General features: G+C 40.6%; 2 protein-coding genes and 1 pseudogene across 3 annotated transcripts; 1 reads left to right on the top strand and 2 right to left on the bottom strand.

The window, feature by feature from the left end:
- Positions 1–1,951: 1,951 nt before the first annotated feature.
- On the bottom strand, positions 1,952–35,523 carry MAB21L3 (mab-21 like 3). Its single transcript, XM_081493318.1, has 7 exons — positions 35,474–35,523; positions 35,283–35,346; positions 19,758–19,898; positions 15,199–15,490; positions 10,104–10,282; positions 9,440–9,634; positions 1,952–5,142 (listed from the first exon to the last, which is right to left on the bottom strand). The coding sequence occupies exons 2-7, from the start codon at positions 35,316–35,318 to the stop codon at positions 4,909–4,911; spliced, it is 1,077 nt and encodes a 358-aa protein (XP_081349444.1). The 5' UTR covers positions 35,319–35,346; positions 35,474–35,523; the 3' UTR covers positions 1,952–4,908.
- A 42,055-nt stretch (positions 35,524–77,578) lies between these two features.
- Positions 77,579–79,927, top strand: LOC145507239 (septin-7 pseudogene; annotated as a pseudogene). Its single transcript, XR_014054717.1, has one exon. The product of XR_014054717.1 is annotated as a septin-7 pseudogene (transcript).
- A 2,355-nt stretch (positions 79,928–82,282) lies between these two features.
- SLC22A15 (solute carrier family 22 member 15) lies at positions 82,283–180,084 on the bottom strand. The gene is made up of 13 exons (XM_081493317.1): positions 179,681–180,084; positions 161,279–161,491; positions 127,997–128,129; positions 127,194–127,358; positions 118,482–118,611; positions 113,785–114,000; positions 108,078–108,218; positions 102,254–102,339; positions 89,517–89,637; positions 87,923–87,995; positions 85,130–85,318; positions 84,406–84,610; positions 82,283–82,957 (listed from the first exon to the last, which is right to left on the bottom strand). The coding sequence occupies exons 1-12, from the start codon at positions 179,765–179,767 to the stop codon at positions 84,521–84,523; spliced, it is 1,644 nt and encodes a 547-aa protein (XP_081349443.1). The 5' UTR covers positions 179,768–180,084; the 3' UTR covers positions 82,283–82,957; positions 84,406–84,520.
- Between the last annotated feature and the right edge of the window lie 108,274 nt (positions 180,085–288,358).

Below are 288,358 nucleotides of genomic sequence, written 5' to 3' on the forward strand. Positions count from 1 at the left end.
TAAAGCAGAAATCATGGTAGAAATCGGTAAGTAAATAGAACTGAAAGAAGATGAAAATACAATATACCAAAAGACATAAAATTTCACTAAAATGGTATGAAGAGGAAATGTATACAGTTGGAAAAACAGAAAAGCTGGGGAGCTGAGCATTAATTTAAGAAGTTATAGCCAAGAACATCAGGATAAACCTGAGGAAAGTAGAGGGAAATAAAGACATGAGCAGAGATGAATAAAACAGAAAACAAGTATATAATGGATAAGCACTCACAATTGATTCTTTGATTAGTCTCTAACAGATTGCCAAGAAAGATGTACACAGATGCATCAGAATTAAAGTAGATAATAATAAAATATTATGAACAAGTTTGCCAGTAAATTTGAAAACAAATAAAATGGATAGGTTTCTAATAAAATACAAATTGACAATACCTGCTTAGGAAGACATAGAAAACCTGAATATTCTTTATCCCTTAAGGAAAGAAATTAATAATTTAAAATCTTCTGACCCCCCAAAAAACACAGGGCCCAAATGGTATGTTAGGGGAGTTTTACCAAACTTTCAATAATAATTTATGCTTGAAATAGAAAAGAATAGGAAAAAAATAGAGGACACTTCGTAAATCCAGTAAAAGGTACAACTATAAAATTTTAAAGAACAATATAGGAGCATATGTCTGTGACCCTAAAAAAATGGGAATGATTTCTTAAACAAGACACAAAATGTGCCCCATTATAATGGACAAAGTCACTGAAAATTCACACCTGTTAAAATGAAGAATTTAGATCTGTGTTACCACTTTAGAAGATATATTGACATTACCTCATAAATTGAAACATAATTTATTCCTTGAACCTGAAATTTCACTCTAATGTATGTATGGTTAAAAGACTTGAGAGTATCAGAAGACATGTATAAAACTGTGCATAGAAAGAGTTCTAATCACTGAAACTAGGAACAACCCAAAGGTCCAACTGACAAAGCTATATAAAATGGCATAATCTCACAGTGGAATATTATACAATAGCTAAAAGGAGCAACCATGCCACATGCACGCACATGGGAGTTTCAAAGGCATACTGTGGACATAGGTGCAAATCACAGAAGACTTCATTCAGGATGGTTCCATTTACATAAAGCTTAAAAACTAAAAAGACAATTGCGATGTGCACAGGTCACATTTTGTTGATTCTAAAATAAACTTTTTCACATTCTAACCTCTCTAAAATTAGGATGCATCTTAAATTTATGGTGTTTTGTAATTACCCTTAGGAGTACTTTCTCTTTCTTAGACATGAAATAATGATGCATCTCACAACTGTTGAGGACTTAGGTTCAATGAAATATGGTAAAACTAAAGAAAAGCAACAGAATGATGAATGTAAAACTTGGGAGCACGATGATCTATGTCAAGGAGGGAGGTGCCTGAGACACAGAAGAGGAACCTAGGAGAATTCTAAAGAATTGGCAAAATGTTTTTGTTTTTTTTTTTACACCTAGATAGTGAGTATATTGGTATTTGTTTTACTATAATTCTTGAAACAGTTTAGACCCTCATATGTATGATATTTTTCACAATTAAAAAAGTGTGAAGAAGTAAGGAAATGGAGACACATGTATAATTGAGAAAGCTGAATAGAGAAAGGGGAGAAGAGACACAGGTGATGACGGGGTGGGGAGGGTGCAGAGGGCGCTACAGGAAAGACATGGAAGACAACCCCAAGATGCTGGGAGGCTTCAGCCCATCACACGTGGATATATCAGGAGAGATATCTCTTTCTATACTGTAGCAAGAGTGACAAAGGAAAAGATGGGCTTAAGGAACATATGGAGCGTTATGGGTATGTTTTCCTTGTGATGATTTCTAATTTCTTAATGAAGAATTTATCTATGGGGTGGCAGTAGTTAACAGGAATGGCAGAGGTGGACAAATGGACTTGAGGAATAGGCATCTAAAATGCTAAACGTTTATTCAATGGTTACATGCCAGCTTTAAACAAACAGTCTTTTACATCCATTGTTCTCTTTATCCCCCCATCAAAGTGTGAGGTATATGTTCTCTTATGATGTATTGGTTTCCCAGGGTCGCCATAACAAGATACCACTGACTTAAACAGCATAGCTTAAACAACAGAAAATTGTTTTCTCATAATCTGGAGGCTACAAGTCCAAGATCAAGGTGCCAGCATTGCTGGTTTCTCCTGAGGCTGCTCCTCAATTTTCAGGTAGCCGTTTTTTGCACCTCTGTCCACTGTGTCTCTTCTTCTAAGAACACCAATCTTATTGGATTAGGACCCCACCCTAACAGCCCCTAGCTTTGAAGCCCCTAGCTTTAAATACAGTCGCATTCTGAGGTTTTGGGGGTTAGGGCTTCAACGTATGAATTTTGGGGGGACACAATCCAGCCCATAACAATGCCCATAAAGTAATGGAGATTTAGAGAGGTTGAACAGCTTGCCAAGGGCATGCAGTTAGTTTCAGAAGTGGGATATGAATGCAAGCAGATCAACTGCAACCTCTGAATACCAACCATTCCACTAAAAAAATGGCTGGGGGACGCCTGAAGATTGGAGATGAATGAAAAAGGGCCTTGGGAGAATAAAAAAAAAGCTGACCTGAATAAAAGAGTAATATTATGAGATTTCTTAGAGCTGTGTAATCTATCCCAGGAAATGGAACAGATGGACGATCCTCTCATAGACTCTAAGTTTGAGCTTTAATCAGAAAGACGGTAATTTTTTGCCAAAATGGCAGGAAAAGAACAATTCAGCATTAGCTGAAGTCCTCTCCCCTTGGTTCCTTTTTGCAGAGGCCAGTTTAAATTACGGGCTGAGAGGGGCGACACCTGCTGGGCTCTGCGCTGTATGGGTGGGAACCTGGCTCTTTTCGTATGCAGTCCCCCACTGCTCTCTGCTGGCCAGGAGTAGGAACACCCAGGAATGTGCACATACCTGTACTTTCTTCAAAAAAACACAAAACTGTAGGGAAAGGTGGGAAGAATCTACTGGAATCAGGCTGTGGAGTAGGTCAGTCCCATTCCTTTCCATATACCTACGTACACTTCAGTTCAATGGTACAATCAACTTTCACTTTTTGGAATTCGATGACTGTTCTAAAACTTGCATCAACTGTTTTCATCATTAAAAAAATGTATCTGCCACCTTCTCAAAAATGATGTTTCTCAAGAATATGATAATTCAAATGCAGAATAACCAACAAAATATTGGTTTGCTCATAATTTCATGTTTTTCAAAACTATTAACTAATGGTATGCTTGTTCAATATTTTAAAACCATGATTTTCAATGTGACAATGCAAGGACCCCACTACTTGCTTACAGCATTTTTGTAAAAATAATTGTATCATTTTCAAACATGACTTTTCTTAAAAAAAAAAACCACAGTTCATGCTTTTAGAAATTATATATGTGGGGAAAATGTTCTAAGTCATAAGGGATTCCCTTGAATTCAGAAGCATAAAAGAGTTCCAGAAGAAACTGTGAATCCCCCAAGAACTCCTAGAATTCCTTGTTTGTGTGCTTCACAGGATGTGTGGCCTTGATGATCTCAAAATGCAAATAGGTGGGCTCAAGGGTCTTCAGGGTCCCCATCCTAGTGTGGGTCCCCAGACCCCCTTTATACAGTTTCTAGAATGAACATTTAAAATGCAAATCAAGTCATAATACCTCTTGCTTCTGGAGAGGTCAAATGTCACACCTCTGATTTAAGAGTAAAATACAAATTCCTTACCAGCTTTACAAGGCCAAGTGATCTGACTCATGCCAGCCCCTCCAAGTCTGCCCCTGGCCCCCTTTCCTTCCCTTTCAGCTGTTTGCAATTTCATCCTTCAAGGATCTCTCTGTGGCTATATTTCAGCATTCTGTTTATTTCCTTTGGGGCATTTGCAACCATCTGTAATAATCATATTTATTTATCAGGTGTTCATTTCCTGTCTCTACCATTAGGTGTCATCTGCTTCAGTGAGTCCTTGTCTATCTTGCTTTCACTGCATCCCCAGTACCTAATGAGTGTATATTTATCAGTGAACAAGTAAATAAATCAAGTGAGCAAAGGAAGGAACTGAGAGAGGAATGACACCAAAGTCATTCAGTGCAGATCATAGTACTGAGTTCCTTCCATAAGCACAACTCCCACCCCTGACCCACAGCATGGGAACCCAGCACTGGGGTCACTGCACTTTCACCTTTGACTCCATTACTCGTCAAACCACGCCCCCTTTCTTAGAGAACACCAGGGGACCAGGTAGACCCACAAGCCCCAGCCAGCATAAGGAGAACTGGAGGGCATGGGGGCAACACAGGCATGCTAACCACCCATCAGATGTAATCATTCAACCAAACCACAGCCACTATAGCAACAACAAAATGTTGTGTTGATCCAGCGCCTTCCCCTTGAAAGGGCAGCAGCATAGTCCCGTAGGCTCAAAGCCCTGCCCTGGGGGAGGCAAAGGGATAGTCCCATTTAACAAATGGAAAATCATGAGCCTGTGGTCAGTGGGCTGGAGAACCACTCTTGGGAAGCAGGATGATGCCTGCCCTTTCGGGGGTTCTCATCTACATCCTCCCTGTCAGACAATCAGAGCCTGAGTCAGGGAAAATAAATTCAGAACCATCATCAGTTCCGAATCTATGGCTCAGGGAAGCCCGATGAGAGCCGTCCCCGGAAGAGGTAGCTAGTGGGGCAGAAAGGCTTGCTTGGTTGCAGGGAGCGTGGACCAGACATCATGGGGTAGAAGTTTCCCCTCTGAAATGCTGCTGGGTCGATGTAATTTCCACTGCCATCTGTGGCTTCTCTCCCAGACAGGATCCTGGCATTTGACTGAGGAACGATCCATGGAGACTGAGGTCAAGCTTGAATGAAATGTCCAAGAGCATTCCAGGCCAGGCAGCATCAGGGCAGGCTGATCTGGGGGTCCTTCAGGAAGAAGGCCAATGTCTGGGCCAGGGCGTCCAGCTCAAGTGAACTGGCATACTGCAGGAGGTTGCTCTTCCGCACGAAATAATGCTTGAGGAAGTGCTGACTCACGCACTTGTGCAGCTTCCTCACCAGGCGCAGGAACCCCCTGCTGAAGACCTGCCAGTCCTTGGGATGGGGGTACTTCTCGCAAGTCCAGAAGAGCACCGTCTGCGGAAGCAAGAGGTGGTGTCTGACATCGTCCTGGGCCACTGAGGAGGGTGTCTTCAGGAGCGTTCCTGAGCTCACGTGGCCTTGGGAGGAGGAGACAGGAGCCCCAGGGTTCTAACCGTGGATTCAGGATCCCCAGCCTCCTCCTCCTGGTCTCCCTGCCTCTTTGGTACTTTCTCCTCTGACTTCCTTACCTGGTATCACTTGGCCATCTGAAAGTTATCTCAGTCCGTATGAGGATGAGATGGCTAGATGGTGTCACCAACTCAATGGACATGAATTTGAGCAAACTCTGGGAGACAGTGGAAGACAGAGGAGCCTGGCGTGCTGCAGTCCACAGGGTCACAAAGAGTTGGATATGACTTAGCAACTGAACAAAAACAACAACAGGTCCAAACCGAACTCCTGGCCCTCCCTCGTGTACCTGGTGTGCTTCCAGGGTGGTTTATTCAGTCTGTTATGCAAGATAGAAACCTAGGAGTCAACTCCCTCCCTTACCAACTCCTATCAAGTCCTGCCAATCCTCCTGCCTGTGTATTTCTCAATCCACCCACTTACCTTCATCACTGATATTATCATCCTCTAACACAGCCTGCACCACTTCTAGTCACCATCCTATCTATTGCCATCCATATTGTAGCCAGGGTGATCTTTTTGAAATATCTATGTTTCTTCTTGTCTAAAATACTTCAAAGTCTTCCCATTGCTTGTTAATTAAAAAATACAATTGTTAGCATGGTTTGGTTGACAAAGTTTGGTTCCTCCTTTCTTTTCCAGTCTCATCCTGTGTTCTCCCTCTGTCTCTCTCCTTCAATCCATGCTGGCCTCATTTCATGGTCTCTTCTATCACAGGGCTTTGCACAACCCACTTCTTCTGTATGGAGCATTCTTCCTTCCCGACTTGTCCAGGAAACTCATCCTTCAGCTTAGACTTCCCTATGACACTCTCTTCATCACATTCTTATCATTTCAGCAGCAATGATGACAGTGGTGGTCGTTTTCCTGTGTATTTATGTGTATCACTAAATGGCAAGGGCTTCCCAGCGGCTCAGTGGTAAAGAATCCACCTGCCAATACAGGAGATGCAGGAGACTGTGGGCTCGATCCCAGGGTTGGGAAGAGCCCCTGGAGGAGGAAATGGCAACCCACTCCAGTATTCTGGCCTAGAAAATCCCATGGACAGAGGAGCCTGGTGAGCTACAGTCCATGGTGTCACAAAGTATAGGACATGACTAGTGACTAAACAACAACAACTAGATGGCAAGCTCCATGTGAGTAGAGAACAAGACCTATTTGTATTCACACTGATGTTACTAGCATTCAGCCGAGGGACTGGCCCATGAGAGGTAGTTAGTAAACATTTTTTGACTGAGTGAAATAATGAATTAATGTTTGGGTTTAGATACTGAGTATATAGTCTACTAAAAAAGTAAAAGAGCAGTTTTGGATTCACAGCAAGATCCTCAGTGTGTTTTGGTTTAGAGAACATTGTTTTGAGTAAATGAGTTGGAGATAATTTCATGCTAGTCAAGATAACCTAGATACAAAAACATGTTTTAATTCCTCTTGTAGTTAAGCTTTTATCTCCCTAAGCAAACAGAAGCACTTAAGCCTATTATAAGCAAGCCTCTGTGCCTTTGAGAGGTTTAAGCAGAAATAAGCCAATGAAAGATAAGTTCTTTTTTCACATGAAATTGCTATGGGGGAGGGACTTCTCTGGTGGTCCATTGGTTAAGGCTCCATGCTTCCAATGCAGGGGGCACATGTTTGACTGATCGCTGGTCAGGGAATTAGCATTCTACATGATGTGAGGCAAGACCAAAAAAAAAAAACCACGTTAAAAAACCCAATTAAAAAAATATTGTTAGTGGGGGATGCCTCTTTGGGAAGGATGTAACAACCTTCTATGAGGTGACCGTGATTGGCACATCCTTCCTGATGCTGTTTTGCAACCCAGTCTCTTCCACTTTCCCCGGACTAAAGCCTTGGTAAGGATCCCACACACTCAAGCCATCATCCAGGGTGGTGTTTAATAGCACATTGCCATCAGCCAAGTCCATCCCAGTGTCTGGATGAGAGAATTCTGCCCTTGGAGCAAGAGTGGAAGACGAGAGGAAAAGGCAGTCAATACTGTTTTGATTTCTCAACAAACAACCCCGCCCCCTTTTAAATGCCCACTCTTAAGAATGTTCAATTTTATTATGCCATGCAAGTGGGCTAGGGGAGACTAAAAAGGAAGACATTTAAGGAGTCGCCCTGAAATCCTCTAGATGAGTTAGAAGTCACTGGAATACAAGTAAATCCTGGCTGGAATGCAGTTTTGAGAGCAGTCAAGGGCAGGAAGACATGTGGTGGCCCTATTCAATCTTCCTGAAACATTCATGCTACTTTAAGCATTTCCATTCAGCCTGATTGTGGAGCAATGAAGTCGGTGGTTAGTTAAGGGTATGAGATTTGATATGAGATAGCCAAAGGTTTCCTTCTCAGCTCTGACTCTTCCTAGTGTGGTCTGTGGAAAGGTATGTAAGAAAGAAGCTTAACTCCCCAAATGAATTAGACTACCTTCAGAAAATATGCATCCTCGATCCAGGAGAATAGGTGTATGTTTTTAGGGGAACATGCTTGGGGACACTTTAAGAATGCTGAGACAGAAGAGGAAAGCCTCCTTGTGTGCAAATGAGATGTTAACAGATTCTCAGGCAGGACAGGGAGAACAGGTTATCAGAAAAGATAGAAAGCAAAGCAAAAACTAGTGATTCTGCAGGGGGAAAAGAGGGGTGAAATGTAAGGTCATTCATGACCATGATCAGCAAGTATTTACTGAGCAACTACTATGTACAAAGCATTGGGAGAGATACAAAGGGTTTGGTACCAGCTGCCCTTCAGTAGCTTGTGTTAGGAGTGAAACAGTAACACAGGACTAGAAAACAATCATCCACTGGATGAGACGGGGCACAGACAGGAGCGTGCAGAAGGGCACAGCACACCCCAGGGACTTGCACTTTCCTGTGTAGAAGGTCAGGGAGAAGGGCTGATGCTCTGAGATGGATAATAGTTGGGCTGGGGCCTCCATCCTCAGAGTGATGCACATAGTATTATAGGAGCGACCAGTTCACCAAGTGTGGTTGGAACTTTGAGAAAGAGGAGTTGAGAGTGTGATCAAAAGCCATCTCCCTGGGGTGAGCCCCTGATCCCTGAGTCCAGGTCAGGTTCTGCTGCCCTGCATCCTCCTAGAGCAATGCTTCTCTCCTTTCCAGTATTCCCCACATGGTGCGACGCCACGTGCACCCATAGACTGTTGACCAACATCTGTCTCCCTTGCTAGACCACAAGCTACACAAGAGCAAGACCACGTTGTGTTTGTTCAGCTTGCACCTCCATGTGTAGAGCACACAGCAGGTGTGAGGTGGGGGGTGGGCAGGTGACTGGCCCACAGACATCTCAATAAACATTTGCTGGGTGAATGGATGAGTGAGTGAATGAGTGAATGCATTCATAGCTGTCTAATGCTAAATCCTTGCCGGGGACCTCCCTAGTGGTCCAATGGTAAAGAATCTGCCTGCCAATGCAGGCGACATGGGTTTGATCTCTGATCTGGGAAGATTCCATATGCCTCAGAGTAACTAAGCCCAAGCACCACAACTACTAAGCCCGCGTCCTAGAGCCTCTGCTCCCCAACAAGAGAAGCCACTGCAGTGAGAAGAATAGCCCTGGCTCACCAGAACTAGAGAAAGCCCATGTGCAGCAACAAAAACCCACGGCCATCAAAAATAAATACATAATTAAATAAAATTAAAATAAATAAAAAAATAAATCCTTGCCGGGCGATTTGCAACCTGGAAGTTGAGGTTTGCTGCCATGTATGCACACGAGTGGCTGCACCTGGGCTGGAGTGGAGACTGAGTGCATGATAACACGAGAGAAAATGTGAATCCACCTGAGGTCTGAGCAGCTCGCAAGATCTCACCAGACTGTAGACTTCTCAGGGGTAGAGAATGCATGCTGTAATTCATTTCTGAACCTCAGCAGGGTTTCTGGCACACAGTGGGCACTTGGGTTGGTTTGTTGAGTGAAATAGGGGGAGAGAGAGAGGGAGATAGAGAAGGCAAGACAGAAAGGGAGAAAGAGAAGAGGGGAACCGGAAGAGGGAAGGGAGGAGGCGGAAAGAGGAGGCAGGAGACAGGAACCCTGGGCGGGGGTGCTGTGGGCACGCGGCGGGGCTGTGTTTCCACACACACACACTCTGCAGAGAGACCCACCCCTTCCCAGCCCCTCGGCGCCGGGGCCACACCCTCACCTGCAGGTGGTAGGACGTGATCACAGGCCGCGGCCCCGGACACCAGACGTCCTCCTTCATCTGCCTCAGGGCCTGAAAGCACTTCCGGCGGCAGCCCCCGTCCTCATCCAGCTGCTCCAGCAGCACCTGCTCCGCCCGCAAGAAGCTCAGCTGCCAGTGATAGCTTGAACAGGCCAGCAAGCTGAACCCGAATGACTGGGAGGGAGAGAAACACCGCGGGAAATGAGAAGGGTGGGGCTGGTCCAGGAGCAAGCCGTCTCCGAAGCAGCCCACTAGGATGGGGGACCTGCCAGTGGGCAGGCAGCACGGCCCACGCGGGGACACTGAGGGAGCCTCAGGGCCAGCCCCGTGCACGTGGGCAGTTAACGGGGAAGGCTGTGCCCACTTTCTCTCGGGCAGTGGTTCTCCGACTTGAGCCTGCCCCAGAATCACCTGGAGGCCTCATGAGAACACAGACCGCTGGGCCCTGCCTCCCACCTCTCTTCAGCAATTCCAGAGCAGGGCCCAGGAATCTGCATTTGTAACAGGTTCCCAGGTGCCCCTACAGGTTCTGGGGATCTAGTGAAATCTCAGTTAGCCTTCTGAAGCTGGATGGCAGCCAGTGATGCCATGGGTGGTTAAGCTGAGAGCGCCTCTGGTGAGCCAGGTCCCTGCAGGATGATACCTTGATGCACTGCACTGTCTCTGGAGAAGGCCAGCGCTTCAGACACGAAGGCCACTGGGCTTTCTTGGACCAGGCGGTGGGGATGTCCACTGAGGGGGTCAGCTGTAGTTCCACCTGACCTGCAGAGGTTTCCACAACAACTCGAACTACAAGGTGGTCCATTAGCATGCGGACCCTGCCTGGTGGTAAATGACAGACAGACAATGAGAAGACAAATAATGGTTCAATACCAGCGTTTGAAGAAAGAATTTGTGAGCTGTGGCTTGGACCAGCCCCTTGTAACTGGTGAAGCCACTTTCAGAATTTCATTAGCACCCCCAAGGTGGCATGTTTAGGTCAAAGTGAAAGTGTTCATCGCTCAGTCGTGTCTGACTCTGCAACCCCATGTTGCAGCCCACCAGGTTCCTCTGTCCATGGAATTCTCCAGGCAAGAATATTGTAGTGGATTGCTGTTCCCTTCTCCAGGCAATCTTCCTGGCCCAGGGATAGAACCCGCATCTCCTGCATTGCAGGCAGATTCTTTCCCATCTGAGCCACCAGGGAAGCCCATGTTTATGTCAACATGAGACAGCTAAGTAAATACTGATAGAAGCATTGCTAGAAAATCTCACTGTTGGTGGGGTTTTCTTTTCTCCTTCATCCTCTCCCCCCAAGGTTTTATTGTACCTTTTCTAAAAAAGCACTTGACTCTTTCCAGAAGGCTCAACTGAGACATAGAATACAAGGAAAAGGAATAGTTTTTGCTACTATAAGATGAAACCCAAGCATTTTTCTATAACCCAGGTGTCCAGCCACATTTAGGATAGCCTCAGACCCCTGATATTCATTTGCCTTTGGTGGAGTTCAGCTTAACCTGTCTCTTAACCAAGTCCCAGTCTCAGGGATGGTATTTGTTCCCACCACCCATGAATTAGCCCAGCTAATTGGGCTAATTTGGAGGGATTTATCACCGTAAGCCTTGTAATCATAAAATACTTCCAAGTGTGTCATAGCCACTGGCTTAAAGGGTCAAATGGGCAGAAAGAAGCCCTCCTTGTCTTTTCCAACCAAGCAAAGAGAGGGAGAGAAAAGGAATGGGTCTGGAGAGGTTTTCCAGTTGATAGACTAGAATTCATTTCTAATCTGTTTCCCCTTTCTTTCAAAAGATACACAGTAGTTTTTTTGTTTGTTTGTTTGCTTGCCTTCATTATAGATAAGGATGAGCCATCTTGAATCGAAATCTATTATTTTGTTTTTCCTTGCTCAAAGAAGGAAATGAAAACTCATTCATTAATTGTGTTAGGTAGTTCAAAAGGAAAACACTCCTCTCCTTGACTGGGGTGTGATAAAGAGCTTATTGTCTGTATCTCATCAGAGCCTCGCAGACAGGAACATGACAACGTCTGGCACTTCAGTATTATTTACTGAAAGCACCTCATCAACCTGGCCCAGTTTGAATCTCTTATTTGCTCTTTCACTATTAACAGTGTTGAGTGCAGAGTGAGGAGGTAAGCAAACGTATTGGCTCCAGCCTGCCTGGTCCACACCTGGCTTCTGCAGCTCTGGTTATTTGGTGTGTGAAATTCAGCCTATTACTTGATCTCTCTAAATCTCAGTTTCTTGTTTGTAGAACAGAAAAATGATCCTAATTCTAACAGGATTGGCAACAGGATTAAATTAAATAAACCATGAAAGCATCCTCTACATTGTAAGAAACCATTCAACATGAACTATCTCCATTACAGAATCTTTCAGAACTATTCTGTCTAGATGAGCAAAAGTGCATGCAAATCCTTTGCTTTCTACACAAATGGAGTTTCATATTGTTCAGCAGTTTGGTTTTTCACCTAACTATGTTGCACGGATGGAAATCAGTCCTGAATATTCATTGGAAGGACTGTTGTTGAAGCTGAAACTCCAATACTTTGGCCACCTGATGTAAAGAGCTGACTCATTTGAAAAGACCCTGCTGCTGGGAAGGATTGAAGGTGGGAGGAGAAGGGGACGACAGAGGATGGGATGGTTGGATGGCATCACCGACTCAATGGACGTTGAGTTTGAGTAAACTCCAGGAGTTGGTGATGAACAGGGAGGCCTGGTGTACTGCAGTCCCTGGGGTCGCAAAGAGTTGGACATGACTGAGCAACTGAACTGAACTGATGCTGCATGGGAATTTTTCATAACTCTGTGTGTATACACACACACACCATTCTTTTTTAGTCCTAATTTCTCTCCATTAGTGAGAAATACATGCAAAATGCAAAAGTCAACAAAGTATTTTAAAAGGGAAATTAAAAGGAGGGATTTCCATTAAAGTCATATATTGGATTGGAGATTTCCAAACCCACGGCCTCTAAGACATATAAAAGTTTAAAAACATTATTTGCAAGTAAGGAAAGAGACTGCCAGAAAGTAGGAGACTCATATGAAACTAGCAATGAAGCAAGAACATCTATCTAGGAAAGTACTAAGTGGGAGAATTGCTAAAATACCCTGATGGCATTAACCCTTGGCACTTTACAGCTTCTGTGTATAGAAACAGCACAGAGAGGCAGAGAGAGGGTCTAATGGGCCAAGACTAGGTGGTGAGCCTCACAAGCCTGGAGTCGGGAAAACTGTATCTTGAGGAAAATTAGGAACTAAGAGAAATGGACAGATTTTTCTTGTGGGCTCTGGGTAGTTAATTCAATATAAAACACAACAGCAACAAAAAGCAAGCTTTTCCCTCCTCCCTAGAATTTCAAAGGCATTAGTCACCCTCCTGTGTTTAGGGCCTGAATGTTTCCATCCCCAAATCATCCAGGTAAGGTGGAACTTCTGGGAGTACCAGGAAAAATCAAACATAAGTCTTCTTGGAGAAACATACCCCAGCACACTCATAGAGCATGAATAATGTTGCCTAGACAGATGATGTGAGTCCCCAGTCCCATATTGACAAACTTTATTATTTTTTAAAGCTGCATAGTAGTCCACTAGGCAGATGTAGCATAATTTATGCAGTCAGTGTTCCTTTGTTAGCCATCAGATGATTTCTAGTTACTTACTATTACCAAGCCTATTTCACTGGATATCCTTGTGCCTATTTCTTTGTGTATCTGTAGGAATGTGTTTTAGAACTGGAATTGTTGAATTGCCAAATGAGCACATAACAAATAGAAAAACCCTTTTAAAAAAGGTGGGGGCACCAATTTACACTTCCTAGAATAATGCATGAAAAATGCCAATTTAACCATACTCACCCCTGCACTGAACGAGATTGTAGGTTTTCATCTCTGTCAACCTGCCAGGTGATTTACTTGTGCATTTCTTAAAAAATATGTTAAATGGGACAATTTTAAATCTTTACTAGCCTTTTTTTTTTTTCTGTGAGTCATGTTTTTTGGTGAGTATTTCTATTGGTCTGCTCACAGCTTTTCTTATTGGTTTATAAATACACTTTTATAATTAAGGAAATTAGCCATTTCCACAGTTTGAAATTCACCATTTTACTCTGTGTGAACAAAATGTGAATGTGGAACTTCTCTGGTGGTCCAGTGGTAAAGAATCTGCCTGCCAATGCAGAGAACACGAGTTTGATCCCTGGTGCAGGATGATCCTGCATGCTGTGGAACAGCTAAGCCCATGTGTCACAACTACTGAGTCCGAGTGCTGCAACTACTGAGTTGCATGCTCTACATGCTCTAGAGTTGGTGTTCCACAACAAGAGAAGCCACTGCAATGTGAAACCTGTGCACAGCAACTAGAGAGTAGCCCCGCTTGCCGCAACTAGAGAAAATCTGTGTGCAGCAACAAAGACCCAGCACAGCCAAAAATAATTTCAAAAAAGTATGTCTGTAGGCAGGTGTGCACATATGCTACACTGAACTATAGCTTAGAATTTGGGGGTTGTGAGGAAACTATAATTCAAAAAGATTCATGCACACCAAAGTTCATTGCAGCATTATTTACAATAGCCAAGACATGGAAACAACCTAAATGTCCATCAACAGATGAATGGATAATGAAGATGTATATATATATATATATATATATATATATATATATGTCTATGTGTGTATATATACAGTGAAATATTAGTCATCCATAAAAAAGAGATTATCATACTAAAGTCAGAAGGGGAAAGATATGATATCACTTATATGTGAAATCTAAAAAAATAAGTATACAAATCAACTTATTTACAAAACAAAAATAAAACTATTGACATAGAAAAGAAGCTTACAGTTACCAAAGATGAAAGGGGCAGACAGAGGGATAAATTAGGAGTTTGGGATTAGCATATACACACTACTATATAAAAAATAGATAACCAGGGGGGGCACTCTCTGTCCTCCTTCTGATGTCTGTGTCAGAAACTTTCTCTGTCCCTTTTCATACTTTAATAAAACTCTGCTACATACACAAAAATAAAATAAAATAAAATAGATAACCAACAAGGACCTACTGTATAGTACAGGGAACTATACCCAATATGTTTAGTACCCTATAAGGGAAAAAGAATCTGAAAAAGAAAAGACATATATATATCTATAACTGAATCATATTGCTGTACACCTGAAACTAACACGACATTGTAAATCAACTATACTTCAATAAAAAAAGGAAAAAGAAAAGATTTTGTGATTGTCAAACATAAGCGGTTCCTTATAGCTTCTGGCTTTTGTGTTCTGGTGTAAGTCAGTGTTTTCCCAGCCTGCTGCCCCAGAACACTGGAGGAATACTGCAGTCAGTTGGAGGGTGTTGTGGTGAAAATGTGCTAATAACAAAGATCTGAGCTTTATGAGGAATTTGCTTGTTCATGAAAGTACCCAGGTTTTGAAGCTAACATCTTGGAAAGGGTGCATAACCCTAAGACTGCTTTATCTGTGCTAGGGCAGTAATTGACTTAAGGCCACGAACGTGTGTTGTGAGTATGAATTCTATTCTGTGTGTCACACCAGGGGGAAAAAAAAAAGAGCTAATTCATGTAATGGGGATTAGGCAGATGTAAAAAGCACATGATGTTATCCTCAATTTAGGGGCGTGAGCTTCAGGAAACACCCAAACAGAGGACACTTTTTTTAGAGCAAAACAGAAATGCCAGACACTTTCCTTGTACACTCCCTCATTGGCTCACCTGACAGGTGACAGGTCTCAATTGCATTTTCGACCAGCTTCCGGAACACCTGGAGGACCTTGGCGGGCACAATGTCTCCCTCGATGTTCACGTCTGCCTCGTGCCACTGCCCGGGGCTCTTCAGAAACTGCTCCACCTCCAGCCACTGCTGCAGGCCCTCTGGGTCCTGCAGGGGGCAGGGCAGACGGGCGCCCTTCAGGCTGTAGTAGCGCCAGCGCTGCTGCCGGGCCTCTCTGTACCCGGCCAGGCCTCTCATCGGGACTGTGATGAGGAACTGGGTGGGAGCCAAGACCTGGGGTCAGGAAAGGGGAGAGTAGGGGTGTCAGTCCATAGCCTCGGGAGGTGACGGAAGCCCTGGGGGAGCCGCCCTGCTGACCCAGGCCACTCAGTGAACCACTCAACCCTCAGCAATGTGACAAGGAGGACAGAACCACGCCCACCTGCCCGCCTGTCGGCAGAGGATTCCATCTCTGTTGTGGCAAAGAAATTAACTCAGTGAGGCTTGGGTTTCATGGATCTGCAAGAAAAAGAGTGAAGTGGACCCAGAACTCTAGAGGCACCTGACGTTTGGGGTGGGTCGGAGTAGGGGAGAAAAAGCAGGGAGGGGAGCTAGTAGTCACTGCATTCTGCACATACCAAGCACTCCAATGCTTGTGCATTCGCCTATCTTGTGTTCACAGTCACACACGAGTTGGGCTTTGCTAACATTGACCAAATGAGGAAGCTGAGGCTCACAGGGGTTCCAAGTCTCCCCAGGGACACACAGCTAGTCAGTGGTAGAGCTGGAACCTGACCTTGTATCTTCTGATTCAGTGGTTAATTTTCTCTCCGGAGCTGATTCTTGGTCAAGAATGAATGACCTGGGGGGACTTCCCTGGTGGTCCAGTGACTAAGATTCTGTGCTCACAATGCAGGGAGCCCAGGTTCAATCCCCGGCCAAGGAACTAGATCCATCCTGTCGTAACTAAGAGCTTGCACTCTGCAACTAAAGAACCCATGTGCCACAACTAAGACCTGATGAAGTCAAATAAACAAATAATAATAATAATAAAAAGAATGAATGACCTGGGGTGGGTGAAAGATCTGACAATAAATTAAGGGTGGGAAGGGGTGGAGAGGAGGTAAAACCATTTTGCCAAATGCAGAATTTTTTTACTTGGACTGATGATCCACAGACAGTTTTAATGAATAATCCTTACAGAATCACAGAAATGAAAACCTTTTTGTTGAGACAATGTGAGTTACCGAGATGATTCTAAGTTAAATGGGAAAAAGGTGAACACTAAGAATCTACTTAACTCTGTTTTTACAAGAACCAGGTAAGCAGCTGTCAAGCCAATAGTCCAAGAGATAGAACACGATGGTAAATGGTGTGGTACCACCAAAGGGAAATGAACTTAACCACACTTAACCACATCACACAGCAGCCCACTTCACCCAATATGTTTCCCCATCACTCAGTTATACACTGGAGGGACTACCTCCTTTCCCTGGAAAGTTCTGACAATGGAATTGGATAACTTTTGCCCAGGGACCTGAAGGTGAGAACACAGGGGTGAACACTGAAATCAGCAGCAACTGAATCTTCCTCATTCTCAAGGAACAGTAGTTTGATTCTTGAGATGACATGTCTGCAACAGAGCAGGAACCAATGGTCCTTGCCCCCCAACCCCCGTGTCCTCTGCCTGCCTTTTGTCTGTGGAAAACTTTAGTCAAAGAATAAGTTTAATCAGAGAAGTGAGAACATGTGGAAACAAAGGAAAACAGTCAAAGGAGATGAAATAATAATAATGTAGTCATGAAGCATGGTCAAGGACCTTTAGTTCCTCCTCAGGGGTTGTCATTAATATTCTGAGCCATATCCTTGAAATGTCTTACAGATACTGAAACCCCCACCAGCTGGAGAAGTTAACCACACAATGACCAGACTGTAGCCATGACCTAAGCTGCCTCGATTCCGAGAACTGGTCTCAAAGAAACAGACACAAACTGACCCTGCAAGTGAAGATTAACTGTACCTAAAACAACCAATATGATGCTGGTCAGACCACCGATGACCAATCTGAAGATGACTGTCAGAGATGACTGTGCTGTTTTTACAAGCAACCCCCTCCCTGTCTATAAAAGCTCTTGCCCCCGACTGTCAGGTGGGGAGTTGGCCTTTGGACAGACGTCCTCCCTCCCCCACCAGTCGCCGAATCTGAAATAAACTTTCCTTTTCACCAGTGTGGCCTGTTTGTTGGCTTTTGACTGGTGAGCAGCCAGACCCCACGATTCAGTAACAGGTCCACATGACTTCTGGTATCCATTGAAATGTGGTAAGAGTAAAACAAGGGGGGGACCTCAACTATGACATTCAAAATCTATACATTTTTTTGAACCCACTTGCATGTGAATCCAAAAACACAAGTATCATGTTATTAGTCACATAAATGGTGCTTAATACATACTTAGCGAATTTGGTCCAAGAGAAAATAAAAGCATATTTTTTATATGCCCCACTGTAACTATTTTTTTTCAAAACTTAATGTATTATATAGGTCAGGATGTATATAAGTGCAAGATATATTTTAAGTTATGACTTCTAAGTGAGACCACAGCAGGAAATTTCCCCAGATATAGTTCTAGAAAAAGTGATGTTGTGTTTCTATTCGTAGTCACTGGTCTATATTTGTCCTGTTTAGGTTGGCAGGGTGGTAGAGGTGGGCAGATGATGTTCTGACGTCCCAATATTCAATCTAACTTTATAATTATCATCCTGGGGTAATTTCCTAAAATCTGATACTGTCCCCAAATCCACAAGTCCCAGAATCTTGTGGGTGGTCCTTGTACCCACCAAACTTGAAATGTGCTGGACTGACTTCTCAGGTGGCGCTAGTGGTAAAGAACCCACCTGCCAATGCACGAGACATAAGAGATTCAGGTTCGATCTATGGGCCAGGAAGATCCCTTGGAGGAGGACATGGCAACCTACTCCAGTATTCTTGCCTGGAGAATCCCACGGACAGAGGGGCCTGGTTGGCTACAGTCCATGGGGTCACAAAGAGTTGGACACGACTGAAGCAATTTAGCAGAGCAATGGTTTTTCATTCAGATACTAATTCTTTTCTCACTTATTCATTCAGCAGAAGCTGAGTGTCTACTATGGGCCACCCATCATGCTGTGTACTATGAAAGGAACAAGCAAGAGACATGATCCGTATAAACAAGGAACTTACAGTCTTATGTGAGAGCTGGGGCATGTGTACATATAAGTTTACTACTTATATTAAGACTTCCCTCATAGCTCAGCTGGTAAAGAATCCACGTACAATGTGGGACCTGGGTTTGATCCATGGGTTGGGAAGAACCCTGGAGAAGGGAATGGCTACCCACTCCAGTATTTTGGCCTGGAGAATTCCATGGACTGTATAGTTCATGGGGTCACAAAGAGTCGGATATGACTGAATGACTTTCATTTTCACTTATGTTAAAGTATAATATAATTCTTTAATTCTTAGGTGTCATAAGAAAAATCAAAATATAGGAGCATGGGGGTCTTCCCTGGTGGCTCAGTGGTAAGAATCCATCCGTTGATACAGGAGACACTGGTTTGATTCCTGATTTGGGAAGATCCAAATACTGTGGAACAGCTAAGCTCGTGGGCCACAACAATTGAGCCTGCCCTCTAGAGCCCACATGCCGCAACTACTGAAGCCCTCACTCCCTGGAGCCCGGGCTCCACAACAAGAGAAGCCATCGAATGAGAAGCCCTTGCATTGCAACTAGAGAGTAGCCCCTGCTCGCCACAAGTAGGGAAGAGCCTGAGCAGCAACAAAGACCCAGCACGGCCAGAAATACACAAAATTTTTAAAAAGGGTGCAGGGGGAGGGGGAAGCACAGGGATTCAGAATGATTTAGAGCCTCGTTTCTCTCATCTCTAAAAGGGAGCCAACCATAATGTCTCTTCTGCTAGGCTGTGTGCAGGTTTGGGTGCGATTTCTGTGAGCCTAGCTCTGCCCACACTGCAATGCCTCATGAATGCTGGTTGTCACATAGCGGGCCTGGGGCTCACAGTTCTGTGGGACTCCTCAGCAGGTACTGGGTTGCCAGGTGGCTCCTGCAATCTCTAAGGGCTACCTCTTCTACTTTCTTTCTTCTCCGACCTGTAGCCCATCAACTATCACTTTCAACTATTTTCTCATCAATGTCCTGAGTCCCCTCTATGCAGTGCCTAGTCTATTACGTGGGTGCTTAATAAATGAATGTGTGCTTCATTGAACTTTAATCGGTACACTAGGACTTGCTTTGGGATCAGAAGCCCCAGGTGGAATTCTGGCTTTAGTGCCTAAAAGGCTCGATCAAGTCCTTTGACTTCTCCAAGCTTCCATTTTCATCGTCTGTTAAGTAGGAATGTGGGGCCTCAGCTGTGGTAACATCTATGCGATGAGTGTGCAGATGGTAAATACTAGGAAGCCTTATTGGTACTGTTAGTGGTGTGAGTGCCAGACACATACTGAGACTACCCACCCATTTCCTGGCTCACTGGGTGGGCACTTAGAGCCAAGTGACCTGCTTACCTTGATGTTCTCATTGTATGTGTCACAGTAAGGGACGGCTTGAAATCGAAAGTCTTGGTAGCTTATTTCTGTGGTCAGGTGATGGACAACTTTCTGCACCTCTTCCACCATCTGGGAAATGCACTGGCGCCTCAAGTCCACCTGCATGTGAAGGGATCAGCAAAGGTGATTACACCTGGATCAGGCCCCGGGGAAGGGATGAGACAGGGCTTGGTGGTGGGGACCAAAGCAGTCAGCTCAGAAAATCCTGCCTTCCAAGAACTCCGGGAGAGATGAACTCAAATCTGATGATACTTACTGATGCCTCAGTGTTCTCTTCTGAAATAGAAGAATTGCTCAATATTGATCTAGAACCTGCCATGTGGTAGATGCCTGTCTAGGTCCTTGGCATGACAGTAGACAAAACAACAGCAAACAAGACAGAGATGCTTGCCCTCTAGTTGAAAATACAGGACACATGTATATACGTCTCTCTCTCTCTCTCTCTCTCTCTCTCTATATATATATATATATATATATACACACACAAACACATACATGTTTTATGTAAGATCAGGTATGATAAGTCCCAAGAAGAACAATAAAATAGGGGAAAGGACAGAGAATAAAGGGGCTGCCATTTTAGGACCCCCTGGAGAAGGAAATGGCAACTCACTCCAGTATTCTTGCCTGGGAAATCCCATGGACAGAGGAGCCTGAAGGGCTATAGTCCCAAAAGGTCACAAAAGACTCAGATAGGACTCAGCGATTGAACAACAACTTTTTTTTTTTTTTTTAACTTTTTGGCCATGCTGTCTGGCATGTTGGATCTTATTCCCTGATCAGAGATCAAATCCGTGCCCCCTGCAATGGAAGTGTACAGTCTTAACCACTGAACCACAAGGGAAGTCCTGGGGCTGCTATTTTAGACTGGGTGGGCAGAGAAGGCTTCTGGAAGGAGGTGACATTGGAGTGAGCCCTGATGACAGCTTGGGAAAGCAAATTCCAAGACCCCTAAAGCAGCTTAGCAAGGCTCAAGGGCCAGCAAGGAAGCTGCTGTCATTACAGGAAAAGAAGGACGGTGAAGAAGATGAACTTGGAAGGGATGGTGGGGGCCAGGCTATCCCACAGGGTTTTGTGAACTGTAGTAAGACTCAAAAATGGGATAATAATATCTGCTCTCCAGGTTGGTGAATATGAAGCAGTCTAACGCATGTGAACATGGGACAGCTTGCTTCCTGTATGTCATCAATAAATGACGGTTCCCTTCTCCCCTGTGTTCACTCCCTCCTTTGGCTCCTAGACCCATAAGAAAAGGTGTGCAATGATATTTCTTCTGACTCTGCACAGAAAGTCTCCAAGAACTGGAAGGGGCTCTTTGTTACTTTACTTGGGAGGCACCTACAGGCTGACGTATGATAAGCATCTCCCTCACAGATGCTGGGGAGCATGTTTCCGGTCTGATCTTAAATATGATGATCAGGTCTATGTGCATGTGTGCTCAGGTTTCTTTGACTCTTTGCAATCCCATGGACTGTAGCCCGCTAGGCTCCTCCATCCATGGAATTTCCTAGGCAAGAATACTAGAGTGGGTTGCCATTTCCTTCTCCAGGAGATCTTCCTGACTCAGGGATTGAACTGGCATCTCTTGCATCTCCTGCATTGGCAGGGTGTTCCTTTACCACTGTGCCACCTAAGGAGCCCTGATCAGGCCTATACTAGCTTCTAATTTCATCTTCTTGCCACAAGCAAGTTGTGTCTGACTCTTTTGCAACCCCATGGACTATAGTCTTCCAGGCTCTGCACATTCCACACCTCTCTGTATTTTCATCTCACGACATTCAACCATAGGAGAAGGGACCAAGGGTAACTTTCTTGAGCATCTGTAAATTATCAAGATTCTGCATCTTCCAGAGTAAGTGAAAGAAAGAAGGTAGTCAGAGAGGGGAAGGTCATTTGCCATGCCAAAAATAAAGGCAAATGTTTGTAGAAGCATAATCAAGGGTCCTTTCCAGTGTAGGACTTCTCTCACATGTTGGGATTCAATTCTATTAGACCAGTTTTTGCTGAACATCCACTTCATGCCAAGTTCTGTGCATACAACATTGTCAAGAGGTTGACAGCAGACCAATAAACTGGAAATTAAAATTATAGCCATCTAGTGCTAAATACAGGCTTCCCAGGTGGTACAGTGGTAAAGAATCCACCTGTCAATGCCGGAGATGCAAGAGACATTGGTTCAATCCCAGGGTTGGGAAGATCCCAGGAGGAGGAAATGGCAACCCACCCCAGTATTCTTGCCTGGAAATTCCATGGATAAAGGAGCCTGGCAGACTATAGCCCATGGGGTTTCAAAAGAGTCGGACACAACAGAGTGACTGAGCACACACGCATGCATGGTACTAACTATAGGTTTGCACAGGATGGTGTGGGTACAAAGAAAATGGAAGCTGCATCTAGGTTGGAGGCCTTCCTGGAAGCCTGGTGTATCAGAGTTGTAACTTAAAAGGCTGGCAGCAGTTAGCTAGAAAGAGAAGGGCATGAAGATTGTTCTAGAAAGAGGAAACCTATGCTGAGGAGCACAAGCAGAGAGACACAATTGTTTCTACTTTGTTGGAGCAGACGTTGCCTTGGAGGAGGATGGTGAGGTGGGAGAACAAACAGTGAGAGGTCTTGAAAGAAAAGGAAGAAGAATGTCAAAAACAAGGTCAACAGTTAGTGGCTGAATGAGATAAGGTCCCCAGAAGTCCGTAGAGTTTGGTAACTGGAACCAGAGTGATGTGTTTGGGGAAAACAGTGGGCATTAAGTCAGGCAGCAGTGGGTTTAGAGAGAATGTGAGATGAGCGAGTAAACTCAGAAGCAAGCGACTTCTCTGGAAAGCTTGGCTGGGAAAGGAAAAAACAAGACCAAGGACAGCAACACGTTTATTTCAAAAGGACACACAGATGCAAACATGTTCAATGCTGAGAGGAAAAAAGCCAGTGGAAAAGGAAGAAGGCAGAGAGCAAAAGACCCCCAAGCAAGTGTTTCCCAGCCAGGAGGAGTCGTGGAAATCCAGAAACCTGGTGAGGAGCTGGCCTTGGTGTTTCAGAAGGGACGGAAGATGGGTGCAAATGCAGATAAAGGCACAGAGTTCCTGCCTGACGCCTGTTTTCTTTACAGAGCAAGAGACAAGGCAGTGTACTGACAGTGAGGCGAGAGGAGGAGGGCAGGGGACTTCAGGGTAACAGACGCTGGCGGAAGCTTCTCTAGCAGATGAGGGGCTGTTTGGGCCCCAAAGGTTTGTGCAAAGGTCCGGGCTTCCCAGGTGGTGCCAGTGCTGAAGAATCTGCCTGCCAATGCAGAGGATGCAAGTGATGTGGGTTTGTTCTCTGGGTTGGGAAGATCCTCTGGAAAAGGAAATGGCAATCCACTCCAGTATTCTTGAAAATTCCATGGACAGAGGAGCCTGCTGGGCTACAGACCATGGGGTCACAAAGAGTTGGACATGCCTGAGCACTCATGCATGTAGGGTAGGTAGGTAAAATTTCCAGGCAGTATCAACACTCCGCTCTGGGTCCATGAAGCTGCGGATACCAGTGAGCTGAGTTGTAAGAGGTTATCCAGTACCTCTTACCTCTCCAGGGGTAACAGTAGAGAGGTTAAGATTAGAGTTTGCTGGGCTTCCCTGGTGGCTTGGTGGTAAAGAATTTGCCTGTCAATGCAGAAGACTCTGGTTCAAACACTACAGGAACAGAATACTGCCCAGATCTCTCTCTCCCTTCTTGATTCCTCCCTTTCTACTCATGCTCACTTCTATTACCTTCCTCCCCCCTCTCTTTGTATCTCTGTGAACCGCTCTGAGGGTTCCAGACTGTGGAGAGCACAGAAGGAAGTGCTTACTGGCTAGACTGCTCTCTCCACGTTTGAGTCCCCCTCTTCTCCTCCTGGTCACCTCAAACTCCCCCCCCCCCACTTCACCTCTCCATGTAACTCAGTGAACATTTCTGGGTATCCCTCACTGTGGAGAATCTTTTCACCATTAACCTAAAAGTTTTATTATTGATGCTGTATGGATGGAGAAGTCTTGAGGCTACTGCAAGAATAAGATTGAAAGCCAGGGGAAACATTAATTAACAAGAGATCATCCAATAGCCTCCACATATACACTGAAACCAAGCTCCACCCAAGAGCCAATAAGTTCCAGAGCAAGACATACCACGCAAATTCTCCAGCAACACAGGAACATAGCCCTGAGCATCAATATACAGGCTGCCCAGAGGCATACCAAATCCATAGACATCTCAGAACTCAATACTGGACACTCCATTGCACTCTAGAGAGGAGAAATCCAGCTTCACCCACCAGAACACTGACACAAGCTCCCTCATCCAGGAAACCTTGACAAGCCACCCGTCCAACCCCACCCACAGTGAGGAACCTCCACAATAAAGAGGAACTTCAAACTATCAGAATACAGAAAGGCCACGCCTAACACAGCAATCTAAACAAGATGAAAAGGCAGAGAAATACTCAGCAAGTAAAGGGAAATGAGAAATGCCCACCAAACCAAACAAAAGAGGAGGAGATAGGGAATCTATCTGAAAAAGAATTTAGAATAATGATAATAAAAATGATCCAAAATCTTGAAAGCAAAATGGAGTTACAGATAAATAGCCTGGAGACAGGGATTGAGAAGATGCAAGAAATGTTTATCAAGGACCTAGAAGAAATAAAAAGGAGTCAATATATAATGAATAATGAAATAAAGGAGATAAAAGACACTCTGGAGGGAACCAACAGTAGAATAACGGAGGCAGAAGATAGGATAAGTGAGGTAGAAGATAGAATGGTGGAAATAAACGAAGCAGAGAGGAAAAAAGAAAAAAGAATCAAAGGAAATGAGGAAAACCTCAGGGACCTCTGGAACAATATGAAACGCCCCAACATTTGAAACACAGGAGTCCCAGAAGAAGATAAAAGGAAAGGCCATGAAAAAATACTCGAGGAGATAATAGTTGAAAATTTCCCTAAAATGAGGAAGGAAATAGTCACAGAAGTCCAAGAAACCCAGAGAGTCCCAAACAGGATAAACCCAAGGCAAAACACCCCAAGACACATATTAATCAAATTAACAAAGATCAAACACAAAGAACAAATATTAAAAGCAGCAAGGGAACAACAACGAATAACACACAAGGGGATCCCCATAAGGATAACAGCTGATCTTTCAATAGAAACTCTTCAGGCTAGAAGGGAATGGCAGGACATACTTAAAGTAATGAAAGAGAATAATCTACAACCCAGATTACTGTACTCAGCAAGGATCTCATTCAGATATGAAGGAGAATTCAAAAGCTTTACAGACAAGCAAGAGCTGAGGGAATTCAGCACCACCAAACCAGCTCTCCAACAAATGCTAAAGGATCTTCTCTAAACAGGAAACACAGAAAGGATGTTTAAACACGAACTCAAAACAAAGTAAATGGCAACGGGATCATACTTACCAATAATTACCTTAAATGTAAATGGGTTGAATGCCCCAACCAAAAGACAAAGGCTGGCTGAATGGATACAAAAACAAGACCTCTATATATGCTGTCTACAAGAGACCCACCTCAAAACTAGGGACTCATACAGACTGAAAGTGAAGGGATGGAAAAACATATTTCATGCAAACGGAGACCAAAAGAAAGCAGGAGTTGCAATACTCATTTTAGATAAAATAGACTTTAAAATAAAGGCTGTGAAAAGGGACAAAGAAGGACACTACATAATGATCAAAGGGTCAATCCAAGAAGAAGATGTAATAATTATAAATATATATGCACCCAACATAGGAGCACCACAATATATAAGGCAAATACTAACAAGTATGAAAGGGGAAATTAACAATAACACAATAATAGTGGGAGACTTTAATACTCCACTCACACATATGGATAAATCAACTAAACAGAAAATTAACAAGGAAACACAAACTTTAAATGATACAATAGACAAATTAGATTTAATTGATATTTACAGGACTTTCCACCCCAAAACAACCAATTTCACCTTTTTCTCAAGTGCACACGGAACTTTCTCCAGGATAGATCACATCCTGGGCCATAAATCTAGCCTTGGTAAATTCCGAAAAAGTGAAATCATCCCAGCCATCTTCTCTGACCACAATGCAGTAAGATTAGACCTCAATTACAGGAGAAAAACTATTAAAAATTCCAACATAAGGAGGCTAAACAACACGCTTCTGAATAACCAACAAATCACAGAAGAAATCAAAAAAGAAATCAAATTATGCATAGAAATGAATGAAAATGAAAACACAACAACCCAAAACCTATGGGACACTGTAAAAGCAATGCTAAGGGGAAGGTTCATAGCAATATAGGCGTACCTCAAGAAACAAGAAAAAAATCAAATAAAGAAACTAACTCTACACCTAAAGCAACTAGAGAAGGAAGAAATGAAGAACCCCAGGGTCAGTAGAAGGAAAGAAATCTTAAAAATTAGGGCAGAACTAAATGCAAAAGAAACAAAAGAGACCATAGCAAAAATCAACAAAACTAAAAGCTGGTTTTTCGAGAAGATAAACAAAATTGACAAGCCATTAGCCAGACTCATCAAGAAACAAAGGGAGAAGAATCAGATCAACAAAATTAGAAATGAAAATGGAGAGATCACAACAGACTCCACAGAAATACAAAGGATCATAAGAGACTACTACCAACAGCTATATGCCAATAAAATGGACAACTTGGAAGAAATGGACGAATTCTTAGAAAAGTATAACTTTCCAAAACTGAACCAGGAAGAAATAGAAGATCTTAACAGACCTATCACAAGCACGGAAATCGAAACTGTAATCAGAAATCTTCCAGCAAACAAAAGCCCAGGACCAGACGGCTTCACAGCTGAATTCTACCAAAAATTTAGAGAAGAGCTAACACCTATCCTACTCAAACTCTTCCAGAAAATTGCAGAAGATGGTAAACTTCCAAACTCATTCTATGAGGCCACCATCACCCTAATTCCAAAACCAGACAAAGATGCCACAAAAAAAGAAAACTACAGGCCAATATCATTGATGAACATAGATGCAAAAATCCTTAATAAAATTCTAGCAAACAGAATCCAACATCATATTAAAAAGATCATACATCATGACCAAGTGGGCTTTATCCCAGGAATGCAAGGTTTCTTTAACATCTGCAAATCAATCAATGTAATACACCACATTAACAAATTGAAAGAAAAAAACCATATGATGATCTCAATAGATGCAGAAAAAGCCTTTGACAAAATTCAGCATCCATTTATGATAAAAACCCTCCAGAAAGCAGGAATAGAAGGAACATACCTCAACATAATAAAAGCTATATATGACAAACCCACAGCAAACATTATCCTCAATGGTGAAAAATTGAAAGCATTTCCCCTAAAGTCAGGAACAAGGCAAGGATGCCCACTTTCACCACTACTATTCAACATAGTTTTGGAAGTTTTGGCCACAGCAATCAGAGCGGAAAAAGAAATAAAAGGAATACAGATAGGAAAAGAAGTAAAACTCTCACTCTTTGCAGATGACATGATCCTCTACATAGAAAACCCTAAAGATTCTACCAGAAAATTACTAGAGCTAATCAATGAATATAGTAAAGTTGCAGGATATAAAATTAACACACAGAAATCCCTTGCATTCCTATACTCCAATAATGAGAAAACAGAAAGAGAAATTAAGGAAACAATACCATTCACCGTTGCAACAAAAAGAATAAAATACTTAGGAATATATCTACCTAAAGAAATAAAAGACTTATATATAGAAAACCATAAAACACTGATGAAAGAAATCAAAGAAGACACAAACAGATGGAGAAATATACCGTGTTCATGGATTGGAAGAATTAATACAGTGAAAATGAGTATACTACCCAAAGCAATCTAAGCAATCTAAGATTCAATGCAATCCCTATCAAGCTATCAATGGTATTTTTCACAGAACTAGAACAAATCATTTCACAATTTGTATGGAAATATAAAAAACCTCGAATAGCCAAAGCAATCTTGAGAAAGAAGAATGGAACTGGAGGAATCAACCTGCCTGACTTCAGACTCTACTACAAAGCCACAGTCATCAAGACAGTATGGTACTGGCACAAAGATAGAAATATAGATCAATGGAACAAAATAGAAAGCCCAGAGATAAACCCACGCACCTATGGACACCTTATCTTCGACAAAGGAGGCAAGAATATACAATGGAGAAAAGACAATCTCTTTAACAAGTGGTGCTGGGAAAACTGGTCAACCACTTGTAAAAGAATGAAACTAGAACACTTCCTAACACCATACACAAAAATAAACTCAAAATGGATTAAAGATCTAAATGTAAGACCAGAAACGATAAAACTCCTAGAGGAAAACATAGGCATAACACTCTCTGACATAAATCACAGCAGGATCCTCCATGACCCACCTCCCACAATATTGGAAATAAAAGCAAAAATAAACAAATGGGATCTAATTAAAATTAAAAGCTTTTGCACAACAAAGGAAACTATAAGCAAGGTGAAAAGACAGCCTTCAGAATGGGAGAAAATAATAGCAAACGAAGCAACAGACAAACAATTAATCTCAAAAATATACAAGCAACTCCTGCAGCTGAATTCCAGAAAAATAAACGACCCAATCAAAAAATGGGCCAAAGAACTAAACAGACATTTCTCCGAAGAAGACATACAGATGGCTAACAAACACATGAAAAGATGCTCAACATCACTCATTATTAGAGAAATGCAAATCAAAACCACAATGAGGTACCATTTCACACCAGTCAGAATGGCTGCTATTCAAAAGTCTACAAGCAATAAATGCTGGAGAGGGTGTGGAGAAAAGGGAACCCGCTTACACTGTTGGTGGGAATGCAAACTACTACAGCCACTATGGAGAACAGTGTGGAGATTCCTTAAAAAACTGGGAATAGAACTACCATATGACCCAGCAATCCCACTGCTGGGCATACACACCGAGGAAACCAGAATTGAAAGAGACGCATGTACCCCAATGTTCATCGCAGCACTGTTTACAATAGCCAGGACATGGAAGCAACCTAGATGTCCATCAGCAGACGAATGGATAAGGAAGCTGTGGTACATATACACAATGGAATATTACTCAGCCATTAAAAAAATACACTTGAATCAGTTCTATTGAGATGGATGAAACTGGAGCCCATAATACAGAGTGAAGTAAGCCAGAAAGAAAAACACCAATACAGTATACTAATGCATATATATGGAATTTGAAAAATGGTAACGATAACCCTATATGCGAGACAGAATAAGAGACGCAGATGCATAGAACAGTCTTACGGACTCTGAGGGAGAAGGTGAGGGTGGGACGTTCTGGGAGAATAGCATTGAAACATGTATATTATCATATGTGAAACAGAACACCATTCCATGTTCGATGCATGAGACAAATGTTCAGGGCTGGGGCAATGGGATGACCCAGAGGGATGGGATGGGGAGGGAGGTGGTAGGGGGGTCCAGGCAGGGGAACACATGTAAACCCATGGCTGATTCATGTCAATGTATGGCAAAAACTACTACAATATTGTAAAGTAATTAGCCCCCAACTAAAATAAATAAATTTATTTAAAAAAAAAAAAAAAAAGACTCTGGTTCAATCAATCCCTGATCCAGGAAGATCCCACGTGCCACAGAGCAACTAAGTCCATGCACCACAACTATTGAGCCTACAGTCTAGAGCCTGGAAACCACAGCTACTGACCCCTGTGCCTCAAATACGGAAGCCCCTGCACCTAGAGCCTGTGCTCCACAACAAGAGAAGCCACTGCAATGAGAAGCCCACACACCACAATGAAGAGGAACCCCCTGCAACTCGAGAGAAGCCTGCATAGCAACAAAGACCCAGCACAGTCAAAATAAATAAATAAATAAAAAGAAAGATTAGAGTTTGCTGGCACCATCTGGAGAAGAGAGAGGAAAGGGATCAGTGGTGGGCCATGTTTTCAAGCCTGGGCATAGAAAGGATGAAGTCAGTTTGGGAGATTAAGGGACATTGGACAAGTTCACCGGCCAGTTGTCTGATCAGGAATAGCGGAAAAAAGTAATACAAGGGCTAACTAGATAGAAAACTACAGTCAGAATTGTTGGGAAACAGTCATTTCCAATAGTTAAGATCTCAGAATGTGTTAAGGACTAAGGCCAACTTCCAAGATCTTCCAACTCCACTGATGTGAGTCCACAGAACTTGAATGTTAGTAACATAATGGTGACTCAATAGGAAGGCTTCCGCAGGTGGCTCAGAGGGAAAAGAATTTGCCTGCAATGCAAGAGACACTGGAGTTGTGAGTTCAATCTGTGGGTCAGGAAGATCCCCTGGAGGAGGAAATAGCAGCCTACTTCAGCATATATCTGCATACATATTTTGTTTCTCACGTTAACAAACTAATGGAAGATTTATGACCATATTGACACTATTATATAATTTTTAATTGATAAAAACTTGAGAGAAAGTGTGTGCATGTGTGTGTGTGTGTGTCTGTGCCTCTTGGAAACAGTTCTTCATTGGGAATCTCTTCTACAAATTATGCCACCATTTGGCAGAATTTTCTCACCAGCGAGGACAAGTTCAGACACTCCTTAGAAGACACCTATAATTTCTCACTCATTATTCCTCTAAACCAGCAGTCCCCAGCCTTTTTGACACGAGGGACCAGTTTCATGGAAGACATTTTTTCCACAGACTTGGGGTGGAGAGGGGATGGTTTCAGGATAATTCAAGCACACTACATTTATTGTGCACTTTATTTCTATTATTATTACATCAGCTCCACCTCAGCTCATTAGGCATTAGGTCCCACAGGTGGTAGACTCCTGGTCTAAACCACAACCCAGAAACCCCAGGTTGTGTTCCCTTCGTTTGTCCTGACCATGGCTTAGCGAGATATAACAAGAAGATTCTAATTCAGGGTGCAGAAAAGCAGGGAATGGGGCCAGAAGCAGCTTTACAGGAAGCAATCTTGGTGAAAGAAGGAGGCTCCACAACAATTAGAGACCTGTCGCTAGCCCAACTTCAGAATCCCTTTGATGGCTCTCAAACTTTAGGAAGCAAGCTAAGATACCAATTGCAACCTTGAAGCAGCCTTCTCATTACATTTATTTCATGGCAAAGCTTTGAAGCAAGCTGAAGATGGATCAAAACTCATTCAGTACAAACTTCTTTTTTCCCTTTATGCACCACACAGCTTGTGGGATTTCCCTGACCAGGGACTGACCCCCAGGAGTGAAAGCGCCAAGTCCAAACTACTGAACTGCCAGAGAATTCCCCTATTCACTCCAAATTTGACCTCGGGTGCCTGTTTAAGTTTCATTCACTTTCTCTGCTGATTAGGTCAATGCACGAAGGTGTGTTTCTCTTTCTAAAGAGAAAATTTTGTTTCTAAAGAGAGCATTGGTGGGTGTGACAGAGCAAAAACAAAAATGAATTATAATAATTTAACCAGGCCCAAGATGCCAGGTGTATGTGGTTAGATTATCTAGTTCAACCCCTGCATTGCACTGACTGGAAAAGTTATGCCACACTCATTAGCATGCAGATTCAATCAGTCTAAGCAGAGTTTACACAGAAGCAGTCATCAGAGACTGTTGGCACTTTCAAGGTTTGGCCATCCATTTCCTGTAGGTCTCTGGCCCTCCAGGGTATGTCTACGTGCCCACATGAGTGGCCACCTCCCCAGGTGCAACGTCAGGCATGTTGTTGGCCCACATCATTTACTACTATTAATAGCTCAAGTCCGTGAACAATTTACTGTTTCAAATAGAAATTATTGCCAATTCAACTTTATTCCTTAAAATAACATCAGTCTGACTCACTTGTATTCCCGCATACTTTCCTGAAAGAGGTAGGGGGTATAAGAAACAGGTGACGGGAATGCCACACGGGGCTGGCCACACCCATGAGCAATTGGCCAGTGCAAATGTCATCCACAATGAGTGCCGTTGGGGAAAAAAGGCTGAGAACTTCTTTCTAAACAACAGGAAGTCAGACTTTAAATTCTGGAGTTGGCTTAACTCCAATAATCAGTTTAAAAAAGTGGTGGTGTGGGACTCCCCTGGTGGTCTAGTGGTTAAGAATTTGCCTTCCGATGCAGTGGATGTGGGTTCAATCCCTGGTCAGGAAACTAACATTCCATAAGTTTCAGGGCAACAAAACTCATGTGCCACAACTGGAGAAGCCTGTGTGCCACAACAATCTCTCAGAATAACCAAAAAAAAAAAAAGTGGTGGTCATGGGACAGATACTGTTTCTATCTTTCAGGGGTTAATAATTTAAAGGACTGGAAACTTAAATTCAGTGATCCATACAGATAAGACATCACATTCCCTATCTTTTTAGACTAACTCTTCCATGACCCAAATGCTTGGACCCTACAGAATATTTGCAATTCATATGTGCAGCAGAAGCCATAGTAACAGCAGCCCTGCTGAGGCTGGTGAGGCATTGCGGTGTAAAAGATACTCTATAAGGCTTAGCTCCTTTGAGGCTTCCCTGGTGGCTCAGACGTAAAGAATCTGCCTGCAATGCAAGAGACCCAGGTTCGATCCCTGGGTCAGGAAGATCCCCTGGAGGAGGAATTGGCAATCTATTCCAGTATTCTTGCCTGGGAAGTCCCATGGACAGAGGAGTCTGGTGGGCCTCAGTCCATGGAGTCACAGAGTTGGACACAACTGAGTGACTAACGCACACACATACACATACAGATCCTTAGAGCCTCTGGATAATCCTTTAAGGTGGATGCTCTTGTAATCCTCATTTTACAGAGGAGAAAACAAGTTCAGAAAGCCTAAGTAATTTACCCAAGGTCCGGGAGTTGGCAAGTCACAGGAATCCATACCCAGGCAGTGTCCTTGTTCACAACCACTGCACCACTCTGCCTCCCCAAGGACAAGGCGACTGGGAATGAAACCCATGCTAACTGCTTGAACGAGGTTCCCAGAGCTGGAAGTCCTCTCCACTTGTTAAAACTCATTAAGCATGTGCTGCTAAGGCTTTGTCTTTACTCTGTGAAAGACCTCTCCCATCAGAGCTCACAGTGCTCCTCCCCTCCAGCACCCTGTTTAAATCTCTATGTAGCACTTGTGATGTTAAACATTTGCCTGTCTGCATGGGGAACTTCCTCCTTTTAGCTTTGGGCTTATGTGCAAAATTTGCTGGTGAGACAGGGCCAGCCTTAAAGACACCCAAACACAAAACGTCTCTCGCACTGAGCAGGCCGCATCCGGATCTGTGTTTTGGGCACTGTGTTTTGCGCTGTGTGTGTTTATGGTGATATAGAGGGTTTAGCAGAGGAAATGTAGTTTGGTGCATAACAGAGTAGGTTGAAACTTCAGCACCTTCATTAACTGTGTGACTTTGGATACTTTTAATTCACATGAGCCTCTGCTCCTTTCTATAAAAATGAAGGTCATATGCATATATCATATGGTTATTGTTTAAATGACACACTGTAGGGCCTCAACCTGCCAGCACCTTTAACACTCATCTCACATTATCTTCAACGAGGCCTGAAGATACTGCTAACCGCATACATGCAATGATCCTATGTGAATGTCAAGAGGGAATAAAGATATCCAAGGCACTGTTCTTCCTTCTGGAAACTTATACGGAATAAAATGATATAGTTAAGTCACCACCAAGATAACAATAGGAAAGGTGTCAGGAGCTAAGATACAATTGATGGCCAAATAAAGATTATCAGTGATGATTATGATGGGAAGTCATAGAAAGGCACAAATGTTTTGTGCTGGGGTGTCAGGTTAATCTTTCATGAGAAGGTGGACTCAGAGCTGAGTTTGAAGGATGAATATGAGCCAGAAAAATGAAGAAGAGGGAGATGTCTCCCTGAGTGGTGGAGGGAGAGCTTCAGCCTGAGACCTTTTCAGGGCACAGATCTTATAGGACAGGACTGTCAGACCCAACCACCTGTAGGGGCAGAATAGTGGACACACGAAGGAGAGGGAGGATTGGGGAGAGGGGTTGTCAGAGTCAGCAGTGCCACAGCCTCCAGTGGGACAGACACTCAACTCCAGTCCATGGCTACCAGGCAAGAAACTAGGACCTAGTTTCAACATCTGCATTGCACTGACTGGAAAAGTTATGCCACAGATAGTCTGATTTTTTTTTTTTTTAATTCCAGAGAGGAAGGAAATCTGAATTTCTATGCAAAATCTCACTATTTGGAAATGCTTGTAACAAAACTTAAAAATTTGAAAAATTCTCTGTGGGTCAAAGAAAACACATGCAGAGGCTGGAGTCAACACGGAGAGCTTTTGTTTAGGATTTCTGTGACTGAAGATGCAGGGAAGCAGAGGGTAGAAAGATAAAGTATTATTTGAATGCCAGGCTAAATTATTTGAAATTTTTTCTTTCAGAAAACACAGGACCATGGCAAAATGCCAGGTTACACATTTTCTCCAAAGGGAGAAATCACTTTGTTTGCTATAATTTTTATTATCATAAGTTTTCCCTTATTTATCTCTCTTAATGGATTTGGCTAAGAAATCAACTTGATTTATCATTATAATAATGAATTCTACTTTGTTAACTTATAAAGGCCTGAAAACACTAGACTAATGTCTAACTCTTAATGTTTTGGTTTAAAGGGTGGTGCTGTCTTAGCAGCTTCATCTGTAAACGGAAAGGCTTAAATTAGGTAATATTTATGGTTCCTTCAATTCCTAATATCCTAAGAGCCTATGACTCTACAGAGAAGAAATTAAATTGGTTCTTAATCCATGTGTACTAAAAATATAGTCAGTTAGTTCAGTTGCTCAGTTGTGTCTGACTTTGTGACCCCATGGACTGCAGCACACTAGGCTTCCCTCTCCATTCCCTTTATAACTTGTAATCTAGCAGTTTTTACAGTTTTCAAAAAGCTGTCTTATTTGCTCTTTTTCAAATACTCCCACTAAGATCCTATTATCACTCCCATTTTACAGAGAAAAAACTGAGGCTTAGACAGGTTAAGTGCTTTGCTCATGACCACCCAGACATTAGGCTTCCCAGGTGGCGCTAGTGGTAAAGAACTTGTCTCCCAAAACAGGAGACTAAGAGACAAGGGTTCCATGCCAGGATTGGGAAGATCCCCTGGAGGAGGGCACGGCAACCCACTCCAGTATTCTTGCCTGGAGAATCGCATGGACAGAGGAGCCTGGAGGGCTATAGTCCATGGGGTCACAGAGTGAGACACCACTGAAGTGATTTAGCACACTTGCACACACCCAGGCATCAGTGTGGAGCAGGAGTTCCAGCCAAATTGTAACTCTTTGTTCCACATTGTATACCCAACGTACCTCTTGCACTGGAGTCTCAAAGACAGTACTGAAATTTGGTAAATCCCTGAACACTCTTATGGGTGACGGTCTTGGGGCATTTTCTATGTCTTTGGAAACAGCCTGAAATCCTTTCTGCATCAAGGTTGGTGGGGTAGGAGGAGTGGGAGAGAGCATGTGTGAGAGACTAGTATTTGTCCTTACCTTATTCAGCAGGCAATCTTCTAAGTCTCCTTCCATCCGGGATTTCACGGCTTCCTGGTCAATTCTGAGCGGAAAAGCAGCGTCTCAGTTTGTCTGTCAGTGGAGGGGGCGCTTGTGCGTGGCTTTCCCAGTGATGTTAATCTCTGGGGGCTGAATTTCTCTGGGAATGTGTGTGTGGACCAGAGACTTACCTTCTCAGTTCTTCATTCAAGTTCTTATTTCCAAATTGTGAGCATCCGTCTTTTATCTTTGGGGAAATAAAAATCAGAAAAGAATTGAAGACGCAGAGTTGATGAAATTGAACTTGAGTCCAACCTAATTTTACTCTATTCAGCTCTACTGACATACGCTTTGACCGAAGGGCAATTTTCCAAATTGTATTTTCCACTCAAATACTCAAAAGTTGCATTCAAGATAGAAATGCCTGTAGGTGGCTCCTTCCCACCTGTTTATGCTCTTATCCTGACACTGTATGTGTCTGTGAGCTCGGTATCTTATATCTCCTTGTTCTAACCCTGTTGACAGTAAATAATTTCCTTGCTCTCCCATACAGAAAATCCTGCAGATGAATCTACCTTCTTTACAATAAACAAATAGAAAACTGCCAAACAACCAGCGGCACCTGTCATCATGTCTACAAACAAGTGATCAGGACACAACAATTTGCACGTGGAAACACACACACAGGTATGGACACACACAGGCACAAACACAGAGGTACACACACACAAGCACACCCAGGAACGGCAGGACAAGAATCCTTCTGCTCACCTGCTGGCCTTCCCCGGCAGAAAGCTAGCAGTAAAAATAAAGTCAGTGTAAACAGGCCCCTCAGGAGTTGAGGAAACATTCACATCTGGTTTTGCCAGCAAAACCATGTTGGAAAACAGCTCAGGCAGCAAACTCCCAATCTGGCTGGCTGAGGCTAGTTTTATTACAGAAAAAAAAAAAAATCGAAATGGCTTGATCTCTGAACTTGGTAAACATCAGAGTCAGCTATTGGATGATCTAAAGAAATTACAGTGCTTCTGGGAGCTCAGCTCTATTTGGAGCAATGTTCCAAAGGTGAGTGTGTTTCCAAACCACTTCTGAGTGCAGTCTCTGAGTGCTCAGCAGCTATGCTGGGCACCTGGGCCACTCTGTGTTCTGTAACCACAGCATTTGCATATATTTCCTGAACTTGGCATCATCTGAAAGCCACATCAGAGCTCGGGCTGCTCGGCAGGTACTCCACCCACCTCACTAATCCCAGTGTTCTGTCCAGCTTCTATAGCTCACCTCTGGGAACCTGTGTGTGTGTGCATGCTAAGTCAATTCAGTCGGGTCCAACTCTTTGCGACCCCATGGACTGTAGCCCATCAGGTTCCTCTGTCCATGGGATTCTCCAGGCGTGAATACTGGAGTGGATTGCCATGCCCTCCTCCAGGGGATCTTCCCAACCCACGGATGGAACGGTTGTCCCTTAGTCTCCTGTATTGGCAGGCAGGTTCTTTACCACTAGGGCCACCTGGGAAGCCCTGGGAGGGAACCTGTACACTGATATATTAATATTAATACATCTGGTAAAGCTACCACTCCTCAATATTGCCTCGATTTTTCATTTTCTTCTATTTCTAATTTTAAATCTCCTGCTTTTGATACCAAATGCTCCCAAATATTTCTGAATCTCCTTTCTTTGCCTTCTCTTACCTCTGGCTAGTTGTTTCAAACTATCGGAGGAACAAGAGCCTCTCCCTCTGAGCTGCTTGCAATTCTGAGTTCTCTTTCCAATTCATTTTCAACTTCACCAAAGTCATCCTGCTTTTCCCAGGTGTTTTTGTTTTTTTCCTGTCTGCTGCTTCACTGTAATCATTAACATGGGAGTCCCTTTCCTCTGGTGGGGCCTTTCCTACTAGTCTAAGGTTACTCCAGACGCTTGTCATCAGATGCATAAACTTGCATCCTTTTGTGCTTGAGGTAGTCCTACCTACCGCGATTGTTCCAGTCCTACAGCTGATCAAACGGCTGAAAGTAGCATTCTTCTCTCATGCTAGGGTCCAGTGACACTGGCCTGAAGTGAGCAGTGAAAGCAATGAATGAACAGGGCCAAGTGAGAAACTTGGAAGAAGGAGCACGTACAGGGTGGCTTATTAGACTCTAATTTTACCTGGATGCTGTACCCAGGAAATAGAATGTTAAGTAAACACAGCCAGTTTCCTGCTTTGTGATATGGTTCCTTACGGGCAAAGGTTCTGAAATACAGGGCAGATCCACAAACACAGGTGCTCTGAGAGGTTGGCAAAGACAAGCATTTTTTGTTGATAGAGATCTGTGGCTAATTGGATATGGGATCAGCAAATATTTATTGAACAACAGACTGCCTGAGGTATTGTGCTGTATCACTGAGAGGGATTCACTGCGGACTCATATTCTCCTCCTCCTTCAGGAAACAAATATCCTTATTTCCCACAACTCACATCAAATGCAAGAATGAACATGTAGACCAGTGTTGGCTCAATTTCCGGTGTGAGGACCAAGAAGTCATCCTTTACAGGCAGTTTAACAAGGTATTCAAACCCTAAACCATCAATATAAGAAGCCCTGGGAGGATCATGTCACCTGGTTCACCAGCAAAGCTGTTTGCTACAGATTTAGCCTTAGTGGCCAGGATTCTCATACCCAAAAGTGAAAGGGTTGGCTTGATCCAAATCAACCTTAAATATACAAATTTGTTAAAGTTCACCAAGGTTACAAATTTTGACTTATTCTTTCAAAGAGTTCTTTTAATCCTGGGGTGACTCAAACATGACAGTTCTGAGGACCAAATAGAGATAACTGTTTAAGCTGTTAGGAAGCTCCCAACAATGAACAGCAAGGCAGGGACTCTATCTGTTCTGTGTCACCTGGGTAGCCTGGTACCTAACACATAACTGACCCTGAATACCTAGTTGTGAATATTTTGTTGCAGCCATGAAATTAAAAGACGCTTACTCCTTGGAAGGAAAGCTATGACCAACCTAGATAGCATATTAAAAAGGAGAGACATTGCTTTGCCAACAAAGGTCCGTCTAGTCAAGGCTATGGTTTTTCCAGTAGTCATGTAAGGATGTGAGAGTTGGACGGTGAAGAAAGCTGAGCGCCGAAGAATTGATGCTTTTGAACTGTGGCATTGGAGAAGACTCTTGCGAGTCCCTTGGACTGCAAGGAGATCCAACCAGTCCATCCTAAAGGAGATCAGTCCTGGGTGTTCACTGGAAGGACTGATGTTGAAGCTGAAACTCCAATACTTTGGTCACCTGAAGCGAAGAGCTGACTCACTGGAAAAGACCCTGATGCTAGGAAAGATTGAGGGCATGAGGAGAAGGGGATGACAGAGGATGAGATGGCTGGATGGTATCACCGACTCAATGGACATGGGTTTGGGTGGACTCCGGGAGTTAGTGATGGACAGGGAGGCCTGGCGTGCTGCAGTTCATGAGGTCGCAAAGAGTTGGACATGACTGAGCGACTGAACTGAACTGAAATGCTAAAGTGACCATTCTAATAAATAAAATAACTTTGAGATGCATAAAACAGCAATGATATCCTGTTACAAAATAGTATATACTCAGTGATATACTATATACTATATATATATACTATATACCTGTTACAAAATAGTATATACTCAGTGATCCCAAATTGGGCTAGAGGAAAGAAAAGGAAACTGTCTAGGCCTGTGTCCATCTGTCTGTGTGTCCATCCATTTATATTTCTATGCACTGGGATGTCATTCTGAATCTTTCTCATTCAAAAGGCTCAGTGTTGAAAGGCAGTCCAGGAACTTATTTTGAACAGAGACCAGCTGTTGATGTAATAAAACTCTCATTATGACTTGGATGATATTTTATTTTCAAGTTAAATAGTAAGGTATTTCCATGTTCATATCTCTCTACCTGGTAAACAGAGTTATATTTTCATCTGAAACGTTTCCTTAAGTCAGGGTGCTACTCCCTTGCCTCTGCTGAAAGTCATATGAGGCTGGCATATTTTTCAGTTGGCATCACCAGAAAAACACTGGGAGTGAAGAAAAACTTTAAGGAAGAAGACATTTGGTTTCATTAATTTGCTATCCCATGAAACTAACTGGTTCACCTGAGTTTCTGTGATACCTAAGTGAAGAAGTGGCGGGAAAAAGGTGGCAGGAAAAAGATGACGGGAGAAATTAATTATTCCTAGCTCTTGGTTACACAAGGAACTGCTTTTCCTCCCACCCTCTTTGCTCATGACACATGACAAATTTGTCTGTTTTTAGTTAAAGGAAACCCAAACAGAAGATAAAGACATAGAGATCAATAGAAAGTCCAGAAACTGACTCACACAAACATAGTTATTTGACCTTTTATAAAAATGTAAACACAGTTCAGTGGAGGGAAGATATTTCTTTCCACTAACGTGTGTTGGACCAGTTGGTCATTGATAGGAAAAGGAATAAACCTTGATATAAAGTTTATACCTTACATAAAGATTAACTCAAAATGGATCATAGGTCTAAATGAAAAGCATAAGCTAAATCCTTGTGGTCTGGGGTTAGGCCAAGAGCTCTTAGCAATGACACCAAATAGGTTATCTATGTAAAAAAATTGATAAATTAGACTTCATAAATTTAAAACATTTTCTTCTTCCAAAGATACTGTCATGAGAATGAAGAGACAAGATATGGACTAGGAGGATATATTTGAAAACTACATACCCAACAAAGGACTTGTATTCAGAATGTGTAAAGCACTCTCAAATTCAATGATAAGAGAACAACACAACTTTAAAAAAAGTAAAGGACTTGAATAGACATTTCACAAAGAGGGTATAAGGATGGCAAATAAAAATGTGAAAAGACAGTATCATAAAACGTTAGAGAAATGAAAATTAAAAATACAAATAGATACAATTATTTACATACTAATTTGAACAACCAAAATGAAAAGTGCTGTCACTACCTAATGCTGACAACTATTTGAAGCAACTGAAACTCGCATACATTTCTGATGGGAATGGAAAATGGTTTGGTAATTGCTTATGAAGTTATAAATACATATTTGACCCCCAGCAATTCCACTCCTAGGTATATAGCCTAGAGAAATGAAAACTTGGTTTACACAAAAACATGTACATGAATGTTCACAGCACTGTTATTTGTGATAGTCAAAATTCGGACCCCACCCCAAAGCTTTTCAAGGGGTGAACTGATGAACTGTGGTACATCCATACCATAGAATAATATACAACAATAAAAAGGAACAAACTATTGATACCCACAACTTGATCAATCTTAAATACACTGTGCTGAGTGAGAAAACCCAATTTCAAAAAGTTACATATTATATAATTCCATTCATTTATCTTCTTGCTATGCAGGAGACACGGGTTCAATCCCTAGGAGGATTCCTTAGAAGATCCCCTGGAGAAGAGAATGGCTAACCACTCCAGTGTTGTTGCCTGGAGGATCCCCATGGACAGAGGAGCCTGGCAGGCTACAGTCCATGGGGTTGCAAAGAGTCAGACACGACTGAGCTACTAACACTTTCACTTTTCATTAATTTGGCATTTTCAAAAATTCTTGAAAAAAGATCAGGTTATACTGGTGGAAAACAAATTAGTGTTTGCCAGGGGTTTGAGGTGAGGTGAGGCCATGACTATCAACAGATGGTATGAGGGAGCTTTTAGGGATGCTCTGTTCTGTGTTCTGATTTTGGTGTGGTTTTCATGAATCTGTATATATGTTAAAATTCTAGAACTTTTCAATAGAAAAAAAGTGTTACTATAGATAATTTTTAAAGTAAAGAAACCCAAGGATATTGATTATAATGAGAACATAATCAAGTTACTAGGTCCTCATAGATTATATTTTCTGTTATTTTATTGGAAAACATAAGTATTGTGAAATCAAATAGTGTCCTTAAAAACATCTTTTTAGAGCAATTTTAGGTTCACAGAAAAACTGAGAGAAAGGTAAAGATTTCCCATATATTCCCTCCCCCAACACATGCATAGTCTCCCGCATTATCAACATCTGCCACCAGAGTGGGACATTTGTCACAGCTGATGAACATACACTGTCATGTCATTGTCACCCAAGTCCTAGTTCACATTATGGTTGATGTTGTTGTACATTTATGGGTTTGGACAAACGTATACATCATTGCAATATTGTACAAAGTATTTTCACTATCTTAAAAATAGTCTGTGTTCTGTCTCTTCATCCCTTCTCCATCACCCTTCCCCTAACTCCTGGCAATTACTCTTCTTTTTTGCTGTCTCCATAGTTTTGCCCTTTCCAGAATGTCATATCAGTTCAGTTCAGTCGCTCAGTCATGTCTGGCTCTTTGAAACCCCATGGACTGTAGCATGCCAGTCTTCCCTGTCCATCACCAACTCCCAGAGCTTGCTCAAACTCATGTCCATCGAGTCAGTGATGCCATCCAACCATCTCATCCTCTGTCGTCCCTTGCTCCTCCTGCCTTCAATCTTGCCCAGCATCGGGGCTTTTTCTAGTGAGTCAGTCCTCTGCATCAGGTGGCCAAAGAATTGGAGTTTCAGCTTCAGCATCAGTCCTTCCAATGAATATTCAGGACTGATTTCCTTTAGGATGGACTGGTTGGATCTCCTTGCAGTCCAAGGAACTCTCAAGAGTCTTCTCCAACATCACAGTTCAAAAGTATTAATTCTTTGGCGCTCAGCTTTCTTTATAGTCCAACTCTCACATCCACACACGACTACTGGAAAAACCATATCTTTGACTAGAAGGACCTTTGTTGGCAAAGTAGTGAAGCTTTTTAACATGCTGTCTAGGTTGATCACAGCTTTTCTTCCAAGGAGCAAGTGTCTTTTAATTTCATGGCTGCAGTCACCATCTGCAGTGATTTTGGAGCCCCCCAAAAATGAAGTCTCTCACTGTTTTCATTGTTTCCCCATCTATTTGCCATGAAGTGATGGGACTGAATACCATGATCTTGGTTTTCTGAATGTTGAGTTTAAAGCCAACTTTTTCACTCTCCTCTTTCACTTTCATCAAGAGGTTCTTTAGTTCTTCACTTTCTGGCATAAGGGTGGTGTCATTTGCATATCTGAGGTTGTTGATATTTCTCCCGGCAATCTTGATTCCAGCTTGTGCTTCTTCCAGCCTGCCATTTTGCATGATGTACTCTGCATATAAGTTAAATAAGCAGGATGACAATATGCAGCCTTGACGGACTCCTTTCTTGATTTGGAACCAGTCTGTTGTTCCATGTCCAGTTCTAACTGTTGCTTCTTGACTTGCATACAGATTTCTCAGGAGGCAGGTCAGGTGGTCTAGTATTCCCATATCTTTCAGAATTTTACACAGTTTGTTGTGATCCACACAGTCAAAGGCTTTGGCATAGTCAATAAAGCAGAAGTAGATGCTTTTCTGGAACTCTCTTGCTTTTTCAATGATCCAACAGATGTTGGCAATTTGATCTCTGGTTCTTCTGCCTTTTCTCAATCCAGCTTGAACATCTTAAAATTTATGGTTCATGTACTGTTGAAGCCTGGCTTGGAGAATTTTGAGCATTATTTTGCTAGCTGTGAGGTGAGTGCAATTATACGGTAGTCTGAACATTCTGAAGACTAGAGATCTCTTCAAGAATGTCATGTAGTTGGAATCACACAGTATATAGCCTTTTTAGATTGGCTTCTTCACTTAGTAATATACATTAAAGTTCTTTTTCTTGGCTTGATAGCTCATTTCTTTTTGCTGCTAAATAATATTCTAGTCTCTATATATGCCACAGTTTATTTATCTGCCACATACTGAAAGATATCTTGGTTGCTTCTGAACTTTGGAAATTATGAATAGAGCTGCTACAAGCACCCAGTTACAGGTTTTTATGTATATAAGTTTTCACCCCCTTTGGGTAAATACCAAGGAGGACAATTGCTACAGCTGACTCACTGGAAAAGACCCTAATGCTGGGAATGATTGAAGGCAGGAGAAGGGGACGACAGAGGATGAGATGGTTGGATGGCATCACTGACTCAGTGGACATGAGTTTGAGCAAGCTCTGAGAGACCGTGAAGGACAAGGAAGCCTGGCCTACTGCAGTCCATGGGGTCGCAAAGAGTTGGACACAACTGAGTGACTGAACAAAACCAACAAATGGCAAGGATATATTTAGTTTTGTAAGAGCCTGTCAAACTGGCTTCCAAAGTGGTTGTACCATTTTGTATTTCCATCAGCAATGATTGTGAGTTCCTGCTGGCCAATCTTCTCTAGCATTCTGGGCTGTCAATGTTTCAGATTTTACCCATTGTCATAGGTGTGTAGTGCCATTTCATTGTTTGTTTTTTTCCTTCTGCAAATCACATATTTCACTTAATATATTGTGTATGGATAATACTCCATAGGAGCATACATAGCATTTCATCTCTTTCTACTAACTGGACAATACTGTATTGAATAATCACAATTTCATCAATCTGTGTCATAATTAAAACAACTTTGCAATAAACATTATTTATACTTATATATTGATTCAAGTGGGATGAAACTCCTAGATTTAGAATTACTGTTTCCAAAGGAACACACCTTTATAGAGTGGACAGGTCATGCCACATTGTCACCTCAAACCAGAGGAGACGCATCTACACAGGTAATGATGAACAGCCTCCTGTTTTCCACAGGTATGGCATATTAACCAGGTTATATTTTAGTCCATCTGAGAGTCAAGACTTGTTAAACATTTGTAAATTTTCTGACCAATGGGGTTAAGAACTTAACATGTTTTCCTTATTTGAGTTCTTTGAGCATGACACACCTGCTGGCATGCACTGCCTATTCCCCGGACTGCTTTGTATCTGTCATAACACTCTGTTCTATAATGACATATTTATTCATAGGCATTGTGATTTTCTGCCAGTTGTCTATTACATCTTTTTGGCAACTTCTGCCATGCCAAAGATGATTTAAATATTTGTATGTGCTGGCTTACCATCTTCATGTCTTCCAGGGCTCCATATCCTACTCAGTAAAGCCTTTCTCCTTTCTGTGTTTGCCTCTCATATTATTTCATAATTAGAGCTGCTAAATACCATTGTCTCATATTTCTTTGTAATGTCTAGGTATGCTTTCTTTTTTTTTTTGGAGAGAAGATAACTGATTGTTAAAACATCATTTCCCCAGTCATGAAAAACTCATCTTATTGTTGTTGTTGTTTAGTCACTAAATCATGTCTGACTCTTTGGGACCCCATGGACTGTAGCAGCTAGGCTCCTCTGTCCATGGGATTCTCCAGGCAAGGATACTGGAGTGGGTTGCCACTTGCTTTTCTAGGCATCGTTGTTTTAATTTGCATTTCCCTGATGACTTATAAGGTGGAGCATCTTCTCATATGCTTGTTTGCCATGTGTATGGCAGTGATGATAATTGTTTAGGTCTTTGGCACATTTTCTAATTGTGGTTTTTGTTTTCTTTTTCTTAAGTTTTAAGAGTTCTTTGTATATTTGGGGTAATAGTCTTTTATCAGATATGTCTTTGGCAAATATTTTCTCTCAGTCTGTGGACTATTTTCTTATTCACTTGACATTGTTTATAATAGTACAGAAGTTTTTACTTCTAAATGAAGTCCAACTTATTCATTAATTCTTTCATAAATGGTGCCTGTGGTATTGCATGTAAAAAGTCATCACCACACCCAAAGTCATCCAGGTTTTCTCTTGTTATGTTTTAGGATTTCATAGTGTGTTTATATTTAGGTCTATTATCCATTTTGAGATAATTTTTGTGAAGAGTGTATATTCTAGATTTTTTTTTCACACGTTCATGCCCAGTTGTCCCAGCATTATTTGTGGAAGAGATTGTATTTCATTGTATTGTCTTCGCTCTTTTGTTAAATCAGTGACTTTATTTATAGGGGTCTATTTATGGATTCTCCATCCTGTCCCACCCACCTATTTATCTATTCTTTCACCAATACTACACTGTCTTGATTACTGTCGCTCTATAGTAAGTTATGAAGTCAAGTTTTGTCAGTCCTCCAACTTTGTTCTCCTTCAGTATTATTAATGCGTTCTGTTCACATAAGTGATTAAATTTGTGGCCATAGAGTTGTTCATAATATTTCTTCATTATCCTTTTAATGTTCATGGGAACTAGAGTGATATACCCTCTTTCATGCTTTTCTTTCCCCCTTTCATTCTGATATTATTCATTTCTATCCTCTCTCTTTTTTCATAGTCTGGCAAGAGGTTTATCAATTTGTCCTTTCAAAGAATCAGCTTTATTTTTGCCAATTTTCTCTACTGATTTCCAGTTTTCAATTTCATTTATTTCTGCTCTAATTCTTTTTTTTTTCATTTATTTTTTATTGAAGGATAATCGCTTTACAGAATTTTGCTGTTTTCTGTCAAACCTCACATGAATCAGTCATAGGTATACATATATCACCTCCCTTTTGAACCTCCGTTCCATCTCCCTCCCCATCCCACCCCTCTAGGTTGATACAGAGCCCGTTTGGGTTTCCTGAGCCATACAGCAAATTCCCAATGGCTATCTATTTTACATATGGTAATGTAAGTTTCCATGTTACTCTTTCCATACATCTCACCCTCTCCTCCGCTCTCCCCATGTCCATGAGTCTGTTCTCTATGTCTATTTCTCCACTGCTGCCCCATAAATAAGTTCTTCAGTACCATTCTTCTAATTTATATGTGTTAGAATATTGTATTTATCTTTCTCTTTCTGACTCACTCTGTATAATAGGTTCTAGGTTCATCCACCTCATCAGAACTGACTCATATGTGTTCCTTTTCATGGCTGAGTAATATTCCATTGTGTATATGTACCAAAACTTCTTTATCTGTTTGTCTTTTGATAGACATCTAGGTTGCTTCCACATTCTAGCTATTGTAAATAGTGCTGCAACGAACAATGGGATACTTGTGTCTTTTTCAATTTTGGTTTCCTCAGGGTAAAAGTAGGGAAAACCACTAGTCCGTTCAGGTATGACTTAGATCAAATCCCTTATGAGTATACAGTAGAAATGACAAATAGATTTAAGGGACTAGATCTGATAGACAGAGTGCCTGATGAACTATGGACAGAGGTTTGTGACATTGTACAGGAGACAGGGATCAAGAGAATCCCGATGGAAAAGAAATGCAAAAAAGTAAAATGGCTGTCTGAGGAGGCCTTACAGATAGCTGGGAAGAGAAGAGAAGCGAAAAGCAAAGGAGAAAAGGAAAGATATTCCCATCTGAATGCAGAGTTCCAAAGAATAGCAAGGAGAGATAAGAAAGCCTTCCTCAGCGATCAATGCAAAGAAATAGAGAAAATCAACAGATTGGGAAAGACTAGAGATCTCTTCAAGAAAATTAGAGATACCAAGGGAATGTTTCATGCAAAGATAGGCTCGATAAAGGACAGAAATGGTATGGACCTAACAGAAGCAGAAGATATTAAGAAGAGGTGGCAAGAATACACAGAAGAACTGTACAAAAAAGATCTTCACAACCCAGATAATCACGATGGTGTGATCACTCACCTAGAGCCAGACATCCTGGAATGTGAAGTCAAGTGGGCCTTAGAAAGCATCACTACAAACAAAGCTAGTGGAGGTGATGGAATTCCAGTTGAGCTGTTTCAAATCCTGAAAGATGATGCTGTGAAAGTGCTGCTCTCAATACGCCAGCAAATTTGGAAAACTCAGCAGTGGCTACAGGACTGGAAAAGGTCAGTTTTTGTTCCAATCCCAAAGAAAGGCAATGCCAAAGAATGCTCAAACTACCGCACAATTGCACTCATCTCACATGCTAGTAAAGTAATGCTCAAAATTCTCCAAGCCAGGCTTCAGCAATACGTGAACTGGGAACTTCCAGATGTTCAAGCTGGTTTTAGAAAAGGCAGAGGAACCAGAGATCAAATTGCCAATATCTGCTGGATCATCGAAAAAGCAAGAGAGTTCCAGAAAAACATCTATTTCTGCTTTATTGACTATGCCAAAGCCTTTGACTGTGTGGATCACAATAAACTGTGGAAAATTCTTCAAGAGATGGGAATACCAGACCACCTGACCTACCTCTTGAGAAACCCGTATGCAGGTCAGGAAGCAACAGTTAGAACTGGACATGGAACAACAGACTGGTTCCAAATAGGAAAAGGAGTCCGTCAAGGCTGTATATTGTCACCCTGCTTATTTAACTTATATGCAGAGTACATCATGAGAAACGCTGGGCTGGAAGAAACACAAGCTGGAATCAAGATTGCCGGGAGAAATATCAATAACCTCAGATATGCAGATGACACCACCCTTATGGCAGAAAGTGAAGAAGAACTAAAGAGCCTCTTGATGAAAGTGAAAGAGGAGAGTGAGAAAGTTGGCTTGAAGCTCAACGTTCAGAAAACTAAGATCATGGCATCTGGTCCCATTACTTCATGGGAAATAGATGGGGAAACAGTGGTGTGTCTGTTTGTGTCAGACTTTATTTTTTTGGGCTCCAAAATCACTGCTGATGGTGATAGCAGCCATGAAATTAAAAGACGCTTGTTCCTTGGAAGGAGGGTTTTGGCCAACCTAGATAGCATATTTAAAAGCAGAGACATTACTTTGCCAACCAAAGTCCGTCTAGTTAAGGCTATGATTTTTCCAGTGGTCATATATGGATGTGAGAGTTGGACGGTGAAGAAAGCTGAGCGCCGCAGAATTGATGCTTTTGAACTATGGTGTTGGAGAAGACTCTTGAGAGTCCCTTGGACTGCAAGGAGATCCAGCCAGTCCATCCTAAAGGAGATCAATCCTGGGCGTTCATTGGAAGGTCTGATGTTGAAGCTGAAACTCCAATACTTTGGCCACCTCATGCGAAGAGTTGACTCATTGGAAAAGACCCTAATGCTGGGTAGGATTGGGGGCAAGAGGAGAAGGGGACAACAGAGGATGAGATGGTTGGATGGCATCACTGACTCGATGGACATGGGTTTGGGTAAACTCCGGGAGTTGATGATGGACAGGGAGGCTTGGCGTGCTGCAATTCATGGGGTCACAAGGAGTCGGACACGACCGAGCGACTGAACTGGACTGAACTGAACTGGACAGGGTATATGCTTTGGAATGGGATTGCTGGGTCACATGGTGGTTTTATTCCTAGTTTTTAAAGGAATCTCCATACCATTTTCCATAGTGGCTGTATCAGTTTACATTCCCACCAACAGTGCAAGAGCATTCCCTTTTTTCCACAGCCTCTCCAGCATTTATTGTTTGTAGACTTTTTGATGATGGCCATTCTGACTGGTGTGAGGTGATCTCTCATTGTAGTTTTGATTTGCATTTCTCTAATAACGAGCAATGTTGAGCATCTTTTCATTATTTGTTAGCCATCTATATGTCTTCTTTGGAGAAATGTCTGCTTCAGTCTTTTTCCCACTTTTTGACTGGGTTGTTTGTTTTTCTGGCATTGAATTGTATGAGCTGCTGGTATATTTTGGAAATTAATCCTTTGTCAGTTGTTTCATTGCTATTATTTTCTCCCATTCTGAGAGTTGTCTTTTCACCTTGCTTATAGTTTTCTTTGCTCTGCAAAAGCTTTTAAGCTTAATCAGGTCCCACTTGTTTACTTTTGTTTTTATTTCCATTGCTCTAGGAGCTGGATCATAGAGGATCTTGCTTTGATTTATGTCATCGAGTGTTCTGCCTATGTTTTCCTCTAAGTTTTAGTTTCTGGTCTTACATTTAGGTCTTTAATCCATTTTGAGTTTATCTTTGTGTATGGTGTTAAGAAGTGTTCTAATTTCATTCTTTTACATGTAGCTGTCTAGTTTTCTCAGCACCATTTATTGAAGAGGCTGTCTTTGCCCCATTGTATATTCTTGCTTCCTTTGTCAAAAATAAGGTACCCATAGGTGCATGGGTTTATTTCTGGGCTTTCTCTCTTGTTCCATTGGTCTACACCTCTGTTTTTGTGCCAGTACCATACAATCTTGATGACTGTAGCTTTGTAGTGTAACCTGAAGTCAGGAAGGGTGATTCCTCCAGCTCCATCTTTCTTTCTCAAGACTGCTTTGGCTATTCGGGGTTTTTGGTGTTTCCATACGAATTGTGAAGTTTTTTGTTCTATTTCTGTGGAAAATGCCATTGGTAATTTGATAGGGATCACATTGAATTTGTAGATTACATTTGGTAGTATAGTCATTTTCACAATATTGATTCTTCCTACCCAGGAACATGGAATATCTCCCCATCTGTTTAGGTTGTCTTTGATTTCTTTCATTAGTTTCTTATAATTTTCTGTGTACAATTCCTTTGTCTCCCTAGGTAAGTTTATTCCTAGATATTTAATTCTTTTTGTTGCAATGGTGAATGGGATTGAGTCCTTAATTTACCTTTCTGATTTTTCATTGTTAGTATATAGAAATGCAAGTGATTTCTGTGTATTGATTTTGTATCCTGCAACTTTGCTAAATTCACTGATTAGTTCTAGTAATTTTCTGATACTATCTTTAGGATTTTCCATGTACAGTATCATGCCATCTGCAAACAGTGAGAGCTTTACTTCTTCTTTTCCAATCTGGATTTCTTTTATTTCCTTTTCTTCTCTGATTGCTGTAGCTAGGACTTCCAAAACTGTGTTGAATAATAGTGGTGAATGTGGACACCCTCATCTTGTTCCTGATCATAGGGGGAATGCTTTCAGTTTTTCACCATTGAGAATAATGTTTGCTGTAGGCTTATGATATATGGCCTTTACTGTGTTGAGGTAGGTTCCTTCTATGCCCATTTTTTGAAGTTTTAATCATAAATGGGTGCTGAATTTTGTCAAAGGCTTTTTCTTCATCTATTGAGATTATCATATAACTTCCATCTTTCAATTTGTTAATATGCTGTATCACCTTGATTGATTTGCATATATTGAAGAATCCTTGCATTCCTGGAATAAACCCAACTTGATCATGGTGTATGAGCTTTTTGATGTGTTGCTGCATTCTGTTTGCTAAAATTTTGTTGAGGATTTTGGATCTATGTTCATCAGTGTTATTGGCCTATAGTTTTCTTTTTTTGTGTTGTCTGTCTGGTTTTGGTATCAGGGTGCTAGTGGCCTCAGAGAATGAGTTTGGAAGTGTTCCTTCCTCTGCAATTTTTTAAAAGAGTTTTAGAAGGATAGGTATTAGCTCTTCCTTAAATGTTTGATAGAATTCTCCTGTGAAGCAATTTGGTCCTGCACTTTTGTTTTTGGGAGATTTTTGATCACAGCATCAATTTCAGTGCTTGTAATTGGGTTGTTCATAATTTCTATTTCTTCCTGGTTCAGTCTTGGAAGATTTAACTTTTCAAAGATTTGTCCATTTCTTCCAGGTTATCCATTTTATTGCCATATAGTGGTTCATAATAGTCTCATAATTCTTTGTATTTTTCTGCATTGTCTGTTGTAACCTCTCCTTTTTCATTTCTAATTTTGTTGACTTGATTCTTCTCTCTTTTTTTCTTGATGAGTCTGGCTAAAAGGCTTGTCAATTTTATCTTCTCAAAGAAACAGCTTTTAGTTTCATTAATCTTTACTATTGTTTCCTTCATTTCTTTTTCATTTATTTCTGCTCGAATCTTTATGATTTCTTTCCTTCTACTAATTTTGGGGTGTTTTTTTTTGTCCTTCTTTTTCCAGTTGCCTTAGGTGTAAAGTTAGGTTGTCTACTCAGTGTTTTTCTTGTTTCTTGAGATAGGATTGTATTGCTATAAACTTCCCTCTTAGAACTGCTTTAGCTGCATCCCATAGATTTTGAGTTGTCATGTTTTCATTGTCATTTGTTTCCCTTTTGACTTCTTCAGTAACCTGTTGGTTATTTAGAAACGTGTTGTTTAATCTCCAAATATTTAATCTCTTACAGTTTTTTTCTTGTAATCGATATCTAGTCTAATAGAGTTGTGGTCAGAGAACATGCTTGAAATGGTTTCAGTTTTCTTAAATTTACTGAAGTTTGATTTGTGACCCAAGATGTGGTCTATCCTGGAGACTATTCCATGTGCACTTGAGAAGAAGGTGTATTCTTCTGCATTTGGATGGAATGTCCTGAAGATATCAATGAGATCCATCTCATCTAATGTATCTTGTATTTCCTTATTAATTTTGTTTTGATGATCTATCCATTGGTGTGGGTGGGGTGTTAAAGTCTCCTACTAATATTGTATTACTGTCAATTTCTCCTTTTATGTCTGTTAGTGTTTGTCTTATGTACTGAGGTGCTCCTATGTTGGGTGCATAGATATTTACAATTGTTATGACTTCCTCTTGGATTGATCCCTTGATCATTATGTAGTGTCTTTCCTTATCTCTTGTAATATTATTTACTTTAAGATCTATTTTGTCTGATATGAGGATTGCTACTCCAGCTTTCTTTTGCTTCCCATTTGCATGGAATATATTTTTCCAACCTCTCACTTTCAGTCTATATGTGTCTTGAGGTTTGAAGTGGGTTTCTTGTAGAGTGCACGTAAATGGGTCTTGTTTTTGTATCCATTCAGCCAGTCTGTGTCTTTTGGTTGGAGCATTTAATCCATTTACATTTAAAGTAATTATTGATATATATGTTCCTATTGCCATTTTCTTAATTGTTTGAGGTTGATTTTGTAGATCTTTTTTCTTCTATTTCTTTACTATATAAGTCCCTGTATATTTGTTGTAAAGCTGGTTTGATTGTACTGAATTCTCTTAACTTTTGCTTTTTTGAAAATATTTCTATTTCTCCCTCAATTTTGAATGAGATCCTTGCTGGGTACAGTGATCTTGGTTGTAGATTTTTCCCTTTCAGTACTTTAAATATATCCTGCCATTCCCTTCTGGCCTGCAGAGTTTCTGCTTAAAGATCAGCTGTTATGCATATGGGGTTTCCCTTGTATGTTACTTGTTGCTTCTCCCTTGCTGCTTTTAATATTCTTTCTTTTGTTTAGTCTTTGTTAGTTTGATTGGTATGTGTCTTGGTGTGTTTCTCCTTGGATTTATCCTGTATGGGATTCTTTGTGCCTCTTGGACTTGATTGAGTATTTCCTTTTCCATGTTGGGAAAATTGTCAACTATAATCTCTTCAAAAATTTTCTCATATTTTTTCTTTTTCTCTTCTTCTTCTGGGACCCCTATAATTTGAATGTTGGTGCATTTGATATTGTCCCAGAGGTTTCTGAGACTATCCTCAGTTCTTTTTATTCTTTTTACTTTATTCTGCTCTTCAGAAGTTATTTCCACCATTTTATCTCCCAGCTCACTGATTTGTTCTTCTGCTTCAGATATTCTGCTATTGATTCCTTCCAGAGTATTTTTTAACTTCAGTAATTGTGTTGTTTGTCTCTGTATGTTTATTCTTTAATTCTTCTAGGTCTTTGTTAATTGATTCTTCCATTTTCTCCATTTTGTTTTCAAGGTTTTTGATCATCTTTACTATCATTATTTTGAATTCATTTTCAGGTAGTTTGCCTATTTCCTCTTCATTTATTCGGACTTCTGTGTTTCTAGTTTGCTCTTTCATTTGTGTAGTATTTCTCTGCCTTTTCATTATTTTTTAAATTTATTGTGTTTGATGTCTCCTTTACCCAGGCTTCAAGGTTGAATTCTTTCTTCCTTTTGGTTTTGGCCCTCCTAAGGTTGGTCCAGTGGTTTGTGTAAGCTTGTTATAGGGTGAGATTTGTGCTGAGTTTTCATTTGTTTTTCCTCTGATGGGCAAGGCTGAGTGAGGTGGTAATCCTGTCTGCTGATAATTGGGTTTGTATTTTTGTTTTGTTTGTTGTTTATTTAGATGAGGCATTCTGCACAGGGTGCTACTGGTGGTTGGGTGAAGCCAGGTCTTGTATTTGAGCAATTTCCTTTGTGTGAGTTCTCACTATTTGATACTCTCTAGGGTTAGTTTTCTGGTAGTCTAGGGTCTTGGAGTCAGTGCTCCCAGTCCAAAGGCTCAGGGCTTGATCTAGAGTTTTGCATGGTTCTATATATTCTTTTCTACTTGTCAGGTACTCCTGTCTGCTCTCAGCTGGTGTTTTGCATGCACTTCTGTGTCTGAAGGTGTATTCCTATGTATCTGTGGAGAGAGATGTACTCCACATCCACCTACCCCTTTGCCATCTTGTTCTTTCTATTTCTGCTCTAATTCTTATTCTTTTCTTCAGTGGACTTTGGATTTTTTCCCCTAGCTTCTTAAAATGAAAACTTAGATTACTGATTTTAGATATTTCTTATTTTTTAATATATTCATTCAATGCCATAAAATTCCCTCTAAATACTGCTTTCACTGCATCTCACAAATTTTGATAGGTTGTGTTTTAGTTTTCATTTAGTTTAAAATATTTTAAAATTTCTCCTGAGATTTCTTTGACCAATGTATTACTTAGAAGTATGCTATTTAATCTCCATGCATTTGGGGATTTTCCAGTTATCCTTCTGTTATCGATTTTGAGTTTAATTGCATTATGGTTTGACAGCAGACATTGTACAATTTCTGTTCTTTTAAATTTGCTTTATGATGCAGAATGTGGTCTATCTTGGTGAATGTTCCATCTGAGTTTAAAAACAATGTGTATTCTGCTGTTGTTGGATAAATAGTCTATAGATATAAATTATATTCAGTATTTTTATTAGATAGTTGTTTTTATTGAAATAGTTGATATATAATATTGTTAGTTTCAGGTTTACTAGATAATGATTGAACATTTGCACACATTGTGAAATGATCACCGTGATAAGTCTAGTAACCATCTATCCACAAACAATATAGTGTTGACCATATTCTTGATGTTGAATAGTACATTCCTGTTCAGCTCAGTTCAGTTCAGTTGCTCAGTCATGTCTGACTCTTTGCGACATCATGGACTGCAGCATGCCAGGCTTCCCTGTCCATCACTAACTCCTGGAATTTACTCAAACTCATGTCCATTGTGTCGGTGATGCCATCCAACCATCTCATCCTCTGTCGCTCCCTTCTCTTCCTGCCTTCAATCTTTCCCAGAATCAGGGTCTTTTCCAGTGAGTCAGTTCTTCACATTAGATGGCCAAAGTATTGGAGTTTCAGCTTCAGCATCAGTCCTTCCAATGAATATTCAGGATTGATTTCCTTTAGGATAGACAGGTTGGATCTCCTTGCAGTCCAAGGGACTCTCAAGAGTCTTCTCCAACACCACAGTTCAAAAGCATCGATTCTTTGGCACTCAGCTTTCTTTATAGTCCAAATCTCACACCCACACATGACTACTGGAAAATCCATATCTTTGACTAGATGGACCTTTGTTGGCAAAGTAATGTCTCTGCTTTTTAATATGCTGTCTAGGTTGGTCATAGCTTTTCTTCCAAGGAGCAAGCATCCTTTAATTTCATGGCTGAAGTCACCATCTGCAGTGATTTTGGAGCCCCCCAAAATAAAGTCTGTCACTGTTTCCATTGTTTCCCCATCTATGTGCCATGAAGTGTTAGGACCAGATGCCATGATCTTAGTTTTCTGAATGCTGAGTTTTAAGCCAACTTTATCACTCTCCTCTTTCACTGTCATCAAGAGGCTCTTTAGTTCTTCTTTGCTTTCTGCCATAAGGGTGGTGTCATCTGCATATCTGAGGTTATTGATATTTCCCTGTAACTTATTATATAACTGGATGTTTGTAACTATTAATTCCCTTCATCTATTTTACCCCCTTCACTTCCCTCTTTTCTAGTAATTATATCTTGTATTGATGGTGTTGTTGAGCTCAACTATGTCTTTACTGATTTTCTGTTTGCTGGGTCTATCCATTTCTGATAGAGGGTTATTAATGTCTTCAACTATAATAATGGTGTCATCTATTTCTCCTTGCAAATCTATTGGTTTTTGCCTCATGTGACTTGATACTATGTTGTTAGGTGCATACATTGCTCTATTTTCTTGGAGAATTGACTCCTTTATCACTATGTAATGTTCTTCTTTTTCCTTGATAACTTTCCTTGCTTTGAAGTCTGCTCTGTCTGAAATTTATATAATTACCTCTGCTTTCTTTCTATGAGTTAGCATGGCTTCCCTGTTGGTAAAGAATCTGCCTGCAATGTGGGAGACTTGGGTTCGATCCCTGGGTTTGGAAGATCCCCTGGAGAAGGGAAAGGCTACCTACTCCAGTATTTTGGCCTAGAGAATTCCATGGACTGTATAGTCAGTCCATGAGTTTGCAAAGAGTCCGACATGACTGAGCGACGTTCACTTTTGCTTTTCATGGAGTATTTTCTCTACTTATTTACCTTTTATCTTTATACTGAAAGTGCGTTTCTTATAGATAACATATAGTTGGGCCTTGGGCCTTAGTTTTTGATCCACTCTGACAATCTGTGGCTTTTAATTGGTGAACTTAGACAATTGACATTCAAAGTGATTATTGATATACTTGGATTATATCTATCATGTTTGTGACAGTTTTCTATTTGTTGCTCTTATTCTTTGTGGCTGTTTTGTCATCCACTCTTTTTTCTGCCTTTGGGAGTTTTAACTGAGCATTTTATATGATTTCATTTTCTATCTTTTCTTAGAATGTCAGTTAATTAGTTAACTTATTTTTAAAAAATTTTTAGTGGTTGATCTAGAGTTTGCAACATATATTTATAACTAACCCAAGTCTATGCTCAAAGAACCCTATACGACTTCACAGATGGTGTGAGTACTTATAACAACAAAATAATCCTAATTACTTCCTCTTATTTCTTCCATCCCTTTTATCATTAATTTTATTTATATACAAGCAAACATAAATGTGTATATATATAAATTTATTATAATTACACACACATATATAATATACAGAAATACACATAATCAAATTCATTGTTGCTATTATTATTTTGAACAAACTTTTTGTTTGATCAATTAATAAGAAAAATAATTTTTTATTTTACTTCATATATTCCTTTACAATGCTCTTTATATAGGTGCAAGTTTTTTACAGTCTTTGTTGTCTTCATTTTTGGAGGTTTTTATTGAAATAGCCTCTAGCTCAGAGATTTTTTTTCCCCTCAGTCATAAAGGAATAAGTCCATTATGATAAGACATACTAATAAATCCATTAAAGGCATTTTCATTCCTGTTTCTGTGGTTTTTGTAGTCTCTAGCACTTCTTTTTGTTTTTGTTTTTTTTAAGGATTTCCATCTTTTTGCTTACATTACCTATCTGTTATTAGATGCTATTTTATCCAATAGAACCTTAGCATATTTTTAAAATATTTATACATTTGGCTGTGTCAGTCTTAGTCACAGCAAATGGGACCTAGTTCCCTGACCAGTGATCGAGCCCAGGTCCCCTTCATTGGGATCCTGGTGTCTTAGCCACTAGACCACCAGGGAACTCCCTTAGAATATTAATCATTGCTGTTTTAAATTCCCTATCTGAAAATGCCAACATCTCTGCCATGTCTGATTCAAATTGTTTGTCTTTTCTTATATCATATGCTTTTTCATATGTCATTTTTTCTTGTCAGTCATAATGTACTGGGTGTAAGGAACTGATGTACATTGAACCCCTGTCTCTTGCATCTCCTGCATTGCCAGGTGGATTCTTCACCACTGTACCACGTAATGTGGTGGTAGGGGTAATATTCTATAGTCCTATGATTGTGCTGTGCTGTGTTAAGTCACTTCAGTCATGCCCGACTCTTTGTAACCCTATGGACTGCCAGGTAGTCCACCAGGCTCCTCTACCCATGGAAATCTCCAGGCAAGAATACTGGAGTGGGTTGCCGTGCTCTCCTCCAAGAGATCTTCCCAACTCAGGGATGGAACCCGAGTCTCCTACATTGGCAGGCAGGTTCTTTACCACTAGCACCACCTGAGAAGCCCAGTCCTATGACTAAAAGATCAGTCTTTTAGCAAGCCTGTGCTTTTGGACCATAGACTTCACTAGTGCTTCTGAGGCTTCCTTTTTTTCTCTCTCCTGAATTGGGACAGGACAGCTGAGTGGGCTGGAGTTGGCTATTCTTCTCCCTTGCAGAAGGCTAGAGGTTACTACTAACTAGAGTAGGGTACGTCCCTTCTCCCAGGCCTGACAATATAGCAGAAGACTAGGTTTTGGTTGACCAGTTTCTGCTGAGGATAGGCCTTGCTAAGAAGAATACATTGATCTGGTGTATTTAAAAATGGTTCCTTTCTTCTCCCTTGCAGGAAGCACAAAGGCTTTTTTCTCCCTCCTGATATTTACTGTGAGGATCTGGTAGAGAACCTAGAGATAAATCTCACAAAATTGTGGAGCCCCCCCACCCCCCCGTCATGACCAAGTCCCTGGAGTTTTCTGCACTGAGCTTCCAGCAATCCATCAGTTACAGTGCAGGCTTCTCTACCTTGGTACTGGTTCCCTGGTGGTTTCTACATCCACATCTCTGCTCTATGTCTCCCTGTATTTGCTTGTCTGTCTCTTCAGTTTTGGAGACAGTGGCTACCTTGTGTTACCTCCTCTCTTACGAATCCAAGCATAGTTGTTGACTTTTCAGTCTGTTCAGCCTTTTGTGTTGTTGTGAGGATCAAATGGCAACTTCCAAGCTCTACATATGGAACCAGAGACCAGACATCCAATGGTGTCATTTCAAATTCTCATTATTAAAGCTCAAATACTGCAAATTATTAAAATGCTAATAATAATTTAAAATTTTAAAATAAGACAGCTAACAAGTCAGATTTAAATAATTAAATCTAATATTATGAGTGAAAGATCAGGCAGGTCATTCTGGATATGTAAATGTGCTATTAGTGCTTTGGATAGTGGCCTTTCTGAAAATATATTTTAGTAAACAGATAAATTTTTAAGAATTTAAAGGAGATCAAACCAGTCAATCCTAAAGAAAATCAACCCTGAATATTCATTGGAAGGATTGATGCTGAAGCTGAACCTCCAATACTTTGGCCACCTGATACGAAGAGCCGACCCATTGGAAAAGACCCTGATGCTAAGAAAGATTGAAGGCAAAAGGAGAAGAGGGCAACAGAAGATGAGATGGTTAGCTAGCATCAGCCACTCAATGGACATGAGTTTGAGCAAACTCTGGGAGATAATGGAGGACAGAGGAGCCTGGTGTGCTGTAGTCCATGGGGTTGCCAAGAGTTGGACACGACTTAGCGACTAAATAGCAACAACAAGTTTTTAAGAATATGTTGAACAAAGAGAAAGTGGAGAAAATATGCAATGAAATTAATGGCTGTCATTTTGGAATGGTAGAACAATTACAAGCTTATTTCTTTTGGTGAATTGGTTTGTATATATTTACTACAATGAGCATATGCTATTTATAGTCAGAAAAAAGGTAAAAATAATACAAATGCTATTATGCTATTTAAAAACAAAATGAACTCACTTCTTGGTGCTTCTTTATATATTTCCTTTCCAATTTTGCTAACATTATTTTGTATCATTAGAAAACATCAATCTTATAAATGCTAAAAAGTAGGAAAATCCTATCACTCAACTGTAAAGTATGTACTTCTATGTTGGCTTTCTTTATCAGTTGTATCATGCTGAGGCAAGAAATAATCAAAAAAAGAAACAAAAATATATGTAGGTCAGAGGCAGTAAGAGAACCGCCATAATGATCCATAAATCATTTCGCAGTACATGTCTATCTTTTCAAGGTAGGTATACAATTTCAAGGGCAAGCATATCATATTTGCAAGTACACTGGGAAATTTTAAAAGAATCTTCGGATGCTACGACCAAACTCATTGCCCTCTTGCTTTGTACAAGTCCTATGCTGGCTGCCCCAAATGCAAAGATCCTATAGGTTCCATAGGTTTCTCTCTCAGGTAAAGTTAGAGAATGGAGGACATAGTATAAAGAGTGGTATCATCAGCCCTGTACTGAAGGGTCAAATCCCAGCTGGCCCAGACAGGAATTGCTGTAGGGAAGCATGGGAAGGAAGGCCGAGTGTACACCCAAGGAGGTGAAGAACGAGAGTTAGGTGGGAGGGGGCGTCCTAAGCCAGGATAACAGCTGGGAACAGGCATAGAGAAGTAGCCAAGAATTGTGGTCAAAGCAGCACATCTGATAGATGCTTGATTAGTTTGAAGAGATTACACAAGATGCTGAATTCAAGCCTAAGAATCCGGGCGAATCCCATGGACAAAGAAGCCTGGCGGGCTACAGTCCATGGGGTCACAAAGAGTACAACATGAATGAGCACACACTGCACGTATATAACATACAGTAACACGTGGAAAAGGTGCATATATGTTAACATGAAAAAAATACAGAAGTATACACACATTAGCTAAGATATAGGGTACAAATGTTTCCTAAGTGGGAGACAGAGAGAGGAAGCAGAGGGAGGATGGGAAGAAGCTTAAAAAAAAAAAAAAAGAAGCTTATAGCTGCTCTTCACCATATAAAACAGCATATATTCTCATAGCAATTATCTCAAGGAAGTGAAATTTCAGGTAAGTTTTTATAGATCCCTGGATAAAAAAACATTTTCTAAATGTAAAAAAAACATTTTCATGGGATTTCCCCAGTAGTACAGTGGATAGAAATCTGCCTGCTAATCAGGGGACACGGGTTGGATCCCTGGTCTGGGAAGCAACCAAGCCCCTATGCCACAACTACTGAGACTGCACTCTAGAACCCACAAGCCACAACAAGTGAAGCCGACGTGTACCTAGAGAAGCCACCGCAATGAGAAGCCTGTACACCACAAGGAAGAGTAGTCCCTGTTCTCTGCAACTAGAGAAAGCCCATGTACAGCCTGTGTGCTGTTATACCAGTGCAACCAAAAATAATAAGTGAATGAATAAATAAATTATGAAAAAACTGTCATTGTTTATATAATCAGAAAAAACCTTTTACATTATCTTTTTTTTTTCCCCCAAGCTGTCTTCTGCTTATGGCTTTAGCATACACAGTGTTCCCTGCTGGAAGAATGCTCCTCTGATCCTCTGCCTGGCTAACTCTTCCTTATCTTTAAAAGCTCAACTTACATATCAGTTCCTCAGGACTCCTTTCAGTTGGATCAGAAGGCGTTCCCTCTGTCATGTTCAATCCTATCCCACTGTCCTTTGCTTTCAGAGCACTTATCAGAGTTTGAGATGAAATGTGTATGTAGAGCACATACATATGTGGACATAGGGCATGTCTGTTCCCCGCTCTAGAGTGGAAGCCACAAGCAGTCGGGAACCAGGTCTGCTTGGCTCTCAATGAATTCCCAGTTCCTTGCCCAGGGTTGGACACACAGAGATCTCACAAACAAACAAACAAACCAAAAAAGGTTGTTAAGTGCTTGGATCCTTTCTCTGAATTTAGGAACTTTCCACATGTCCCTACTTGTACCTTGATGAGATTTTGTGCTGATGTCTGAGACTGTGTCTTCTACCTCTCAGCTGTCTGTTGAGTGCTCTACAGATCTCTGGCTGATGGGTAAGTTGCTAACCCTGGTTTCCCCAGGAGCATTAGCATTTTTCCTACCAGGACCACTGCTGCTGTCTCCTTCTCCTGCTGCTCTGGGAGAAAGACAAGTCGGGATAAAGTTCCCAACTACCCCCAGAGGTCTCAGCTCTTTTGACTATACTTAGATGTTCTTTAGTTGCCAAGACAATTACAAGTCTTTTTTTTTTTTTTTGTAGGCTTTCCCCTTCTTCATCCCCCCTAATGGTGGAGTTTACTGTCTCCTCTTACTATGGACTTCATTACATCCCCCCAAAACTCCTATGTTGAATTCCTAATCCCTAGTATCTTAGAATGTAACTATACTTTGAGGGCCTTTAAAGAGGTAATGAAATTAAAACGAAGCCATTTGAGTGGGTCTTAATCCAATCTGACTAGTGGCCTTATGAAAAGAGGGAGAAACACCAAGTATGCATGTGAACAATGGAAAGGCCATGTGAGGACAGAGTGAGAAAGTGGCCACCTGCAAACCAAGGACAGCCCTCAAGAGAAACCAAACCTGTTGACTCCTTGATCTTGGCCTTCTAACCTCTAGGACCATGAGAAGATAAATTTCATTGTTAAGCCTCCCAGTCTGCAGTATTTTGTTCCAGCTGCCGTGGCACAGCAGTGTACCTCTGCTGAAGAATTCAGTGAGTACCCCAGGGCTATCCAGGCCAGTTAGAGGCACCACCCTTTGTTCCCTCCATGATGTCAGTCAACTATTTGCCCCAGGAAGGGCAACAACCTTTCAGCCGGTGTCTTCTGAAGGGTGAGTTTCTTACTTTTCTGGGTCATGTTTCTACCACTCTCTCCACCTCTACTAGAAGCTGCTGCTAAGTTGCTTCAGTCGTGTCCGACTCTGTGCGACCCCATAGATGGCAGCCCAGCAGGCTCTGCCCTCCCTGGGATTCTCCAGGAAAGAATATTGGAGTGGGTTGCCATTTCCTTCTCCAGTGCATGAAAGGGAAAAGTGGAAGTGAAGTTGCTCAGTCGTGTCCGACTCTTAGCGACCCCATGGACTGTAGCCTACCAGGCTCCTCTGTCCATGGGATTTTCCAGGCAAGAGTACTGGAGTGGGGTGCCATTGCCTTCTCCGCTACTAGAAGCTAGGGTCAGCTTTATCGTTCCTTTGTCCTTAGGACTTTCAATCCTAGAACCAGAGAAAGCTCACTCTTTGAGAAAGGTAAAACCTCTCAGAGTGCCTGCCAGAAGTTTTGTCACCAAAAGGAACACTCAGACCCCACTTCTCTGCTTCACTAGTCAGAAACCACAATATTTGTTCTTGAAACATGATTAAGGAAACAAAATGACAAGGAAAACACAGCTTTTACCATATGTTTATGGCAGTTTATAATCTACAATCAATGTTGAGAAAATAAAAATTGGCCTTTTGGGCATATGTTTCTTCAATAAAAGTGATCAAGGTCAACCCAGTCAGAGAAAACAGTAACAAGAATAGAAAAGAATGAATGAAGTTTGATACCTCAACATGAAGAAGTCTTTATTATTATACATTTTATTTTAAAAAATGGTAGAACAAAGTGCCAAATGACTGGCACCAACTGAAATAACTCTTTTACATTTTGCTTTATCATATAAACAGTAACATTTTTCTTACTACCAAGTCTCTGTCTCAGGAGGTAAGCCTCCTTGGAGTCATGGGATAATGGAGTGAACACAGAGACAAGTCTGATTTGCAGAACCACAGGATACTTTTTAACTGTCCTCATTTCACACTCCAGCATCAGGAGAGGCAACATGATATTACAAGCCCTCTTCAGAGGAAGGCTATAACAAAGGCCTATTAACAAAGGATATGTAGGTTAAGCCCCCTTCTCCCACACTGCAATGTCTATCCCAGCCACCACCCAATTCATTCTCTCTCATCACCATGACAACCCCCATCAGTCATAAGCAGCCAGAATACTATCAACCAAGAAATAAAGCGTAAGCCTTTATCCTCAGCTCATGTGGGCTTATTTCAAATAATGATCTTATTTCTCAGTATAAATTCTTGCCTTATTACAACATCAAGTAGCCAGTCATAGTACTGGAGAGATACAAGGGCTTCTGGGCTCTTGGTGCCAAAAATTGCTTAGATTCTGATTTCCTTTTCAATATCCAATTAAGGGTAAGATTACATAAATCGTAAGCTTCCCAGCTAAATCCAACTATAGCTCAATCATTAAATGAGACTAAAATGATCTCAAATAAAAGGCAATGCTGAATAATACTAGGCAACAAATTAATCACACACAGACTTTACCAAAAGGAAAATGAAAGTAATATCATAAAGGCCAACTATGTCTGCAGTTGTTTTAACCTCAGCTTGGGTGCCCAGTGCAGCATAACTCCTTTTGATGAACCATTTCTAGAAGCTTCCTAAACCAAAATATCTGTTAAAAATATTTCAGTTTATTTGAGATGACTCAGTTAAAGATAGAACAATCCATGGCTGTAATTATGAGGGAATTATAATAGCTTTTCTCCACAAGCTGTGGGCAGAGTAATTATTCTTCATATACTTTGCAACCCTGAACTGAGTAAAAGCCGCCAACACTGCTATGTAAAGTGGATAGAAGAACACATAATTGACAAATATGTCTGCCATTTGGAGGTCTACTGATAAGTTGGTTTTCATCTCTTGATAAGTGAATTTTGTACTGTCTACTTTAAAGGCTTAAGTACAATCTTTGAGGGTAGCTGTGTGCATTTAAATTAAACTGTAGAACACTGAGGACACTTTTCTTTACATTGAACATGACACCACACTGAAGAGTTCCAAACTCATGCAAGGGAAACAAAAGGGCCTGTCTTAACAATGAGAGAAACACAGACACTTAATTGTAATACAGGACAATAGTATGTACAACAGTGATAAGTACGAGCAAGAACATTAACTGTGCTAAAGTAAATAACATCAATATTGCCTGGAAAGTTAAGAAAAAACTCAATGAAGAAGGAATATTTAGACTGAGTCTTAAAAGGTGAAAAGGACTCTATGAGGGAGTTTAAGTAAAATAATCTCTATCTGAAGATGACATTAAAAAAATAATAAGGAATCCACACACACACAAATCTGTTGGTGCTAATAAACAAGTTCAGCAAACTTGCTGGATGTAAGATCAAAATCAGTATACTAAATAAGTCAGTTTTATTAACATACACTTGGAAATGAACAATGTGAAAATAATTCAACTTATAATAGCATTAAAAAAGAATAAAATATGAACAAATTTAACAAAAAAGCCTAAGACTTGCACACTTAAAATTTAAAAGAAAAACACTGATAGAAATTAAATAATACTTAAGTAGGCAGAAAAATATTTCATGTTCATTAAATGGAAGACTTACTATTCTTAAGATGGAAATAATCCCCAAACTGGTCTACAAATCCAGGACAGTTCCTACAAAAATTCCAGCTACCTTTTGGGGAAGAAACTGACAAGCTGATTCTGAAATATATATGCAAATATAAGGGACAAAGAATAGCCAAAGAAATCTTGAAAAATAAGAACAAAATAGGACTTATGTTTTCTGATCTACTTTGAAATAGCAATTATTTCTTGGACATGATACCTAAAGCACAAGCAATTAAAGAACTACAAATTAGACTTCATAAAAATTAAAACCTATCATGCTTTAAAGATCACTACCAAAATGTGAAAAGATAACTCACAGAATGAGAGAATATATTTGCAAATTTATACTTGTTATCCAGAGTCTACAAAAAGTCTTAAAACTCAACAATAAAAAGACAGTTAATTATGAACTGGGCAAAGGATCTGAATACACATTTCAACAAAACAGACATACAAATAAGTCAATAAGCACATGAAATGATATTCAATACCAGTGTCATTAGGAAAATGCAAATTAAAACCACAACAATTTATCTACTTAAAACAGACAACTGTAATATATAGTTGAACTATATGCAATTTTGTTCTGTTATTTGCCAAGTCTCCTGTAAATATGTTAACATATTTTCATAATTAAAAGAAAAGATAAAAAGAAAAAAACCACAAAGAGATGCCACTTCACTTTCAGTAGGATGGGCTATAATCAAAACGACAGACAATAACAAATGTTAGGAGGATGTGGGAAGTCAGAATCTTCAAAACCACTGGTAGGAATGTAACATGGTGTGCCACATTGGGAAACAATTTTTCAGGACCTCAAAAAGTTAATTAGAGAGTTATCTTATGACCCAGCACTCCTAGGTATATACTCAAGACAAATGAAAACAAATGTCCATATAAAAATCTGTACCTGAATGTTCATAGCAGCATTATTAATAGCTCTAAAGAAGAAACAATCTAATTGTCCACTGACTGATGAATGAATAAATAAAATGTAGTGTATCTATATCATGGAATATTATTTGGTAATAAAAAAAGGAATGAAATACTGATACATATGTGCTACAATATGAATAAAGGTTGAAAACATGCTAAATGAAAGAAATTGGATGCAAAGAGCCACAAATTATATGAAGTAGTTATTGAATATGTAATAAGTAAGTCCATGGAGACAGAAAAGAGATTAGTAATTGCCAGTGGCTGGGGACAAGTATGAATAAGGAACAACTGCCAATGGGTATTAAGGTTTCTTTTGGAGTGATGAAAAAATTTTCTGGAATTTGATAGTGGCAATAGTTACATAACCTTGTGAATATGCTTAAAAAAAAGTGAATCATACATTTAAAAAGAGTGGATTTTGTGGTATGTGAATTACATCTCAATAAAAAAATACAGACAACATGGAGTCATAACAACTTCCCTAAAGCATTCTCTATATGCTTCCTGCAAACCTACACAAAAGGAATTCTCAAAAATGGATTGATAATAAGACTGATACAATCTTCTGTCTCCTCACCCAATCTTATAAGATCCTTAAAATCAGAATTTATTAGAAAGACTTTCAGAGAAGGTGATGGCACCCCACTTCAGTTCTCTTGCCTGGAAAATCCCATGGACAGAGGAGCCTGGTAGGCTGCAGTCCATGGGGTCGCTGGGAGTGGGACACGACTTAGCGACTTCACTTTCACTTTTCACTTTCATGCATTGGAGAAGGAAATGGCAACCCACTCCAGTGTTCTTGCCTGGAGAATCCCAGTGATGGGGGAGCCTGGTGAGCTGCTATTTATGGGGTCGCACAGAGTCGGACACGACTGAAGCGACTTAGCAGCAGCAGCAGCAGAAAGACATTGTTTTCCCAGAGTCCAGCATAACACTTAGCAGAAAGCAGGCTTAAGGTATTTAAGCAACTGGAATCAATTTGTTGTTGCTGGAGTAAGGTGAAAGAAGAGTGGTCTGATCTGAAATCCTAGAGGTTGTCAGTGTCCAGAGAATGGCTGGGCCTAACATGAGGAGACATCTGAACTTTGTAGGTACTGGGGAACCCTTGAGAGTTTTTAAACTGGGGAATAAAATGGTAACATTTGCATCGAGAAATAAATCCCTCTGAGGGCAGAAAGATGGCAACAAAATAGAGATATTAAGTTAGGAGGCACTGAATGACCATAGATGTACAGTCAAATGACAAAATAAGCCCATGTATCAAAATTCTTCCTCTACTCTCAGCCACAAAACTGAACCGACCAATGAAAAAGAAAAATACGTTTGTTTTCTAATTCATATTGGAACTAAGGGGTGATATTATCCATTTGTCACAACCTGCAGAGGGATACAAACTGGAAGGTACCAGGAGCCAGTTGCTTTTAATGATAGGAAGGATGGGATGTATGTTATAGTAGGTAGTTATAAAGAACATCTGCAACTCAGAAACAACAAAAAACTCGATTAAAAATGGGAAAAGGACTTGAATTGTCACTTCTCTAAAAAAGATCTACAAATAGCCAATAAGCACATGAAAAGATGTTCAGCATCACTAATCATTAGGAAAATAAAAATCAAAACTATGATAAAGCACCACTTCACACCCTTTAGGACAACTATAATTTAAAAAATCAGAAAATAACAAAATTTGGTGAGGATGTAGAGAAATTGGAACACTTGTACATTGCTGCTGGACATGTATAATTGTGCATTGGCTATGAGAAAAGGTATCACAAATTTAATTTTAAATTAACTTCTAAATTTTAATTTAAATTTAATTTCCTCCCAAATTAAACTTATAGTAACTACCTGATCCAGTGATTTCACTTCTGGGTACTGTACTCAAAAGAATCAGAGCAGGGACTTGGACAGGTACTGAATGCCCATGTTCACAGCAGTATTATTCACAACAGCCAAAAGGTAGAAACAATCCAAATGTCCATCAACAGATGAATGGATAAACAAAATATAGTCTACATAAACAACGGGATAGCACACAACCTTAGAAAGGAGAGAAATTCTGACAACGTGCAACAGCGTGTATGAAGCTTGAAGACATTATATGAGTGAAATAAGCTAGTCACAGGTGGACAAATGTTGTACAATTCCACTTGTACGAAGTACCTAAAGTAGTCAGGTTCACAGAATCAGGAAACAGAAAAGTGGTTCCCAGGGGCTGGGAAGAGAAAGAATGGAGGTTTAGTGTTTATTAAATGGAGCTTCAGTTTTGGAAGATGAAAAATTTCTCAAGATGGATGGAGGTGATGGTTGTACAACAATGTGAATGTACTTAATGCCACAAAACTGTACACTTGGAAATGATTAAAATGATAAATTTTATGTTATGTATATTTTATCACAATGAAAAATACAACATATAGCAAAAGATAGAAAATTTATAATATAGCAAGAAAACATACAAGCCAGAAAACATAAGATGACAGAAGTCCAAAGTAGCAATTATGACAATAAATATCAGTGGGTTAAACTCCCTATAGACTCTCATATGGAACATAATTGTTTCAATTTTCTGCTGCTTTCAATAGGCACTGTGAATATGTAGTAGTCAAGCAAGAATCTTCATGTACCATTACCAACATTAAGAACAATCACATAAGGCATAAACTACTAGAAGTACAAAAAGAATTTGGCATAAACACAATTGTAATAGGAAGCTTTAACATACCTCATTCAGTCCTTGGCAGATCAAGTAGGTAAAAATTAAAGCAGAAATATGAACAGTCTTATCAAATGCTCACAAAAAATATGAAAAAATCATGACAAAGAGAATTTTCAATATTCTAAAAAGAAACTGTACTGACTACATCTTTTGACCAGTGCAAAACAACAACAAAAAAAGATTATATACAAAATAATTCCAACTACTTGGAAATTTTTAAAAAATAACTTAAAACAACAGAAACACAAAGACACTTCAGTTAATCTCATCAAATAAAAAGACAATTACAGTATGAAAAATTGAAATCAGAAAGATATAGTCACAGGTATAGATTATGCTTCTAAACCATATGCTAATTAATTCAACATCTGAAATAAAGTGGATGATGTCCTAGAAGAAAATTAATGAGGAAAACCAACTCAAAAGAAGTAAGAACATTTTAAGGGCAACCACTATAGAAAAAATAATAAAATTGTTAAGAAGATGCCAGGCTCCATTTACTGGTGACTCCAGGGAATATACAGTTCCCATAAATTTTTTCAGAGTGCCAGAAAAACATAGAAAATACTTCTAGGTCCAAATATCCAGACTTTACAAATGAAAACATTTGTCACTTTTGGTACTGATCTTTTTTTAAAAAAGTGTAATTGATACAATAATTCTCATAAAATTGAAGTCTCCTAACTGACTGCCTTTCTCAAGCCCCATTTCCTTCCACCCACCTCCCTTCTTCCACTTTAACAATCCTGACCATGCATGAGTTCTGGATCCTTACAGGCTGTTTTCTTTTTAAAGGTGAAGCTTTTAATCTGTGAGGATAACAGGAACCAGTCAGATGAAAGAAAAATGCTCAGCTATTTAGAAATAAAAAACAAAATAAAGCCAGTTCCCTGTATCCCTTCACTGTTGTTTAGTCACTAAGCCTATCTGACTCATTGCAACCCCATGGACCATAGACCTCCAGGCTCCTCGCCATGGGATATCCCAGGCAAGAATACTGGAGTGGGTTGCCATTTCCTTCTCCAGAAGATTTTCTTCATCTAGGGATCGAATCTGCATTCCTGAGTTGCAGGTGGATTCTTTACCACTGAGCCACTGGTGAAGCCCATGTTCCTCATACACCAAAATAAATTCCAAGTAAATGAGTTACATACAAAAACAAATCACAAAAGGAACCAGAGGAAAAAGGAGGTAGGAGGTCAACATTTACCTAAACTTGTGTATATGAAGAACATATGCTGAAGGTCCTGAAAACTTCAAATAAAAATTCAAAACTTCAAAATTAGAAAACATAATTTCACAATGTAGGAAAAAGCAGAAAATCTGAGAAGACAATCCACAGAAGAAGAAATACAGACAATTAATAAACATAAAAAATTCCCAAATTGTTATTATATCTCTAGTTACAGAAATAGGCAAATTAGATTCTACCAATGAGATATTTTTTCATCTGGTCCCTCCCCTAATTTGATAGTTTGGCAAAAACTAGGGAAAGGTAATAACGCTTAGAAGCCAGTGGGGAATATGGCCCTGATATATTAACAATGACAATGTAAACTGACAGGAAAATTTTTATCAAAATTTTTAAAAATTATGCCCACTAACTCGATGACTCTGCATCTTAAAATTTATATGAAAGAAACTTGAAACGTATGCCAACTCTCTGTATGCCTCATTTTTAACAGGAAACAATGGATACAAACTAAATAAAAATTGGACACTGGCTAATAAGTTATAATACATTTATATGATGGAAGACTTTGTGGCCTTTAAAAATTATACAGTAAAGAAATTTAATAACAGGAAAATGCTTGTGATATTATTGACAGAAAAAAGTAGGTCACAAAACATTACCTGTGAAATAAAAGTGGTCTTCTCTGGGTGGTGGGAGTGCATCGAATTTTTACTTTCCATATTAGATTTTTTTCCCACTGATTTTTTTTTTTTTTTTACAATTAACATACTGAAATTTTTATAATCAGAGAAGATATAAATAAAATTCAGTATTTAGAGTAGAGATTGCTCAGGGTGAGTATACAAAGTGGAAAGGGAAAAGGGCAAGGAATAGAACTCATGTAAACAACTAGATACAAATGACTGGTAATATTTGCTTGTTCTCAAAACAGTAAGACCTGTTCATCAGCCTTAAGAGTGGTCCACATATTGTAACTGAATTTGCTTCCTGTTCATTCACCTAAGGCTCCCTTGAGTTTCAATGATTTAATCACAGATGACGCTCTGACCACAGCACACTCTTTCTGAGTACACCTATAGACAGACAGAATCCTCAAGAATCATTCTCCCTATGACCCAGAGAATGCTGCAAGCAGCGTTCCTCTCCCCGGCTCCCTTGTGGAGCTCTAGGTGGGAACCAGACACACAGACACACACTTCCCAATTACTTTTCTCCCACACTTACCCTTCCAAGCTGCTTCCAGAAGGGAAAGAGAGAAGATCTGGGGTCCAGGGTTAGAAGAAATGGATTTTATAGTCCTTCCTCTCCTCCCACCTGGAGGCTACTGTCTCCTCCCCAAACCAGGATTCCTCAGGAAAGTGGGAGGGGAAAAGGGGAAGGGAGCTTCCAGATCTTCAAGGAAGATAGAGAAAAAGGAAGTGGTCTTACAAAAGCCTTATTTCCTCATTTACATGATCAGGTGGCAAATGAACTGGGCCTGACTGAAAATATGTTTTCTTGAAACATTCAATATAAATTTCATTTTGGAAAAAAAAAAATGGCACCATGCGAGTTCACTTTCTTTAAAACATTTTTTGGGAATTTGGGGGCAGTCCAGAGGTTAGTTAGGACCTGTGCTACTTCTCCAGAGGGTGCGGGTTCGATTCCTGGTCAGGAACTAAGATCCCACAAGCCTTGCAGCGTGGCCAAAAAAATAAAACAAAACATGTTTTAAAAGGTGTGTATTAAATCCTTGTTTAAAAATCTTTGGCAGTTTCTAGGTAGTAAAATTTACTGAAGCTCTCCTATTTGGCAGCTGGAGTTTTATATACACATTACTCAATAATCAGCACAGGGACATATGATGTCTTAATATTTCATGTTAAAGAAAAGGAAAAGAAAATAAGAAATAAAAAATCTGATTCTAAAACTGTATTCTTGCAATACTGTGAAGATTTCAGAGGGTCCTTAAAATATCTTTTGGGAGCATACTGAACTACTTCATTAAATTATCAAATAAAATAATTTTAATGAGGAATATGAAAAAAAAAATGATGGCAGTCCTGGTCTTTGCACAGGACTTTGAAATGTGGCTAATCTGATAAAGGGAAAGAGTATTTACAAGAGGAAATGTTTAGGTGTCCCTTTGCTGATAGCAGCAAGCTTACTCTCCTCCGATAACAGGCTTTATTTAGCCTGTTGTTGGCATAATTAACCACTATCAAATGAAACCACTTGAAACCACTATCAAAAGTCTCATCCTGAGCCCTCACCTCTCAAGAAATTCTTCATTGAAAAAGAAATCCATTTCAGTCACCAGCCAGTTTCCCAAACTTGGATCCCAGAAGGTCTCTCAGTTTCACTAAGTCCTTTTCAACCTGTTGTACTTAAATCCCACCAATTAGGCCAAAGACTTTGGGAAGGATCACAGCTTTAAGAAACCCACCTCAATGATCTTTGACAACTTCAAGCTTATGAAAATGCCTGGTACATAGTAGGTACTCAGTGAATTTTTCTTGAATATATTTGGTGGAAAGGTAGCTTAACAGTTGCCCTAAAGTGAATAATGAAAGTAACCCCAAAGACTATTTCAGAAATGGAGAATTTTTCCATCTTCTCTATGAGATCATAACTGGATTTGATCCGTTAATGAGCTTCTCAATCCATATTTTTGACTGACAATTATATTCCTTTATTGATTTAATTCTGGAAAGGAAAAAAAAATCTTTATGGTTCTAAAATACAGGGAGAATCATTAACTAATTAGAATCCTTTAAATATCTGCCTCCTCAAAGAGCCTAATCAAAACGTCTGGGCCTTGGCAAAAGACAAAATGCGATCTAGACCTAACACTGCCTCTTACCAGCTGTGACCTTGAGAAAGTTACATAGTGCCCCACAGAGCCAGAAGTATACACCTACCTAATAGAATTGTTGTGAGAATTTTAAGACATAATCATAGACTGCATAGACATGGTGATATGATGCATGGTAGTCAATGTATAGTAGTTATAAACACCATCATCATTATCATCAAACAATACATGGAAAATACAAGGCCTGATAAAATTTAAGAACCGCTTTAGAACTGTAGCAGTATAGCTTAGTCACTTAAGAAGTGACCTCTGAAGTCAGATAATCCAGGTTTTGCCAACAATTAGTTGTCTGACCTGGGGTCCTTAACTAGGACCTCAGTTTTCTCATCTATAAAATGGGATCCATAGTATATATTTCATAGTTTTCTCCTGAAGACTCTATATACCAAGAAATATAAACTGTTTAGAATGATGCTCAATACATGTTCTCTCTTTTAACCCAACACCAAGAATAGGACACAGCACACAGTAGGCACTCTAAATATTTTAGGAATAAATGATTTTCCCCTGTTACTTTTCCTCTTGAATATAAGAAATTAGTTAAGGAAATCTTTTGATATTTTGTGCACATCGCCCTAGGATAATCTTGAAGCTATCTGGGGTGGTTTGAACATAAACATGCAAAGCCTAGATGGTCACTCTTTTCACTGGATGTCATTTTATGACACCTTTGTCAACAAAACTTGTTAATGATTCTTTACCTCTGCTTAACTTGGACATTTTGTTCCACAAGACAAAACATTACCTTTGTTCTCTGTTTTTTTTCCCCCAAATTCTCTGCTGTTGTCTAGGTCTTCAACCTTTTACCTAGTCATTCTTAATCAGTTAAATCCTTATCAAGCCTCATCTCTCTCCTGATGGACTGGATTGGGAAGATAATAAATTCTTTTACTGTTGGAAATGCATCTGTTATGTTCTGACTCTGCTTTGATATTGGCAAATCAATCACTATAGAATTCTACAGCCCAACAGCATCTGATTGCATTTTCTGGCCTTGAATTCAAGATAGTTTGGAACCTACTTACCAATAATAAATAGTTTCTGCACATGGCAGAATGGAGAAGTAAATACAACTAGCCTACCTATCCAGCTTTCCCCTTAGGCTTTACTCTGAGATGTTTTCAGGTATTTTTGCATTCCTCTGATAAATTAAGGGAAACATAGTCAACACCTGAGAGCCAGCTTCTGAATCATCTAGCAAACAGGAAAATCAAGACATTGACCCAATTCCTAACAATGTTTTTCTTAATGCGCTGAGCCCTCAAATGCCTGGAATCGAATTGACAGCATGTTGTTTCCATTAGATGAATTATTTTAGGGGAGCTGAATATTATAACATTGATGGTATACCAAAAACTTCCCCAAAGAATATCCTCTGGGAGAGGCCTCAGTGAGAAGAAAAGAATCACTAAATTGATTTATTCTACAACTCAGTAGGATGAATGGTGTTTTAGTAGTAGGTATATAAATACATGGACCGGGGTGGGAGGGAGGCTCAAGAGGAAGAGGGTATATGTATACTTATACAGGATTCATGTTGTTGTAAAGCAGAAACTAATACAATATGGTAAAGCAATTATATTCCAATAAATAGATACATGGGTAAGATCATCATTTAATAATTAATCCTTCTTTGCTTACCTCTATTTTCAGGGTAGACATTTTAGACCTTGTTAAAAGGAATCATTTCTCTGTTGAACATACTCTAATCCCAACTTAAACTTTGCTCACAATGGTGATTTAGGTAATAGGAAGGTTAATGTGGAATGAAGGGTTTTTTGTTTTTTTTTAAGTAACCTATAAGTAGCTTTCTCAGAGCTAAACACTCCACAGACCTTCTTTTCAAACTGATCTTGGGGAAGAATATCCTGTTTGAGAACATTAGCTGATAGGTCAGTTAAGCCAATCTTGAATCCCTTGTGTCTAGGTATTTACTCATTTAAAAATTTAATGAATGCCTACCATGTCCCCAGTACTGCGCTAGTTCTTAGAGGTACTAAGATGAGTAAGATACAGCCTCTTTGGTTGCTTTTGAGTTCAATGCAGTGACAGAGCTCATAGGAAACAGTGGTGAGGAATTCACGTATTTCTTCAAAAATACCTGAATGTTTGGGATGGACATGTACAAATTGCTATTATCAAAATGGGTAACCAACAAGGACTTACTGCATAGCACATCAACTCTGTTCAATGTATGTGGCAGCCTGGATGGGAGGGGAGTTTGGGGGAGAATGGATACATGTATATATATGGCTGAGTCCCTTTGCTGTTCACCTGAAACTATCACAACACTGTTAATCAGCTCTGTGTGCTAAGTCGCTTCAGCCATATCCAACTTTGTGACCCTATGGACCATAACCCACCAGGCTCCTCTGTCCATGGAATTCTCCAGGCAAGAATACTGGAGAGGGTTTCCATGCCCTCCTCCAGGAGATCTTCCCAACCCAGGGATCAAACCTACATCTCTTACATCTCCTGTGCTGGCAGGCAGGTTCTTTACCACTACTGCCACCTGGGCTATAATTGGCTATACTCCAATATAAAAAAAAAAGTACCTGAATGCATAATAACACACTGGGCCCAGCGCTATGGGTGGGCATTTAGTAGGAAAAAAGACAGACATGTACCCTGTTTTCATACAGCTCATGGCTTAATAGGGAAGACATCATCATTAGATTACACAATAAATACTATTATTATGGAAAAGTACAAGATGCTTAAGAATATACAACAAAGGTAGAGATAACAATTGCTTTTGGTAAGAAAACTATTGGAAGTTAAGACATGGCAACAAATAAAACTCAGAGACAAAGTCTTAGTAGGTTTAAATTCTTTTGTAAGCACTTTATTCTTTCAAACAATAACTGGGAGACTTCAGGTTTAACCAACTGTGTCTATAAACTCATTAATAAAAGTAGATTTGTGGCTGTTACCCATGGTCTGAGTCCAGCTTATCTTGATGATGACTAGGTTTTCCCATAAAACTTACAAGTATACACTGATGATGCCAGCAGGTCCTGTCCACTTAGAAAACTTCAGTGACAGGCACTTAAGACACCTGTAATAAGCTGACTGCTGGCCCCCAAAGATATTCACATGCTAATCACCAGAACCTGTGAATGTTACCTTTTACAGCAAAAGGGACTTTGCAGATAAGGATCTTGAAATGGAGAGATGAGCTGGAATTATCTGGGAGGGCCTGATATAGCCACAGAGGTACTAATAAGAAGGAGGCAGAAGATCAGAGCGAGTAGAAGGCCGTGTTAGACAACAGGAGCAGAGACTGGGGTGCTGTGGCCAGGCCTGAGGAATACTGCACTGTCTAGACGTTGCAGGAGACAAAGGAACAGATTCCCCCCTGAAAACTCAGGGGGAAAAATAGCCGTGCTGACATCTTCATTTTAATCCCTTAAAGTTCACTTTGTAGTCTGACTTCCAAATATGTAATAGAATAAATCTGTGTTGTCTAAGATTTGTGATACTTTGTTACAGCAGCAGTAGGAAACTAATACAGCATCCAATTACTTATGTAAACTAAAAGGGTCTTGGGGGCTTCCCTGCTGGCTCAGTGGTAAAGAATCTGCTGGCCGATGCAGGAGATACCGTCCCTGATTTGGGAAGATTCCACATGCCGTGGAGCAACTAACCCGTGGGCCACAACTACTGAGCCTGTGCTCTAGAGCTGGGGAGCCGTAACTGCTGAGCCCATGTGCTGCCACTACTGAAGCCTGTGTGCCCCAGACCCTGCACTCCCCAACAAGAGAAGCCACTACAATGAGAGACACGGGCACTGCAACTAGAATGTAGCACCTGCTTGCCACAACCAGAGAAAAGTCACGCAGTGACAAAGACCCAGCACAGACAAATAAATAATTTTTTTTTTTAAAGGAGTCTTGGGAATCTTTATGGAAAAGTTAGTTTCATTGACATTTCCTAACCACCAGTGTATTCTGCTGCTATTCTACCTGTAGAAGCAAAATACCCTTTGTCTTCTCCCTTGGTTATAGTACACATTCAGAGAAAACTACAATGGAAAACTTAATGATAATACATGGTATGGGAAGAATTTTATTTGAAAGTGAATCGCTGCTGTTACAGTCCCTCTTCTGTTACATTCACACTTATAACTGGATCCTGCTACACAGCTAAATAGATGCATGCCACCTGCTATAGCCAATAGGAAAGCAAACATCCTATACATGGTGAAATGTACCTATAATAATTAAAGTGGCTCTAGGAAGCAAATGAACTTATTGTATCATCACCAGCAAGCGTATCGTAGCTTCTACAATTTAAAAACCCTAATCTGATGTGACAAATATTTACCAACTCTCAAATGCTTCCCAGTGCTGAAAAGTTTACCTCTGTGTATCCAGTCCTCAACCTGTGCTGGGCCTAGGAGGCTGATCTGTGCAGACTCTATCAATGGGCTTCCTTCTACATACTGCCTTCTCTTCTGCGGTTTCTGGAAGCTCTGCCCACATACTGGTAAATCATTCATTTATTACTAAATTCACCTCCAAGTTGAGTGTGCATCTTTACCTATCTTACACAATCATTTAACCTAGTTATATTTTGAAGAGAAGCAACTCCATCAGAATCTAAATCAATTGTTCTGCAAGGTCCAGACTGTAGTTATTTTAATACTCATTTGGCTACATCTGCCCCTGATGTTTTTCAATAAATAACTAATCTCTTCTAAGATTTATATTACAGAGCTCTAGGGTCTCGGTTGAGAAGTGGTCTAAATGTTTTCACAGATGCAAAGCTCTTTTCCAAGAGAAATTCAGACGTAGAGGGAAAGGGGATAACTCTTCATTTGGGTAGGAATAATGGTGAGACTTGTATTTCTGCAACAGAATATCAAAAGTCTTGACTGTAAAGTATGGCCTAAAAAGCATTTGGATCTCTTTAACTGGCAAATACTCCTGTCACTCACTAAAGAATTTAACCATGAAATAACTTTGATCTAGAAAAGACTAGCTAACATTTGATTCAACATTAAACATCCATCCACCTCAGTGCATAGAAGTCCCAGGTTTAATTCCATTTCCTGAATATAAAATGGTATCTATACATTTCCCTACTGAAGGTATTTAATTTCATTGTTTCATTACAACTCTAATGGACATCTCTGTACATATCTACTTGCAGACAAGCACACTGGGCAAGTACTAAGGTAAATATGAAAGGTATTATGTTTCACTGCTTGCAACTGCATGCTTTTATTTGCTTATGAACTGTGAAATCACTTTTGTGTGTCTTCACCAATATCTTTTCATTTTAAAGTAAAATATAATACCATAGAAAATACAATGCAATGCATCTAGTAATGGCATTATTTTATAAAAAATTATTGGTGATATATATGTACATATGGATATGTATATGTAGGTTTGTGTACTGTGTGTGGCACAGTGTGAAACAGTTTTCTTCAAAATATCTGAAAACTCTTCCATGACATATTAATAGATACAGAAGTAGAATTTCTGTGTCAAGAACACTTACATTTTTCAACCTCACTGGCTATTGACAATCTAGTTGATAAGTAAATTTTTACTTCTATCAGAATGTAGAGAAATTCCTTCTTCTTTGTATCTTCAAAATGTTGTTTTAGAACTCTTTTCTTCCAATCTAATGGACTTTGAATAACTTAACATTGTTTCAATTTGCATTTCTGTGATCCTCTAGTGAGGCTGTAAATTACCTAAAAATATATTGTATAAGCTTCCTCCTTATTTTTCTTTCTGATTGGCACTAATTCTTGCTACATTCTGGATACTGATCTTTGTCTTTTACAGAAGTTGCCAATATTCTTTTCCTAATCTATTGCTTTGTTTTTAATTTTGTGGAGTGTCTAGTCATATAGAAAGAAGTTTTAGAGTGGGAGATCCGCTGCTGCTGAGGAGAGCGTCAACAGCAGCACCATGGTAGCTCAACAGAAGAACCTTGAAGGCTATGTGGGATTTGCAAATCTCCCAAATCAAGTATACAGAAAATCAGTGAAGAGAGGTTTTGAATTCACACTCATGGTTGTGGGTGAATCTGGACTGGGAAAGTCAACATTAATCAACTCATTATTCCTCACAGATTTGTATTCTCCAGAGTATCCAGGTCCTTCCCATAGAATAAAAAAGACTGTACAGGTGGAACAATCCAAAGTTTTAATCAAAGAAGGTGGTGTTCAGTTGCTGCTCACAATAGTCGATACCCCAGGATTTGGAGATGCAGTGGATACTAGTAATTGCTGGCAGCCTGTTATCGACTACATTGATAGTAAGTTCGAGGACTACCTAAATGCAGAATCTAGAGTGAACAGACGTCAGATGCCTGATAACAGAGTGCAGTGTTGTTTATACTTCATTGCTCCTTCAGGACATGGACTTAAACCATTGGATATTGAGTTTATGAAGCGTTTGCATGAAAAAGTGAATATCATTCCACTTATTGCCAAAGCAGACACACTCACACCAGAGGAATGCCAACAGTTTAAGAAACAGATAATGAAAGAAATCCAAGAACATAAAATTAAAATATATGAATTCCCAGAGACAGATGATGAAGAAGAAAATAAGTTTGTTAAAAAGATAAAGGACCGTTTACCTCTTGCTGTGGTAGGTAGTAATACTATCATTGAAGTTAATGGCAAAAGGGTCAGAGGAAGGCAGTATCCTTGGGGTGTTGCGGAAGTTGAAAACGGTGAACATTGTGATTTTACAATTCTAAGAAATATGTTGATAAGAACACACATGCAGGACTTGAAAGATGTCACTAATAATGTACACTATGAGAACTACCGGAGCAGAAAACTGGCAGCTGTGACTTATAATGGAGTTGATAATAACAAGAATAAAGGGCAACTTACTAAGAGCCCTCTTGCACAAATGGAAGAAGAAAGAAGGGAACATGTAGCTAAAATGAAGAAGATGGAGATGGAGATGGAACAGGTGTTTGAGATGAAGGTCAAAGAAAAAGTTCAAAAACTGAAGGACTCTGAAGCTGAGCTCCAGCGGCGCCATGAGCAAATGAAAAAAAATTTGGAAGCACAGCACAAAGAATTAGAGGAAAAACGTCATCAGTTTGAGGATGAGAAAGCAAACTGGGAAGCCCAACAACGTATTTTAGAACAACAGAACTCTTCAAGAACCTTGGAAAAGAATAAGAAGAAAGGGAAGATCTTTTAAACTCTCTATTGACCACCAGTTACGTATTAGTTGCCAATATGCCAGCTTGGACATCAGTGTTTGTTGGATCCGTTTGACCAATTTGCACCGGTTTTATCCTTAATGATGGATTTAACAGCATGACAAAAATTATTATTATTATTTTTTTGTTCTTGATGGAGATTAAGATGCCTTGAATTGTCTGGGGTTGTTGTGTACTTAGAAACTAACAGCTCTAAGTACCTTTCCTACATTTTCTTTTCTTTTTTTATTAAACAGATGTCTTCAATTTAATGCAAGAAAACATTTTACTGTTGTACAATCATGTTCTGGTGGTTTGATTGTTTACAGGATATTCCAAAATACAAGGACTCTGAAAGGCTTCACTGAGGATAAATTGCCATAATATGATGCAAACTATGCTTCTTTATGATAATTATAATACAGAGGTTCCATTCAATGCAGCGTATACAATAATGTAATTTAGTCTAACACAGTTGACCCTATTTTTTGACACTTCCATTGTTTAAAAATACACATGGAAAAAAAAACCTATATGCTTACAATGCACCTAGAGCTTTTTTATAACAACCTTTTTTTTTGTTTGTTTGTTTTGAATTCTTTAAATATATATTATTCTCATTTAGTACCCTCTTTAGCCAGAATCTCATTACTGCTTCATTTTTGTAATAACATTTAATTTAGGTATTTTCCATATATTGGCCCTGCTAAAAAATAGAATATAGCATCTTTCATATGATAGGAACCAACAAGGAAACTTTCCTTTAATTCCCTTTTTACACTTTATGGTAAGTAGCAGGGGGGAAAATGCATTTATAGATCATTTCTAGGCAAAATTGTGAAGCTAACAACCAACCTATTTCTACCTATGTGCAGTCTCTTTTATTTTACTAGAAATGGGAATCATGGCCTCTTGAAAAGAAAAAAAGTCACCATTCTGCATTTAGCTGTATTCATATATTGCATTTCTGTATTTTTTTGTTTGTATTGTAAAAAATTCACATAATAAACAATGTTGTGATGTAAAAAAAAAAAAAAGAAAGAAATTTTAAATTTAGAGGTAGTGAAACATATCAACCTATCTTCTTAAAAATGATTTGTGATTTTTACTTTCTGTCTGAAAAATCCATCTATCCCTCAAGGTCATAAGAACATTCTCCTATATCATTTTATAAATTTTTTTAAAGTTTTGTCTTTTTCCAGTAAGTTCTTCAATTCATTTGGAATTTTTGCTATGGTGTGTAGAAAGGGTATAATTTTATTTTTTGATATGGAAACCCAATAGTTGCCACAACAATAATTGAATAGTTCAGTTTTTTCCCCCACTGAGTTGTCATACCATCTTCAAAAAATGCCAAGCTGTTATATATCCTTTGTCTTGTTCTGAGATTTTTATTATGTTTTACTGATCTGCTTATCTATTGCTACACTCATACCATAGCTTCAAAGTTTTAATATCTGGGAAGTCAAGTCTCTTGCCTGTCTTATATTTTTGGGATTGTTGAGTATTTTTGAATCTTTACTTTTCCTTAACTAGAGTTATTTTTCCAGGTTCTGTGTAAAAAAAAAAAAAAAATCTTATTAAGGTTTTAATATGTGTTGCCCCGTCAACATCTCTGCTGAAACTGCCTCAGCAAAACCAAATGCCTCCATCTTTGTAGACCCCAGTAGGAAATGATCCACCACAAGTACAGCCTGTACCTCACTCCCACATTCCCAATTCCATCTGAATCTGAGTGACCGAAACTTAATTGCACCTAGAAGCCTAGCTGCAAAGGGTGTTTGGGAAATGTACATCTCAGCTTTAAAGCCTCTGCAGTACAAGAAGACAGGGAAGAACCATGGATTTTTATGTTATAGTAGGTCATGAAATTGGTTTAGTGGATCACAAATGGCATTTTAAAAAACAAAATGGGACAGAATATAAGCTATCAGTGTACCAAAAAGAATAAACATGTTTCATGACAGTTTTATATACATATTTTAATGTATTTTAAACATTTTCATCTAGTAGGTATTTGTAAGGCAAGAAGAAAGAGAAATAGACAGAAACAGAGACAGAGATTAGAAAGAGGTGGAAGAAGAGGGAAGAGAAAGAATCCTTTTCTTATTGTGGTCATTATTGATAAAGCCTGAAGGCCAAAGTTCTGGGAAGGTGACAAGATCTTACGTCCCAATTAACCTTATGTACTACAATACCCCTTATCCTGTGAAGGAAGTTTCCTTTTATTCCTTGTCTGCTAGTAGCTTCTATTTTAAATAGGTGTTGAATTTTGTCAAATAATCTTCATGTATCTATTGAGACAGGCTTCCCTGATGGCTCAGATGGTAAAGAATCTGCCTGCAATGCGGGAGACCTGGGTTAGATCTCTGGGATGGGAAGATTCCCTGGAGGAGGGCATGGCAACCCACTCCAGTATTCTTGCCTGGAGAATCCCCATGGACAGAGGAGTCTGGTGGGCTACAGTCCATGGAGTCGCAAAGAGTTGGACACAACTGAGCAACTAAGCACATCTATTGAGATAACCATAAGGTCTTTCCCTTTAATATACTACACAGATAAATTTTCTAACCATGCCCTATCTTTGCATTTTTCTCCTTCTAGATATATTTTTAAAGTTATCTTCTGTATCCACCAACTCCCTAAACTTGCTATAGCCCCTGTCCCACAAACCATCCATAGTTTCTAGCATATTCCATACTTGCTCAATTTGTCAAAGGTGTTACTATATACACCCTGATATATTCTGTAAGAACAAAAGAAAAAGCCTATGTTTTACAATTCTCTATCAAATCCACAAGAAGCCAAAAAAGCTGTATTTTATTTACTGAAAAAAATCCTTTATAGGTGTCCAATTTAAGAATTAATGATCTAATAAAAAATTGTAATGGAGGAGTCAGTTCTATTAGAAAGCTGCATTTTAATTCTAGTTTAGTAGAGAGAATTATTGCAATGTTTTTGTTAAGAATATAAATCTATTAGAAGTATCTTTATCAATTTGACCTCTATAAAAATACTTGTCCAGATCATGTTTACTTGGGCAGTGTCGCAGGAACATTTATTTGCTTCTTACTTATTGTATTTGTGTTTATTTCTTTATTTTTAGATACTAAAGAATGTCTGTTATCACTTGAAATCAGTCAAATGACAAATACTTCATTTTCAATGGGCAGTGGTTTTTAACTCACTGATCAGAAAACTACAGCACAGTTTCTTTCAAGAATGTGGTGCTTAAGTTCTGGACAAGCTATTGATAAGACCTTAGACCCTGGAAGCCCTGGGATTTCTCATGTGTCTTACATTTTTCTTGTTGCTTTTTTTGGAGAAAAGAAATTTATTTTGAATACAATAAAGACATTTAAAAGGAAACTTTGAACAAACAACATATGTTACCTATAAATTAAGAGTTTTCTAATAATTTAATCCACACAAATGTACTCACGTGCACAATCTCCACAATTGCTATTTTTCAACAGTTAACAGCAAAAGGAAACACAATCTGTTTTTATAAAAGGCAAATTATTAAACTTTGCCAAAAGACCATCAAGAAAGAAACACTAAAGAAATTTAGTGACACATTTGACATGAGCAGCTGGTAGTCAAGTCTTAGCCACATGTGTTCAAACTGTATATCCTTCCCTCCCTTCTTCTATCCTAGAGTTGGAAAAAGAGAATACCCAGGGACAGAACTAATGGAATCCTTATTTATCTAGTCAGAGGCAGAGGGAACCTCAGTGCCAAAAAAAAGATGGGTTACCAGTTGGTCTTCAAAGAGAACAAAGCCAAAACACTGGCTGTCTCTGGGTGTTGAGTTTGTAAGTAATACATTTTTTTAACCTCCAGTTTCCACATTTTTTGATAATGGGGTTATTACTCTTATAATGCAAAAAGGCTGCCAACCAGCCAAGAATCACCTATATGTCAGCTTGCTGTTTTCTGTTTAACTTCACAACAAAGAGCTTCTAAGTGTCCCTGTAAGTTCTTCCTTTCTTCTTCTCTTGATGGCGGGCAGGGTCTCCATCTCCCAGAGAAAGATGCCAAGATTCCACAGTTTGGGGGTTTGGGTCAGATTCACCTGTGATGGACAAAAACGATACTGGCAGGAGTTCCACAACTTCCTTGGCTAGAAACAGCAATACATACTGTGTTCTGGGCACAGCGGAGAGAAATAAACAGTAGTAGAGATGCTTCCTATTTATAAAGGGTCCAATACATAAAGGCATGAAGGACATAAAACACTTTAACAAATACAAAGGTACAGGCTAGAACAGTACAAACCAAGAGGTAAATGGAAGAAGACAGGAGAGGGTTGGAGCCAATTCGAGGTGAATCCTCCATGATTTCCAGAAACAGACACAGTGATGACTTCTATTTCTAATGAAATTTCTTTTTCTCCAAGAGATTAGCAGAAATGGAAATTCTGAAAACACAGAAACGGTCCCAGTTGGGAAACTGACCTAAAGTAATGCTGTCCAAGCTTGTTGACTCCAAGATAACACTTCTCTTTGAGATAACACTCGAGTTTCACAGGAAACACTTTCGGCACATGATTTGAGGAAGCTGAGTACGACTGATTTTATTTGAAAGCCAATAGTACTTAATGAAAACCAACATTTCCTAGGAAATTCCTGTGCCTTCCATTCTAGCTAAACTAAACAGGCTGGGGCTGACCTAGGACTAAATGAGTTCAAGTCCTTAAAGGAAGGCCTCCAAGGCCCTCCTTGCACAACACTGAAGACAAAACAAACAAAAATTGTAAAGGTAATTTTCTTTTCTTCCTTATTAAAAATGGCATCTTTTTTCTTCCCTTTTAACATCCAAGGGCTCAACACGTCACTTTTTAACTGCCCTTCCCCTCTATAAAACGTCATCATTTAGTGGGCATGTTTGGAAGTTTTGCTGGCACTAGAATCTGAGATGGAAATTTGAGTATCAAAGGGAGCTGCTGGGGGGAGTGGGGAGGAGGGGTGCAGCCACACCTTGGACTCTGAACATTACTTTGGTACAGCTGGATTTTTCTAGTGGGTTATCTGTTGGACTAACATAAGGAGCTCGAACCAATCACTGGACCAGGGACCAAGCTGAGGGCCCAGATTTCATCCCTTGGGGTAAAGCTGGAGGGCCTCAGGTCACACAAATGATCTCTCAGTGCTTTTCTTCTGGCACAAAAATGAATGCAATGCTAACATCAACTTGCCTCCAAAGATTCCTGGTGAGGAGCAACAGAGGGGCAGACATCAAATCTGGTACACAGATTCCATCTTAATGGTGAGAAGAAATTTTACATATTTGCCTTTAGGTCACAATGAAGTTGAAAGGCAACACAATCAAACTTCTAGAAACAACTGAGCTTACCACTCTGGCATGCAGAATTGAGCAATCTGGCCAAAGGTCGTGATTCTGCACTATACCTCAACTGCAGGCAAATTAATAGCTTTTCACTCAAGGCAGTGATGTCCTGTTCAGGGAAATCTCTTCTCCAACTTCCTTGGTGCCTATAAAACATCAGGCCACACTGAGTACCTTCTGTTTGTTCGAGTCTTTCTTTCCACAGCTCTCTCCAGTTTCCCAGGAGCACCTGCCCTCGACAGAGGCACAGAAGATGATCCTCTGCTTCTGAGGAGGAACCTGCGGCTCCTCACTTGATCATCTGAGTCTCTTCATCTGCATCGTAAAACTCTTCCTCTTCGTCACTCTCACTCCCTAAAGGGCTCTCCTTGTCCACAGACTAAAGCAGGAGAGAAGAAAAGGGCAGGGAAACGGTGTCATGACTTTTCTAAAATTAAATTACTGTCTAGCATTCAACTGACAAAGGTACTCCGATGACATTTATTCCCCTAAGAATTAGTCCCTAAAGTGTTCTAAGAAAGCTAATGAATCATCTTTATTTCCCTGAAAATCAGCTGCAATTAGATGCCACCTTTGTTTTCCAGCATTTTTGCTCAGTTCTATTATTCTAACCAGGTGGCTTTCCAGGTGGCCCAGTGGTAAAGAATTCGCCTGCCAATGTAGGAGATGCAGCTTGGATCCCTGGATTGGGAAAATCCCCTGGAGAAGGAAATGGCAACCCACTCCAGTATTCTTGCCTGAGAAACAGAGGAGCCTGGCAGGCTACAGCCCGTGGGGCTGCAAAGTCCATGTGACTGAGCACACACACATTACTCTAACCAGACATTCACTCTTTTTATTCCCCCCAAAACTGTCATCATGTAGTAAACCAGAATGATTAAGAACAATTGTGTCATACCTGAGGGGGATCCAAGTTCTGTAAAGATAATGCTTCCTCCCCTAGCCTCCGATATGAGTATACTTGAAGGTCAGAAAATGTCTCCAGCAATGGGCTGTTAAGGGTTTCTGGCAATAATAAACTCAGGAGGCCTGAGGTCAGCCCTGTGGCTCCAAAAACAATGAAGGGTAAAGACCACTGCACATACTTCTGTGGGGGCAGGGAGTGGAATGAAAACAAACAAAAACTCAGTGTTAGTTTCCTAGCAGACGACAGCAGCAGTCTCATGACTGAGGACCTGCCACGTTTACTGTCCAGGTCCTGCTTTCCCACTAGAATATACCACGCAGCCCTCCTTCTCTTCCCATAGAGAAATTACTGGGGGAAACTAGAGCCAGCCCTCAGGCACAGAGATGCAACTGAGCAGATAAAAAGGACTTCTGGCTGTGGAGCAGAAGCAGCAGACTGTTTTATGCTCGGGGTGGGGACTGTGGGGTAGGGGCAACATAGACACGGCCAGGATGCAGGGAGAGCCAGACACTCAGCTTGCACTTCGGGCGAGTGGCCTGTGACACGGTGTTCTCCACATGCAGGCAACACTGCAAATGAACTTTTAAAGTTCCCAACCCTGGAATTGGCCAAACAGTCTCATACACGTGTGCTGATTCCCTAAGCACCAGAACTGAGAGGCTCGGGGGTTAAAGGTGTAAACACAATTAAAAATTCAGGACTGATTTCCTTTAGGATGGACTGGTTGGATCTCCTTGCTGTTCAATGGACATGAGTTTGAGTAAATTCTGCGAATTGGTGATGGACAGGGAAGCCCGGGGTGCTGCAGTCCATGGGGTTGCAAAGAGTCAGACACGACTGAGCGTCCGAACTGAACTGAACACCCTGAAAAGGAAGAGAAAAGCCTAGAGAAACCTACACATATGGTTTCGATATGCTAGCAGGCTGATCCAAAAGACATTCTCAGGAAAATTTAAATACAAACATATCATTTCAAAGATAACATCATGGTCTTTGCAGGACTGCGCTCCAGGAGATTGCTGAACTGATTATCATTCCTGAATTCCTGCATGGGAACCACCTAGTTTTGTCTTCTCTGGTTTGGACTTCCAAATTCTGTGGCTAGATAGAATGTCTGCTCTGGTCATTTTTTCCTGATTTTTCAAAGGTGATGACATGATGGGGGAGGAGAGGGAGGCATGCGGAGGAGAAGAGGGGGACTCCGGCCCTCTGCATGCAAACACGTGCCCACAGTGCAGGGGTGTGATTGAACCAAGGGGAACACTCGCCTCTTCTCAACTTAGCGGGACTCAGGGGGAAACAGTGTTGGGTTTTATAACGTTCTAGGACAGCCATCCAAAATCTGGCGTCTTTAATGATAAACACATAATGTTGGACACATTTTGCAGAATGGAACTAGTAAGACCCATAAGAAGGGTCTTGTGATCTAAAATTGAGTGTGAAACATGGAGAGATGTTTCAGGGAAGAGTCAATTCTTACTTCATGTTGGATCTGTTTCTTTAACTTGCTTTTCATTGCTTTTGTCATTATAATCATACATAATGGCCTGTCTCAGAGAACCTTGGGCTTCTCAGGTGGCGCTAGCGATAAGGAACCTGCCTGCCAATGCAGGAGACATAAGAGATACAGGTTCGATCCCTGAGTCGGGAAGATCCCCTCTAAGGGAATGGCTACTCGCTCCAGTGTTCTTGCCTGGAGAAATCCAAGGACAGAGAAGACTGGCGGGCTACGGTCCATAGGGTCGCAAAGAGTCAGACCAGACTGAAGCGACTTAGCATGCACCTTGCTTGAGGGTTCAAGTGCCTTCCTTCAACTCAGAGAAAGATAATCTGACCCTACCCACCTGTGAACTGCTTCAAGAAAGAGGAGATTAACACATCCCCTCTCCAGGCTGGCCATTCTGGGAGATATGTGCAAGATTAATGGCCTTTTTATTTCTTCATCTCCCCCAACTCTGTGTTCTATGAAAGAACCTAGCATTCAGACTCTGACAAGATGGTTCTATTGAGACATTAGTGGTTAACTGGCCTGTCACTCAGCAAGCAGAGAGAGCTTGGACTCAGTAACAGAGATACTCAGAAAAATGAAGTGTATCCTGCTTCCTCAAGAAAAGAAAAGGCTACAATGGCACTTCAGAAATATCCTATACTAGGGCATGGTGAATCGTAGCCTGAGTGATAGGTGGTTTTCTATAGAAAAGGCTCACAGCCTCACATCAAACCTAGTCACGTTTCAACAAGTCTTGGCTGGGAAAGTCCTAGAGGAGACCAACAGAGACGTGCCCAGGGGGGCTCCATGGGATCTTTCGCAGAACATGAACATTTGAAGATGGGATGGAATTTACACTATTCATATCTCCCTTTCACACATTTCTCTTGTAACCTTCTTTTCCAAGTGGTGTGCTGTGTTCTCCTCATTATTTAATTCAAGGTACCAATCCCTAGCACATAAGGTTATGGTGAAGACTGCATGAGATGATGTATGTAAGAGGCTTAGCACCGAGTCCAGCACACAACAGAAACTTAGGAAATGCTCACTAATCTGCTAACTTACAAATAGGGACAGGAAGGTTCAGGTTGGCATTAGCTGACTGCAATGAACACAGTCAATCCCTGGGAAGGGTCCATCTGCACTGACAGACCCTTAATCTAAAAGGCACAAGGTTCACATTTGCATCAGGCTGATCTTCAATGGCAGCTGTTTGCTGCCTCTTTCTACTCAAGAGCACAAACATTTACAAAGCAGAGAATCAAGAAAAACAAAACTAGGAGGTACAAACCAACCAGTGAGGGGATGAAGGGAGCAATGATCCCACCAACTCGGGAGAACATGGAGCAAGTTCCAAGCCCAACATTCCTGTAAGGCATAAGAAAAAGCAAAAAAAAAAAAAAAAAAAAAAAAATTAGTAAGTTCTAGGGGGACAATTTTAAGGCTCTAAGGGATAGTGGGCTCAGAATAACAAATCCCAAAGTGGAAGTTCAGGATACTATAAGCAATACTGCCCATTAGAACTTTCTATGATTCTGAAAATGTTCTTTAAGTTCCCTGTCCAACATGGAAGCCCCCAGACACATGCAGCTACTCAATGCTCAATGTGAGTAAGAATGAGGAACTGAACTTTTAATTAATTTAAACTTACATAGCCACACGCAAGATTGGACAGTGCAGCTATAGAGGCTGGTGAAAAAATGAGCATGTGAATATTTCTTGTTAAATGTTCTCATGTTTTAGGTCTCCTATTAGTTCAAATAATCAAAGAAAAGCCAGGGCTTTATGGTCTGAAAAGTCTGTCCATTCTTTTAAACTCAACTAATTAGCTACAGAAGGATCAGGCATATAAATAGGAATTGGCTGAACATATATTCTCAGGAAACCAAGAACATTGTCTTTTTGGGAGTGTGGGTCTCAAGGAGGGGGGAGGAAATGAAAATGATAATGATTATAAGTAGCGTGATCATACAGCACCCTGTTATTCCAGCTGAATTGTTAACAAGTCCACTTTCACTCTAAAAAGTGTCCCAGTTTGGAACCAAACTGCCATCCTAGTTTTATACGCAACAGCCAGAGAAAGCAGTTTCTGGGAATAACCAGGGGATGACAAGCCAATTGCGGACGATCTGATCTCTTACTGGGAAAAAGGTAAACAGAACCATTAGGCTTCTTGCATGGATGAAGGGAACAGAAGGATCTGTTTGGAATGATCCTCAAAAAAGACTGGGAAAATGCTAACTGGGGAACCAAGACCCAGCACACAGAGCCAGTTCTGCAGAGACTAAGCTGCATCTCTGCCCTTCAAATTAGGTTTGGTTTCTTGTTTTCAAGCTTATTTTATGAGGGGGAACTTGGAAAGAAATATGTTAAGGCTTTTCTTGGTTTGTTTTTGAATACGTTATTTTTGATATAAGCATGTCCTCATTAAAAATTACTTTTAACATGTAAATATAATATTAACTTATTACTATAAAGGTTTATCTTTTTTGAAATATGTGTATTTTGTGCTAAAATACAGACTCTATGATAACAGGGACCTTGTTCTCTGGTCCACTGTGTGCCTGACACAGGAGGAAGGGGTGTCTGAGTAACTCAAGTGACTGAAATAAAAACAACATATGAGCACTATTTGGGTGATGGGATACGCTGAGTGTAGAGTAATTCTCTCACAAGATGGACAGGGAATTCAGCCAAAGATAAAGCAACATTTTCCCTGCTAATAGGGAAAGACTGAGCCTCCACAGGCCCTGGGTTCATGATTGCTTACTGTGTTGCTGCTGGCCCACACTGGCTGTGCTCTAGAAGTGAGGACCATGCCTCTGTCAATGCAAAAATCTACAACAAAATGCAGGAAATGGGAAGGAGAAGGCTGAGTGCAAGGCATACCTGATGACTGTGGGGTACAGCTCCGAGGTGTAGATATACACAATGTTGAAGGCAGCGCTGATGGTCAGCTTTCCCAGCAGGGACAAGGAATGGCTGTTCACCACTGCAAACACACCGGTGTCTGAGGAAGACAAGTGCCATACCTGTGAGGTCCTCAATGGAGAAAAATCCCTCTGAATGACACATTTAATTTTGAAGGAGTGAGAGACATTCATGGTGATCTCAAGTAGCAAAGAGATCGTATAATTGGACACACATGCAAAAGGTTTAGTCATCACAAACAGCACAAAAAAAGTATTTCTCAGCATTTTGGCCAGCCCCAGGAAATCTTTCACAGTGGCTATCATGATTGGTGATTAAACCTATACAACCTAAATGTCCATTGACAGATAAATGTATACAGAAGAGATATATATATATGTGTGCGTGTCTGTATATTGACATATACAATGGAATATTACTTTTTCATAAAAAATGCCATTTGCAGCAATATGGGTGGACCTAGAGACAATCATACTAAGTCAGACAAAGACAGATACCATATGATGTCACTTATATGTGAAATCTAAAATATGACACAAATGAACATACCTACAAAACAAAAACAGACTCACATATATAGAGAACAGATTATTGGTTTCCAGGGATGGAGGTGGGGGGAGGGAAAAATTGGGAGTTTGGGATTGTGTATGTGCTCAGTCTCTCAGCTGTGTTAGGGATTAGCAGATGCAGACAATTATATAGAGGATGGATAAACAACAAGGTCCTACTCTATAGCACAGGGAACTATATTCAGTCTCCTGTGATAAACCATAATGGAAAAGAATGTGAAATAGAATATATATGCATAACTGAGTCACTTTGCTATACAGCAGAAATTAACACAACATTGTAAATCAACTATATGTCAATTAAATAAAAAAAACTGCACTCACTCCTGAACGACAGAGCTCCCTGAAAACGTCTGTACTGGAGTCAAGTAAGCTTCGCAGAAGTCGTAAGTTCCACCTATCTACGGGTATTACCGGCCTCTCCTTTCTTCCCAACCTCATTCAACAATCAATGATGTAAAAGGCTGATCAGCGTGACAAGCCCTGATGCATGAGAATAAGTGCCCTCAAACTCCTATCTTCAGTTTGCATTCCTTGGCATTCCATTGCAAAGATAAGGAATAATTCCACTAAACTATTACCAGAAGATATACATTAATGTTCCTTAAAGAAAAAGATTCTAAATATGGAACTACTTTTCATCCTTCCTCCTCCCCAACTTCTTACTTGGATTACTAATCAATAATGATATTTGAGTTTCCTAATGTAACCTTTTTTTTAAACATACAATGCAAAAATACAGTTTATGCCAGTTTGTTTCCGTATCAAAAATGCTATCAATTGTCCAGTGGTTCTTTTTATTAATACTATCTTCTCTGGGATCTTACAATGTAATTATTCCTCAAAAATATTTAACCTCTTCCCTTCAACAACCCACTAGCCTCCACCTTCAAAATAATACTTTTCTCCTTCTACGAAAATACCAAAAATTCTCATCAGCTCCACTGCACTTTTCCTCACTTCACAATCAAACATGTCCAATGAGTGACTGACCCTCCCTTTCCTCAAACGCATCTGCCTTGTGACTCACTACAATGTGGCTTCCAATACCATCCTCTCCTGAAACTCCTATTCCTGAAGGTCAACAGCAATGTCCTGATCACCAAAGTAATTGCTTCTCATTCTCCTTGACATTTCTGCGTAATAGAACATGCCTGTCCCTTCCTTGGGACTGCATACGTGGCTCATCAAAACCACTCTTCCCTTAAATAACTCAAATGCAATATCCTCTCCTGCCCTTGACTTTCATGGCCCCTATTCCCCAATCCACGCAACAGTTATGTTTCAGACACTCTCTTGTAGTTGCTTACTTTTCCATTTTGTCTGCCCCAAATATATTTTGACTCCTCTGAGGCTAAGGCTTTGTTTGTATCTGTTTCCCTCATGGCACCTCCCATAGTCTGATGCACAGAGGTGCTCACTAAATATTTAATGAATGGATAAGTGTAAAGACTATGACAGGGATTAATTTAAGTGAAGAGCATCTGTGTTCATGCTCTCCCAACATCTGAAGAGGGAGGCACATAAGATACCCCATTCCAAAATACAAGTTTCACATTCCCAGCTTGACTATGAAATAAATCTTCATCTACTTTAAAGATGGTGTTCTAAAGATGATGTTCTGAATGCAGTGGCCCAGACACTGCCAAACTTGACCATCTGGGGCCTGCTTCTCTTCTGCCAGGCTATTTGGAAGACTAAGTCAGCGATTTTAAGTACTAAATATATTATTTCAAGCCATGAGGTGCTTGCTTCTGGAAAAAGAATCATGTTCAAGATATAGGACTGGACTTTGATATCTAAAAAATTCAAGTAAACCAATAATGAGGGCAAATTAAACTCATCAGTGATTTTTCAAGAAACTGGGCGAGTCAGGAAGTGGTCTTGAGTGGCACTGAAGCAAACAGAAATGTGCATATTTGCTTAATTGCAAATGATCTTTGGGACTGTTTTCAACAGGATGGCATCTTTCAGAACAGTGCTGGAGACACTCTACAACATCTTTAAAACAGGTTAGGGGATTGTCATCCTGAAAATTAAATTCAAATAATATGTCGCAGAAGGCGACATCTAAACACCCAGAAGATCCCAAGCTGGAAGACATCTTCCTGGCAAGGGTCAGGACACTTTCAGCCATGGTCCATCTGGGGAGCCTGGCTCCAGCGACATACCCACAGAGCGCTCCCATCAGCCTGACACCTCATCTGCTGCTTGAAACTTCCCCTCTACGTTCCTGCTAATGGAGTCTGCAGTGGCCACTTGAACGTGGGGAAGCTCACTTCCCCAAGATAGCCCATGTCAATCTGCGACAGCTCTGATTACTACAAAATGATTTCTTAGCCTTTTCCCTGTGGAGCTACTGGGGTGTTGGTCATCATGAGTCAATGATGAGGTAGGCTTTGCAGCCACTGCGCTGGTTCCCTGGATTTCTGACCTAGGTTCTTTATTCGAAAATGAAATCATATATTATTGGCTATTTATGAATGTTCAAAGTGACAGTTGAGAAAAGAGTGTTTTAAAAGGAAAAATTAAGCTCAATTATCTTTGTGAGGGAAAAAACACTTATATTTTCAAAACACTTATATCCTTCAAAGTAATGAACTTAAAAGGCTTTAAGTTGATTCCAATGATGTAGCTACTAAGTATGTCATTTTCAGAACCAGTTATCTGAAGTTTTCTCAGAATCTGTTGGGGTCACCAGAATACATATCTCAGTATATTAAGTCACATTGCACTGACCCAAACACTAAAAGTTCAACTTTATCATCCACTTCATTCACTGGGTGATTACAGTAAATTTCTACTATTTGTGAATATGCTAAAAATCTATCAGAGAGTGCTAATGCTTCTGAAATTCACCCACGACCCTGCATGTATCAGAAGGTTGTAGTTTCTTCCTTTGTTGCTGGTGAGTACTTCATTGTATGGATATAATACAACTTGTTTATCCATTCCTCATCTGGGGTGCATTTGGGAACTATTATACACTATGAACATTTTTATCAAAGTCCTTTCGTGGATCTATGCTTCTGCTTCTACTGGGTATATATGAAGTCCTATACATTCACTCTTATGCCAATACCATACTTACTGTCTTTTTGTTTTGTTTTGTTTTTCTTGTTTTTAGGCCACACTCTGTGGTTTGTGGGATCTTAGTTCCCCAACCAGGGGTTGAACTCTGGCTACTGAAGAGAAAGTGCTAAATCTTAACCACTGGACCACCAGGGAATCCCCCATGTTGTCTCGATTAATACAAGTTTGTAATAAGTTTCAAATTCAGGTAGGGTAAAGTCCTCCAACTTAATTTTTCTTGATAAAAAATTATTTTGGATGTAATTTGCATTTCCACAGAAATTTGAGTATTAACTTGTCAATATGTATCAACAAAAAGAAGCCTGATAAAAATTTTACTGGGATTGTGCTGAAGATAGATTGATGTGGGGAGAACTTGACATCTTACACAGTATTTCCTGATCCTTGAGTATGGTAAACTCTTCATTTATTTTATTATTACCATTACCACCAATTCATTTATTTAGTCTTCTTTAATTTCTCTCAGTGTTTTATATTTTATAGTTTTATATAGGTCTTATACATATTTTTTAAATTTTATTCCTAAATATTTAATATTTTTATTTTTTCAAAATGGCTTGTTTTGTTTCAATTGTTTGTTTATTGCTAATACATAGAAATAAAACTGCACCAAAGACTGCTAAATTCATTTATTTATTCTAATAGATTTTTTTTTTTTAGGATTTTCTATGGAGACAATCATGTAGTCTTATGAATAAAGACAATTTTACTTCTTTCTTTTCAACTTGGATCCCCTTAATTTCTTTTTAATTGCCTCATTGTATTCGCTAGCAATTTCCGTAATTTCCGTAAAATACTCCAAAGAAGTGGCAATCCTTGCCTTGTTCCTTGATCTTAGGGAACAATAATTTAGCTTTTCATCATTAAATGTGATGTTAGCTATAGGTTTTCTTTTATCAGGCTAAGGAAACTTCTAGTTGCTGTGAGTTTTTTTCCCTTGCATTTGTACCATACTATTGTCTTTTTATTCATTTTTTAAAATCTTTAATTGGAGGATAATTGCTTTACAATGCTGTGTTGGTTTCTGTCTTACATCAGTGTAAATCAGCCATAGTATACATATGCCCCTTCCCTGCTGAGACTCTCTCTCACTCCCCATCCCACTCCACCCCACCCTTCTAGGTTGACTGTCACAGAGCACCATGTTGAGCTCCCTGCCTCATACGGCAAATTTCCACTCCAGCATTCTTGCCTGGAGAATCCCCAAGGACAGTGGAGCCTGGCCGGCTACAATCCATGGGGTGGCAAAGAGTCGGACACGACTGAGCAACCAAACACAGCACAGCATCTATTTTACATGTGGTAATGTATACATTTCAATGCTACTCTCCCAGTTTGTGCCACCCTCTCTTTCCCCTGCTGTGTCCACAAGTCTGTTCTCTATGTTTGTGTCTCTACTGCTGCCCTCAAATAGGTTCATCAGAACCATTTTGTCTAGAGTCCATATATAAGCATTAATATATGATGTTTTTTTCTCTTTTTGACTTAACTTTATTCTGTATGATAGGCTCTAGGTACATCCACCTCACTAGAGCTGACTCAAATTTGTCCCATCTTATGGCTGAGTAATATTCCATTGTATATACATACCACAACTTCTTTATCCATTCATTTGTTGATGGACATCTAGGTTGCTTTCATGTCCTGGCTATTGTAAATAGTGCTGTAGTGAACACTGGGGTACATGTGTCTTTTAGAATTGTGGTTTTCTCAGGGTATATGTCCAGCAGTGGGATTGCTGGGTCATATGGTAGTTTTATTCCTAGTTTTTTAAAGAAATCTCCACATTGTTCTCCATTGTAGGTGTATCAATTAACATTTCCACCAACTGTTCAAGACGGTTTCCATTTCTCCATATCCTCTCCAGTATTTATTGTTTATAGATTTTTTTGATGATGGCCATTTTGACCAGTGTGAGGTGATTCCTCCTTGTAGTTCTGATTTGCATTTCTCTTACAATAAGTGATGTTGAGCATTTTTTTCATGTATTTATGAGCCATCTGTATGACTTCTTTGGAGAAATATCTGCTTAGGTCTTCTGCCCATGTTTTGATTGGGTTGTTTGTTTTTCTGATACTAAGCTGCATGAGCTGCTTGTTTATTTTGGAGATTAATCCTGTCAGTTGCTTCATTTGCAAATTATTTTTTCCAATTCTGAGAGCTGTCTTTTCATCTTGTTTATGGTTTCCTTTGTTGTGCAAAAGCTTTTCTGTTTAAGTATGTCCCATTTGTTTATTTTTGTTTTTATTTCCATACTGTAAAGAATGGGTGTTGAAGTCTGACAAGTGCTTTTCCTACTTGCATTGATTGAAAGGATCGTTTGGTTTGTTTTTCCTTTTGGTCTTTTAATATGGTGAATAACACTGATTAGCTTTTGAATGTTAAGCCAACATTGCATTGTGGGATAAATCCTGCTTGATCATAATGCATTACCCTTTTTATTTATTGGTGACCTGAATTTGCTAATATTTAGGTAATGATTCTTGTTATTTATATTAATGAGAGATACTGATCTGTAGTTTTCTTACGTCTTTGTTTGGTTTTAGTATTAGGATAATTGCTGGCCTCACACACTGGGTTGGAAGAGCATTCTTTTTTTTATTTTCTGAAAGAATGTGTAGAATTATATGATCTCTTCCTTATGTGTTTCATAATTTACCAGTGTTTATAATTATGTGTTTCATAATTCCAGCCATCTGGGCCTGGAATTCTCTTTGCGGAAATGTTTTAAACTACCAGTTAGATATCTTTACTGGATAAAATGGCTATTCAGCTTATCTTTGTTTCTGTACAATTTGGTAGTTTGTATCTTTCAAGGAATTTATCCATTTTGCCTAAGTTGAACTTACTGGCATAAAAATGTTTATAATATTTCCTTATAAAAGCCTATAATTTCTATAGTGATGTCCCTCTTTCATTCCTGATATTGGTAATTTGTGTCCTCTTTCTTTTTCCTTTATTAGTTTAGCTAGAGGTTTATTGATTTTATTGATCTCAAAAATCAAACCAGCTTTTGGTTTCATTGATTTTTCTCTATTATTCTCCTGTTTATATTTGATTGATTTTTACTTTTATATTTATTATTTCTTTCCTTTTGCTTTCTTTGTGTTTAATTTGTCAGTCTTTTTTTTTTTTTTTAATTTGCCTTCTATTTTCTTAAGGGAGATGCTTAGATAACTGATTTGAAAACTTCCTTTTAAAAAATTTATTATTTTTGTCTGTGCTGGGTCTTCGTTGCTGCACGTGTGCTTTCCCTAGCTGCAGTGAGCCGGGATAACTCTTGGTTGGAGCATGGGCTCTAGGCATGCCAGGCTTTAGTTAGTTGTGGCACATGGGCTTAGTAGCCGTGCGGCATGCGGGATTCTCTCGAACCAGGGATTGATCCTGTGACTTCTGCATTGGCAGGCAGATTCTTAACCACTGGACCATGAGAGAAATCCCTTCTGATACATTTTTTAACTACACTAATTTCCCTCCAAACACTGCTTTACTGCATCCCACAAACTTGATACGTTGTACTTTGATGGTTTATTTTAAAATATTTTCTAAATTCCTTTGTGATTTCTTCTTTGACCCATGTTTTTTTCCGAAGAATGGCTTTTAAAATCCAGTTATTTGAGGATTCCTGATATCTTTCTACTACTGACTTCTAGTTTAATTCCCCTTTGGTCAAATAACTCATTTTTGTAAGAGTTCAATCCTTTTAAATTTATTGAAACTTGTTTCATGGCCCAGAACATAGTCTTTCTTGGTATTTGTTCTAGGTGCACTTCAGACAGCATGCATATTCTGCCGTTTTAGGGATGTGTGTTTGACAAATGTCAATTAGTTCATGTTGGCTGTTTAAGTCTCCATATCCTAATTCTTTTCTGTCTACTTTTTCTATCAGTCATTGAGTCATTATAAATATCCAATTATAATGTTGGATTTGTCTATTTCTCCTCCCAGTTCTGTCCATTTTGCTTCCTGAACTTTGACTCTGTTATCAGATGCACATACAATCAGGACTGTAACATCTTTCTGAAAAACTGATCACTTTTTCATTAAGCATTTATAGTTCTCATCAAATCTGGAAAGTAGTCGACCATAATTTTTGCAAGTATCTTTTTTTTTTTTAACTTTCTCCTTAAGTTCCAATTGCATACATGTTGGGTTCGGTGTTGTCCTATAACTTTTGTTTGTTTCATTCTGGAGTGTGTTTTGCTATGTCTTCCTCACTGATTTTTTTAAAAATTTAATTATTTTTGGCTTCACTGGGTCTTCATTGCTATACTTGGGCCTTCTCTAGTTGTGGTGAGCAGGCTTCTCATTGTGGTGGCTTCTCTTGCTGCAGAGCACAGGCTCTAGGTGTGTGGGCTTCAGTAGTTGCAGCTCACGGGCTCAGTGGTTGTGGTGCATGGGCTTAGTTGTTCTGCAGCGTGTGGGAACTTCCCAGACCAGGGATTGAACCTGTGTCCCCTGCACTGGCAGGCGGACTCCTGCCTGCTGGACCACCAGGGAAGTCCCCTCCTCATTCATCTTTTTTTCTGTTTTTCATCTCAGTCACTGCTTTTATTTTCATATAATGTATGTTTCATCTCTAGATGTAACGTGCGCCTCTTTTTCTATCTTCTATTTCTCTGCCCATTATGATCATGCTTTCTTCTGTCTTTGTAAACATATGGCATACATTTATAATGGCTGTTTTAAGGTTCCTGCCTCCTCATTCTATTATCTGTGCCATTTTTGGTTCTGTTTCTATTGACATTTCCCCTGGTTGTGGGAGATACTTTCCTGCTTATTTGCACACCTGGTAACACTGACTGATGCCATAGGTTATGAATGTTACACTGTAAAATGCTAGATTATGTCATATTCCTTTACATATTGATGCTCTTCTTCCTAGAATACAGTTAAGGGACTTGGAATCACCTTATCCTCTGAGTGTTTTCAGTACTTTTAGAGCAGGTTCTGCTATAGCAGAACAGCCTATAATGTTGGGCTACTTTGACCCAGGAAGTCTCTATCCAATGCTCCACATTTGGCTAAAGAGAACACAAACTAGGCATGGCCCTATGTTCCAAGATTTGTTCTACTTGCTCCTTTCTGTTTCGGCCTCAGGAGCTTCCTCAAATGCATGCCAGATCAGAAAGCAGCCAAGGGCTCAGAGATCTTCTGCAGATCTCTGGTGCTGCTGCTGCTGCTAAGTCACTTCAGTCGTGTCCGACTCTGTGCGACCCCATAGATGGCAGCCCACCAGGCTCCCCCGTCCCTGGGATTCTCCAGGCAAGAACACTGGAGTGGGTTGCCATTTCCTTCTCCAATGCATGAAAGTGAAAAGTGAAAGTGAAGTTGCTCAGTCATATCCGACCCTTAGTGACCCCATGGACTGCAGCCTACCAGGCTCCTCCGTCCATGGGATTTTCCAGGCAAGAATACTGGAGTGGGGTGCCATTGCCTTCTCCGGCAGATCTCTGGGGTTCTCCCTAAATAGATCTTACTCCTCTCCAGGATTTTGCCCAGAAAATTCCAGCTATATTGGCCTTCCCAAGCTTTACTACCCATCTTCTCAATTTGGCTTATGCTTGGCAGGCAGATTCTTTACTGTCTGAGCCACCAGGGAAGCCCTTAATCAAGGATAGAGATCAGGTAAAATGTATGAGGACCAACCTGTGGAAGAAATTAGTGACTACTTGGTAACACTGTCCCCAAGGGAGAACGTCTACTTAGAGGCCAATCAGGGTGCAAATAGGTACTGAACAGACACGTCTGCCCAATAATTATCAACCACAGGCTAAGGAACGCCAACCAATCTATTTTCTAGCTTACTCGCTGTCTCTTCCAGAGGCATACCTATGTCTGTGCCTCAGACACTGAGCACCATGATCATACGCAGATGCTAAAAAAGAGCTGGGAGATAGAGGGCCACCTAAGTTGGCAGAAAGGAAAGAGTGAACGTATGCTTGATAAGGAAAAGTGACGGCAAATGAGCATAAAATCAGTAAGAAAGTGAGTGGTCACCAAGCTCACGCGCAAGATGTTAACAGAAGTTTTTGAACGGCCAGGTCTCTTTCTTCATATACATTTACTGGAACTTTCATAACAGGTAGCCTAAACTTCGGCCCTTTGAAAAAAACTGAGCTTTGAAAGAAAGCCATCAGAATATTTTAAAGAGTAAATATGGAATAGCATTGAAACATGTATATTATCATATGTGAAACAGAACACCATTCCATGTTCGATGCATGAGACAAGGGCTCAGGGCCGGGGAAATGGGATGACCCAGAGGGATGGGATGGGGAGGGAGGTGGGTGGGGGGTCCAGGAAGGGGAACACATGTAAACCCATGGCTGATTCATGTCAATGTATGGCAAAAACTATTACAATATTGTAAAGTAATTAGCCCCCAACTAAAATAAATAAATTTATAAAAAAAAATAAATTAAAAAAAAAAAAGAGTAAATATGAAAGGTTCAAAGAAAGTTTAAAGAACAAATATTTTTAGCTCAAAGTAGAGAAGACTCAGGAATAGCTTAGATGACTCCCTGCAAAGACAGAAAGGATTATGCAAAAAAGGGGTGACCATATGTTCACTATCTCTAGTGATGAATAAAATGAAAGGAAATGGGCTCAGCTGTAGTGGAAGAGGCTCATTCTAACACTGTAATGGCTATTAAAAATAGAGACAATTTGCTAAGGAACATTACGGCATGTCTTTCTCTGGAAATCTTCAAAAATAGACAACATCCACTTTTCTAAGTATGTCAGAGGAATCTTATTCCCAGGACACATCTGCAGGTGTGTGAGACTCTACTGTGCTATGTCTGTTACTCAGCGTCTACCAAGGGCACGATCCATGAGGGGCTCAGCTGCTCTCTTAGGACAGATAGCAAGTGAGCCGACAGTGAGGACCAGTCTAGCCCGGAGACCACAAATCTGCATTTCCTTTGGCTCTGTGTAGCAAGGGCTGTGTGTAGAGTCCCACCGTGTGGGTTACCTGGAATTCAGATATGCGGGAGGGAGGAAAGACATGAAGTGGCCAGGCTTGCCTTAAGGTGTGACAGCTTACAGGTGTATTTAGAGTAACAAGGAAAAGTTTCTCTCTATAAGAGATTATTACAGGTAGAAAACACCTGAATTTCCAGGTTGTCTATGAAAAACAGAATCTGTTGAACCGAAAACTGCAGTGATTTGAAGCCCATCAGTGTCTCATTCTAGACAAACAGAACTGGGCACTTAGTTCTCCAAGCTCAAGGCAGGGCAACAGTAGAGAAGTTTCTCCTTTTGCTAGCAGCAGCACAGGTGACAACTTTCTTAGAGGTGAGAAGCAGGCAAACTTATTGAATTCTCTAGTTTCCAGGATTCCATGAAAATCACTATAAGGCTGTTCTAAATACTGAGTAAAATCCTAACTAGAACCAACAGTGCTCTGGCTTTAAGGCACAGAACCGCAGGCAGCAGCCAACAGCACATCAGGTGTACCAGAGGCTAAAGAACTAGGACACACCTTGGAGTCTTCAGTGACCCTTGAAGAGAAGCCATCACCAAAGCAGCACTTAATACATGAAATGCTCTGACAGGAAATGAATACTTGAGCTGCATTTCTAGCAGTTATCAAAACTTTATGTTAGGGTGAGCCTGGATGGGAGGGGAGTTTGGGGAGAATGGATACCTGTACATGTATGGCTGAGTCCCTTTGTTGTCCACCTGAAACTATCACAACCTTGTTAGTTAGTTATATTTCAATATAAAATAAAAAGGGTTTTAAAAATAAAATAAAATTACTTTCAAGCAACAACCACACAAAAAAGTTTGTTAGAGAGTTCCCTGGCAGTCCAGTGGTTCGGACTCAGAGCTTTCACTGTTGGTGCTTGTATACTAAGTCACTTCGGTCGTGTCTGACTCCTTGCAACCCTATGGACAGTAGCCCTCCAGGCTCTTCTGTCCATAGGATTCTCCAGGAAATACTGGAGTGGGATGCCATGCCCTTCCTCAGGGGATCTTCCCGACCCAGGGATCGAACTCGTGTCTCCTGTGGCTCCTGCACTGCGGGCAGATTCTTTACCGCTGAACCACTGGGGAAGCCCAACCTGCTGGGCCTGAGTTCAATTCCTGGTTGGGGAACTAAGCCCCTATAAGCTGTCTAGCTTAGCACCCCCTTAAAAAGATTTATGTTAAACCATTTCACAATGATTCTCACCTGAAGAACAAGCTCCATGATGGAGCCCTAACAAAATCCAGAAGCCTCTAAAACAGGGTTTTCATTGTACCCTATGCCCCAGAAGCAGAGAGTTCATTTTGACCCATTTCTTATCTTTGAAAATCACTGCTAAAACCACAGTTCTTGATGCAATAGAGGGCATGCCTCAGGTGTGCTACTGCAGAAAAGAAATTGAGAAACAGCATTATCTATAGAATTTCTAAAGAAGGGCAGAAATCATGTTAGAAATGAATGCCAAAGTGACTTTTCTTTAAAGCTGTGTTTACATAGCAAAGCGACAAATATAAAAATAGCGACATTTCCTAAGGATGTTTTATTCACACTTGACAAAAGGCTGAGAGAAGGTCAATCATCACCAATATTACTCTTATTGTGCTCTTGCTCTTATCAGGGTGCCCTGGAAGTACTGATGGAGACATTGAGGGGTGCCAAAACCACCATGGAGTACCAGTGCCTCTCATCTCCAGTCTCGTGACTGGCTGGACCGAGAAGGGCAATCTGCAGCCTTGGACAGAGTTTCCTTCTGTGCAGAACTAAATGGCCCTCATCATCATCAAATAAACAACTCTAACAACACCGGTACTGCAGTCCAGACACCCCAGATGGTAGCTTAATCGCCTGAAAGAATTAATAGTGCACCTCTAAGCACATTATTCACCCAGAGAATAGTTTAGGCAATGGAAAGAATCTGGCCCATTATACCCCACACAATTGCTAAATAATATGCAATCACAGAAATGAAGCATGGCATATGGTAATCTCTCCACTATATTGAGATTCATTGTAATAAAAGTGCTGTTCACAACCCCCATGTAGAAACTGGAAAGGCATACCTTTCTTTTCTGGAAGAAACATGACAATAAGACAAGCCAGTCCTCCGAGGCACAGAAATGCTGCCAATGTCCGCTTCCGACCAAACCTAAATAAAACAAAGAAGCTCATGTTTCTCTCAAGAAACTTACACATTCATTTCCTCCATCCCCCTAACCTTCCTTTTTAAATGTCCCCACTTTTATTACATGTTCATCTTTTCTTAAGGAGTGGGTAGCAAATGTGACTAACCAAGACATGACTTAAGTAACCATCACAAAGCAAAGGAAAACCAGCTGGATGGCAGGATTAAGTGATGTGTGCGGGACAAGAACAGAGAATCATCCCATCTACTTTCGTGAGTGCTTATTATGTTATAAGCACTATCGGAAATGCTTTCTGTCTCTATCATCTTACTTAATGCTAATAATCAACCTTTAAGACATATGCTTAAAGGTTCTCCATCTTCTAGAGAAGAAAACTGAAACATGGAGAATTTTAGCTCATTTATTCATTTTCTGGTTATTTGTATCTTAAGCAGTTAAAATTTTACACACCTCTTTCTCTCTTGAAAAGACAAACAGAAGGAAATTTCCTGTTAGTGTATCAGAATTAGGTGAAATTCATTGCACACTTTCTTGGGAGAAATAATTTTCAAATAAGAGCTCTAGACTTGAAAGAAAGATATGAACATTCATAAGCCTTCCTTTACTAGGCAATGTGCTAGGTCCTCTGTGAGGAGCTTCAATGTTACTTGGTACTTTTATGATAATTTTTCCAGGGGACTTTCATAATCCCTGGTTTAAGGATAAATATATCGAGGAACGTAACTTCTCAAAGTCATTAAATTAACACGTGGCTAAGACAGGTCTGCCTGACCCCCAATGTGGTGTTCCTTCCCTCTGCTTCAGGTTTTAATCCTGACTCCAGTGGTGGTGGCTGGGGGACAGGCAAGGATGCTAGTCTCCAGGTTATTGTGCTTAATTTAACAGTCAGTATCCAGTGTCTTTCAAATGACAGGCATCATTCAAGGCAGGCATTAGGGATTCAAAGACATACAGGACACCCCATGGAGTATGTCCTCGTGACACTTTACATGGTCGTCAGAGGGGGCACAGGAAGCTACAATAGGAAGAACACCTGAGGGGTGTCTGGCCCCCTGAGGATGTTGGGACAGATTTCTGAATACATTGCCTGACTCAGCCCTTGGACCATGATGTAAGTACACTCAGTCATGAAGAGAGGGGTCAGCAGAGGCAACTGGGACCAATCCCCAGAGAAAAGCCCTTCAATTGAATGAAATCTAAAACTGCCCTTTAAAATAAGCTGACCTCAATACCCACAATGACAGCATCCAGTGCATGCTAAAGGAATGCTGTTTTTTTAAATAAAAATGATGACTTCTAGAAAATGAGAAATGGTATAAACCAGTTGATTTCTAGCTCACAATTTCCAACTGCCCTGGTCAGGGGTTCAGTAATAGAAGGAATCTGAGAAAGCTGAGGAATGAGTGCTCTATAAAAGAACTTTTAAAAAATCTTTCAAAACCGGGATCACTGACTATGATTGGCAAAAGCAGGATCTATTCTTCCTGTCAACAGAGTCCGGTGGGACTTAAAAGGAAAGAAAAGTCTTTCTCATTCCTCCAGTTCTTTGTCTTGTGTGAGAACTTCTAAATGACCGTGACTGGGTCATGAAATTCTGATTGGGTCATGGAGTTCTATGTATGTCGAGCTGATATTCCCATGTGTTGGGATGAACAAATTACACACAGCCTGCTCAAAAACAGCCAGGTGGTAATGTCTTTTAATATTGGATTAAAAATCTATGAAGACCTAAATAGGCATTTCTCCAAAGAAGACGTGCGGATGGCCAATCAGCATAGGAAAAGATGCTCAACATTGCTAATTATTAGAGAAATGCAAATAAAAACTACAAGATATCACCTCCCACCAGCCAGAATGTTCATCATTTAAACTCAACAAACAATAAATGCTGGAGAGGATGTGGAAAAAAGGGAACCCTTCACATTACTGGTGGGAATGTAAATTGGTATAGCCACTATGGAGAACAGTATAGAGGTTCCTTTAAAAGGTAAAAACAGAGATACCATATGATCCAGCAATCCCATTCCTGGGCATATATCTGGAGAAAAACAGAAAAGATACCCTGCACTCCAATGTTCACAGAAGCACCATTTACAATAGGAAAGACATGGAAGGAACCTAAATGTCCATCAACAGATGAATGGATAAAGATGTGGTACATAAATAAAATGGAATGCTACCCAGGCTTAAAAAAGAATGAAATAATGCCATTTGCAGAACATCGATGAACCCAGAGATTATCATACTAAGTGAAGTAAAGTTGCTTAGAGAAAGACAAATATCATGATATCACTTACATGTGGAATCTAAAATATGATACAAATGAACTTATTTATAAAACATGAACCTAGATATTATCACACGAAGTGAAGCCAGTTACTTAGAGAAAGACAAATATGATATTACTTACATGTGGAATTTAAAATATGACACAAATGAACTTATCCACAAAACACAGACATAGAGGACAAACTTATGGTTACCAAAGGGGAAGGGCAGGGAGAGATAAATTAGAGGAGTTTGAGATTGGCAGACACAAGCTATTATATACAAAAGAGAACAACAAGGCACTACTGAGAGGGTAATAGGCACGAAGGCTAGCGGTCTCCAAATGGAGGAAATAGGCTGCAAGTGTCAGACGTTTTTTAATCTCTCTCTTAAGTGGCAGGAGGAAACAAACCACACATCTCAGATTTTTTCCCTTCTCTATACAAAATTAACGGAGAAGGCAATGGCACCCCACTCCAGTACTCTTGCCTGGAAAATCCCATGGACGGAGGAGCCTGGTAGGCTGTAGTCCATGGGGTCGCTGAGAGTCAGACATGACTGAGCGACTTCAATTTCACTTTTCCTGTTCATGCACTGGAGAAGGAAATGGCAGCCCACTCCAGTATTCTTGCCTGGAGAATCCCAGGGATGGCGGAGCCTGGTGGGCTGCCATCTATGGGGTCACACAGAGTCGGACACGACTGACGCGACTTAGCAGCAGCATACAAAATTAAAAGGAGGTTTCTCTTAAAAGTCTGTGTTGCCATGATGACACCCGGTTCCACCTGAACTTAACTTTTCTCAAACCTTGAGCTAACCTATGCATTGTTCTTATGTAAATATTTTTCTTAAGCTATGTTAATGAACTATGTATTTACCCTAGACTCTTTCTTCAAGTCGGTTCTGCTTAAGATGCAGAACCCATAAGGGCTCAACAAACCAGTATGTTTTACTCATACAATTATTCTCCTAATCTATGTTAATGAAACTATATATTTGCTTGGAAACCTGCCTTTCTTCAAGATTCGTATCAATCATTTTATGGCACGGGATGATTCACCTTGGAGTAGTCAATAAAGCAGAAGTAGATGTTTTTCTGGAGAAGGAAATGGCAACCCACTCCAGTATTCTTGCCTAGAGAATCCCGTGGACAGAGGAGCCTGGTGGGCTGCTGTCCATGGGGCTGCACAGAGCCGGACACAACTAAAACGTCTTAGCATGCATGCATGCAGTGGAGAAGGAAATGGCAACCCACTCCAGTATTCTTGCCTGGAGAATCCCAGGGACAGAGGAGCCTGGTGGACTGACGTCTATGGGGTCACACAGAGTCGGACATGACTGAAGCAACTTAGCAGCAGCAGCAGCAGCAGATGTTTTTCTGGAACTCTCTTGCTTTTTTGATGATCCAGCGGATGTTGGCAATTTGATCTCTGGTTCCTCTGCCTTTTCTAAAACCAGCTTGAAGTTCATGGTTCACATACTGTTGAAGCCTGGCTTGGAGAATTTTAAGCATTACTTTAACTAGCGTGTGAGATGAGTGCAATTGTGCGGTAGTTTAAAAATTCTTTGGCATTGTCCTTCTTTGGAATTGGGATGAAAACTGACCTTTTCCAGTCCTGTGGCCACTGCTGAGTTTTCCAAATTTGCTGGCATATTGAGTGCAGCACGTTCACAGCATCATCTTTTAGGATTTGAAATAGCTCAACTGGAATTCCATCACCTCCACTAGCTTTGTTCATAGAGAGGCTTCCTAAGGCCCACCTGACTTCACATTCCAGGATGTCTGGCTCTAGGTGAGTGCTCACGCCATCATGGTTATCTGGGTCATGAAGATCTTTTTTGTATAGTTCTTCTGTGTATTCTTGCCACCTCTTCTTAACATCTTCTGCTTCTGTTAGGTCCATACCATTTCTGTCCTTTATTGTGCCCATCTTTGCATGAAATGTTTCCTTAGTATCTCTAATTTTCTTGAAGAGATCTCTAATCTTTCCCATTCTACTGTTTTCCTCTATTTCTTTGCACTGATTACTGAGGAAAGCTTTCTTATCTTTCCTTGCTCTTCTTTGGAATTCTGTGTTCAAATGGGTATATCTTTCCTTTTCTCTTTTGCCTTTAGCTTCTCTTCTTTTCTCAGCTATTTGTAAGGCCTCCTCAGACAACCATTTTGCCTTTTTGCATTTCTTTTTCTTGGGGATGATCTTGATCACTGCCTCCTCTGCAATGTCACGAACCTCTGTCCATAGTTCTTCAGGCACTGTACCAGATCTAATCCGTTGAATCTACTTGTCACTTCCACTGTATAATTGTAAGGGATTTGATTTAGATCATACCTGAATGGTCTAGTGGTTTTCCCTACTCTCTTCAATATAAGTCTGAATTTGGCAATAAGGAGTTCATGATCTGAGCCACGGTCAGCCTTTGAACTGTGGTGTTGGAGAAGACTCTTGAGAGTTCCTTGGATTGCAAGGAGATCCAACTAGTCTATCCTAAAGGAAATCAGTCCTGAATATTCATTGGAAGGACTGATGCTGAAGCTAAAACTCCAATACTTTGACCACCTGATGCGAAGAACTGACTCACTGGAAAAGACCCTGACGCTGGGCAAGATTGAAGGCAGGAGGAGAAGGGGATGACAGAGGATGAGATGGTTGGATGGCATCACTGACTCGATGGACATAAGGGTGAATAAGCTCTGGGAGTTGGTGATGGAGAGGAAAGCCTGGCGTGCTGCAGTCCATGGCATCACAAAGAGTCAGACACGACTGAGGGACTGAACTGAACTGACTCACCTTGTGCCAACGTTATCTCAAAATGCATGTTGTGGGTGAGGGACCTGGTGCCACTCTGAGTTTTGAGACATTTCCTTTCTCTAACTAGCAGCCTGCTGATAGGTATAAAACATACTGCTTAAGGCTAGCATGTAGGGCACTCTTTCTGCCCCCTTCTGATGTCTATGTCAGAAGCTTTGTCTTATCTTTTTTATACTTTAATAAAACTTTATCACACAAAAGCTCTGAGCGATCAAGGCTCATCACTGGCCCCATATTGAATTCCTCTCCTCCAGAGGCCAAGAGTCCTGGTGTCTTTCATGGCTCAGCAGCAACCTTTCACTACTGTATAGCACATGGAACTATATTCAATATCTTTTAATAAACTATAATGGAAAAAGTTATGGAAAAGAATATATATATGTATAACTGAGTTGCTTTGCTATACATCAAAAACTAACACAGCACTGTAAATTAACTATACTTCAATTAAAAAAAAATCTACACAATAACTCATAAACTTGAAATCCAAGGAACAACGTACTAAAAATGAATTCTCACTGTATTTGGTCTGAAAAGGATTCTAATCACCATGGAATACTTAGCAGATACTGCATATGAAAAAAGACAGTAATATTTAGGTATTTATATATGTTAGCGTATGTGTCCTCTACACCGTACATTTCTTATCCACCCATACTCACCATCTTTGGTTAATCAAGTAGATGCAAATAGGGTAAGATGGAATCTCTATGAGGCCAGACAGGGCTAAGTTGGCATAAATGTTTCCACCTAGATCACCTGCACTCAGAGTTAGGCCATAATACACCAAGCTGCACACGAACCTGCAATTGGGGGTGAAAGACAAGAAAGACAATGGAAAAGTCCATAAGAATTTGCCAGAAAAGATTAAAATACTGGTTCAAATAATGCCCTCTGTCTTAAAGAGTAAGTTTGACTCCCTCATTAGGCTTTCTATCCTAATATAATTTCTATACTAGGACAAAATAAAAAAAAACAAAGGGGCCTTGGAAATGATGTGCTGCTGCTGCTAAGTTGTTTCAGTCATGTCCAACTCTGTACAACCCTATGGACAGCAGCCCTCCAGGCTCCTCTGTCCACAGGATTCTCCAGACAAGAATACTGGAATGGGTTGCCATTTCCTTCTACAATGCATGCATGCATGCATGCTAAGTCGCTTCAGTCATGTCTGACTCAGCGTGACCCCATGGACAGCAGCCCCACAGGCTCCTCTGTCCACAGGATTCTCCAGGCAACAATACTGGAGTGGGTTGCCATTTACTTCTCCTAGAAAATGATGTGAGCTACATCTAGATGCTCTATAAAGCAAACGAGTGGCCAGGTCCTGGCAGAGGAGATACTGTTAGTGCCCTCATTACACACTTCTGCATTTATTAGAAGACAATGACTCTATTTTAAATTTATTTAATTCAACCATTTATAAATACTTGCCCTAAGCAGTCATTGTGATATTATGAAAATGACTCTAGAAAAGAACCCCTAGGGAGCAAGCCAACAGGGGATGGTGTTGAGAACACATGCTAGTAAGTGCCTGAGTCGCCAGTGGGTGGCCTGCAGGACAGAGTGACAGGGACTCTAACACCTGGCCAGAGTCTCAACCCCTCCTGGCATTCAGCAGGTGCATATGGTGCAGACAGCCAGAACACGGAAGAGAAGATGAGGCCATGGCAGAGGTAGGCTCCTCTAGGACTATCAAAGCCCGGCACTGATTTCTGCGCAGCACTGCCAAAACATCGAGGCAGCACCCCTTGCGTGGCAGATATGGTTCCGGGCATAGAGCCTATGTCTTACAGCCCAGAAGCTAAGCTGGAGAAAGGGCCATCTTGAAACTCCAAAGTAGGGAGTAACAGGAACTTTTTCCAGAGTGAAGGGAATACAGCACTTTCTGCTTATCCACAGGGGATACGTTCCAAGACTCCCAGTGGATGCCTGAAACCATCGATAGTATCAAACCCTTTATATACTATTTTTTGCCCTAGACATTCACCCCTGTGATAAGGTTTAATTTCTAAATTAGGCCCAGTAAGAGAACATCTGAATTGCTGGCATCACTACTCTTATGCTTTGGGGTCATTATTAAGTAAAATAAGGGTGATGTGAACATAAGCACTGGGATATGGATAGTCAATCTGATAAGTAAGACAGTGACTAAGTGACTAACGAGCAGGATATGCTGGACAAAGAGATGATTCGTGTCTTAGATGGGATGGAGTGGGAGGGCACGAGATTTCATCATACTACTTAGAATGTCATGCAATTTAAAACTTATGAGTTGTTACTTTCTGGGATTTTTCATTTAATATTTTCAGACTGCACTTGACCTCAGGTAATTTAAACCACAGAAAGCAAAACCGTTTGTGCCTAGGAAATTGCATTATTAAAAATAAAACGAACTAGAACAGAACATAAATAAACCCTGAAACTAGGCTTTGTTAAACATGAATGCATTTTGTAAACCAAAAATTTCTATACAACGGTAAAACACTTGGGTTTTGGAAATTCATTAGTTTTTATGTTTATACAGTTCATTTTGACAAGTGTTAATTATGAGGAAACTCCCACTTGCATCCCTTTTCCTTAGAAAAAGTCCAATAAGCTACAACTATGAAGAGATCAACAGGAAAGGGAAAGCTTTCTTTCCATCTCTGCCAAAAAAGCAAAGTGGGCCAAGTGCCCTATGTTATTATTAAGAATGGGCCACAGGAACCAAGGAGAGGGAAGGCGAGGGAAGAGAGGTCCCTGGATATGGCCTGCTTAGTGACTCATCCCTCTCCGGCAAATGAGCTCTGGCAGCAGCTACTTCCCATTACTTCGTCCTAGGTGGAGCTGTCATTCATAAACTATGGATGATGAGCAGAGTCACAGCTGGGACATCACGGGTAAGGATGCAAGGCAACAGTGAATTGTCTGTTTTCCCTGACTGCTAGTACTTTGCTGTGAGCAGCAAGCTAAGCAAACTGAAATATTTTCCTAATTTTTTTTCTGCACCCCACACAGCCTGTGGGATCTCAGTTCCCCAACCAGGGATTGAACCTGTGCCCCCTGCATCGGAAGCACAGGGTTTTAACCACTGGACTGCCAGGGGAATCCCCTTCCTAAAATATTTTAAAAATCCTTTCCATCTGCAGTAGAGACCCTCCTCTTACTGAACGCTATTTCTAATGTATTGTATGTGTTGGTATGTATCTATTCTGCATTTAAAATAGAAGTCCTAGCGAAGTATTACATAGAAATACACATACATATTTAACTCAGGCTGTGAAGGTAGTAAGAAGGGCACAAACAAACAAAGCCAGTTGAAGACACTAGAGGAGCTTAGTTACCAGCTGGTGGTGAGAGAAAATGGGGAGAACATGCAAGGAAGGCCTCTGGTCCCGAGACGGGGACTCCGCCTACAAATTTCCTTGATGGTAGAGTTGGTCGTTTGGATGCATAATTACAGCTATTAAAATCATTTCAATCCTCTTTATGGGACCCAAACAAAAATTTTAAATGCTTGCATAATATTTAACAGTATGCTTAGGGCATCAAGGAATTATTTAAAAAGGCACTACTGTGGGAAATAACCAAAGGAACAGATGTTAAACACAGAGGTATAATTTCACTCCCCAGTTAAGGCTTTCTTCAATGACAGATCCACAGCAAAGATTTTAGGATTTTATAGCATCTTCAAAAAGAATGGCACTATGTGGAATGACTCGGTCTCTGTTATCGTGTATCTTAACATTCTGAGCCCTGGGGGAAGAAGTTTATTTGAGAAGAGCTCCTTTGGCTGTGTAAGACATAAAATAAACAGGAATATTCTCCCTGACTCTGGGTCTAGTTTGTCTATTTTTTTTTTATCCCCTGAAGTCCAGAACCCAAAAGTTAATATTCCTGGGAAAAAAACCTTAAAAACTATAAGTAAGTAACCCCTAAGAAAGTAGATGCTTCCTAAGTCAGAGGGTTTGACTGACTGTCTACATGACATGCAAATTGCAGTTTTATGGAGCCATAAGTACCTGAACATACTTTGTAAGTATTTCCTTTACAATTGATAGAACCTCAATTTAGTAGCTCCCATGGAAGGACATAGAAATTGGCATACTGTGTGAAGTGAGTCACACAGAGAAAGATAAATATAATGTGATGTTGCTTATATGTGGAATCAAAAAAAGGGTACAAATAAACTTATCTACAAAACAGAGAGTTACAGACGTAGAAAACAAACTTACAGTTATCATGGGTACGGGGAGAGACAAACTGAGAAACTAGGATTGGCAGATACACACTGTATGTGTGTAGGGGGGGGGTGCAGTGTGTGCTTGAACTCATTTGCTAAGTCATGTCTGACTCTTTGTGACCCTATGGACTGTAGCCCTCCAGGCTCCTCTGTCCATGGGATTTTCCAGGCAAGAACACTGGAGTGGGTTGCCATGCCCTCCTACAGGGGATCTTCCCAACCCAGGGATCGAACTTATGTCTCCTACATTGGCAGGCAGGTTCTATACCACTACCACCACCTGGGAAACCCCCATACATACTTTACTACATATAAAATAGGTAACTAACAGTCCTTCCCTGTGCTACTGTATAGCACAGGGAACTCTGCTCAAAACTCTATAATGGCCAATATGGGAAAAGAATCTAAAAAAAATGGATGTATGTATATGCATGACTGATTCACTTTGCTGCACACCTGAAGCTAATACAACAGGGTAGATCAAATGTACACCAATAAAAATTTAAAATTAATTAATCGATTATTTAAAAAATAGTTTCCCTTACTCCCTTAATCCCCACACCTCCAAGCTTGTATCCTTCATTCAACGTTTATGTATCCATGATATTCCAGCAGCAAGCTGGCTCAGTGAGTTGGTGTGACCTGGCCCCTAACCATATAGGTGGTAGCTGGGGTTTGATTGGGTAGGAAAAGAGAATCATGCTATAGAAAACTATCTTTGCAGCTTCTTATTCTCAATCTACTGTTCTTTTTAGCTTTATATATATATATGATTAACTTCACATAAAATGACTCACCTCTACTTCGCATGTGAAAAATACAAGTTTCTATGTAGCCTTCTTGTCAAATACATGCAAACCACAGCACAACCATCCTTTAGGCCAGTAAGTATGATGTCCGTGTCTAATCCTGGACCAAATTACACTTATGGCACTTTAATGGAATGAATAATATTAAAACACATGGGTACTCTACAAATTCTACATATGGATTATCCATTTCTCCCTTTTCCACAATTTTATTCTTTCAATGGAAACATTTTGAACATTCAGTGCAATCTCTATTAATGCTAAGGACATTTTGAGGGCAGGTCAGAATCAGCCAAACTAGAAAATCAGGTTTGGAGAATCCTAACCCATTCATTCACTGACTGGCACCTGGGGCTTTGAGGCTTTTCTGAGGCTGTCGTGTGGCACTAGGACACTCCTAGGATCTCATTCATAGCAGGGATAACAGGCAGCTCACTTGTTGAGTCAGTGAGTGGGAATGTTCAATTAGGATGTGCTACCTGCCTGAGGCCAAAACCAAGGGGAGGTGCTTCAAAGTCCTCCTTAGAAACTCTTCTGTCCCTGGTGTGCCTGCTGCTTTCCTTCTTTTTTGGAGGAGGGTTGGGGGATTTAGGTCCATCTAGTCAAGGCTATGGTTTTTCCAGTAGTCATGTATGGATGTGAGAGTTGGACTATAAAGAAAGCTGAGTGCAGAAGAATTGATGCTTTTGAACTGTGGTGTTGGAGAAGACTCTTGAGAGTCCCTTGGACTGCAGGGAGATTTAACCAATCCATTCTAAAGGAAATCAGTCCTGGGTATTCATTGGAAGGACTGATGTTGAAGCTGAAACTCTAATACTTTGGCCTCCTGATGGGAAGAGCTGACTCATTTGAAAAGACCCTGATGCTGGGAAAGATTGAAGGCAGGAGAAGGGGACGACAGAGGATGAGATGGTTGGATGGCATCACCCACTCAATGGACATGAGTTTGGGTAAACTCTGGGAGCTGGTGATGGACAGGGAGGCCTGGCGTGCTGTAGTTCATGGGGTTGCAAAGAGTCGGACACGACTGAGCGACTGAACTGAACTGAAATGGGGGATTTAAAATTTACATTAGATATTTCATAAGCAAAGATGTGCTTCTGACATCTATAGGTTCAGTAAACCTCCTGGCGGGCACCATTATTTCCTCCTTGAAAGGGAGGATGCTGAGAAAGCTCAGGTGAGTACAATGCCTAAGGGAGGCAGGGGAGGCTTGTTTTTTTTTTAAAACAATCTCATGCTGAACGAAATAGTAAAATTTTCTGTAACCCTGAAGAAAGAAGAGATTATCAATAACCTGGGTTGCAGATCAATAGAAGAGCCCTTAGAGAGAATTACCAGATGAACATCAGGGTCAGAGTGTGCCCCAAGAGGACCCGGTAACGGAACAGGTCCAGGAAGCTGCTGGTCTCCTTGAAGCTCCCGGTGGCCGGGTGTGTTAGTGAGAAGGTGCACTTGAGCTGGCGGTTCCTCTTGGCGATGAGGTACAGAGCGGCTTCAGCCTCACGCAGTCGACCCTGGGAGTATAACCAACGAGGTGATTCAGGAATGAATCTGAAAGAGACGTCATTAAAGGCTGTATATTTGTATAGGTACATATGCACCGGAAGGAGACAGATCCCCCACGCAGTACATGGTCCCCAAACCACAAGTGGATTTCCATGTTAGGTTTAAAGCTTGACTCTCCCAATGACACGTGGAAGAGAGAGGGCTACAGGGGGCAGTTGTCAACAGCTGCCAACATTAATAATGGCCTCTTTTATAAATGGAAACCAAAAACATGCTTCCAAAGCTGCAGCGAAAAAAGCAGACTATGCATTTACTATTTTTACTTATTTTTAATTGAAGGATAATTGCTTCCCAGTATTGTGTTGGTTACTACCAAACATCAGCATGATGCATTTAATTTCCAGCAAATTTTAATATATAAATAGCAATTTATAATTTATAAAGTATACAAATAATATATAAATAGCAATACTATACTGAGTAATTCTTCATAAAACGTGCATCAGAGATGAGGCTCCAAATCATGGTCAAGTGTTGTTAAAATAATATTAATAAACATAATACAGAGTTTTTAAAGTTCTGAAAAAGCCTCACAAAGATTAGAATCTCTATTATACATCAGAAAAGAATTTTTAAGGTATTTTTAACATAGTGATGCTATTTTAAAGGTAGAGATTATTTCATATGAAAATGAAAAAGAAGTGATCACATTTCAGCAGCTTTAGAGCTTTTAAAGCTTTAATATTCTCAGTCAGCTGACACACTCACTTTAATATGTCCTGAGGATATTTCCTGATCTCCCAAGTCCTTCAAGAATCAAAGCTTATTTTCTGGTTAACTTTCAGTTCCAAAAAACGATAGTTATTTCTTACTATAGCTATAAAGTGTCAAACATTTCTATTGCCACAGCTCTCTTTCATTAGTTTCAAGACAGGTATTATGCATCTTTTCTCCTCTTCACAATTCTGCATATTTTTAGGGGACCTTTCAAAAACCCAACGGTGGCAAGAACATGGACACCTTGTTTATAAAACACAGCATCAAACCTTTTGATCTAATTTGATATTATTTGACTAAAATGAAACTTGTATGCATTTACTTTTCTTTGATTTACTTGTTTTTAATTGAAGGATATTTAAAGTGCCTTTTAGAACTCTCCATGCCTTTCAGTAAGGAGAGTGAAGGGCAACAAACACCACACAATTTGTAACTTCATGGAGAGCCAGTTCATCAATAACCTTTTGAGCGCTTCATTTTGCATGAGCAATGTAATAGGCGCTGAGAGGAAAGACAATGGAAACAAAAAAAAACGCAGGCATTTTCCCAGGAGTTCTCCTCTGGGGAGAGAATATTCAGGCACAACATTTGGTTATCAACAAAAGCAGGAACAAAGGCCTCTATAACCTCCTGAAAAAATTTCTTTATCCACTTTTTCACTGCTATCTGATTATTGTTACTAATACACAAGTAAATAATCAAGTAAAATGCCATTTTGTTGGAAGTTAGGCCAGCTGATGATTATCATCGGATCAACTGGTCCTATCCACAGGGCCATATATGAGGTACAATGTAAACTATCTGATCAAGCCTAAACACAAATAAAAAGAACATAAGACTGGTGAGGTGAATATGGAGAGTATACGTGGGATAGAAATATAACTGAAATAACAGAAAATCTATTATAGTAAAAAGTAAAACTGAGGAGGACTAGAGGAGTGGAAAAGGACCAACAAGGAAATAGTCAACATATTAGCAGTCACTATTATTATACCTTTGACTAATTTATTTCCCCCCTTCCTATTTAGGTTCTCTGTGTTTTCAGAACTGTTTATAAGCAATAAAGTCACTTTTAAAACTTTATAAATCATGTTTAAAGATGGTATTTGAGAGATACTCAGGTTTTAGAAATTTGACTCTGTGTTAATAAAACTATTTCTACTTGGATTTATCTGGATGATTTAAACTTAGGACCTGATATTTCTCCACATTTTGAGAAACCAATAAGCTTCTCAACAATGAAGCCCCACCCAGTTGCCAATGGACAGATTTAGGAATATGAGTTCTAACGCAAGCTGATTATTCCCACAAAACAGTAGGGCGTGTTTCTAAAAGGAAAAGGAGGCCCTTGAATATGCTGCCCTCTACACAGTGTCCTGATCACTTTTAGAAGCTATATTGCTAATTTAACACTGAGGCCTCTGCTCGAAAATGTCCTGTGAATTTCTTTCAAGGTGGAAAACCTCTTTAAATTAAGGGGACACTGATTTCTAAAATAAAACTGTTCTAATTCAAGTATTGTGAAAACGAGGAATTTTTGAGCTAAGTAACAAGGTCTCTAGTAAAACAAACAAGGTATGTCTCTAAAATGACATGACTGTTTCTGATGTTGCTGATGGCTAATGAAGGCTAATTCTAAAGGTTTTTGTGCCAACATCTGTCCAGTGGACAGGAGGCAACTGGTCTATGGAAAGGCCCAGGACTTTGGTGCCGGGAAATGCAGCTGAGCAGAGCCAGGGCTGTTCAGAGCTTGTTTTATAAAGAGGTTAGGCTCCGTGCGAGGCAGAAATAAGGGACCACTGGAAGGGCGCCAGGTAAGTACTGCAGAATTCAGACAAAAAAGTGAATGATTGGGTATCTGACCAGGAAAAGCTTGGAGCGGGTGGCATTTAAGCAAACTGGGAAGGCTACTAATAAATAAGAGAGATGGCGAGAAGGGCACTGATGGAGCTGGCCATAGCACTGAGTAGGAGGCACCAGGGCAGACCAACCTAAGGTGTAAACTGCAACAGTGAACAGCTTAGTATGCTGACGGGAACACAAGATGGGAGAGGAGATAAACTGGAGGCTGGCTGCAGCAAGCCTTACTTTGCAGGCTTGATGGAACACACATGGAGTGTGATTGTATGTGCTTTCTTCCGTTTCCCATTTTTCATGACCTGAATTAATCTCTCAGCGAGTCAAAGTCCCCACCAAGCACTAAGCAGTAACAAACAGAATATACATTCTGAAAACTGAAAGAATGCCTCGGATCACCCAGTGAAGTCACTCTACTACTGAAGGAGGGATGAGAACCAGCCTGGATTAAAAAGTATGCCTGCGTGCTCAATCACTCAGTCACATTTGACTCTTTGCGACCCCATGGTCTCTGCGTCTCCTGCATTGGCAGGCAGATTCTTTACCAACTGTGCCACCTGGAAAGCTCTAAGAAGTATGCAGTTTATTAAATATTTAAAAAGTAAATGCATTTATTTACTAATATGAACAAGAATGCTTATTAATTCAAGGAATCAGTTTTTTCCAAAAATTTACAATATACAGCATAATAAAATATGGCTAGTTTTCCTTTCTAATAAAATTATCTCACTCTAGTTCATATAACTGAATGCATTTCATAAATTTTACCTTTCTAATATAGGTTGGGGGCTTCCCTGGAGGCTCAGTGGTAAAGAATCTACCTGCTAAGCAGGAGACATGGGTTCGATCCCTGGGTAGGGAAGATTCCTTGGAGAAGGAAATGGCAACCCACCCTAGCATTCTTGCCTGGGAAATCCCATGGACAGAGAAGACTGGCCGGCTACAGTTTATGGGGTCACAAAAGAATCTGATATGACTTAGAGACCAAACAACAACATCAATAAATATAGGTTAACTATTTCTACTATATTCATTTTTGCACTTAACAATTCTCTTAATTTCAAAGAGAGAATGAAAACAGATTTCAGTTCAATCCCCACCAAATCTCAATTAGTAGAACTTATATAAAGAATTACTAAATCGAATTGCTACCTCAATGAAAATTCTGTTACAGGTATCTCACTTTATAGCACAGAGGAAAGCTGGCACCACTGGCTGAAAATTTTATTTATCCCCAAAATTCTGATGTTTAGGATTAGAGGTCTGATATCTGAGGAGAGAAAACCTTTCATAAGCACAGTAAAACTTCTGGAGAAACAGGCCTAAGTTGGTGGCTCATCTTACAGCCTTAAGAAAGGAGCATGGTGTGATATCTTGCCGTGACCAGGGCATCATCCTTGTACTGCTTTGAATCCATGCACTCTAAGGATTTCTCCCATATTTGAGCATCTTCCCATGTCCACCTGTAGAGGCCCTGAGATGACAGTCATCTGTGGAATGAGGAGGTATCACTATATATTCAATATGCATAGACTGGTCTATAATATCATATTTCGGTCACACCCCTAGCACGTGATCTGATCCAGCCTGAAGATTCTTAAGCTTAAGGCAATAGGTTAAAAAAGAAACTGGTACCCTCCCTTGAGAATTTGAAGGTTAAAATGCAGAGGTTGAGAGGTTACTTTAAACAAGGGATACCTGCATTCTGAATTAATTAAGCATCTCTCTTCCCAGGAGCTGCCAAGCATTGGAGCGCTTGCGGAATTTAGTTCTTCACCAAAGTCAGTTCAGGCAAACTCCTGAAAGGGAATAACGCTGCTCATTGACCCGCATCCTCTTAAGACATTCCTTCTGCTTATTAAATTAAAAGTCTAAGAGGAAAAATTACTTACAAAGATAAGAGAAAGACCACTGTTCCCTGCAGGTTAACCAGTATGGCTAGAGTCCTCCAGGAACGGATGAAGTATCCCAACAGGGCATATTGGGCGATGCCGACTGCGAAGAAGAGGCCACCAATTGACCCTAATTCAGGAAAAGAGACTTGTTACTGGAGAAAGAACCATCTGCAACCCCATTTCCAACCCAGGTCACAGAACCAATCCTTTCTTTGTGAGATGTCAGCAGAAAGAAAAATCTACACAGATATCATTGAGGATCAGATGATAAAACCAGAGGAGAAGCCAGGAAATTAGTGGGAAAGAAGGAAGGACAGATGAAAAATACAAACCATATGCGGTCAAGATAAATTTTAAGGGCTGCCCAAGTGCCTTCTGCATTGATGTTGCACTGACATCTGCCTGAACTTGTGGCTGAGGCTTGGAAATACTGTCTGCTGCGTGGTGGGAGGTTTTTAGGTCATGAGACTATGGCAGTGGTGGGACTGCATCTCCATCACAGAGGCCATCCCTGAAATCCTTATCTCGAATCACAGCCTACTCCCCAGTTCTCCATACTGTCCTTCCCCATTTACCACCACCAGATACATGACATTTTACATTTGTTTCTTGTCTTTCTCTTCCAAGTGGAATGTAAGTTCCACGAAGCATGAATTTTTGTCAGCACATGACAGTAAAAACATCAACCATGGGGTTGTTATGGATCCTATGATTTTTGAAATAAATAACGAATGAGTACAAACCCACTGTGCTGCCCAGTATACTTGCAAATTCTGCACCTCTGACATGCTTTCTATAACTGCTACTATCAGTAGTAAAGTAAATCTATCACTATTTATTTATATAATAGCTACTATTTGTTGGGTATTAGACTTTATAAACATTGTCCTATAAAGCCAGTACCACTGTTAGCTATCTACAGAGGGAGGAAATAGCTCAGAGAAAGTTAGGTGCTGCGGTCTAAGACATGGGGCTGCATGTGGCCCAACCAGGAGGCACTGTCCCCCGGTCTCACTGGACAGCCTGCACTCAGTACCATTCCTGTCCCCTGTCACCCTTTTAGGGAAAGGCAGGCTCCTGTGGGCATCCCACAGCAACACGACTTTGTTACAGGAATTTTCTACAACAATCCTGCAAGACAAACATTTCTCTTATTCTTGTCCACAGATTATCAACCTATAACAAAACACAATGACTTGTTTGCTGTCTGCCCTAGTGAGGAAAAGGGGGATGCAGAAGGGAAGGCTAATGTGACAGGAAGTTCAGCATGAACAGAAAACCAGTCAGGGCATGTGTTCTGCTAAGTAAGGGAATGGGATTTCCATTCCCTGTGATTTCCCTAGAAACTTAGATAATCAATAGCTATTACAGATTCATTACAGTGCACCAAATAGCACCTGGTTTCCAAGAACAAGGCTTTCTGTCATTGCTCAGAACAGTTCCGAGTACTCGGTATCCACTGACAATAACATGGGCAAAAAGACAAAGGACCACAGGATGGGACCACTTCAGCAGGACCAAGTTCAGACCCCAGTTCTTCTATACACTGCCATGTGACTTTGGGAAAATCACTAAATGTCTGAGTCTCTGTTTCCTCATAAATGAAAGAGAAATAATAATACAAACCTCAAAAAGTATAGGTATTAGTTTCAAATGAAATAATGCATTCTGTACAAATGTTAGTTATACGGTCCTACTGTAAAAAGGGTATAGCCCCTTATATCTATTAAATTCCCCAAAAATGCCATCTGGTAGCCTACTCTGGTGAGTGTCTGTTATAAAATATTGCCTACTTAGCACTCCTTTCTAACTCCAAGAATCCTTTCCTTTTTTTGGAAAGATGACCTCCCCATATTTCATCCCTGTGGTTCAAGGGGGAGATGTCAATTGTGGTTCCCCCATGGTGACCCCAGCTGGGACAATGAGAGCTCCTACCAGTATTTCAGGATTTTCAAATACTGAACTTGGCAGTGAAACCAATGACCTGCTGGGCCTTATCCCTGACTGAGCAGGGGAAGTTTCTCAGAGATGACGGGAAACAGAAATGAGACGCATCTAAATTCCTGGTTCTAAGCATTGCCAAGGCCTGACTCTTCTTGGTTTGGGTGTGTTAACCAAATGATTTCCCTTTGTATCTAAGCTCATCACAGTTGAATCTCTGTCACAGAAAGACCTGGTATCAGCTGGATATGGTAAACAGGAGGAAAGGATTCAAAAGTTCTAGTTTCATGACTTAAATACCACGATGACATGGCTATAGACACAAGTCCCAGAAAAGGATGTAGATTTCAGATGAAAGAAAGCAATACCTTTAATTTGAGGGGTCAACAGACATCTGCATGTGATACCCAGCCAGAAGTTGCACACATATGCCCAGAAATGACAACAGAAATAAGGTAAGGAGATAAAGATGCTCTAGGCTATTTGGTTAAAAAATTTAATTTAAAAAAATGAACATTTCAAATCACCACTTGTGCATTTTGTAACTCTGGAAAGCCACAGGTGGTTTTGTAGCTGTTTATGGGCCTATCCAGGTGGCACAGTGGTAAAGAATCTGCCTGCCAATGCAAGAGACTCAAGAGACTCACGTTTCATCCCTGGGTCGGGAAGATCTCCTGGAGGAGGAAATGGCAACCCACTCCAGTTTTCTTGCCTGGGAAATCCCATGGACAGAGGAGCCTGGCAGAGTCCATGGGGTCACAAAGAGTTAGACACAAATGAGCACGCACACATGCACCCATGGTCTTTGGTTATTTATGTCTATTTTTCAAATTTCTTTTCTGCTTATTTTTAATTAATTTCAAGTCTGCAACCCCTGGTCAGTTTGCACTAGCAAAAGTCAAATTTCAGCAGATGAGAAGATAATGTACAGTGATGACTTCATTTTTATAAGTAGCACCAATGATCCATCCAGCTTTCAAGCAGAAGGCCATGAAGCCCCCTTGATTCCTTTTTTTCTTGCCTTCTCTGCTGATTCTTTAGCAGGTCACCATGTATGCTCTTTCCTCCTCTTCCACTTCTTCCACCTGGTGTAAAACATCTGCAGGTTCCACAGGGGTAACCGCACCAGCTTCCTGAATGGCCTTTCAATTTCTACTCTTGCTTCTCTACAATCCATCCTGCATACACCTACCAGAGTAATCTTTCTGTATGTAAGATTCTATGGCTCCTCTCTTTAATTCAGTCACTGGCTACTCACTGCATTTTGAGTTTAAAAAAAAAAATCCCTAATTTGGCCCATCACACACTCTACATCACTCAGCCCCTCCAGTCTGATCTCAGCCCAGCCTCCTTCTGCCTTTCCATACTGGATCTTTTCAGGTGCTCAGAGAAGCTCATTCCTGCCCTAAGGGGCCTGGTTCTTGCCACTCCATCTGACTGGAATGTTTGCTCAGAAAATCACACCCCCTAGGTCTTCTGCATCATTCACACCTTTAATACCTACATCAAAGTTTTCTCTAACTATCCTATTTAATGTAACTGTCCCCTGCACTTACTGCCTACTCTGTTATCCTGTTTAACTTTCTTCACTGCACTTAAAGTTTTCAGAAATTACTTCATATTGGTTATGCCTCTCCTGATTAAAACATAAGTTCCATAAGAGCAAGGCCCTTCACCCACCCAGGCCTGGCGTGTTCACTCTTTTATTCCAAGTGTCTGTCTATAAAAGTAGTATCTGGACAACATGAACATATATACATACCATGTGTAAAATAGACAGCTAGTGAGAAGCTGCTGTATAACACAGGGAGCTCAACTGGGTGCTCTGTGACGTCCTAGAGAGGTGGGATGGGGGGTGGGAGGGAGGCCTAAGAGGGAGGGGATATATGTGTACATACAGCTGACTCAGTTGTATAACAGAAACTAACACAACATCGTAAAGCAATTGTATTCCAATAAAAAAATAATAAATGGAAAAGGCCAACTTAAGAGATTGGGATTGACACATACATACTACAATATATAAAACAGATAACTAATAAGGACCTACTGTATAGCACAGGGAACTTTATTCAGTGCTCTGTAATGGCCTACATGGGAAAAGAACCTAAAAAAAGAGTGGATATATGAATATATATAACTGATTGTCTTTGCTGTCCACCTAAAACTAACACAACAGTGTAAATCAACTATATTCCCATGAAAAGTTTTTTAAAAAGCAGTGTGTCTGGTACATGGCAAGGTCTGTTTAATAAATGAATGTTGCAGAACAGATATGCAAAGGAGAAGCTCTGGAAGGACACACAGCAATCTGTTTACAGTTGTGGTCTTTGGGTGAGCAGGACTATATGTGTTCTTTATGTTTCACTTCTATATGTTTCTTATTTTTATAATGAACATCAATAACTTTTGTTATAAGGTATTTATATAAGAAAATTAAAAATAAATATATTAATATGACATTTTTCATAGCTTTAGTATTTTATCTTTTCTACTCTCAATAATTTTCAATCAATTATACTTATTCTTGTTAAGCACTACACTGCAACTGGTTAAAAATGGATGTTTTCAGTTTGCACTTATACTTTGTTATATGTACTTTATATAGTATTTTATACATACTGCAAATATTTGTAATCAAGCACAATTTTTCAAAAAAAATTTTTCTTTACTGCTAAGCAATCAGGGTGCCATGCCGTGCTAAGATGCTTTAGTAGTGTCCGACTCTTTGCAACCCATGGACTGTATAGCCCACCAGGCTCCTCTGTCCATGGGATTCCTCCAATTAATCCCCTAATGCTAACCATTTAGGTTTTTCCCTTCAATTTCTTTCAGTTCTGAGCATATCTGAAGTTACAGGAGTATATAAAATCGTGCTAGAGAGCAACATGGATGGACCTAGGGAATGTCATACTGACTGAAGTCAGTCAGATAGAGAAGAAATATCATATGACATCCCTTATATGTGGAATCTAAAAAGAAATGATACAAATGAACTTACTTACAAAACATAAAGAGACTCACAGACTTACAGAACAAATTTATGACTGCTGGGGGGAAAGGGATAGTTAGGGAGTTTGGGATGGACAAGTATACACTGCTACATTTAAAACAGAAAACCAACAAGGATGTACCATACAGCATATGGAACGCTGCTCAATGTATGTGGCAGCCTGGATGGGAGGGCAGTTTGGGGGAGAATGGATACATGTATATGTATATGTATGTATATGAGACTCTTCGCTGTTCACTTGAAATTATCACAACATTGTTCATCAGCTATACCTCAAAACAAAATAAAAAGGCTTTTTTTTTTTTTTTTAATTGTGCTGGAGAGAACAGCCTGGAAAGAAACGTCAAGGACAAAACTTTCACAGAAGATTACTCATGGGAGAGGGAAGGAGGAAGCTCCTCACAAAAGAGTTTAGGAGCAGCGGAAACTTATTTCTGTCCTGGGTGCAGGTCAAGTGCACTGGCCTTCCAGGAACTCTCTCAAGCTTCTTCTGAATTTCACGTTGAATTTGGTAACCATCTGGTACCACTGTTGTAGTTTTTTTTTCCCTTTCTCCCTTTTCCCTTTGCTATAGAAATTTTAATAACCTTACTTTAACTCAGCCTCAAGGACAAGAACGGAAGGTGAAAGCGCTTTAACAGAAATCTTTTCACTGGCTTCAGGCAACTGGAAAGGGAGCAAAAGACCAAGAGGTCTTTCTTTTTGCCGAAGATATGCAACGGGACAGGAATCATCCTAAAGAACTTGGTAGGGTGGGGGAAGTATACATGTTTTGTAAGAAAGCATCTTCTTCATGGAACAACTAGAGTCAAATGTGAATGTTTTAATAAAGGAATGTGTCAGGAACATGAAAAACATGTACTCATGATGCTTTGCACGAGCAAGATTTTGGACTCAGGGAAACCAAAACCCCAGGAGAGGGTGCTTTTGTGTCTTCCCCTGGATAATGTAAGTGGTCATGAACACCATCATCACTCATTTCTGGCAAAGTCCCAGCAAGTCTGAACCCACTACTTGCAAAAATGACTTTAAAAGTCTCAATGCAAACTGAAGACTCAAAGGATGTTTTCTCACTGATCCTACCTTAGGACCTGGGCTAGGGAAAAAAAAAAAAAAAAGCCCATCTCTAAAGGCTTTTCTAAAAGCTACTATAGACAAAGTGAATTATGAAGCACGATGTGCAAGAGGCAGGCAAGAAGCCTGTCCTGCGAGGATGGAGCTGGGTTCTCCTCCTCCCCAGTTTTGTTCTAACTTGTCCAACCCTCTGTGTCCTTCAATTTGGAGAGCAGTTTGGTGGACATACGAATACAGCAGAGCTTATTTTGCCTCTGTCTTCCAATTCAATACTTTAGCCTTTACCAACTCTGGAGACATGATCAGTGACAAAAAAAGGCCAAGCAAGTATTCATATGAGGTGACCCATGACAACACCCTAATGGCAAAAAGCAAAGAAGAACTAAAGCGCCGCTTGATGAAGGTGAAAGAGAGTGAGAAAGCTGGCTTAAAACTAAACATTCAAAAAACTAAGATCATGGGATCCAGTCCCATCACTTCATGGCAGATAAAGGGGAAAACAATGGAAACAGTGACAGCTTTTACTTTCTTGGGCTCCAAAATCACTGAGGATGGTGACTGCAGCCATGAAATTAAAAGATGCTTGCTTCTTGGAAGAGAGGCTATGACAAACCAGACAGCATATTAAAAGGCAGAGACATTATTTTGCAGACAAAGGTCTGTATAGTCAAAGCTATGATTTTCCTAGTAGTCATGTACAGATGTGAGAGCTGGGTCATAAAGAAGGCTGAGTGCTGAAGAGCTGATGCTTTTGAACTGTGGTGCTGGAGAAGATTCTTGAGAGTCCCTTGGACTGCAAGGAAATCAAACCAGTCAGTCCTGAAGGAAATCCACCCTGAATGTTAATCAGAAGGACTGATGGTGAAGCTGAAGCTCTAATACTTTGGCCACCTGATGTGAAGAGCTGACTCAGTAGAAAAGATCCTGATACTGGGAAAGACTGAAGGCAGGAGAAGGGGGTGACAGAGGATGAGATGCTTGGATGGCATCACAGACTCAAGGGACATGAGTTTGAGCAAACTGTGGGAGATGGTGAAGGACAGGGAAGCCTGGCATGCTGCAGTCCATGGGATCGCAAGAGTCGGACACGACTGAGTGACTGAACAACAAATGGAAGATACAAGAGGGGAGTCCTCAGGGAAAAGTGGGATGACATGGGCCTGGCATCATCCTGGCCCTGACCGTCATGAGCTGTGTGAAAACAGGCACATAACCTCTCCTTTTGTTAGGGGGAACACATTGACTGAAACCACCCACTGTGGCCAGGCACCAGTAACCATTTGCAGTATTTTATGATAGGAGGTCCTAGTAAGGAACACGGAACTAACAAGCCACCACCAACCAGAAGAGTTTGGGAAAGGTCAAAAGGAGACACCTTGTGTCCGACCACCTCCCATAATTCTTCTCACTGGCATCCATCTTGGCTAAGCAACACATGTGCCACTAGGAAGGATCCTGAGTCAGAATGACTGGCCAAAGACAACCTGGAAACTAATCCCATCACCATAAAACCGAGACTGCGAGCCACATGGTAGAGCAGCTCTCCTGGGTTCCCTCACCCTGCTGCTCTCCACCCAGGCGCCCCTTCCCAATAAAGTCTCTTGTTTTGTCAGCATGTGTGTCTCCTCCAACAATTCACTTCTGAGTGTTAGACAAGAGCCCATCCTCGGATTCTAGAGGGGCTCCCCTTCCTGCAACATTTTCAGTGGTGAAGTGTCCTCATTTGTTAAGTGAAGGTAGAAATTCTTAACTTGTAGGTTCTGGGAATATTTGAGGCATGGGCCAGATGTGGAGCTTGGTTTCCACATAACAGATGCTCAGCAAATGGTAGCTGGCACTCTCTCACCTACATCCTCATGCAGACACATTTCTACAGTTGTACAATCAACTTGTTACCATATTAGCACAGGCACATCTATAGTACTCAATAACTTTTAAATGAATGGAAAGCAAAACAAAGTTATCACTGCAAACCTATAGTCCATAAAGTAGAATCTTAGTACAATCGCCTTCCCAAGACATTAAGTCAAGGATGCTTTTAAAATTATTTATAGTTCTTGAGAAGATGATGGGATGGTTAAAAATAATACAGAACATGGCCTCCATTTGGAAACTTAAACATCACTAAAGAAATACTACAAGAGTACTACCTGCTGATTTGAAGAGAACAGTAAAAAGGCCTATGAGACAAAGATTTAATAAAACACAATACCAAGGCACTGAGAAAGGAGTTTCTAGTATTTCCTCTGCACTATTTTTCACTTTATGGTAAAAAGCAGTTAACAAATACCTTCAGGCAATCTGTGAGTATAGGGACAAGGTCACCATCTGTAGGCCCCAGGGGAGACTACCAATAGGGGAATACAAATAAAATGACTAATGACTCATTCAAGGCCACAGAGAACTCAGGAAAGGAAATCTAGGGATTTCCCTGGCGGTCCCACGATGAAGACTATGCTTCCAAGGCAGGGGATGCAGGTTGGATCCCTGCTCAGGGAACTAAGAGCCCATATGGTCAAAAAAAAAAAAAAAAAAAAGCCAGAAAGAAAGATGGCAAATCTAGTATTTGGATAGAGCACCTCAAGTCTAGATGCATTTTTAGACACAAGGGCTAAGTTGGTTCCTGCCTAGTTCTCTGGAGCCCCTCCCCATCTCCAAGTCTGCGTGGATTGAAGCAGTACCTGCGAGTGCCCAGTAGGCGGTACCCACACATTCGTTCAGCAGGACAAAGGCCACCAGCGACATCCCTCCGTTCATCATGCCCACCAGGAAGCGAGTTATTGCAAAGAACTCATATGAGGGGGAAAAGCCATTTGCAATAGCAAACAAGATGTCAAGAGCAAAACCTAGAAAGAGAAGAACAGTATGCAATAATCCAGAGGCAAAACGCACTTGATGAATGTAATATGTGTGTTAATTTGTAAAGATAAATCTTTGTGAATTTAAATTTTCTAAGCTATGGTTTGTTTTAATCAGTTTCTTTTAAAGATTATCAAGAAAAACTGAGGTTTTCTTTGTTACAAGTTGATTTCTGTCCTCATGCGCAGCTTTCAACTATTCCCAATAATGCTGAAAACTGAAAAATCCTAGCTCATACTCAGCTTGTCAAGTGGACTATGCTGAGTCCTGTGGAGCTCATCTGAAATGAATCAACACACAAGATATAAGGAAATGGATATAAGGAAATAGATCTAGCAAACTGCCTCAATCTTTGTTCTCCTTAGAAACATGGCATGAATTAGAATCCACGGATTGTAGAAGGCACCACTAGGAAATGCTTATAATGCAAATACCTGGCCTTCCTCAGGTATGCTTTAAAATGCTTGGCCAGAAGCACTTGGCCTCTCACCAGTGAAATAAAAATCAGTTCTGGGTCCACACGGCAATTCCCTGAGAACCTTAAGGAAATGGTCTCCATACTATTTCTCTGGGAACCTTAGGAAAATAACTTCTCTTGTTCAGTTCATGAACACTAACAGATTACCTGTGAGATAGACTTTTTTCCTTCCGAAGCGATCAGAGAGTTGACCAAAAGTGATAACTCCCACAAACACACCACTGAAGAAAAGAGAGCTTGCTGCACTCACTTTGTAAGATCTGTTGGCAATTAAAAACCACTAGAGGAAGAAAAAAACAAAGGGGAGACATTTAAGTCACAGAAAAGATGGATGGATGGAGTTAGCTACTTTAAAAAAGCAAATGTACAACAAAAACTTGTATACTAGAATTTCTCCACTGCATTACCACTGTTAACCAGAATTCAATAGAACATCCATACAGGACAACACCCAAGGAGATTCTGTCTTCAGAAACCCCAGAAATTGTTATTATAATGTGCTCCCACAGTAGTCTATAAACATCCTGTTACAGCACTGAACACGGTTCAGTATGTAATAGCTAATTACTTACCCGTGTGTTGACTATATCCCTTCACTCCAAGTCCCTGCATTTCTAGACAGGAAGAGCTGTATGCCATTAGTTCCCAATTCTCTGACACCCAACATACTATATGACATATATGAGGCCAAAAATGAATGGTCCTTTTCTCCAATAAATTAATGGGTTTTAAATCCCTTGAGTATTTTCCTTGAAAAATTATACTTACAATAACAATATGATTGGGCTTCCCAGGTGGCTCAGTGCTAAAGAATCCTGCAATGCTGAAGACTTGAGTTTGATCCCTAGGTCAGAAAGATTCCCCAGAGGAGGAACTGGTAACACACTCTAGTATTCTTGCCTAGGAATTCCCATGGGCAGAGGAGACTGGCAGAGTCCACAGGGTTGCAAAGAGTTGGACATGACTTAGCAATTAAATAGAAACAAACCATATGATACAGTGATTCCACTTCTGAGTATATATACAAAAGAACTGAAAGCGAGGATTCACAGGTGTTTGTGTGCTAAGGTTCACAGCAGCATTAGTTACAACATCCAAAAGGTGGAACGAACCCTAGTGTCCATTCACAGATGAATGGATAAACAAAATGTGGTATATACATCCAATGGAGTATTATACAGCCTTAAAAAGGAATGAAATTCTAACAAGCTACAACATGGATGAACTCTGACCTTATGCTAAGTGAAACAAACAGACAAAAAGAAAAAATACTGTATGAATCCATTTATGAGTGTGACACTGCAATTTATAATAAGAAATATACATCTGGTTTTCAACCATTGTTCCTATAACATAGCTCTTGAAGCCCTTGTAATCTCCTATGTAAGAATTACAGGGGTATCTTTCTTTAAAAAAAAAACTTTTTGTATTATATTGGGGTAGAGCCAATTAACAATGTTGTGTTAATTTCAGGTGAACAGCGAAGGGACTCAGTCACACAGGTACATGTACCTATTCTCCCCTCCCATCCAGGCTGTCACGTAACACTGAACAGAGTTCCATGTGCTGTACAGCAGGTTCCTGTTGGTTACACATTTTAAATATAGCAGTGTGTACATATCCATTCCAAACTCCCTAACTTTCCCCTCAAGGGGTATATTTTTTCATAAGATTTATTTTTCCAGTTCCTGAAAAAGCTTCAGAGCAATAAAGCTAAAACAGGTGTCTTTTATTATTTCAATAATAATAAATTATTAATAATAATAAATTATTATTTCAATCACACTGAGCTTATTATGTTAATGAGGTGACTTTTGGAAAGCCTCATAGATGGGGGCTGGTTGTCAGGGGAGCCAACCATGAAAACAGAGGGTTGGAACTTTCAGCCCCTCCCTCCAGGCCTCTGGGCAGGGGAGAGAGACTGGAGGTTGAATCAACTGCCAATGGCCAATGGCTTAATCAATCATGTCTTCATAAGAAAGAAAGTGAAGTCGCTCAGTCGTGTCCGACTCTTCATGGCCCCATGGACTGCAGCTCACCAGGCTCCTCCATCCATGGGATTTTCCAGGCAAGAGGACTGGAGTGGGTTGCCATTGCCTTCTCCAGGAGATCTTCCCGACCCAGGGATTGAACCCAGGTCTCCTGCATTGCAGGCAGACGCTTTACCATCTGAGCTACCAGAGAAGCTCTGTCTTCATAACGAAGCTGCCAAAAAATCCAAAAAGATGTGGTTTGGAGAGCTTCCAGGTCACTGAACTTGTGCTGGTACTGGGAGGGCAGTTGAGCTCTGAGGGCATGGAAGCTCTGTTCCCTTCCATCTGTCTACACCTTGCCCTGTGCACCTCTTCAGATACGTGTGGGTGGGAGTTAGAGGGCAGGGTGGGGCTCCCACATCAGGCTGTTCTGCCATACCAGAATGGTGTACTACAGTTTGGTTCAGGTCTGATACCATCTACCTGAGTTAACATCAGGTCACACAGGTAAGGGTTCGATCCCACAGGACTGCCCCCACTGCCCCCTTCAGACATCAGTCATAAGTTCAGGCTATTTCCTGTGCATCTGATAAGCTGATTGTAAATCAGAGGGTCCTCTGACCTCTTCCTTTGGTTGGATTAATTTGCTAGGGAATTTTACAGAACTCAAACATTTTATTTACTAGATTACTGATTTACTATAATGAGCTGTAACTCCAGAACAGCCAGGTGGAAGAAGGGAAGTAGCCAGAAGGGAAGTAGCTGCCAGTAGAGGAGACACTGGAGGAGTGTTTCTCCTTCACCTGGACTAGCCAAATCCCCAGAGACAAAGTAGCACAGTGGTTACCAGGGGCTGGGAGAGGGAGGAGTTACCTGTTAGTCTGGGATAATGACAGAGTTGTTGAGGTGGATAGTGGTGATGTTTGCACAAGGATGCAAATGTATTTAATGTCCCTGTACTGTACACTTTAAAATGACACACTTTATGCTATGTATGTTTTACCACAATGAAAAATAATCCCTGGAGTACTGTGTGTGTTAGTTGTTCAGTCGTGTCTGACTCTTTGTGACCTATGGACTGTAGCCCCCCAGGATCCTCTGTCCATGGGATTTCCCAGGCAAGAATACTGGATTGGGTTGCCATTTCCTTCTCCAAGGGATCTTCCCAACCCAGGGATTGAACCTGGGTCTCTTGCATTGCAGGCAGATTCTTTACCATTAGGGAAACTTACAAGCTCAAAGAGAAAGTAATCACCTTCTACTTAAAATGCCATTACCTTTAGGGCCTAGCTAGTGACATGTTACGGTGACCTTTGCTTATAGAGATGAAAGTCAACCTGTGTCTCAGATGTGACCTCAGAGAACCGAGAGACTGCTCATCTCTCCCCTCCACAGCCCCTTTCCTGGGCTCAGCAAAGACAAGTTTAAGCAAGCCCCTTCTCGAAAACTCGCATGGAGACACCCCTTACTTCTCCCTTCTCTATCCTTCAAACCGCTCCTGTCCCGTGCTTTGGCAACCAGTCGTTATGGCCCAAAGCACATCTAACTTCTCTCCTTCTCTTGTATTTCCTGCAAGACTAGATGGATAAAGATCTTGACAAGACATCTTTAGGCAACAACAACACAAACATTTAGGCACTGGAAAATAAACAAGGATGAAGCCCCTCACTAATGCTGTGCTTTACTACTTCTGAGTTCTTCTGTCCTTCACGTGCACTTCTTAACAAGATTAACTAACTATTTTCCTAGCCCTTCATGGATTAGAAATAATAGTCTAGGGTGCTACTGCCCTTAAAAATAGTAATCAGGCAGTTACTGGCAGTCGTGATTTAAATAAGAGAGTGATGGAAGCTCTATGACCAAAAACTGAACTATACTCCATGTTTTTTTTCATTCCAGTATTTAATAAATATTTGATTCGTTTCTACTAGAGGTTAATAAAACTATTCTAAACACAGGGAATACTGATGCAAATGAGCTAGACTTGGTCCCTACCCTCATGGAGTGTAAGTTCTAGTAGAGTGAGACATTAAACAAGTAAACATGTAGGGACAGGCTGGAAGAAAATCTCTTTAAATAAGGTATCCAGGAAGGCTTCTCTGGGGAGGTGACATTTGTGACCTGAATGATGAGGAAGTGATCAACACCAAAAAGCTGTTTGGGGAACATGAGGATAAGTGCAATGGCCGTAAGGTCCTTGAAGACTCGTCAGAGTGCCTTTTGTAGGGTGGGATGTAATGAGACCAGAGAGCTGGGCAGGCATCAGGTCAGGCAGGCCCTTGAGTCACAGTAAGGAGCTGGGATTTTAGTCCAGTACACAGGGAAGACATTGCATTCCTGGACTTAGGTTTCTTAAGCTCAACATTCACACTTAAAGAATGCAATACAACAGGGAAAAGTGGGAGCAGGGAGCCTCCTGCAACAGTCCGGGAGATGACGTGGGCTGGGATGAAACCAAGAGTGATGGAATTACATCAATCACATGAATGTGGGAGGGATCTTGAAGGCAGAACTAGCAGGACTTGCTGATGAATGAGATGTGGAGTGGGGAGGAGAGAAAGGGAGAGTGAAGGATTTAACTCAGGTTTTTAACTTTAGCCATTCAGTAGATAGTGGTGACATTTTTTAAATTTTTATTTTTCGATATTGAGGATATATATTTTTTAAATTGGAGGATAACTGCTTTACAATGCTGGGTTAGTTTCTACTGTACAACAATGTGAATCAGCTGTAAGTATATATATATATCCCCTCTCTCTTGAGCCTCTCTCCACTCCCATCCCACCCCTCTAGGTCATCACAGAGCAAGCTGAGCTCCCTGTGTTATACAGCAGCTTCCCACTAGCTATCTGTTTTACATATGGCAGTGTATATATGTCAATGTTACCCTCTCAGTTCATCCCACCCTCTCCTTCCCCGACTATGTCCACAAATCCGTTCTCTAGTTCTGTGTCTCTCTTCCTGTCCTGCAAATAGGTTCATCAGTACCGTATATATGTGTTAATATACAATATTTGTTTTTCTCTGACTTACTTCACTCTGTATAACAGAGTCTAGGTTCATCCACATCACTATTAAATGACCCAATTCATTTCTTTTATGGCTGAGTAATATTCCATTGTATATATGTGTGGTGACATTTTGAGGTAGAGGAAGCTGCAAAAGGGTTATCAAGTACATAGTGGGAAAGTAAGAGTTCTGTTTAGACACATTTTGAGGGTAAGATGGAAATTGAGATGTTAGTATAAAAACATTCATACCGAAATGTTCATCAAGCATTTGGATGTGTCTTGAGCTCAAGGGAGAGGAAATGAAAGCTTATGAAAATAGAGATGAAGGAGGAGGCTCAGGACAGGAGCCCAGCACGCTTCCACATTTGGTGGCTGAGTAGAAGAGAACTGTCACAGAAAACTCACTACTAGTAGGTGGTCAGAGAGAGCAAGAAACAGAGGGGAGGGTGGTATCTCAATCACTACAAGAAGAGATGTGACTGAAGGAGGAAAGGGGTAATCAAGTATATCCAGTGTTGCTTTAGAGGTCAAGTTAAGATGAGGACAGAGGTGTGCAGTTATATTTGGAAACAAAATGGACACTTAAAAAACAGCAATTTCAGGAGAGTGCTAACAGCAGCTGGGTTGGAGAAGGTTGAAGAACTGGACAAGCTTAAGAAACTGCAGGCAGCAGATATACACAGAACGGGTTCCATAAGTTTTGCTGTGAAGAAGAGTAAGGAAACAGGACAGTATTTGGACAGGTAGGTGGGGGTCAGAGATAACGAGTGTATTTTTTTACATGTGTGCGCATTAATGAGAGACAGTAGAGAAGATATCCTTGTAGGAGAAAAGTACTTGGAAAAGCAAGAAGGAAGGGGCTTGAAGGTACAAAGTAGAGGGGGTAGGCTCATTGCTCAGTCATGTCTGACTCTTTGTGGCCCCATGGACTATAGCCCACTAGGCTCCTCTGTCCATGGGATTCTCCAGGCATGAATACTGGAGTGGGTTGCCATGCCCTCCTCCAGGGATCTTCTAGACCCAGGGACGGAACCCACATCTCTTCATGTCTCCTGCACTGGCAGGCAGGTTCTTTACCATTGGCGCCACCTTCAGGAGAAATAAACCTGGAAAAGCAAGAAGGAAGGGTCTTGAGTGCACAGAGTAGAGAAGGGAGCCTTTCACACACATGAGGAACTTCCAATGCAAATGGGAGGAAGACAGAGCGTGGATTCAGAAGCAGGCAGTAAAGGGACCTTGCTGGATTGTTTCAGTTCTTTTTCACTGAAATATCAAGTGAGGTTGACGGCTGAAGGGAGTGTGAGTGGAGGGGGAGCTTAAAGTTCAAGGAGGAAGAAGACAGGCCCTTCTCAGAAGGGGACGTGGCCCACTCCAAGGAAATGTCACAGGGCACGGTGAATGCACACTTGAATTCTGTACTTACTCACTCTGTGCAGAGAAGGTGGGGAGGAGTCAGGGGTTTCCCAGGAGTATTACACAGGGAATGGGGCACCAGGAAATTGTGGGGATTTGCAAAGGAGTGTTTACTATAATAACAAAATCTATGCTGAGAAAAGGAGAAAAGGAAGACATAGGGGGATGGTGGGTGGTGAAATAATGTCCCACCCTCAGGAAATCCCCTACTTCTTCAACTCCTCTGTACTTTCCATTCTTGCTCTTACTGAACTTTGATTGTCCACAGAGGAAATTCACTCACTGAACCAGGTCCCTCTCAACTGGCTGCTTTTCCTTTTTACCCAAGGACCTGAGAACCTGAGACGGGAGCAGATACCAAACTCCAAAATTATCAGCTTGTCTGAAGACCACATCATTAGACTGTAACCTACTAGCTTTCTGGGGCAGAGAATCTAGCCTGTTTTGAAACAGCCACTCTTCCTTTCTTTCACAGGAAGAGAATGTTTAGCTGGGCATATGGCTCCCCAGAATAAAGGCTAAATTTCCCAATCTCCCTGACAATCAGGATGGTCATACTATCAAGTTCTGCACAATGAATGAACATGATTGGAAGCATCACGTGCTGTGTCCAGGAAATGGTCTCAAGAGATGGCTGATCTGTCCTCTGTCCCTTCTTTATTTCCACTAATCTACTTAGAATGTCAGTTTGAAAGCTAGATCTCTAAAAAAACAAAAGTAGAGTTACCATATTATCCCACAATCCCACTAGTGGGTATATATCTGGAGAAAACCATACTTTGAAAAGACACGTGTACCCCAGTGTTCACTGCAGCACTATTTACAATAACCAAGACATGGAGGCAACCTAAATGTCCACTGACAGATGAACAGATAAGGGAAATGTGTTATATAAATAAAATGGAATATTACTCAACGATAAAAAAGAATGAAATAATGTCATTTGTAGCAACATGGATGAACCCAGAGATTATCGTACCAAGTGAAGTAAAACAGAGAAAGACAAATACCATATGATGTCACTTGCATGTGGAATCTGAAAAAAAAAAGATACAAATGAACTTATTTACAAAACAGAAATAGATCCACATACATAGAAAACAAACTTATGGTTACCAAAGGGGAAGAAGACAGCGTTAGTCGCTCAATCGTGTCCAACTCTTTGCGACTCCATGGATAGTAGCCTGATAGGCTCCTCTGTCCATGGGATTTTCCAGGCAAAAATACTGGAGTAGGTAGCCATGCCCTTTTCCAGGGGATCTTTCTGACCCAGGGATAAAACCCAGGTCTCCCACATTGCAGGCAGATTCTTTACTGTTTGAGCTGCCAGAGAAGGGGGAGGGATAACTTAGGAAGATGGGATTAACATATATACACTACTGTATATAAAACAGATAACCAACAAGGATCCACTGTATAACACAGAGAATGGTACTCAATATTTTGTTATAACTATAAGGGAAAATAATCTAAAAAAGATCTTCCCCACCTGGAGATCAAACCCATGTCTCTTATGCCTCCTACATTGGCAGGTGGTTCTTTACTACTAGCACCACCTAGAAAGCCCATATATATATGTGAATATATAAAACTGAATCACTGTGCTGTATTCCTGAAACTAACACAACAGTGTAAATCAACTATAATTAAAAAATTAAAAATAAAAAAGGTAATGTGTGTATGCAAAAAAGAAGAAAAAGAAAAGAAAGCTGGCGCTCTACCTGAGTCCATGATGAAGAGGGTCGCATGTTAGTGATGAAGTCAAAAGCTGAATCCCTGACAACACTGCGGTAGAGCCCAAGCACTGCATGTGTTTAAGTTCTCCAGATGATTCTCACAGGCAGTCAGGTTAAGAATCCCCTAACCCCTTCATCTGGACCATGTCATCCTCAACAACAGCATCACCTCTAAAATCTTGATAATGCACATTCCACTCTCAGACCACCATTCCCCAGACTTCCAGCCACTTCCTCCAGTGCCCCTACTCCAAACATTCTTCAACCTCTTTAAGACCTCCAGTTAACCAAATACTTCAGGAAGCATGGCCTGAGTGATCAAAAAAAAAATTAAGTGATGTTAAGAAACTCTGATTTAAGGATCTTTAAGGAATGAGTAAATACATTTTAAAGCTTCACATAAAATGACTAAAAGTTTTGGAATTTGAAGGAGAAATTCTGTTTTGTGAAAAATTAATTTATTTTAGATGTATGGATAATTCTGTGGTAGAATTCTCAACTTACAAGGAATGCATAGGAGGACAATTTTCAGGTTGAAAAATGAATCAAATATTAAATATTAGGTTGGTTTATTAGAGAAGAAAGGGCTGTATTTGTCACAGGGCTATATCCCTTCTCTTACAATGGCCAATAAAAAACAAGTGCACTCAGGTCTTGTTAACACCCTGGAGTTCAAACACATGCTTTTATGTCTTTCACATGCTCGGTGTTGGTTTTGGTGCTTTCATGCCTTTAAAGTCTGGCCTGCAAGTTTAGCTTTGATTATCCTGCACTTCAATTTGGCTGTTCTGTTTATATGGCCAAGAGGTTCAGACTTGCATGGATCAGTTTTGCGTTTAATCAATAAGGAGAGACCAACATGGCTGCTCCATCACCAACTATCCTGTGAACCACATCTGCAGAACTTCTCAAACTCACCAAAAAGGCTGTAATACTAACCTTCCAGCAACTGGAAAGCTATCAGATTGGATGGCAGTTTTAGGAAAACGTGGCCCAAGGGATGTTTCACCAGCAAATTTCAAATTCTAATTCTCAGGCTGCTAGTTCTAAGTGTCAAAGTAATTTCTAGTAATTTTTCTCCAGATCAATGCCGGCTGAGCTAATGCATCTTCCTACATCTCTGGAAAACAGTTAGGAACTGAGAAAAATTGAAAAGCACTGCCAGATTTTTAAAAAGCAAATTAGAGAATGTGACAGCTGGAACCTGGGAGACCCCACTGACAAATCTAGGTGAACTAGGGATGGCTGACTCAGGAATGCCAAGTCAAGCGCTTAGGACAATGTGTTTACAGTCAGTTTTCCACATTCCCTGTCCCCTGAACTTACGCAATTTTGGTTTGAATGTTTTGTCCTGTTTTCAATATTAAAAACTTTCCAAATATAGTTTACATGCTTATCCCATACCTACTATATAATCTAAAGAGTTTTATTTTGTCAGAGCTCAGACAAAATACACTGGGAGAGTGATCCCCACAGTATTTGAGAAAATTTATCAGGAGATGACCTATTTGTACCGTTTTATGTATTTGTTTATTTACTTTTGGCTGTGCTGGGTCTTTGTTGCTGTGCAGTCTTTCTCTAGCTGTGGAGAGCCGGGGTACTTTTTAGTTGTGATGCTTGGGTTTCTCGTTGTGCTGGCTTCTCTTGTTGTGGAGCACGGGCTCTGGCATGCTCAGGCTTCAGTAGTTGCAGCTCCTGGGCTCCAGAGCACCAGCTCAGTAGTTGTGGCACACGGGCTTAGCTGCTCTATGGCATGCAGGATCTTCCCAGATCAGGGATTGAACCCATGTTTCCTACACTGGCAGGTGGATTCTTTACCACTGAGCCACAAGAGAAGCCCTTCCAGTTTTAGAAAGAGGTCACCCACCAAGTTAGACTAAATTACTAGGTTACTTTCTTGCCCTTTGGTCAATACTTAGTACCAAGGCAAAACCCAAACCAGGATATCAGAAATGAAACTATAAGAAACCTAAATATGATGACTGTGACATTCTTGATAAACGTGTTCTTTATGAGGCTTTAAATTTTAAAAATTATAAATTTATAGGTCATAAATTTATAAGTTACTCAAACCCTTAATTGGCTAGAGATTATAAGTGATGACTCTCCTCTCATTTTTAATGACAAGCCAAATTCTAAAGCTACAGATTATTCCTTTCTATACTAATTCATTTCAAATTGAAAAATCACTTGCAAATTGAAAAAGCAGGAAATCTACTTTTCTTTTCTCATACAGAAAAGGAAGAATGTAAAGTTAAGATATTTTCAGTTCATCAGTTTGACCTATCTATTTTTATTTCATAACCAACATCTGTATTTCTGTTCATATGCTTACCACAATCACTATATTGAGTTCTTAAGTTAATAATACTGTGTTCTTAAGTTAATAACACTGTATTTTCAAAAAGGATTTAAGGGGCCTGGCATTAACAGCACTGGTACAATCATTCACTCATCTAAAGAAAGCAGACCTGAGAGAAAATTGGGCACAATTGGGAATAGACACCAACAGCAGGTGCCTTGCAGGAACAAAAATATGGTAAATATAGGTTTGAGTACGGGCCAGGTGGCATGCAAGGCCTTCCAGCTCTCAAAGAGGGTAAAAAGTCAGGTAAACAGAAGTGAAGAGTTGAGACAGCCACTGACTGGGTATTAAGAAAGCATCTGGGAGGTTTTTTGTTTAATATTAGGATTCTTACTGATTAGAGACTGAGAATGGCACCTTTCAAACAGGGATTAAGTATTGGTGTATGTCAAGAAAAGTTGAACTATTATTTACATACAGAATGGATAAATAGCAAGGTCCTACTGTATAACAGGAAACTATATTCAATATCCTGTGAAAAACCATAATGGAAAAGAATATAGAGGAGAATCTCTATATTCTCCTTCATATTGAATCACTTTGCTGTACAGCTGAAATTAACACAACTGTGTAAATCAACTATACTTCAAGAAAATAATTTTTTTTTAAAAAAGTTGTTTTAGCTGCAATTCAAAGAATGGAAAAGTGATAGTAAGCATGGGTATGGAAAGACCTGTCAAGGTCATTGCAGTGGTCCAGGCCAGTCTGGACAAGGTGGAGACCTCAGAGAAAAGAACAGATTCAAGCTGGAAATACTTAGGCTGACTCATCCATGAACAAGTATTATCTGATACCATTAGCATGGATGAGATCAACCACAAATTGAATGAAACTAGAGGTAAGTTTTAAAGGTGGTAACAAAATATGTTTTAAGAAACTCCCTTGAAATCATCAAACCTTATGCCTTAAGGGACCATCACAAATCAAATCAATCATTTTTTTTGACATGGCAGAAATATAATTTGAAAAAATAAATTATGCTTTAAAATGGATTGCATGCTTACATAATCCTAAAAACAAAATTAATATCTGAGTAATAAAAATATATATCAAAGATATGTTACAGACATACAGATCAATGGAACAGAATCACAGCCCAGAAATAAATCCACACGTATGCTGCTGCTGCTGCTAAGTCGCTTCAGTCGTGTCCGACTCTGTGCGACCCCATAGACGGCAGCCCATCAGGCTCCCCCGTCCCTGGGATTCTCCAGGCAAGAATACTGGAGTGGGTTGCCATTTCCTTCTCCAGTGCATGAAAGGGAAAAGTGAAAGTGAAGTTGCTCAGTCGTGTCCGACTCTTAGCGACCCCATGGACTGTAGCCTACCAGGCTCCTCCGTCCATGGGATTTTCCAGGCAAGAGTACTGGAGTGGGGTGCCATTGCCTTCTCCGATCCACACGTATATGGTCAGGTAATTTATGAAAAAAGAACCACGAATGTATGATGGGGAACGGACAGTCTCTTCCAATAAATGATGTTGAGAAAACCAGATACAAAAGAATGAAACTGGACCTCTATCTTACAACATACACAAAGATTAAACAAAAAACAAAACAGATTAAAAGACTTGAACATAAGACCTGAAACCATAGAACTCTTAGAAGAAAACAGCGTTAATAAGCTCCTGGACATTAGTCTTGGTGATAATTTTTTGGATTTGACACCAAAAGCAAAAGTAACCAAAGTAAAAGTAAACAAGTTGGACTATATCAAACCAAAAAACTTCTGCATAGCAAAGGAAACAATCAACAAAATGAAAAAGCAATGCACTGGATGGGAGAAATTATTTGCAAAGCATATATCTGATAAAGGGTTAATATCCAGAATACATAAATAACTCATACAACCTAACAGCAAAACCCCCAAACAATCCAATTAAAAATTGGGCAGACAATCTGCCAAATTTCCAGAGAAGACAGACAGATGGTCAATAGGTATGTTAAGAGGTGCTCAGCATCATGAATCATCAGAGAAATGCAAATCAAAGCCACAATGAGCTATCATCTCATACCTGTTGGAATGGCTGTTATCACAAGGACAAGAAACAAATGTTGGTGAGGATGTGAAGAAAAGGGAACCCTTATGCACTGTTGGTGGGAGTGTAAACTGGTACAGTCACTGTGGAGAAGAGTATGGTGGTTCTTCAAAAAATTAAAATCAGAACTACCATATGACCCAGTAATTCTACTTCTAAGCATTTTTCTGAAGAAAATGAAAACACTAACTAGAAATCCCATGGACAGAGGAGACTGGCAGGCTACAGTCCATGGGGTCACAAGAGTCGGACATGACTTAGTGACTAAACCACCACCAACTAGAAACAACATCAGTTCAGTTCAGTTCAGTCGCTCAGTCGTGTCCGACTCTTTGCGACCCCATGAATTGCAGCACGCCAGGCCTCTCTGTCCATCACCAACTCCCAGAGTCTACCCAAACCCATGTCCATTGAGTCGGTGATGCCATCCAACCATCTCATCCTCTGTCGTCCCCTTCTCCTCCCGCCCCCAATCCTACCCAGCATTAGGGTCTTTTCCAATGAGTCAACCCTTCGCATGAGGTGGCCAAAGTATTGGAGTTTCAGCTTCAACATCAGACCTTCCAATGAACACCCAGGATTGATCTCTTTTAGGATGGATTGATTGGATCTCCTTGCAGTCCAAGGGACTCTCAAGAGTCTTCTCCAACACCACAGTTCAAAAGCATCAATTCTTTGGCGCTCAGCTTTCTTCGCCGTCCAACTCTCACATCCATACATGACCACTGGAAAAACCATAGCCTTGACTAGATGGACTTTTGTTGGCAAAGTAATGTCTCTGCTTTTAAATATGCTATCTAGGTTGGCCATAACCTTCCTTCCAAGGAGTAAGCGTCTTTTAATTTCATGGCTGCAGTCACCATCAGCAGTGATTCTGGAGCCCAAAAAAATAAAGTCAGGCACTGTTTCCCCATCTATTTCCCATATGCACTCCCATATTCACTGAATCATTATTTATAATAGCTAAGGTACAGAAACAACCTAATATTCATCAATAGATGAACAGATAAAGAAAATCTGATACATATATATATATATATGTGTGAATATTATTTAGTTATGAGAAAGAAGGAAATTCTGCTATTTGCAACAACATGGATGGGACCTGAAAGTGTTATGCTAAGTGAAACAAGTCAGACAGAGAAAGACAGATAGACAAATACTGTATAATCTCATTTATATGCAGGCTCTAAAAAAGAAAAAAAGCTCATAGATACAGAGATCAAATTAGTGGTTGCAGAGAGGGCAGAGGAGGGGGGTACAAAATGGGTGAAGGGAGTCAAAAAGCTAAAACTTCCAGTTATAAAATAGGTAAGTCATAGGATTGTAATATACAGCACGATGTCTATAGTTAACACTAGATAGCATATTTGAAAGTTGCTGAGAAAAGATTTTAAAAGTTCTCATCACAAGAAAAAAAATTTTTTATAACTATATATGGTGAGGGATGCAAGCTAAACTTATTGTGGTTGTCTTTTCACAATATTATTGCACAAATATTGAATCATTACATTGTATACTTGAAACTACTATAATGTTGAACGTCAATTATACCTCAATTAAAAAAAGATGTATCAAGTGGAGGTATGCTGCTTAGAACCAGATAATGAGTAACCATCCAACTTTTATATAATATTCTCCTCTAATCTCAAATAACCACCTTTCAAAATAGGTATTTGCTATTTCCATTTTATATATGACCCAACTGCAGCTCAGACACAATCTCATTAGAGAGAGCAGTGGATTATGGTCCTAATGCCAAGACATCTGTCTCAAAATCTTCCTTGAGCATTATATGCTTGAATTACTTAAGTTTTAGAATTCTGGAGCTAACTAGTGACAAAACGGTGTATTTGAGTGTGTTAAACGACAAGGTGGGCTGGATGAAGCACAAGCTGGAATCAAGATTGCCAGGAGAAATATCAATAACCTCAGATATGCAGATGACACCACCCTTATGGCAGAAAGTGAAGAAGAACTCAAGAGCCTCTTGATGAAAGTGAAAGAGGAGAGTGAAAAAGTTGGCTTAAAGCTCAACATTCAGAAAACTAAGATCATGACATCTGGTCCCATCACTTCATGGCAAATAGAGGTGGAAACTGCCTGACTTTATTTTTGGGGGCTCCAAAATCACTGCAGATAGTGATTGCAGCAATGAAATTAAAAGATGCTTACTCCTTGAAAGGAAAGTTATGACCAACCTAGACAGCATATTAAAAAGCAGAGACATTACTTTGTCAACAAAGGCCCGTCTAGTCAAGACTATGGTTTTTCCAGTAGTCATGTATGGATGTGAGAGTTGGACTATAAAGAAAGCTGAGTGCAGAAGAATTGATGCTTTTGAACTGTGGTGTTGGAGAAGACTCTTGAGAGTCCCTTGGACTGCAAGGAGATCCAACCAGTCCATCCTAAAGGAGATCAGTACTGGGTGTTCATTGGAAGGACTCATGTTGAAGCTGAAACTCCAATACTTTGGCCACCTGATGCAAAGAGCTGACTCATTTGAAAAGACCCTGATGCTGGGAAAGATTGAAAGCAGGAGGAGAAGGGGACGACAGAGGATGAGATGGTTGGATGGCATAACCAACTCAGTGGACATGAGTTTGGGTAAACTCTGGGAGTTGGTGATGGACAGGGAGGCCTGGCATGCTGCGGTTCATGGGGTCGCAAAGAGTCGGACATGACTGAGCGACTGAACTGAACTGAAATGACAAGCACAGAGATTACAACATGCTGGGTGAAGGCTATTTTTTAGCATGTGTTCCATTCAGAAAACTATGGAAAAAATTAAGTGATCATTAGAAGGAACACTAGAAATAAGCAGGTCCTTGTGGCTTAGGGTAACAGCACCAGGGGTTGGCAGAAAGGAGAGGGAAAAGGTAGAAAAGGAAGATGGCATGTCAAATTTGGAGTGGAGGTTCTGTGGCCTGGCTACTTGGGAAATAAGAAGGCTGGGAGTGAGGAGACATGAATAATTCATTTTAAAATCAACTTCCAAGTTGGTTCTGTTTATTCATTTATTTTTTTAAGTGTACATTTAGCTCGTTCTATAGTGCATGTTTTAAATACAAATACTTAATAAAATTTCTAACTTTTAACTGCTTTTATCCTTTACACACTGTCTCACACTCTGGTATAGCCACATGGATACAAACAAACCATCCCCAGGTTGCTCGTCTTCCCTCCTCTGAATAGTGCTGTGCTGCCTTAACCTTCCTCACTGGCCTAGAATGTAAATTATAAGAGATAGTTCTTAAATTGGTTACACATATTAGGAAGCCTTCTTTAGAGCAAGAAAGATCTTTAGATACACAACCAGCCTCTGCTCTGAAGTTGCTCATTGGCTGTCAATGTCACGAGTTTGTCCGCCTCTGCTTCAGTTTCCTCCTGTGACCTGAGCTGCCCCTTTTCCCCCACTAACGTATGGTGACATTTCATGAAACAAGGGTTGAGAAACATGCTGTAACCACAGACCACTCTAATGGAAGGGGCGGTGCATGGTAAACAAAAGCCCTTTCTCCTAAGCTTTCTGGAGCATGGGTCATGTACCTCCTCGAGGAGGCTGTGACCTTCCGGTCCTCCTTGCTTTGGCCATTGGTGGGTGAATGACTCTGCATTAGCCACACATGAATAATGTAGGACCAAGCCCTGCAGGTGCCCAGGGAGGGCACAGCTCCCCAAAGGAAAACAAACATTACTCACTCCACTGTTGCCGAGAAGCCTGCCACCTTAGAGAAACTGACTACCCTTAGAACGGGCTGTGCCCCTGCCTCGCATACCCACCCCCACCCCCAACCCCACCTGGTCCCCTAGTGGGCTCATATTCATCCCTCCTCCTCTTCTGGGAAGTCCTGCCTGACTTGTAGGAGCAGGGCTGACCACTCTAGCCCTTCTGCTGTCTCCTTCCTATTTTTGCTTCTGTTCCATAGGGTCGCAGAGAGTCAGACATGATTGGAGCAACTTAGCACGTGATGGATGTATGAGTTACTGGTTTACCTGTCTCTCCCCTATGATGCTGTGAGTCTCCTAAGGGCATATTTATATCCCAAGTGCTTAACTGACAGTACCAGCACAAATTAAGTATCTGATGTATTATCTATATAATAGGAGTTCATATACATTATCTCATGAAATGTGATAGTCTTATAGGCATCTTCATATACACTATCTCAAGGTGATGACTTCAAGCATCAAGTTGTAAGTTGATGGACAGGTGGGGAACCACCTAGCTTGTCATTTCCTTGGAGCCACTGAATGGCTTTCTTGTATGAGAAAAGATTTGGTGTATGAGAGAGATTTGGGATTTGAGGCGTTTTCCTTTCTCCTAGCACCAATCTGACACACGGAACACTCTGGTTTCAGCTTTAGCCCTACATCAATGAGAAAGAAAGCTAAGGGGAAATGTAAGTATGGCAGTGTACTGGAAACCTGGCTGAAAAAGCTGTCAAGGCACAATCTGCCACTGAAACATCTACTTCCCAATGCCCGAGTGACTGAAGGGAGTATGGCCCTGAAAGCACTTTCCCTGGTCCACAGATACCCCTCTGAGAGAAGCACAAGGATCACACAGCCATAAGAACAGAGCTGTAGATAATACACAGAACATCAGTGAGCCCACAAGCTAGGCAGGGGCCTCAGCAGGACAGAGAGAGGCACTCAAGCCCCCCCACCTGGCTGCTGTGTCCCTTTCAAAAGGCACACTCACTCACTAGCCCAGAGGAGATCACTAGTCCAATGTAGCCTTCCCCAGAAAGGAAAATGAACCCATGGCTCCTTGGGGACACAGCCTGCCTGACCATAAAGAAAAACTAAGACTAAAGCAGCTTCCATGGGCTGACTGGGTGGCCAAACAAGACTGGGCATATATTACTGATTGAGCTCCTGTCACCCAAAGTCCTGCTTTGGTGAAAACCAAGTCAGAACATCGTATTAAAAAGCAGAGACATCACTTTGCTGACAAAGGTCCACAGAGTCAAAGCTATGTTTTTTCCAGTAGTCATGTATGGATGTGAGAGTTGGACCATACAGAAGAGCACTGAAGAATTGATGCTTTTGAACTGTAGTGCTGGAGAAGACTCTTGAGAGTCCCCTGGACAGCAACGAGATCAAACCAGTCAATTCTAAAGGGAATCAACCCTGAATATTCACTGGAAGGACTGATGCTGAAGCTCCAATACTTTGGCCACCTGATGCAAAGAGCTGACTCATTGGAAAAAGACTCTGATGCTGGGAAAGACTGAAGGCAGGAGGAGAAGGGGGCAACAGAGGATGAGATGATTGGATGGCATTGCTGACTCAATGGACATGAGTTTGAGCAAACTCTGGGAGATAGTGAAGGACAGGGAAGCCTGGTGTGGTGCAGTCCATGGAGTTGCAAAGAGTTGGACACGACCTAGCAACTCAACAACAACAAAGAAGTCAGATTACCAGCACCATAGTCCCACCCAGACTGGCTCCTCGCTTGTCAGTATTTCCAGGCTGTGGGGCTGAATCAGACAGTGGCTTCCCCTGCACCCCTACAGCATGTCCCCCAGGGCTCGGCACAACTGGTGTGCTGGGTACTATGCTGAGAAAAATTCTGAACGGTTCTGGTAACAATTCCAACCAAACTGCAGCCTTCCGCTGTCCTGTATATCCCACAAAAATATAATATTTACGGCTTTGTACACAGGAAAATCTCTCTTCAGTAGAAAGTCAGGTCCTCAGGGGCCTCCTGTGATTAGGGAGTGCTTGGACAGGGTAGTTCAGGAACAGTTTCATGGTGATTAACTAACTTGCTTCATTTCAATGTAGTTGTCACTCTGAATTACCACTTAATGGGTGAAGTGTGTAGCCGATAACAATCAGTAGTACAGGCGTAAGGAAGCAAGACATTAAAAAAAAATTAGCCCCTAAAGCAATTATTGCAGTGAATTTTTCCAATAGTTTTAACACTCTGTCTTTTGACCCCAGGGTATGGCTTGGGGAAAATATATTAATCTCCAGATAATAATCAGTCAATTTCAGTTCTTCAATATCCACAATGATATTAAAGATTCCAACCTTACTCTTTTTGGTGGCAAACATTAATTAAGCATGATAATTGTGTGTCTCCGTGATATCTGGTGCTTTCTGAATGAGTCAGAGCTCGGGGAATAATTTGAATACAGCAGACAGCAATTTGCTAATAAATTCACCCCAATGGCTATTAGCTCATTTTAAAGTAGTCAAGACTCCTAGATTAGAGGGTTTTTTTTTTTTTTTGCATTAATACCAAGTTAATCACATCTACATAACCTTTTAGTCACCCTTCCTCAAAACCCTCCATGAATAACTTCTGCAAAGCCTGACCTGAATGTAATAAGGGTAGGAGTCTTCATGTGAGTGTTTTTAAGACAATCTCCTTAAACTCGAGTTCTGCAGACTCTACCTTGATATTTATTTTCAAGTATTTTATATGAGAAGACAAAAGACTTTATACTTGCTTTTTTACATTTTTATTTACTTATTTATTTGGCTGAGCTAGGTATCAGTTGAGGCACATAGATGTCTGATCTTTGTTGCAGCATGCAGGATCTTTAGTTGCGGCATGTGGGGTCTAGTTCCCTGACCAGGGATTGAACCGCAAAGGACCCTGCATTGGAAGCCCAGAGTCTTAGCCACTGGACTTAGCCACCAGAGAATCCCCCTACTTGCTTTTTTAACTCAAATTTTATACCAAATAATTTCAATATGTACTATATATTGTCTATAAACACAGATTGTATACCAATGATATTTACCAACTTACTGGCAAAGTTTGGGTGCTGCTTTTAATATTATCACTTTGGAGTTTGGGAAGAATAACTGAAAAACTAGAGTAGAATCAAAACTAAAGTAATGCTAAAGAGGGAACTAAGATCCCACATGCCAAGCGGCAGTCAAGGGAAAAAAAAAATTTTAAGCCTTTATGTGGAGTGCTTGGCTGGGGTTGCACTCCACCACTATAACTGTGGATGAACCTCAGAGTGAGTGCAGAGAGCAGCAGTTTCTAAAGGATACTGATTGAAGAGTGGCCACCACCACCATCCCTCCTGGCACCACTGCCCCCTGATCATCTCACCATTCTGCCCCTGCTGCTGTTGCTCTGCTAACTCTCGTCATGCTGGTAGAGGCAGCAAGAAAACTGGACGCCACCCATACCACCTGCTCCTGTTCCAAAACTTGGAACACCACCCGACTAGGGCTCCAGTGCACAAGGCAGAAGTGGAGAACGTGAGCCCACATGGAACTCACACACTCTGAGTGCTGGAGGTGAGGGTGCATGGGGGACACTTTCTTTGGACCTTGAAATAAGTGACTTCAGGGAACATAAGAGATTCTGCACTAAAAACACACAGCGGACATGCCTCATCTTGGTACTACGTGAACACATGCAAAGAGATGGGGTGACCCTATGAACACCAGGGCAGCAGGCGATGAGTTCTGAGCATGCAGGTGAACGGCAGAGCGGCACGGGAGTTGTTGCTCATTTTATTTGATTCTTCATGATTTTTTGTTAGATCAGGACACCTGTAAGTTTATTGGGGCTTGGCAATTATGAAAGCTGAATGGGATCATTACTACTTCTGTAGTACTTGTGTGATTTGTTTGTGTGGGGCTGCTCGCCAGGCTCCTCTAGATACAAATAACTAGATACAAATATCCTGAGAGCCACATCACTTTAGAGAAGACCAGACCACGACAGATTCCTAAGTGGGCTGACTCCCTGCCTCTGTCACATGCCACTGGAGAAAGACCACAGAAATCAGTGGCCACACACCTCCATTCACCACTGTGACACTAAGTCATCCTGCTCCTCTGAACCTGTGCACTCATATTTTTAATTTGCCAGCCACAGTACAAACATTACAATTGTTTGCTCTCGCCCCTAGAATTTACTCTGTCAGAGGCAATTTCAAGCAGGCGACTGGCAGCTGGGGGAGATGAAGATCTGCTTTGCTTTCAGTCCAACATGTGTGCATCATGTGCTATCACCCACGGTCCCCCTGCAAATCTTCTCTCTCATCGCCCCACACACCCACTCCCACCCCTCCTCCCAGACAGAGCCAAGCTCTTGCCCTGTTCACCATTGCCTGTGGCACTGGCAGGGCTGGCTGGCAGCGGCAGAGCGTCGGGCCCTGGACTCTGCTCCTCTTCAATTGCAACAGCACAGTATCCGGCTCTTTTCAATATTGAAATGTCAACTGAGATGCCATTCAAAACAAAAGCCTTCTGTTTTGTAAGGAAAAAAAAAAAAGGAGTCTGAAGATCACTGGTACAATGGGAAGAAAGTGGGCTGGCTCACCGAGTCCCAGATCAGTGGCTTATTAAAAAGGGCTAATTTGAAAAATACTCTTCATGTCAGTTGTTGCATCCACAGGGTGGGGCTGTTGGCAGGAGTAAACAAGCAGCACATGGAAGGCTCCTGGGAGAGAGCCTCTCACACGACACAGCCCCGGAAGGCAGTCAGGGTTATCTGCCTCTTGACTCCCCTCTACCTACTAAACCTTGTAAGACTCGTCATCTCACCCACAAACTCCCTGCAAAGTATGAACAGTCTTGCTGCAGCTGAGGAGCCTGTGGGGACAGTGGACTTCTGTCTCACTGTGCAGCCAGAGATGCCACCTGTGCTCCTCCATCACCAGGGCGGACAGGCCACAGCCACCCTTGAAAGCATCACAAACTCACATAGGCTGGGAGCATAGGTTGAGCATCTGAGATGCTCTCAGAGAATTCCTCCTAAACCATGACCCCACTGTCTCCAAGGAACATCCCCTGGGAATCACATGGAGTGGTATATTGGTATCAACAAGCTGTGTAGCTGGCTAGATCTCCTGCCCACCCCTCCACCCCCCAACAGTTCTGGAACACCAGGTGGAGATTGAAGGTTCCTTTCTGCACAGGGGATGTTTGTGCCTTGACACACACTTCTGAGGTGGAGAACTGTTCTGACCTTCTGACAGCTTGGCAACAGCATGGGGACAAATATATGACCATGGGGGAAAGTATTGTGTATCTATAAATCTACAATGATATATGTATAATCAAGATGGATAATGGTATATCCACGTATGTACATCTCAGTGGATTTACATAGGTGGGAATGGGAAAGAGGACAGGTGAGTAACCAGGGAGAGAGAGAGAGGGCAGGGAAGAAAGAGGGAAAAAGAGAAAGACACATGGAGATACACACAGAAAGACACAGAGACACAGACAAAGGCAGAGATGAAGAAATGGTATAAATACAGAGAGACAGAAACTGAGATGGGAAAGATGGGGATAGAGAGAGACTCAGAAAGACAAAATGACAGAGACAGAGGAATACAGGAGACAGGAGAGAGAAAAGGAGAAGGGAAGGAAGGAAAGCAGGAAGCAGACAGAGTTACAGTGTGACAAAGACAGATGGCAGGAGAGATAGTGACTCACAGACACAAGCAATGATAAGAAGAAGAGGGACCTGAGGCTACTATCACGGGAAGGTAAGGTAAAGGGCCATCTCAGTCAGCTCTTTATCTCCTCTTTCTCCAAGCTGCTCTAAAGACCTTCAGCACTTGCTAGGGAAGATATTTAATTCCATTCCTCCTGCATCTACCAACTTTCTGTCTTGGGAATAGTAGCCCTCTGGGGTCCCTTCCCTTCTTATTCAGTCTCTAGTTAAGTTGTGCTATAGACGAGCTTCCTAAGAGCCAAGGTGCCAGCACAGGAGACCAGCTGTTGACTAAGTGCTTATTGCTGCTGTCTTAGAGGATACAGTCTAACAGTACTCTCTTTCTTTGTATCAAGGCTTCCTCTGGCATCAGGCATGCAATAGTTGCTCAATGACATTTGCTAAGAATGGTGTCCCTCAAGTGAGATCTAAAAGGACTCCTAATTACAGATTTCCTAAGTATTAATTTAATTCAATTCCACTGAAATCTGTTGCATGTCTACAATGCTGAAGCATGGCATCACTGTGTTGCCTAATTTACTTTAAAGTATTAAGCACATTCAGCGGGATGTTATGCATCAGTATTACTTAGGTCAAGCTTTCACCCTGGTACCACGAGCATTCTCATCAAGGTTGCATTGTCCAGTGGTGGTCAGCTGGCCTTCTCTTCAGAAAGCCCATTCTCCATCATTGTCTCTATCAACAAAGGGTGCTTTGCTTATTCTTGATTAAAATAGTGGCCTGTTGACTAGCAATGATGAATATAAAAAATGGGCTATGCCTAGTGAAATTAGACAGTCAAGATACACAGATTAGCTCAACATATTTGAAAGATACTAACCTTCCATGAATTTTTCAGATAATCCAGTATGTTTTGTACTCTATAGAGGTGATGCGCTATAGAGGTTAAAACCCCTGCTTGGTCCTGAGCCAATATGAACTCTGGAAAGTTCTCTGTGTTTGAAGCTGTGGGAAGGTGGGTATCTGTACCCTGACGATGGAAAATTGGGGTTTGCCTGTAGTGACCTGCCATGTAAGCAATGTACAGAACTCCTATAAAATCAGAGTTTAGACTTTTAAAGCCTGAAAGAAAGATTATTTTGAACTTCTCTGAGAATAAGAATTGAGTTAATAAGTTAATAAGTTCATTTATACTTGTGGTGGAAACTGGTCTGAGATCTACTTTCACTATAATGTGGTTAATGGATTTGTTGGAGAGCAGACTTATGGCTTTCACCTATTTCAAAATCCTATGGGGGCAATAAATAGAACCAGAGCTTTTTGGAGAAATGCCTAGTCCCACAGTTAAGAGTAGGAAGATGCAAGATAAACCCAGACTATCTTGTTTTGCCAAAAATTTTTAAAGTGCTCATAAAAGAAAATAAGGTGGATACATCAAAAGGACACAGGATTTTCAACTCCAGGAAGATGGAGTAAATATACAATAATTTATAGGAAAAACATACATTTGGTCATTCAGATGACCAAATGCGGATATATTTGTCACATGTATTTGGTCTTCATTCATAGTTCTTGGTTCACAGCTCCCAAAACCTTGGAATTCCTGAGCTTAGGATAAGAGTAATGGAGTAACTGTCTCTTGTCCTTCATTCCTGAAAAATGCTTCAGGGAAGGTGACTTTTGGGTCCCACCCTGGAGGAAGAAATGGCAACCCACTCCAGTATTCTTGCCTTGGAAATCCAATGGACAGAGGAACCTGGCAGGCTACAGTCCATTGGGTTGCAAAGAGCTGGACATGACTAAATGACTAATACATACACACGGGTGGAGGCTGGTTGCTGAGAGAACAAACCCTGTGATTAGAGGGTTAGATCTTTTAGTCTCAACCCCTATCCCTCCCCCTAAACTCCAGGGAGAGGGGAGGGGATGAAATTTAAATTAATCACCAATAGCCAGTGATTTAATTGGTCATGGTAATGAAGCCTCCAAAAATCCAAACTAAACTAAAAAATACAATGAATGGATTCAACAGCAGACTAGAGGAATAGAGGAGATAGAAGAAAGAGTCAGTAAACTTGAAAACAGAATAGGAAACACCCAATCTGAAAACAAAACAGATGGAAAAAAAGAACAAAAATTCAGGAATCTCTGGAGATAAAACACAAGAATTAATATTTCTGTCACTGGAGTTCTAAAAGGAAAGGCGAAAGAAGGGAATATTAAAAAAAAAGAAAGAAAGAAAGAAAAAGTACATGAATAAAAAACAGCATAAAATGTTCCAAGCTGTCAAGAGATAAAAATCTGAAGATCCAAGAAGCTTAGTAAATCCCAAGTAAGGTAAGTCTGAAGAAATCAATGTCAGGAAACATCACAGTCTAACTTCTAAATACTAAAGCCCAAAAAATAAAAAACCTTAAAAGTATCAAGAGATACTTGCCAACAAAGGTCCGTCTAGTCAAGGCTATGGTTTTTCCAGTAGTCATGTATGGATGTGAGAGTTGGACTATAAAGAAGGCTGAGTACCAAAGAATTGATGCTTTTGAACTGTGGTGTCGGAGAAGACTCTTTGAGAGTCCCTTGGACTGCAAGGAGATCCAATCAGTCCATCCTAAAGGAGATCAGTCCTGGGTGTTCGTTGGAAGGATTGATGTTGGACTGAAACTCCAATAATTTGGCCACCTGATGCAAAGAGTTGACTCATTTGAAAAGATCCTGACGCTGGGAAAGATTGAAGGCAGGAGGAGAAGGGGATGATAGAGAATGAGATGGTTGGATGGCATCACCGACTCAATGGACATGAGTCTGGGTAAACTCTGGGAGTTGATGATGGACAGGGAGGCCTGGCGTGCTGTGGTCCATGGGGTTGCAAAGAGTCGGACACGACTGAGCAACTGAACTGAAATGAATACAAGAAGAAAAAAAAAACAATTCAAATAATACCATATTTTCCATCACAAACCATAAAGGCTAGAAGGAAGTGGCATAGGAAATTTTAAATGGCAAAGAAAAAGATTTCAAACCAAGAGTTTTCTAACCAGTGAAAATAAGAGATGAAGAAGAAATCAAGACAGTCTTGGATAAGAGTAGCATGGAAACATATACACTAACATACATAAAATAGATAGTCAGTAGGAATTTGCTATATGACTCAGGGAACTCAAACCAGGGCTCTGTGACAATGTAGAAGGGTAGGATTGGGTGGGAGGTGGGAAGGAGGTTCAAGCGCGGGTGGTACATATGTATACCTATGGCTGACTCATGCTGATGTATGGCAGAAACCAACACAATATTGTAAAGCAATTATCCTTCAATTAAACATAAATTTTTTTAAAAAGATAGTATTGGATAAAGAAAAACTAAAAAAAAATCTGTCACCATCAGAACTACGCTAAAACAATGGTTAATGGAAATTTTCTAGAAAGGAAAAAAACACAAAAGAAGGGATTCTGAAACATCAGGAAGAAAGAAAAATGTAACAAAAAACAGGGATAAACATAATAATAGACTTTTCTTCTCATCTTGAGTTTTCTAAATTATGTTTAATGGTTGAAGCAAAAATTATAACACTGTAATATGATTCTAAAAGTATATAGAAAAATATTTAAGACAATTATAAACAGGAGGGCAAAGGGATATAAGATGAGGTAAAGTTTCTGTTTGTCACTCATACTGGTGATCTGACATTAGTAGACTGTGGTAAGTATTATCACACACACACACTCACACACACACACTCACACACACACACTCTAATGCAAACAGCAATCACTAAAATAGCTAGCCAAAGAGATACAGTCAAAAACACTATAGAGAAGTCACCAGAATTCTAAAAATGTTCAAGTAATCTACCAGAAGGCAGGGAAAATAAAAGACAAAAATAAACAAAAACTCAGAGAACAAAATAATAATAAAGTGAAAGAGTTAAGCCCTAACATACAAAGAATTGCGTTAAATGTAAATTATTTAAGTACACAAATAAAGACAGAGATTGACAGTCTGCATTTTAAAACTTGATCCAGTTATATGCTATCTGTAAGAAACTAATTTTATATATCACAATATAGGCAAATTGAAAGTAAAAGAAGGAAAAAATATATATCATACCAAAACTAATCAAAGAAAGCAGGAGTGGCTATAATAATATCAAATAAACCACATTTCAGAACAAGAAAATGATCAGGGGAATTATAAAATGATAAAAAGGTCAATCTTTCAGGTCAGGATTCAAGAAGACATAGCAATCATAAATCCACATACATGCAACAAACAACAGAACTATAAAATATATGAAGCAAAAACTGAGACTAGTAAAAGGGGAACTCAGCACATCTGTAATTATAATTGAAGACATAAACACTCCTCTCTTGACAGTTTATAGAAAGACAAAACAGAAAATCAGCAGGGATACATAAGAACTCAACAATACCATCAACCAACAGGATCTCAATAATATTTATAAAGTACTCCACCCCAAAGCAGCAGACTAAACATTTGGTTCATGTGCCAATGGAACATACACCCGAGAAAGACCAAATCCCAGGCCATAAAAGAAACCTCAACAAATTTAAAAGAATTGAAATTATCCAGAGAGTGTCTCTGACTATAAAGGAATTAAACTAGAAATCAAAAAAAGAAATCTAACAAAAAAATCTCCAAACATTTAGGAAACTAAAGAGCATACTTCTAAATAATCATTGGGTCAAGGAAGAAATCTCAAGGAGAAAAAAAACACACTGATCTAAATGAAAATGAAAATACAATATCAAAATTTGTGGGGCATAGCTAAAGCAGTCCTGCGAGGGAAATTTCCATTACTAATTGCCTCTATTTGCAGAGAGGAAGACTCTCATCAATAGATTACCACCTCTAGAACCAAAAAAAGAAAAAAGAGAAAAAACTCAGAGCAAACAAAAGAACATAAATTAATAAAAGTGAAAACAGGAAAAAAATCAATAAAACAAAATGTTGGTTCTTTACAAAGATCAATAAAATTGACAAAATCCTATCATGACAAGTAATTAAGAAAGGACAGAAATCACCAATACTGATATTTTGTTACCAATACTATAACAAAAGAGGATATCATTTCAGACTCTGCAGACATCAAAAGGATAATAAAGTAATACAATGAACAACTCTATACACATAAATTTGAAAACTTAGATGAAATGGATCAATTCTCTGAAAATCACAGATTGCCCCAACTCACAATATGATGTAGATCATTTAATTAGTTTTATATCTTTTGAGGAAACTGAATTTATAATTTTAAAACTCCCAAGAAAGAGAACTAAAGACCCAGATAATTTCACTGAAGAATTCTTCCCAAAGCTCTAAGGACTAACACCAATTCTACACACTCACTTCCAGAAAACAAAAAAGGAGAGAACATGTTTCAATTCATTTTATGAAGCTTCTGTTATCCTGATACCAACACCAGACAAAGACAGTACAAAACAAGAGAAAGCTAGAGACCAATATCCCTAATGAATACAGAAGCAAAAATCCTTAACAAATTACTAGCAGTTAAAATTCATCAATACACAAAAAGAAGTATCTACCATGCAAAGATGTAAGGCTGGTTCAGTATTTGAAAATCAAACAGTGCAACCCACCACGTTACAAGATGAAGAAGGAAAACCACATGATCACCACAACTTATGTAGAAAATTACAAAGTGGTATACTTGACAAAATTCAATACATGTTCATGATAAAAACTAAAATAATATTGGAATGAAGAGGTTTCTTCAACATAATAAAAAATATCTACAAACACCAACAGCTGACATTAAACTTAATGGTAAAAGATTGCAGCCTCCCCATAAGACTGGGAACAATGCATGGATGCCATATATCCAACAGAGTGCTAGAAGTTCTGGTGGTGCAATAAAGCAATAAAAAAAACACAAAAGCCATGCAGTCTGCTAAGGGAAAAATAAAACTGTCCTTATTTTTTACAAAATTATTTAGAAATTTCCAAAGAATCTTCAAAAGATTCCTAGAATTAATGAGTTCATAACTACATAGATTAAACATGCAAAAATCAACTGTATTTCTACAAAGCAGCAATGAACATACAAACACCAAAATTTAAAATACAATACCACTTTAATGCAGCTGCTATCAAAATTGCAAGATTTTCTGCAGATACAGAAAAAAAGTTATCCTACAATTTACATGGAAAGCCAAAGGAACTAAAATAGCTAAAGCAATCTTGAAAAAGAATAAAGTGAGAGAAACCAAGCTATCTGCATAAAAGACTTACCATATAACTAAAGTAATATAACTAAACCTAGATGAGTCTGCAGAGAAGTAAGCTGAGTGAAAAACAGCCAATCCTAAAAGGCTACATGCATGACTGCATTTTTATAATATTCTTGAAATGAGGACATTAAAGTATAGGAAAACAGATCAGTGGTTACCAAGGAAATTGGATAGCGTTTGGGGAGGGCCGAAAGTGGGTATGTCTATATATAAATATATATGGCAACAGATCCTTGTGGTCATAGACATGTTCTGTGTCTTAGCCATATCAACATCATCACCCTCGTTGTGATATTATATTATGATTTTTAAAGATGCTACCATTGGGAAAAATGGGTAAAGTGTTCATGGAATTTCTCTGTGTTATTTACCGCAACTTCATGTAAATCTACAATTATCTCAAAACAAAAATTTTAACTAATAAAGAGCCAGCTCAAAGAGGTTCCTACTGGTAAACTGGGAATAATTTGAGCACCAAAATAACTGAAGGATGTAATAAATTATAAATAGTTGAAAAGACTCAATGGGGTTGCAAAGAGTTAGACACGACTGAATGACTAACACTTTCAGTTTCTTCCAGGAAGCCATTAGTATACACTAATGATAGCGGGAGAGAGAGAAATGGAGATCGACAAGCAGACAGATGGACAAGGAAGAAGAAAACGGCTCTTATTTACAGCAGAATCCAAAAACATGAAAAACAAAAAACAAACCCAAGCTCCTAGATACAGAGAAGAGACTGGTGGTTGCCAGAGGTGGGAGGTGAGGGGACACATGAAATGAGAGAAAGGGTCAAAAGGTATAAACGTCTGATTATTAAATAAATAAGTCACGATGATGTTACATATAGCATGGTGATTACAGTCAATACCCTATTGTGCACTTGAAAGTTCCAAAAAGAATAGATCTTAAAAGTTCTCATCACAAGAAAAAAAAATTTTTCTGTAACCATGTATGGTGAGGCTGCTAAGTCACTTCAGTCGTGTCCGACTCTGTGCCACCCCATAGACGGCAGCCCACCAGGCTCCGCCGTCCCTGGGATTCTCCAGGCAAGAACACTGGAGTGGGTTGCCATTTCCTTCACCAGTATGGTGAAGAATGTTAACTAGATTTATGGTGATCTTCTCACAATGATAGAAATAGTGAATCATTATGTTTTACACCTGAAACTAATATAATGTTAAATGTCAACTGTATCTCAATTAAAAAAAAAAAAAACCCAACTGGCAAAGGTGGAAGAAGCACTAGAGTTAAGAATTTATCATTCTGTAACCATCATAGTCTAGCTTGGTTTATGAAGCTAGATCAAAGGATGCTAAACTGGAAGGAGGGGGTTCTGACACACAATAGTAAATTAGCGTAATCTTAGTGACTCAACTCCCCATAGATTGCTTACTTCTTGAAATGAAAACAAAACAAAACAAAAAGTAACTGTACAGGGGAGAAATCAGGTAATAATATCTGGCATGGATGGGCAAACTTAACATCATCCCAAAAATGCAGATGAATATTGTGTATCTCTATATGTGATTCCCTGTGGACACAACATTGCTTATGTGTTTTTCTAACTGTGGATGCATACCCTGAATGAGGAATCATCAGACAGTTTGAAAATGAAGAACACTCTAATTATCTAAAAGGGAGGTATCATGTATTCTTCAAAAGTATCGATATCATAAAAGTGAAAGAAGGGCTGAAGATAAAAAGATACCAAACAGCTATAACAACTAAATGTAGTATGTGATCCTAAACTGATTTCAATGAAAGAGGGGAAAACTAGCACTATCAAGGATATTACTGGGTCAAGTGGGAAAACTAGGTATGGATAGATTTGATAAAACATCAGGGTCTAGATAGTAGATTTGATAAAACATCAGCATCTCTGTTAAATTTCTTGAAGTTGGTAAAGTGTCCTATGGCTTTGGAAGAGAATGTCCTTATTTTTAGGAAATACACACTAAAGTTGTTGTTTAGTTGCTAAGTTGTATCCGATATCCGACTCCTTTATGACCCCATGGACTGCAGCCTACCAGGCTCCTCTGTCCATGGGATTTTCCAGGCAAGAATACTGGAGGGGTTGTCATTTCCTTCTCCAGGGATTGAACCTGTGTCTACTGCACTGGCTGGCAGATTCTTTACCACTGAACCACCTGGGAAGTCCACATACTAAAGTATTTGGTTGTAAAAAAACACTACTATGTGCAGCTTTCAAGTGGCTTTTAAAAATTAAGAAAAACAGATAGCACCAATGAGGTAAAATACTAACAACAGATGAAACTAAAGGATATAAGGGTAGTCTTGAAATTTCTGTCAGTTGGAAATTATTTCCAAATAAAATAATTTCAAAGTCCTTCAGATTTTGTTAACCAATCAAAAAGAAGTGAGATGTGGATACTGATTTAGATTGGATCAGTCAGTTTAGTTGCTTAGTCATGTCTGGCTCTTTGTGATCCCATGGACTGCAGCACACCAAGCTTCCCTGTCCCTCACCAACTCCCGGAGCTTGCTCAAACCCATGTCCATCGAATCGGTGATGCCATCCAACCATCTCATCCTCTGTCGTCCCCTTCTCCTCCCGCCTTCAATCTTGCCCAGCATCAGGGTCTTTTCAAATGAGTCAGTTCTTCGCATCAGGTGGCCAAAGTATTGGAGTTTCAGCTTCAGCATCAGTCCTTCCAATCAATATTCAGGACTGATTTCCTTTAGGATGGACTGGTTGGATCTCTTTGCAGTCCAAGGGACTCTCAAGAGTCTTCTTCAACACCACAATTCAGAAGCATCAATTCTTCAGTGCTCAGCTTTCTTTATAGTCCAACTCTCACATCCATACATGACTACTGGAAAAACCATAGCTTTGACTAGCTGGATCTTTGTTGGCAAAGTAACGTCTTTGCTTTTTAATATGCTGTCTAGGTTGCTCATAATTTTTCTTCTAAGGAGCAAGTGTCTTTTAATTTCATGGCTGCAGTCACCATCCGCAGTGATTTAGATTGGATAGGCCCCTAAAAAGTACAATATTAAGAGCATAGGCTTCTGGGTTAAGACAAATTTGGGTTGAAATCCTAGCTCTGCCTTTATTAGCTGACCTCAAGATGTCTCAATTTCTTCATCTATAAAATGGGGGAAATAATCCTTACTTCATAAATTATTTTGAGAGTTAAATGAAACAAGGGCTGTAAAATATTACAATGCCTGGCTCATTGTTGTCACTGCACAAGGCTACTTATTATTGTTATAGGTGACTAGTGGTGATACACATGGTGATGGCAGTTATTGTTGTGGTGGCGAGTAAGCCATAGAGACACAAAGATGACCAAAATAAGGTTTCTGAGCTCAAAGGATTTAAAAATATAGAGTTGAACCATAAACTACAGCGTGTCACAGAAGTGCAAACTAAATGTTACGGGAACAGAAACAAAAGTGTATTTACTTCTGGGCAGTTGGTCAGAAAGGACTTACCAGTGAAGGTGATGGTTATGTGAGCGGGAGAGGGTAAGTCAAGATGTCACCAGGCAGAGGAGCGGGTGAATGGTGGGGTAAGAGGTGCAGTCTGAGAGCTTGGGGCCTGTGTGGGAAGCAGGGGAGGTGGAGGGAAATAAAGAATTCTGCTGGATCAAGCTTGCCAGGGTGAGGCGGAGGCCCGGTTTTGAGGGCCCAGATGAGGGAAGAGGGAGTAAGGGAACCAGGTGGGCTAGATCTGATCCCAACTTCTTTCCACCAGATCACCAAGGTGTTGGGCAGGACCGGTTTGCAGGGACAGTGCACACAGGTGCGCATAGAATTCATGGACGACACGAGCCGCTCCATCATCCCAAATGTGAAAGGCCCCATGGGCGAGGGTGACGTGCTCACCCTGTTGGAGTCAGAGCAAGAGGCTCGGAGGCTGCACTGAACTTGTGACTGGGTGCTGGATGTCTGGGTTGATGCCTTGGCCCACCGGGATGATCTGCTGTTAATAAAGCGTTTATATTGTATGTTAAAAAAAAAAAAAAAAAAGAATTCGGCTGGAAAGTATACCCAGCACCAAGCTGGGGAGGGTAAAGGACCTGAATGTAACATATAGGGTTTCACTGTGTGTGGTGGAAGAACCACTGGAGGTTTTTGGGTAAGGGGTGCTTGACTGTCATCATGAAAACCCCACTGGGCCAGGGTGCCAGCAGGCAAATGGATAGCTTGTGGGGACCAGGCAAACGACACTGAGGATGTCAACATTTTAACAACCAGCTGTGTCCGGGCCCTGAGCCTCTTATTTCAGAGTTTCTCTGCGCCAGACTGTGGGCTCAGTCACTCAGTCGTGTCCGACTCTTCATGCCTCATGGACTGTAGCTCACCAGGCTGCTTTGTCCACGGGGATTCTCCAGGCAAGAAGACTAGAGTGGGTTGTCATTTCCTTCTCCATATCTCTTGCATCTTCTGCATTGGCTGGGTGATTCTTTACCACTTAGCGCCACCAGGGGAGCCCTCACCAAACTATGTAGACTCAGCTTATTTACCTCAGGCTGGCCCAGAAGGCGCTTTCCTTACCAGAACCTTCTGGCTACCAAAATCCCCTTGAAGGTAAGGCTTCCTACCTACACTGGGTGGTACCATATGTATTTGATGTTGTACAGTCAAGGAGCCCCAGGTGGTCCACACACAGGACTGCACTTTAACATGAACTGTGGATGTTAAAGGTGAGTCATTACACTTCTCTCTTTACTCTGTTGATTTTTGTGGATATAAGAAAAAGACATGGAAGTTTTAATTCACTTTTTTTTAAAGGACACACTAATCAAAATGGGGTTCTTCTAGAGTTTGTGCGTGCGTGCTCAGTCACTTCAGTCATGTCTGACTCTTTGTGACCCTATGGACTGTAGCCTGCCAGGCTCCTCTGTCCATGGGGATTCTCCAGGCAAGCATACCGGGGTGGGTTGCCATGCCCTCCTCCAGGGGATCAAACCCAAATCTCTTATGTCTCCTGCATTGGCAGGTGGGTTCTTTAACACCAGCGAGTGCCACCTGGGAGGCCCCTTCTGGAGTTCATGTCTTACTTAATCTAACTAGTTTGGTTAGGGCTCACGCTTCTCCCACTTGTAGTAAGAACGAAGAAGAATGTGTTTTCAAAGGATGTTCTTTAACTCTCAAATTTACTAGAAAGCGATTTGAAGATAGGCTGAAATGTAAATCAACCAGACCAGACAGTGGCTCCTGGTGGATCATTCAGTGGTCACAAGGGCCCGCTCCCACCTCCTGCAGTTACCTCGGAGGCGATGGAGGTAAAGCTGCTACTGAAGTGCACATGCTTGTGCATCTCGCTGCCGTTGGCCGTCAGGAGCCAGGCCCCAAGGGCCTGGTCTTCACCAGCCGACTGGTTGCTGTGGCTCTGGTTGGGCAGGAGCTCTGCCAGGTCCCAGTGGTACGACGGTGTGGCCCCGACCAGCGCAATGAGGATGGCTTCCGTGGCCACGTAGAGCTGAAAGAGGAAACACATAGAACCATCTAGGCTGGAAATGCAATTAGCAAGCTTACAAACCTTGAATGAGCAGTCTCGCTTTTGTGTCTGTAGGAGCTACAGAAATGAGACACTTTAGAAACAAAGGAGAAAATGGAAGGAAGTTTCCTGATCTACTACAAACGGAACCATCAGCTATCCCATTTGTAAAGCACCGTGTGCTTCCTCCAAGGGCTTTTTCTGCATTTGAGATGCAGATTTGAGGACATAGCATAGAATGGTTCCACACTCGCAGGGAGTAGGAGAGGAGGGATATTACCTGCTCTGACTTAGACTAACATTCTAGTTCTTTTCTCCTCAATACCACACATTAGTTCAGATAAGCAGTTACCGGGGCACAGGAGTGTCCTGGTCTTGGATTCATGATCTAAATAAGAAAACATGTTGTGGCATAGTTAATGTTTCCAAAAACAGTATGTGTGTGTACATATATATAAATCAACAAGACCATACAGTGGCTCTAGGCAGATCATATGTGTGTGTGTGTGTGTGTGTGTATATATATATATATATAATGAGAGAGTTAACTCAGGCAGGTTGATAAGAAGTCCAAGCCTAGGGCCCCTTTAAGGAGGACGTAAACATTCTTTTGCCTTAGACAAATAGGCCTCATGGGCAGCAGTATCTCTTGTTCAAGGACATGCCTTTTTTTGAGCTTTGGATGTATGCTGTGGGAGAAGGTCTGGGCAAAATTTTCACAGCCTTGAAGTATTTTTTTTTCTATTCTCAGCAGCTAGCAGAAAAGTATAGAAGGCTCCCCTTAAACTAGTGAGGTGGGTATTCTCCTGCCCACTTCCAGTGCCTCTTGCTGGAGGCTTTCTCTATCCTTGGTACTTTAACAAAATCTACACAAAGCTCTGAGTGACTGAGACTGCCTTTGGTCCCGGAGCTAAATCTTCTCCTTGGGAGACCATGAATCTGGCAGCACTGATCACTGTTCACCATAAGCTATTGTCTGTGTGTGTGTATATACACATACACACACATGGGGGAGGAAGGACACATGTTCTATTAAAGCAGGGAAGCATTAATATGCACTCGAGTAGGTACTAAAGTATCGTATACAACTTACAAGATGTAAACAACTCACAAGATGTAAACAACTCAAAATCCTAGGTACTCACCCAGGCTTTTAGCCGTAATTGTTGTTTAATCTAAACACAGCTTCCCTCTAAAGAAAAAATATTTCATTCACTCAATCAATGATTATTTACTGAGCATATATAACATTTGTCACTGAATGTTTTGGGCTTTATGGCTATTCACAAAGCCATATTGGGTTTGTAAGCTGTGCAACCTTTTTACGCTATATAGCCCTGTGCAACATTTTTATGCTATAGATACATTTTTTTTTCCATTTAACAACTTTTTATTTTATATTGGAGTATAACTGATTAACAGTGTTTTAATAGTTTCAGGTGGACAGGGATGGGACTCAGTCATACATATTCATCTATCCATTATCCCCTAAACTTCCCCCCATCCAGGAGACCACATAACATCAAGCAGAGTCCATGTGCTATACAGTAGGACCTCGTTAGTTACCCATTTTGAATATAATAGCGTGTACATGTCCATCCCAAACTCCCTAACTATTCCTTCCCCCTGGCAACCGTAAGTTCATTCTCTATGAGTCTGTTTCTGTTTTCTGAATAAGCTCACTTGTATCATTTCTTTTCAGATTCTGCATATAAGGGTTGTCTTATATTTCTCCTTCTCTACCTGACTTACTATAGATCCATTTTATATTACTCTCATGATGATTGTTTCAAGTTTAAATTTTATTAGGAAAATACAGGAAGTCTGTTCCATTGTGAAACAATCTTATTCTAAGAAATTATCACTACTTAAAAAAAATTTAAGCCAAAAAATTATCGCTATTAACTTAGAACTTAAAGCCTTAAAATACCTTTAAACAGATTAAGTGTTTAAAAAGCACAAAGCATGTGATTTCTGTATAGTACATAGTAACACCTCACTGGATGGATGAGTTGACCAAGGCATACAAAGGTGGAGAGACTTGCTCACAGATTTATCTCCACTGCCAGGGAACTCCCAGCTCCTTCCACACCATTCTGGAGAGGCATATTCAGCTGTTAAGTGGATAAGCTGAAGCGCCAAAGGCAGAGTAATTTATCACAAGCAGATGATGGAATTACTGTCAAGGAAAGAGAAAAGAAGTCATGACATTGTGTGTGTCATAACAGAAAGCTAAAACCCAAGATGTGATTTTTCCCCTCTCTGCCAAGGCTGCGCGGATGTAAGCAGTCCCAACCTATTGTGAGTCCAATGACTGTGGGCCTCTGGAGATGCACAAAGCCGCCACAGGTCAGTCTGTGTGTGTGATTTACTGTAAAATGCAAAGGAAAACATGTTTCTAGACTTATATTGCTTCTTGGCTCCTATTTGCATATTATTAAGGAAGTTTTCAGAACAGGAGGCAATCAGCTTACAAAAAGGAAAACCTTAATAATTGCAAGAACAGACAGATTACGCATTTAGCAGCAGCTATAATTACAAAGTCACTTGTACCCGTTTTAGTAACTGCCCTTCCTGATTACAACCTGCTAAAACTTACTTCATGGGTAAAGAAATGAAGAAAAAAAAATACAGCAAAGTGAACTCAGGAGATGAGGCAGAACACATGTTCTGGTAAATGCACAGCCTTCAATCCAGCAAAGGTAACTAATGGTATTTTCTCTCTAAATATGCTCTTTTCTGCTTTGGTTTGTACCACTGACTTTTCCTGGAAAGCACTTTCTCCTGCTGTCAATGTCTGAATCTTTCCTCACCCCTGAGATGTAAGTCAGATACCCCTCCTTCACCCCACCTCCCACCACCTTCCCTCCAAACCCTCCCCAGAACCCTTCTCCTGCTTCCACTCACCCTGAAAACTCAGTCAAGACCTTTCTTAGAACCCATATCATTTTCTTCACTGCACTATGTATTTATGTATTTGCTTTATTTTTTTCTATTGAAATATACTCTCTGAGGGCAGGATCTATGTCAGATTCACCTCCAGGCTCCCGAAGCAAGAAACTAACGGCCCAAATAGATGATACCACACATTCGACAAGTCAATGGATGAATAAATGACCAGAATGGGAATACTAATAATAGCAGCAAGCACTTCTCTAACTCTAACTATATAACAGGCACCATTCTAAGTGCTTGTTGAAAATATATTAATGCATCTTATTTTTATCTGGATTATTCTAGGATAAGTAATGTTCTAGGTAAAGGAGGAAATCCTCCAAATCCTCTAATCTGAAGCATATTTCACTATGGAGGCTATCATTCCTGGAAGAAACTACAATGTGTAGAAAAGAGTTAAAAAACAAAAGAGGTGGAGCTGATACATAACACAGGGATATAACACAGGGACCAGTAAAACCTAGCTAATTGGTATTATCTGTATCATTCTTAGGAGAAGGCAATGGCAACCCACTCCAGTACTCTTGCCTGGAAAATCCCATGGACGGAGGAGCCTGGCAGGCTGCAGTCCATGGGGTTGCTAGGAGTCAGACACGACTGAGCGACTTCACTTTCACTTTTCACTTTCATGCATTGGAGAAGGAAATGGCAACCCACTCCAGTGTTCTTGCCTGGAGAATCCCAGGGACCGGGGAGCCTGGTGGGCTGCCGCCTATGCGGTCGCACAGAGTCGGACATGACTGAAGTGACTCAGCAGCAGCAGCAGTATCATTCTTATCATTCTGCAGGTTGATTAAATACTTCCTCCTTTCTCACTTTCTCCGCCCTCCTTCTACCACTCCACAATGTTTTCATTACCCCCACGCGCGCACATACACCCACCTCAGGGAACACATAGGGCCATGGCTTTGTGTCACCAGAGGGGTCAGAAACATGCAGCTCTTCCTTCAGTGCCACCTCCTCCACCCCACCTCCTACCACCTTGTCTTCCCTCCAGTTCCTCCGGAAGCCCCCTCCTGCTTCTGCTCACCCTCTAAAGATCCATCTAGACCCTTCTTAGAACCCATATCATTTGCTTCACTGCACCATACTTATATATAACCCGGTGTCAGCATTTCTGTCTTTGACACAGACAGCCACCTGGCTTTGCTAAAGATAAAAGAGACTGAGCAGCCTGGCAGCTATGATCCTGCATGATGCAGGCTAACTATGAAAGGTGATAGGGATACAAGGATTAGGTAAAAGTGGAGATGCTTAAACTTTGCATATAGATTACTGTTAGGTTCTTTACACCAGAGCCACAGACATGGGACACATGGTCCTATGAAGTCAAAGATGGTTTAGCCCTTAGCTGGTCAGAGGGATGTGCCACCTACACAAGAACACAGAGTGGTTTTCCTCAGTTTGCCTTCTTCAGCTGTGACAGTGTCCCAGAGCTCTCATCCTGCTTCTTCCCCAGAGGACAAACACTCTCCTGTCTTCCCTCTGCTGTGACACTGTGCACATTCACCATATAGCCTTGTCTAGAGAATCACACCCATCTGCAGATGGGCCTTAAAGCCGTGATGAAAAACTGCCATCCACTCTCCTTCGGAGTGGGACTAACAACATCTCAAATAAATCATTATCCTCACTAGTGCTACCTCCAGGGAAGGAAAACAAGTGCCACAGATGGCGGGATTGTTGTTTCCCTCTCAGTATAATTATAATTAGAAAAGTGACTAAGATGCACTGGGGGATTGAAATTTTAAAAGTTTCAAAAAGTGAAGGTTTTAGAAGTAATTTTATACTAACAGCATTATAAGCTTTTATCATGCTCAGGCAACAGAAAATGTCTCCCATAAATTATCTCATCACAATATCTTGTGCTGTGATGTCATGGTAAATGTGATGTTTAGGTTGTAAGTAGGAAAGATGAGCCACAGGGTGATTATGTAACACACTAATGGCAAAACCAGGATGAGACTGGGAGCCACCTAACTTTGGGGCCAGAACTTTTTTCAGAGAAAAAGTTGGGAGAGGGGAAACAAAGATGACTTCATGGTGGTCATCACTGTTAATATTTTATGCACTTAGTACTCAGTTATCTAATTGACTCAACCAAAAGCATTATATGAGCATGACCACATCACGAAGGCAGCACTAAATGCCCACGGCCCAGCACAAAGTAGGTGCTCGACAAATATCTGTGCGGTGACTTACTGATAATACTTTTTTTGGTCACACCACACAGCTTTGTGGGATCTTAGTTGCCTAACCAAGGATCAAAACAGTACCTCCTGCAGTGGAAGCACAGAGTCATAAACAGTGGACCACCAGGGCATTTCCTATTTTTTTTAATTTGTATTTATTTTATTTTTTGGCAGCACTGGGTCTTCATTGCTGCATGTGTGCTTCTCATTATGGTGGCTTCTCTTGTTGCAGAGAATGGGCTCTAGAGCACGGGCTCAGTAGTTGTGGGGCACTGGTTTAGTTGCCCTGAGGAATATGGGGTCCTCTGGAGCCAGGGGTTGAACCTGTGTCCCCTACATTGGCAGGGAGATTCTTAACCACTACACCACTAGGGAAGTCCCACTGACATTATTTTTTGTGTTTAAAAATTTTAATTATGCTCTAAATAACTGGTGTCTCTTGACTATGCCAAAGCCTTTGACTGTGTGGATCACAATAAACTGTGGAAAATTCTGAAAGAGATGGGAATACCAGACCACCTGACCTGCCTCTTGAGAAACCTGTATGCAGGTCAGGAAGCAACAGTTAGAACTGGACATGGAACAACAGACTGGTTCCAAATAGGAAAAGGAGTACGTCAAGGCTGTATATTGTCACCCTGCTTATTTAACTTATATGCAGAGTACATCAGGAGAAACGCTGGGCTGGAAGAAACACAAGCTGGAATCAAGATTGCTGGGAGAAATATCAATAACCTCAGATATGCAGATGATGCCACCTTATGGCAGAAAGCAAAGAAGAACTAAAGAGCCTCTTGATGAAGGTGAAGGAGGAGAGTGAAAAAGTTGGCTTAAAGCTCAACGTTCAGAAGACTAAGATCATGGCATCTGGTCCCATCACTTCATGGGAAATAGATGGGGAAACAGTGGAAACAGTGTCAGACTTTATTTTGGGGGCTCCAGAATCACTGCTGATGGTGACTGCAGCCATGAAATTAAAAGACGCTTACTCCTTGGAAGGAAGGTTATGGCCAACCTGGATAGCATATTTAAAAGCAGAGACATTACTTTGCCAACAAAAGTCCGTCTAGTCAAGGCTATGGTTCTTCCAGTGGTCATGTATGGATGTAAGAGTTGGACGGTGAAGAAAGCTGAGCACCGCAGAATTGATGCTTTTGAACTGTGGTGTTGGAGAAGACTCTTGAGAGTCCCTTGGACTGCAAGGAGATCCAATCAATCCATCCTAAAGGAGATCAGTCCTGGGTGTTCATTGGAAGGACTGATGTTGAAGCTGAAACTCCAATACTTTGGCCACCCCATGCGAAGAGTTGGCTCATTGGAAAAGACCCTAATGCTGGGTAGGATTGGGGGCAGGCGGAGAAGGGGACGACAGAGGATGAAGTGGTTGGATGGCATCACTGACTCGATGGACATGGGTTTGGGTAGACTCCGGGAGTTGGTGATGGACAGAGAGGCCTGGCGTGTGCAATTCATGGGGTCGCAAAGAGTCGGACACGACGGAGCGACTGAACTGAACTAAGTCCCATTTCCTCCCCGACTCTTATCTACATAATGCCGCCAGATTGGTCTCCTTGACGCAGTCCTCATGAAACTCTTCTGGTTAAATCATATTAATGGATAAATAATAGATGTCCTAGCATCCAGATCTCCACCACTTGGCACAATTGCTACCTTATCCACATTCAAGCTTTCTGAACTAGCCTGTTGAATTCCCCAAACAGGACTTTTCACAGTGTGCTGTGAAAAGCATATGGAGTCTGAACACCTGAGTCTGAACTGCAGCTCTAGTAAATTTCCAGCAAATCAAAACCTTTCTAAACTTCATGTTTCCTTGTAGTAAGACTGGACACTGGCAGTACATCTTTATCTAACTCATTCATATCTAGCTAGCCTATCCTGAATGTCAAAGGGGATATTTCTTAAGCCAATAATGTAGAGTAAATCATACAGCTCCATCCAAGTAGCACCTATCAGAGCCTCCCAAACTCTACCTTGCAGAGACTGATTCTGTAGGCCAGGATGGGACTTGAGATTCTGTTTTTCTAACAAGCTCTGGTGACGTCAGTGTTGATGGCTTGGGCCACACCTTGTGTAGCAAGGGTCTAGGGTATGCCCTCTTCCATACTTTCTCCAATGCTATTTCTTCCCACCTGAAATGACCTTCCTGCTTCTCTCTAAACCTAACCTTCAAAGTTTAGCTTGAGCTCAGTCCTTCTTCTGAAGTTTCAACAAATCACTCTGGACCACACTGACATCTCTTTCTTTTTTTAATTAATTTATTTTTTAACTGAAGGATAGTTGCTTTACAGAATTGTGTTGTTTTCTGCCAAACATCAACAAGAATTAGCAACAGGTATACATATGTCCCCTTCTTTTTTAATGTCTAAAGCATTCAATGGCTCTATTACTTACTGGGAAAATATTATTTTGCATCATTATTTAACAGTATAGATAGAGTTACATTTTCATTTGCTACTGATTGATCATCTTCTGAAGAAAAGAAACTCTGACTTGTACTTCTATATACTTTCAAGAAAACCAACACACTACTGTGTGTGTAACAGTCTAAGATGCATTTTGTTAATGAAATCCTTGCATAACGTGGCACAGAAAATGACGATGGGTTAAAAACCAATAATTCTGGGACCAGCCACTAATTAAGATTTTGGACACATATTTGATATGCATCTGCTTCACTCTCAATCTCCCAAATTAAACGGAAATGCCACCACCTGACCACCTCCCTTCTGTTACTTTAGTTTACTTTTTAAAAAAATTTTGGTGAGCACCAACACTTCGCAACACAGTGTATCATGAGCCTCCAGTGACCACAATGATGAATAAGAAACAGTTGTTTTCTTCTGAGCACATACATTCAGGTGAGGACAACAAATATGCCCAAAAATATAAATACAAGGCACATTTGGCAAATACTCTATTAGCCAGAGCAGAAATGAAATTAATGAGAGCACAAAGAAAGCAGATGTGAATTTTAACTCAGGGAATAACAGAAAGGTTGCAAATGTGACATCTGAAATAGGCAGGGAAAGACTGGAAGGGGTTTAGTCAAAACAAAGATCAAGGAAGAAAGGGAGATTCCCTGATGGCTCAGTGGTAGAGAATCCACCTGCCACTACAGGAGACACAGGTTCGATCCTTGATCCCGGAAGATCTCACATGCCTCAGAGCAGCTAAGACCAAGTGCCACAACTACTGAGCCTGTGCTCTAGAGCCTGGGAGCCATAACGAATGAGCCCACCTGCCGAAACTGGAGAAGAGCCCGAGCAGCAGTGAAGACCTAGCACAGCCAAAATAAAATTATTTTTCAAAAATCAGGGAAAGAATTCTTAAGCCAAAGAAGAAGTCCAATCAGAGCCAGGAAAATAAACAACATATTCTTGGTGTTCTTTGAAGCAGTAGTACAGGGCGGGCTCAGCTTTTCCCAAACTTCAGTCATCTGAGTAACCCCAGCTGCAAGAGTGCTACCTGCCCATTTCTGTTTTTTATTATTTACTTAATGGTCCGCTTTTAAATTGACTCAAATTTTTTAACTTAAGTAAACTTACAGAGAAATAAAATTGTATATCAATACAAATATAACCATCCAGATGTAACTATAAACACCCTGTTACAATGTAAGTGTTAGCTAGCATATTTTTATTTAAGGTAGGACACAAGAGATATTTTGGGGCAAGTTTTGGCAGGAAGGGGTGAAAGCAAAGGAGCAGCCATTGGTTTTTATGCTCAGAAGGTTGGGATCAGTGCTTTTGTGCCTCACATCCACGGTCACGTCTTTGTTTGCCTCATTTGGACCTGCTTCTGATCTATACTCCCCTGGACCCTCCTTCAGCTGCTCTGATTCCTGGGCCAGACGTGTGTTTAGTTCCATGATAACATTTGCTTCATCAAGGTTGCAGGCAATGAGAATGACACTGATTCCAATCAATTCTGATGGGCTCCAGGCTGCCTTCCCTGCAGACTTCAAGCTCCAACTTCAAACACAGAGACAACAGCCTTACAGAACACTGCCAAATCAGCTCCCACAATGGTGTAAGGGCAAATGCTCAGAACAAATTATTCACTGATACATATATAATCGTATACATATATACAGCACAGATACACGCATACACACAAACATATATCTCTATCCGGGAGTTCTGTCTCCTGTTTCTCTGGTTGAACTCTGACCAACACAATCTTAGACAAACATGGCAAAATACAGGCATTTATTAAACCTGGAAGTATATGTGTGTTTGTGATATTATTCTCTGTATTCCATTTGAAATGTTTCCTAATTTTTAAAAGATTTTTTTAAAAAACTTAGTAATAGGGGAGTTCCCAAGTTACCTAGTGGCTAAGATCCTAGGCTTTCACTGCTGTGGCCTGGGTTCAATACCTGATGGGAGACTGAGATCCTGCAAGCCACATGGTATGGCCAAAAATATATATATATAAGAAAATGAATAATAAATGCAATAAAAACAGAATAATACTGTTCAATCCCAACTAGGTAATGTTTTTATACAAAGTCTGAACCTACCTTAATTCTGGTTCGGTCCCTTTGTTAAAAGAGGTATTGGCTAATGTTTTGACAAGTGCTAGCATTTTCTTCTTAAATAAACAAAAGGATTCAAGGATTCAAAAGGGAGTAACCCTCTTCTTTTATGCGTTAATGCTATTTAATAATATTTCCATACACCACCTAAATCTACCACGCCGTCCATTCCTTGGGATGTCAGAGAATGCAGAAAGCTGGAAGATCAGAAATAAATGATGTAGTGGATGCCAGGGCTAAGGAAGGAGAAATAGGCAGAGCACAAAGGATTTTTAAGGCAACCGAAAGACTAAATATGATACTATAATAATAGATACACGTCATTATAAATTTGTCGAAGCTCAAAGAATGTATACCACCAAGAGAGAACCCTAATGTAAACTGGAGACACTGGGTGATGATGTGTCGGTTTAGTTTCATCAGTTGTAACAAATGTACCACTCTAATGGGGGATGTCGATAATGGAGAAGGCTGTATATGTTCAGGTCTTCCCTTGTGGCTCAGACTGTAAAGAATCCACCCGTAGTACAGGAGACCTGAGTTCAATCCCTGGGTTGGGAAGACCCCTAGAGAAGGGAATGGCTATGGCAACCCACTCCAGTATTCTTGCCTGGAGATATTGGGGAAACCTTTGTACCTCCTGCTCAATTGTGCTGTGAACCTAACACTTCTTTATAAAATAAAGTCTACACAATTCCATGCTAAAAAAAAGAAATAACTGATGTAGAATAATATAGATTCAAGAACAAAAGTGAAAGGATATCCCTGAAAAGAAGGCAGAGGTATGTTTTCCTCTTGGACACTGTGGAGAAACATAGACAAGGATAAAAAATTAATTCTGAAGTTAAAGGAAAGGATGCTTAGGAAGTTTACACCCGTAACCTCCATCTCATCCATCAAGCTGAGACAAAGAACATCTGGGGGAAATGAGAGGAACCAAATCATCAGAAATTTGGGCTTAAAAAGAGTGGTAAAACTGACTGGAAGAAGTGAAGGCCCGAGTCAAAGGATGACCCAAAAGTCATGGGTTCCAGAACACTGAAAAAGAGGAACCAACCAATCTACATTTGCAACAAAAGAGAACTGAATAAGCAAATTATGATATGGCCACACATTGGGACACCATGCTGCAGCCATTAAAAAATACAGAGTTGTTCATCTGTGAGTGCAGCAAGATATCTGCAATATCATTGAGAGACAAAATCAGGTCAAGATAAAAATTTTTGCACAAAAGACAAATGTACATATTTACATAATACAAAGTTGGGAAGCTCATCTATATGCCAAAGGGTGAGCATATTTTACTTCTGGGTGGCAGAGGTTCTGGTAATTTTTTTCCTACATTTTCTCCTTTTTCTACAGCCACCATATACTATTTGTTGAGCACCATACGATTCCCATTAGTGGACGTTAGGTTCTGTTTAAGCGTTTGGTCAAGGAAATGAGAAAGGAGATTTCAAAGCTGTGTCTTTGGATTTGATGGCTCCTTTTCTAAGGCGGCCTCTAGCTGTGGGGATGAATCAGCCAGTATTCTGACAATCCCAAAGTCAACACTAACACAATGCTAACTAATTGGTGGGCACAGGGCAACTTTAAGAGATTCTGACCTTGCAAAACAAATGAATTAAATTTTCATGATCCAGCCATTTCCAAGAGCACAATGAAAACTGAGGGGTCAACAGCATGAGTTGACTCAGCCACCTCTCAGCAGTGTCACAGCCTTCAAGTCTAGTGTTTATACTGTCATATTCACATTGCCTGGCTTCATATTTTAAATGACTTTTCTGTGCTGTCTTAGAGTGTAACACCTTCTCTCAGGGCGTGTATCAATCAGCCGCAAGTAGCCCTGGCCAGCATGCTGCTGGGGGCTTGGGTGCTACAACGATGCCAGTTGCTTCCCAAGGCACACCCTAGCTCTTGAGACGCTCCAGGCTCTAAGGAGCTCCCTTGGGAAGTTCCCGTGGAGAAGGGATAGGCTACCCACTCCAGTATTCTTGGGCTTCACTTGTGTCTCAGCTGGTAAAGAATCTGCCTGCAATGCAGGAGACCTGGGTTCAATCCCTGGATTGGGAAGATACACTGGAGAAGGGAAAGGCTGCCCACTCCAGTATTCTGGCCTGGAGAATTCCATGGACTTTACAGTCCGTGAAGTAGCAAAGAGTTAGACACGATTGAGCGACTTTCACTTTCACACCTTCTGGAGGCCTCCTGGTATCTCCATATCCTCCCCAAATGGAAACAGGAGGGTCTGATAATCTGCAGCTTCCTCTGCTTTACACCAGGGGGCAGTGTCTGTCTGTAGACAACAGTTTTCCTGCGACCATACTGGGGACAAGAATAACTATGGTCTCCTTGACCTACCATCACCCATTCATCTAAACTGATGGAAGGAACACCAGGCAAAGTTCCCCAGATTATCATCCAAGCTCTCAGCCATTGTCTCAAGGCAGACAGAACTAAATTTGAGGTTAAATGTGGCATAAAACTGGCTCAGCCTAGCAGAGATCTCTGGTAGATGGTCCCATGTCTTGGGAGTCCTGACAAAAGCTCTAACTAATGCCACAGGTTCTCATCATGGCTGAGCGCCAGGTGGTGGTGAGAATTCCTTGGGGCCTAAGGGATGGTCTTAGTGATTGCAGTCCAATAAGGTCTTCACTAAGGTTTATGATGTGGACTGTATCACTCACTTATGGTTGAGAGGTTAGAACCGTAGACTATCCACCTCAGTGACACCTCATGGAAAGTCTTCCTATGAATCTCCTGGGCAGAAGGGACATAAAGACAAATACTAGCAGGTAGGAGCCATGAGATGGGATGATGTTCTACACAAAGTTCAATAAAGCATCCCGAACAAAACCTGCTCTTCCTCCTGAGTATTTACTTTTTGCTCAGTTGCTTTAGTCACATCAGACTATTTTGTGACCCCATGGACTGTAGCCCACCAGGCTCCTCTGTCCATGGGATTCTCTAGGTAAGAATACTGGAGTGGGTTGCAATACCCTCTCCCAAAGGATCTTCCTGACTCAGGGATAGAACTCAGGTCTCCTGCACTGCAGGCAGACTCTTTTACGACTGAGCCACAGGGGAAGCCCCACTCCTGAGTAGTAAATGACCACAACTCACAGTCATAATGGGTTAAAGGAAGAGCAATAAAAGAGCGAATTGTTATCTCATATTGTAGCATCTTCTCCTAGGTATGCAGATCTTCTTTTACCATTTTAATTTAAAAAAATTGTAACACAGAAAAGCGGAATAAAAATGATTCATGAACCCACCACCACAATTAACTAGTAGCAATTTATCATATTTGTCTTAGATTCTAATGATACAATATTAGATACAGAGGAAATCTCTGTTGTATCCATCCCTTCTTACATCCCCTCCCTTCCTTCCCAAGAGGGAAAGAACTGTATGTCGATCTTTCTACTTCATATTTATGCTTCTACATTGTTCATATACATTCATAAGCCACATACAGTATTGTTTCCTAATTTTTAAAAATTTGTTATGAGAATATGTTTCACATTGTATACATCACATTTTTTTTTTCATTTCACATTGTGCTTTAAAAGATTCATCCATGTGGCCATGTGTAGACCTAGTGTGTTCATTTTAACTGTTTTATTCTATCAAATTTATATCACATTTTAATTATCCAGTTCCTTCTGGGGAATCATTTAGAAAGAAAAGAAAGTGAAGTCGCTCAGTCATGTCCAACTCTTTGCAACCCCGTGGACTGTAGCCTACCAGGCTCCTCCGTCCATGGGATTCTCCAGGCAAGAATACTGGAGTGCGTTGCCATTTCCTTCTCCAGGGGATCTTCCCAACCAAGGAATTGAACCTGGGTCTCCCATATTGCAGACAGATGCTTTACCCTCTGAGCCACCAATCATTTAGGTGGTTACTAGTTTTTATCATTATAAACAGTGCTGCAATAAATATCCTACATGTATCTGCTTATGCACAAGCTCAAGAGATAGTATCACACATATACCAAGGAGTCCAATGCTGGTTGTAATTTTACTAGACAGTGCCAAATTGTTCTCTAAGTGGGATACTTTCTACTTCTCATTTTCATCACACTTGTATTGTTAGATTATTAAATGTTTGCTAACCTAGTAAGTGTGAAATCATATTTCATAGTTATTATAATATGCCTGTCCCAGATGACCACTGAAGGTAGACATCTTTTTATGTGTTGACTATTATAGCTTCCTCTTCTGCAAAATATCTGTTCAGTCATTCCACTTTCTAAAGCACCATGAAAAGATATTTATTGCATGAATGATATGAAAATACTGGCAGTTCTAGGAGCTGAAAAGTATCATTGAGGTTATTAAGAGTTTATATAAAAATAATGCACTCCAAAACACCAGAGTACTGTATCTCAAGCTGAGGTTCACAGCAGCATCTCAATTCTGCAGGTGAAACAAAAGCTTATCACAGGTTACATGTTCCTGTTGATTAATGGGTGTTTTAAATTCTGTGCAAATTATACCACAACCTATGATTCATAATCCTGAGCAAAATGAGGGAGCTGAAATCTCTGACTCGGAACAAAGAAGTAGGGTCTTTTTCCACTTTATGTCCAAAGGGATCAAGAAGCAAAGACTTGTATTCCAACTTCCCTCCAAATGGTCTGGCAAATAAGCACACACAAACAAAAAACAGTGATGACAACATCAACTTGGAATCACGACTAGAAAATAGAAATGGTAATAAAGTAAATAGAATTATTCATATTTTAATATTACAAATATTTACCTCCTACCCAAAGGAGGGCGAGGCTTCCTACATGGCACAGTGGTAAAGAATCCAGCTGCGAATACAGGAGATGCAAGAGACGCAGCTTGGGTTGGGAAGATCCCCTGGAGTAGGAGGAAATGGCAACCCACTCCAGTATTCTTGCCAGGAAAATCCCATGGACAGAGGAGCCTGGCGGGTTACAGTCCATGGAGTCACAAGGAGCTGGACACGACTGAGCGCACACAAAGGAGGGTATATATCTTTCGGGGGTGGGTAAGAATTTTTCCAACTAAAAAATTAGAAATCTTATTGCTTGTTTATAACAAGACTAGTTTCACAGCAGGCAATTTTTCTCCTCTAGATTTCTGCTTATGAAAAAGTGGGCTTCCCCAGTGGCTCAGAGAGTCAAGATCCCATCTGCAATGCAGGAGACAGTAAAACCCCGTGGACTGTAGCATGTGATCAGGGCATGTGATCCCATCATGATGACAAGAAATCCACAAAATCCGCATTTATTCTCTATGTATCGGATAGTTGACCACTATGGGGATTCCAAAGATTGTGTCTGCAAAGCAAGTGAAGGTAGGTCTCCTAGCCAAAGGAAATTGGATATTGAGAAAATGTTTAGGAGTTACATGATGGTATCTATAATCTAAGAAAACAATTAACCTAAAGACCTTTAGAGGTGGCTTATAATTTGGTTTTGTCCTCTCAGTTTTAACTTGGATGTGTTTGAAGTATAGGGAGTTCATTTTAAAAAAAAAAATGATCCTAGAAAGAAGAAAATGCAAAAGGATCTGTAAGGTTTCCATCTTTGCCCCTCTAGCTTGGTGTTTCTCGGATGGAGCTGGTCATCACCAAACCACAGACACAGGAAAGACTCCTGCTGAGGCAGTGGCCCCCTCCCAGCCCCACCACAGTCCCTCTCCCTGGCAGTCCACAATGTGCAGGACTCCTTGTCTCGGGCAGGGCTGCTAAACCATTGGTCAGCACCCTTGCTGAGCACCAGAAGACAAGGGCTTCAGTTTTTAAAGCAGACAAGCCATCAACCTCCTTCCACTAAAGCCAATCAACTCTAAAAATGGCTCCTTTTTCCTCTGGTAGAGAAAGCGACCCCCACATGAATGATGAAAGCATCACATTACAACTGTGTTATGGGGCTCTCCAGTTCTCACACTCTGCAGGTCAGCCCCTCTAAGCCCAAATCATCAAGTCTACCAAGTAGACTTGGTAGAATGGGCTCTGGGGAGCTCCACTCTCATATCCAGGATAGCCGTGAGTGACCCTAGGACCATTTGGATGATATAGCTCTATGGAGTAGTTAAGTCCTCACAAACAAGTAACAGCTGTGAAGAATTCACTTCTGCTTGGATAGGCATCTAATCTCTTTTGGGATCAGCAGAGCTACAGGGTACCCTCCCAGCCCATACCCATAAGATAAACAACAACTGCCTAACACTCCAAGAGCTAGTTCTATGAAGAATACTGACCACACAACAAGTAGGGTTCAGTGCACAGTCATGGGCTTAGATCATTCTGGTATCAAACTCTAACCACCTGGGTCAACCATTAAAAAAAAAAAGGTGAAAGTGAAGTTGCTTAGTTGTGTCTGACTCTGTGACCCCCATGGACTCTGGCCTGCAAGGCTCCTCTATCCATGGGTTTTTCCAGGCACAAATACTGGAATGGGTTGCCATTCCTTCTCCAGGGGATCTTCTCAACCCAGGGATCGAACCCAGGTCTCCTGCATTGTAGGCAGACTCTTTACCGTCTGAGCCACCAGGGAATCTCCCCAAAAAAGCTAAGTGGTGGAAATCTAACAGGTCCCGAACACAGAATAGTGGCCTTTTTAGTGCCACACTCCACTCAAGACAAAGTTATTCAAGGTCAGTGAATACCTGTTTAGTCAGGTGAGAAGATAATGACACAGGAGGTAGAGTGCAGGAATGGCAAGGTAAGGTTACTCAGAGAGGGAGTTGTGTTCCTGAAATTCTTGCTTAGAATAGGAAAAGAATTTTCTCAAGAGAAAATATTATACTGGGTTTTTCCATAAGATGCTATGAAAAACCTAAACAAGCTTTTTGGCCAACCCAATAAGCACCCATCAGGCATCATCCTTACAATTCTGTTTTTGGCATTAAATACTCCTTTACGATTTAGCACAAACACTTTTTCTCCACAGTAAACTGCATTTAAAGGTAACACAACACACTTAAAGGAACTTCAGAAAATTGCATATTTGTGAACTGAGAACTTGTTTTGCTAGAGAAAGAATTGACTTAATCTAAGAGTGCATCATTTAGATGGTTCTACTGCCTGATGATGAAATCAACTGAACTTTCAAACATTTTGGTGGAAAAGAGAATCACTTAGTCAATCCTCACCTCTAACCCTCTCAATCTTCCTGTTGAGCAGTTGACTTATGCAAGGTTTAAGCAACTGGTGGAATGGTACTTATATCCATGACCACCCTGTCCTTACCTCAGAATAACTAATTCAATTAACCATCACAGGTTAATTGTAATTATATAACTGCCTGCCTTCTGTGGGAGACATGAAAGAAGAGGGTTCAATCTCTGGGTGGGGAAGATGCCCTGGAGTTGGGCATGGGAACCCACTCCAGTATTCTTGCCAGGAAAATCTCATGGACAGAGGTGTCTGGTGGGCTACAGTTCATGGGGTCGCAAGAAGAGTGGGACGAGACTGAAGCAACTTAGCGCACACTGCTTCACCCCACAGCCACAAGAACGCAAACTTCACAGGAAAGATACTTCGACTTATAAACATTGCAGCCCCTGCTAAGCACACAGTAGGCACTCACTAAATATATGCTGAATGAAGGAAAAACTAAAATGGCCGACTCATAGTAGATACTAAAAAGGATCTATGAATAAAATGCCACTAGAATAAAAGAAGTAATTAATGTCAAATGGGCCATTTAAAAAAGCAAAGGAGGAGTAACTTCTGCATGGCAAAGTGTATTTACAGTGACCTTGAGCATACAGAACTCACATTTCTAGGATGGGGTGTACAGGCAGCCTGGGAGAATTCTGTACCATGAAGAACTGATTCCCTTTTACACCACCCGTTGTAGATGGTACTATGGACTTAAAATAGTGTCAAGTCCAAAGTGGCTCTGGGCAGAATGACCCAGCAGAACTTAAACCAGAAAGAAAGAAAGAAACCCAATGCATTGAAAGCCCCTGGAAGAAGAAGCCCCCTCAAATAGGAAAAGATAGTAAGTCGACCTAAAGGATGGGCCCTTTGGTCAGAGGGTGATCAAGGCCCTCTCTGTTCAAGATTTCAAGGGGACAGCGCCACAGGTTAGAAATTCCCTTTCCGTAGTCTCAGCGTATTCCAGCTAACAAGGGGATTTCGCATCTCTTACTAACCAGCTCGCCAGATTAAGTATTCATTCCCCACACATTCCTTTCCTGCTCCAGGTGAGGGGAGCAGGGCGCCTAAGGGGCGAGGATCCGAGGCTGGGGAGGGGACAAAGCTTGAGAGGCCGGCCAGCGACCTAGGCTTTCCCGGGCGCAGGCCAAAGCGTGGCGCCTGGCCCAACGTCGCCCTCGCGCGGGGTGGAGGCGGGGGAGGCTCGCCACACCTGGGGGTTTGCAGAGCCTTGGCATTTGGGCCGGGCTTTGGGGGGGGCGGGTACGCCTCGCTCCAGGCTGGGTAGCCAGGAAGAGGGAGCGGTGGGAGCTGCGGGAGACTCACCTGCAGCAGCACGGCCAGCAGGAAGCACAGGTACATCTGGTAGATGCCCATCTCGCCCACCGCCTGGAACGCCTCCTCCACCTCCATGGCGGGCCGACCGTTCGGCCCCGGCCCAGCGCCCAGCTGAAGCCCGGCAGCGGCCCCGGCCCCCGCCCGCCGTCCCCCACCCCCGCTCCGGTGTGGCCCGGCGTGGCCCTCCCCGGCCGACCCGGTGCGCTAGGCACCCGCTCGGCCCAGCCCGCGAGGAGCTAGGAGCGGCTTGAGAGCGCGGGCAGGGCGGGGCGGGGCGGGCGGCGCGTTTGCGCGGGCGGGGCCGAGGGCCGCGTGAGCTCGCGAGTCAGGGACGCGATGCCGGCTTCTCCCGGCCTCTGGGCTTTCCGTTCAAGATTTCCTTCTGAGAGGGTGGGTTAAAACGGAGGTTAAAGAGGCTTAAAACGAGAGGAAAGAGGAAGTGGGTTCAGGTGTAGGCATCCTCTCTGATGGAGAAATAAGGTGAAGGGCAGCCTCCTCGTCCAAGTCACGGCCTGCCCGCTGGTAAAATTTGTCCTTTTGTACAAATCGGTTAAATACAGGAAATGGAAATGGGTTCTGCCCGCTGGTAAAATTTGTCCTTTTGTACAAATCGGTTAAATACAGGAAATGGAAATGGGTTCTAGATCCTTCGGAGAAGAGTGCTGTTTAACATTTCTTTCCTCCTGCTCCCTGCTAGCTATGTGGTCAGGCCACAGGTAACCAAATTCTTGCAAAACCCTGAGATACATTTGGTTATGTAAATAGGCACGAGGTAAAAATTATTAAAGCTTAACTTGTGGGACAGGATGTGATGGCTGCTAAAATGTTTGAAGGATAAACAGCAATTTGAAAGGCTGGCAATGGAGAAAAATGCAGCAGGACCTAGAGACACTGGTCACCTGGTTTAAGTCCCCTCATATCCCCACCTCCCTACGTTGGTTTTAACAACTGCGTAGTATTCCACTCTGCAGGCCATGCCACCCAATACGATATTGAACGGAAAAGGTGACTAGCTAATGCTTTGTCTAGAATTTTACACATAAGAGAGTGAGATAGGCCTATAATTTTCTTGTTACTGTTCTTATCTAGATTTGGCTGGAAGATTATCGTAGCCTAGTAAAATGAGTTGCAAGTGGTTGGTAAAACTCTTCAAGCCATCTAGGCTTGGCTTGTTTTGCCGGGGGATCCTCTTTATTACAGAGATGGATAAAGATGTAGAGAGATTTTTGTCCCATGTGTTTTGGACTTTTGTTTTTGAATCACTTTTAGTTTTTTCTAGAAGTGTTACTGTTTTATCTACTTCTATTGTTTCTGGAATAAACTTGTTCATCTTGTTTTCATAGGGTTTTTAATTATGCTCTAGCTGTATTTATGCCCCGTTTTTTTATTACTCACTTTTATTGGCCTTTTCTTATGGGTCTTGCTAGAAGTTTGTCTACTTTATTTCTGAAGAACCAGTTTTTATTTTGTGATTTTTTAAAATTTATGTCTTTGTTTTATGGGTTATATGAATTATTTTTGTTAACTTATTTTTGCTAGTGTGTAATTCTTTTACTACCTATGTGACTTGAAAGTTTAGCTTTTTGCTTTCAATTTTTCTTTTATAGGAATAATTATACATAAGACTGAAGCATTTCTCTCTCGGTACCACTTTGCTCTATCCCACAACTTTGTCATGTGGTGCTTTCATTGTCTTTAGTTTTAAATATACCATGACATTGTAATGTCCTCTCTAACCAATGAGTTATTTGTTAGTTCATATTTCTTTAGTTTCCAATTAAAGGTTGTTGCTCTTTTTTAACCATTTTTTTATTGCTGATTACTAATTTAAGTGCTTTATGTATGAAGATGATCTGAAATCTTGGAAATTGTTTGAATTTTCTTGTGACCTAGAGATGATCATTTTTGAGTTTTTTATTTGTGAAAGTTTATAAAAGTACCAATTGAATTATTCCTGTTAAATCATGATAAAATACCTCTTTTTACTTTTAATACTTTTTGTCTTAAGTTTTGTTTCGTGTTAATATTGTTGTGTCAGGTTTTTGTTGTTATTTTCCTTGTAATCCTTTTATTTATTTCATATTTGCAGTTTTGTTATATCCTAGACATGATTATGAAAGGCAAGCTTTTTAAATTTGTTTGTTTATACAATTTTGTAAACTTTGTCTTTTAACAGGTAAGTTAAATCTATGTATATTTATTGTGAATGATATATTTGGACTCATTTCTAGTATTTCCTGTTTTATGTTTACCATCTTCTTTCTTTTTACTTCCTGGCCATCTGTTGGAGTCTTAAAGTCACTTTCATATGATCCTTCTCTCTTTCTGCTACTTTTGGGAGCTAAAGATTGCACTGTTATTGTTATTATTTTAGTAGTTACTCAACATTTTAACACCGACAGAACTGAAATACTGTTCTACCATGTTGATAGTTATTTAATATATCTATTCTCTTTTTAAACTACCCAAGATTCCAAGAATACTTTATCTGAGAAAGCATAGGAGACATAAAATGTTATGTTCTAGAAAACTTTGTTAGGTAACTCAAGAAGTGACTATTGTGGTGCCAAAACACTGATAAAGAAGACTAATGTGAAGTGTTTGTGTTTTAATTAAAAAAAAAAAACGAAACACTTATATTGTTAAGGAAAATTATCCTGCATTTAGAAATAAGAAGAAAGCAAGAAGAGAACTATATGTCCTTTCAATGTAGTAATGAAGCATTATTTGACAAGCTCACCCCCAGAATTATTTAATTATTTAATTCAGTAGGAAAATTTACCTGTATTTGACCTGGCTATTTACTATGAATTTGACTCTATGTAATCCCATGGACTGTAGACCACCAGGCTCCTCTGTCCATGGGATTTACCAGGCAAGAATACTGGAGTGGGTTGCCATTTCCTTCTCCAAGATACTGTGCAGTTACATGTAAATTTGTAGATTTTTGTTTGGTAGAGATGTAAATAATTATGTTTAATAGGAAAGATAATAATCTATTATTTCATTGCCCTGTAAAACATTAACTTGTTTTACATCTAACCTAGCAATCTTTGTATTTCCCCTGGAAATAACCAGTCTGTCAAATGCTCTTGGAACCAGCTTTACCATCCTACCTGTTCTTTCGTCAATTAAAATAAAATCATTGACAAGGGTTCATCTATGTAGGTACAAGAGTCATATTTTTAACTTTTGAAATTTTCCCTTCAGATTATGATGTGTGAGAATGAAAAATTATAAATCAATATTTATGATACATAGCTAAATTAAATTGTTAAGTAAAAATTGGGTTATTTCATCTTAATTAAATTTTATATATTACAAATGAGTCAGAAACTTTTCTATATATTCAGTGTTAATTCACATTATATTGAAACATATATGGTAAAAGCAATTGATGGTGTGGTCACTCACCTAGAGCCAGACATCCTGGAATGTGAAGTCAAGTGGGCCTTAGAAAGCATCACTACGAACAAAGCTAGTGGACGTGATGGAATTCCAGTTGAGCTATTTCAAATCCTCAAAGGTGATGCTGTGAAAGTGCTGCACTCGATATGCCAGCAAATTTGGAAAACTCAGCAGTGGCCACAGGACTGGAAAAGGTCAGTTTTCGTTCCAATCCCAAAGAAAGGCAATGCCAAAGAATGCTCAAACTACCGCACAATTGCACTCATCTCACATGCTAGTAAAGTAATGCTCAAAATTCTCCAAGCAGCTTCAGCAATACGTGAACCATGAACTTCCAGATGTTCAAGCTGGTTTTAGAAAAGGCAGAGGAACCAGAGATCAAATTGCCAATATCCACTGGATCATCAAAAAAGCAAGAGAGTTCCAGAAAAACATCTATTTCTGCTTTATTGACTATGCCAAAGCCTTTGACTGTGTGGATCACAATAAACGGTGGAAAATTCTGAAAGAGATGGGAATACCAGAGCATCTGACCTGTCTCTTGAGAAACCTGTATGCAGGTCAGGAAGCAACAGTTAGAACTGGACATGGAACAACAGACTGGTTCCAAATAGGAAAAGGAGTCCGTCAAGGCTGTATATTGTCACCCTGCTTATTTAACTTATATGCAGAGTACATCAGGAGAAACGCTGGGCTGGAAGAAACACAAGCTGGAATCAAGATTGCCGGGAGAAGTATCAATAACCTCAGATATGCGGATGACACCACCCTTATGGCAGAAAGTGAAGAAGAACTAAAGAGCCTCTTGATGAAAGTGAAAGAGGAGAGTGAAGAAGTTGGCTTAAAGCTCAACGTTCAGAAAACTAAGATCATGGCATCTGGTCCCATCACTTCATGGGAAATAGATGGGGAAACAGTGGAAACAGTGTCAGACTTTATTTTTTTGGGCTCCAGAATCACTGCTGATGGTGACTGCAGCCATGAAATTAAAAGACGCTTAACTCCTTGGAAGGAAGGTTATGACCAACCTAGATAGCATGTTTAAAAGCAGAGACATTACTTTGCCAACAAAAGTCCGTCTAGTCAAGGCTATGGTTTTTCCAGTGGTCATGTATGGATGTGAGAGTTGGACGGTGAAGAAAGCTGAGCGCTGCAGAATTGATGCTTTTGAACTGTGGTGTTGGAGAAGACTCTTGAGAGTCCCTTGGACTGCAAGGAGATCCAATCCATCCATCCTAAAAGAGATCAATCCTGGGTGTTCATTGGAAGGTCTGATGTTGAAGCTGAAACTCCAATACTTTGGCCACCTCATGGGAAGGGTTGACTCATTGGAAAAGACCCTAATGCTGGGAAGGATTGGGGGCAGGAGGAGAAGGGGACGACAGAGGATGAGATGGTTGGATGGCATCACTGACTCTATGGACATGGGTTTGGGTGGACTTCGGGAGTTGGTGATGGACAGGGAGGCCTGGCGTGTGCAATTCATGGGGTCGCAAAGAGTCGGACACAACTGAGCTACTGAACTGAACTGACTGATTGTGAGGACAGAAGATACAACCTAGGGACCATCAGAAATGAGGTCTGTGGGTTGATAGAGACCAGGTATGCTGTACTAGGGAGCTTTAACTTTTTCATACAGGTGATGGGCACCACTGAAGTGTTTTTTAAGGTTGAGTGGTGTGATTTTTAAAAGATGATTTGGCAGCAGTGGAAAATGCACAGAACACCAGTGGAGACACTGTAGTAATGGCCCAGGGACTTCCCTAGTGCCTCAGCGGTAAAGAATCCTCCTGCAATGCAGGAGACACAGGAGATGTGGGTTCGATTCCTGGATTGGGAAGATCTCCTGGAGGAGGGCATGGCAACCCACTCCAGTAGTCTTGCCTGGAGAATCACATGGACAAAGGAGCCTGGCGGGCTACAGTCCGTGGCGTCACAAAGAGTCAGACATGACTGAAGCAATTTTGCACGCATGCAGTAAGGGCCCAGGCAGGACCCAGTGATAATAGTAATTGAGAAGTGATGTCAAACTTAAGGTAAAATCTGCAAAAATTGATAGTCATTCATTTTGCAGACTCTTAAGAGAGGAATCAGCAATGATTCTTATGTTTTTGAAGTCAATAACTGGGAAAATGGAGGTAGTATTATTAACTGAGGTAGGGAAAACAGAAGGTGGAGTAGGACAGAGGTGATAGGTCTAAGGGCCTCAGACAAATGGTGGGACCAAGAGGTATTGCTCATTTAAATGGCCATTGCCCCTTTAAGATCCTGCCCTTCCCCCGCGTTAACCCACCAAGGCCCCTGCTGGATTTCCTTGCCCTAATTTACAGTCTGTGCCAGAGCTTCTGAGCATGCGCTGAAGGAAGAGATGGCCTAATTAAGGCTCTCCTGAGGCTCAAGGTATTGCATCTGTGGCTCTTAGCAAAGAGTTCCATTTTGAGAGCGTATTTTCCCCATCTGACTATTCTTTATTCATTTTTCTTTTTCTCAAGTTTTTTTTTCCTATCATAATTTTATATAGTGCCTGTATTTCCTTTTATAACCAAGAAGTAATGAACATCTGGGGTTTTTTTGAATAATAAACAATTAAAATAATGTTTAAAATACTGTGTCTATCAAATATATACTTGTTGGGATGTGAGGAAGAAAGGTAGCTTATCTGGTAAATTATAGACAGCCTTGAAGCAAATATACCCAGATATTATTATCTCCTTTCTTTTGTTACACTTAACCACTGTGTCATGCCTTTTGCTTCTTTGGTAATTTGATGTCCCAGAAGACTACTAAAATTTGCTTTGCAAGATAGTAGACTTCGGGTGTGTTAAGTGTTGCTTCAAATCCTTGGAATCAGTGTTGCCAGTCTAATATTTACCAGCCTAAATGTACCCAGAATGAGTCTTTTTTAAAAATCTGAAGAACATTTTTCCTTTTACATAAACCTTCATGCTGGATAACTACTGTTAGGATTGCACAGCAACATTCCTTAATAAAGATACCAAAGGGCAAATACCTCTGTCAACATTAAGTTGGTATAAACACAGCGAATGTGATGGGAGTGAACAGATCACAAGGAATCCAGATTTTGAGGGCAGTTGTCTGGGAGGAAGGAGCAAGAAGACAAAGGGAGGAAAAGCAAAATAAAACGGAATTAGCAGTGAGATGGACGTGTCTCTGTCATCTGGCCTCCCAAACCTGTTAACAGCTATCATTCAAAAAGCATCCGTAAGTGCATGAAAGCGTATACTAAAATAGATCTAAATTTAATATGGAGGAGTTGGCCATTTCCATGTCTCAAACCTTAGCAATAAAAGAATATGAATAGAGTTAGGACTAAAATTCAGGAGGTTACAGAAGAGAAAGATGAAATATGAGGGAAATTAGCCATTAATTATGTTTGAATTTAAATCGTAGAGTGTTTTGCTTGCTAAGAGTCCAATTTTACATGCTGTCCCAAGAGGCACTGAGCTTAGATAATAGGACATTCACTTAATTCAACAGATTCATTCCTGAGTGCCCAACTCTAATGAAAATGTCAGGGTTGTTGCTGTTATTGTCGCTATGCTACTTACGCAGGAGAGTTCTACAACTAGGCAATACAGACTGAAATGATGAATTTGCCATACTCATGGGGGTCGATCAGTTGAGGCTATGATTCAGTAGGAGGAATAAAAATTTGCCAGTTGCCCCAAAGTTCCCCAGGATTGAAATCTGGATGCTATTGGAATTGCCTGAAACACTAGAGTTGATTGAATATCACAAAAACATGATGGTAACCTGCAGATTAACAGTCTGAACCCCGAACTGGGCTTTCTAAATTAAAACCAGAAATTTACATTGTTTTCAAAAAGCAAGAAGCCAAAGTAGATTTCAGAGACTCAAGTTTGATCCACTGGATCTCCTCAGTCTCAGAAAGAAGTCACCAATCGTGAAACCATTCTGAAAATCGTTAAGCATGAGAATTCCTTCAACAAATGCGTTCTGAACAACCACTCTGTATTGGGCACATTGTTCAAGGTGTGAGGAATACAGTGTTAAACCAGCAAAGCCTCTCCCTCTCCCTAGGGGCCCTTGCCTTCCAGTGAAGACTTTATTCTTGGCTGGTACTGGATGGGATGGGTGGGGTGAGAGCAAGGAGGAGGAATTGTAGTCTATGAAAATTGAATCCTTGCTTTACTATCTGATCATGAGATGGACTCCAAATCAAAAGATAACAATGTGAACCAAATAGATTATAAAGAAAGATGGCATTCATTATGTCTTCTTCAGTCTAAAGGCTCTTCTCCCTATGTTTATCTGCCTTAAGAATTAGCCAAATCTTATTATCTCCCTACACTAGTGAAAGTCACTTAGAAAGTTACATTAGTGCATATGCATAAATTCACATGATTTTCAGAACCAAGTGAATCCTTAAATTACTGGCATCTAGCTATTTGAGCCAGAAGATCATATTGCATCTTAAATTATATAAACAACTCTTCATCAGTTTTCATTTGAATGAGATGAGTGTATTATTCTCAGCCAAACAGAGCAAATCAAATCCTCCTGTTAATTATCAGTTCCGGCACAAGATTTTGAGTATTGTCAGTTTTATTTGCCCCTCTCACTAGCCCTGGGATTCTTCCTTCACCTTTAAAAAAAAATTATTTATTTGTTTGGCTGAGCTGGGTCTTTGTTGCTGCACGGGCTTGGCTACTCTAGTTGCAGTGCATGAGTTTCTCATTGCACTGGCTTCTCTTGTTGCAGAGCACAGTCTCTAGGCACACAGGCTTCAGTAGTTGTAACACGCAGGCTTTGTGGTTGTGGCATGTGGGCTGTGGAGCACAGGCTCAGTAATTGTGGTGAAAGGGCTTAGTTGCTCTGCAGCATGTGGGATCTTCCTGGATCAGGAATCAAACCTGTGTCTTCTATATTGGCAGGTGGATTCTTCAACTAAGGAAACCCCCTTCACCTTTCTTTTTTTAATAAAGAAATTTTAAAATTGAATTATAATTTATTTACAATTTTATGTTTCAGGTGTACAGCAAAATGACTCATATATATATGTATTCTTTTTCAGATTCTTTTCCATTATAGGTTATTATAAGATATTGAATATAGTTCCCTGTGCTATACAGTAGTCTTTGTTGTTTATCTGTTTTCTATTTAGTGGTATGTATCTATTAATCTCAAATTCCTAATTGATCTCTTCCCAGCACCTTTTCCACTTTGGTAACCATACATTTGTTTTCTATGTCTGTGAGTCTGTTTCTGTTCTGTAAATACATTCATTTATGTCATATTTTAGATTCCACATATAAGCAATATCACACAGTATTTGTCTTTTTCTGTCTGACTTACTTTACTTAGTATGATAATCTCTGAGTCAATCCATGTTGCTGCAAGTAGCATTATTTTATCCTTTTCCCTTTACCTTTTTTTTAGTCACAGGACCTTGTGCAAACCCAATGAAATTAATGGTTTTTCTCAGGAAAAGGAGAGTACTGGAGAAGGTACACTCACACACACACACATTTTGAATGTCATGTTTTAGAAATCACTGAGCCCACTCCCCACATTATAAAAATGTTAAATTAAGTCTATAGGAGGTTAGATAATAGGTTTAAGATGGTTCAGGGACATATTGAAAGTCACACACTTGGCACAGCAGGACATGAAACAAAGTTCTCCAAAGTTAGTGGGTTATTTTTTGGGGTTTGTTTTTTGTTTGTTTTTATTCACAGAAACCGTTCTCTGGTACAGGTCCCATCTCAGAACCACTTTTTTCTTACCTGGAAATGTTAATACAGAACAATATTATCTTTGTTAACACACTTGCACTCTGATTCCTTTGTAAACAGAATAAATGTGTCCCCGGATCCACGATTTTAAGATTGGGGCTTTAACTGAATAGGGCCCTCCCTCCCTGTCTCTGAGGCTAGACACTCTAGTTGGGCATAGATAATAACTCAGCAGCGTGATTGCAATCTCTAACACGTGCAAAAGGAGTTCTCATCTGTTGTGTTTGAAGTCAGAGAATGGAATAGTGCCGTAACTTTCCTTAGTGGATTATTCCTTACTGAACAGCCACTTTGCTTTTGACCTGAAAAACTGGGCCACAGAGATCTTACACCATCAGGCGTCTCTCTTATTGGGCTGTGAAAGTCTAGCATATGGCTAATTACAATTTACACCTCCTTAAGTGCTCTACCAATCCACTAAAGGATGTTTTGTCTCTTTGGTTTACTGTTCGGAGCACTTTTTTTTTTTGCAGACAAAGCAGTAAACAGTTCCTTCGGAGGTACTTTTTAATTTCACGTGATAATGAAAGATGAGGATCTTCTGTCTGGGTTCTTAATGATGTATTCTCAGCCTGGTCTGTTACATGACTGTGTTCCTAATGATGTGTCATTGCCATTTACCGCATCCCAGTGACCAGCTTGCCTTTTCCTCACTATCTTCTTCCCAGGGTAGAGACATGAGTTATGTCCATTGAGGATAAAATGATGAACTAAAGTAAGTGAAAGAAGAAGAAATTTTAGGAGCAAAATGTCTATGGTATAAAATAATATAATGGACAATAAAGATATTTGATAAAAGATACCTGAGTTGTTTTGTGTTTATGTTTTGGGGTTTTTTTTGAGGGGGTGTGTTGTTTTGCTTTTTAATTTTTTGGCTGTGTTGTGCAGCATATGGGATCTTAGTTCCCTGACCATGGATCAAACCTGTGCTCCTGAATTAGAAGTGCAGAGTCTTAACCACTGGACCACCAGGGAAGTCCCTAAGTTTTTGTTTTTTATCATTGCTCTTTTCAGCTGTGTGTATGTTTGTGATATAAAAACACACTCTGTTGCAAGGAGATGGGTGTCTCTTTAAATAACATATAATGGAAAGTTATTGCACCAGACTGAAAACTTTAGTTTTTAGTTTGTTGGATATCAAAATACAAGCTGATAATGAGACATCACTTAAGCAGAGAACTTTTCTGTTCAATGAAGTGACTTGCACATAGAGAAGACCTGCTGATGGATATGTTTTATTTGAAGTTGGATTTAGAAGATAAGGATGGATTTAGTCCTGGAGCTTTCTTCTGGCCCTGCCAGCAAGTGACCAGCTGGCTCAGTCACTCAGTCATATCCAACTCTTTGTGACCCCACAGGCTGTAGCCCACCAGGCTTCTCTGTCCATGGGATTCTCCAGGCAAGAATACTGGAGTGAATTGCCATTCCCTTCTTCAGGGCATCTTCCTGACCCGGGGATTGAACCCAGGTCTCCTGCATTGGCAGGTGGATTCTTTACCACTGAGTCAACTGTGTATTTTCTCAACCCCAGAATTTTTTCAAGCTCCAGACTCCCAGACTCCCCACTACCAATCACTTCTTATCTTGAATATTTCAAACATATCATGTTCTAAAGTGACCATGTGATTCCAGCCCACTGCTCTGCACCTGCTTCTCTTCCAAGGTTCCTGCCTCATTGAAAGGCACCATCTGGTTTCTCATGCAAAAAAAAAAAAAAATCTAGGAGTCATTCTTGAAGCCTCTTTCTCAACGTATATAAATCATTAAGTACAAACATTTTTCCTTCTAAATATCTTTTGAATCTGTCCCCAATATCTAACAAAAAACTATCAGTCCTGGACACTGAGCATGACTCTAGAGCAGAAGAGAGATACGTAGCATGTTGATGTAGCAGGGCCGAGAGGCCTCCGAGTGTTGTCCACACCCAGATTGTTTGGGAAGAAGCAGAACATTTTCCCTTGGAGAACAGTTTAGACACAGTGTAAGAATCAGTGGACATAAGGAGGTATCAGTATGGGACAAAGATGGGAGGGAGGCCCAAGAGGGAGGGAAATGGCTTCACTTACAGCTGATTCATGTTGTACAGCAGAAACCAACACAACATTGTAAAGTAATATGGACATGGGGGTGCAGCAGAAGCCTGGATGAACCTCTGGCCATAGGTCAGATGAGACCAAGGATGTGTCGGTGGATCTCAGAGTAGAATACCATCAAGGGGACAAGATTGTTCACCTGTGCAAGATCTTGTGCAAGATAGCATACCATCCCCCCACGTTCAGATCCATACCAAAGAAGAGATGGCGAGACCCCCTAAAGCGACTGAAGTAAAATTTACAAATTCTATAAGAATGCAGCTTGAAACTGAAATTAACTTCACTTATATAGAAATATTAATGTTACTTCTTTGCAAAGGAATAGAAGATATACTCAGTATCTGGCTAACTTCATTGATAAAGACTTGATATTTAATGTAAATTATAAATAAGTGTAAATGCAAAGATTAAGTAGGTTCTGCAATTAGGAAATTTTCATCCTCATCCAAGCCACTATCATTTCTTGCCTAAAGGCCAGTAATCACCTACTGAATGTTCTGTCATTTTCACTCTTATTTACTTCCAGTCCCACTCTCTACACCAAAATATGGATGATCTTTTTGAAATGCAAACTTAAGCCTATGACTCCTCTGCTTATGACCCATTAACAGCTTCTCTTTGTTTTTAGGGTAGAGTCCAAATTCATTTACCAGGGCCTCCAAGATTACTACCCATGTGGTCCTCTCTCCTTTAGCCTCACTGAAAAAAAAAAAAAAGTATATATTCCCCATATACACACACATATATATATATAGCTGCTCCCAGGTCTTAGTTGCAGCATACAGGATCTTTAGTTGCACCTATGAATCCTTTGTTATAACACTGTGGGATCTAGTTTCCTGAGCAGGGATCAAACCTGAGCCCCCTGAATTCAGAGCTCAGAGTCTTAGCCACTGGACTACCAGGGAAGTTCCCAATCCTCGTTTTCAACCTCTGTGCAGTGAACTTCTCTCAGTTCCTCTAGCATGCTAATTCCACAGGACTCTAGACAGACCTGGAATATACCTCTTCAGTTCCTCCCTATATATACACTAACTGGCCAACTCCTATTTATCCTTCAGTTTCCTGCCTAAGTGCCACCTCCTCCCTAAAGCCTTCTTCTTTTGCCCAGATCATTCTGGGGAATCCTATGAACCACACTTGTTTGCTCCCTGCGATTTTCCCTCACAGTACTTTACCACTACTGTGCTCCAAGAGAGCAGGGAGAGACCCTGTCCCTTCCTCCACACCCATGCAGCACACTAAGCAGAGGTGTCTGGCACAAGAGGGCATGCAGTAAATGGTGAATGAAAGAAACAAGTCCAGAAAACTTATTCCACCACCAACTCAATGGACATGAATTTCAGTAAACTCTGGGAGAGAGTGAAGGACAGGGAAGCCTGGCATGATGCAGTCTATGGGGTCGCAAAGACTCAGACACAACTTAGTGACTGAACAACAACAACAAAAACAACAACTGAAGTATTAATTAGTAATGGTTTAAAAATGCTTCCTGGATGATGGAAGATATTCAGCTAAAATTTCCAAACCGAAATGAATGTATCTCTACTGGTAAGGCTTCAATTACTGGCATATTTCTTAGCTAGAGGCTTTCTACCTCCTGATACTTCCTGGCTGTTCACCAGGAGAAAAGGGACCAGTATGTCTGCCATTACCCTTGAATCCCTAGGTCATCTGTCCCCTGCTGACATCACTCTGGTCTCTGCTTCTGTGGTCACATTACTTTCTCTTTTGTGATCAAATCTCCCTTTGTTTTTCTCTTGTGAGGACACTTGTGACTACATTAAGTGCTGTCTGAATAATCCAGAATAATCTCCCTAGCTCAGGATCCTTCCTTACTCACACCTGCAAAGTCCCTTTTGCAATATATGGCCATGTTTCCCGCTTCCGGGGAGTAGGATGTTTGTATCTCTGAGGGCCATTACTCAGTCTATCAAGTGTGCTTGTGCTCAGTTGCTTCAGTTCATTCAGTTCAGTTCAGTCGCTCAGTCGTGTCCAACTCTTTGCGACCCCATGAATCACAGCACGCCAGGCCTCCCTGTCCATCACCAACTCCCAGAGTCTACCCAAACCCATGTCCATCGAGTCCGTGATGCCATCCAACCATCTCATCCTCTGTGGTCCCCTTCTTCTCCTGCCCCCAATCCTTCCCAGCATTAGGGTCTTTTCCAATGAGTCAACTCTTCGCATGAGGTGGCCAAAGTATTGGAGTTTCAGCTTCAACATCAGTCCTTCCAATGAACACCCAGGACTGATCTCCTTTAGGATGGACTGGTTGGATCTCCTTGCAGTCCAAGGGACTCTCAAGAGTCTTCTCCAACACCACAGTTCAAAAACATCAATTCTTCGGCGCTCAGCTTTCTTCACCGTCCAACTCTCACATCCATACATGACCTCAGTCGCTTCAGTCGTATCCAACTCTTTGTGACCCTATGGACTATATCCTTCCCCGGCTCCTCTGTCCATGGGATTCTCCAGGCAAGAATACTGGAGTGGGTTGTCGCGCTGTCCTCCTGGGGATCTTCCTGATTCAGGGATCAAACTCGCATCTCTTACATCCCTTGCATTGGCAGGCAGGTTGTTTACTACTAGCGCCTCCTGGGAAGCCCAGTCTCTCATGGGTCCACTTCAGATTTGAATTTTTTATCATGTTATCTCTTTAAAACAACAAGTGCTTTATGTGTTTGTCTGAGTTTGCTTTATTTTTATAACTCTAACAGGCTCTTCATAATTGTTCTTTTCTTCATTTCTCATACACCAAAACTTTGTTTTTATAACAAAGAGGAAGTATATCCAAAACCAACAAAACACTTTAGCTTTGTTTTCTGTCTGACATTCCTTTTGAAAGGCACCTCCAGTGAAACTAAACTTAAATAAATATTTATCTGATTAAAGGTTTGTTTTAGACGGGACAAAAAAGAAAACTTCCGGAGATTTCTGTTAGGCAAAGTCCTGAGCAACATAGGTTTTAATGTTTCTGCTCTTAACAGATCTAGTCCCACGTACTTAGAATGGAGAAATTTATGGTAGGGAGATTTTTGCTATTCTGTTTTGACTTCACAGTTGTGGTGCTTAAAAAGCAACGTAAGTGGAATTTGCTCCTTAGGCCACTATCTCATAACCCTGAATACCTGTTCAACTACATATCTCCAGGTTAAGTCAAGTTACTGATGGAAATGGCTTTAATTATAGCTCCCTGAAGGCACATAATTTGAGAGCTTGCGTACAGAGCCTGGAGCTGCTCTCAGATGGAGACCCTTAGTTTCAGACCAAGATCACGTAAGGAGGAAGCTATTCCTAGAAAGAACCCCAGACTTCTCAGCTCAGTTGTAATGGACATGAATTAGTTACTTCCAGCCCAGTGCTATCCAAATAGAAATATAATACAAACATTCTACTTAAACATGTAGTTGACCTTTTTCTAGCAGCTGTGTTAAAAACAGCACAAAGAATAAGTGAAATTAATTTTAATGATACAGTTTACTTAACCCAATATACCAAAATATCATTTCAACACCAATCAATAAAATAAATAATTATTACAAAATTTTACATTTTTTTTTCATATTAGGTCTTGATTCTGGTGTATATTTCACACATCTGGAGCATCTCAGTTTGAAGCAGCCCCATTTCAAGGGTTCAGTAGTCTATGTGCTTAGCAGTTACTATGTGAGTTAGATAGTCTTTCTGGATGAACTTTGGGTTTCCCAGGTGGCTCATTGCTAAAGAATCCACCTACCCATGCAGGAGACATGAGTTTGATCCCTGGGTCTGGAAGATCCCCTGGAGAAGGAAATGGCAACCCACTCCAGTATTCTTGCCTGGAAAATCCCATGGACAGAGGAGTCTGGCAGGTTACAGTCCATGTGGTTGCAAAGAGCCAGACACAACTTAGCAACTAAACAACAAAACTAGTCAATAGTGGCTCTTTTCCATCAAAGACACGCTCTTTTACTCCTTTATATACATCTCTGATTTTGTTGTAGTTTTGCTTATTGGTTTTCTTATTAGCTGTAAATCTTTGTTCTTAAAAAACAAATCTTTTTTTCTAAAGATTAAAAAAAATTATGTTTTTTTTTTTTTTTTCCAGTGGGAATCAAGAGCTTCTTCTTAATGAAAGTCAGAGGATAACCCATAGGATAACCCCTATGTTACTCAGGACTTTGCCTAACAGAAATCTCTGAAAGTTTCATTTTTCGTCCTGTCTAAAACAAACCTTTAATCATATAAATATTTATTTAAGTTTGGTTTCATTGGAGGTGCCTTTCAAAAGTAGTAAAAATGAAATAAAATGATTTTTATTTCCCTGGTTAGCTTCACAGATGCTCTCTGAGCCCTTCAAAATATCTCCTCCAAGACTCAGAATGTGACCTTGGTCTGAAAGACGCACATGGGAAATGGTGATGGAGCCATATCACAGCTGCTCTAGCAAAGCCTACATGCTTCCCAGAATGGCAGTAACACCTTCTCAGCACAAGGTCAGGACCAGACTGTGAAATAAACTTTTTATATCTGGGATTCCTCTATCAACTTAAAAAATAGTTGCAACCTGAAAGTTGAGAGTTAAGTTTTATTCAGTGGAATTTTTTAGGACTTAGCCTGGGAGACAGCATCTCAAGTAGCCTTTAGAGAACTGCTCCAAGGAGCCGAGGGAAGGAGCTGGCTTATATAGAAGTCTTACAACAAAGGGCAGGTGGTCTGAACATCAAAAGATTATTGTCAGTTAAAGAAAACCAGATATCTCAAGTTAAGGAATTTAGCACTTTTCTATGTATCCAGTGCAGTCACTCAGTCAAGTCTGACTCCTTGCATCCCCATGGACTGCAGCACTCCAGGACTCCCTGTCCATCACCAATTCCCGGAGCTTTCTCAAACTCATGTCCATCGAGTCGGTGATGCCATCCAACCATCTCATACTCTGTTGTCCCCATCTCCTCCTGCCTTCAATCTTTCCCAGCATCAGGGTCTTTTCCAATGAGTCAGTTCTTTGCATCAAGTGGCCAAAGTACTGGAGCTTCAGCTCCTGAGTTTCTATGTATGGGAAGATGGAAGAGTCTGGGCTCACTATAATCATTCCTTTCATATGCATCTCAGCTGCTTGGGGCCAGTATTTCACATTTTTTCACATCCTAAGTTCCTCAGTGTTTACCATAGGGAGTGGCTGCAGCCTTGTGGCTGCCAGATGGCAGGTATTGTTCTCCATCCCAGGTGCCTTCAGTGCTCAGAAATTCACATTTGGAGGGCTGGAATCACTGATGACTATGGCGTCCTTGTTTACTGATATGGCAGGAAATATTCCATTTCTCACCTCAATCCCTGCTTAAAGAAAAAGCCCTGAATTGAGATTGGACACTTCTCTTTCTTAGCTTTTGGGAGACCTTGGAAAACTTAAATTCTCTGAGCCTCAGGGCACTCATTAGTAAACTGCGGGAGTCAGAATAGATCAGTGGTTTTCTAACACTAAGCAGTGAACTCATTTTCCAAACAAAACTTAACAAATCCTGGTACATTGAACAGATCCAAGTGGAGCTGCTCTGATAGCAGTCAGGGCAGAGAGTTGTAGGAGATGGAGGTTCAAACAGGAGCAGGGTGAACCAGAGCCCTACTCTCTCAACCTTTCTTTTACATCTGAGGCACAGTTTGAAAATCTGAATAGATGGTCTCCTCTGTAGTTTTCATCATTAAATATTCTAATTCTCTGTGATTCTCCATTGTGCTCTATCAGCCAGCAGTCTCAATCAACAAGCTATAAACTAAAGACAAAGTAGGCGGAAGTTCATTTCCAAGAGGTTCAAGACTGACTTAGGACTTACATGTGTTCTAAGTACTTTTCCTTTGGAGCCCCACTACCCTACTTCACAGCATATCAAGCACACAATTTTCTTTTGGTATTTGAGAGACAATTTTTTTCAGGTCTCAAACACTTCTGAAAGTCCATAAAAAAACTCAGAAGCTGAAGGTAGAATGCCTTCACTGCTTGACGGATAAGTAGCCCAGAGGAAGGCATCTCAATGTCCTGTCTCCACAGGTCCAATTTTCTTTATCTCCAATGATGGAATGTGATGGAGCAAAACTGGTTGATGTACAAAACTGTCCGTTTCTTTCAGAAAAAAACTCTTTTTAACCCCAAATAATCCCTATCGTGGCCTTTCAGTGGTAAAGGCTCAGTGGTAAAGACTTCGCCTGCAAAGCAGGAGATGCAAGAGATGAGGGTTCCTGGGCCAGGAAAATCCCCTGGAAGAGGAAATGGTAACCTATTCCAGTATGCTTGCCAGGAGAATCCCAAGGACAGAGGAGCCTGGTTGGCTACAGTCCATAGGGTACAAAGAGTCAGATGTGGCTGAGTGACTGAACACATACACAAGCCCTACCTTGTGGCTAGGATATTAAAAGAGCTAGTTTAGTATATCAAAACTGTGAGCTAATGAATGAAGGGAAATAGGAGCTATGGAAAAACTGCAGTAAAACTGAAGCTCAGTACATATTAAAATACCTGATCTGAATCTGAGTATTTCAGGGTAGTGACAGTTGACATAATAAATAGTCTAACTTTGATATTACTAAGAGGAAAAAATACTTAATAATTTGGTGAAACAACAAGAAGAATAAAAATAGAATGTGTAACTTTTTGACTCATTATTATGGTCTCTGATTCAAAGATTCAGAATCTCTGCTGAAATTCTCTCATGCTTCTTGTCCTCTTTTTTTTTATTAGATCCTTTAGCATATGAATCATAGTTATTTAAAGTCCCTTTCTGATAATTTGAATATCTGAATCAGATTCTTTGATTGCTTTTGTCTTGACAGTTTTTTTCCCCTTAATTTTTCTATGCCCTGTATTTTTTCTTTTTAGTTCTATGACTTAAAAAAGTTTTTTAATAGGAATATAACTTTTTAAAGTTACTTTCAATTTACAGTTATTACAAAATGGAATAACTGTATTCCATTTACAGTTATTACAAAATATTACCAAATATATATTCTCCATGTTGAACAATATATCCTTGAGCCTACCTTATATTCAATAGTTTATATCTCAAGCCCCCCTTCCCCTATTTGCCTCTCACCCCAATCATTAGTTTGTTCTCTATGAGTCTGCTTTGTTTATGTTGTTTTCACTAGTTTGTTGTACTTGTTAGACTTCACATATCAGTGATATCATACAGTATTTGTCTTTCTCTGTTTGATGTATATCCTATAATTTTTATCAGATGCTGGACATTGTGTGTAGAAAAATAGTTGAGACTGGAATAGATAGTATTTATGTCAATAGGCCAATAGATATGGAGGGTTAATCAGTCTAGTCAGGAAGGGGGCTGAGTGTACCACAGGATTTCTGTTCAATAAAGAAAATCTAAACATGGATAATAAAAAGGTGATGAATTGAGAGAAGATATTTCCAATATCCAACGTTAATAAATGCTACATCTCTAAAATATATAAGAAACAACTTCAGGTCAACCACAAGAAGATAGGATGCCCAATAGAAAAATAGTCAAAATGTACCTATAGACAATTCTCAGAAAAGATAGGATTAGCTAATAAGTATGTGCTCAATCTCACTCTCTGCAGAATTGAAAATTAAAATACTATTTTTGCCAATCAGATTGGCAAAAATTTTCAGTCTGATGACGCTATACGTTGACAAAGAAAACACAAGAGCCCTCATGTGCTGGCAGCAAATGTGTGAACTTGTGAGCAGGTGACCAATGTTCAGTGAATTTAGGTAAGTAACTCATCCCTGGTTATAAGAAGAGTTAGTTTCCCAGAGTTTAGTTTGCATAGGACTAAAGAAAAGCATTGCCTATCATACCTTAGGCACTCAATAAATGTATATTGAGCAGACTTCTGAAGGTGTTCATCACAACATTGTTTTTGATAAGAGGAGCTGAGGCAACCCAATCATTCACTGTTAGAAGTACAGAAAAGTAAAACATATACCAAAGTTACATTTGACAGTAGCTAACACTGGCTAAATCATTGCAGTGTGCCAAGCAGTCTTCCAAGTGCTTTCATATAATTGTTCTCACAACAGTGCTGTCAGATATTTATTTCACAAAGAACAGCTTAAGTCAGATTAAGCAGGAGGTCATAGAAGGCAATGGCACCCCACTCTTGCCTGGAAAATCCCATGGACGGAGGAGCCTGGTAGGCTACAGTCCATGGGGTCACTAAGGGTCGGACACGACTGAGCGACTTCACTTTCACTTTTCCCTTTCATGCACTGGAGAAGGAAATGGCAACCCACTCCAGTATTCTTGCCTGGAGAATCCCAGGGACAGCAGAGCCTGGTGGGCTGCCGTCTGTGGGGTCGCATAGAGTCGGACACGACCGAAGCGACTTAGCAGCAGCAGCATGCAAGCAATAAGAGGGTGACCTGGGTTGGAACCCAGATACCTGGCTCCAGCACCCAAGCACGGAGCCACCTGTGACCAGGGGCTGCCTGCCTTCAGTCCTGTGCATCTCTACTGGAGACCTGCCCTGGGGTGGGACCATTCCCACCTTCCCCGACAGCCCGTTCTGTCAAGGGTCTTCTTTCCCTCTTTGATTGTTTCCTGTACAGAAGATGGGAGCATATCTTAACTAAGCTCAGAGTGATTCTTCCCTTACATAGTTAGTGAAAGGGTTTCCTCCCAGGCTTTTCAAATCTTTTAAGGTCCTGTCATGAGGAGCTGGAACCTCAGGCAGCCTCTTTCCTAGTCTTGTGGTTCATTTTCAAATTACCTGAGACAATACAGCAATTCCCTCCTCCATGTCCCTTTCCCCTGGGGTTCAGGCACGTGCAGTCCTAACAGGATATTTCAGAGATATTCTTTGTGTATCTTTGTGTGTTGCCAAGGGGCTTTAGACATGTCAATGTTAATCATTACATGAGACTATGAGACAGTGAATCCCTCAGAGGCAACTTAGGTCTGGAGGGCTATTTTTATGTACAGTAAAAGACCTCAGGCTACTAAACTTCAGCATTTTGTCTTATTTTTATAAAACGTTCTATTTTCTCCTTCTTTATGTATTTATCATCTCTTTCAGCCCTGTCTCCTTTCTCACTTGTCAGTGAGTTTCCTCCTTTGTAGGTCTGGTGTCCTGGTTTGAATTTTGCCTAAAGAAGAGGTCATTAAGTCCTGAGCCCAACATTGAAGGGCTGTGTGTCTGAGCTCAGTGGAAACTATTTGCAAGTTCAAGCACTGCTTCAGTCATTATGTGCCACACGCTATATCCTGCACTGTGCTGTGTTTCTTACTTCATCCTCATGACCACCCTGTCAGCCGGGGATGAGTAGCCCCATTATGTAGACACTGAATTTAAGCAAGGGGGAGGGTCTTGCTAAGGGTCAAACAGTTAAAAGCTTGCAGCCCAGGTCTTTTGGCAGAACCACCCCAAAGTCCTCCATTCTTTTTCCCTGTTGTTGATTTCCATGCTCTAAATTGCCAGTAAATTAACCTCTATTTAAACGGTGCATTTCTAAGTTTAATTTCTTTTTTTTCCCTAAAAACAAGTTGCCTGTAATTTGAAACACTGTCCTACTTTAAAAATACTCAGTGGTCTAATAGAGATGGATTAGCAAATGGAAATTTCCTGCGAGGGAAAAAAAATCACTTTATAACCTGAAACACAGTTCAGTTCTTCTCAAGCCAAGCTCTGTTTTCACTAGCCTGGCTGTTGTGTCAGGGAGGAGTTGTCTCCTTTCCTTGGAGCATGTCTGTTTAATGACTAAGCAAGCACATGTATCAGGGACTATCCTGAACCTTTTATAGATGTTAACTCCCTTAGTGCCACAGTGGAAATGAATATCATCATCCACATCTCACAGATGAGGAGGCTGAGGTTCAGAGAGTGCTATCTATTTGTAAGTGGCACAGGCAAGATTGGAAGCCTAGTAGTTCGCGTCTAGAGTTCAGGAGCATAAGCACTGCACCACACTCCTTCTTTGCTAACTCCTGCTCTGCCAAGCAAAGTAGAACAACAGCACGTAGGAGGTGAAAGAACTCAGGGGGGAGCCTGGGAGACCCTTCTCTGTGGATTGCTTGACAGAGGTTTGAAGGCCAAACAGGCTAACACAAAAGTATCCCTAGTGCCTCTATCAGCTGGGCTGTCCAGCAGACTATTACTGTGGGCTCAGAAAGGAAGAGGGGGCCCTCAGGCATTGCTAACTGACATGGCTTTGGTCTGAAGCAAATTAGTGTGAAGGAGAAACGTGGTAGTCTTTTAGACAACATATAGCGAAGTGACTGCCCGCTGTGGCTTTTCGTACTAGAACCACCTGCCTGGCATTTTAGAAGGGTCCAGGTGTTTAGAATACCTTAGACATAAGTAGAGCAAGTTGTTAAACCAGAAAGAAAAAAAAAAAAGATCTTTTGTAACGAAGTGGATTGATGTGTTTGGTTCATAGTCCTGAAATGAAAGGAGGAAAAAAAGAATTGCATTTTGCTTCTGCTTTTACAGTTTATAGGATGAAAAATACTCTCAATTCTGCCTTTATCCACAGAGGGGAGCAGAGTGGTTAAAAAAACCCAGGTCTCAGCACAATGTAATCAGGTTCCACCATTCAGAGTCTGAGTCTTCTGTCTATGAAATAGCCTGACTTCTTGCTTCCCATTTCACTTTTCTCTTGGTTCCAGCCTTTGGATTAGTTAGGTCACAAGAGGAAGAACAGGATAAGCGACCCATGGACTATACAGTCCATGGATTTCTACAGGCTGGGATACTGGAGTGGGTAGCCATTCCTTTCTCCAGGGGATCTTCCCAACCCAGGGACTGAACCCAGGTCTCCTGCATTGCAGGCAGATTCTTTACCAGCTGAGCTACCAGGGAAGCCTCTAAAACTAAAAAGATGAAGGACCAATTCGCTCACAAGTTTCCTTTAAAAAAAGTGTTTTTTTTAATTTATTTTTGGCTGTGCTGGGTCTTCGTTGCTGTGCAGGTTTTTCTCCAGTTGCAGTGAGTGGAGGCTTTTCTTAGTTGCAGTGCACAGGCTTCTCATTGCGATGTCTTCTCTTGTTGTGGAGCATGGGCTCTAGGGCACGCAGGTCTCAGTCATTGCAGCTTGCTGGCTTTAGAGCACAGGCTCAGGATTCGTGGCCCACAGCCTTAGCTGCTCTGTGGCATGTGGGATCTTCCCAGATGAGGGATCAAACCTGTGTCAGTGCCCTGGCAGGCAAATTCTTTGTCGCTCAGCCACCAGGGAAGCCCCTAAAAGTTTCCTTTTTAAAGATTGATGAGAAAGAGCTTTCCAAACAGGATCATGTAGTTGTATGGAATAGAGACTCACCAAAGTTTCCTGGGAAATTCAGAAAACCCAGGAAGGCCCAAAGCTGGGTCTCTCCTAGCATCTCTGCTTTCCTCCTCTCCATCCCTCAGCCCTTCCACGTTCTTTTTCTCTGTCTCTGAGTATCTCTGTGTCTTTCTGTCCATACTCTGTCCACTTCTCTCCACCAGCCAATTTCCATGTCCTCTGTTTTATAGAACACAGACTTTACCTCCTTTTAACATTAGCTTTAGTGTGATTTTTAAAATCAGTCTGATATCAGAGCCTCCCTTTACCTTCAGCTCCGTGACTGCATTTCTCAGTCTCTCAGTTTCCCAGTTTCTGGTTCCCATGAGAGCTATTTGCATGGCCCATCTTTTTTTTTTTTTGGTAGAAAATTCCTTTATTATAGTGCAAATAACTTTCAGCAGTGACATCATAATGAATGAAAACATTTAGCAACAATTGACACCATGCAGTAAGCAAGAAAGTGTTTCTTTGAAAATATGTCACCATAGGAACATTATTTCTACATTAATAATGTAGCTGGAAAATGCCAAGGCTGTTTCTCTTGAGGCAAAAGGGCTCCCTCCCTCTTTTTGGATATTTTCTTTTTAATACAAATGGAAGGATTTTCCATTTTAGCAAATCACCAATTCTAAGAGTGATCTCTTTGGAGGTTTTGAACTAAGTTGGCATGATTTGAAATGGGGTTACAAATTAAAAGAAAACAAAAAACTTAAGACAATTCTGGGATAGTCCCGAAAGTAGAAGTCACTTCCATTAACTTTTAAGTAGAATACACACACTCACTCAAATTTTGATGCAGAAATGAAGAGATTGTCTAAAGCCTGTCTATTATTCCCCCAGAGCCTGATTATTATTTATGTTCCTTGGTTTTGGTCATATTGCAGAATTAGGGCTCTGGTCAGAAATAACACCTTACACACCAAGATGCTTTCCTGTGAAGCTTAAAATTACTTTTCACCCTGAATTCCCACCTTAGACCTCACATGCTGATGAGAGGATGTGAACAGTTTCCAGTTTACAGCTAATAATTAGTGCAGCTGGACTAGCCCCCCACTTACTTAATTATACCTAAATCAGACCATCACATCATTCAGATTAATTTCAATAGGCTTAACCAAGAGGTTGTCACTGACCCCACAGAACAATGAAGGGTTTACAGTGTATCTTTACACAAAGCTGACTAAGGGCTTGACTGCCAATTGGTTCCTGATAGGAAGAGAGAACAGTGTCAGTTCCAACAGTTATACTCCCAACTCTAGTTTCTCCTGAATTATGCAGTGGGTGGGAATGGATGCCCACTCGAAGAAAATGTCCTGTTGGGGTTGGGGGGTGTCTTCTACCACAAGGAGAATCAAAACCCCTACCAATATATTTCAGGGTGCCCTCTAGGTCTCTCTACAAACATGACAAAATCTACTGGCTGCACAAGGTTAGTCATGGGCTCCAAAATACCCGGAGCCAGAGCACAGCCCTCCTGGCTGAATATGGCTGGTTAAGTCAGCTGGGACATAAAGCTTTTCAATGCTCAGCCAGTCTTGGATAAAGTATCTTCTTACATAACACAATGGAACTTTGCTAAACAGTTTCAAAGTTGAGGAGAATCCAAATATATCACCTACTAAAAAAATCCACAATTTTAGTTTGCTTTTTCTTAAACTTTGGTACTGAAACACTGTCTACATTCTTGACACATGAAAATGACGTGGCCACTTCAGTGCCTCTGCATGTTGTGTAAAAAAACTCAAAAAGTAAATCAGGACAAGGACGTGTCATAACAAGATGCAGTATGCTGTACAAACAAAACCTAAATTATGTATAAATACACCCCCAACCCTGGTGGCTCAGATAGTAAAGTGTCTGCCTACAATGCGGGAGGCCTGGATTTGATCCCTGGGTCAGGAAGATCCCCTGGAGAAGGAAATGGCAACCCATTCCAGTACTCTTGCCTGGAAAATCCCATGGACAGAGGAGCCTTGCAGGCTACAGTCCATGGAGTCGCAAAGAGTCGGACAAGACTGAGCAACTTCACACCTCCACCCCAGCACTCCTTTCCCCAGCCGCCACTAGCTGACCAGAGCAATGCCAAGGGTCCTTCTCTCCAAGGCCAATGCAGTTTATGAAATCCAGCACCTAGGACTCCATCTATCCCTTGCCTTACGGTGACATGTATTACTGCAGGCTTTTCCTGGAGACTCCCTGCGGTCTAATCAGTTCCACATGTATAGGGAAAATCCCAGAGCTTTACTGGAGCATTCACACTATTGGCTGGACTTAAAGACCTAGAATCCTGGGAGTTAACTTTTCAGATAAACTAAGTGGATCATTTCCTAGGTTGGATCCTATCTTATCGTACTATCTCAGCAGAGCCCACGCAGTAGGAAGCATCTTTTATTCTGAAGCTCCAAAGGCATTGCTTAGGGATGGGTGAGGGTCACATAATAAAAGTGATACAATGAGCTAACAGCTTAAGTTGATATAAATTCTTTCCAAGTAAGTTATTTGGGCCCATTTGCTTCCGCTTTCCATTGCATTCTCAAATCATTTTCATACTATACCTTTAAAAATGTATATAACAGTCCATTTTAAAAACTGTCAATGCAATTACCTGTTAATGTGTTTTCAGTTAGATTAATAACAAGATCTAGGGAAAAGTTGTTAGTCTTAAGGAAGTCAATACTGTGCTAATTCACAGTAAGGAGAAAAAGCAATGTAAGTAGAATTTTACATAATCATCAAACACTTGAAAAGCAGTCTTACTGAACTGTTGCAAAGTTTTCCCAAAAGCACTTACAGCGATTTATATCAAGAGATCCTAAGTTTAGGGGTAGGAGGATAAGACTCAACTCTTTAAGGTAGAAATTCACCTTTCTCATGACAGTAATAGGTAATTTCCCCACTCAGACCTAAGATAATTGTACATTCAAAAGTTCGTAACTAACTTTCTTGAGACATTAATCACTCTCTAACACATACACTGAGTAGAAATAAATAACCACAAGAAAGCTTAAAAAATCTGAGTTAACATTATGCTGTGCAAAAAGAAAAAAAAAAAAACCTTGAACAACCTACATTCCATGTTAAATACCCTGACTAAAATGTTGGTTGTGCTACACAATTCCACTTCAGTGCAGAAATGAGCTGATTTCTGTGTACCATCTTTGTTGTTGTTTTAAGTCTTTAGCACTTTTGTTCTAAATATCACCTTCCTTTGAAAAGATGAATAACTTATTACTAAATCACAAATCCATTTCAGTTAAGTCTGAATAAAATCCAGTATAAATGTATTACTCTGTTCTGGGAATAATGGCTCCGTGTCTTAGTTATGACAGCTTCCTAAGGGCAAACCACCATTGAAGTCATTTGGGTTTAAACTGCACAGAAAGAAGAGACAGTGAAGTCTGCCTTTTTGTTTTCTTTTTAAGTCTTCAGACCTTGCTAGGACACTTCTTTCAGACCAACAGTCAGACAGTTGTGGCACCTGATGCTCTGAAACAGATGTGGTTTAAACAACATCATCTAAGCTTAGTGATCTGGAGGTCTCCGCTGATCTTTATGTTTTCCATTGCAGATAACGTTCGAATGCGGTGGTAAAAATTAAAAAGTTGGTGTCCATCCGCAAACACTCTGAAACCTGGGTGCTAACAAAGGATTTCCATCCTGAATGGCTGGTCTGGGACAAATGGGAAGTAAGGGATCGCTGACTGTTCTTCATCCCTTTCCCCAGATACACAAGAATTTCTGAGTAGCTGCCAGTCTGTGAACACTGCTTTGAGTTCAATTACCACCTCAGTGGGAGGATATTCCAAATCACCACAGGTCAAGATGATGGCAAAGCTCTCTGGGTTGAGGTTTACAATGCCCATCACTAACACCTTCTTGCCAGGTCTCATGCCACCTTTAATGTGCCCACAAAATGGCACAATCAGTCGTGGGAAGTACATGTCGGCTTGAACTGGAGAGCCCAAGGAGTTGTTTAAATGCACATCATCTAGTTTCACCACTGCATCGCTGTCAGCCACCAACCCCACTGTCTTCCCGCGCAGCGCGATGGGGTACGCAGCTGGCAGCCGGGCAGCGAGGCTGCATGCCCGTATTTTTAAGACAGGTTGCAAAAGCCATAGGCTAGTCTCTAAACCTGTGGTCTTCGAGCAAATCGTCCAAGGCTGATCGGCGGTGGCAATTAATATAACAAGTGTCTGTTTCAGTTACAAGGACTGGATGGAGGTGGGTCTTTCTCTTCAAGGGCTTGTGGGTGGACCAGCTTCATAAATGAGTCCATTGCAACACAGGTGAAGCTCAGTTAAAATGAGTACATTGCCTGGAGACATACTTTAAATGTCATCTCAGCATTTGTGCCACTGACCTTACTCTACATTAAAAAGTGATCAATGTCTTTTTGGTCCTTCCGGAACAAAATCCTTTGGATGACCTCCAAGATAGATGCTTTTGATATTAATGTCAAGTATGGCTGAGCTGTATTATGGAGATTTGGTAGGGTCAAATCTATCACTTTAATTTCTGATAGCATAAGTAGGTGAAAATAATCACCTTGTACACTGAAAAGATCTGGTCAGACCTGGGTTATCAGACAAAGATCTGGGTTATTTGTCATTTGTCATGTGTGACCAGTCTTCAAACCAGCTTCCTTATCTGCAAAACATTGGTTCAGAAAATAAACTTTACCTCCTAGAACCACACTGCAATCTCACCTGCTTTTGTTTCTAGTGAGGTTCCATGCTGAGCTTTTGATGGACTGTTCTCCTATGTCATAGGAATTGTACAATGGTGGTTACCAATACAGTTTAAGGGTTAAACAAGCTGGCATATGTGCTGTTCTTAGAATGTGTGTGTGTGTGTGTGTGTGTGTGTTAGTCACTCAGTTGTGTCCAACTCTTTGCGACTCCATGGAGTGTAGCTCTCCAGGCTCCTCTGTCCAATACTAGAGTGGATTGCCATTCCCTTTTCCAGGGTATCTTCCTGGCCCTGGGGTTGAATCTGGGTCTCCCGCATTGCAGGCAGATTCTTTATCATCTGAGCCACCGAGGAAGCCCAAGAATACCGGAGTGGGTAGCCTATCTCTTCTCCAGGGGAGCTTCCCAACCCAGGAATCGAACTGGGGTCTCCTGCATTGCAGGCGGATTCTTTACCAGCTGAGCATACACTCTCATTCATACAAACACTGAATCTGAATCTCATAATTTTCATGTCATAAAATCTTCTCAACCATTTAAAAATGTAAAAATCAGCCATAGCTTGCGGGCCATACAAAACAAGCAGAGGGATGTATGGATTTGGCCTGTGGACCAGAGTTTGCCCACCACCAGCATAGAATATTATGTTTTACAAAAGGCTTTTGTATGTCCAAATGTGCCTCATTTGTTTCTGAGATCAACTCATGGAAGCTGGTAGGGAAGAAATTACTAGCCCCATTTTACAGAGAAGGAGAAAGTCTCAGAAGGATTAAGCAAGGTACTAAGGATCATAGTCAATAAGAAATAGACATGATATCTAAACCTAGTCCCCAGGATTCAACTACTCTTTTACTATTCCGTTTCATCTTTATGACAAATTTTAGGAAAAGCTATCAGCTCCTGGGTATGTATACCCAAAGAAAGGACTGCTCCCACAGGTGAAGCAAGAGCTCTCATAACCAGGATTTGCTAGTACTTTGTAAAATTTGCTAGTACTGCGCTTGGCTAGTTAAGGAATGGTTTGTATGTACTGTGAGGAGGGCAGAGAGAGAGAAAAAGAAATATGTCTGCTGATACTCTGCAACCCCAGAAACTTGACCTCAGGAAGCAGGCCCTGAGGGATTTGAGTCTCCTCTGAAACCTATTATGGCAGTTATCATGTATCCAGCATACCCTGTCTCAAAGCCCAATGGCCTCTGTTTGCTTTTCTATCTGTTACGTGTCCCAAAGGCCCAATACAAGGAAGAAAGAAAGAGAGGAAAAAGAAGAGAAAGTGACTGCAAAGTGAGTTTATGTCTTAGCTATAGTGTAGAAACTGGAATTTATTCTTTGGTATGCTGCCTACATGTCGGTATTATGCCACCACATTGACTATAGGGCCCTGGAATTGGCCTTATGATCTGAGTACCAATTTCTCCTTGGACATGGACTTCTGAGTCATAGAAAATACTATGATTCTCATTCAACTGGCAGGTTATTTCACATTCAAAATTAACTATTTAATTAAAAAAAACATTAAAATGATCAATCTATACATATATGTATATACACACTATTGTATAACTATACAAGTTCCAAGGTGGCTCAGACAATAAAGAATTTGCCTGCAATGCAAGAGACGTGGGTTTGATCCCTGGGTCGGGAAGATCCCCTGGAGAAGAGAATGGCTACCCATTCCAGTATTCTTGACTGGAGAATTCCATGGACAGAGGAACCTGGCAGCTTATAGCCCATGGGGTCACAAAGAGTCAAACATAATTGCGTGACTAAAACTTCAAGTAGAGTAAGATTTAAAGATATATAAGGACTTAGTCTGTTCAGGTTGTCATAACAAATACTACAGACATTTATTTTTAACAATCTGGAGGCCGAGAAGTCCCAAATCAAAGTGCCAGCCTTTTTGTTTCCTGAGAAGGACTCTTTTCCTGGCTTACAGATGGCTCCTTTCTTCCTGCATTCTCACATGACCTCTTCTTTGTGCAGTGGGGGGAGAGAGAGAGAAGGCCAAACTCTCCAATGTCTTTTTATAAGGCCGCTAATCCCATCAGACCAAGGCCCCACACCTATGCTGTCATCTAACCCTAATTACCTCCCAAATGCCAATTTCATCTCTCAATTCCATCATGTTGATGGTGGGTAGAACTTCAACATATGAATTGGAGAGGGACATAAACATTCAATCCATCACAAGTACTCTTTTCAATAATATTTATAAAATTTCCTCTTTTCTCAAACATAGGGGGGAAAGTTATCCATCCATTCATTGATTTGCTAGTTATTTTAATAATTTTTGAGCACCTACTATGTGCTAGATATGTCTCTTTCAGGGATTGAAAGCCTCAGGACTCACAGACCTCCTTGCAACCCAGAGTAAACATCCCCCATATGCCTTTCTTCCTGGCTCTCATTATCATCTACTCCTTTTCATGTGGACTTATTGGATAAATTTCCCAAGGGGTTTGAAATACATTTTTGTTGGATCTCCACCTTTCTTTTCATGTGGCTCAGCCAACAGAAGACAATAACTGCTAAGTGCACCCCATGCTTCACAGTGTGACTGCTCAACAGCTCTGTGTTTGCAATTAGTTTTTACCTCCTCAAAGGAAAGGGCCTCTCTGCCCATAGGTACCATACTTGGCTTTTAAATATTTAATAATTAATTGCTTGGATTTGCAATTTTTCTCCTTCTTAGATTCTTAGCTGGCATCTAGGTCACTTATAAGATTGATTCAGATTTTTAAATGGTCATACTCTCCCCCCCAACAAAAATGTACATTTTAAACACATATCTACATAACATTAACAATAATGTTTAAAACAGAAATATAAAGTGATTTCCCATAATTACCATCACCTTGATAGAAACAGAGTCAGAAACTCTATAGCTCTGGAAGGATAGTTAAAAGGATTGTTGAGGTTGTCACACACCAATTTGAGAAGCAGGAGTGCATGTCCATGGCATAGCACTTCTTGCATGCATAGACCACTTGATCCATTTTTTCTGTGCTCACAAGTCTGTAGGGGTCACCAGTCCTGGTGGTGTCAGAGCACACAGATGAACGGGATCAGCTGTGGGGAGTGCCATGGGTATTTGTTATTTAGATGACTTTTAAGTATGCAAACAATGTACATCTTCTGTAAATTAAGGCAAAGTCAGTATTTTTCCCTCAACCCCATTGATACAGGAAACAGGAGACCATAAGGTGCCAGAGGCCATAAAGCACTGTTTCATATTGCCTAAGCTCACAGCCCACCTCCACAAATGATTAGCTGAACTTTGGTCAAGGTGCTTAAAACCAATAAGCTTCTATTTCTTCATCTATAAAATGGAGGTTATAATAGGTTTTAGTTTGTAAATTATGAGAATGAATTGAGAATATGAATAAAAGAGCAGAGTATTTGGCATTTAGGGTAAGTACTCAGTGGGCTTCCCAGGTGATGCTGGTGGTAAAGAACCTGCCTGCCAATGCAGGAGATGTAAGAGATGGGGGTTCTATCCCTGCCTCGGGAAGATCCCCTGGTGGAGGGCATGGCAACCCACTCCAGTCCTCTTGTCTGGAGAATCCCATGGACAGAGGAGCCTGGTGGGCTACAGCCCATGGGGTCACAAAGAGTTGGACACAACTGAAGTGACAGCATGCACACACTCAATAAAGGTATTAAATACTCAATAAAGGTAATAAATAAAATAGCAGTATTTTCAAAGCTACTACTACTAATTATTATTATCATCATCACTATTATTATCAAGAGGTCATCTATTGTAGTAGTTAAGAAAGAGACCTTAGGTTCAAATAAACCTAGCCATGATTTACCTCTGCCACTTACTAGTTCTATGATCTTGGGCAACTTGCTTTACTTCTCTCAGCCTCAGTTTCATCATATCAAAAAAGTGTATAGAGCATTGTAGATGTTAAATGGGCACTAAGTCATGGACATAAGAAAATACAAAGTACATAATAAATAGTAATTGTTCAATAAATGTTACCAATGATGATGACACTGCTTTCTTAAATGTAAAAGGGAGGGAAGAATTATGCTTAAGAGTGTTAGATCCGTGATTCACTGGGTCAAGAAAATGTGTTATTATTGATAAGGGGGTGGTGGTCCTAGCTGATATGAGAAATAACAAGTACTTAAAAACACATGTTCAACTCTTCTCATGTAATTCCAAACCACTAGAGAAACCTACAAGCCTGAGACAAACCGAGATTTCATATGCATAGATCAAATTGAGAGTTAATTTTTTAGTGATATAAAGAACACACAATTTTGAAGCATTTTCAACATTTTCATTTTTTTTAATGAGAAAACTGAGACTCAGGGAGAGAAAATTATTTGTCCAAGCTCAGGATCAGACACTTGATCTTAATATGTAGTCAATAAGGTTTTGCTAAAAGAATCAATAAAAGAAGGATGTATTTTGCATCTCTATATTTCTATGTTTGTGTGTTGGTGTGACTCTAAGTTTTTGATTGAAGATTGTGTCCATAGGTCAACTGAAAACTAAGAGACAGTCATCAGAATCTTTCAAAACACCTGTTTCATCTGTGATTTTATATATACAAAATATGAGAGAAGAAAATTCTTACTAAATACTCACCAAGAGCCAGTCACTTTTACATAAAATATCTCATGGAAACTCCATAATAATCCTGGGAAGAAATCTACCCATCAGGGTTCAGTATAGAAAACAGAAACTATGTTGGTTGTTTAAAAAGAAAAGGAATTTTGATGCCTACATAACTACTGAAAGGACCAGATGGCCAAGCCTTAGATAAGACCTTCAGGAAAAATGGCTCCAAACATCACCTTCGAAGCTGCCTGCCAAGGGAACTGCTCCCTCTGCTACAGTTTACATGCTAAGAGTCTAGAAAATGCCACATCCACTGCAGACTCTGAGATCATACTTTCAAAGCCATGCATTGGGGACATGACTCCAACCAGGACTGCTGTCCGCAGAGCTATGCTACAGCTGCTATTATCCACACCAGCAAAAGTTGTTGCCCTTCAAGCTACTGCCTATCTTCCCACTTGATTTAGTTTTAAAGTCATTTTTCATAGTATTCATCTAATTGGTTGAAGCTAAGTCATCAAGAACCTTATGGGGCTTTCCTGATGGCTTAGTGGTAAAGAATCTGCCTACAATGCAGGAGACTGCCTGCCAATGCAGGAGATACAAGTTTGACCTCTGGGTCAGGAAGATCCCCTGGAGGAGGGCATGGCAACTCACTCTAGTATTCTTGCCTGGAGAATTCCATGGACAGAGAAGCCTGGCAGGCTACAGTCAATAGGGTTGCACAGAGTCAGACACAACTGAAGCAACTTAGCACATGCACAGTTATCACTGGGAGGAACATTGGAAAATATAATAATGAAAAAGACAGAGGCCTTGCTACAGAGAGTTTTCCAGTAAAAAGCATAAATAAATAAGAATATGATTACAAAACTACAGGATGTGGTCTATTAGAACAGTAAACACTGAGTGCTGTGGAAGAAACTAGCAGTGGCACCTAGCTCAATTTGGGGACAGAGTAGACACTCATTGCATATTTATTTTTGGTTCTTATAGATAAGTGAAAAGTTCAGCAATCTGGCCAATGCCACTTGATTATTGGGACTAATATAATTTCTCATGAATCTCATTTGAGGGCACTGTAATAAAAGGTGTTTCATTTTCACAGGTATTTTTGTTTGTCTTGTTGGTTTTGTTTTGTGTACAGTGAAAACATCAATGCATTCTCAACAATGAGAGCTAGGGATCTGTGACCAAGTCACTAGGCTTTCTGCAAGCAAAATTTTCTGCAACAGATTAGCCTACTTCCCCACCCAGTAATTCTTTATTAGAATTCCTAAAAAGTAGTAAAAAGTAGAATAAATTGTAGAGTAGCTAAGGTTCAATATCAAAAAATACTATACTAGAAAGATACATTTATAGAGTAAGACTTCAGGAAAACAAATATTGGATGCAATGGGACACCTTTCTTACTTATTTTCAATTATTTCAATCATGAATAATCCAACAATTTTCTTCCCATCAAAACCTGAAGGAGCACACAAATCCTAGAACAAAAGTGATCTTTGAGCCAATGAAATGGCTGCTTCGAGATGGTTCTATGACCTCTCAAGCAGTCCTAAGTGTCACAGGTGGAAACAGTACATCAGAAAAGTTCAGACATGATTACTAACCCTTATTTTCATTAAAATACATGTTTGTACATGGAAACAGGACCAGCAGTCTAGAAGTCCTCAAACAGGCAGTGCAGTTTTAATTAGTTGAGTATGGAGACTCATTAATATGCAAATGAGGAGCTTACCAATATTAATCATCTGTTTTACTAGGCAGCTTTTACTAAAGAGTTTCTAACGAGTTTGCAAATTAAGTTTCTTTGACATTAAAAATCAGCTAAACGCCTGTCTGAGAATAATCTCTTCTAACTCCAGGGCAGGAAGGGGAGTTTTTTTTTTTTGGATGAGAAACTGCCATGTTTAAAACCAATTCCCATGTTGGCAAGCACCGAACAAGAGTTTTGCATCAACCCTTTCCAGGCTCTAATTGAAACCATTTCTGCAAGAGAGAACCAGAAAAATAGTTGGAACAAGAGACAAATATGAGTCATGGTGATTTAAAAATACACGACCTAGAAAGCTTCATCACAAAATGTGTTTACATAGGTGACTGGCATTGTTAAAACACAAAAGAGGTTATTATATTTTTAAAAGTCCCTTCTATGGCTTTTAGCATATACGTGTGGTTCTGTTTTCTTGGAAATGTTGAAGATGGGGTTGGATTCTGATTTATCAGGGATGACTAGAAATATGGGGATGGAGTTCAAGATTCTTCTACGATCACTTTAATTTCTGAATTTGTTTTCATTAAGTTTACAAAAAAGTGTATGGGCTTGGGCTCAATCATGTAAATCATTTTCAATGTCAGCTAACTCCATTATTGTGTCATTTAGCCATCAATACAAAACAATGCAAAACACATTCATACATTCCTTTAGGTTCCCTACTTCCAGGAAGAATGTCAGAAAGGAAATTCTGTAAAGGAGAGAATAGGCGAGATACACATCACCGAACTTCTGCTCCATCAGTTGAAACACACTTGACCTTCAAAAATTTTCTCTCCCCTTATAGTCCTATGGAAAGTCAAAGGAAGCTTTGAAGTGATACACTTTCAAAAAGCTCAGGATCTGTGTTTCTTCTCAAAATTTGAAATTCTTCCCCATGCCCTCCAACTTCCTACAGCTATTAGCTAAAATTTACCAGGTAAGACAAATTTGTCACACATAATCTTCTTATTCATTCATTAGTTTGTTCACTAAATGAAAATGAATGAACTTTTTTGCCAATGCAATATTTGTTGATGGAATTGAATCAAGGTTCTGAGAAACTCCTACTGTATCAGGTACCTGTGGGATACAATATGTATTAGCAGTTTCAAGGGACTTAGAGTCTACTAAGAATATAAAATATGTTCCCAATAAGCCCACTTTGAAGAAGTATGTGATTAAAATAATGAGAATTGTCTATATCATGTGTTTTTTGCAAATGACTGAAAATCTTATAAAAAACATCCCATCTCAATCTCATTCTTGATATAGTAAAGATAGTCCTCGTATGATACATCAGAGAAAAGGATATGATTAGTGATGTAGTACTGTTAAGTTGTATAAGTTTATATAAGGTTAAGTGGCTGATGCAGCAAACACTGGGAATTATTCCCATTTTTCCATCTTAGAGGAAGAACTTCAGTCTATACATAGGTTTACTTGCTGCAATGATGCATAGTCAATGAATGGAATTCATAAAGATGTCAGCCCAGGAACACCGGACTGTACTGTTCAGTCTCTTATAATCCTGGCTTGTCTAAAGCCTTCTTTCTTTTGGTCAATGCCTATGCTAAATATCGTGGCTGGTGGAAAACACTGTTAAGTTTAGACTCATTTAAATTCATGGCAAAAAGAAAGAAAATCCTTAATCAAAGGCACAAGATAGATTTTGCAAAGAAGTAACTGCCAGAAAATTAATCCAAAATGCTCTTTGGTTTGGGCTTCTGTGTGAGCACAACTTGGCGGCAGGTCTTGACTGGAGGTTCTGGGAGTTGCAGGAGTGGAAAATGGAAATGGCTCATCTGCACCTGGCCTTTCTCTAGAGATTAGTCTCATCCTCTCCCATGACACTCATGGCCAGTTCTCACTCTGAGAAAGAAGGCTGCAGGCCACCTCCTCACTGACGCTCAGGCCCCAGCAACCTGGTCCTACAAGTCACTCTCAGTGGAACTATGCATGTGTGTGTGCTCAGTCACTTCAGTCATATCCGACTCTTGGCAACTGTTTGGACTGTAGCCCACCAGGCTCCTCTGTCCATGGGATTCTCCAGTCAAGAAGACTGGAGTGGGTTGCCATGCCCTCCTCCAGGGGATCTTCCCGACCCAGGGATCAAACTCGCTTTTCCTTTGTCTCCTGCATTGGCAGGCAGGTTCTTTACCACTAACACCACTTGGGAAGACCCAGTGAAACTATATTGTTCTACAAATAGATGTTTGGGTATGGGATGTATTTCTGTGGCCTGTGTGGGTTTCAGTCTTTTGCTCTAGAACGACTTTGTCCAAAAGAACTTTCCATGGTGACAAAAATGTTCTATAAATCTGCACTGTCCAATATAGTAGCCACCAATCACAGGTAGCTATTGAGCACTTACAATATGAAACTTAATTCTTAATTTTTATTCTTAATTAAGTTTAATTTAAATAGCCACATTTGACTAGTAGCTACAGTACAGACTTCTAAAATGATTTCATCCATTTGGATTTCCATGAATGGAAAAGGATGAATGATCAAAATGATCACTCTATGATAATGAAAAAATTCTGGCTTAGAAGTATGAATTAATTCTTTTAATTTTGACATAAATAGAATGAATAAAAGCCTGAAACTCCCCCTCCCCTCCAGGATCTGGGTGACATCTCAGGGTGTGTCTTTTCAATGTCCAAATGACAAAATGAAAGGAAAATAATTTATAAAAACCAGGTATTTTACAGATGATTACCTAGGTGTTTTGAATATCAGTAGACACTTATATTAATAGCATCAAACTCTTTCACATTCTCAGTCAACATTTTTAGGCAAATAATTAATTAATAACTTACTGTTAAATTATAACATCTAGATAATTAATTCAAACTGCTGTTTGGATCAGACTCCTGAACAACTTGGTGGTATGTCTACACTGGAGCGAATTTGCTTGAAGATTATGGGTTCAATATTATAGATTATGTGTTCTTGTATAAAGATAATCATTTTTTGAGTGGTAATAAAGATACGAAGCTAAGAACAACTAATACAAAGCAACATAGAATCCAAAATTTTTTATTTGAGGAATTTTGTGATATCCTTAAATTTTATGTACAGGTAATATCCAAAAAGAAATACCCCCAATATCTTCAACAGAGGTAGAAGCTACCAGAGACTCACTGGGTCTGATTCTGATGACTGGAATGTAGCTCTCCTAAGATGCTGCCTGCACATCTCAGCTTCTTCCTCTGATTGACCCATATTGATCAGCCTGGACACATACAACAGACTAGAATTTTGTCACTTTTAAATCTGCCACCTTCTATGAATATGGTCAACTTAGGCTAGAATGAAAACTACAGTTGTTCGGCCAAATTCTAGGCAAGGGTTTAAGAGCACCTGCTCCTCTGGTTGCATTAATATGGCTGCTGGCAGATCGACTCCCTTGTTTATAGAGCCTGCCTTACTTCACAGGATTCTTCTGAGAATCAAATGAGATCCCAGGAGAGTTAGATTCCCGCAGTAGAAAGAGCAATCAGATGATCGAAAATACCTGAATTCTAATCCCAGGGCTTGACTTAATTTCTTCGGGTTTTTGTTTTCTTATCTGCAGGACGAGGGTAGGAATATCTCCTGTATTTGTCTCCTGGAGTAGCGTGCACTACATGAGATGCTCTACATGAACACACTTTTCAGTTCTGTTTCCGTTTTAGACTGAGATTTCTGGTCACTGTCATCTAGGTGAGATTCATTTACTTTTATCTAGTCCCTGAGTCACCAGTTGCAAACATACACAGAATGACCGACTGGGATTAGTGGTGTGGTTTGTGAGGGTGAAATTGAGTGAGAAGAACCATAAAAGGCCCCAAATCTGTGGCCTCAACTTCATTAAGCAGGCGCAATATTCATCAACGTGATCCATCTTCAGTCAAATGCAGCCTTCTGCCCTTTTGCAGCTTAGCCCTGCTGTCAGCAGCTGGGGGCCCTGCCAAAGGGCAGAGGGAGGGAGCCCCAGGTTGCCCACACTGCAGATGATATCTGGAATATTCAAGAAGGACTGCAAAACAAACCCCCAGTCATCATTTTACTTTAAAAAGCAAAAAATCTCCCAGATAATGAGCATTTTGCTCTAACAAGAACTGTGGGATTGATAAGGTTCAAACTGTTAACAGACATCCTTATGGTTAATGAAGCAGCATTGAAAATGCCTCTTGATTCTTTAGAAACTTAAATCATACAAAGGCAGCAAGGAGGGAGAACAAAATTGGAGGTGGGGTACATTAAACTGTCTGCTAGTTAATGTACTCAAGATAATGAACAAAAAATGTTTGTTCTTTGATAAGTTAATATTTATGGAGAGTCATCTCTGCAGTGGGCAAACAATACACTTTGATGATTATCGTTAAAACATTCTTTGGGGTCACATGTTTTCCTGTGAATCTTGAGTGGAGGAGGAAGCCGCTGCCATTTTAATTCCTTTGTTAATGTCTTTATGAATGCAATTAACACTTCATTCACGCTTCTTTGTTTCTGGATCCCATTAGGATGTGGTTTATGCCAGTTTCTCTCTCCCAGGAGACAGCCCACATCACACAACATTTCACTCAGCTGTGTGGCTTAGCACTGACAAACTCAATTTACCAAAGGCAGGAGTGAGTTGACACCATGCTGCGGCAGTTGTCCCAATGGGAAGAAACGACTCATTTCATTCCAAGGGGGAACACACCTTTGAGCAGCATGTTTGTATGCCAGAGTCTGGGAGGCCAGGAAGCAAGTGAAATCTCTGCAGATCAAGAATGCTAAGATCTAAGGCCTTAAAACGGAAAGCCAACTATGGTAGATAAAACAGGTTGCTATCATCTTCATCAAAACTTAGTGAGGGCTAACTAGGTAGAAAGTAAAGGAAGAGCCAGAAGCAAGGGCCCCTCTAGAGCTTAAGAGACCAGAGATATCCATAATAAACACATCAGCAAGACCATAAGGCACCACAGGTCTCTGAGCCATGGGGCCTGGGGGGAGGGCTTTTCTGAGGATGTGGGACTTAAAGTAAAAGCAGTTCCCCTGGTTATCCTATAGAGGTCACCAGGAAAGGGGAGGGGGGCGTGGTGGAAAGAATTGCAGAGAAGGAAGAGAAGCAGGCATTTACAAAGACGGGCAGAAGTGTGAAGTGAGTAAGAGGGGTTGTGTTCAGAAGAAATTACTTCCCCTTTATATTAAAGTCTCTCCTCCAATTGATGGCATCATTTCTATTTCAAATATCAGTGTGATATTTGCTTAACAGCCAAAGGCACTGCAGATGAATATATCTGAATCTTACTCAGATACTGTACAGAGGAGATGGAGGAGGTCTGAAGTGACATCAGAGACAAAGGGAAGAAGCAGGCACTGCCCGTCATTAGAGGTGATATTTTTACTTTAAATGAAGAATAATTACTTATAGGCCTTGGATCTGTGTCATAATTTTAAGTTTAGTTTTCTCTGACAAAGATGAAAAAAGAGCAGAATTTCCAATAAGTGTTATGAAGCATAAAATATTACCAGGAGAGGAAGTAAAACAGCCGATAGCCCCAGGTCATCTGTGTCTAACATTAAAGGTGTATGAATAAATCAAAGACCGCATTCCAGTTGCAGTTTTAACATTATTTAATGATATGAAGATTGGTTGTTTTCTTCTCTCCCAGATTCTCCAAAAATCTAGCCTTTGTTCCATTAGTTATACATCCTTATTACCAAGACCTTTCTCACATCTCTTTCAACCAGACCTGGGCCGTCAATGCCAGCATATTCTATTATAATAGGGCCCGGATTGGCCAGCCCCTGTGCATTAAAGCGTTACTGACCAGTTATGCCCCGGCACCTTTTTGCATTAAGGAGGGTTATTTTGCCTACATTTCATCATATGTGACAGCTGTTCGTGGGAAGAATGGCTTCCTGCACTACAAATAATTCTTGGCTAAAGAACAAGTCACAACTAATGTCATCACTGATTTTAATCAAAGGTTAGAGTGATGCTGATTTTATAAGAGGCTCTTCCTTTTTCTGAAGCAAATAATTGTCAATTGTCAGTTTTAGAACTACTCTGTGATTTATTGGAAGGGTAACACTTCATTAGAATTAAGAAATTAATGCCCAGACATTAAAAACTGAAAGGAAAAAAGGTGATAATCTGGGTGTGGGGAGTTGGGGTGAGGGTATTCTGAGATTCAAAAAAATATCTTTACTTTTGTCCTTGTGCATTTTTTTTTTGGATAGAAAAAAGTCACTTTGCATCCCCTGGCCTCAAGCCACTAGGTAGCTATGTAAAACATAAACAGGGTCTGTGTTCTACTGCATTTGAGAAAGATGTAAATGTGTAAATATGATGGAAGAGGTTTTATTTTCTTTCTCCCTCTCAGGAATGGTCTGACAGCTCCAGGCTGGAGAATGTGTCTCTCCCAAGTGCTCTGTCACCCTGGTAACCATGGAGACCATGACGATCGATTAGATGCCATCTGATCTCAACCTCATAAAAAAAAAAAGGCAGCAGATGGCAACCAGGCCACTAGACCTGTCTCAAGAGAGACACGAAGGAAGAGAGAAAGGGAAGGAAGGAGGGGAGAAAGGAGATACTGGGGTAGACTTGTGCCCGGAGAAGAAAGCACAGAAGCAGTTCTGGAAATGAACATCTTGGAAAAGAGTGGAAATAGAAACAGAAAGCAAGGCAGGCAGGAATCAGGGAAAGAGGAGACACAATGCAAAAATGAAGCTACATCCAACTGTGCAATATATCTCCATAGTGAGTGAAGGAGGGAAAGCCCAAAGAAAGCAAACCAGCTCTTTCCTCACTTTTTCCTTGGGTCTGTAGGTCCCAGAATGCTCTGGAATCTGGGCCGTAAGGTCTCTGAGGGGCATTCACAAGGCTGTCCTTGCAGCTCTCGTATCAGTTGGAATTGGATGCATCTGTAGAAGAACCCTGAGACCTGGCTTTCAGGAGGAACTCCCAATCAGACGGGGTTTTCCAATGGCCTTCAGATGACTGGATGTGTTGATATCTGATAATCTTGCCACCCTATCTCCAGCAGTGTTCTAGTTACTCTTAAAGGGACAAGTCATTATCAGGTCAGCAGATACCCAAGGTGAAAAGAAGAACAGTTAAGCTAATGCTGATAACAGGAGACTTAGCCATCATCCTAGAGTAACGTAATGGCGAATATTTATAAAGTGCTTATGTGCCAGACATTGCTAAACACTGTGTACAGATTATTTTATGTATTTAATTTAATCCAGGCAATGATGCTATAAGATAGGTGCTATTATTATCCCCATTTTACAGTCAGAAACTGAGTTTAGAGAGTACATCGATAATGTATACATAAAATATACATACTATTTTCGGTTAAAATACATGTGTTTATCTATCTACACACACACGTATTTCTACCAAATACAGTAATAATCTTTTGGTTAACTCTCCTGTTTTCAACAATGTTATAAACACCCTTCCATGTTTTGAGCGTGCCCCTGCACTCACACCCTTACCAATGGTGGGCAGGCATCCTTATCCTTCATCTTTGCCAACCTGAGAGATGAAATGGTATCTAATAGTTTACATCATGTTTGATGAGTGGGTATGTTAAACAATTCTATGTTACCAGACATTCTTATTTCTTTTTTTAAAAAAATTACCCACACATGTCATTGTCCTATTTGATATTAACTTCAGGATAAGGCAAAAAGGTGAAACATAATCCATGTAGTCTCTACAAATTCACTGGCATTGTCAGAAAGTGCATTGACATTTATGACCAGAACAAATTTACATTCTTTGCATAAGTTGACGTCCTGCTCTATATATTTCAGAAGGAAGCTAACATTTACAGAACACCTATTACTGAGTACATTTACTCTTTAGAACAGCCCTATTCATTTAATCCTTATAGCTTCATTTAATTTCAGTAGCAGCATTTAATTTTCACAAAAGCTCTAAAAGGCACTTAATATTCTGCCTATTTTCACAAATGTAGAAATCAAGGCTCACAGCCACACCACTATGTAAGCAGTAGGACTGGGATTTAAACCCAAGACACTCCAAGTCCAAAGTAAATTTTCTTTTCTCTGTTCTCTACATACAATTGCCTACGGCAGTGATCCTCTTTTTTTTTTTTTCCTTCACTTTATAAACCCTAAGAGGATTCCTGAATTCCAGAACCCTATTAATTTCCTTGCATTCCCAACACACATATACCTACCTACCACTGAAATCCGAAGGAGTGTCAGGATGCTTGTGCTGTTAGGAAAGATTGATAATACGGAAAAATTCATTTTAGGTCATGTCATCCATTTTATAAATCTTTCTTTGTGTGTGTGTGCTTGTGTGTGTTGTGTGCTTTAAAATCTGAGTAATGGTTTAATCAATCCAGAGTCGAAATGAATAGAAGCATAGGTGGATCTAGAACTGCTTCCCCTCAATAGATTATTGCTTGGGGATCCGAAGCTTCTATAATTTAAAAGGCCTATTTTTTTTTTCCTCAAAGATTTTTTTTTTTAAATGTGGACCATTTTTTAAAGTTTTTGATGAATTTTGTTACAACGTTGTTTCTGTTTTATGTTTCAGTTTTTTGGTCGAGAGGCCCATGGGATCTTAGCTCTCCAACCAAGGATCGAACCTGCGCCCCCTGCATTGGACAGAGAAGTCTTAACCACTGGACCACCAGGGAAATCCCTAATAGGTCTTTTAAAAGAAAAAGATTTCTAATACAAAATTAAGCTCAAGGCTGAGTATTTATTTAAAGTAATAAGAGAAATCACCATAAATTACACGTTTTAAAAATATTTAAATGACACAATCATCACACAATTTTAAAAAATACATGATGTTTTTGTTCCTTAACTATGTGATTTTTCCTTCATTTTGGGGACTCTATACTCTACTTCTTTATATGATAAAGACCTTATAATATTTTGTCTAGAGAGTGTAATGATAAATCATTCTTTCCTATAGCATTGTTGATCATATTTGTTTATTAATATTGTAGAAAAGTTTCAGTGTGCATCACAGCTTACTTTTGGTATCATCACACAGATGTTTAGAATTATAGTCAAAGTTTGGAAACTTCACCCAGATTTTTGTCCTCTATATGATTCCAGAGCATTCTCAGTTTTTTGCTGTTGTTGCTCACTGTTAACTCTTTCGTTGTCTATGTCCTCATTGTACTAGTATATTGTGAATTATATCATCCTTGTCCATATTCCTGTCAAATCATAAAGAGATACAAATACTTTTTTTCAAATATGTTCATATAGCTCACCCTTCTTCATTAATCAGGCCATTAAATAATTCAAGAAACTACTTATTATTTCTATTAGCAATTGATCTCTTCCTCAATGATTTACTACTTTTAGAAGAATCTTTTTTCATTACAAGTCTCTTTAGATGTCTGAGTAATTTCTGTTGACTTCGTATACAGATATTTGAAAAATAACTTTATGTGGTACAAAACCCACAAAGTAGACATTACATCTTCATGTATATTCCTAATAGGAAAGAACTTCTATTTGAGTAGATGTCAATGAATTCTGAATCCTTTGTTTAAAATTGATTGGAAAGAATTTCCAGACTACCCTCTGGCTCCATTTCACACCTTTATTTTCCTCCACTAAGGTCATAGAACACATTCATATTGTGATACAACATTTAAATCTGCCACTTTGTGTGAGGACAACCAGATGAGTTTCCACAGTGAGTTGAGGGAATGTTCCTGAAAGGCATTCCCACAACAGAATGGCTAGAAATAATTATACATACAAGAGACTAGGAATCACATAAATATATCCCATTAAACACAAATAAATATATTTCCAACTGAATTTGCCTTATCTGACCCCCCAAAATGCCTGCCACTACCCTGATGCCACTGGATAAGAGGGCAAGTTGTAGAAGAAAGAGATGGCAGTCCGAGCTATTGTGACTAAATATCTGACTTTAACACATTTTGCAAAAACATATGACAAGTGAATACATTGTTAGGGTTCCTCCTAGCAAATGAGGGGCACCACAGCTTAACCTTCATCCGTTTCATGATAAATCCACCCATGGACTTTGGAAGGGGACTGGAGGGTGTTGGTATTTGGAGAATGAGGACAGGACTGTGGAGAGTGGGGGGGAACATGGTTCTGCTACTTGGTTCAAATGCTGTTTGTGATTCCCTAGCCTAAAGGATGTTGGGTTTCCCAACTCACTGACGTGGGTCTAGTGTGAGAATCTAATCAGGAGTTGTCCTTGACTAAATGAAGCAAGAAAAAATTGCCTTTCCTATCTTTTGCCCATTTATTTTTGGCCCTTTTGGTTCTGTATGCTTCCTTTTCCCTTTATCTCATTCAGCCATATAGCGTCCTCTAAAGATTTCTTCTATAAAGGTTTGTTCTTGGTAAGAATTCAGCTGTCTCATTTGTTCACTCACAAATGTTTATTCTGCATGTACAATGGGGCTTCCCTGGTGGCTCAGATGGTAAAGCATCTGCCTGCAATGTAGGAGACCCAGGTTCAATCCTGGGTTGGGAAGATTCCCTGGAGAAGGGAATGGCAACCCACTCCAATTTCTTGCCTTGAGAATTCCATGGACAGAGGAGCCTGGCAGGCTACAGTCCATAGGGTCACAAAGAGTTGGACACAACTGAGGGACTAACACTGTGAATTAGGCACCATTTTATTTATGAGGGACAAAGCAATGAACAAGACAAAGATATCCCTGGCCTCACAAAGCTTATATTCTAGAGCTAGTAGGATGGGAAGTAATGTCCACTTTAGAACAGCGAGTTTTTAGTGCCATATTAGTGCTCTCATGGAAATTTCCATCTGATGCCTTTTATCTCTTGTCGTTAAGAGACTGTCTTTATTCCTGAGTTAACATAATTTCAAATATCAGGGATTTCAGGGAAGTATTTCAGATTGGAAGGGAACACTTTTCCATTCCTTGAAGACTTCCACTTTTGTTTATGCACAAAATGGGCCTTGACTTCCATAAATTTGGTTGACCCTCCTCTAGCTGATGCCCCATCCACTAGAAACTGTATTCTTATCTTCCAAGCCTCTAGAATAGTCACTGGCCTCTTAACCAGGGCATTTTGAGGGCTGTTTTAAACTGTACAGTTCCTTCGTCCTCTTCAACAACTTCTGTGCTCAGGTTGAGTATGGCCATGGTAGATACTTGTTTCTAAGACTTTGGATCCTTTTCTCTGGTCATATTCAAACTGCCCTGAGTGATGACAAGGCTTTAGGTTCAGCATTAAATTATTCCATAACAATCATTTTCACTGTAGAGAAAGCCATCTTGTTATATTATAATGCATGTTCTCTTCTTTGTATCTGTTAGTCAATATTACACTCTTTATGCAGACAATTGTTTTGTCTTTTGTCATTAGTTCTATTTGGGAGTTTTTAGTTTTGATAACTTGTCTTAGTCAAGATTAACTTATAAATCTTGAGAAAACTCAAGCCAGGTTATAAAACAAGTACAGCTCACACAGTTGATGTCCAGAGGTATCTAAGGCTTTATGGTCTTCAGGCTGATGGGATCTTATGGCTCTGGCTGGATTTCCCTGCAATTTTCTTATTTCTGTTCTCTTCCCACTTGTCACCATCATCCTCAGCCTAGTAGCAAGATAGCTACCAGACAGCAGTTTGCCTCACATCCAGGAAGAGCGATGTTCTGAGCGACTTCCTATGGCAGTTTCTGAAGTATTGGGTGGGCCAAAAAGTTTGTTTGGGTTTTTCCTTACCATCTTTTAGAAAAATCCGAATGATCTTTTTGGCCTGCCCAGTACAAGAATATTTTCCCCAGAGGCTCTCAGAAAGCTTCTCCTTTTGCCTTGTTGGCTTAATCATATGATCATTTCTGAACCCACTCCTGGCAAGGAATTGAGATTAGGCCATGCCCAGGAGTAAGTGGAGGTGAGAAACTGGGTTTGGATTAACCTCCCCTGAGGCCCATGGGCTTCCTGGAGAAGGGGAAGTGCCAGATAGAACCTGAGTTCTGACAGGCAGGAGGAGATAGGAACAGATGCTGGGTAGGCAAAAGGCAATTTCACCCTTTTACTTGGGTATCATTCTAGTTGCCTCAGTGATATTTTGATTTCTGAACTTATTTCTCCAGTTTCTAGGTAATAAGACCAGGCTTATACATGACAGGTGATGACTGTTTAAAAAGTTAAGATTATGTCCAGTATCTTTTGTTTAAAAAACAAGAATGTAGAAAACAAAGTAAACAAAGGGGAAAGCGGAGTTTGGAATTAACATATAAACACTACTTTATATGGACTTCCCAGGTGGCACTAGTGGTAAAGAACCCGCCTGCCATTTCAGGAGATGTAAGACACTTGGGTTCGGTCCCTGGGTTGGGAAGATCCCCCGGAGAAGAGCATGGCAACCCACTCCAGTATTCTTGCCTGGAGAATCCCATGGATAGAGGAACCTGGCAGGTTACAGTCCATGGGGTTGCAAAGAGTTGGACATGACTGAAGCAACTTAGCATGCATGCACACACTACTATATGTAAAATAGATAATCGACAAGGACCCACTGTATAGCACAGGGAACTCTATTCAATATTTTGTAATAACCTATAAGGGAAAAGAATTTGAATACATATATATGACTGAATCACTTGCTATAAACCTGGAACTAATACAACATTGTAAATCAACTATACTGCAATAAAAATTAATTAATTAAAAAAGATGACTATAGTACATAACTACAATAAATACTTTCTTTTAGCCAAAGAGTTAATTTCAGTTTTTGAAAATAGTCCAGAGGCCTTAACTGTCAAAATTTCTATGGAAAGTTTGGAGAGATTTTACTGGGTAGTCTTGCCACACAGAAAGAAACTCCCCCAATCACACCCTAATGTATACATTGTGGGATCACTGGCTTCACCCTCACCTTGGCATGTCTTGAGCTACTGAAGGGCTTGGTCATACTCTCTGGTCTCTGCTTTCCTCCTTCAGAGGCATTTTCTTTTTGAATCAAACCTCAGCCAGCTCCTAAAATTTCAAGGAGAGTTCCTAGTCTCCCTCTGTTTTCTTTAAGAAGTAGGACAGAAATGGAATCTACAGAAATCCTTAATTTTATGTAAATGACTCACCTTTCCTTCTTTCCTTGGGGTGTTATAAAAATTAGTGTTCTAAAAACATTTTTACAAAGAGCTCCCTTGAGATGTGAAGAAAATACGATCAGCCCAGCAGGTTCTCTACAAAAGCTTTTAAGTGGAAGGAGGGAGGAAGGAAAAATCATACACATGCCTCTGGCAGTTTTTCAGGTTTGGGGGAGTTAAAAAATAGATGTCATTATAGAAATTATTTTGGTTTTTCACCACGAACTAGTTCACAGACCAGCCTGCATTCCCTTTTCCCTCTTGGCTGGCTGTTGACTTAAATAGGACACCTCATTGGAAAAGGTTAGGACATCAGAGTGGTGTTTGTTGAAAGTGACAAACTGATAAACTAGGTTTGTATTTACTCTATTATTACCAAGGATACTGTTAACATCTTTTTGATGTGCTAATAGTCCTTCCTGAGGAGAATTATGCAAACAAACAAACTATTAATTAAATCAAGAGCAGCCATCCCCACAGACCTACACTATGCAGATTTGCTAATCTGGATGGACTTGACACAGGCGGTGGCCTTTGCTACATGAGATGCTTCCAGGGATTAGTGTTCAGTGCATGTGTGCACTTCCAGAAAGGACCACAGGGGCCTGGGTCCACTCGGCCCTCGGGGACCTCAGAGTTCCCTCCCCCGGGGACTCTGAACACATTGCTCCAACTCAACTGCAATCAACCGCAGATCCAAGTGACTGAACATGGGGATTCAGGAAGGCAAGGTAGAATCTTCCAGAGACCCCATGAATTCCAAAATTGTTAGAGTTCCTGTATGGCTTACAACTCTGTACAGAGGTGGAAGAAGTTTTATTGCGTTAAAATCCAAAAGGCATGTATACGTGGAATCTAAAAAATATGAGACAGGTGAATATAGCATAAAAGAAGCAGACTCACAGATTCAAAGAACAAACTAGCTGTTACCAGTGGGGTGGGGAGGTGTAATATAGGAGTGGGGGCTATGCTGTAAGATAGACTCAAAAGATGTATTACAGAACGCAGGAAGTATAGCTAATAATTTGTAACAACTGGAAATGGAAAGCAAACTTTAACAATTGTACAAAAATAAATTTTAAATGTAGTTTATTTTAAAAAAAGAAAAAAACCAACACACACCAAAAGCCTAAAGGATGATGTACTGTCCCGTACCCTGAGTCTTGGTTGGCTGAGTGCTTTTCATTACTGACCATTTGTGGTCATAGGATCTACTGTCTATAAATATCGCACGACTGTTGCTATTATTGGACAATTAATGCTAATTCTGACCCACGTTGGTCCTCATAACACATGTGCCACAGCCGGGCAACTCCAGAGATGTGCCCTGCTCTTTCTTGACCCCAGATGTGCTTCAGTTTCATCCATGGCCCAAACCGGCCCTGGTGTTCCTTGATGCATTATTGCCCTGGCAGCTTCCATCTCGCTGGCTGCCTGCTCTTCCTGTTGGGTGACTTTCAGTGGCGCAGCTGCTGACAGACATTGTGTCGCACATGACTTTTATTTCTCTCTAGCTCTAGGTTTTTGTCTCCCAAGAGTAATCTCAGTTTGCCTTTTTTTCCACCCAAGCTTTCAATTGTTTGGGTCAGTCTTTTTCTCCCTTTCCTCCCTAGAATGTCACTCTGTGTTGCAGCTTACCCTTTGCAATGTGCTTTTGGCAAAGTGCTTTTCTGTGCGAAACCTCCTGACTCCTATGTCTTAAACTGGACCCCTGTGAGGTTCTGTGCCCTTGACCCTGCTCCATCCCTGCCACTATCCAGCCATGAGTAGATGGGAGCACCGAGGGTAATAAGGAGGGAGACATGCAGCCACTCTCCTGAGCCCCAGCTGTCTTATTAGCTTGGGGAGGCCTAAGATGCCACTTGGGCATGAGTGCTCAGTCGTTTCAGTCATGTCTGACTCTTTAGGACTGTGTGGACTATAGCACACCAGGCTCCTCTGTCCATGGAATCCTCCAGGCAAGAATATAGGAGTGGGTTGCCATGCCCTCCTCCACGGGATCTTCTCAACCCAGGGACTGAACCTACATCTCCTGCATCTCCTGCATTGCAAGCAGGTTCTTTACTGCTGCCACTACTGGAGATGTACTCCTTTGGCCTAATGAAGGCATTTTTCCTGGTTAAAATAAATCTTTCCAAGAGGGGTTACTCAGTGTAAGTGAGACGCCTGGATCTCCTCAGGAAAGGGTCCTGAAGAGGTAGAAGATGTTGGCAGAACGGTGCAGTTGAAGTTCTGGAGTGAGACTGGGTGGTAACGGGGCTGAGGGAGGCACATGGCATAGGTAGGAAGCAGATGCTCCCTATCCTTGAGCCTCATCTGCCTCCCCACTTCAGTCAAGACCAGTCCAACCTCAGTGCACCAGCTGCCAGGATGAGCAGGGTCTCAAGATTCAGTGCAGGGTGAGCAAGCCCTGGGCCCTGATTGACCTCAACACTGAACCTCTGTGAGATTCCTGGATTCTGCAGAAGAGCCAGTTAACCCAGTAAAAGAAGGTGGGCTCTCTGGTTTGGGGGCTTGATTTTATTTCTGTCCTCTTTATTGAACCAATCAGTGGTTCTTGGAACTGACCACATGTGTCACTGAGCAGCTTGGCTGCTTTGCTGAAAAATCACAAATGAATGATATGACTGGTTCTTTCGTTCTTGTGTAACCTCAGGCTTTAAAAACCAATCTCTCTTCACGCACAAGCAAGGGCTCTGGGAACATGGCCTAGGAGCCAAGAATGTAGCTGCTGGGGCCACAGAAGCCAGGGTTCAATTCCTAAAGCCATCTTCCATTAGCTATGGGGCCACTCCATGCCCCATCTTTTTATCTGCAAATATGGATAATAGTCCCACTGATCTTGTGGGTTTCTTTAAGGACGAATGATACTGTACACCAAGGACTGTCACAGCACCTAGCAAATACTAAGCACTCAATACACATGAGCCGCTAGTTTTTTCCAGAGTTTTAAAAATTTTTATTCATATACCATGCAGATTTACCACCCAGGCTAAATCATCTCTTTTTTTTTCTCACGTTCCCCCCAAATATTCCAACTCAAATCAATTCTGTTTGTTTCTGGAACACTTCCAACTTGCCCAGGCTCACTTTACGGTAAATATCCAGCTGCAGTTTTTAATAGGAGTATAGGGCCAGCAGAATAGTTACTTAATAACTAATATCTTGGCAATCAGGAAGACTTACAGCAGCTTCCCAAAGAACCTAATTTATCCCCAGAGAGTAGTATCCAGGGAAGAAGACACATTTGTAGCCTTCCTTACCCAGCTATGCAGAAGAGAAAGGACAGGAGGAAAAAGGCCTCTCTCCTTCAAGGCCTGCAAAGCTCCATTGCACATGGAGAAACCAGCACCCACGTTAGGTGTGGCCTTCTGGAGGAAGGAGCAAGGCTTGGGGAATTTGGAGAAATCTGAACATGACTGATTCCCAATCCCTTACCCTCAGGAAAATGATTTCTGTCCACAATGCACATACAGGAATGGCCTCAGTGCATCCATGTACCCCCACTCCAGGTTAGAGCACCAGCATGGCAATGGCACCCCACTCCAGTACTCTTGCCTGGAAAATCCCATGGATGGAGGAGCCTGGTAGGCTACAGTCCATGGGGTCGCTAAGAGTCGGACACGACTGAGTGACTTCACTTTCACTTTTCCCTTTCATGCACTGGAGAAGGAAATGGCAACCCACTCCAGTATTCTTGCCTGGAGAATCCCAGGGACGGTGGAGCCTGGTGGGCTGCCGTCTATGGGGTCGCACAGAGTCGGACACGACTGAAGCGATTTAGCAGCAGTAGCAGTAGCAGCATACTGGATGTATTTTTCTCTCATCTTCCTTCTCATCTCCTGCATCCTTTGCAGTCCATTCAGGCATAATTATTATTGCTTTGCTGGCTCGGTTCTGCAGCTCTCTAGAGTGGAGCAGATGTCAACAGCTCTGAAAGATCCCATGCTATTACACAGCAGAACAAATGAGGATGTCAAAAAAGGCTCTTCAGTCTAACAAGAAAACAGAGGAAAGAGACAAAAAGAATAAAGCCTTCGGAGACCAGCAGACTCGCTCTGATTAGATCTTATACTATCATGATGCCCACTCTTCATACTAACAGTGATTTAATATGTTTAAATGATACAGGGGAAATACAGAAATATGTCTCGAGGGGGGAAAAAAAAGAGAAAAGAGAATTTCTTCCCTGGCAGACATGATTAAGATTGTGTGGGCATCCTAGGAAAATATGACTGTAGGGTAAGACTAGTGAAAGCCCCAGTATATTTACCTACAATGCCTGATGTCATCTCATTATATGGGGCAGTGGCTGCTTTCTCTACCACCAGGTGAGCAATAGGAGCTGCTCTGATGGATTAGCTGGTTAGGAGCTTGAGGGAATGTCAGGCTCACTGCTGGGCCATTGTTTCTTCTCTTAATAAGGGAGGCTATACTTTTAAAACATTTTATATACAGGGCCAGGGGTCCACCAATCCTAATTATCCAGGACTGAGATAAAAAAGACTCTAGATTTTTGGACATCTGGGAGAGGGAAATCTCTCAGCAATCAAATGGATGCCCCAAAGTCCATGAATTATAAATCATATGAAGTAATTTGAATATATCTTCAGTTCCTTGCTCTGAACGTATTTACTCATCTTCGATTTATAATTATAACCATTAATGTAATGGTTCTGTTTCACCAGACCACAGTAGAATAGGGAACATCGTTGGAGCAGTCCCTTAGAGCTATCTAAGAGGCTGTCTTCTGGGCTTAAGTCTTCAGTTTTGTCCACCAAATAAAATATAATTCTTAAAAACACACACACACACACACACACACATACACACACACACACACATATACACACACATTTACCAAGCCTGACTTTGGGGTAGAGATGAGGTAGTAAAAGGCTGTTAGGTATAAATAAAATCCTGACAGTATCAAAATGTATCTGATAAGTTGACAGTAGTAAAAAAGCACAAATATTGCAATGAAGTAGAGAGAATACAGAGTATCATATGCTTTTTTTTTTTCTTTTTGCCTCATTTGTTGTTTTTACTTTCTTTATTTGTTCTTATACCTTCCACAATGGATCTCAGACAGTTGTCTAGGGACTTTAGTTATCTAGGTAAGGAGCAGCACATACTTCAAAAATCCTTGAGGAATAATAGTTTTTAAAAAATAATGTAGCTCCCTGAAGGGAAGTCAGTTTATCAGTGTTCATTGTTGAAATGCAAGAAATTGAAAACCCTAAGATCTTCCCCTGCGCCTGAAAATGCCCAGGTTCTTCAGTACTAATGTCAAGACTCCCCTTGGAAGCACAGAACCTCTCAGTGGGATGAGAATTCCAAAGTTACCTGGTCCCGTGCTGGTTCCCGACAAGTGATCAATTGGCATCTAGAGACACTCCCTTGTGAGATACCAGTCCATTGTCAGAGTGCCGTCATTATGAGAAAGTTCATGCCTGCCTGAACCTGAATAAGCCCCTTTGTATCTGTACCCCCTTGGCCATGGATCTGCCCTCTAGGACGACAGGGAGAACAATCTAAACCTATTACACGTGTGAGGGCAGGGGGCATGGTGCAGTCCCAAGTCTTTCCCCAGTTCGTATGTGATATGATTTCAAGTCCTCAACTCCTTCAGCTTATAAATGTTCACTTTCATAAGGTGAAGTGATATACCAAAACCTAGCATCAACCTCTAGGTATGAGTTAAAGGGACCAAAGGCAGGCTGGAATGGTGATTTAGCACTCTGTGTGGGATCATAACACCCATGTCCATATCCCTGCTCTTGTCTGCAACTTTGGACACATTAATCTCAGCTTCAGTTTTCTTATCTATAAAATGGGGTTATAATCACCCCTCAAAGGCCAGTAGTGAGAATAAGTGAGAGAATCCATGTAAAGATGCTTACCATACAATGAGCCCTCTGCAAAAATGAGCCATCATTTTGGAGTAAGAAAGGCTATTGCCTCCCTTAGATTCTACCCACACTTTCATTACAGTCTAAGCTTAACAGTGCTCCACTGATTCATTCTGAGCTTACAATCAATTGAAACATCTCTATCATTTTCACACAGGCTACTATCAAAGCACATCTCTCCCATCTGCTGCTTATTCCATCTTATTTGCTTGTTTCTTTTAACCAAGTGTAGGACTTTACATTTATCCGCATTAAACATAATCTTATTAGATTTGATCCATTGTTTCAGTCTGTCAAATCTTTTTTTGCATTGCAACTCTGCCATCCAGTATATTAGCTATCTCTTCCAGCTTTGTGTCATCCACAAATTTTACCACCAGGCCATCAATGTCTTTATCCAAGTCATTAATAAAAATACTTAACCAGGCAAGATGGAGGCCAGAAATCTGTAGTGTGAAAGATCCATTCTGCAGATCAACGTCAATCCATTAATTAGTACTTTACATCCAATCAGTTACTCATATACCCAACCTGGCCACCATCAGCCCTTGCCCAGAGGTACACACCATCTTCAAGGACAGAGACCTTATCTGTCAAATGCAATGCTGCAACCAAAATGCAGTCTGCACAACACTTGGAAAACCTGTCTGGCAACTCTTTCAGAAAGAAACTGGCAAGTTTGGAGAAATGCAGACTCTTCACCTCTCACCTGGTAACAGCATTCAGCTCACCAGACAAAAGATCATCCAAACTCCCTGCCCTTTACTTAAAGGATGAACATTTTCCCAAGGCTGAGTTTCTAACACCTTTCTGCAAAAGCCTCAGCCCCTTGAAGGAGACAGCAAGTCTCCCACAATAAAATTTTTCTGGCCAGGCCCCTAGACCCCAGGGGCCCCTTTAGAACCTTCTCTCTTGCCTTAGAATTCCACTGTCTGTCACTGACATCTGTGGGAACCTTACCTTTTCCAACTTGAAGTTATTTTCCTCGATAGGAAAAATGGAAGGAACATAAATGTTAAGAGGCTGCATTTTATTTCCATTATCTGTTCCTATTATGCCAATAACAATACTGATCTCAAACATATTTTTGTCCTTTGCCTAACGTAATTAAAAATTTTTCTTATTTTCTTTGTCTTAAAAGTCTGGATGCCTCTTAGAAGCCCTGGGAGCAGCATTGAATGAAAGCAAGCTCGACCACTACAAGCCTGCTTGCAGTGGTGCTGGCTAAACAAAGGGAATCTGTTCCCATTTATGATGCTGCTGAGTCTGCTAAGTCGCTTCAGTCGTGTCCGACTCTGTGCGACCCCATAGACAGCAGCCCACCAGGCTCCCCCGTCCCTGGGATTATCCAGGCAAGAACACTGGAGTGGGTTGCCATTTCCTTCTCCAGTGCATGAAAGTGAAAAGTGATGAGTCCCACTGAATAAGGGATAACAGCTCGCAGGATATTTTCACAAACCTCAAAAGCCATGGTGTTTGAGATCCAGTCCTGTCTTCTTCATGTTTAACTGTGTGGTCTTGGGCAGGCAGATAACCTAAGTCTCAATGTCTGCAAGGTGGGCATAATGATATGGGGTTTGGGGAGCATAAGTTGCTTAACATTACCCCTCCACAGAGTAACTACTCAATAAATGTCAGCTGTTATGATCAGTATCACTGCCATCATCCTCCTCTACCTTCCATTTCCTGAATAGCATTCGTTTTCTTTTTTTTTTTTTAATGTTAAACTTTTTATTTTGTATCGGGTTATAGCTGATTAACAATGTTGTGGTAGTTTCAAGTGAACAGGGAAGAGACTCAGCCATACATATACATGTACCCATCCTCCCCCAAACATGCTCCCATCCAGGCTGGCACATAACACTGAGCAGAGTTTCATGTGCTATACAATAAGAGTATCTATTTACTTAATAGATTATTATACTTGCTCTTTGAGATGCATCCCTCTTTCCTTCTTCTGTTTATGTCCATTAAATTTCTGAACTTAACAGCAAGGGCTGTAGAAACCAAATGGATCATTCTACATCATGCCTTCTCTTTTTTGAGAAAACACATAGAAACATACACTGTAAAGCTGAGTGAAAGTGGTAGCTGCTGTATCACTATAAATTGAGATAAATTTCAATCACATTGACCTAGAGGGGTGGGATGGGGGTCATGGGAGGGAGGTTCAAGAGGGAGGAGTTGTATGTATACATATAGTTGATTCGTGCTGTTGTACAGCAGAGCTTAACACAACATTGTAAAGCAATTATCCTCCAATAAAAAAAATTTCAATCACATTGTTCGTATTCCACTTTAGAGTTTACAGCCATCTTCTGTCTGTCTTCCTAGAGTTCTTCTAAAAACTGTATGGAGCCATGTGTTTACACAGTATACTATGAGCCAACTAAGGGCAAGTCAGTATTTAAATCATAACTCACCTTCTTTTCAATCTTTCAGTTCAGTTCAGTTCAGTCGCTCAGTTGTGTCCGACTCTTTGCAACCCCATGAATTGCAGCACGCCAGGCCTCTCTGTCCATCACCAACTCCCGAAGTCCACCCAAACCCATGTCCATCGAGTCGGTTATGCCATCCAACCATCTCATCCTCTGTCGTCCCCTTCTCCTTCCGCCCCCAATCCTACCCAGCATTAGGGTCTTTTCCAATGAGTCAACCCTTCACATGAGGTGGCCAACTATTGGAGTTTCAGCTTCAACATCAGACCTTCCAATGAACACCCAGGATTGATCTCCTTTAGGATGGATTGATTGGATCTCCTTGCAGTCCAAGGGACTCTCAAGAGTCTTCTCCAACACCACAGTTCAAAACCATCAATTCTGCAGCGCTCAGCTTTCTTCACCGTCCAACTCTCACATCCATACATGACCACTGGAAAAACCATAGCCTTGACTAGACGGACTTTTGTTGGCAAAGTAATGTCTCTGCTTTTAAATATGCTATCTAGGTTGGCCATAACCTTCCTTCCAAGGAGTAAGCATCTTTTAATTTCATGGCTGCAATCACCATCAGCAGTGATTTTGGAGCCCAAAAAAATAAAGTCTGACACTGTTTCCACTGTTTCCCCATCTATTTCCCATGAAGTAGCATTCATTAAATAAATTAATTCTTATGTTTCTCAAACTTCTGTCATGTGACAAATACTGTCATTACAGAAATAATAAGATATATATATATTTAACTGCCTTCAAGTTAGTTAGGGGAGAGTTCTGTTTCTGCTTAGCATGTGAAAGATTGTAGTAGAACTTCATTACCATAGTACACCAAGAAAAATTTGGTTAACATAAAAATACAATATTTATCCAAATTTTGGCCACATCTTAAGTTAATCATAAACAAGAAGGTCTTTAGAAAATACTAAAATATTGGAAAATTAAGTAGTACACTTCTAAGGAGAAAATCTTAGGGAAAGTTAGATAATATTAGAAAATGAATGACAATAAAAGCACACAATATCTAAAATTCTGGGATTCAACTAAAGTAATACTAAGAATAAAATTTAGAGTTTCAACTACGTCAAGGCTGTATATTGTCACCATGCTTATTTAATTTATACGCAGAGTACATCATGAGAAATGCTGGGCTGGATGAAGCACAAGCTGGAATCAAGATTGCTGGGAGAAATATCAATAACCTCAGATATGCAAATGACATCACACTTATGGCAGAAAGTGAAGAGGAGCTAAAGACCTTCTTGATGAAGGTGAGAGAGGAGAATGAAAAAGCTGGCTTAACACTCAACATTCAGAAAATGAAGATCATGACATCCAGTCCCATCACTTCATGGCAAATAGATGGGGAAACAATGGAAACAATGACAGACATTATTTTCTTGGGCTCCAAAATTTCACTGCAGATGGCGACTGCAGCCATGAAATTAAAAGACTCTTGCTCCTTGGAAGAAAAGTTATGACCAAACTAGACAGCATATTAAAAAGCAGGGACCTTACTTTGCCAACAAATATCCATCTGGTCAAAGCTATGGGTTTTCCAGTAGTCATGTATGGAGGTAAGAGTTGGACCATAAATGCTGAGCACCAAAGAATTGATGCTTTTGAACTGTGGTGTTGGAGAAGACTCTTGAGAGTCCCTTGGACTGCAAGGAGATCTAACCAGTCAATCCTAAAGGAAATCAATCCTGAATATTCATTGGAAGGACTGATGCTAAAGCTCCAATACTTTGGCCACCTGATGCAAAGAACTGACTCACTTGAAAAGATCCTGATGCTGGGAAAGATTGAAGGCAGGAGGCAAAGGGGATGACAGAGGGCAAGATGGTTGGATGGCATCACCAACTCAATGAATGTTGAGTTTTAAGCCAGCTTTTTCATTTTCCTCTTTCACTTTCATCAAGAGGCTCTTTATTTCCTCTTAGCTTTCTGCCTTAAGTGTGGTGTCATCTGCATATCTGAGATTATTGATATTTCTCCCAGCAATCTTGATCCCAGCTTATGCTTCATCCATCCAGGCATTTCGAATGATGTTCTCTCAGTTCAGCTCAGTTGCTCAGTTGTGTCCGACTCTTTGCGACCCCACGGACTGCAGCACTCAAGGCCCCCTGTCCATCACTAACTCCCGGATTCTACTCAAACTCACGTCCATTGAGGCAGTGATGCTATCCAACCATCTCATCCTCTGTCGTCCCCGTCTCCTCCTGCCTTCAATCTTTCCGTGCTTCAGGGTCTTTTCAAATAAGTCAGTTCTTCGCATGAGGTGGCCAAAGTATTGGAGTTTCAGCTTCAGCATCAGTCCTTCCAATGAATATTCAGGATTGATTTCCTTTAGGATGGACTGGTTGTATCTCCTTGCTGTCCAAGGGACTCTCAAGAGTCTTCTCCAACACCACAGTTCGAAACCATCAATTCTTTGGCGCTCAGCTTTCTTTATAGTCCAACTCTCACATTCATACATGACTACTGGAAAAACCATAGCTTTGACTAGACAAACCTTTGTAGGCAAAGTAATGTCTCTGCTTTTTAATATGCTGTCTAGGTTGGTCATAACTTTTCTTCCAAGGAGCAAGCATCTTTTAATTTCATGGCTGCAGTCGCCATCTACAGTGAAATTTTGGAGCCCAAGAAAATAGTCTGTCATTGTTTCCATTGTTTTCCCATCTATTTGCCATGAAGTGATGGGACTGGATGTCATGATCTTCATTTTCTGAATGTTGAGTGTTAAGCCAGCTTTTTCATTCTCCTCTTTCACCTTCATCAAGAGGGTCTTTAGCTCCTCTTCACTTTCTGCCATAAGTGTAGTGTCATTTGCATATCTGAGGTTATTGATATTTCTCCAGCAATCTTGATTCCAGCTTGTGTTTCACCCAGCCCAGCATTTCTCATGATGTACTCTGCATGTAAGTTAAATAAACAGAGTGACAATATACAGCCTAGATGTACTTGAAACTCTAAATTTTATTCTTAGTATCACTTTAATTAAATCCTAGAAATTTAGATATTGTGTGATTTTATTATCCATCTAACTCCGAGAGATGGTGAAGGACAGGGAAGTCTGTCATGCCGCAGTCCATGGGGTAGCAAAGAGTCAGATTGAGTGACTGAACAACAGCAATAATATTAAAAATTGAGAAAGGGATAAAATCAATGATCCTAGCCTTCACTCTAACAAGCTAGTAAAAGAAAACTCAAGATAAATAGAAGGAACAATAAAGAGTGGAAATGAATAAAACAGAAAAACAATAGAGAGAATAAACACAAGCCCATAAATGATTTGTTGAAAAGACTAGTAGATTGATAAGCCGTTTGTTAGACTGAACAAGGAGAAAAATAAAGAGAAAATGCAAATAACCAATATAAAGAATGAAAGGAAGGATATTCCCACAAATCCCACACATATTAAAGGAATAATAAGGGATATTTTAGACAACTTTATGCCAAAACATTGGCAATGTAAATGAAATGGATAAATCCTTGAAAAGCAGAATTTTTCAAAAATTAGACCAGAAGAAATAAAAAACCTAAGTATCCATTAAAGAAATTGAATTCATAATTAATTTCTTTTCACAAGGAACACTTCTGGCCCAGATAGTGCTAGTGGTGAACTCTGTCAAACACATAAGAAATTATGATTTCTTCATCATAAACAAACAATTCCTTACAGAAACAGACAAGGAAGGGCTGTGTCTCAATGCATTTTAGGAAGTCAACAGACTCATAATGCTAAAACTTGACAAACACACTACAGGAATATTGCAAACTAATATTCCTCATGAACAGAGATGAAAAATCCTTAATGTTAGCAAATCAAAGCCATCAATATGTAAAAAGAATAACATATCAGGATCAAATAAATGTAAGCTTGATTAAAATATAAGAAAAACAATCAATGTAATCCATCTCATTAAAAGAATAAAGGAAAATAATCGTAATAACATCATAATAAATCCAGGAAAATAACTGACAAACTATGGCATCATTTTGTGATAAAACCTGTAGTAAACTAGGAATAAAACAGAACCTTCTCAATCTGATAAAAGGCATCAATAAAAAAAAAACAAAAACACCTAACATCATAATAAATGATGGACACATTCTAAGGTCAGAAGCAAAGTTAGGATACCTACTCTCCTTGTTTCTATTCAACATTTTATGGGAGGGCTTCCCACTAGGCAGAAAAAGAAAAAAAAGTTGTAAAGACTAGGAAAGAAGAAGTAAATTTATCTTCATTTATGATGGCATAATTTACACACAGAAAATTCAAAGGAATCTGCCCTCCAAATCCTACCAAGTCTAAGAAGTAAATTCAGCAAGTTTCAAGGATATAAGGTCAATATGAAAAAAATATATGTTTGTATACTATCAACAAAAAATTAGAAAAGGAAATTAAAAGTTAATAGGATTTATAACAGATTCAGAGTTATAAAATACCTACAAAAATTTTTTAAGAGATGTAGAAGACCTCTACACTTAAAAAATATAAAATCTTGCTGAGAAAAATTAAGAAAGATCAAATAAATGGAGAGAAATACACCCATACTTATGCGGTGGTGGAATAAAAAATTATAAAGATGATTCTCACAAAATGGATCAATAGATACAATGCAAGTCCAACCAAATTTCCAGCCAGTTTTATGTAAAAATTGATGAACTATTAAAATAGTTGGAGACTGTACATAACTTGATTTTAAGTATCCCTATAAAATCTTCAATATTTTTTAAATGATTGCTTTGGTCTTTTTTATTTCCATGTAAATGTTAGTGTTAACTTGTCAATTTCTAAGATAGACAAACAAATCAATAGAACAGAAAAAAAAAAAACCCATGATTACAATCTAATGATCTTTCCCAAAGGTGCTAAGGCAAATCAATGGGGAAGGGATAGGTTCTTCAAAAAATGGTGTTGGAATCTAGTCAGCAACAAAAAGAAATAGAAAGGGACGACAGAGGATGAGATGGTTGAATGGCATCACCAACTCAATGGACAGGAGTTTGAGCAAGGTCTGGGAGTTGGTGAAGGGCAGGGAAACCTGGCGTGCTACAGTCCATGGGGCTGCAAAGAGTCAGACACGACTGAGCAACTGAACTGAACTGAACTGAAAACATACTTGAACCAACCTGGATGAATCTCTGAAATGTTATGTAATAGACTGAAAGGAGCCAGACACATAGGAATACATACTGAAAAATTCAGTTCCAATGGAACCCAAGAATAGGCACAACTAATCTGTAGGGACAGAAATCAGAAGAGTGGCTGCTTCAGGATGGAGAAGGGTGATAACTAGGAAGGGGTATAGAGGAACTTTCTAGTATAGTGGCAGTGTTTTATGTTGGGGTGTTAAGTGGTTTTTTTTATATTTATCATATGATATGTTTATCATCAAACAATCTACTAATATGTACTTTACTGGGAATTATTTTACTTCCATAAGCAAATATCACACCCACAACCTAAGAGCAGGATAAGAGGGAAGGAAAAAAACACATGAAGATAAATAATATGATGTTGTAAGTGTAATGCTAGAACCATGCAGAATTGAATGGGGGAACATGGAAGGAGCACAAACAGCTTGATTGTTGATAAGTGTTCAGTCTAGATCTGTGTGTGAGAAGTACACTTCCCTACCCCTTCTGGCACTCCTCATTAACTGTCAACTTGCTTTCAGGAACATCTCCTTTTCCAGAGGCTGATGGAGGTCTTAACATCATGAAAGAATCCTAGTCTGCCCCAACTCTTGGTTACTTAACTTAGGACAGTTCGCAGTGGTAAAGGGAGATCCCTCACTTGTGGAGGAAGAGAAAGAGGGACAACTCAGAACCCAGTCAGTTGCTGACAAATACTTGTTTTATCTGACAATTTTCTTAGTGTTTATTAAACAATCCATCAGGGTTTGGACACCCCAGCTTTACAAATCCCTCCAGCACTAAATCCTCTCACTGATCTTTTGTTTTGTTGTGTATGTGTGTGTGTGTCTTTGGTTCAATTTAATATCAAGATTCAGTCCATGTTGAATCTGTTAAAATCTGTTGAAAAAATATGGCTATTTGAAAACAAAGAAAAAATGTATTGCCTCACGCACCATTGATATCAAAATAAATCCAGATGGATAAAAGAGAAAATTTTAAGTGAAATCAAAATTTGAAGATATCGAGATGGATATTTGTCAGGGCTCTGGGTAGGAAAGGATTCTCTATAAAGATAACTGACAGATGGACTCAGAAAAGAGCAACAGATTTCTCAATGACAATATAAAAGTTAAGTATGTCAAGTCATTACAGTATTGAAAAACTGTACAACAATCTGGCAAAGCATTCGCTACAGATATTTCTGAAAAAGGATTTATATCCTTAATAACTAAAGAAATAAAGAGGAACATTATGATTTCAATTTTTTTAAGTAAGCAAAGGACAATAAAAATGACTAACAAAATTGAAAAATGTTAACATCAGAAGTATTCAAACAAATAACCTGGAGATGCTATTTTAAAACTTATCAAAGTAACGAGAGTATGAAAAGTGACAACACCCATAATCTGGTAAGGTCAGCATTTTTCATCTCCACTGTGGAAAGAGTGTAGATTGGTGTAGTCTTTCTGGAAAGAAGTTAGGCAATTTTGTATCAAAAATCTTAAAAATATTCCTAACCTTTCATTAGGGTTTCCCAAGTGGTAAAGGACCTGCCTGCCAATGCAGGAGATGTCAGAGACACGGGTTCAATGCCTGGGTTGGGAAGGTCCCCTGGAGGAGGGCATGGGAACCTACACCAGTATCCTTGCCTGGAGAATCCCATGGACAGAGGAGCCTGGCAGGCTACGGTCCGTAGGGTTGCACAGAATCAGACACGACTGAAGCAACTTAGCATGCATACACGCAGGCCACCTTTCATTAAGAATTCTACATGTGTGAATCCATCTTAAAATAATCAGAAATGTGCACATATATTTATGCCCAAAGATGTTTAACGAGAAAGGAAAACTACCTAAGTGACTAATGATGTATAATTGATTGAATAAATTGCTGTATATCAAAATGATGGAATATTTTGCAGGCTTTAGAAGTTAGCTTTTGAAAAAGTTTTGAACACCTCAAAGATGCCCAAAATATGTTAATCTAGAAAGGTAATTTAAAAAGTTTATCCTCAATATAACTTCGTCATGTAATAAAACAAGGGCTTCCCTGGGGGCTCAGACAGAAAGAATTTGCCTGCAATGCAGGAGACTTGGGTTCGATCCCTAGGTCAGGAAGATCCTCCGGAGAAGGGAATGGCCACTCACTCCAGTATTCTTGCCTGGAGAATTCAATGGACCGAGGAGCCTGGCAGACTATTGTCCATGGGGTCACAAAGAGTTGGACACATATACTTAGAAAAATACTGGTAGAAAATACACGCATTTACTATGGCTCAGCTAGTAAAGAATCTGCCTGCAATGCGGGAAACCTGGGTTCGATCCCTGGGTTGGGAAGGTCCCCTGGGGAAGGGAATGGCTACCCACTCCAGTATTCTGGACTGGAGAATTCCATGGACTGTATAGTCCATGGAGTCGCAAAGAGTAGGATACAACTAAGTGACTTTCACCTTCACTTTCTTTCACTGAATCTTTATTCAAAAGAAAGCTGGAGTTTCTGATTTAGGACTCTAGCCCATCCTGGAAGCTGGTTCTATCCTTCCATGGGGGTTTATGTAGAAGGGAAGACAGTTTCTCACTATGGGATATGGCAGGTAAAAATATAGGGGAAAGGGGGCTCCTCCACTCACATATCCACAAAGCACTTAGGGTCACTCAGGGACACCAGTGCTCTTCCAGATTTCTCTCTAGGGTCAGAAGTCCTAAAAGCATTCCTTTATGACTCTCCTCTTTCAATATACAGTGAAAAGAATTCTGATATTTGAGAAGATCCATGTTTAATTCTGCTGCTTTAGAGCTGTTAGGTTCAAGTAATGCCTGTTAAGAAGGTACCTGAATTTCAGTCAGTTCAGTCGCTTAGTCGTGTCTGACTCTTTGCAACCCCAAGGACTGCAGCACTCCAGGCTTCCCTGTCCATCACCAACTCCTGGGGCTTACTCAAACTCATGTCCATCAAGTTGGTGATGACATCCAGTCAGCTCATCCTCTGTCATCCCCTTCTCCTCTCATCTTCAATCTTTCCCAGCATCAGTTCAGTTCAGTTCAGTCAGTCAGTCAAGTCTGACTCTTTGCAGCCCCATGGACTGCAGCACACCAAGCCTTCCTGTCCATCACCAACTCCCGGAGTTTATTCAAACTCATGCCCATTGAGTCAGTGATGCCATCCAACCATCTCATCCTCTGTCATCCCCTTCTCCACCCGCCATCAATCTTTACCAGCATCAGGGTCTTTTCAAATGAGTCAGTTCTTCGCATCAGGTGGCCAAAGTATTGGAATTTCAGCTTCAGCATCAGTCCCTCCAATGAATATCTAGGACTGATTTCCTTTAGGATGAACTGGTTGGATCTCCTTGCAGTCCAAGGGACTCTCAAGAGTCTTCTCCAACACCACAGTTCAAAAGCATCAATTCTGTGCTCAGCTTTCTTTATGGTCCAACTCTTATATCCATACATGACTACTGGAAAAATCATACTGTTAGGTAGTTAGAATAGGAAACAGGAGTCCAAAATGGCGGTGGCTAAAAGACAAGGAAGGGAAAAGGCCGTGAAAATAGAACAAAGGAAGGTCAAGGGAAAGTCCGAGGGCCTGAGTGAGAACTTCAGGTAGAACAGCACTCCTGGCTAAGCCCAATTTGCATAGGGCAGGCCCGGGGGAAGGAAAAAAAAACATATAAAAAGAGCAGCCAAAGCGCTCTCTCCCTCTCCGCGCCCCCCCCACCCCGCCCCCCGCGTGCCTGCGCTCTTTCTCTTTCTCTCTTTCCCTCTCTCTCTCTCTCCCCCCCGTGTGCGTGCGCTCTTTCTCTTTCTCTCTGTCTCTATTTCGCTCTCTCTCTCCCTCTCCCCACCCCACCCCCCGCGTGCGCGCTCTCTCTCTCTCTCTCTCTCTCTCTCTCTCTCTCTCTCGCTCTCTCTCTCGCTCTCGCTCTCGCTCTCTCTCTCTCGCTCTCTCTCTCTCGCTCTCTCTTTCTCTCTCGCTCCCGTGCGCTGGTGCACTCTCCCACTCTCTTCTCTTTGCGTCTTTGGGTCAGCATGGAGGACGCTTAGAGGATGGATTCTCCCGCTATTATCTAAATAAAATAGAGCTGTAACACTGATTTGTCTAAGAGCTATAACATGATCTGTCCAAGACCCGAGAGCTGTGACCCACCTAGGGCTTTAATGTCCGTTGCTCCAAATTTTTGTTGTGACGAGACAGAACCGAGGAGCATACACTTGCCTGACACATACATTTGACCAAATGGGCCTTTGGTGGCAAAGTAATGTCTCTGCTTTTTAGTAAGCTATTTAGATTGGTCATAGCTTTTCTTCCAAGGACCAAGTGTCTTAATCTCATGGCTGCAGTCACCATCTGCGGTGATTTTGGAGCCCCCCCAAAATAAAGTCTCTCACTGTTTTCATTGTTTCCCCATCTATTTGCCATGAAGTGATGGGACCGGATGCCATGATCTTAGTTTTCTGAATGTTGAGCTTTAAGCCAACTTTTTCACTCTCCTCTTTCACTTTCATCAAGAGGCTCTTTAGTTCTTCCTCACTTTCTGCCATAAGGGTGGTGTCATCTGCATATCTGAAGTTATTGATATTTCTCCTGGCAATCTTGATTCCAGCTTGTGCTTCCTCCAGCCCAGCATTTCGTATGATGTACTCTGCATATAAGTTAAATAAACATAGTGACAATATACAGCCTCTACATGCTCCTTTCCTGATTTGGAACCAATCTGTTATTCCATGTCCAGTTTTAACTGTTGCTTCTTGACCTGCATACAGATTTCTCAGAAGGCAGGTCAGGTGTCTGGTATCCCCATCTCTTGAAGAATTTTCCAGTTTGTTGTGATCCACACAGTCAAAGGCTTTGGCATAGTCAATAAAGCAGAAGTATATATTTTTCTGGAACTTTCTTGCTTTTTCAATGATCCAACAGATGTTGGCAATTTGATCTCTGGTTCCTCTGCCTTTTCTAAATCCAGCTTGAACATCTGGAAGTTCACAGTTCACGTACTGTTGAAACCTGGCTTGGAGAATTTTAAGCATTACTTTACTAGTGTGTGAGATGAGTGCAATTGTGTGGTAGTTTGAGCATTCTTTGGCATTGCCTTTCTTTGGGATTGGAACGAAAACTGACCTTTTCCAGTCCTGTGGCCACTGCTGAGTTTTCTAAATCTGCTGGTATATTGAGTGCAGCACTTTCACAGCATCATCTTTTAGGATTTGAAATAGCTCAACTGAAATTTCATCACCTCCACTAGCTTTGTTTGTAGTGTTGCTTCCTAAGGCCCACTTGACTTCGCATTCCAGGATGTCTGGCTCTAGGTGAGTAATCACACCATCATGGTTATCTGGGTCATGAAGATCTTTTTTGTATAGTTCTTCTGGGTATTGTTGCCACCTCTTCTTAATATCTTCTGCTTCTGTTAGGTCCATACTATTTCTGTCCTTTATTGTGCCCATCTCTGCGTGAAATATTCCCTTGGTATCTCCAATTTTCTTGAAGAGATCTGTTTCCCATTCTATTGTTTTCCTCTATTTCTTTGCATTGTCCTATCTTTTTGCCTTTCATACTGTTCATGGGGTTCTCAAAGCAAGAATACTGAAGTGGTTTGCCATTCCCTTCTCCAGTGGACCACATTTTTTCAGAACTCTCCACCAAGACCCATCTGCCTTGGGTGGCCCTACATGGCATGGCTTATAGTTTCATTGAGTTAGACAAGGCTGTGGTCCATGTGATCAGTTTCATTAGTTTTCTGCATCAGACCTTTTGAAGGCAGTCACTGTTATCTTCATTACCTCCACCATAGTTTGGCCTCAGGTCAAGCAATAGGGAGGGAACACAGCCTCACCCATCAACAGAAAACTGTATTAAAGATTTACTGATCAAGGCCCCGCCCATCAGAAGAAGACCCAGTTTCCCCCTCAGTCAGTCTCTCCCATCAGGAAGCTTCCATAAACTTCTTATCCTTATCCATTACAGGGCCAACAGAATGAAACCTGAATTTACTCTGAGTGAAAAAAGGATTCTGATAGTTATCAGGACTCTGATGAGGCTGTCTCACCTGCTCCGTGCTTCTTCATGTTAGTAGGATATTAACCTTCTTTTAGAGCAGAAAATTTGAGAAGGGCATCAGAAGGGAGTGTCTTTCCCTGGGGACTTGGGAAAGTTGAATCCCAAGGGGAAGACCTGTGGAGAAGTGAAGAGAACACCAGACTGGAAACTAGTCTCCATAAGTCTAGATGAAGCTTTTGTTTCTCATCTGCACTGTGACCAGGGAGAATTACTTTCTCTGAGTCTTACCTTCCTATGTACAAAATGGTCATGGTGGCACCTACTCATTTTACTTCCTCGGATGGGGAAGATTAAATTAACTGGATATGCACTGTGAAATTGCTTTGCAATGCAAATCTAAGGGATGATTATGTGTCTAGTATAAGCTGGTTTGTTATACAAGAATTTAAATCTTGTGTGCCCTTGTAATTACTCTGCTGTGTGGTTTTGGGGTATAGGGCATAATATGCTCACAAATGAAAGCATTTCTTTGCTCATCACAAACCTGGCTGAATGGTGTGTGCCATATTTAACACATGATCAGTAAAGCTACATAAAAACAAACAAGGCAGAACAACTCTCTCTCTCTGAGAAAACCCAGATTCTGGGAGTCACAGCATTTTCCTTAACCCTTCTTGAATCATGGGGTATTCATTATAACAGGGACAGATACAACAGGTAGAAAGTATAGCCAGTAAAGAATGTAATGACTGGTCTATTAAACAGACATTGGCAACCATACTTTTGTAGAACAAGTTTTTCACATTTTCTTAGATGGCTAATATGAACAACATTAAGATATTACCTATATATTCATGTCCTAACTGGGAAAGCAGGAAATGCAGAAAATACTATGGTTGATGTTTGCTTTGTCATTGTTGCTCTTTCCCCTTAAACCTAAGAGGGTGGCCGTAATTGGTAAAATAGTTAAGAGTATATGCTTTAGAGCCAGAATAATTTGGGGTTGAACCCTGTACTCAATTGTCTAGCTGTGTGACTTTAAATAAGTACTTTAATCTTCCTACATATTGGTTTTTAAATCTGTTGTTAGAATTATTTTTCAAACTCATACATCTGCAGTGAGAATATGAGGAAAATGTATGTAAATGTTTAAAATCATAGCTGGCACAAAGTAGGTGCTCAGCAAATGATAACTGCCATTCAGTAATTTTAGCTACCTATGGTCATTATTTTCAGAATATATTTTATAATACAGAAGTCAATTGCATTTTTAGAATATGGAACAATTACTTAAATACAGTTAGAATTAACAACTAGAAAATATAGGCTAAAAATAATACCACTTACAACAATAACAATACACACATACACATACACACACATTTTATTTGCCTAGAAATAAATTGAACAAAATATCTGCAATACCCCAATGAGAAAAATTACAAAATTTTACTAAGAGGCAAAAAGAATACCTGAAGCAATGGAAAGATTATATCACCCTTTTAAGTCAGACACTGCAATAATTCAAAGATGTATTTTCTCATGAAATAAGTCTACCAGTTCAAGACAATTCTAATTAAAATCCCAACATATTTCATGGAAGTTGAAAATTTCTGATATTAAAAGTTATGTGGGGCTTCCCTGGTGGCCCAGTGATAAAGAATCTGCCAACCAATGCAGGAGACACATCCCTGGCGCAGGAAGATTCCACTTGCCACTCAGCAATTAAGTTCATGTTCCAACATTCTCTAACACCACATACAACTACTGAGACTGTGTTCTAGAGCCTGGGAACCAAGACTATTGAGCCCATGTGCCAGAATTACTGAAACCCACATGCCCTAGGGCCTGTGCTCCACAACAACTGAAACTACTGCAATGAGAAGCCAGCACACTGCAAAGAAGAGTAGCTCCCACTCACTCACTGCAACTGGAGAAAAGCTTGCACAACAAGGAAGATCCAGCACAGCCAAAAATATATAAGTAAATAAAATTACAAAAAAGTTATGCGGAAGAAGAAAAGGATCTAGATTAGCCAAGATGTTTAAAAGAATAAGGAAGAGAGATTTCATTACCAGGTATCAGGACTTAGAAGAAGCTGTATTAAGATACAATATTTCTAGTGTAGACAAAGTGTCCAATGGAATAGAATAGACCCTTGAATAGACTGGAGTTCATATCAGAGATAGCTGGCATGGAAGGGGAAAAAAGGCTATTTAATAAATTAATCTGGAGTACACCCATGTGGGAGAAAAAATGTGAAATTAGTTCTTAAAATAACTCCAAATAACTCAAAGGCTTAAGTGACAAAAGCAAACTTTTTTTTTAGGATAAAATATAGGTGAGTATCTATATGACAAAGTAATTAGAACAGTATGGTACTGGCACAAAAACAAACATAAAGATCAGTGTAATAGACTAGAAATCCCAGAAATAAATTCATGCACTTATGGTCAGTTGAAAGTGAAAGTGAACTCGCTCAGTCCTGTCCGACTCTTTGTGATCCCATAGACCGTAGCCTACCAGGCTCCTACAACAAAAAAATCAAAAATATACAATGGAGAAAAGACAGTCTCCTCAATAAGTAGTGCCGGGCAAACTAGACAGCTACACATGAAAGAGTGAAATTAGAACATTCTCTAACACCTTATACAAAAATAAATTCAAAATGGATTAAAGACCTAAATGTAAAACCATATACGATAAAACTCCTAGAGGAAAATGTAGGTAAAACACCCTTTGAAATAAATCACAATGATATCTTTTTGTATTAGTCTCCTAAAGTAAAGGAAATAAAAACAATAATAAACAAATGGGACCTAATTAAACTTAAAAGCTTTTGCACAGCAAAGGAAACCATTGACAAAATGAAAAGACAACCTACTGATTGGAAAAACACATTTGCAAATGATATAACTGACAAGGGATTAACATCCAACATATATAAAAATCTCATACAACTCAACATCAAAAAAAAAAAAACTATTATTGAAAAATGGGTGAAAGAAACAAACAGACATTTTTCCAAAGAGAAAATGCAGATGTTCAACAGACACATAAAAAGGTGCTCAACATCACTAGTCATTAAGAAAATGCAAATCAAAACTATAATGTGATGTCAATTCATACCTGTCAGAATGGCTATCATCAAAAAGAACACAAATAACAAATGTTGGCGAGGATGTGGCGAAAAAGGAGCTCTTGAACACTACTGGTAGAAAAGTAAATTGAAGCAACCAGTGTGGAAAACATTATGGAGGTTTTTCAAAAAACTAAAAATAGAGCTACCATATGATCCAGCAGCTCTGTCCCTGGGTATGTATCTGAAAAGACAAAAACAGTAATTTGAAAAAATATGTGCACCCAAATGTTCATAGCAGCTTTATTTACAATAGCTGAGATATAGTAGCAACCCAAGTATACATCAGTAGATGAAAGGGTAAAGAAGATGTGGTGTGTGTGCGTGTGTGTGTGTGCATGCAATGGAATCCTATGCAGCCATTAAAACAGAAAGTTTGCCATTTGCAGCAACATGGATGGACTTGGAAGGCATTATGCTATGCGAGATAAGTCAGACAGAGAGACACATACTGTGTGATATCACTTATATATGGAATCTAAAAAATACAACTAGTGAATACAACAAAAAAGAAGCAGAGAACCTCCGGAACAAACTAGTGGTTGCTGGTGGGGAGGGACAGAGGGGCAATATAAGACTGGGGGAGTGGGAGGTACAAACTATTGGGTATAAGGTAGACTCAAGGATGTATTATACAACAAAGAGAGTATAGCCAATATCTTTGAATAATCATAAATGAAAAATAACCTTTAAAAATGTATGAATTTATTTTAAATTTAAAAAAATAAGGGGATGTTGGCTGGCAAAGGAAATTTTTGCTCATGTGGCCTTAGAACACAGAGACAGTTATTACCAATATAGTGTTTATAATTCTTCGTTTTTATTTAATCTTTGTAAATTAAAAATTTTTTCATATGTAAATATTGTCAGGTCTGTGTGAGTATACATGTAATGTGGAGGTGGTAACTTGGCATTTGAAGTATTATAATCAGGCATTCACAATGTAGGAAAAAATATAGGTGAATATCTTTCTAATCTTGAGATAGGGAGAAATTTTTAACCAAAATGCTAAGGCATTTTAAATTTTAAATAATTTAAACAATTTTAAAATAATACCATTTTGTATTAAAATTAAGAACTTCTGTTCATCACCAGACACCTTAAAGAACATGAAAGACAACTTAGAAATGGATTGGGACAAGAAGTTTTCAATATATGTAACAATATATTAATTAATATCAGGAGCATATAAGGAATTTCTACAATTCAGTTGAAAAAGAATAAACATTCTCCCTCTCCCCACCCCCTGCAAAAAAATGGCAAAGACATAAATAGGCAGTTCACAGAAGAGGAAATAAACATAAAAAGATGTTCAGCCTGAGGGATTTGCTAATAATGTTCACAAAGAGATATGTTTTATACACATTTAATTGGCAAAAATTAAGAATCCCAACTGTACTAAGTATTGGAGGATATGAATCCATAAGATCTTCTGTAGTTTGCTGATAGGAGTATCAGTTCATTTCAGTCGCTCAGTCGTGTCCGACTCTTTGCGACCCCATGAATTGCAGCACGCCAGGCTTCCCTGTCCATCACCAACTCCCGGAGTCTACCCAAACCCATGTCCATCGAGTCGGTGATGCCATCCAACCATCTCATCCTCTGTGGTCCCCTTCTCCTCCCGCCCCCAATCCTACCCAGCATTAGGGTCTTTTCCAATGAGTCAACCCTTCGCATGAGGTGGCCAAAGTATTGGAGTTTCAGCTTCAACATCAGACCTTCCAATGAACACCCAGGATTGATCTCTTTTAGGATGGATTGATTGGATCTCCTTGCAGTCCAAGGGACTCTCAAGAGTCTTCTCCAGCACCACAGTTCAAAAGCATCAATTCTGCGGCGCTCAGCTTTCTTCACCGTCCAACTCTCACATCCATACATGACCACTGGAAAAACCATAGCCTTGACTAGACGGACTTTTGTTGGCAAAGTAATGTCTCTGCTTTTAAATATGCTATCTAGGTTGGTCATAACCTTCCTTCCAAGGAGTAAGCGTCTTTTAATTTCATGGTTGCAATCACCATCAGCAGTGATTTTGGAGCCCAAAAAAATAAAGTCTGACACTGTTTCCACTGTTTCCCCATCTATTTCCCATGAAGTGATGGGACCAGATGCCATGATCTTAGTTTTCTGAACGTTGAGCTTTAAGCCAACTTTTTCACTCTCCTCTTTCATCTTCATCAAGAGGCTCTTTAGTTCTTCTTCACTTTCTGCCATAAGGGTGGTGTCATCCGCATATCTGAGGTTATTGACATTTCTCCCGGCAATCTTGATTCCAGCTTGTGTTTCTTCCAGCCCAGCGTTTCTCATGATGTACTCTGCATATAAGTTAAATAAGCAGGGTAACAATATACAGCCTTGACATACTCCTTTTCCTATTTGGAACCAGTCTGTTGTTCCATGTCCAGTTCTAACTGTTGCTTCCTGACCTGCATACAGGTTTCTCAAGAGACAGGTCAGATGGTCTGGTATTCCCATCTCTTTCAGAATTTTCCACACTTTATTGTGAAGATATTAAGAAGAGGTGGCAAGAATACACAGAAGAACTGTACAAAAAAGATCTTCACGACCCAGATAATCACGATGGTGTGATCACTCACCTAGAGCCAGACATCCTGGAATGTCAAGTCAAGTGGGCCTTAGAAAGCATCACTATGAACAAAGCTAGTGGAGGTGATGGAATTCCAGTTGAGCTATTTCAAATCCTCAAAGGTGATGCTGTGAAAGTGCTGCACTTGATATGCCAGCAAATTTGGAAAACTCAGCAGTGGCCACAGGCCTGGAAGAGGTCAGTCTTCGTTCCAATCCCAAAGAAGGCAATGCTAAAGAATGCTCAAACTACCGCACAATTGCACTCATCTCACATGCTAGTAAAGTAATGCTCAAAATTCTCCAAGGCAGGCTTCAGCAATATGTGAACCATGAACTTCCAGATGTTCAAGCTGGTTTTAGAAAAGGCAGAGGAACCAGAGATCAAATTGCCAATATCTGCTGGATCATCGAAAAAGCAAGAGAGTTCCAGAAAAACATCTATTTCTGCTTTATTGACTATGCCAAAGCCTTTGACTGTGTGGATAGGAGTATAAATATATGCAAACGCTTTACAGAGTAACTCAACATTACCTTAAACGTTAGTCACACACCTACCCTATGATCCAATCATTTCCTTTCTAGATAAATATCCAAGGCAAATTATTGAACATATGCAGGGATGTTAATAGCATGTTCTTCATAATGGTAAAATCTAGAAACAGTGGGAACAAGCAATCATGAATATATGACAATGTATTTATCTACACTCATATCACTGGACATTATACTCATATAATTGAATAGTCAAAACAATAAATTTCAATTACATGCAACAGTATGAATGTTATTTTTGACTGAGTCCTCTGAGAAGATGCCAAGGTCAGTTCCAATGTGGAAAGAGTTTCTTAGGGGAAATGCTTTTGAGAGAAAATGGAAAGGAAGACTGGGAAGGCTGGGAGAGCCCTCAGACCACAATGCAAATCCCATCAAGTGGAAAAGGAAGAAGAAAGGAAGATTGGATTGACATGACCTAATTGCTGTTAGGTCTCAGGGAGAATTGTCCAGGTCACCTAGGAGTCCTCCAGCGAAGTCAACTGTCAGAGGAGCCTTGTGTCTCTCAGGAATGGGGCTGCCATGGTGTCCCTCCCACAAGCAGTCACTGAGAAACGTCCCAGGGAGCAGCAGAAAGCATGGTTTTGGTGGATCTCGGTGATGGATGACAGGCATAGGAGCTGGGCTCTTGGTCAAAGGTACTCACACTCTAACGTCTACCATAAATGCCTCAGCAATATAATACTGAATGGGGGAAAATAATAAGATTGCATTCAGAATAATATTCTTTCTATAAAAATTCGTTAAATCAAAAATTAAAACATAAAACATCTTTTAGGAAAATATAGATAGCTCAGCTGGTAAAGAATCTGCCTGCAATGCAGGAGACCCTGGTTCAATTCCTGGGTTGGGAAGACCCCCTGGAGGAGGGCATGGCAACACACTCCAGTATTCTAGCCTGGAGAATTCCCGTGGACAGAGGAGCCTGGTGGGCTAAAGTCCATAGGTCGCAAAGAGTCAGACACAACTGAGCGACTAAGCATACACACAGAGCACATGTAATAAAACTACATGTTATTGTAAAAAACGACAACAAGGGAATGATATACACAGGAAACAGGATAGTAGGTGTAAGTGGCAAAATAACTGGATACAAGAGGAGTAGAAAGTGTATGGAAGCTATTGCCAATATTTTAGTTTTTCATATTTGTATGGAACTTCTGTTTTAATTATGTTATTCAAGGAAAACGGATCAAGAAATACACACAAGCATACATTTATATAAACAAAGAAGGCTATGCATGGACCAGAAGTGAGAATGGTTCAAGAAAAAAGAATTATGGTTAATCTGATTCTGTGACTGTAAGGCCAAAAATGTAAGGCCATTTTCTCTCTTATTCTGTACTATAGTACAATAGTGATCAATCTACTGACAGATGAAAAAATGTCTGTGTATCACAGATTAAATCACAGGTATCTTAGGGCCTGCCCCAGTGTCTTTGGTTTCCACATCTGTAGAATGGGGGCAATGTTTTTTCTCTAGTGTGTTTATAAAAATTAAATTAGCTTATGGTCACACAAAATTATTCACAATCTTCAAAAACTAGAAGCAACCAAATTAGCTTCAGTGGTTGAATGGATAAACAGTGATCCATCAATACAATGGAATACTGCTCAGCAATAAAAATGAATAACATAGATGAATTCCAATGCACTATGCTAAGAGAAAGGTCTCAGTATCAAAAGGTAACATACTATATGATTCCATTTTTATGACATCCTGGAAAAGGCAACTGTGTTGGAACAGAGTACAGATCAGAGGTTCCTAGCGGTTATGAGAGGGGAGAAGGTATTACTAAAATGAGGTAACAGGAAGAACACTTTAGGATATTCAAATTGTTCTATTTCCTGGGTGTAATGCTGGTTATAAGAACTTACACATATGTAAAAATACATTGACTTGTACGCCAAAATGTGAATTTTAGTCTATAAAACTTTTAAAATTAAAGAAAACTTATGGAATTTCTACTGTGTACTACAATCTCTAACAGTAGAAGAACCATTCAAACTTTTGAAAGGGAAGCTTAACTGCATAACATGAAAATGTAACTTTAGAAATTGCCACGACTCTAGTTTTCATTCCCAAATCACCTTGCATTCTAATCAGTTTCACCTATTCTGAGACTTTCTATATCTGCTGGCCTATAGTCGGCAGAGGGAAAGAAGGCTACAGCTTGTGATACTAATGGGAGTAAGAAAAGGTCTTTGATTAGAACATTCAAAATTTTCTCTTTTCAATCATGGTTAGTGTCCACAAGTAATTTGAAACCACTGAGCAGATGCTGTGCCTGGGAACAGCCAGGGTCCAAGCACCATCCTGACCAGAGCAATAGAGGCAGAGTTTCAGCTAATCCTGTGGTTGCTTAACCCTCCCGGTGTGTAGTTCCAGCTGGCCTTTTATTAGAGGGGGGAATGGTGGGAATAAAAATTTACATTCAAATATGTTAAGCAAAAACAATAAATGTTCTTCATGTCTAAAATGACCAATGGGGGAAAATGGGTGGTATTGACTAGCTGTAAGAGAATAAGACAAATGGATGTAATAGAACTGAGTAATAAACTCATTATCAAATTTAATACCCTAGTACATGTATCTGTCTCTCAAATGTGTTCAAAATTCCAGGTTAGAGTTGCTGGGAGCAACAGCGTTTACGCCATGAAAATTCAAGTAGGTATAGGTTGTAAACAGAATAAGTTCTGACTTCACATAGAGTGATACTGATTCACCAAGAAAAATTAGCTTGAAAAGTACAGGTGTGCTCCTCAAACAACATTCAAATAGCCCCCTCTCACAATTGCTGCTGCTGCTGCTAAGTCGCTTCAGTTGTGTCCGACTCTGTGCGACCCCATAGACAGCAGCCCACCAGGCTCCGCCATCCCTGGGATTCTCCAGGCAAGAGTACTGGAGTGGGTTGCCATTTCTTTCTCCAGTGCATGCAAGGGAAAAGTGAAAGTGAAGTCGCTCAGTCGTGTCCGACTCTTAGCGACCCCATAGACTGTAGCCTACCAGGCTCCTCCGCCCATGGGATTTTCCAGGCAAGAGTACTGGAGTGGGGTGCCATTGCCTTCTCCGCTCTCACAATTAGAGGAAGCAAAACCCTGCACAACCAGACCAAAGAGATGAACACTGCTGCGATTATTTCATTTCAAAAAGGGTCCATTTGAAATATTTACTCTGGTAGTTCCTTCAAGTATGGACCGCCTCTGGGGCATTTAGATTTCTTTCATAAATCATTAACTGCCGAGCTGAGGTCACACAGCAAGGAAGAGTTCAGAGTCCTTGCCAATGGAAGATCAATACAAGTAAAGGTGCATCATCTCTAAAATGATGCTGTGAGTTGATGGGAGAATTGTAATTATGATTTACACCCAATGCTTTAGGAAATATGTCTATGGGATGAAGGGAGTGGTCTCTATAATGCAGAAGTGGGAAACTGCTCTTCCCAAAGAGGGCTGCAGAGTGCCATGAGAGAAACAGGCCTGTCCCCTCACCTCTGCCATTTGTCCTGTTTCTACTCAAAGGGTCCATGACTGCAGGTGACAGGCATTGGTGAAGCTCAATCCATTCTGCCTCTGAGCCTCACTTGCTCATTATAGAAGGCTGCAATTTCATTTCAGATCGGCAGTGTAAAACCTGTTGTCATATTTTATGTGATGATGTTAACTCTGCTATGAAATTATACCAGGAGAATACCCCTGAGCCGGCTCAGTACATATAAATAGCCATTCATCAGATGCAACCCATAATCTTCCCGCTGCCATGACCCGTTCTGTAATTTTCCCTCAGATGACAAGCTACAAATGAAGAGTGTACTTAGATTTCGGTTATGAGGTTTAAAATACGGATGTGGATATAAAAAGCTAAGCCCTTCAAGAAGGAACCAGGGAATTTTCCCATTAAATTCTAAGGGCCTTCGCCCATCTGCTCTATAATCGTGCAAGACTCTTATGATCCCTTCACTGACCTCAGACACAATTTCTTACCTGCTAATTCTCTATTTCACCTTTATCATCTCCTTCCTTAGCCCATCACCCACTTATGTGCCCATTCCTCCTCCCACCCACCAACACACATACTTACAGAATATCTCTAAGAAGAGAACCTTACTCTGTTTGTGGATATATGGATGGCAACTTCAACCACCAAGTTGTTTTTTTTCCCCACAAAACCAACATTTCAGGAAGTATTACTGGGTGACAAACACTATGCACTAGACACCTTACACCTATGTTATCATTTTTATATATGAAGAAACAGAGGTTCAGAACAAACTATGTCTGAGACCACACAGAAGTAACAGTTAAGCCGGAACCCAAGACCAATAGACTCTATTTATCTCTTGGGGCTGCAGTACCAAATAATCGACACCTTGGTCACTTAAACAATAAAAATGTGTTCTCTCACAGTTCTGGAGACCAAAAGTGTGAAGTCAAGGTGTCAGCAGGTCGCCTTCTTTCCCGAGTCTCTAGTGGGGAGTCCATTCCTTGCTTTTCAGCTTCTGGGGGCTGTCAGCGTTCCTCAGCTGGTGGCCACATTTCTCCTTGCTTCATCTTCATGTCATCTTCCCTGTGTGTCTCTCAAAACTCCCTCTACCTTGCTCTTAAAAGGATACCAGTGATTGCATTTAAGGCCTATCTGAATACACCAGGATAAGCTCCTTGGGGCTTCCCCAGTGGCTCAGCTGGTGAAGAATCTCTCTGACAATGCAGGAGACGAAGGTTCAACACCATTTTGTAGAGAAGGAAATGGCAACCCACTCAAATATTTCTTCTTTTTTTCTGCTCCAGTATTCTTGCCTGGAAAACACCATGGACAGAGGAGCCTGACGGACTACAGAGTCCATGAGGTCACAATGAGTCAGATACAATTGAGCATGCATGCACACAAAGCTCCTTAACTTAACCAAAGTGCTTAATCATGTCTCTTGCGGCTTAAAGTAACGTTCAAAGGTTCTAGGAATTGGCTATGGGTATCTTTTACTGGGGCTGGGCTATTTTTGAGCCTAGCACAGACTCCAAAGCCATTAGAGTCTCAATAGATTTGCATTGAGAGTAATCCTCATCCTTTGCATAATCCTAGTTATGCAAAGGAAATCCTTGAGTGGGGGGGGAGGCGGACTGGAGGGAGGGGCTGCCCAGACCTTGAAATGCAAGTTGCTCTTTAGACAGCCTCCACTTCCTTGAATTTCCGAGGACCTGATATTGACAAACTCCTTTAGATCCAAACATGAAACATCATGGGAAAAAAAACCCAGGATATCTGAGAAGAATCATAAGGCATTACCAGCCACAATCACCTTAACAGAGATCATTTTATCAGATTAACCCTACTCACTCATAGCCCTGCAGACATGGGACACAAACCAGGTAAGATGATAGCTAAGATGGGATATTAATGCTTTCTTCAGGTACAACACTGTGTTGACATGAGCAATTGGCTTTGAAATGCCCCCCAAGTCTTTTGGGGTTTTTTTGAGCCCTTATCTGTAGGACACCAGAACATCTGGATGAAAAACATGCAGTGTTTAATTAATTATGTGTTAGACTTATCTCCATAACTTTTTTTTGGCTGTGCCAGGTCTTTGTTCCTACATGTGGGCTTTCTCTAGTTGTGGTGAGTGGCAGCTATTCTCTAGTTGCAGTGCACAGGCTTTCCTTTGCAGTGGCTTTTCTTGTTGCAAGGCACAGGCTCTAGGCATTCAGGATTCAGTAGTTGCAGCTGGCGGGTTCTAGAACTTGGGCTCAGTAGTTGTGGCACACAGGCTTAGCTGCCCATGGCATATGGGATCTTCCTGGATGAGGGATCGAACCTGTGTCCCCTGTGTTGGCAGGTGGATTGTCAACCACTGGACCACCAGAGGAGTCCTATCTACATAACTTTTATACTTGATTACTCACAAAAGTTAGCTCTCTGGCCGTCTCCTTATAGGTTTAAATTGTTTGTCAAATTGGCATTGTTTGACTCACTTGTTTGTTTTTCCCATGTCCCTATGCTGGAAATTCTCCACAGTATTGTTTTCACCTCTGAAAAAGACTTTGTAACCTTTTAAAACATGCTTAAGTTTCAAAGAATTTTATGTCAATGTTAAAGAACATTTTTGAAAAGATTTTTAAAACAATCACCCGTAATCCCACCAACCTAGCAAATGAGAGTTTTCGTGGGAGAGGAAAGTGTACAAAACTCACCATGTATCACTGCACTGCTCCAACAAGAGCTTGAAACTGGACCCAAAATACAAACTGGAAAATATTAGCTTCTCAGTTGTGAGATGCAGACCTATTTTAAAAATCAATTAAAGCACTTTGGCACCCTGGCAACAGTCTTATGAGAAAAATAGGTCCTTGTCACGCCCTAGTATTTTCAGGCGAAAATGCTAACAGATTGGATAAAATAAATGGTCAGTTCAGTTCAGTTCAGTAGCTCAGTCTTGTCTGACTCTTTGTGACCCTATGGACTGCAGCACGCCAGGCCTCCCTGTCCATCACCAACTCTCAGAGTTTACCCAAACTCACGTCCATTGAGTCGGTGATGCCATCCAACCATCTCATTCTCTGTCATCGCCTTCTCCTCCTGCCTTCAATCTTTCCCACATCAGGGTCTTTTTCCAGTGAGTCAGCTCTTTGCATCAGGTGGCCAAAGTATTGGAGTTTCAGCTTCAGTATCAGTCCTTCCAATGAACACTCAGGACTGATCTTCTTTAGGATGGACTGGTTGGATCTCCTTGCAGTCCAAGGGACTCTCAAGAGTCTTCTCCAACGCTACAATTCAAAAGCATCAATTCTTCGGCGCTCAGTCTTCTTTATGATCCACCCTTCACATCCATACATGACTACTGGAAAAACCATAGCTTTGACTAGACAGACCTTTGTAGGCAAAGTAATGTCTCTGCTTTTTAACACACTGTCTAGGTTTGTCATAGCTTTTCTTCCAAGGAGCAAGCGTCTTTTAATTTCATGGCTGCAGTCACCACCTGCTATGATTTTGGAGCCCAGGAAAACAAAGTCTGTTGCTGTTTCCACTGTTTCCTCATCTATTTGCCATGAAGTGATGGGACCAGATGCCATGATCTTAGTTTTCTGAATGTTGATTTTTAAGCCAGCATTTTCACTCTCCTCTTTCATTTTCATCAAGAGGCTCTTCAGTTCTTCTTCGCTTTCTGCCATAAGGGTGGTGTCATCTGCATATCTGAGTTTATTGATATTTCTCCCAGCAATCTTGATTCCAGCTTGTGCTTCATCTGGCCCAGCGTTTCACATGATGTACTCTACATAGAAGTTAAATAAGCAGGGTGATAACAAACAGCCTTTTTATACTACTTTCCCAATTTGGAATCAGTCTGTTATTCCACGTCCAGTTCTAACTGTTGCTTCATGCAAATAGATGAAGACAATTATGAGTTAACTGCAGGGGAAAATTATTAGGTTGCTGAAATTGGCTTTGCTGACCCTGCTGCTTCACCCTTTCTGCACCCTGAAATACAGCCCCCCAGCACTGCTCTTGTGGCACACCTGCCGGCACAAAGCAGGGGAGGCTGATGGCCCTTCATTCGATTGAGGTTATGAAGGTTTCCACCTGGAACTCCCCCTATGAATCTCTTGGGAGTCTAGAGGGGAAGCTGAGGGATGACTACAATAGAAGCACTGGGTCTTGAGGCAGCTGAAGGAAGTGATTTTCCAAGAATGGGGGAGAAGGGTGGCAGCTTTCCCAGAACACCTCAACCCTCAAGTCACACTGCAAGGGTGGCTTCTTCCTTTCCTTATGCAAAAGGTAGACCTTCTTGCTGGAATCTGTGTGTGCATGTGTGTGGGTGCTCTTTGAAAAGACAGACTGAAAAGTAGGGTGCTTCCAAGGACGACCACAGATAATTGCATTTCAGGAAATCACTATCCAATGAATCTGGTAGTAAATACAGTGAAAAGAAGTTTATTTTCATGTGTCTCTTTTGGTTTCATGAAGCTAAATAAGGCAGCAGAGATTTTAATGGAAAGTGGCGTGGACTGGAGAGACCAGGAATTTAGTTGTATGTTCAACAGCAAGCCTCTGTAACCTCAGGCAAGGCAGTGAGCCCCTCTCTGCTCTGCTGTTCTCATCTGTAGAACAGGTGCTGCAGCTGATCAGCTAAAAGACCGTTTCCAGCTCTGGAAATCTGATTGAACTGTTTTATAAATTCGGGTGCTCTTGGAACTTGTCTGACTCTCCAGTGGTTAAGACTTTGCCTTCCAATCTAGGGGGCATGGGTTCAATCCCTGGTCTGGTAACTAAATCCAGCATGCCTCACGACCAGGAAAAAAAAAACAACAGAACATAAACAACAGAATCAATATTGTAATAAATTCAACAGAGACTTTAAAAATGGTCCACATCAAAAAAAAATCTATAAAAAAAAATTTGAGTGCTTTTAAAACCAGAGCCTGGTTATAACTATAGAAAGTAGAAGAAACTTGGATTCCATTACCAAATATCACTTGAGCACCAAATTCATGTTAGGCTTAATGATGACTAACACCCAAGGGTTAACACATGAAAGGTTTGGCTTATGTTTTCCTTCCATTTCTGTTCTCAACCTGTGTATCTTTAGAGAGTCATAATTTGGAAGCCATCTTGGTGGTTTGCTCACCCCAACCGCCCAGGGCAGGAACATCCTGACACATGGGCCTCTTGCATGCCTACAAGGCTCACTCTCTCCCCTAGCCATCTACTCATTCTTATGAGACTCTTACTTAAAAATAGTTTCCTTAAAATTAAATGAATCCTGTTTCCCATTGTCTTCTACCTTCTCTTACAAATAAACTACTCCTTTCTTTTTGTTGAAACTTTTTACTACAAATATCTGCCAAAAAAAAAAAAAAAAAGACCCATTCAGTTATTCTGGTTTAAGTGTATCTCTAGCACAGAAACTGTTTCCTGTCTCCTAGATGAGTTGCCTTGCGGCAGACAACCCCTGTCTATTCACAGATCTCTTGAGGTCGGAGAGCATCCTTTCTCATTCCTCAGTCTCTCAGAGGACACAATACAGTTCCTCTCACATGGCAGGTGCTCAGAAAATGTTTCTTGATTGTAGGAGGAGCAGCCCCTTAAGTATTTGAAGGTGTTATCAGGTTTCCCTGAGCCTCCTCGGGCTAAAAATTCTAGGTTCTCTCAACTGTTTCGTGCACAGCAAACACCCTTCTTTGAACACCTTCCTGCTGGAGGAGGGTGTGCTCAGAGCTCTGCCCACACTGGCACTTTGGTCCCTCAGACAGAGCCTGAGGACAAGGCAGGCTTATTTGTACAGCTCGGGACTGCTTCAGCTCCCAGCTGTTTCACCATCTGGGGACTCGAGTAAGCTGATGAATTCCCCAAACGTCAATGTTTTCACAGGAGCTTTGACTCAGGGCTGTCTCATCCTTCACTTGTATAAATTGAGTATTTGAAATGAAATCCAGAGTTTCACACTTTTTTCTGTTAAAATTCACTTTATTATAGTTTTAGGCCACTACCCTCCAAACTGTAGAGATATTCCTGAATCGTCACGTTTCCATCACCTGTCTCACTAGTTAGCAATCCCAGCTATGGATCATCTGAAAGTGGTTCAACAAGAACTATCCATGTCCATGTAAGTTTTTTTTTTTTTGACTTAACTATTGAACAAGAGAGATGCACTTAACAGGCTGAAGGTATGAAAACTACCATTTTTAAAGGTCAAAGTACTCAAATATCACCAGTAGTTAATGGTGGTGGTTTAGTCACTAAGTCTTGTCCGACTCTTGCAACCTCATGGGTTGTAGTCTGCCAAGCTCCTCAGCCCACGGGATTTTCCAGGCAAGAATACTGAAGTGGGTTGCCCTTTCCTCCTCCAGGGGATATTCCTGACCCAGGGATCGAACCCAGGTCTCCTGCGCTGCAGGCAGATTCTTTACCGACTGAGTTATTAGGGAAGTCGGTAAATAGTACGTAGTTAACGGTACAAACTAACATACTGTCCCAGGAACTTCTGGGCTGGCAGGGGTGCTTCAGTCAAGCTTCTCTGGCTGCAAGTGCTTAACCAAGTGCTAGTCTGCCTCAGTGTAGTACAGGGTGGACTGTGTGTCCTCATTTGGTCCTGAACAATATGTTGATACACATTATTAAATAGCTTTGTAAATACGTAATAAAAAAAGAAGAGGTTCCAGTGCCGGTCTGTCTTGTTGAGCTCCAGCTCTGTCACAAATTAGCTGTGTGACATCCTGCAAGATAATTGACCCCTCTGTGCCTCTGTTTCTTCAACTGGAAATGGAGATAATGGTAGCATTTCCACTATAGGACTGTTTGAGGCACGAATGAATGACAAGCACATGGTGGATGCTCAGTAAATGTTGATGATTGTTAGTATAAGACCTTTCCTTGAAAAATCATGCTGAGTCCAGAGATTTTTACTCCTTCGTTCCCCAAGTATTCACAAACTGTCTGTTAATTAAAGCAGCCTAGTATTTTGCCAGGGATCAACATCAAGCCCACAGGGAGTTAACTTCTAAACTATATTTCCCCTTTTAAAAGTAAGTTTATCATTTGTCCTTAAGTCTTTCAGCACAGGTCCACACACCTTGTTCACCTCAAGTTTTATGTAAGGTTTCCTAGGTATATTGGTACATCTTTCATCTAGCCAGCAGATTTGGTCCATTTACAGTGAGTGTCATTCAACCAGTTAGTGCCCAAGTCCTTTCTTAGCCAAAATCATGCTGGCCATTATCACTTGAAGATGATTTTTCTTGATAGAAAAGTTTAAAGAAAAATATGAAATGAATTGTTCTGCCTTCTTTGTACTTCTGTTAACACTAAAATTGAGCCATGAACATATGCTTCCTTATTTATCTTCTGACTTCCATACCTAAAGTGCCTTTTCAATTGTCATTAGTATCTTTTCCAAGCCTCCACTAATTCTGTCCTTCAGTGTACAAACACACACATCATATCCATTTGTGTCATTCTCTGTGTTTGCCCTGGGGCTAGGTATTCCTGATTCACCCTGTCCCAGTCTTTTAAAGACCTGAACTGATCAGGGAGCACATTCCATGGCCACTGACCTGTTTCCTTAGATGTCAAAACCCCATCCTGTTAACCGTAATTTATGACCAATGAGTTAATGCTTAAGCCACCTTCCTTTCTGAATTCAGGCTATGTCACAGCTATTCTTTCTTCAAATTTTTTGAATCCTGTTTTCTTAAAATCTAGGGTCTATGTCAGAACTTGGACAAACATTTCCTTCCTACATCATCATGTGATGGTCCCTAGTGGGCCAGGTGGCTGCCAATTCCACTTTCTTCCTTCCAGTTTGGCAGTCTGGGTCAGTAAAGAGCAGAAAGTAACTGTTTCTTCACTGCATTTTCCCCCTTCTGAGAGATTGACTCATTAGCAAGGGAAATCAAGAATTTATTAGATGCTGCAGATTCTTTTAAGGGGAGGCAGGATAAGATTTTCACGAAGTATTTTAGTAAAATTTCATTGGATTATAATATAGGTAGAGAAAAGTTCTTAGATTCTAAGTATTAGTAGCTCAACGAATTTTCACAAAGTGAATACACCCACATCACCACCTAATCATGAAACCTATGTGCTCTGCTGAAACTTCCCTCTTGCCTCATAAATTAGTTTTAATGGAGTTTAATCTGTGCTGGGAAGATAAGAATTTCCATAATGAGAGTTAACATTTGTTGGGAACTTGAACTATATGTCCAGCACTGTGCTAAACACCTGACAGCTCCTTCCTTCTTTTTTTTTTTTGGCTGATATTGGTTGTGCTGGGTCTTCCTTGCTTCATAAAGGCTTCTCTAGTTGTGGTACATGGACTTAGCTGCCCCAAGGCATGTGGGTTCTTAGTTCCCAGACCAGGGATCGAATCCATGTCCCCTGCATTGGAAAGCAGATTCTCAACCACTAGACCACCAGAGAAGTACTCTGTCTTGCCTCTTTTAATCCTCACAATAGCTCTGGGCATGGGGCTGTGTGGATCACAAAAAACTGTGGAAAATTTTCAAGATATGGGAATACCAGACCACCTTACCTGCCTCCTGAAAAATCTGTATGCAGGTTAAGAAGCAACAGTTAGAACCAGATATGGAACAACAAACTGGTTCCAAATTGGGAAAGGAGTACAAAAAGACTGTATATTATCACCTTGCTTATTTAACTTCTATGCAGAGTACATCACATGAAATGCCAGATTGGATGAAGCACAAGCTGGAATCAAGATTTCTGGAGAAATATCAATAACCTCAGATACGCAGATGACACCACCCTTATGGCAGAAAGCAAAGAGGAACTAAAGGGCCTCTTGATGAGTGTGAAAGAGGAGAGTGAAAAAGCTGGCTTAAAACTCAACATTCAAAAAATGAAGATCATGGCATCCAGTCCCATCATTTCATGGCAAATAGATGGGGAAACAGTGCAAACGGTGACAGACTTTATTTTCTTGGGCTCCAAAATCACTGCAGATGGTGACTGCAATCATGAAATTAACAGACGCTTGCTCCTTGGAAGAAAAGCTACACCAACCTAGACAACATATTAAAAAACAGAGACATTATTTTACCAACAAAAGTCCGTCTAGTCAAGCGATCGTTTTTCCAGTAGTCATGTATGGATGTGAGATTTGGACCATAAAGAAAGTTGAGCATCAAAGAATTGATGCTTTTGAACTGTGGTGTTGGAGAAGACCTTTGAGAGTCCCTTGGACTACAAGAAGATCAAACTAGTCAATGCTAAAAGAAATCAGTGCTGAATATTCATTGAAAGGACTGATGCTGAAGCTGAAGCTCCAATACTTTGGCCACCTGATGCAAAGAACCGACTCATTGGAAAATACCCTGATGCTGGGAAAGAAAGATTGAAGGCAGGAGGAGAAGGGAATGACAGAGGATAAGATGGTTGGATGGTATCACAGATTCGATGGACATGAGTTTGAGCAGGCTCTGGAAGTTGGTGATGGACAGGGAAGCCTGGCATGGTGCAGTCCATGGAGTCGCAGAGTTGGACACGACTGAGCAACTGAACTGAACTGAACTGAAACATAAGAAACGGAAGCTTAGAGAGGTTAGGTTACCTGTTCAAGATCACTAGCTAATAAGATACGGAGCTGAGATTCAAACCCAGGTCTAGGTAATTCTAGAGACTTCACTCTCACCATTGTAGTAGATATTCAGTACATGGCTTTTATCCAGCCAGCAGGCTATAGACCAGAGTTTTTCAACCTTGGGACTACTGACATTCAGGGTTGGATAATTCTGTGTCATGGGGACTGTCCTATGCATTATAATGTTTATCAACATCCATGGCCTCAACCCACAAGATACCAGAAGCACAACCCCTTCACCTTACACACCCACCCTCACCATCACGATAATCAGAAACATCTCTAGACATTGTCAAATGTTCCTTGGGGAATAACTGTTCCCAACCGAGAATCACTGTTGTAGATGATTCCATGCACCTCCCTTCTCTCTCCTCATCCATAACATCCATAAGCAGATGTAAACACAGGTGTGCACCTTCCTGGTAGGCAGTGCTATTCTAAACTCCTAGGATCCACCAGTATTTTTCAGAACTCCTGCCTTGAAGTCATAAACCTCACTGCCTGGGTTGTGTTGAACAATATGAATGAGAAGGTCCACTTCACTTTATCATCCAAATACGTTCCTTGCCAGGCAGTCTTCTGAAGTCACAGCTGCCGCTGCTCCTGCCACAACTGTTACAACCCTGTCTCTCTTCCCTTTCACATTTCTACAGAAATCACTGGGCACTTCCTCCCATATATCCTCTGTTTCTACTTTGCACCATTCATCCTCCACAGATACAACAATCTCTCAGAGTCATGGAAGATACAGCTGGTATCCTTGGACAGGGCAATGTGAAAAGCAGTTATTAAAGAATGAAGCTTGAGTAGTTGGCCACCTGATGTGAAAAGCTGCCTCACTGGAAAAAACCCTGAAAGACTGAGGGCAGGAGAAGAAGAGGATGACAGAGGAGAGATGGTTGGATGGCATCACTGACACAATGGACATGAATTTGAGCAAACTCTAGGAGATAGTGAAGGACAGGGAAGCCTGGTGTGCAGCGATCCATGGGTTCACAAAGAATTGGACACAACTTAGCGACTAAACAAAAACAAGACATTACAAAGGAGAGGGCATGATGTGGGGAAACTGAAGCAAGATCATGCAGGACCCTGGGTGTGGGAACTGTGTGGAGCCATTACCAGTCCTAGGACTGAAGGGCAAGAAGAAGGTGTTGTTACTTGAACCTCAAGAGAATTTCTATAAGGTGGGTCTCATGGGTCCAAAACAAATAGAAAGCATGGGAGTCCAATGATTGAGCCTGTATGATTGATTGATTGATTGATTGATTCCCAGGCACAGAGCAGGGGCCGAAGGGCAGAGATAGGATCTGGAGGGGCTGGGGAAGATATGCAGGACAGGACTCTTTGCTACCCCATGGACTGCAGCATGCCAGGCTTCCCTGTCCTTCACCATCTCTCTGGATCATCACAATTTTGTCTGAGCACATTTCCCTGCTCCCTTCCCTAAATTTCACTTTGAAGTCCTCTTTATCAAATCATAGAGCTTCTTGCCAAACACATTCATCCTGGTTTTGAGAGATGCCTTCTTCTTGCCAGGAGCCTATCATTCTAGTGTCACAAGCCATGGTTTAGAGAACCAAATCCTCTTTTTGGATATCATCTGTAGAGCCAGCTGTTCATTTCTCCTCTCCTCCTGTCTCTTCCAAATCCACAAAACCTCAACTGGAAGAAGAACTGAGAAAATCTGATTTACTTTGTGAGATCTGGCTGGGTTTCTCCATCAGCTTCAGGAAGAAGTGACCATCTTATACTTCTTTCCTTGCCTAATATTCAAATCAGGATTTCTCACAACTTCAGGTCTGGGAGTTCTCTTGATCATTTTTAAGGGCAGAAGATGCTGCTTTTCCCTCAGATCTGTACTCATCCTGAGTAGGAAGGTTTTCAGGGCAGAGGGAAAGGGAGCACCAAGGATGAAAAGTTTCCGGTCTTTCTCTTTTACCTTCAAGCTTTAAGCTTGCTGAAATTCCTGTCTTCTCATAAATGTCCCCCCATTTTTAATACATTTTGTATTATTTCTTCCACCCAGTCTAAGAACCCTTTGTCCTCTGTGCTAAGACTTTTGTAATTTTCTAAAGGCTTTTTGGTTTCTTGAGGAAGACCAGGGGCATTCACAGTGAGGGGAGAGAGACAGAGACACAGACAGACAGACACCAAGTAAGCAGACTCTGAAATAATCCCTTTGATGTTCCTATTAACCTGAGAGTCAAGTTGGAAAACAACCTTCTGAGTAATATTCCATTGTATATATAATATGTACCACATCTTCTTTATCCATTCCTCTGTCAATGGACATTTAGGTTAAAAAAAGAAAGGAAAACAGCCTTCTGTAATTCCTCCTATAATTTCTGCTCCTGATTGCTTCCAAGTTCCTGATCTCTTGGGAATTCTTGGTAACAGTGCTATTAAGTTGACATGGCTGTTTTTCTCACCTAACCTCTGATAATCTGCAAAGTATTGGCAATTAGCAGTAAATTGCACTAGCTATGAATCAAGCCCAGTTCCTCTCAATAAACACATGAGGCAAAGATACAGTGCTCTATCCACACAAACCATGATGGAGATACTTTTTACCCAGCTTCCTACCTCTTGCCAGGCACAGGGTTTTGCTGCTGAGCTTCTCATTGTAATTGCAGATTACATTATGCCTATGTTAAGATTTCCCTTCTCAATCTAATGGTAAACTTAACTACTGGATTTTTATTTTTAATTAAGATATCCTGGCACTTTAAAACAGTGCTTACAATAATTAGACTTAAGAACAACTACATACACATAACAAACACAAATGGATAGAAAATGATTATATCAATCATTAACTTATGTGATGTTTTAACATCACAAGATGGTTTTTAACATTTTCTCAAAAGTTCAGAGAATTTTTGTGGCATATATAAGACTGCGTTAGTTTTCATGTTACAGATGAAATAACCCAGGAAAGACATCTGATTTATTCTCAATGTTTGACTTCATCAGTCTTACATTTACTAGCTGATCAGATTAGTTCAACGTCTTTAAGTTCTGCTGTCAATATCAACATTAATTTCCTGACTTTGATAACTATAGTGTAATTATGTCCTATTCTTACGAAATATACACTGAAGTATTTGCTAGTAAAGTAATGCTCAAAATTCTCCAAGCCAGGCTTCAGCAATACGTGAACCGTGAACTTCCAGATGTTCAAGCTGGTTTTAGAAAAGGCAGAGGAACCAGAGATCAAATTGCCAATATCCGCTGGATCATCGAAAAAGCAAGAGAGTTCCAGAAAAACATCTATTTCTGCTTTACTGACTATGCCAAAGCCTTTGACTGTGTGGATCACAATAAACTGTGGAAAATTCTGAAAGAGATGGGAATACCAGACCACCTGACCTGCCTCTTGAGAAACCTGCATGCAGGTCAGGAAGCAACAGTTAGAACTGGACATGGAACAACAGACTGGTTCCAAATAGGAAAATGAGTACATCAAGGCTGTATATTGTCACCCTGCTTATTTAACTTATATGCAGAGTCATCATGAGAAACGCTGGGCTGGAAGAAACACAAGCTGGAATCAAGATTGTTGGGAGAAATATCAATAACCTCAGATATGCGGATGACACCACCCTTATGGCAGAAAGTGAAGAAGAACTAAAGAGCCTCTTGATGAAAGTGAAAGAGGAGAGTGAAAAAGTTGGCTTAAAGTTCAACGTTCAGAAAACTAAGATCATGGCATCTGGGCCCATCACTTCATGGGAAATAGATGGGGCAACAGTGGAAACGGTGTCAGACTTAATTTTTTGGGGCTCCAAAATCACTGCTGATGGTGATTGCAGCCATGAAATTAAAAGACGCTTACTCCTTGGAAGGAAGGTTATGACCAACCTAGATAGCATATTGAAAAGCAGAGACATTACTTTGCCAACAAAAGTACGTCTAGTCAAGGCTATGGTTTTTCCAGTGGTCATGTATGGATGTGAGAGTTGGACGGTGAAGAAAGCTGAGCGCCGCAGAATTGATGCTTTTGAACTGTGGTGCTGGAGAAGACTCTTGAGAGTCCCTTGGACTGCAAGGAGATCCAATCAATCCATCCTAAAGGAGATCAATCCTGGGTGTTCATTGGAGGGACTGATGTTGAAGCTGAAACTCCAATACTTTGGCCACCTCATGCGAAGAGTTGACTGATTGGAAAAGACCCTAATGCTGGATAGGACTGAGGGCAGGAGGAGAAGAGGACAACAGAGGATGAGATGGTTGGATGGCATAACCGACTCGATGGACATGGGTTTGGGTAAACTCCGGGAGTTGATGATGGACAGGGAGGCTTGGCGTGCTGCAATTCATGGGGTTGCAAAGAATCGGACACGACTGAGCGACTGAACTGAACTGATTTAGGAATAAAGGATCACAATCTGCTACTCTTTCTCAAAGGTTTAAAAAATGAAAGATTATGTGTGTGTGTGTATATTATATATGTATGTGTATATATATATACATGTATATATATATATACACATACCTATAGATATACGGACTTCCCTGGTGGTTCAGCTGGTACAGAATCCACCAGCAATGTGGGAGGCCTGGGTTCGATCCCTGGGTTGAAAGATCCCCTGGAGAAGGGAACGGCTGTCCACTCCAGTATTCTGGCCTGGAGAATTCCATGGACTGTATAGTCCATGGGGTTGCAAGTGACATGAAAGGACGATTTTCACTCCATAGATATATAGCCTATATATCATCTATATGTCTATCTATCTATCATCTGTATAGCATCTATGTAGAGAGAGAGTGCAACCAAATAAAGTTTTATTGGTCACCTTTAAAGGTAGATAGGACATTACCCTATTAGTAACAATATCTGGAAATATGGAAATTAAAATAATTTTTAAAATTCTAGTTTTGTATTAATGATGAAAAGTTCATTTGTTGAATATATTCTTTAGAAGGTGGTCTCCAGGCATCTGATCACACATCATAATCAGTAAGGAATTGATTTTTCTTCTAGTTTCATTGAGATATAATTGATACCAGCACTATATGAGTTTAAGATGTATAGCATAATTAGATTTGACATACATACTTCACAAAATGATTACCATGATAAGTTTAGCAAACATTTATTATCTTATATAGATACAAAATTAAAGAAAAAGAAAAATTTTTTTCCTTGAGATGAGTACTCTTAGGATTTACTGTCTTAGCGATTTTCATATATAACATACAGCAGTGTTAATTATATTAGTCATGTTATACATTAAATTTCTAGTAATTGTTTTTCTTATAATAAGTGGAAATTTATACCTTGTAACCACCTTTAGCCAATTGCCATCCCACCTCTGATAACTGCAAATCTGATCTCTTTTTCTATGAGTTTGTTTGTTTGTGTTTGAAGTAAAATTGACCTAAAACACTATGTTAGTTCCTGGTACACAACATAGTGATTTGACATTTCTATTCATTTCAAAATGATCACCATGATAAATCTAGTTACCATCTGTCACCATATAAAAATATTACATTATGACTATATTCCTTACTCTGTACATTTTCTCCCTGTGACTCATTTATTTCCTAACTGGAATTTTGTACACCTTAACCTTCATCTATTTCAGTTATCCTTCTAGCCCTTCTTCTCTGGCAACCACCTGTTTCTCTGCATCTATGACTCTGTTTCTCTTCTGTTATATTTGTTTTGTTTTTTAGATTCCACATATAAGTGAAATCATACAGTATTTGTCTTTATCTGTCTGATTTATTTCACTTAGCATAATGCCCTGCAGGTCCATCCATGTCACTAAAATGGCAAAATTTTCATTATTTTTTATGACTGAGTAGTATTCCATTGTGTGTGTGTGTATGTATCACATCACCTGTATTCATCTGTCTGTTGATTGGCACAGGTTGTTTACAAATCTTGGCTGCTGTAAATCATGCTGGCATGAACATAGGAGTGCACGGTAAAAAATTGTTTAGACACAATCCCTCACATGTGCTGGCTGGTTTATTTATAAATAATATATAGTACTAATGTAATGATAGGGAACACATGAATAGTAAATAAATCATATTTTAAAATAATATAAACTTTGTTTATTGATAATAGAGAAGCTTTTTTCTTTTTTGAAATTAATTAATTTGTATTGAAGTATAGTTACTATACAATATTATTTATATAAATTACAGGTGTGCTGTACTGTGCTTAGTCACTCAATCATGTCTGACTCTTTGTGACCCTATGAATTGTAGCTGCCAGGCTCCTCTGTGCATGGGGATTCTCCAGGCAAGAATACTGGCGTGGGTTGCCATGCCCTCCTCCAAGGGATCTTCCCAACCCAGGGATCAAATCAGGGTCTCCTGCATTGCAGGCAGATTCTTTACCAGCTGAGCTACCAGGGAAGCCCAACTATAGGTGTACAATGGAGTAATCCACAGTTTTTAAAAATTATACTCCATTTGGAGTTATTATAAAATAGTGATCATATTCCCTGTGTTATACAATATGTCCTTGTAGTTTGTTTTATACCTAATAGTTTGTACCTCTTACCCCTATCCCTTAATTGCCCCTCCCCTCACCACTGGTAACCACTAGTTTGTTCAGCCTGTTTATTTTTTGTTATATTCACTAGTCTGTTATATTTTTTAGATTCTATATGTAAGTGATATTGTACAGATATTTACCATCCTCTGACTTATTTCACTTAGCATAATGCTCTCCAAATCCATCCATGGTGTTGCAAATGGCAACATTTCTTTCTTTTTTGTGGCTGAGAAGTACTTCATTGTGTGTATATCTCATCTTTGTTATCCATCATCTGTTGATGGCTGCTTTCATATCATGGCTATTGTACATAACTATGGTATGAACACTGGAGTCCATATATCTTTTGAAATTAGCTTTTTCATTTTTTTTTCAAATATATACCCAGGAGTAGACTTGCTGGATCACATGGTAGTTCTAGTCTTTTTTAAGAAAACCTCTGTACTGTTTTCCACAGTGACTGCATCAATTTACCTTCCCACCAATGGTATACAAGGGTTCCTTTTTCTCCACATCTTTGCCAATGTTTTTATTTGTGGTCTTTTTGATGATAGCCATTCTGACAGATCTTTTTAATCCTACTAAAACGAACAAATGATATGTGGAGAGAGCAATGTTACTGAAGATGTTTATTTTTTTAAATCTTGACTTTACACATTGTGATTCAGCAATTCAAAGTGCTAGTCCCAAGCTTAGTCTACCCTGATTCTTCAGTTTAAAGATGACCACAGTGAAAAAGATATCTCATAACATTTGTAGATCCAGATAGGAGAGGTGGATCATTGCCTGCACATATGTGCTGGTCTTCATTGAAATTTGGCTGCTGAAATTCCATTTGTCTCTGCTATAAAACACTTCTTCTTGTACACTAATCAGAAAGCATTGAATTTTATTATTTACAACTTCTGGATTTAAAAATCCATTGAAAACCCTTGTTTTGGAAAATTTTAAGAAAAGATAGTTTCTAAATTATTTTTAAAGGTGCAGATATTAATTTTCTAATAGATGCCACACATTTTTTCTGGTGACAAAGTCACATTTTTGTTCTTCAAAATGACTCCTCAAAAGCCTCAGTTGCTTTTGAAACATTGTTGCTTTCTCATTTCTTGTTACTTAGAAGGAGCAGATTAAATATATTTACTTTTTTGAAAATACATGCTTGGATATAAGCTACTTTCTGTCATAAATTTTCATAGTGTATGTGTGTGCACTCAGTTGTGCCCAACTCTTTGCAATCTCATGGACTGTAGCCCACCAGGCTCCTCTGTCCATGGGATTTCCCAGGCAAGAATACTGGAGTGGGTTGCCAGTTCCTCCTCCAGCGGATCTCCCTGACCCAGGGATGGAACCCTCATCTCTTGTATCTCCTGCATTGGCAGGTAGACTCTTTACCACTGTGGCAGCTGGGAAGCTCCAAATTTTCACAGAAAGGTCAGTACATTTGAAGTACTTCTCTTCTGATAAAAAAAAAAATGCTAAATTCCATCTCTAAATTCACAACCCTTCAAGGTAATTTTTCATGAGTTCACCAGCACATTTCTATGAGAGAGAAGCAATTTTCATGGTCACTCCTCATCTCATTAAAAATGTACTGTAAAGATTCTTCTATATTTTACTGCTCCTGCTTTAATGAAACGAGCCACACCAGAGACGTGTTACAGCACTTAAAGTACAATGCAGTAGCATTTCAGTTCACTTCAGTTCAGTCGCTCAGTCGTGTCCGACTCTTTGCGACGCCATGAACTGCAGCACGCCAGGCCTCCCTGTCCATCACCAACTCCCAGAGTCCACCCAAACCCATGTCCATCTCATCCTTTGTTGTCCCCTTCTCCTCCTGCCCCCAATCCTACCCAGCATTAGGGTCTTTTCCAATGAGTCAACTCTTCGCATGAGGTGGCCAAAGTTAACTACATTAGCAGTTAACTGACAGCAAAATAACCAGTGAGGTTTCCACCGTTAGCCCCTCCTTATACAGAGTATACATGTGGCTTGTGGCCACCAGACACCAATATAGAGAGATCTTCACTGTTGGTCAGTGTATTAAGTAATAGAACATTTATTTCATTTTAGCTGAAACTTAAATATATAGTTCTAATATTTCATTCCTGTACCCACAAAGGATTAACTTGCACTTCCCTTGGGGTACACATACTCCTCTTTAGGGAACACTGACTTAAAGAATATATTCCAATTCATCTTTTCTTCCTTTCAGGGCTGTATCCACCATAATGTAGCATCATTTCCCCATAGTGTTGTTTTTTCATCATTGAGTCTGAACTACACACAGCTGCCCATTCTCTAATGTCTTCCATGTTTCAATGCTTTCCCTCTCTCAGCCTCAAGACTTACAAATCTACCCAGAAAAGTATGAAATGAGAACACCATTTTCTTTTCCAAAATTGATGCTAATTAAGATATAAGTATAAATATTGTCTCAGAGAAGGCAATGGTGACCCACCCCAGTACTCTCGCCTAGAAAATTCCATGGGTGGAGGAGCCTGGTAGGCTACAGTCCATGGGGTCGCTAAGAGTCGGACACGACTGAGTGACTTCACTTTCACTTTTCCTTTCATGCACTGGAGAAGGAAATGGCAACCCACTCCAGTACTCTTGCCTGGAGAATCCCAGGGATGGGGGAGCCCGGTGGGCTGCCGTCTATGGGGTTGCACAGAGTTGGACATGACTAAAGCGACTTAGCAGCAGCATAAATATTGTCTATGATTGTAAGATATGGAAACAACCTAAATGGTCATACACAGGAGAGAACAGGACATTACACAATAGAGTACTATGCAATTATAAAAGAGAAAGCAGAAGACCTCTATGAGCTGATGTAGAGTGATATCCAGGATATGAAGGTGATGACTCTGTTTTCTTCTTTGCCTCTAGTTCCTAGCTCAGAACCTAGTAGGGAATAAGTAGTCAGTAAATTTTTTTAAAATAAATAAAAATCAGGCAATATCAAGCAACCAGAATACAGTCTCAATTCTGGAAGAAGACCCAAAGGTCTCTGAGCAGCAAATAGCCATCACAAAGTCTAAGTGAGTGATGTCATTAGAGGGGCAGAATAGCCTTCATGACTTCACCTAAACAGTGATGTAAAGAATGAAGCAACTGATTAGAAGATGCAGGACATGCCAGGCCCAGAGAAATCATAGGCGGAGTAAAGGCAAGAGGCAGAACCATCGATGACAACAACTACAAAGTGGACCACGAAACACCAAGGGGTCTCTTAAGGACTCCCTGATACTGCAACATGGACACTGACCCTGATCTATTCCAGGAGTCCCTTGAGCATCAGCTATAGTATAACATGATGCATACCTGTGCCCAAGTGATGACCTCATCACCACATCCACTTATTTATTGTCTATGGCCCCCTCCTCGAAAACGGACATGAGGCCACTTAGTTATTAAGAAAAATTAAATCACATTTCATATGGTCTGACAAATTTCCATCAAAAATTTTTATCAACATTGGTAAAATAAGAAACTTGGCCAATCTCTGTTATGAAATTTTAAAACATAACATTGCCTCTGGAGGGATACAGTTTCTGTCATTTGGGAAAATGAACAGAAACTCTTTTCCCCATGGTCATACCAGTGAGCATGGTCATACAAGGTGATCATACAAGGTACCATGGCTCCAGATCAGGGGAGATGTGAGGAGAGTGGAAGGGTGCTGCGGGAAGGAGGTGAGGCAGGGGAAAGGGAAAGCTAGTGTGGCCATGTGGAAGCTGAGAAACATAACAGCTAGGACAGCTCTTTCTGCCTGGAAAATGTCTGCAAGGCCCCCAGGGCTGCCCCTGAAGCCTCTGCTCTGGGGGCACAGGCCCAGCCCAGTTCACAGGCTCCACTTTCTCCCTTGATCAGGCCTCTGGCCTCCCCCCAGGTCCTCAGATGCTTCCTCACTGGGCAGCTCTTTGTGCAGCTGAGGTCCCTGGGCCCCCAGCCCTGCCGTCCTTGCCCTCTGCTACAGCTCCCAGCCGGCTTTGTGTTGTGGCCGCGCCCCCAACCCCGCCCCCCAGCCCAAACTGCTCTGTGCTTCCTCTTCTCTAATTTAATCTCCCACTCCTCCCCCACCCACCCCAGACCTTTTCACTGTGTCTTCAGAAACTCCTGCGCCAGGGTAGGCACATTCACGCCATACTTCCCAGCCGTCTGGGCCTTCAGTGAAATCTAAAGACCTTGCTTCCCCTGGGGCCCTCTCTCAGGAAGGTGGCTCATTCTCCACACCCTCCAGACCTTCAAGCCAACCTCATTTGCCAAGGTTGCTTCAGCACCACTATCTTCTACCCTCAGGTGGCTATCCCGACTCTGTTAAGTCTGATGTCACTGTACTCTACCACCTCCTACCCCTCTCATCTCTGTCACTTAGCAACCTTTTCCGTTTCCCCAAGTGCACTGAAACTGATCAGGCTCACAGTCTCCCTGTCCATGCCCTGGTGACCTCAGTTACCATGTGGACAGCCAGGCCAGCTCCCAGCCTGACTCTTCATTGACCTCCTCAGTGTCACCACCAGTCTTCTCTGGCCACTTCTTCCATGGAACCCAGAGTCCTCCCTGCAGGAGTTCTGCTTTCTGGCCACAAGGTACTCCTTTCCACTTTCCTGCTAAGCCTTCTCTTCAGTCCCAGAGCAACTTCCATTCTGAGCTTCCTCTGGTTTCTCTCAGGCTGTTGAGACCCATTTCCCTTCCTTCCTTTCAACCTGATCCCAGAAGAATCTGGGTCTGGCTTTCACCACTGAAACTGCAGTAACTAAGATGGCCAGTCCCCTTGACATTGCCAGATCCAAGGGACATTTTTCATCCTTTCTTTTCCTGGAATTCTCTGCTAGTCATGATACCAGTCACTCCCTCCTTCTTGAAATACTTGACCCTTTGGCTTCAGGATCTCACCCTCTCCTGTTTGTTTCTGCACCTCTTATAACAAATCTTTGCTGCTGTCCGGACTTCTCTATCCTGCCCCTGTTGTGAATGTCACTGATTCCTCAGGGCCTGCCTTTGGCTCTTGACAGGAGCAGTGGTCTATTCACAGGAGCAGGGTTTGTTTACTTAGGTGTCCAGTTCCGATTGCTTGCTCATCATGTGTGCAGTACAGTGAGCCCTCTTTTCCTTGCTCCTTGGGTTTATCTTCAGCAGCTCCACAAATGCTGATGTTCCACAGGGCCCTGTACTTGCCCCCTACTCTTTAACAAGGTGCACTTCCCTGGGTCATGTCATTCACATCTCATGATTTTAGCTATCACACATGAATGGAAGATTATTTCCAACTCAAGCTGCTCCCTGAAAACTAGGTCTTGTGACCCAGCTGCCCTATGGAAACTTTCACCCGGGTGTCACGTAGGTTCCTCAAACTCATTACGCTCAAAACAAAACTCGTCCCCAAAGGTACACGGACCTCAATTATTACTAGCATTATTCAAAACATTATCCAAGATGTGGAAACAACCTAAATATCCACTGACAGATAAATGGGTTAAGAAGATGTGGTGTGTATACACACACACACACACACACACACACAATGAAATATTACTTGGCTATAAAAAAAGAATGAAATAGTACCATTTGCAGCAACATGAATGGACCTAGAGATTATCATATTAAGTGAAGTAAGCCAGAAAGAGAAAGACAAATATCGTACGATATCACTTATATGTGGAATCACTTAAAAAGATATAAATGAATTTGTTTCCAAAACAGAGACTCACAGACATAGAAAACAAATTTATGGTTACCAGAGGGGAAAGGGTCACTGGGGAGGAGGGATAAATTAGGAGGTTGGGATTAACATTTACACCTTACTATACGTAGACTAGACAACCAGCAAGGACCTACTGTAGCACAGGGAACTCTACTCAGTATTTTGTAACAATCTATAAGAGAACAGAATCTGAAGAAGGAAAAACAAATGTAGATATATATATCTATCTGAATTACTGTGCTTTACACCTGAAACTAACATGATATTGTAAATCAACTATATTTCAATTTTTAAAAAATAAATACAGAGTCCCCCACCGCACTCGTTATCTACCTGTAAGTCTCTTCTCCTTTTGTCTCAAACCCAACTCAAGGTGGAGATTTGAGCTCCATCCATGGTCTCACATTCTGCTATCACCACGGACATATTCCTTGTACCCATCTCCTCATCTTGACCTTAACTCAAGCCTCTACCATCTCTCAACTAGATTACTACAGTAATCCCCCAGCAGATCTTCTTTCTTCAGCCTTCTTCTGTACTGCCGACACAAATGTAATATAATTCAGATTTTGTTCCCTCTTTAATCTCTTCTAAGCTATTTAACATGTTGTTTAAGACCCTCAATGAACAGGTCCTTGCTTAGTTCTCTAGACTAATCTCCTTTTACCACCTGCCTGACACTTTCCAACTGAGTGGCATTTGTTTTTCCTCTGCTTAGAATAGCTGCTTATTCCCTCATGACCTAAGTTAACTCCTACTCAACCTTTAAGACTCAGATGGTTGTTCATTTCTCTAAGAAGCTGTCTCTGATCTGCACCATTCCTCTTCATCCCTTCTCCCTTTCCCCTAAAACCAGATTAGTTGTCTCTCCTCTGATCTCCCTTAAAGTATTGTTCAAAGTCTATCTTGGTACTTGGTGTGTGATATGTAAATACTCCTTTTACGTGTCTCTCTCCCTCATAGGATTACGTTCCTTAAGGGCAGGAATTATACCTTATTCTTCTTTAACTCTGATGCCTTATATTGTATTTGCCTCACCTGATCACTGAATAAATACTTGTTTTTGAAGCTAAGTAAGCCAAGCAAGGACAAATGCATGCATTAGAGGGGTGATATGGAGGGAGGAGAGGCCACGGTGATGTACATTTTACTTTGGTTTCTGTGGTTCTGTGACTGCCCCAGCGTACTGGCTTCTGCTGAATCAGCTGAAAGCCATTGGAGAGCAGGAATAACCACCACAGTTAGTGCCAATGAGGGCACTTCTACTTGGAAAGTTTCCTCAGCCCTCCCCCTACTCCCAGGCTGCTGGTGTAGTCCTTATCCCTTATGACCATATACCCAACCAGGCCCTGCCTCTGATCCACTTTGCTCTCCTTGATAGAAAGGCCATTTTGTCCCTGATGACTGCAGTGTTCCCCAATGTCACAAATCAGCCAAAGCGGACCACTTCTCTGTACTTCTAAGACTCCCCCAATTTGTATTTAACTCCCTATCTCTGAAATCAAGTGGATGTTATCATCAATATGATACAATTTACAAATATATAGTATCTTAGATAGGCTTCTATTTTTTTTTTTTTTTAACATGGCTGTCATAATTGACCCAATCCATTTGGTGAAAAATAAGTCTTCCTAAAGTTGGGAACCATGTGTTCATGGTACTTACTCAACAAGTGCAAAATATGCCAAAGTACAAAATATCAGATCTATACCAGGCATTGAGAAGAACAGCAACTGAGATGCAAATTCCATCCTCAAAGGACTCAGTCTATTTCAGTGTCTGTTAAGTAGGACATATGCAAGCCAGGGAGAAGAACAAGAACATCTGTTGAAGTTTGGGGAGAAAAATATTATAATTTCTTACATTTTTAATTTCTCTTTCTAATATTCTAACAAACTTTTTATCTAAAAAAGAAATCAGGACTTCCCTGGTGGTCTAGTGGTTAAGAATCTGCTTGCTGATGCAGGGAACACAGGTTCAATCCCTGGTCCGGGAAGATCCCATGTGCCGCAGAGCAACTGAGCTGCCACAACTGAAGTCAGGATGTTCTAGAGCCTGTGCTCCTCAACAAGAGAAGCCACCTCAGTGAGAAGCCCACACACTTGGGAGAGTAACCCCCACTCATCACAATTAGAGAAAAGCCTGCATGTAGCAATGAAGACCCAATGCAGCCAAAAATAAAGATAAATTTAAAAGTAAAGAAAGAAATTAAGTTTTACTAATATTTAAATGAGAATTGATCCTGGTTCCTTAATTGATATTTATGTCCTATAATCATAAGTCATGTGTAGTATAAGAGAATCCTTGGGGAAGAGTGGGATGTATCAAACTTACAGGGGTTGTCAGTGGAGACCTCAGTCATTTAATCACTTTCAGTGTACTGTGACACATTGCAGCTTGATGTGCTTGGTTAAGAGGATTTGCAATTATATTATCTAGCTTTAAGAAAATTAACCCTCACAAAGAGACAAGTAGCTTAAAAAATTCATTTAAAGATGCCATAAATTAAACATAATACTAATAATACAGGCACAAAGAAACAAAAAAATGATAACTGTCACTCTACCCGCTGCTAAAAGAAACCCTTCATCAACGACATTTTAATAAAAAAGAACAATGTTGATCTAAACAGATCCAGTAAGAACATGTCCCAAAACTCTAAATTATCAAGAATGTTAATTAATTCATAATGAAAGTCCATCTGAGTGTATCTTTTACCTTGAGATAAAGCTAATGATAGCTCAATGCCATGACAATAACCAAGATTTTAAAATATTAAGCATGAAGTTTCACTTCTGATTTAGATGTAAAAAGCTGCAGAGAATGTTGTTTCCATCCTAAAAATGAGAAAAATCCAGAAAAAAAACAAAACCCTAACTTGTATTGAACCTATCAGAAAGCTGAGGTTATAAGACAATTCAACAACTTGTGTTACAAACTCTTTTTTTTTCTGCCTCGTTGTGTAGCTTGCAGGATCTTAGTTCCTTGACCAGGGATTGAACTAATGCCCCAGGCCTTGGGAGCATGATGTCTTAACCACTGGACCACCAGGGAAGTCCCCTAAACCCTTCTAAGGAGAGACAGAAGACATAAACTCTCTCACCCATGGCAGAGCACTCAAGAAAGAGGTACAGTCTATGACACAAGAGGGGAAAGAAAAATAGCTACAAATTTAAGGAACTGCCAAAGACCAAGTGTGGGCTAGCGTGTCAGTTCAGAATAATGAGGGCCCCAACCCAGAGGAGTTTATATTGTTCATAAGCCCTTATGTTTGGACCTCTACTGAGTGCTCATGAAAAAGACTAGAGGTAGAGCATGTATACAGAAGGTAACTAACAAGTGTGGGGTTTGACACAAAACACCATGCACTTCCCCAGACTCTTCTTGCATGTGAAGCAAAAACTGTAAGCTGCAAGGGGAAGAGCAGCAAAAATTGTTGCTCAAGACACAGGAAAAAGATGCACTGTGGGAGGAAGGAAGGGCATAAGAAGAGACTATCTCTAGGGGAGAACCACAAAACCATCTTGAGCCTCAAATACTCAATTGATATCAAGTAGAAATTTCCTACCACTGGGAGAGGGGAAGGTGCCCAACATTAAGCATAAATACAAAGCAGAATTTGGCTGCCATCAGGAGGAAGAGCAGGAATGCAGAGAAGGACTGCACACCTGAGGCTCAAGTACATAGGTTCCTCCTAAGACTCAGACTGGGGTAGAACGACAGAGAAATTCTCTTGTCCCCAATAGAAATAACAAAGCATGATCTGTCCAAGGCTGAGTCTGTGGTGAGAGATCTCTGTGATGCTGGCATGCAAGAAAGCTAAAAGCTGATGGTGGACCACCAATCCTAAGAAAAGCCTCTCGCATAACAGTTCCCATCTGAAGCACAAGGCAAAGACAGCCCACTACTAAAAGAATTTGAAGTCTATGGGTTACTGACGGTAAGCATAGCACCGATAAAACCCAAGTCCAGGTCAATTCCCAACTAGATTGACTCTCTTGACTTGACCCTCCATATTAATGACCTAACAGAAGAACGGTCATGCTTATTTCCTGGCATAAATCATATTTATTTTATTCTCTCTTGTGCCGCAGGCAATATATGGTTTTTACTCAAAAATATCTTACATAAACACACACACCCTGCTGTTAAGAGACAATGCAGTAAACAGGAGAAAACTCAGGTGACACCCAAATGTTGAAACTACTAGACAGTGACTTTACAGTAACTATGATTAATATATAAAAGGATAAGGTGGAAAAGATAAACAACATGCATCAACAGATGGGGAATTTCAGGAAAGATGGAACTGCTAGAAATGAAAAACCCAATATTGGAGATGAAGAATGCCTTCAGCATGTTCATTAGTAGACTGAACCAGCTGAGAGAATCATTTAATTTGAAGATCTGTCAATAGAAATCATCTGAACAAAAATCCAAAGTGAAAGATGAATAAAACAAGGACAGTAACAGCAAGATAACAGAGCATGCAAAAGAGCTAGAACAGTATTAAACATTATAACATAGTTGTGTTTGGAGTCCCAGGAGGATAAGAGAATGGTTCAGTTCAGTTCAGTCGATCAGTCATGTCTGACTCTTTGCGACCCCATGGACCACAGCACGCCAGGCTTCCCTGTCCATCACTAACTTCCAGAGTTTACCCAAACTCATGTCCATTGAGTCGGTGATGCCATCCAACCATCTCATCCTCTGTCGTCCCCTTCTCCTCCTGCCCTCAATCTTTCCCAGCATCAGAGTCTTTTCAAATGAGTCAGCTCTTCGCAGGAGGTGGCCAAATAATTGGAGTTTCAGCTTCAACATCAGTCCTTCCAATGAACACCCAGGACTGATCTCCTTTAGGATGGACTGGTTGGATTTCCTTGCAGTCCAAGGAACTCTCAGGAGTCTTCTCCAACACCACAGTTCAAAAGCATCAATTCTTCGGCGCTCAGCCTTCTTTATAGTCCAACTCTCACATCCATACATGACTACTGGAAAAACCATAGCCTTGACTAGATGGACCTTTGTTGGCAAAGTAATGTCTCTGCTTTTTAATATGCTGTCTAGGTTGGTCATAACTTTCCTTCCAAGGAGTCAGCGTCTTTTAATTTCATGGCTGCAGTCACCATCTGCAGTCATTTTGGAGCCCCCCAAAATAAAGTCTGTTACTGTTTCCACTGTTACTGCATCTATCTGCCATGAAGTGATGGGCCCAGATGCCATGATCTTAGTTTTCTGAATGTTGAGCTTTAAGCCAACTTTTTCACTCTCCTCTTTCACTTTCATCAAGAGGCTCTTTAGTTCTTCTTCACTTTCTGCCATAAGGGTGGTGTCATCTGCATATCTGAGGTTATTGTCATTTCTCCTGGCAATCTTGATTCCAGCTTGTGCTTCTTCCAGCCCAGCATCTCTCATGATGTACTCTGCATATAAGTTAAATAAGCAGGGTGACAATAATCAACCTTGATGTATTCCTTTTCCTATTTGGAACCAATCTGTTGTTCCATGTCCAGTTCTAACTGTTGCTTCCTGACCTGCATACAGATTTCTCAAGAGGCAGGTCAGGTGGTCTGGTATTCCCATCTCTTTAAGAATTTTCCACAGTTTATTGTGATCCACAGAGTCAAAGGCTTTGGCATAATCAATAAATAATCAGTTTTTGGCATAATCAGTTTTTCTGGAACTCTCTTGCTTTTTCAATGATCCAGAGGATGTTGGCAAGTTCATCTCTGGTTCCTCTGCCTTTTCTAAAACCAGCTTGAACATCTGGAAGTTCACGGTTCATGTATTGCTGAAGCCTGGCTTGGAGAATTTTGAGCTTTAATTTGCTAGTATGTGAAATGAGTGCAATTGTGCAGTAGTTTGAACATTCTTTGGCATTGCCTTTCTTTGGGATTGGAAGGAAAACTGACCTTTTCCAGTCCCATGGTCATTGCTGAGTTTTCCAAATTTGCTGGCATATTGAGTGCAGCGCTTTCACCACATCATCTTTTAAGACTTGCAATGGCTCAACTGGAATTCCATCACCTCCACTAGCTTTGTTTGTAGTGATGCTTCCTAAGGCCCACTTGACTTCACATTCCAGGATGTCTGGCTCTAGGTGAGTGATCACACCATCGTGATTATCTGGGTGATGAAAATCTTTTTTGTACAGTTCTCCTGTGTACTCTTTCCACCTCTTCTTAATATCTTCTGCTTCTGTTAGGTCCATATCATTTCTGTCCCTTATTGAGCCCATCTTTGCATGAAATGTTCCCTTGGTATCTCTAATTTTCCTGAAGAGATCTTTAGTCTTTCCCATTCTATTATTTTCCTCTATTTCTTTACACTAATCACTGAGGAAGGCTTTCTCATCTCTCCTTGCTATTCTTTGGAACTGTTCAAATGGGTATATCTTTCCTTTTCTCCTTTGCTTTTCACTTCTCTTCTTTTCTCAGCTATTTGTAAGGCCTCCTCGGATAGCCATTTTGCTTTTTGTGCATTTCTTTTTCTTGGGGATGGTCTTGCTCCCTGTCTCCTATACAATGTCATGAACCTCTGTCCATAGTTCATCAGGCACTCTGTCTATCAGATCTAGTCCCTTAAATCTATTTCTCACTTCCACAGTATAATCATAATAAATTTGATTTAGGTCATACCTGAATGGTCTAGTGGTTTTCCCTACTTTCTTCAATTTCAGTCTGAATTTGGCAATAAGGAGTTCATGATCTGAGCCACAGTCAGCTCCCAGGCTTGTTTTTGCTGACTGTATAGAGCTTCTCCAGCTTTGGCTGCAAAGAATATAATCAATCTGATTTCAGTGTTGGCCATCTGGTGATGTCCATGTGTAGAGTCTTCCCTTGTGTTGTTGGAAGAGGGTGTTTGCTATGACCAGTGCATTCTCTTGGCAAAACCCTATTAGCCTTTGCCCTGCTTCATTCTGTACTCCAAGGCCAAATTTGCCTGTTACGCCAGGTGTTTCTTTACTTCCTACTTTCGCATTCCAGTCCCCTATAATGAAAAGGACATCTTTTTTGGGTGTTAGTTCTAAAAGGTCTTATAGGTCTTCATAGAACCGTTCAACTTCAGCTTCTTCAGCATTACTGGTTGGGGCGTAGACTTGGATTACTGTGATATTGAATGCTTTGTCTTAGAAACGAACAGATATCATTCTGTTGTTCTTGAGATTGCATCCAAGTACTGCATTTTGGACTCTTTTGTTGACTGTGATGGCTACTCCATTTCTTCTAAGGGATTCTTGCCCACAGTAGTAGATGCAATGGTCATCTGAGTTATATTCACCCATTCCAGTCTGTTTTAGTTCACTGATTCCTAAAATGTTGACATTCACTCTACCATCTTCTGTTTGACCACTTCCAATTTGCCTTGATTCATGGACCTAACATTCCAGGCTCCTATGCAATATTGCTCTTATAGCATCGGACTTTACTCCCATCACCAGTCACATCCACAACTGGGTGTTGTTTTTGCTTTGGCTCCGTCTCTTCATTTTTTCTGGAGCTATTTCTCCACTGATCTCCAGTAGCATATTGGGCACTTACCGACTGGGGGAGTTCACCTTTCAGTGCCCTATCTTTTTGCCCTTTTACACTGTTCATGGGCTTCTCAAGGCAAGAATATTGAAGTGGTTTGCCATTCCCTTTTCCACTGGGCCACATTCTGTCAGACCTCTCCACCATGACCTGTCCATCTTGGGTGGCCCTACGTGGCATGGCTTAGTTTCATTGAGTTAGACAAGGCTGTGGTCCATGTGATCAGATTGGCTCGTTTTCTGTGATTGTGGTTTCAGTCTGTCTGCCCTCTGATGCCCTCTCTCAGAGCCTACTGTCTTACTGGGGTTTCTCTTACCTTGGATGTGGGGTATCTCCTCTTGACCGCTGGTAATGGGGGCAGAAAAGTTATTTCAAAAAATAATGGCCAAAAGTTTCCCCAAAATAATGAATGACAGTAACTCACTATCCCAAGGAGCCTAGACAACCCCACAGAGTATATTTGCCAAATAAACAAACAAATACCTTACACACACCTAGATGCATCATAGTCAACCTGCTGAAAATATAAATCCAGAAAAAAATTTCAATGGCAGCTGTGGGAGAAGAGGAACATAATATATATAGAAAAACAAAGATAAGAATTAAGGAAAACTTCTCATCAAAAACTGTGTAGGCAGAAAGAAATGAAGTATGTTTTTAAGGTATAGAAGGAAAAAATTAAAAAACAACTACCAACTTAGAATTCTATATCCAGAGAAAATATTTCAAAAATAAAAGGAAAATAAAGATATTTTCAGAAAAATAGTAGGTGAGAAAATTTGGTGCCAACTGACCTGCTCTGTAATCAAAGTAAATGGTGTTCTCCAGGCAAAAGAAACACATTACCAGATAGGAACTTATATCTACAAAATTATATAAAGAGTTCTGGAAATGGTAAAATGAGTTTTAGTCATACTGTATGGTTTGCAGGATCTTATTTTCCCAATCAGGGATCAAACTGGTGCCCCCTGCAGTAGAAACATAGAGTCCTAACCACTGGACCAGGGAATTCCCTGGAAACTGTAAAATGAGTACTCCGCTGTAGTGTAAAGGAACAGATTTGGCTTCTTTCACCTTCTGCAAAGGACCACATTCTGCCTATGAAATGTGGTTCTTTCTCAATAAACCTGCTTTCACTTTAACAAAAAAAGGAAAGAAAAAAAACGGACAGACTTTGATACATGCAACATCATGGATGAATCTCAAAAGAATAACTGTGATTGAAAGAAGGTAAACAAAAAAGAGAACATAGTATGTGATTACACTTATACAAAATTATAAAAATGCAAAACAATCTCTAGTCACAGAAAGTAGACTAAAGCTTCTCTGTGGGAAGAGAAGGGACAATGAGAGGGGATGGGTTACAAAGATTATGATGGATATGTTCACCATCTCGATTGTGGTGGTGATTTCAGGGTTGTACATATATGCCTAAACTCATGTACACTCTAAATGCATGCAATTTATTAAATATAAACATTATATATCTCAATAAAGCCAAAAGGGGGTAAATACAAAATGAAATTACAGTGAGATACCACAAGACACCTGTTACAATGGCTTAAAATATGTTCTTTAAAGTTACAATAAGAAACACTAGGGAAGTTGTGGAACAACTACAGTGTTGCTGGTGAAAATGCAGATGGTGCAACTACCTTGTAAAACAGTTGGCAGTTTCTAATAAAGTTTAACAAACACTCACCATACATGCCAACAATCTCACCTCTAGTTATTTACCCAGGAGAACTGTATACTTATGCCCTCATAAATACCTGTTTGTGCACAGTTATACCAGATTGTTAGCTATATTCTTAATATCTAACTGGAAAAACTCAAAGGTCTTATGAATGGATAAATTGTATTGCTTGCATACCACGCACTACTACATAGTATAAAAGAGGAAGGAACTACTGATACACCCAACAACTGGATGAATCTCAAAAGCTTTATGCTAAGAAAAAGATGCCAGACTCAAAAGTTTACATTCCGTTTTTATGTCATCTGGAAAACGCAAAACTACGAGAACAGAAATCAGATTCTGGCTGCCTGAGGCTAGGTGTGGATAAAGGGATTGGCTACTAAGGAGTACAGAGAACTTTTTAGGGGGATGGAAATGCTATGTACTTTGTGATGGTTACATGAATGTAACATTTGTCAAATTCGTAGAACTGAACATCTCTGAAGGGTGAATTTTACTCTGTAAAAACTATACTTAAATGAACTGATTGGAAAAAAAAAAAAGCATTCAAAACCTGAATGCAAACCTCTTGAGTTTTTCAGGGATGTTTAAAATTGTGCCATACTCATGATCTACTACTTTTAATATTTCACTCAATATAATGATAAATGTTTAGAAGTCTCTTTTGAGGTTTTTTTACTTTATAGCAAAAGCCAAATGCTGCAGAAAATGGCTGAAGGAGTACACAGAAGCTAATAGAGCCACAAACTCAAATGCACTCCCATATTGGCAAATCCCATTGATAGACACTTGAGAAACATTGCTGAAGATGTGAAGAAACAACTATTAAAACAATTTATGTGGTGTTGGAAGTTTGTTATTTAGTTGGATGAAAGAACAGCAGCTATTTCTAACATGTTTCAGCCATGGTACTTTACAAATTCTGTTTCAATAATGAAATACGTGAAAAGCTTCTCTTTTTAAGAGGGCATTAAAGGTTAAATGTAGGGGAGAAGATACTCCCACCACTAAAATGATATTTAATAAAAAATGACTTATGGAAAAGTTGTGGAGGGGCAACCACTAAGAAAATGGCTGCTTTAACTCAAGTAAATAGAGAGTCTGGGGCCAAAAATTCTATCACAAACAAAATTGATTCACTAAATAATTCCTATGCAAGAATTTTCTGTAAGGAAGTTGGAACAGAAGGGTACAAGATAGAGCCAAGTAATTAGTTTTAGAAATAGGAGTCCATTAAACTATAGTTGCATCTTTGCAATATAGGAAACTGGAAGAGAGCGTATACTCTGCTGCCTCACAATGAGATATGCTGGCTAGCACTTGGCAAAACACTCAAAGAATTATTTGACTTTAAGGTTAGTGTTCCAACTTCATTTTTCTTTGATGACAAAGAGCTGTCAATAGCATGCTATATGCTGTGTGCTTAGTCACTCAGTCGTGTCCGACTCTTTGTGACCCCATGGACTGAAGCCCACTAGGCTCCTCTGTCTATGGGGATTCTCCAGGCAAGAATACTAGAGTGGGTTGCCATTTCCTCCTCCAGGGGATCTTCCTGACCCAGGAATCGAACCCGTGTCTCCCGTGTCTCCTGCATTGCAGGCAGATTCTTTACTGGCTGAGCCATCAGAGAAGCCCCAAATCTCTTGTATTTGAACACAGAACACTTGGAAATAGGAAT

Source organism: Giraffa tippelskirchi, chromosome 5, assembly GCF_054371585.1.
Source record: "Giraffa tippelskirchi isolate mGirTip1 chromosome 5, T2T-mGirTip1v1.2.pri, whole genome shotgun sequence".
Taxonomy (NCBI): domain Eukaryota; kingdom Metazoa; phylum Chordata; class Mammalia; order Artiodactyla; family Giraffidae; genus Giraffa; species Giraffa tippelskirchi.

Bases quoted from the DNA above. Each gene is read 5' to 3' on its own strand.
- MAB21L3 (XM_081493318.1), bottom strand. From the start codon at position 35,318: ATGGAAGGAGACTTAGAAGATTGCCTGCTGAATAAG. The intron at 15,491-19,757 runs GTAAGCAGGTCA...TCCTGACCCCAG, and splicing joins CATACAATGAGAACATCAAG to GTCTTGGCTCCCACCCAGTT. The intron at 5,143-9,439 runs GTGAGGGTGTGG...TTGCTTCCGCAG, and splicing joins TCACGTCCTACCACCTGCAG to ACGGTGCTCTTCTGGACTTG.
- SLC22A15 (XM_081493317.1), bottom strand. From the start codon at position 179,767: ATGGAGGTGGAGGAGGCGTTCCAGGCGGTGGGCGAGATGGGCATCTAC. The intron at 127,359-127,996 runs GTAATCTGTTAG...TTCTCTTTCTAG, and splicing joins GAAAAAAGTCTATCTCACAG to GTTTTGCTCTTGACATCTTG. The intron at 102,340-108,077 runs GTGAGTATGGGT...TGTTTTATTTAG, and splicing joins TACTTGATTAACCAAAGATG to GTTTGGTCGGAAGCGGACAT.